The sequence below is a fragment of the Limanda limanda genome, chromosome 17 (assembly GCF_963576545.1).
Source record: "Limanda limanda chromosome 17, fLimLim1.1, whole genome shotgun sequence".
In the NCBI taxonomy this organism is placed as follows: domain Eukaryota; kingdom Metazoa; phylum Chordata; class Actinopteri; order Pleuronectiformes; family Pleuronectidae; genus Limanda; species Limanda limanda.
In genome coordinates, this window is record NC_083652.1 from 16,150,468 (window position 1) to 16,367,263 (window position 216,796).

Sequence of the window (216,796 nt, forward strand, 5' to 3'; positions counted from 1 at the left end):
TGTGTTAGTACTGATAAAGCCACAGGAATGCAAGTTGCAGCCTGAAGTGGGACGTGTGCTGCCTCACTGTCCTGATGTGATGAGTTGGATATATTCCCTTTCAACATGAGCTACTTTCAGGCCGGCTCTGATCTCCAGATCTTCTCCTGCTTGTTCCCGACATTCTCTGGAGTTCAAAACCTCCAGGAAACAAACTCCAGATAATGTCAGAGTTAGCCCATGTGCACGTACAGCAGGATTATGTCCGGAGAATTTATCACGAGCGAGTGGGCACATTGATTACTTTTCTAACATGTGACAGACTCAAAACCTAAGAGACCTTTTTCCTATTGTTTTGAATGAGTCGGACGTGGACAATCTCCTCCTTTGTTCTTCATATGTGAAAGACAAAGTCCTGAGAAAGTTCCACGGGTCCTGGATAGTTTGCAGTTGTGTGTTTGACCCTTAAAGGAGGGAAATGAAGGGTCATGATTCTGTAGTCAGTCCCTCGAGTCGAGCGTTGAAATGATTTGCTGTGGACCATTTAAGTGAAAGCTGTGAGCTTATAGTAAAGTCAAAGGTTAATGCACAAGTTCCTGACAGTTTGCCGCTATACGTTAACATGAATTACACCAGACCACATGAAGAAATCAAAGTCCTGTGTCCACACTTGAACGTGGAATTGTGACAGAACAGGAACTACAACATGTTCTTCATCATTTTTGCAGAAGTGCTGTTCATTCTAACCTCTACCACCTGTTTGCTTCACACGCCTCCGGGCTCTCTGCTGCTTCATCAGGTGCAGGTTTAAACAAGTCTCAGCAGAGATACAGAAAAATGTGTAAAGGGGTTTGCGGTTCACTGTAGCTGAGAAACTCCAGAGACATTTTTAGAAATCAAGATTTTCTTTCTCAGACACACATTCTGATCAATGGATTTGGACGCGACATTGCATAAGAGCCAAAAAGAGAATCTGCACAAATTGTTCCATCTTTCTTTCATTGTTAAAAATGTGTGTCATTCATTCTCCTGTGAATTCAGGCTTGGGAATCGAGACACTGCTGCTTCATGTCAGTGTTACATGGAGCCGGCAGAAGTCTATGCAAATAGCAGTGCAACAGGGTCTTTGGATATTCGACAGTTGTCATATATATTTAGAATGAATAATCAATATTTCACCTCTGAACAGAGCATGAGCGATTGGGCTGGTTTCCCTCTGTGTGCCGCTTTGGCTCTCATCTGCTCTAATCAGTGTCTTGCTGTGAATGCCACACGCAGTCAAATAAAGCCCCTGTATGGAAGAGGGAAGGGATTTTGAGGAGAGAAGATGACAACTCTGTCATCCTTGTTTCATCCCCTGCTTTCCCACACTTTCCTGCAGAGACGACTGCCTGCTGCTGCTGCTGCTGCTGCTGCTGCTGCTGCTTCTCACTTCAGCAGATGGCGACGCTGATACGCTTTCACTCGACTTTAATTGGAAAGTAAAGAGGCAGCTCGGCTTTCTTTTGAATCAATACATTTTTGACATGATGGTGTTAATTAAAAGCTGTGAAATCTGGTGATAAGGAAAGGCGTTGGGCCCCTCCCCCTCCCCACTGTGGGCTTGTCTTCTGTGTGAGAACATTTACAAAAGCAGTGTAAAAAGCAAGTTTTCTTTTATCAACGTTGGCTGACAAAAGTGAGACAACATGTTCTTCACACATAGTTTCATTTTGTAGCTGTGAGCCAGCACGGAAAGAAAAGGTCCTACTGATGGAAAGAAAAATGCATAACATTTCAAAGATATTACCCTTTATGATTCAGTTTGTAACGGAGATCTAAAAGAGAATAATTGTAATTATTATTAATAGACATTGCAGCAAACAGCGGTCTTATCCTCTATGTTGTTTTCTAGCTTTGTTGTTTAACCAACTAACCATTTTACATGCACGTGAAAATGGGTTTATTCTTAGAATTCAGATAAAGGCAGAAATTTGAAAACCCATTTATTAACATGCACTCATTGCACTGCAATAACGTGTGATTGTAAAAGCTGCTTCCTTAACGTCACTTTCAGGTGCTGTTGGACTTTGATTATTTTAGATTGAAAGATACGCTCTGTGTCAGTTGTGGTTAATCTCAGTTTAGAATATATTGCATGGCTAGAAAGGTGTGTTACTTTAGCACAAATCTAAATGTTTTTCTCTTAATCCTTCACCCCAGGTAAAGTAACGCAGATGTTTTTGTCTAGATAAGATTTAGGTCAGGTTTCTCAAAACGAATATCTTGGTTTGTAAACTCCCTGAAAGACGCTCCCCAGACTAAACTGTATCCGGGCTCTACCGTGCCCACTGTAATGGGGTTTCAGGACCGTGCTGTATTAGTTGGCAGTGCATTATCTGGCTCCAGCCCCTCCTCTGTTCCCACCGTCTCTGGGCTGTCGGCGTTCCAGCGGCATGAGGCGAGCGAGCCGGCCGGCCGACAGAAGCAGAAAGCTCTCATCCCACTCGCTTCTCTCTCTGCTTCCTTCTCTCTGAAGGGCTTTTGGTTTGATCCAGTATTCTGCTTTGCCAAAGCATAACGTGGTTTGGCTAGAAGATTTAAAAAAACGTTCTATGTCCTGTAATTTAATTTTTTTTTGCCTTCCATTTTTGGAGGTGTGATTTGTGCTCCAGTGAGACTTTGAAGCCAAACTCTGTACTCGGGAAACATAAATACAACAAGGGAAGTAGTGGAGAAGTAACATTAGGTTTATTTAATTTGTCCTGCTTTGTTTATTCATATTCAAACTTTTATTCAGCTCAACTCTTATCTTGGATTTGGGTGATATATAGTGTCTTTTTTCACAGATCCACAAACATGACAAACACTCCCTCGACTTAGGATCTCAAAGCCAAAACTAAATGTTAGATTGCTCAGAGTTCAATGTGTCTTATGCTTGTAAAACACTGTAAAAAGATGTGGACTACTGTTACTGTTGTTCTACTACTACACACCCTCACACAGATAAGGATTCTCTATGTGACCTTCTTAACTTCTGACACTCATGCAGTTTCCCTGTGTGTGTATGAAGGGTTTGCGAACACACAAACCTGTGTTTACACTTTCTCTGCAGTTTTTTGCCCGAGGTTACAGACACAGGTTTGTTGAGGTTTCTGCAGTGATTTGCTGGTTTTATTATGCATCTTTTAGTGTGTGTGTGTGTGTGTGTGTGTGTGTGTGTGTGTGTGTGTGTGTGTGTGTGTGTGTGTGTGTGTGTGTGTGTGTGTGTGTGTGTGTGTGTGTGTGTGTGTGTGTGTGTGTGTGTGTGTGTGTGTGTGTGTGTGTGTGTGTGTCTCTGAGCTCTGCTTTTTGTAGATTAGCTTCACAAAAAGGAGGAGGCTGAGCTAAAAATAACCCAGATCAGAGAAATTGGGATGAAAAAAACAAACCAAGTAAACACTTCCTTCCCTCAGGGCCTGTTTGCTGTGGTGTCGTTTCAGGTCTTTGTTTACCTTATGTCGTTCTTGGATGGTGAATCACAGCTCTACTCAGTGGTGTTTGTTCACGATGTTCTTATGGGATGGAAACAGAATCATCATTTTATTCAATGCCTCTCTCTCCCCCTCTTTTTCTCTCTCCCTCACTCTCTGTCCTGCTTTCTTCTCCTCCTCTCTCTTTCTCCTCAGAAGAAATCACGACGGTCTAAGTTGCCCGATCACAACAGCCAGGACCCCAAGAGAGACCCCGCACTTTGGGAGAAACAAAACTCTCTGTCGGGGAGGAACAAGGGCCGATGGAGCGCCAGGTTGGAGAGGACCGGGGGCACGGCAGCCAGCGCGCTGAGGAGAGGAACCAGCCGGCGAGGAGGGAAGCCCAGCATCAAGCAGAAGTCTCCCCAGGAGCGGGTGATGACGGGCGCTGGAATGGACGGTGTCATCGCCCCTGACCTGTCAAGCAGCCGCAACTTTAGCGAGACCCGCGGAGGCACGGACGGGGCGGCTAAGCTACCTGCCGCCGCCGCCGCCATTCCAGGGGAGCCGGGCAGTGTGGACGGCGCTCACCAAGCCCCCAGCAGTGACTTTGTGCCTAAGTGTGACATCACAGGCAAGGACGCCCTCTCCGCCCTCCATCGCGCCGGGTCGCAGCAGTGCCGACAGGAGATCGCCAACATCGTGTGCCAGCATCACGCTGGTCTGCTCATGCCAAACGCCCTTCCTCAGTTCTGCCCCCAGCTCGGTGAGAAGCCTTTAAAGTGAACTCAGATGGTGTGATGATGAGGATGAAGTAGTTTACACACTGAACCTTCTGATCATTTATAGGTTTAATTTTCATTTACTGATTTATTTAAACTAAATCCTGCCACAGAGATCATAAATGTCCGTTTCTGATGAGGTGGGTTAGAATCATAAGCAGCCTATTGCATTGCACATTTTCTATCCAGTGAACTAGTGTGTACATTTACTATACGATTATAGAATAGTTGAAGGGATGTAGTTGAGCCGACCGCTGAGCCCACGCCTCTGGCTGAGTGGTGCATTCCAGTGAACACACTTGGCAGCCTGTGTGCGTGGGAAGCTTGTTTGAGGGAATCTAAAAGAATTAAGAGGCAAAGACGATATTTTAATGCCTTTTTTTAAAAAATAATGTATTCCACTTCTGACGCAAACCCGTTGTACAGCCGACTGTGAACCTTTGAACAACAACTCCTGAGTCCTCATCTCCTCCATCCTCTCTGTTCAGGCATAATAAATCCGGTTCAGGCCGTTGGCGAGCTGGACAACAGCCTGTCCAAAGTGGAGAACCCCATCAGGGTGGCTTTTGTTCTGATGGTCCACGGCCGAGCCGTACGGCAGCTCAAGCGTCTCATCAAAGCCATTTACCACCGTGACCACTTCTACTACATCCATGTAGACAAGGTAATCCCAGTTCATTCACTACTCTACGTTCTCTGCCATGTGCCCGTGCAACGTCCTGGTGATTGGGACCTACTGTATTGTTTATCCGTGCTAAAGCTTAACATCGGTCCCCTGCTTGGTGCCTGCTGCACTGAGCTCACCACCAAGCTTTAACCGGTTCGGTCTTCCTGCATTCTGAAGGTTATATTTATCCCACGGGTCTCTCAGTATGGTAAAGGGGATTAGCCTGGATAGAGCGAAGAGCGGTTATTCTTAGGGGCTGGATTTAGTGGAGGAAAGGTCTGCTGTCACGTGCAGTTGGAAGGCGAAAGACAAATGTGTGGGTGTCGATGGCGAGGCCGGGACCTCAGGTGTGTGGAGCGCGGACAGCGGAGGTGCAGGCGCCTGCTGTCAGTGCACCTGTGCAGCCGGAAAGGTGACAGAGTCCAACCTGTGCTGCTGCCAAGGAACGGTGAGGCGGCTCATCGGAGGCAGTGATGAATAAGGAGTCAGTAGGACGGTCACACCACAGACACAATCTCCCACACGCTGCCAGCCAGACCTCATCCATCTCTGAGGCCAAAGCCCGTTTGAGAGATGAGGCTCCAAACAGGTTGTGTACTGGAATCGCTCGCCTGCACTTCACTATCCACACGTCTTTCCCTTTTTCCTGCTGTATGCCAGAGAAGAGTGAGTTTAGGATCATTGTCCCTCTGCTCTCCTTTCTGAAGACAACCAGGTCACCCACATAGTCTTGGCAAATCCTTTCTCTTTGTTTGACACAGGTCAGAGTAGGTCACAGACATATGGCAATTCATTTCTGTCTTTTTCTCTTAACCTGCTGATTTACCGCTTCAGAACTTTTAGCAGCTCAGTTAAGTTGGAACTTGGAAGCATGTTAGTTAATCGGCTGGTAAATGATCAACCAACCGATTAAGCTGAAATGAGGAACTTTGTCCTCAGACACATGGTCACACTCGCTCACTGTATCTTTCACAACTTTTAATGCTTCTGCTGAAACTCGAATACCTGCCAGCTCTTTGACTTTCTCCATCTCATCCTCTATTCCCTGCTGATGTCTAATCCCTCCTCTGCAGTTCCCTCCAGACTTTCCTCTAAGCTTAGTTCATTTGTTTCTGTCTCGCTGTCGGCTATAGCCACTTAAAGAAGGAAGCAGTCAACCTACCACGAGGCAAAAATGGCTTATTCTGATAGTTTTTTGCGCAGTAGAAAGCACCACGTGACTTTTCTTCCTCTCGGATCGGATTCTCTTTCAGCGTGAGCCAGCTTTGTGTGGTTGTCCTGGCAGCTGCAGAACTGTAACACAGCTAAAACTGGATTACACTGGTGATGCAGAAACGCAACTCGTGTAACCGTTTGACCTTTTTGTTTTTAAATCCTCCAGCGGTCCGGCTACTTGCACCGCGAGGTCCTGCAGATCGCCCAGCAGTTCCCGAATGTGCGGGCCACGCCCTGGAGGATGATCACCATCTGGGGGGGTGCCAGCCTCCTGAAGGCTTACCTACGCAGCATGCAGGACCTGCTCTCCATGATGGACTGGAAATGGGATTTTTTCGTCAATCTCAGCGCCACAGACTTCCCCACCAGGTTGGTCGGCCATTTGCGATAACAGTGGAGATTCAGATGACCTCAATTAAACAAAGACAAAACAAAAACATACCAGTTGTGTCTGAGGCTCTAAACTTTGTGCTGCTTTTTGTTATTCTTCCTCAAAGTTGTTGATTTTGTCAACCAGCACCACACTCATTCAAGCCCTTTATTTCCAAAGAGTCCTCTCTTGACCTAACCTCTATTCCTGTTATCACTCACCTCCACGCCCCCTGCAGGACCAATGATGAACTGGTGGCTTTCCTGTCGCAGCACAGAGACAAGAACTTCCTCAAGTCCCACGGGAGAGAGAATGCACGGTGAGGATTCTAAAGCTTCAACACGAATCCATAAAAACACATCTAATAATACAAGAAGGCGGGAAATTAAATAAAACATTGAGCCTTTCATGGATTGTCTGTGCAAACTCATGTGATCATTTATCATTTATACATCATTACTCTGTCTCCCAGGTTCATTAAAAAGCAGGGCCTGGACCGCCTCTTCCACGAGTGTGACAACCACATGTGGCGCCTCGGGGAGCGCAGCATTCCAGAAGGCCTGGAGGTCTCAGGTGGCTCTGATTGGTTTGCGCTCACCCGCCGCTTTGTGGAGTATGTCATCAACTCCCAGGATGACCTGGTTACCGGGCTGAAGCAGTTCTATTCCTACGCCCTGCTCCCCGCTGAGGTGAGTGGGCCTCAGGTGGTCTGTTTTTATCCTGTATTTAGCAGAGATAATGTAATATTTAGAGCTTTTGGGGCGTAGTGTGCAGCAGAGATGCCAGACGAGAGGAGAGGGTTTATTATCGTTTATCTGACTGCGCGGTTCAATCGTTCGATGCTGTACGTGCACGACCTTTTGCAATCTGAAGTAGCTGCGTTAGAAACCGTTTAGGCACAGTCATCTTCCCCCTCTTTGTTGAAATATTTTATTGAGCCCAGCACTTTCTCCGCAGTCTTTCTTCCACACGGTGCTGGGGAACAGCCACATGTGTGACAGCCTGGTGGACAACAACCTGCGGGTCACCAACTGGAATCGTAAGCTTGGCTGTAAATGTCAGTACAAGCACATTGTGGACTGGTGTGGCTGCTCGCCCAATGATTTCAAACCGCAAGACCTCATCCGGATACAGGTGAGGGAGCCAGAGTGTAGCACCGAACCCCAACTCCAACCTGTTTTGCCTCCTGGCTTCAAGTTTCACTTTCTTACAGGTCTATTCTACCACCAGTTCATTTTGGCCTTTCTCTCTTTCTCTTTCACAGCAACTCACCCGTCCCACATTCTTTGCCCGTAAATTTGAGTCGTCGGTGAACCAGGAGGCCATAGACATCCTGGACACTCACCTCTACGGCCAGTATGCTCCGGGAACCATCGCCATCAAGGCGTACTGGGAGAGCGTGTTCGAGCAGTCGGACAGCGTGGGCTCTCTCAGGGACGTGGCGCTCACTGCTTATACTTCTTTCTTTCGCCTGGGTCTGAAGAATCTGGCCACGGCTCAGAGCAACGTGGAGTCCTGCAGGTAGGAAGTGTGTCTTTATACAGTGGCTGATATAATAAGTATATTCCTTTATTTAATACACATTACTTTAATTTGTTATTAATGGTTTATGTATTCCCTCCCATTAGGTTTGAACCAGTAGGCTACCCTCTATCGGTGCACGTGTACTTCTATGACGACCGTTTCCAAGGCTACGTGGTGCGTCAGGAAGCCCAGGCTGTGGGGTCAAAGGTCAGGGAGACGCTGGAGATGTGGGCAGTGCCGCAGGCCTCGTTCGTTCTCGAGAAGAACCTGAAGGAGTTTGAAAGGCTGAAGAATATGGAAGTAAGTGCCCTCTGGGGAGAAGCTCTTCCCTTGTGCGTGACTTATGATAGTTGCTTATTCTTTAAATAACATATATATATATATCCTTCTGCTTTAAAGATGAAAGCGCCTTAAGAAAACCGCTGCGTAGAAAGATTAATTCCCTGATATGTAAAGACTGTGGTGATAGGATCAGGGCTTGATCTGAACATTGAAGATTAATTAGGTTTAAAGATTAATGATGGGAGGAGTTCTAACACATTAATTTACCTTGTCCTCTAGTGATAGGAGACATTGTTTGGCTTCATTGAGCCAGATAACACTCTGTTATTTCAGGACTCTACTGACTGAATCTTTTGGTTTCTCCCCGACAGATCGGCACAGAGTGGGATCCCAAAGAGAGAATCTTCCGTAACTTCGGGGGGGTGATCGGACCTCTGGACGAGCCGCTGGCCGTCCAGAATTGGGCGCGTGGTCCCAACCTCACGGCCACCATCGTGTGGCTCGACCCGGCGCTGGTGGTGGCGGCGTCGTACGACATCACAGTGGACGTGGATGCAGAGTACACCCAGTACAAGCCGCCGCTGCAGCGCCCCCTGCGGCCCGGGACCTGGACAGTGCGGGTGTTAAAGCAATGGGAGCGCGTGGCAGAAGTTCGCTTCCTTGTCATGCCGCTGACCTTCAAAGATAAGGAGCCAATACGCAAAGGTGAGTTTGAGGTTAAAGCTCAGAACAGTCCATCTCTTTCTTATTTTCTTAAAATCTAATTATACAATGTGTCTGTCAGTACATTCTACCATCTCTGATAAAGACACCAGGCATTAATGAACATATTACCATATTCTTGTTCATAAATTATTCAGGCTTTTACTGCAGTTTTCATTAATATGAGATCTATGAGATAAAGGATGTGATGGATTTCCCCTCTTTCATTTTCTCTTTGTCTGTGAACATGAATGTCCCGTCCAGAAGAGGACAGCTGGCTCCATGCAGGTCCTCCTGGGAACATGTACATGGAGCAGAGTTTCCAGCAGCTGAGCTCCATGCTGAAGCTGCCCCCCCAGGAGCCTGCCATGCGGGAGGCCCAGCGTAAAGCCCAGCTCGTGGGTCTGCCCCTTGAAGAGTGGCTGGACAGTGGTGTGAGGACCTTCTGGGTTATGGGACACCTGTGCACCACACAGACTTCCTCCTGCCCGGCACTGGGACCTTGCTCCAAAACCTCCTGGAGCTCTCTGTCCCCGGACCCCAAGTCGGAACTGGGCCCTGTCAAAAGTGACGGGCGTATCAGGTAGCCCCAAGATGGGAGAGACTGTAGACTGGAACAGGAAGAAAGAGGGAGAGCTGGACCTACACTAGGGAGATCCAGGAGAACCTGTGTGATCCGGGTTTTGCCCCCAAGGTCGGCTCAGAGCTCTGGGGCACATGAACAACCACGAGAAAACTTTCTGCACTGAGGAGTCGGGACCTTCTTAGTGAAGTGGTAATGCACACGAGAAGAGGAGGATATGACTGCTGGATATTTGCACATAGAAGATCGCAAGATTAGACTTGGGTCATTGTTTGCTGAACGGTTACATGGATGCACACAGGTTTCAGTTTCCGCTGCGTTGAAAGAACCAGGAAGCGGTTGTTGGCTCCGTCATTTCAAGGGAGAGCAGAAACCTCTGAATCATATTAACGTGCTTGTTTTGAAGCATTTACCGTGTAAGCAATTGGAGCAGACAGATGAAGTGCACTTTACTGTAAGACTACACAGAGGTCACATGGTTCCAGTGCGAGGAGCAGACGTTTATAAAGTCACGGTCATGTCACCTGTTCGAATCACACATGACGTCCTGTTGCACAGACACATCAGTAAATACATGACTGTCCCTGGGGTTAGGAAAAGTAAGGAAACAGACAGAGAGCGGATTCCTTAGGTTTCAAGTCTTCGTTCTATTTTTAGTTCTGTTTACTGTGACGTATGATTTTTCAAACGTGTCATTTTTCTATGTGTTTAACTTTTGTTAGTTCCCAGAAATAACTGTTCAAGTGTTTAGGAGTTTTCCGTTGTTGCGATAAAAGAAAAGCCACTCCGCTTTGTTTTCGTGGTCAAAGCAAGTGACTCGACGGCTGCAGCAGATAGTGAGGCTGCATTCAAAAATCACCCTCAGATAAAGTTGATTAAACAATCACTGAGAAGATGCTCGGTTTCACGTCAGCTGGTTTTCAAAACAACAGAGGAAAGTGGAGCCCGAGTTGAGATTGTTTAGTTTAATGATGTGACAATGCTCAAATCTTCTGAAGTCATTTAGAGCTGCAACGAGTTGTCGATTATTCGGTTTGTCTGTTGATTGATCAGTTTATCTTTATACAAGAAAAAACAAACATTTACCAGTTTAATGTGAGAATCTTGCATCACTGTAGATTTGATATTTGCTTGGACAAAATAATCTCAGACTTTAACCAATGATTAATCAGTCAATTATGAAAATAACTGCATATTAACCATTCATTTTAAATAGCCCTATGTTGCAGGTTAAATACGATTAGTTTTTTACCAAATCAAAGTCAGTTTAACGAAGGGAGGAGAGACGAAACTGAAAAGCAAAAGGAAACGTTTGACATTTTGGGAAATACCTTTTCTTTCTGAGAGTTAATTCAAATGAGAATATTTATAACCAGCCTCATGTTTACACACTACATACACAGCCACTGCCTGCTTTGTGTTTCCCAACATGTCACAACTTTCCTTTTTTAAATGCAAGATTTTTAAACCTGGTTGGACGTGTACGTTTTACCTTCGTTATATATCAGTTTAAAAATGCAGTATTGTCCCTGGTGTGCTCTGTTTACCTCACTGGTTCTTTCATTCCCATTTCATTTCTAAAGGTGCGTTTCATTTAAACTTTTTAAGTCCTCCAATCAAACGATGGTAAACGGTACACTGTATGTTTTTTAAAAGTTTTTATTTTAGCGTGATCAAGAGAATCTAAGCTGCCTTTACTTAGCTGAGAAGACGAATGGTTTATACGGGAGAGTAGTTTCCAGAGATGTGCAATTAACGCCTTTCCAGAGGATAGTGAAGCCCCCTGTCTGTGTCTTAGTTTGCATTAGTGGTAGTTGGCCACCATATGAGTTTTCAAGTGACCTTGTTTACCTTGCACAGGACAGCTGCTTCGGTGAGACCCCAGTTCTATTGAGACGAGCGAGCAGAGTCATCGGCGTAGCAGATTTTATTTTTCTACACATTTTACGAGAAAAGTGTCTGTTAAACCATTAAAAACTGCTGACTACTTATGTTGTATTTGACGGTCCACGTGTTCAGTGACATTTTTATTCATTTTTCTGTTTGGAGGAGGAGGAGGAGGAGGGTGGGATGTTGAGGTTTTCATCCGTGCTGCTGTGATGAAGAGCAGAGGTCCGGAGGCTGCTGAGTCACGGTTGGCGCCGTGGCTCTTCCGCCTCTGGACAAGCTCACAAGTTAGACGTCCTGACTGATGACTCAATAAAAACAACATTTATATGAAGGTTTTTGGTCGTGTGATTTTAATGTTTCCTGTTTGCGTGTTTGTCTTCTGTTTGATTTCCACTTAAAAGCAGGAGGTTGGACATGTTTATGTTGCTTCCCTTGTTTGAAAATGCTCAACATGTTTTTCCTTCATAAATACTGTAAGCTGCCACTCAGCGGTGGTCTCCAACCGGAACTCTTTCATATAAATATTTAGTCAGGACTGGATGTCACTTTTGTTGAGGACATAAACAGCCGATTAGTGATAGGCTGGGGAAAAAAAACCACCAACTGTATAAAATCAGGAGGAAGAGGGATGTTTTAACCTTCACCTCTCCAGAAAGTCCAGACGTCCGACAGGTAGAACCAGCGAGATGGATGACACCAGCGTGGCACCGCGGCAGGAGGAGCTGGGGATGGCGTCCTCGGACAGCGCCTATGGATCATCTGCGGTGGACACGGACACAGAGGACGGACACACGCCCACAACCTTCCCTTACAATGAGGACCTGATGCATAAGGTGATTCTTTTTTGCACTACTTTGGATGAGAATTATCTTTCTATCCAGACACTGGATCTGTAACCGGGAAAATGTATTTACCCAAGTTAATGATGAGGGTTTTAATAATTCACTCTATGAACGACCAAATAAGCACTTCCTTCTACGGACTCAGTGTTCCGATCTCTTCTGATCCCTTCAAGAACTTCAAGACCCTTAAAACTCAAAAGTTCAGTACTTTTTCAATAAGCCCAGAACAGGCTCCTGCTTCCTCAGAAATTAAACTCGTGGTTATATTTGTTGTTTCTGCCAAGTTACACTTTCTGCCAGAAAGTCCACAGCAAACTGGGCAGAGACGGCTTCAGCCTCTCTGAGGCTAAAATGGACCAATCTGTCCTCAGTTATTTAAACATCCAATAAACTTTCAAGCGCTTGTATGAGAAACTATAAAAATAGAAATATGTGTGAAGTCTTTTCAGAGCTGCTCTGTGTAAGGATTAAGCGGATGTGTTTTTCCTAAATTCTGCTATAATCTCCTTAATTGAAGTAATATTATTAATATGAGGGCTTAGTGTAAAGGCATTGGAATTAAAAAATGTCGCCTCACTGGACAAGACGACACCTTATTTTTGTTTTTTCCGTGTCTATTAGGACGAAAGATAGAAAACAACACTGGCTTCTTCAATGATAAGATGTTTGAAACACAGTGTGATCTAAGCATTAGTGTGTGTGTGGACTTCAGGCTGTAAATAAAGATGAACAACACATCTCCACTTCCTTTCACTGTCCAGAAATAAAGCCAAAACATCTTTTTTACTAGCGCGGCCATCTTGCACATACGACGTCATTTGGAGCCTCAGTCCGTTTAGCAGTGGTCTGGGGGGTGGTCTCAGCTGTCAATCATGACCTTTCACTCTTGAACATGCATCAGTCTGATAAGAAATAACTAAGATGACAAACTATCTTTTGAAAAAAATATTTATTTGAAGTGCAATTCTGACCTTTTGACGATGGAGAAGCTTCAGCTACACTTCTGAGGAGCTGTAATGTCGTCCATCTTTATTTACAGTGAACAGTGAGGTCATGGCAAATACAAACATCTGGAGAAATATTGTTTCATTCAATAATATCTAACAAAAGCAAGATGGTTCTGGGATTCAACCTTGACGACCAGCCAATCCAGCTTCTCCCCACGGTCCAACGACATGCAGGCTAAGTAAAGTTGAGGATCCAGTGTGAATGACTGTTCATCTCTTAGTGTCAGCTCATCAGTCACCTGGCCACCCCCCCCCCTCTTGCCCGTGATTGGCTCCAGCTTCCCTGCGGCCCTCAAACGATAATAGATGGAGATAATAAAGTGATTTACTGAACACATATATGGGAGTGTTGGGTTTCCTCTCTGCAGTTTCTTGGTGACTATCTCCTCATGACGGATCTCTGGGACTTGTGATGAACCCAAACATCACAGAGGAATCTCGTGTTGCCATGGAGACACACTCAGCATCACTGTCCCTGCAGTCGGGCCATCAGCCACATTAACACCCCCCCAACACACATACACACACATACACACTGTCACAGGTCCTTGTGAGCTTCCTGGAGATAAACTCCCCCCCCCCTCACGGCTGCTCTCTGCTCCAACAGCTTTAGTCCTGAGAGCACTTTGACATGCCAACATCTAAAATTTATGAAGGAGGCATGAAATAGTAATATGTTGATTACGCAGCTTAACACTGAACAAGTTCCCCTTCGCTCAGTGAGTCATCAACAGCGCCGCCGGTCTGCATTATTTGTATCTTTGCTTGACTCACACGAACGTCTGTAGCAGAGAACAAAAATATAACAAAAGCATCCCATGCAAACATTATTCATAACCTGCAGACTTTGGTTAAAAAGGCCGCCGCCTGAACTCACTTGATATCGGAAGCATTTTCTGAAATTGTTCCTTCGTGCAGCATTTTAGATTTTCACCTAGAGTTTTGCAAACATCCACTTTTAAGCATCTGATTTCTGTCCCATTCAATAACTTAATCTGTCATGTGCAGAACTCGTGGATGTCAGTGATTAAAAGTGAGAGTATTGTGGGTTTCAGGGCGCTGTGCTGTGGAGCCTTCACCGTATGTGGGCACTTTGAAACTGCAGATAAGAGGCAAACAGCAAGGCTGGCCTGCTGGTGGAGGAGGAGGAGGAGGAGGAGGAGGGTGGGTGATAAATTTGAAATAAAAGAGGCAAGCATCTGCTGCCAGGAAGCTCCAGGCTGGACCACCAGCTCCCAATGAAACAATAACCATGGCGACAAGCCCGATTGAATCCAGCACTGTGGAGTCAAAACAGCCGATCCCCACTGGGGTGACGCATCGTGACCTGATGCTTCTCACAGGGGACGCCACTGTTTTTATAGCTGCGCAAGTGGGGTTTGATTTATATTAGCGATAAAAGAACGTGACATATGTTTCAGATTAAATACAAGTTCTGCATTTAAGAAGGAAAATTAAGGTAATAACAGATGCATGACTATTATATAAAAAGGCAGAAGTAGAGATGGACAAAACCTGGTTTAGCAACTCCAGTCTCACTAGATTAATCTTTGGAGAAGAGAAAAATGAGAAGAAGAAAAATCTGTCACTGAAATGTGTACATATTTGTCTCTAATGCTTTTTGTGGAGTTGTACCTCCATTTGTCTCAAAGTTATTTAAATGAAACCTCAGAAGAAATGTCTCAAGTGAAAGTGATGATATAAAAAAAGTGTCAAAAAGTCTAAAAGATTAGAAAGCTGAAATTAATGCATTGGATTTTTATAAAATTAGGACTAGTTGTATAGAAATGTTGAATAAAAAGTCAGTATTAGTAGTTAGTAGTTTATATATATTCTATATGGCTGTCAAGTGATTGCAGGTGACCTTTCTGTGACTCTGTGACTCTCTCCGCAGACGATCCTGGTGGGAGACAGCGGAGTGGGCAAGACCTCACTGCTGGTTCAGTACGACCAGGGCAACTTCCTCCCAGGCTCCTTCACTGCCACCGTGGGCATCGGCTTCACAGTGAGTGTCCTCCACACGTTTCCTTTCCTTCCTTCGTTCCCTCCACCACTTCCCCGGGTCGCTGACCTCACACCCCAGTGATGAGAAGGACGCGTCGCTGAAGTCGTGACCTGTAACAGCCGAGCAGATCCTCTCTGGCTCTGTGGCTGTGGAGGGGTTTGACTCCATCAGTGAGTCAATGAAGTGCAGCATGAATCAGTTGTGTTCTCCACTGTGGGTTAGTGCATCTTCTCACTGCATTCATTACAATCCTTAACACTCAGTGTGTGCTTGGTTGTGTTTGTGTGTTTGTGTGTGTGTGTGTGGATGGGTGCTTGATAGAGAGTACATTATTATATTTAATGATGCCACTGCTATGATTAAATTACTGTGAAGGGAGCAGTACTAATGAATGTCATGGCGACAGGCTGTTTGCTGCTGGATGTTTGAGACAAAGCTGTTTTGAACAAGGCTGATTTTTCAGCTCCGTGACATTTGCAAGGGGGGGGGGGGGGTTCAGCCAAAAGGGGACAAACAGCAAAGATGCACGACTCCTTTTGCTGCATTATTTTGCTTTCTGCTGTGTCGGTGACAACTCCGGCTTTGTGTCATCGCCAATCTGAGCGGCACGGAGGAGCCGGAAATCTGGAGGAGAAAGTATGTAAAACCGGCTCTGCCATTTTGAATTAGCTTCGGGTTGGTTTGGTGGAGTGTGATTCAAGGTTCAGATCGCCTGCAGGAGAACGCTGGAGCCAAAGTGGAGGCTGCACGAGAGCACCTGAACATCCACTTTGGGAAAGTCTGCACCTGCCGTCGTCTGTGACAGAGCTCGACACGGATGATCAATGTTAAGAAGCACAAACGCACACAAAGGTGGAATTGTATCCTGAGTTGGAATAAAAATGTTTCACCTCCGCCATGAGTAATGAAGCAGCGAATACACAGGGCGGGTGGGGGGGGTGAAGAGTCTGCCTGGTGTGCGTTAGTGACTGAAGCTTGACTCACCTTGTTGTTCATCTCCCGTCTCCTCAACTTCCACGAGACCCGAAATCCAACCAGTCAAGCGTTCAGCACAAATAAATGTTTTATCGCTGTGTTTTGTGTCAGCATGGGGGGAGGGGGGTGGGAGGGGGGGTGAGATGTGGCCTGCAGCCGCCTGTGTCACACACTGATGAGGTCATATGTTCTGGACTAGAGGTTGCACGTTACTTATATAACATGGCTGGTCCCTGGTTCTGGCCTTTTGTTGGTTACAGGCCCTGAGGAGAGGAGAGAGGAGAGAGGAAAGAGGAGACAGGAGACAGGAGACAGGAGACAGGAGACAGGAGACAGGAGACAGGAGAGAGGAGAGAGGAGAGAGGAGAGAGGAGAGAGGAGAGAGGAGAGAGGAGAGAGGAGAGAGGAGAGCGGAGAGCGGAGAGCGGAGAGAGGACAGAGGACAGAGGACAGAGGACAGAGGACAGAGGACAGAGGACAGAGGACAGAGGACAGAGGACAGAGGACAGAGGACAGAGGACAGAGGAGCGAGGGAGGAGCGAGGGAGGAGCGAGGGAGGAGCGAGGGAGGAGCGAGGGAGGAGAGAGGCAAGAGGAGAGAGGAAAGAGGAGAGAGGAAAGAGGAGAGAGGAAAGAGGACAGAGGAAAGAGGAAAGAGAAAAGAGGTAAGAGGAGACAGGGGAGTGGAGACAGGAGAGAGGTGCGAGGGGAGATGACAGAGGAGAGAGAGGAGAGAGGTGAGAGGAGACAGGGGAGAGGAGAGAGGAGACAGGAGACAGGAGACAGGAGACAGGAGACAGGAGTCAGGAGTCAGGAGACAGGAGACAGGAGACAGGAGACAGGAGACAGGAGACAGGAGACAGGAGGCAGGAGACAGGAGACAGGAGTCAGGAGACAGGAGGCAGGAGACAGGACAGAGGAGACAGGAGACAGAGGACAGAGGACAGAGGACAGAGGACAGAGGACAGAGGACAGAGGACAGAGGACAGAGGACAGAGGACAGAGGACAGAGGACAGAGGACAGAGGAGACAGGAGACAGGAGACAGCTCCTCCTCCTGATTCAGACACTAGGGGGAGACAAACGCTGCAGGAACAAAGATCCTTTGAGTCTGAAACCATTTTGGAAAAGGTTGCACATGCTGATTAAATATAGAAGGATTTGCTGATTCCTGTAGGATCTTATATATGTTCTTGACAAGATTCGCTTCATGAAATCAGAAAAATACTAAATACTAAAAGCAAAGGAGCTAATTTTATAATCTCTGCTTGGGGGAAGGGGGGGGGGGCAGGTCGGCACAAAGACGCGGATGCTCAACTCCTTTACGCACATGAATATGGATCATTCTTTAAAGCACCAGGTCACGATGGAGCCTTGTGTGACTCGCTGACCTTTGCTCTGACCCCTCCGAGGAGGAGGATCCACCACCACAACCACCTGTGGCGGATGAGTCAGCCCCCCCACCCCACCCCACCCCTCCACCCCTCCTCTCCTCCTCTCAGTGACTGACAGGTTGTTGTCAGTCATTAGGGAATAACAAGTGATGCTGGAGCAGGAGCTGTCTCCTCTGCCTACGCGCCGGGATCTGCACAGATCTCAGATATGTTTCCGGTTGTGTGTCTCCAGCTCTGCTCCTGATTCTTGCTGCTGCTGAACAATCAGAGACGCTTTTCCTCTGAGTGTTGATCAAGTTTCCATCTTCGCTTCCGTCTTGTTTTGGGTTTTTTTTTATTTTAAATTTTATTTTGGAGGACAGTGCCACGTTGAGGTGTGTTTGTTTCTCTCCTCGTCCTTTTTCGTTTTGCAAAAATGCCAGCAGCGACGGAGCTGGAGGCTGGCGGAGACTGAGACTACCCCCCCAACCCACCCCACCCCCCCACCACCCGTCTCACACACACACACACACACACACACACCGGCGTGCGCGTCTTTCTTGGACACATCTCTGGAGACTAACTACACAGCTGTGCTTCGGCTCCTCGCAGCCCCCAGCACACTTTTCTTTTTTCTTTTTTTCCTTGGGGGGTGGGGGGGGTGCAGATTGCGATGTCCACGCGGAAGACATCGTTGACGGACAAGCAGAGACAAAACGGAACGTCCAAATATGTCCTGGAGAGATGCGCCTCTGTCAACGAGTATTATGACATTGCCTTCAAGGTGTGTATATTGTATTTTCCCGTCTTCTTGCTGTAGTGCGTGTGTGTGTGTGTGTGTGTGTGTGTGTGTGTGTGTGTGTGTGTGTTGATTTTTGCATTTTGGATTTAATGGGGGGGGTTTAGTGGGTGCACCTGCAGCAGCTGCATGAATAATTCCTCACATCTGGATAATGTGCACATGATCGCTCAGATAATCTTAAGTGTAAAAAAAAAAAAAAAAGCAACAACTATCAGCTAATTAGTCATTAGTCATGCCCCCCCCGCCCATACCCCCCCCTGCTGTGCTCCATCCACCTGCAGGTTTAATGTGAAACGTGTCTCATGAGAAGATCTCTCTAAGGTTGTTGCTTTGTCCGCCCTCTCTGATGCACATATTTGCTGAGGGTGTAGATACTTGTTGCTCCCTTGTTAAATCCTCCCATGAGATATCAATAAAAAGACACACACACACACACACACACACACACACACACACACACACACACACACACACACACACACCTTCGATTGTTCCATAAAGGCACACAGACAAAAGGGAGAAGTTGCAATTCCAGTTTTAATTGTGTGCTGCTGCTGCTTGTGCTTCACTGTGAGAGGAACCGTGTGAAGCTTTAAACCACACACTGCTTTGGGTGGAGGGCTGTAATTGAATCCATTAGTTTTGGAGGAGGATGCTCAGCTGAGAAAAAATAATTGTTAAGAGCAAAATTACTGTCTCCAGTCAACTGGTGGTGTGTCACATGTTGGTGTCAGCTCAGTCGACAGTGAATCACAACACCATCTGTACTGGAGCAGCGTTAATAAGCCGCACACATTAACCAAAGTGACATGTTTTGCAACTCATCAAGTTGTGAAATATTCCTTTTTTTTTTTTACTTAAATTGCGAAATAATTTTTGCAACACTTCCCCTTCAGCTTCAATCTCCTTCTTCTCCTGTTCTCAGGAAACATGATTACTATTGTGCCATCGTGTACAGTTGTGTCAGTCCTGTTGATGTTGTCCGGCTGTAACCTGTCGTCCCTCTCTCTGGCGCCGGCTCTGCTGTAGGTGATGATGCTCGGAGACTCGGCCGTGGGGAAGACGTGCATCCTGGTGCGCTTTAAAGATGGGGCATTTCTCGGAGGCAACTTTATAGCCACCGTCGGAATAGACTTTAGGGTGAGAGAGTCCCACCAACACACAGAATGACTCATAACAGTATTCACTATTCCACTGTCAACTTTTGCATTTTCATATTCTTGTTTTCCGCTCATACGAGAAAGTATACTGAACCTTCTGGTGTTTACAAAGCAACAAGGGGTCCACTTGTTTGAGTGACATCAGACCAATTAGCACCTCCCGTCCATGCTGAACACTTCATCACCCGGGCGACGATAGCACCAAATGTTCGAATCCTCCCACCGAGCAGTCGAGTTCACAGGCCGCTTGAGCTCGTGTGGACAGCTTCATAAATGTCTTGACAAATTCCTGCCCACGTCCCGGTCTCCTGGAAAGATTGGCTGCAGCTCGACTTGAACGTGGAGGAGTCACACAGCTGACAGACACACACTTACCTACACACACACACACACACACACACCTCATGCACCCACACACATAACACCGCTGCTCAATGTGGAGACAATTTATTACAATACATCTTCCTCCAGTGGGGAAACATTTCCATCCAATCAAGTCAAAACACTTCCAATAACAGCAGGTCAATTGGTTTGAAGAGGACATTCTGTTGCATCGGCTGAACTCATTTGTCAGTTTAGGATGATGACATAGACACAAGGCAGCTAAGTGGATGTTTGACATTTCATCCCCCCCCCCCCCCCCCTCCATTCAAGCAACAGGTACTGTACACTTAGAGGCTGCTCATGAAATGCATTAAAAAGAGGAGGTGATGGATTTACACTTGCATTCATTTGAGGGATGTGCCGGATTAAATGTGTATTTGCTCAGAAGAAGAGTGGCTCCCGGTGTTTGTGTGTGTGTGTGTTTGTGTGTGTGTACCTTTTGTTTACCTCACCGAGTGTGACCGGGGGCTGAAGCTGCTCAGTAGTGATGGCAGGGATCTGAGAGAGAAGCATTGGAGTCAATGGGCTGAGCTTGTTGTGGCAGCCTGCTACACGGCCGCTCTATTTTCGGCACGCTTCCTCGTTACTCAGCATGCAGGCTCCTCTCACGTCATAATTGGACCGGGGGAAAAAAATGGAAACCCATGGCAACTAATGCAGAGGTTGAACCATGTCCATTCTGCCAAAGGCAAAGGATTCAGCAGGTGGCGGCTGTAGCAGGGTTCTTTTGTCCACCCTGTGTTTTTGTGGTATGTGTGTAGCTGCTTATTCACAGGAAAGGTTGTGGTGACTTGTTGTCACTGATGTGAAGTTATGAAGAGATCCAGGAAGTGCTGCATGTCATCGATGCACTTCCTTCCTCTCTAGCTTCTCTCCTCAGGTTGTTTTGTTGAAAATGCAGCTGTGATTGTGATACTCCCCATGAAAGAGCGTGTGGAAGAACCTGTAATTCTCTTTCTGAATGAATGAGCCCGCATGGTTACACACTGCATGTTATCTTAACCTTTATTTTCCACTTCACTCTTAATTCCCTTCTGGATGTTTTTCTGTTAAACAATCCCCACGCTTAGTCTTTTTTTATCTGGCATTTCTAAACAATTTAAGGCCAATCTTAGCTTTACAGGAAATCAGAGGGCACCATTACGGGCCTGAAGGAAATTAACGGGGGCGTCCGTTGTTCTGCTGCCAGTCGTCTTTCTCACTGTGGTGTAATTAAGTCTAATCCCAGGACCTTGTTGTTACGTGGGTGTTGTAAATTACATTCTCTGCCAGCGTTCAAAGCCACTTTTAGTCATCTTGTTTCTTCTGCCACACGCTGAGTCTCAGAGCGTTTTGTACTCGTCTGTGATGTGCGTCATTCATTCCTGAGCAGTTATGCATATGGTGATTTGTCAGTCCCTCACGGCCTCCTCTTCTCGTTTCTGTAGAATAAAGTGGTGGATGTGGACAACCTCAAAGTCAAACTCCAGGTAAGAGCATGCAGCTTTGCACCAGATTCACCCGTTTCAGCCCAACAAGTGACAAAACCCTCTCTTCTGTGTGGCAGCTTAAACTCATCTGGGAGTTTCTAAGGCTTTCAGTAAGACTCCAGTCAAAGTCTGTGATTATTATTTGGCGTGATAATGTCCAACATGCTGTTAATGCAAGGTGCAAACCCACAAAACCTCCAAACCTCTTCCCTGGGTGGACGGTGCCCAATTTACATTACTACACTTCCTTCTCTTCCCTCAAATCTGGCCCGAGATGAAATACTGTGATTCATTCAAAAAAGGATTCTACCAACGTGAGTCTGTAGATGTTTCGACCAAACTACCTGGAACTGTGAGTCCTCTGAACTTTGTTTTCCAAGGAACGAAAATGTTCCAGCAGATTGATGTATCGATCTAAAGCTCAGGGGAGATTTCCAGTCGCTTCTGTTCACACATAACAAGAGGATAAAAGCTAATGTATATCAGGAGTTAACAGTTTGCTCTATATCATCAGTAGCAAGATGTCACTCCACAGAAAAACAAATTCTGAGTAAATATGTTGTGGCTGCATCTCAGATGCTCTCTAATAATCGTTATCTGTGCAGCGTTTGAGGTGAAGTCCAGTTTTCCCACGTTATCCGATGTGTCATCATGTGGTTTTTCATGCAGATCTGGGACACAGCCGGCCAAGAGAGGTTCCGCAGTGTAACGCACGCCTACTACCGAGACGCCCAGGGTAACCTGTGCTTTTTATATTGCAATACCTGGTTATTTGTGTGTGTGCCTGCATGTGTGTGTGTGTGGGTGGCGGTCGGGGCAGTTCAGGATGTGGGTAAGGCAGCAACCTGGCTGAGATGTGTGATTATTTTTATTAGTGTGCACAGAAATGGTGTGTAGGTGTCCATGTGTGTTACATAAGACAGTGTGCAGCAATTTAATAATAACGTTTGCAACTGCTCCTCTCTCTCTCTCTCTCTCTCTCCTTCTCCAGCCCTGCTCCTGCTCTATGATATCACCAGCAAGGCGTCATTTGACAATACCAGGGTAAGGCTGTCTCATATTACCTTTCCCTCTCTCTCTCTCTCTCTCTCTCTCTCTCTCTCTCTCTCTCTCTCTCTCTCTCTCTCTCTCTCTCTCTCTCTCTCTCTCTCTCTCTCTCTCTCTCTCTCTCTCTCTCTCTCTCTCTCTCTCTCTCCCTCTCTCTCTCTCTCTCTCTCGGCTCTGTCTTCATTCTCACTTCCTGCTTCTAAACCCTCTCAAGCTTAACGCTCCACTCTGTCTATTTACATGCAAAGTACTTTCGAGGGCCTGAGACGTTTCCTCACAGCCCTCTTTGGAAATGACACGATAATATCGCTCGCTCGTTCGCTCGCACAGTTCCCAGTTTTTGGTGATGAGAAGCAATAAAAGTGTTCAAGGATGAGAGTGACTGAGTCGCCCATGATTGATTGGATGATGGGGATATTATTACAGAGAACAGGAAGGGGAGAATGCAGACTTTGGGTTTAGCAGTTGTGTTTAGGTCATGCGCCTCCTTCTCTCTCCGTCTCTCATGTTTCTCTCCATCTCTGATACTTTTGAAGGCTTGGCTCACAGAAATACACGAGTATGCCCAGAAGGATGTGGTCATCATGTTGCTCGGCAACAAGGTGAGCGAAGCTTCCTTTTTTTTTGCTTTACATGAAAGGATCAGAAGGATAAGTGGTCCCTTAGCACGATTTAAACACACTCTTATCACACTCAGACAGACATGAGACGGCTCAAAAGACAGAAAATGCTTCCACTCTGCAGCACATGCATGAATGCAAACTCGAATCAGTCTAAATCATGCTCGGGTGTCTTCGTTGATTTAAATGTGCACATTTGTCTACAGCGACAATAACGTGGGTACATTTGCAGAATTTACCCGTCACCCAGTGTTCTGTGATCATTATGTCTACATTGGAAGACAGTGCCACACAAATAACAATGCACTCGCTCCGAGCTTCTCTAGCATGAAACCATTTTCTTCACAACGCTGCTGGTGACGAACAGATGAGTTTTCATGTCTCATTGCAACCAGCAGTCATTGCCAATATATCTAAAAGCTCCCTCTGGTGGTTCAGAGAGGACTCACCCTGCTCCGGGGCCAGAGATGTCACACAGCGGCAGCTCAGATAATTTGCTGTGAGAGCAGCAGGACTGGTGGCATCAGTCTGCGAGAGCGCTGCTCTTCCGCTGGAGGTGGAGCTTCTGACATCTCATCAGTCCAAAGGAGCTCTGGCTCAGCGGGGGGGGCAGATAAGGGGGACGTGCCGGGCTGACATTCGAGTGCATCACTGTAGCTAATGGCACGGTGAGGCTGTGACCTTTCACCTTTCGCCCTTTATGACTTGCTTTCTCTCCCCGCTGCTGGCTTACAGTCAGACATGGCTGCAGAGAGGGTCGTGAAGACAGAGGAGGGAGAGAAGCTGGCCAAGGTAAAGCTCACTAGATCGGCTCCATGTGGTTTATATTTTCAGAGACAGACAATTCCTCTTCTAATGCTGTTTTCTCATCTCAGGAATACGGCGTGCCCTTCATGGAGACCAGTGCGAAGACGGGACTCAATGTGGACCTGTCCTTTCTCGCTATAGCAAAGTAAGTCATGAAGTACACAACCTGAATCCAAACAACAGAGTCTGAGGTGGCGATAGTGGAGCATTAGCAAATGAAGAGGCAGAGTTGACCTGTAGGAGTTGGTTGAGAACAAAACAGGGGTAATAAATAGGGAGGGAATGTTGGACTTTGACACCAAATTAATTCTCATGTTGCTGCGTGGCTGCTGAATGTTGCTGAAAATACTCATTAACAGGTTTGCCACATAGACTCTTTATAAAATGGATGCCATGACAGCTTCCCAAAAGTGAAGCCAGATGTCTCCATGGCCCCCTGGTGGCTAAAGGAAAAGTAAACACATTAAATAGTTTCTTTTTAATTTTTCACTGACTCACTTTTGGTCAAGCCTTGTATTGGCTGGACTTTGCAGCTGGGGATATTTTGGCTTCTCTTCTGGATAGTTTGAGGAAGTAGAGACACGTTGTCCATCTTTATAAACAGTGGTTTGCCCCAAGAACTTGATTATTTACAGATTTGGTTACAGCTTGTTCTGCTCCCCCCAAGTATCTATAATAGGTAAAGATATATCGAAAAGAAATGCTAATGCTTCTCAGTCTACAATTAATTATTTATTATAGTGTAGCTGGTTAAACATAATGAACAAGAGGAACGAAGCATGAAGCCTTTAAGGTTTTCATTTCATGAGAAACGATTGGTTAATCAATCATGTGTCATTATTTTGAGCTTAAAGTCAAGGTCTTACAAGAACGCTGGAAAGAATTAATAATTAATAACAGTTAACACCCTCTAAGCCAGATAAATAACCAGTAGTAGAAATCATTAATAGGTTAAATGAATCCAGTTTGACTTTTATCTTGGGTCATGCGTCACGAGAAGTTTTTATTTTTCGATCTGTTTTCAAGAGTTTTCTTTCCTCTTCTCCTCATCGTTGTGCATTTCTATTCTTTCCGTTTACGTGGGATATTAATGTTCCTGAATCCAAAGCCCCCTGATGGTTCTTGAGCTAATTAGATGTTTGTTCCTGTCGACTCGACATAATGGGACTGTGCACGTGTCAGGCTGCATGTGGCTCTCGAAACATTAACTGAGTGACTTCTTGTTTTGTCTGACTTCCTTGTGAACACACCTTTCTCGTTGAATAGCAGGAAACCTGAACTGGGTTGGATACATTTGCACAGCGTGTTCCTTTAGAGCGGTGCAGGAAAAATAATGTGGCGATCTGCCGCCTTCGAGCGCCGGGTATTTTAAGTGCAAGTTTGATGAAATGAATCATGCCAGAGGCTTTTTGATTAAATCTCAGCAGAGAGGGACATTTCTCTCCCTCACCCTGTTGCTTGATTTATTTGTCTTGCCTTCTCATTTTCTTTATTCACTCGCCCAGTCTGTCCTCAAAATCCCACACATCCACCACCTCTGTATCTAACCTACTCTTACTCTCTCTCTCTCTCTCTCTCTCTCTCTCTCTCTCTCTCTCTCTCTCTCTCTCTCTCTCTCTCTCTCTCTCTCTCTCTCTCTCTCTCTCTCTCTCTCTCTCTCTCTCTCTCTCTCTCTCTCTCTCTCTCTCTCTTCTCCCTCTCTGTCAGGGAGCTGAGGCACAGAGCGACCCAGCAGCCGAATGAACCCAAGTTCCAGATACACGACTACATCGAGTCTCAGAAGAAGAAGTCTGGCTGCTGTAGCGGGGTGTAGCTGATGCTGATCACCAGGCAGAAAGAGAGAGAGAGAGAGATTGAGAGAGGAAGAGAGGGGGGGAGTGGGAAGGAGGTAAAGATGTCTGCTCGCACACAAAACGCCAATCTCAGCTCCGAACGTGAGAAGCGGACGACCTCGACTTCTTCAATGAGCTCTGAGCTGAGGGGGGGGAATCTGGATCGGCCGCCGTCCCTTATCTGAAATGTGAAATTCAAATCTGTTTTTAATGTCATGTGTAGAAAAAAATGTCTGTGATGTTTGTGGTGACAGTTACAAGTCAGGAGTTAAAATCTGAAATGCTATATTCATCTGCAGGGACAACCAGAAAAAACAGATTATTATCATTGTGCTCTTAATAAACGGCTGTTTTTTGTATGAACAATCAATACGACTGTTGATGTGGGTATAGCATTTTTTGCCATACAGCTCTCGGTTTGTTTCGTCCCAGTTTGACCCGACTGTGAACTGAATCCCCCCTTTTTTGGCCTTACACCCCCGTCCTTTGTCCATGTTGGTGTGTTTGAGGAGTGGACCTCGGCTTCACAGTCAGATTGTAGCTAAACTGATCCCGTCTGTTCACACCTGTACTGCTGTTCGGTAGAATAAAGCCAACATCTTGAGTGTCTCTGTCTGTGCATCCTATTAAAGGCCAGTGAGACTCAGACGTGCACATGGAACCGTGCTGGAGGATCCTCCCACCAGGCTCCATATTAAAAGAAAAAGATTTTCATTACTGTCATGTGTTCAGATAGAGGTTCCTCAGCATGCAGTGCACACACACAGCACTCAGCACACAGAGACACACACACAGCACTCCCAAACACCGTCGTGTCTCCTTTAATTATGGATGTTGTTGTCTGGGCTTTACTGAAGCTGTATATGTTCATACGCTTCATCGTGTGACTCGATTCTTTGTAAATGTTCATTTTTAATGTTTGCTTGTCATCTTGCTCAGTGTCACGTTTGTCTGAGTGTCACGGTGATCACAAAGTGCCACAACAAAGTGCTTTGTTATCATATATATAATATATATATATATACACAGCTATAAAAAAGTATATTTTGTAATGTATGTGGTGTTGTTTTCTTGAAGTCTGTGTCGTGTGTGTGTGTGTCAATGTGTGTGTTGGGATTTGGGCGGAGAGCAGCAGGAGTGGGTGACAGGATGTGGTGAGGTTAATGAGCCACTGTGTGGCAGCAGCTTCACTGTTTATCCTCCAGGATGAAGCACAGGGAAACTGACAGCTCACAACACACATGTTAATGTAATTCATGTCATCGAGATCTGTAACCATGAAGTGTTTGTCATCGTTGTCGGTGCAGTGAGTTTGTATTAACATGCTTGCGGAAGACATTAAAAACTTGGAGCTCATTCATGATTCCCTGCACTGGGCTGTGCCCCTGAAGGCAGCTGGCCTCCTCTCCCACTCACACCTGTGGGTCACACACTGGTCGTTCTCCATCCTTTACTTTGAGATGGATCAATCGTTCAGATGATGTCCCACTAGCAGGTGAACTCCTCGCTGAACGAGTCCAACTCACACTGCAGTTATCGTCACAGATGCTCCGGTGGCTTGAAATCTCCAGGTTGCAGAGTGTTGGGATTTCCTGTCACTGTCCTGTTATCAGGTCTGGAAGCATTGTCAGCTGAAAAGTCAAATCCTGCATCCAAAGGTTTGGTTCAGCAGCTTCCTGAAATACTCATCTGATCTTTTTCTGTTACCATTGCATCAAGAGAGGGATCCGAGTCGACTGACTTCAAAAGAAAAGCAATGCAGATAAGAATCTGGAGACTGGCATTGAAGACAAGTTAAATCTAAATGTTATCTGGTAAAAACATTCCTGCAAAACTATTTTTTTGATATTATCTCTGGCAGCCGGGCATCTTATTATAATTTCAGTATTTAATCCCACACATGGGAAATGTTTTCATGGCAGATGATACAACACAGAAAAATAATCAGATGTAGGGCTGAAGAATATGGCAACAATAAGTTGATATTGATAATTATCATAATAAATGTAATTATTAGTAGTAGTATTATTTTTATTGGTTCTTTCTTAGTCGTAAGACAGATTTTTGCTCAAAGGTTTTGGTATTTAACTCTGTTTTTATCATTGTGATTATTAAGAGATATAATACTTGGCTCAAATGCTGTATTTACAAGAAATGCAAAATTTATAGAACAAACAACTTATAGAAAACTGTAAAGAAAACGCAAATACTGATAAAAAGAAAACTGAAATTATATGAAAGATATAACACAAAGGTAATTCAGAAAATATGACAATGGTACTAATTTCTAAGGAAAATGGTTTCTGCTACAAGGCTCGTCACTGATTGGACAGATATGTCTGTCTTGTTAACAGAAGGGAAACGATAATAAAATGTGTATCGTGTTTTCATACTTATTGTTGTGTTTTCTTATTTGTTGTGATCTTTTTCGTTTGCTATTGTGTTTTTTTAAACTTTTCATATTATGTGTTTTCATTTGTCATAGTGTTTTTTGAGTTGTGAGTGTTTTTTTGATTAGTTGCGTTTTGTTATTTACTGTTGTTTACTGTTGTTTGTAGTTTGTTGTTGTGTTTTCGAGTTGTGATTTGTACTTCATGGCCACCATAGAAAAGTTTATTACAACATTTTTAAAAGTTGATTTTGTCTTCATTCCAACACTGTCTCGTCCTCTGATCATCTTCATCCTGTTGTTAAGTTGTTTTACTTTGCTCATCCAGCAGCAGCAGGAGGAGCAGGAGGAGCAGCGGGAGGAGCAGGGCTGGTCCCTGAACGCACCTCCCTCTTCCTGAGTGGCTCCTCTACTTTAAACACCGACAGCAGCTCCGGGCTCAGATGAGTGATCTCCTGGTTCCTCCTCTGTTCGATCTGTACTTCTCGGTGTGAGGATCCAGAACCCTGGTGGTCTGTGGCTCGAGGTGTGAGGATCCAGAACCCTGGTGGTCTGTGGCTCGAGGTGTGAGGATCCAGAACCCTGGTGGTCTGTGGCTCGAGGTGTGAGGATCCAGAACCCTGGTGGTCTGTGGTGGTCTGCAGAGGAACCCGAGTGGGAACCAGTCCAGCAGCACCGCAGCAGCTTCCCACGGACTGATCTCCCAGCAGGGGGCGTGGGTTGGGTCGTTCGTCCAAGGGGTACCACTCATTCCCACACTCCCCCCTCTCCTCCTCCTCCTCCTTCTCCTCCTCAGTGAGCAGCATCCTGGGCAGGTCCTCTGCTCCTCTCGCTCCTGCAGCACCAGGGCTCAGTCAGAATCCGACCATGCGCCAGAGCAGGAGCCAGGCTCTGCGCCCCCGGCTGTGCGCCCTGGAGAAGGGGGACAACGGGTACGGGTTCCACCTCCACGGGGAGAAGGGTAAGACCGGCCAGTTCATCCGCCTGGTGGAGACCGACAGCCCGGCGGAGACCTCCGGGCTGCGCGCCGGGGACCGCCTGGTGTTCGTCAACGGAGAGGACGTGGAGACCGAGTCCCACCAGCAGGTCGTGTCCCGGATCCGAGCCACCCCGGGCCGCCTGGAGCTGGTGGTGGTGGACCCGGACACGGAGCAGCTGCTGAAGAGGCACAGCATGAAGTGTCTGAAGGAGTATGTGACCGAGGGGGTCCCGGTGCAGCTGGATGAAGAGGAGGAGGAGGAGGAGGTGGAGGAGGAGGTGGTGGAGGAGGTGAGGGAAGAGGTGGACGGGATGGTTGGTGAGGAGAAGCGGGAGCAGGCGGAGGAAGAAGAGGAGGAAGAGGAGGTGGTTGTGAGGGTGGAGGAGCAGCAGCAGCAGCAGGAGGAAGAGGAGGAAGAGGAGGTGACACCCAGGGAATCCACGAAGACTAACGGGGAAATCCACGAGCACGTCGAGAAGAAGCTGAGCATCAGCTCTGAGAAGGTGAGACAAAGTTTCAGATAAAGTTTCCTGTGCACTTCACTCCCTCCTCTTCCTCCTCTTCCTCCTCCTCCTCCTCCACTTACACTCTTCTGCACAATAACAGCTTTCAAGCACTCGCATTACAACACTCTGGAGGTGTTTCCCCTGCAGAGAATAGCTGCTCTGTGCCATGGTTCCTCTGGAAGCTGCTCCCACATGATGCTGAAGCTGCTGCCAGGCTGAGGCCAGGGTCAGAAACAAAACCCTGCCTCTGCTCATGGTTCATGAAAACATAACAAAACTCTACTGTTGGTCTAGTTTATCCATTTAAGATGCTCAGGGACAGTGGCTACTCCTCCCCACGAGTTTTAGAAAATATTCATAAATGTTTATTTCAACAGCTCTCGAAACAAGATACAAACTTATATAATAACATATTTAAAAGAACATCAGGCATTCAATGGCTTTCCTCTACAATTTGTTTAAAGCGATGATTTAAAAACTGGTAAAGTGATGTCTCAGCCCCCGAGGATTTCCAGTGTAAGGGCCCTGATGGCCAGACTCACCCTTAGGCCTGAGGTCTACTTGCTCAGGTACTTTATTCATGTTACTGAAGGATTCCAGTCGAGGGAACACCACACTCACACTTAAGAGTCTCCGAACTTTCTGCCAGTTCTGGTAGACACAGATGGCAACGTCTGAGGAGATTTCAGGAGAAGATTTTAAGATGTTAAGATCGAGACAGGAAAAGTGACGTCACAATCATCTCTCCTCCAATTATTCCACTGATGATGTTTCCTCTGATCCCGTTAAAAAACTTGCAACTGTCGCGATCTATTATATGTGTTTAGCATCTTGCGTTCGCTTCAAGTCAGTTTTCGAGGTGGTGCACAAATTGACAGCAAGTATATTCCGACTATAAACTATTACATTGTTCTTCTTATAAATCTTAGATTACAGCTCGGAGCACAGGGAGTTAGTAGCTCCGAGATATATAAATCCAGACCGAGCTTTAAGAGTTATTATAAGATTCTTAAAATCAATCCCTAATCTAACTGGCAGCCAACGACGGGAGGAGAGAAATAGAGAGATGTGAGCCCTACACCTGGTGTTGGCTAAAATGTGAGCAGCCCAGAAGTTTCAGTCTAAGGTGATGCCCGATGACTTTGTTTCAGTTCCCTCTCTGTGAACCTCAAACTTCTGCGTCACCACAGTATCAAGCAACAAGTGACTTCCAGTTTTTCCCTCCTGTGCAGCTGCTGCTCTCGGCCTCAAAGGGCAAACGGTCCAAAATGTGAAGTCACTGTGTCTTGTGTTGCTGCAGCGATGACATGAGGTTAAAGATAAAGTCAGCAACAGTGACATGGCAGAGAAAAAACACGTGGTGAGAAAAGACCAGAGCTAAATATCTGGCATTGCCCAACACTCCACATCAAAACAACAGGAAATACTTTAGTGTCATTTTTTAAAAATCCTCCTTTAATGAATCCCACAAAACTGAGATTCCCAGCCTCTGATCCTTGTCTGTAACACATTATGGGCACAGACTCGCTCGGCAGAGGCCACTTGTTGCCGTGTCTGCTCCTCGCTGCTGCCAAGCTGTGTGTCTGTGAACTCACCACCGAGGTTCATTAGAAAGCACTCGAGGGGACGAGGGTCTCTCTAGTCCGGAACATCTGTGCCCCCTCACTGCTGCATCCTGCATGTTTACCCCCGAGGCTGTTTCTCTACGTGGCCGACTCCCCCTCCCCGGTACTTTACTGTAAGATGGGAAGAGCAGCACGGACAAAGAGGTGGAGAAGAGCCAGCTGAGGTTCATTCTCCTCATTTCTTTTTCCTTTGTGGATCTGTCTCTGTCACTCTGTCCTTTTTGTGCTGGTTAATAGAGCGTCCATCACATCCAGGTGCTGCCAGTCTGTCCACTGCCAGTCAGTCTGTCTTGCTCATGCCAACATGTAGCTATAGGTTTTGTTGGGGGGGAAATGACCCCATGACCCCAACAGAAGTTTTGCTACATGATGTTATACTGGTGGAAGTAGCTGCTGCTGAGCGGTGCATGTTTTTAGTGATTTCCTGAAACTGACAAGAGGTCATGGAGGTCACGACACTTTGAAATGGAAGGTAAAGTGATGGTGGGTCAGGAGAAACTGAAACGGTGTTCTCTGTTTGATTAATCTGGATGTTGTCCGCCATTTTGGCTTTCAAACTATTTGAATATATCTTAACATCTTGATTTTACATATTTCCAAGTTTTTGAGAATAGTTTGATTTCGAGTCTCCCCCAGGGAATGATGTATGGATCTATATGGAAAAAAGTCCGGCCCATTTAGAGAAGTGATATCTATGAGTGTGTGTAGTGTGGTGCAGCTTGATTGACTTGAAGGTGACTGTTGGGCCTCGATGGAGATTTTGTGATCTTCTGAGTTCTACTTTGGTCCTTAACAGATTCTCAGTGTGTGAAGTGATGCCTTCAAATGTCGTCTTCCAGCCCAACAGCCCAGAGATATTAGTTTTCACATTATACAAGTCTTAGAAACAACAGAACATGATCACATTGTAGAACCTGGACTTTAAAAAACATTTAACTGATTTTCAGACGATTTACAGATGAATTCTAGATTTGTTCGACTCGATCGTCATCGTGAATATTCTTCTTCCTCTCTCAGACCATTTAATCATTAATATGTGAAGGACCATCACACATGTAAAGTCTCATATGAACCCAGAGAAAAGCATAAACGTCCTGGCTCCTGTCATTACTGAGGACAGTGTGTGACATTTAATCATAAGTTGAGCCTCTTTCTTGCCTCCTTCTTTCATAATGTAATGACAGCGTGCACATATCCCCAGCCATGCAGGGCCTCATGGGAGTTATGTTCCATGGTTTTTAAAAAGAAAAAGACTTTCCTTTTCCCCACAAGCACTTGAGCGCTGCCGGGTTGGGTTGTTTGTCCTCAGAATGTTCAGCGATTGTTCCCGTGTTTACCCTCGGCGCTCTCCACAGAGGGATTAATGGAGCCGTGGCGATACGGTTCACACAAACAAACGTCGAGACAAACAACAGCCAATGCATTTTCACCCGTTTTCTCATTTCTTCTTTATCATATAAAGGCTCAGTGTGTAGACAAATCAAGATTTCAGACTCCAGGGGAAGTTACTTGGGGACAGAAGAAGACACAGTCGAGCGGGTGAGAGTGTAAATTGGACTCGAGGGACGAGCTTTACAGCCGGCTGTGTCTCTGTGTTCCACTCAGAGGCACTTAGGGTGTGTTCTGCATTGACTCCAGTCTTTGTGGAATTTTCTCCCTACATCCTGTCCGGCATTCCTGTGCCCGAGTCCTGTGGCCTGGGCCAGTGACACACACACACAGACACACTCACACACACACACACACACACACACACACACACACACACACACACACACACACACACACACACACACACACACACACACACACACACACACACACACACACACACAGACATGGATGGCCTTGCGTTGGTTTAGCAGTCACACTGACGTCTGCACACTGCCTCTCTGGCCTCGTCTTTGAAGCCACACAAAAGGGGGTTCGGAGAGCGACGCCCCTCTCCGGAAAAAAACCAAGGAGCTGGGCTCAATGTCGCCATGGATACGCTGATGTTGTGTGCATGTGTGTGAGTGCGTGTGTGTGTGTGTGTGTAAGTTTGTGTGTGCCATCCATGTGGAGGTTATGCAAGTGCACGGATGGAGGTAGGCGAAAGTGAGACAGTGCAGAGGAGGTGTGAACGTGGATGAGCAGCGATGAAGGTTAAAACTAGAGTTCGGCCCCGGGAAGAAAATAAGAGCTGCTGACGTCAGCGTGGAACCAAACACACAAAAACACACAAAAACACATGATCGGTTCCAAAGGTCGTTGTTTTGTTTACCAGGCAGTAAAATGGTGGACTGCTGCACGTCTGAAGTGAGGAGGCAATCACTTGATGAATTGATTGACTGGAGGTTGTTTTGATTGTGGATTCTTCTGATTCCAGCTTCTCAGATCTGAGGATTTGCTGCTTTTCTTGGTTTTCATATACATATTTTTCATATTCCAGAGATACATTTAATTTACATAATGTCTTTGCACATTTTGATTTTGTTTTTGGTTGGATATGATTGATACTGAGAACGGTTAGGGTTGTTTTGGGTAAATTAATCATTTAACTCATTATCGAGTTATCATATATATATTTTATCTATATTTCATTTATTTTCTCTTGGTTGAAATAAAGTTTTTTATTCATCTATCTATATGTTTTCATTCAACATTTCTTTAAGCTCTAATAATGAATCAACCAAACAAGAAAATGACTGGCAAGTCATTCATCTCAGCTTTTGCCCAAATGCTCTAAAATCCTTTAGGTAAATGTTCACATGAGGTTTGTTTAGTAATACACAGCAATTTTTAATAAAAAGGACGAGCATCTCAGACACAAATACACATTTTTGCAGCTAAATCCACCGAACTGTGTTTTTCCAGCATCCCACTGTGCTTGTTGGTGTTTTGCTGGCAGTGATTCACTGGGAGAGTGTGAGGGTGAGACGCTTTCGGGAGTCTTCCTTGTGACTGCAGGCTGCTTACATAAGCCGCAGTCTTTAAACACTAATTACAGGAGAGGAGGAGCACTTGTGTCAGATGAAATCGACTGTGGCGAGATGAGATGTGATGCGTAGGCACGTCTTTCTGAGAGAGTGTGTGTGTGTGTGTGTGTGTGTGTGTGTGTGTGTGTGTGAACGACTCTCTGTAAGTTTGTATATGATTGTACAGCATCGAGACAGATTCCTGAAATCAGACTTTTTTTTAGTCCGTCCTCTCTGTTGGTTCTCGCTTCTCTCCTCTAATCTGCACTCTCACATAAAACCGAGTAATTAAAGAGCTCAAAGCTTGGACTGGTTCACAACACACACACGCTTTACACACAGCGAGCGTGGGTTGGGAGTGTTATCTCCGAACAAATCACCTTCCTGCGGCGCTGTGTTGTGCGAGGATTCAGTCTGAGTTTGTGTGTTTGTTCGCTGAATGGTCCAGATTGACAGCGGTCTTATGAATTGGTTTGTTTAGGCTGTCCATAGCTCAGTCAAGTCAGTGTGTGTGTTTTTGTTTGTGTCGCCTGAAGCAAACCCTGAACTTAACCATGTGGTTTCACAGTCACAGTCAAAAAGCTTTTTTCCCCAAATGGGCACAAGGCTGCAGGAATGATTCAGCCGAGGGTTTGAATACTTGTCTGTTATTTAAGGCACGAATGGAGTCAACATCCCGTCCATGTGACCTTTTTATCTCTGCTCTGTCGCTTCTCGCTCTGCAGGGTGGACTTGAGTTTATAATCGATTCCATTATCAAACCCACATTGGCTGATGTCTGGTGTCGTGGCTCCGGGGGGGGCGGCCTGTGGATGAGACTCTGTCTGTTAATAGAACAAGCGTCTGTGATTATTTGTCATGCATCAGCGGCAGAGATGACCACGCCTGCGTCAGCTATTTCAGCCAGGATGCTCAGGGGTGTGTTTCTGGCCGACTGCTGCCGTGTCTGTGGGAGTCTTTGGCCTGTGCACAGACCCCAGGACATTTGTGCTGATTTCCGGTCATTGTTGTTGGTGGAAGATCTCCCCCCCCCTTGCCTCCCTGTCTCAATCCCCCTCCTCCCACCACCACTCGGGTGTTAGAGGTCCAGCAGCCAAAGCTCTTAAGTGTGAAGGCTCGACAAACTCCCTCAGCAAAGAGTCGCTGCACCAGATTAAAACCCGATACACAGCATAAACTCTACACAAGTGACATTAGTGTAATGGTGCGTCATTCCAGCAACAGACGGTGAGTCATGGTCCAAAGTAAACACGATCTCCAGCTGACAGTTGGCTGGTTGTCATTGAAGCCATCTTGACAAAGCCAGGTATTGTTCCGGCTGTGTTTGGGTAATGGAGTGTGTGTGTCAGTGTGCCAGTGTGACAGGATCAGATACACACCATGGTTCATCCTGTCCTTTCCCCCATTTGCTTTTGGCATTTGATGCATTTTATTTGTGTTTGTTCTGTGTTAGCCTTTTTTCCACATGCATGTGTGTGTGTGTTTGTGTTCTCGTATGTGCTTGTATGTGTTCATGAAAGAAAGTTTGGGAGTCACCCTTCCCTTCTCTGCTTCTCTGTTGACACTGGATTGTGTGTTTCAAGGGAAATTGCCCACTAGACAAGACAGGGTGGGGAGGGAGGTGGATGTCGAGGGCTTCATTGTGCTTCAACGTTTGTGAACGTACGAGTGCAACTTGTTTTCTTCCGAATGTTTGATTACGAAACAAAACACACACACGTACGAGCCGGGGTGGTTGGACTGGGTGATGTAACGATGGAAATGTGTACAATCGTTTGTACAGAGGAAGTTATACAATAGTGCAGATTAGTCAGCGAAGCAGTTTTATTTGTCAGATTGTATGTTTCGATGTAATATTCCCACATTCTAGAACATTGAAATTGAATTTCTTGGCATTTTTGCCTTAAAAATTACTCAAATTGATTCTGCAAGTTTTTCCATTTAAAGTTGAATTTGATCCTTTCACCCCTTTTACATTCAATCTATCCCAAAACTCAGCAAACTGTGTGTGTGTTTGTCAGGTATTTAGTTCTGTCCAAAACAGACACTTTATCTTTAATCCCCAGAATGTTCTCAATTTGAATTTCATACATTAGTATCACTTTGTAGAAACTGCAGACAGATGCCAGATTCTCTGTTGTGTTGGTATTTTTGCTTCTTCAGCCAAACTCCTCCAGCAGCTTTCACCGGGTCTCTGTGTTTTTGTGTGTCTTATGGGTGTGAATCACAGGGAAACTCGCGATACAATACTATCAGAAAAACATCGCCCAAGATAACACTAGTATCACAGTTATATTAGTTTCAGTGTTTGGAAAAGCAGCGAGCACAAGGAAACAGTTTCAAAGGGCTCGAGGAAAACAGTTTAAATTCAGCTAAAGAAAACTAAAGTTACTAAAAAACTCAACACAGAAAAAAAAACCTCAACACTGCGTATTCTGCCATTAGGGAGGAACCTTATTCTTTCATTGACAACAAACTCATAATTCTTCACTGTGTGTTCAGTTTCCCTACCTGTTCTGCAGTGTAAACACACAGGTTGTGAGAATGTGGGATGGATTCAAGACACACGGTTTTATAAGAATGTTTTTAGGGGCATATTTGCCTTTTATTACTCTTGAGGACGGTGCAGCGACGGCAGGAAATGAGGAAAGACGGAAGAGGTGGGGGGGCAGGCAGCGAAGGCCCATGGGCAGACTTCTAGACACTGTGATTACATGGTCAGTGTCTTAAACTCCCGAGGCCTCCAGGACCGTTTCTGCAACGCCAAGTTCATATGTGCCGTCGTTTAAAGGTCAGCCGTAAACCGGCAAGAGGAGGGAAACTGCCCGGAGGCACGACGGTTAAATCTCAAGAGAACATTACGTTCCTCTATTGATTCGGCGTGGAAGAAAAGGAATTGACGGTGGCATTGGTGGCACTTTACTCATTGACTCTCTCACAAAGTCGCCTCAGTGACGTCAGTTCAAACAACAGCATCACTGTGGCCCAGGTCAGAGGTGGAACCTGAACCCTGTGTGTGTGTCTGTCTGTGTGTGTGTGTGTCTGTGTGTGTGTGTGTGTGTGTGTGTGTGTGTGTGTGTGTGTGTGTGTGTGTGTGTGTGTGTGTGTGTGGGTGGTGGGGCTGCTGATGATTGGGTCCTATGGGACGGCTGGACGGAGGCTCCACAATGCCACATTGCGTTTCCCTCTCCATTCTGCTGAAGGTTCACCACCCTGGCCGGACAATGAGCCGGAGGGCCGCGCCCAGACGGCGGGTGGGGGGGGGTGGAGGGGGAAATGAGCCGCTGCTCACCCTGAAATAGACTCACCCCCCTCCCGCTGTTCACCTCCCTCCCCCTGTGGATGACATTCTTAGGGTACGACCAAGACAGAGCAGAAGACGTACATTGTTGGTGAGTGTGTTTCCTGAAATGGTTCCATCCTCAGGAAATCTATAGAAAAAGTGAAACCAGTATTAACACTGTTAAAGTCAGTGTTAAAGTTTTTGTTTGTCTGCCTGTTAGCAGGATTATGCAAAAACTACTAAGCCTATTTTCTTGAAACTTGGTGGAAGGATGGGATGTGAACCCATTATAGTTTGGAGCTGATTAGATTAAGAGGGTAGATCCTTTCCTTTAGTTTCCCAATTCCTTGGTTCAGGACCTAAACTTATAAGAAGATTGTGGCTGAGCTGGAGAGCAAAGCATTCAAGTTCCAGTCACTCTGCATTTCAGAACTCACCTGTGGTCATGAATTCTGGTTCTTAGCACTTGTTTGCACCTTTCTGCTCAAAGGAACCAGTGGAGGTTTGACTTCTCTGATTTCTTCTCTGACTTGATTGATTCCCCCTGGTCCCCTTCCTCTGGAGGTGTTTGCTCATATACAGTGTAAACATGTACAAAAAATGATTCTGCCTAGTGAAACTCAACCCTCAGTGTTCAATGATCTCTACTTCCATGTTCTCGTTGTTGCCTTCCCCTTTTCCTCTCAGTGTATTTTCTTACACACACACGGTGGGTGGAGGGACTCGTGTTCGAGGTCGATAGCCTCAGACCTGCACAGGGTGGAGGGTCAGGGACAGGAAGACTGGTGGAGGAGATAAAACCTGTTGACTCATTAGTTAGAGATCAGATCGACAATCACCCGTCAGCGGATTGAATGAAATCATGATTTTAAAAGCAAAGACGCAACCTGCAGGCTCGTTTTCAAAGATCTCCCAGGGAAGGCCAGACCTCCTCAGTAATCAAGACCACACATTTGTTCTTATCTCTGCTCCTGCTGTGATGACTGACATTACTTTTATAATTTCAGGCCACCCCCTTACCCCCCCCGTCCATTGTAATGGGAACCCTCGGCAGAACCTTTCTTTGGTGTCTTTTGTAGAACTAGTTTGTCCCATCCTCAAATGGAAGGGGTGTGGGACAGTGCCGTGCTTTGTTCCCTCCCCTGCCTGCCTCACAGCTGGTTCCATGGTCCAGCTTGAAACCCAACACCCCCCCCGAGAGAGTGGTGCGCTCCGTGCCTTCAAGGGCCCGAAACCTGTGGTTAGAAAGGAAACCGGGTTTACATCAAACATATATTAAGTCCGTCCCTGAGGCCGTTAATCTCCATCAAAAGCTACACATGACAATCACAAGGAGCGGGAGGCCAGCGGCTGTGTCATGTCACTGAGTGACCCCCGGTGCCTGGCAGCATGTCACTCTGCTGGTTGTTCCTCACGCTGATCAAAGAGGCCGAACTCATGGGAGAGCTGCCCTCGCTTATTAGAACGATGGGGGGCGGGGGGGGTGGATGGAGTTAGCAGCAGGAGGAGAGAGAGAGAGAGAGAGAGAGAGAGAGAGAGAGAGAGAGAGAGAGAGAGAGAGAGAGAGAGAGAGAGAGAGAGAGAGAGAGAGAGAGAGAGAGAGAGAGAGAGAGAGAGAGAGAGAGAGAGAGAGAGAGAGAGAGAGAGAGAGAGAGAGAGAGCAGCTGAGCGTGACAGGTCTCAGGTGATGATTGGCAACACCCCGGAGTTTACCGGACGTTATCACCGGTCAAACGCAGATGTTTGCATCGAGGAGGAACAGCTACAAAAAAAATGTCAGCGAGGTGTTTTTTTTTTTACATAATGAATAAAGGACATTTTCAGCTTGGGACACCAAAAACTTGTTGAGTCAGAGACCAGGAGCCGGGCAGGAATGACACAAGCGTTCGGTAATAGATGTCCCACATGTGTGCTTCTCTATTGAGGCCTGTAGTTACACATCAGCTGTCTGGCCAAGCATCGGGGGAAAATATGAAGAAACTGGCAGCCTGAGTGGCAGAGCTGCAGCCTCTGGCATCACACACACATACACACACACACACACACACACACACACACACACACACACACACACACACACACACACACACACACACACACACACACACACACACACACACACACGTTTCCATGCAGAGGCCCTCAGCTCCAGCCTGACTGAATCAGCAGGAGAGCCCAAATCTCCAGTGGCTCAGCGAGAGACTGGTAAACAGGATGGATGGTTATTATGGGAGATAAAACTGTTGCTTTCATTCTCCCAGAAGAGCCTCAGATGATGCACATCCATCAATGTGGTGCTTCGAACGCTCACCTGTCGCTTTGGCTCCGAGGCAGAAATGATGAACCTGTCTGCCTGCGCTCTGTCGGGGGAAACGTTGACCTTAATGCTGATATTTAATAAACCTCAGTCGCTAGCGGCGCGGCACTGCATGGTTATACCAGTCTGTCTGTCAACAAACCAGTTTGACTCAGACGGAAATATCCCAGCTATTGGTTGAATTACAATGAGTTCTTGTAGAGACGTTCATGGAAAACATTATAACTAACATTTAATCTGCACTATGCTGGCAGCTCAACACATAAAGGGACAGGGGTAAAAAGATAACCTTCTTGGCAGAGTATTAATTAATGGATATAAGCAGTAGTTAGCATTTTCATCCCGGACATGACCTATAAGATTTGCTTTGTATTAATATCTGCATTTTAAAAAAGCAGTTAAAAAAGGACTTTTGGATTCAGGATTACATTTAAAAATATGTAAGAACTTTGCTGAGAAACCTGTTTTTGTGTTTTAAATATTTATGATTGTATTCCAGTATTGACATGTGATTTTAGGAGCTGCAGTTTGGTTATTGAGCCTGTTAGTTGAATTCTGCCTCTGGATCTTATCTCTTATTGGTTATTGTTGATACCAGAGGAAAAACCAGAAGTATGTTTATAACATGTCTTCACCAGCCTCTGGATTGGGAACCAGCGAATGTTTGCGTCTTTCAAAACACTGAAGAGAAAATGAAAGCAGCAGGTGCAGGGAGTTTTGTGAGTGAGAAGTGAGAAGTGTGTTTTGAGAATATTAAAATGGACCCTGGTGTTGTTCTGGAATGATTAGTATTCAAAGCAACTGCTTATTTTTAGTCCCCAGAATCTGTGCAGAGGAGGAAGAAACCACTCTGTTACATTCTCTGCCTGAACGATGGTGAATCTTAATAAACTGTTTAACAGCAGAGACTTGAGAGGGAAGTTGGTTCAATAGACTTTTGTCTCCGTGGGAATAAACATGATGCAGCTTTACTTTCGACTGTTTTCACTTTATTGGTCTTCTCCAGTGTCATTTAACGTTGTGTCATCCCAGGTTGTGTTAATAGTGTGTCAGTAATGGAGGCTGCTGTTGGTTGAACATTAACACAAGTGGATACAAAGCAGTTGTTGACTCAACTGCAAAACTCAACATTGCACAATGAAAACCAAGGGAAAACTGAGTTTGAAGGCAGAGAATCAAAGTCAGACTTTTCACCCAGTATCAACAATGAGATCACGCTACACACACACAAACACACACACACACAGTACATGCCAGTCAAACAACCATGACGTTGCATTAAAGAATGAAGAATAGATACTGAGGTGCCTTCACTTTTAATAAACGTCTCTACAAACTATCCCTTTAATTAATACTTTTCACTATCAGCTGGCATTTAAAAATACATTAATAGTAATACTGATGATTGGAATAATAAACAATAAAACTATTAATAACAACAATAATAATTAGTAGTTGAAGCCATATTAGATTTTAGTCCCATGTGCGTTTTCTATAGACTCAACCGTGATGTTGTGTGGTCCCCGGTTCTATCCATCTTTTTGCACATCATTCTTTCCTCTTCCTCATCTCTGTTGAAGTAATTCACGTAGAGACACTTAAGCCAAGTTGAAGTTAAAATTTGTAAAAACCTTCCCATTTGTGATTTGTGTTTTCAACCTCCATGTTCCACCCGTCACTCCTCACTCGCTCCCTCCCTCTTTCCCCTTGCAGGTGTAGGTTGAGTCTAATGTCGTCTCATAGTTCATGTTTATGTAAGTAAGTTATTTGCTTTGTGGTCGTGCGACTTGTTATCACCTGTTTTTTGTTGGTTAGATATCAAACAGTGATTTCAGGTGACAGAGGACGTACATGTACTACAAGTGTCCTAGACACGTTTTTCTCTTTGTATTGATTTCCCTCTCGGGTCAAGAGGTTGAGTGAGCGCAGAGGGAAGCAAACCGAGGGAAGATATGTCAACACTTCCTGTTCAACACTTCCCTCATATCAGGGAAAGTTTGTGTCACCGAGCGAGTGTGTTGATCTCTGAACGCTGTTGTTCTGAGTCGAGAGGAACTTTTTACACAATAGAAAAAAACGTGTGACCACTGACACTCAAAAAAAGTGAGAAATATGTGGTTTGTCACATTATTCAATATCCATGAATTTTTCTCTGGGAAATCTGTGAAAATGTTGAGACACGCAAAATATTTCACTATATTAAAAGGACAAATATTTCCGGCATCTTTCCCCTGATCTGGATCCAGGGCTTGGTTCTCTCCCCGTATTGAATCCGTCCACTAAGTTACGTGTCAACCCGTCTGGTAGGTTTTGCGTATTCCTGCGAACTAACAGACAAACAAACAAACGCAGACGAAAATGAAAACAGAAACCTCATTGGCGGAGGTAATAAAAGGTCTGAGAAGACGTATAACAATGTTGAAGCTGACCTCAGACCAAGCCCAAGCCCTGCCTTGGTCTATGTACTTATTTTCTCTGTGTGATAATGAGAGAACACGGATTTGAGTTTATCATTTTGTTTAAGGCACGTAACCTCAGCTGAGTTTACGTGGAGGAGTCGTAAATTCAGTCTGTAATTCACAGAGCGTCCCAACCGAATGTTCTCGGGTTTTAATGTGACTAGTGAGTCTGCAGCTGTAGCGTTACTGGCAGAAGTTATTCACACGTTTGTCGATGCTCTTGGCAAGAAATACGAGTGGCGCACAGCAGGGACACATGCACACACATGCACACACATGCACACACTTGCACACACACACAAGCATTTGAGAAGTAGTGGTTCTCCTCATGGCTTGTGTGTGTTCAGCAGATTCCACAGAGATTCTTCAGCCCTCCTGTCCTCTCCAGACACAGACCCTCCTCTGTTGTCGCTGCCAGAGCCTCTCTCGCCCTCTCTCCCAGCTCAGGGACGCCCAACAGCAGCCAGAGCGACAAAATCCACAAGAAAACCACCTTGCAGTTCTAATTGTGTTGAGCACGTAGATGGAAGACATGACTTCTCCCCAAAAGTGAAGCCGAAAGCTGTGTCATAATTCACGGGCAGCATCCTTCGCATTACCGGGTTACCCCCTTAAAGCCATCGCCTAGCAACAGAGCTACGAAGGAAAAAGTTCTTGTGTTGATTTAAAACGTTTTCTACACGGTCCCTGTAAGTTGTGACTTACATCTAAAAGTTTTCACCCTCGCTTGCTGCCGCCATTACCTCAATGAAAAGCAGTTCCTGGTTTTGACCCAATCAATCTTCAAGTTGAGTCACACAGCTGAACTGTCTCAATCGCCACCTGGTGGTCACATTTCCAGGTGCTTCACTGATAGAAGTTAGTTCTTGGTGGACTTGGCAGCGGGTGGGTGAGGTGTTGGCTCAGAATAATTGACTTGCATAATAAGGTGGAGTGACCATCAGTCACTGCTGGTGTCAGGTTGTAAATGAGAGAAAATGTGGAGTCAGACGGACCCGGTTATTATAACGTCCAGAGTTTATTTATGTCCCGAAGTGGATGCAATCAATCAGTCTCCTGCCAAAGTTTTTCATGTGACTCATTCATGCTTATTTATCGAAGTTCATTGTCTTTGGACGTGTTCAGTGGACAGAGGGCGGTGGTCCGGCCGCCACTCTGATGAGGAGGGAGCGTCAGGTCGGTCACACTGACAAAGATCATCCTGACCAGCGAAGTCTTCTGTTCTCGCCTGTATGTCGATGCATGGTTCGACCTCTGTGATGACAAAGCCACCGAGGCTCCGTCTGCTAAATAAAGCTGCTGCTTCATCCACGCAGCGGAAGGGAGGTTCTGGGATCGAGCTGGAGTTTTTTCCTGGATGACAATACGGCTCTAACTCTTCCTGCCATCCCCGATTGGGACTGGACAGGGCCAGGGGAGGTGGTCAGAGGTCAACGCCCAGCTCCCATTGTTCTCTCTGGAGCCTGGAGTGAACACGGCTACAGACCACACCGGAACCGGGCCCTTCCTCTGCAAATTCTCCACAAACCTTTTACCAGCACTCCTCCAATCACATGCTTCCAAGACCCTCTTCCTTCCTGGCGAGCAGCGGCCGGAGTCACGAGGAGTCCAGCAGCAGCTTCAGTTCACTCACGATTGGTTAAAAACACACAGCACCACACATCAGCATGCAGCAGCCACCTGCATGTTCAACCTCGGCCTCATCTTCATGGTTAACGATTCACTGGAGCTCTCCGTGATCTTCGTGCCTCTCGTTCTCCCTGCGCAGACTCACATGGTGGAGGGAATTTTTCTATTTTAACGCTAGCGACTTTGTCAAATGTCCCAAACATCACATTAACATACCTGCTCTCTCTTGTGTGGCGTCTTTCAGGAGGTGTGCACCGACCTGCGGCCGCGGCTGTGTGTGATCCAGCGAGCGTCTAACGGATATGGCTTCAACCTGCACAGCGAGCGGGCGCGGCCGGGCCAGTACATCCGAGCCGTGGATGAGGACTCTCCAGCAGAGAGGGCAGGCGTGCTGGCAAAGGACAGAATAGTACAGGTACTTTAATGAGGTCAACGCTGCAGCACTGAGAGACCAGGCCGGGCTTTGAGTCAGTAGGAAGAGAGACATATAATTGGTTCTGGGGAGGATTTTCTAGTCTAGAGGACTTTACACAGAGCTCCATATCCTGCTCGGATATAAAAAGCATATATTTAAATTAGCCCAAGCGATATAGATTTAGATACAGATATTGAAACCGACATAAGGGCGTAAAAAGATTCAAATTTTTTGTTCAATATATGCTAAAATTAGGCAAAGGTTCCTAAGACGTCGTTATCAAACCTTTACAACCAAAGAAAGGGAACTGAGCCTTAATATTTTATAGTTTAAGCATAAATTATAAATAAATAATTAAATAAAAAGACAAAACTAATACAACCAACAACCTGAATTAAGAAAATAATGTAAATTTTTGTATAAACATACATTAAGTATTGGCTGCATTGTTTATTCTGTAAAATGAAACTTTTCACTATCAGGAAATGCAAAAACAAATATGTGGTTTTATTGACCAACTAAGAAATCGTTCAGGCTCTAATTTAAGTCCTGGGCAGTTTTAAGGAAGTAAGACAAATTAGTCTCTATAAAAAGTAACTCGATATTGACTAAGTTATTATTATTTTAAAATATCCATGCAAATCTTATATCCTGATTAGTCTGCCATGCTTCCTCTCTAGACAGCCGTGGTATTTCTTCGTTGGGATAAATTTAGAGAAGAATGGAGTGACGTGTAATCAGGCCTCAGCCGTTCTGTGAAGTCAAGAGAAAATCTGTTTACCGTCTCAGAGAGAAACAAGAGAATGGATTTTCAAATAATTACTAAAATAGTCACACATACTTTGATTTTAATGTTTATTTTAAACTTGTGACTGCAGGCAGGGTCTGGTATTTACATCAGTTTCATCCTAATCTGTACCTAGATATCATGATATTGTTATATAATAATAAATACAAATGATCAGATGTCTGGTGATCACACTGTACTCAGCAAGTGTTTGGGTCAAGTGTGCTCAGAGGAATGTGATGTGAAGTAACAGCCGCTGTGTGTGGCGTCTTAAACCCGACCAGGGGTCTTGGTTGTAGCTGTCACTGCATGCGGCCTCACACTGGAACAATTTGATTCCTAACTGGTCTTGGGTCTGATCGGCCCACACCTGTACAGTGTTGACTGGTTTAAACAGCAGACGAATAAATATACACAAAAATGTACTCGAGTAAAAATACCACATTAGCTTTTCTAATTGAGTAAAAGTAAGAAAGTACTTGCCTTTAAATGGACTCAACTACATCGTTATTATTGAGTCTCGTGGATTTTCTTCGTCACTAGTGATGCTGCCGCTGCAGGAGGCGGAGTCAAATGTTGCCTGCCCGCTCTGATTGGATCAGTGGACCAATTCCCCTCTCGTTATTTGAAAATATATATAAACAATGTGAAAATGTAGTATAATGCATTGTGAAAACACAGCTGCTGATACATGTGGAAAAAGTAAATCTACTTAAGTAAAGTACAGATACACAAAAAAAAGTACTTACATCCAGTAAATAAGTAAATGTACTATGTTACATTCCACCACTGTGATGTGAAATAGGGACGTTTTCTCATTTTAAACCTGGAGGTAATGTGGCTGCTCACAATAAATTATTTAACATGTCCAGCAAATATTTTCCAAGTTTGATAAAAGTTTAAAAAATGTATAACATAAGAAGTTCTTCTCCATTAATTCCAGAACATTATGAGTGTAAGTGTGAGGGATTGGATCTTTTCCGGTCCCTCCAGGTCCCACACAGATCACGTGACTGTGCTTTCACTCTCCACAGATTCACTGGTTACTAAACATACAACCAATCACTCCCACTGCTATCGAGTCGGCAGAAGCAGAAGCGACTCATGAGCATCTCTGACTCATTCCGAGTTTTATTTTAAACACATGATGAAACTGCTTCCTACCTGAAGGACATTTCACCCCCCCCACCAGCACGTGAGAAGAGTCCGAGAGGGGGATGAGGACCGAGGGATTAAAAAGAAGTTTCAGGCCTGTGTCAGAGTCTTGTGGGGGGGGGGGGGGTTCAGTCCCCCAAAGGGCCCCAGACGGCCGCACCACCCACTGGGGAGCAGAGCTTTGTGGGGAGCGGTCGACCATTGTTACCACTGTTACTGGCCAAGCGGCTATTGTCCAGCTTCCTCTGTGAGGCTGGCTTAGATGTGCCGGTCCGCCCTATGACCTAAACACACACACACACACACACACACACACGCACACGCACACGCACACGCACAAGCACACGCACACGCACACACATACACATACACACACCCTTCGAGACATTTTTGACATGCTTTCCCATGGCGATTTTATCCTGGGATGGAGCCGACATGTAGCTGTTCACCTGAAAGTAGCTGTTACACTGTTCGTGAAATACCAGGAGAGATCTAAACCTGAAGCGTAAAATAAAAGTCAACCACTGGGCCCTAAAAGTTTGTTTTGCAAGTTACTGTTTGAAAGTCAGCGTGTGTGTATGAGTACATGCGTACGTGTATTTGTCTGTGGACACACAGGATTTCCTGCCCTGGAGCTTCTGGCAGACAAAGTGATAATGTTGAGAAAGAACTCCTGACGGTGATGGAACAGTTTGTTCCCTCCTCTGTGGGAACAAAGACTAAAAAACAACAGTGACCCTTTCAAAGGATTTCCAGTTTTGCCAAAATATTTGTAAAAACCCTAATTCCACCATTTCCTCTCCTCCTCCTCCTCAGGTGAACGGCATGTTGGTGGAGGGGAAGACGCACTCACAAGTGGTGGCCGCCATTAAAGCCGGCGGGAATGAGACCCGGCTGCTGCTGGTGGACGCCGACACAGACGCCTTTTTCAAGAGGTGCAGAGTATCCCCCACCGTGGACCACCTGACCGGTGAGGAAGCTACTCTCAAACTGGAGTGACTGTTTCAAAAGCCTCTCCGTTTGATGCCTCTGCTTTTCTCTCCTCCTTTATTTCTTCTAGTCTTTCTCTTTGTCTGTCTTTATCCTGCTTTCTTTCTCCGCCAAGAACCACAGACAGACTGAGCCACTTCCTGCCCCCCCACCCCCCCACGTTGACGTCCTGTAGAGAAAGTTAATCTTTCAGACACAAATAGACGGGATCAGACAGATCAGACCCAGATCCCACTGAGCGAGAGTTGTTTGTAACGTTTGAAAGTTTAATCTCTCTCACAGAAGTTTTAATATCAAACATTGGAGCTTAAAATAACGACAATTCGATGATTGAATAGTTTGATAAAACTATTTCTTAGAAGGTCATTTTAAAGGAAGTGTTCTGGACCGAGCATCCTGTGGCCACACTAAGTATAACTTTTCCATCATGTGATAACAAGTAGTACTCTAGGGTCTAAAATTCCTCTGATGGTCAAAAGTTGGAGCTGAAAGTCCCAGCGAATCTACAGCAAGAGGACAAACAGATACACAACTCAACGTGTAATCTGTCTGTTTTCTTCTCTCCACAATGATCTCATGGGAATCCCATTAACGGGGTCGGTGTTCAGTGCTTTGCTCAAGGGCCGTCTGGCATAACAAAGGTCCTGGCATATCCACCAAACCCCCCAGGGGGAGCTCGAGCACAGTGTGTGATTGGGTTTGACCCTTCGCCGCCCGGCAGCTGATCCTCAGGCAGGTGGTCTGTGCACCTGTGCTCGGGCCAAATGTCTCGAGTGCCACCGTGCACGGAGAAATAAAAACATGGGCTGGGTACGAAGGCGTACTCTAGTAAAGAATCTTAAATTCTACTTAAAGCTCTCATTTCGTATAGAAAGTCTAGTTCCATGTCTTTAAATTAAAGATCTTATAGGTGCTAGAGAGAAAGTATCAAATCTCTCAGTCCACAGAGAAATGTACACAGCACGTATTCAGTAACTGTGGCTAAAAACAAGACTCCTCCTTTTCTTTATTTCTATTCATTTCTGTTTTTCTTTTCCTTTCTTCTTCTCATTGTTGGATTATGTTTTTCTTGCTGCTGTAAAATGTCCCGATTTGATCAGTCCTGTGGTTTTATTAGTTCCACTTTGACTGAAAAGCAGCTTGTTTTAATAGCCGTGTTTGTGTGGAAACCTGCTTTGTCACAGTCCAGGAACAATATCCACCGCCTGGAGTTGAAGCTCTGGAAAAAAAAAAGGATAAGCTTCTTCATAGCTGCTGCCTTGTCAAAGCACATTTGGCACACTTTGCCAGTTTACCAGTCCAGCACAAGGGTCCAGCTTCACTGCTCATGGTCACGATGATCTTATTTCTGAGCCTCTCCTTTGATTGGCTGTTGAGATGTGAAACTACATTTGAAACCACAGATTTAGCTTCTTTTGGATGTCAGAACTGAAAAGTGGCAGATATGGGGCCTTCAGGTTCACTACTGGAGAAACTGCACTTCTATTTTCCACCTCCGTTGTTAGATGTGTTAGTGACCAGAGAGATTCCAGTGACGTGTTGCCCAGGTAACTGCCTGCACTTCACATGCTGCCCACTCAGAGGGCACCTGCCTACACTGACTCTCCGACTTGCACACACACACACACACACACACACACACACACACACACACACACACACACACACACACAAACACACACACATGCACGCGGCCTTTGTTTGGTTTCCAAGGCGCTCACTCCAAGTGGCCTCTCAGGCTGGAGCTGGAGCCGTGTTAGAACCTGGAGAGGCTCCTCTCAGAGTCAGTGTCACACACACACTCACACTCACTCACATACACACACACACACACACACACACACACACACACACACACACACACACACACACACACACTGCAAAGACCAGAGGAGGAGTTGATTCTCCGATTAACTCGGAAGGAGCAGCTGCCATCTGCCATTATAGCTCATTATCATTTATAAACACTTTTCTTTGGAGGATCACACACAGGAATGGAAGGTAAGAGATGTGCCCGACCCCTGTGACCAGAGTTTGGGTCATAACCGAGGTCAAACTGCAGATATGTGATCGGCTGAAGGCCTCAAGCTTCATGGGAGAAGGTGGAGGAGGGGGAGGTAGAGTCAGGAGCAGCATCTCATGGAGGATGATCCACGTGTGAATAATAGATGACGTGCTCGTACCTGCGCTATGTAATAGAGCAGGTGTCTGTGGAATGAAAGGTGAGCTGCAGGGAAGACTGTTGATCTAGGAGCTCTGTGCTCCGATGGTGCAGGACCGCAGGTGTCGTGACTCAGGGAGGAGCAGAGAGACGCTGATGCCGACAGACGGAGAGACAGAAAGAGTTTTATTTTCCCGAGACTGATTGTTGTGTTGTTTTCATGCCTGCAGGTCCGCTGCCAGAGCCTGTCACTAATGGAGGAATGGAGGAGAAGGTAAGCAAACTCACCGCAGACACAGTGCCATGGTTTGATTTGGAAAGCGGCTTTAGGGCAAAGCCACGAGTGGGATTTAGAAGTTTGAAGTGTGCTGGGAGCTGTCGGTCTCCCACAGCGACCACTTCCCTCTTCACCGAAGGAGCCTCTCCTTCCTGGCAGAGCCGAGCACAATAATAGTTCAGCCTCCTGCTTTGAGTCGCTCCTCGTGCAGAGTCACAGCCGCTGGCCCAGCAGGCCAAGGTCGAACTGTGTCTGAAAGTAACACGCTGCATTTTTCTCTTGGTGTGGCTGGTGGAGTGAGTTATTAATCATGCAGACGTGTAGTAAGAACACTTTCCTGTGATTGTCTGAACGCTCTGGTGTTCATTGTGCGGCGCGGTGCAGAAAACCCCACCCAGCTGCACCGCCGTTAACTCTGACTTATTTAAAGGGACCAAGGACGGAGAGTATATACACAAAACCCTTATTATTCAATCAATAAAGTTGCTCATCAAGCCATGATCGAACTTAAGAATAAACGATACATGGAGAATGGAAACGCCACCTACGCTCCAGAGCAAAAATGCTAAGCTAAGCGGCTGCTGGAATCACCTTCATATTTAACGTACCAACATAGGAATTGTGTGAAAAGTATCAACACGCCAGAAAGAATATATACTTGATAATCACTTTATGGACAAAGGCCAAGAAAACCAGAAGCAAAGACATTTTCACAAACGAGTCCTGCAAAATGTTTAAAATGTTTAATCACCTCCTAGGTAACGTTTTGGAAACTGATCCTTCTTACAAACGAAGAGATACATATATATAAATATATATATATAAAACTAAAAAGAAAGAAACAATTTTTCATATTTTTATGGGGGGTAGTCACGTGACCTATCAGGTGACCTCCTGGTGCAGGTGTATGTTTAGTGTCTCTACACGATTATTATCCATCTTCTCATCAAACTTTACCCCTGAAAGAGATCAAATCTGTTTTACAACCCGAACGTTTGTGGATTCCAAGAAAAACAGATTGTGCGTGTGTGTGTGTTCTCCTTAGTTGTCACTGGGGGCATGACAGGAATGCTTTCTAGGGGTCTCTCGTGTTACCTGAGTGTCTTGTTCTCTGGACTTTTATGTAAATCAGTCTTAATAAGATCAGATAATTCCAGACTTGTATCAAGACGCCAGGACACAATCTAAACGAAACTCCTTCTCCAGATATGCAAAGTGACCCCAGCTCACCATTACTCAGGGGGCAGTTTGTGCACCAGTGAAGTTTCATGTTCTGCGTATTGTAGCGTAACAAGACGCTGGTTAGAAGGTTAAGGAGCTGAGAGGGAGGAGGGATGTGAGAGGTCGGGCTGTGGTCGTCTGTGAGGTGAGGGGAGAGATGTGTTTTTTCTGGAGGTTCTCATCAGAAGACCGAGAACAGAAATCCGTTGAACGGTTTGATGAGTAATTCAACACAAACAGAAGCAGGAAGTTCCCCAACGAGTCTTTTAACTGATTCAACAACCCTCTAAAGAAATATGTGACAACTAGATTCCCACAGATTCACTGAGATCCTCATGCTCCTGCTTCACAGGCACTTATTGCAATGTTTACCCACTTTAAGTTTTATATAGACTTCAATAAACAGATTGTTGTTTACTTTTCTTTAAACTTCTAGGAGAAAGTTCCTGTTGAGAAACTTCTCACTAGAAAAAGTCAAATCAAATCTAACACTGCCTCTCTGTGGTGAAGTCTGTTACTGCACCAAGTCAGGAATGAAGGATTATCCTTTCCCCCCTAATAAACCTCAGCCTTTGTTTTAGGGCGATGGAACAATATAAATAATGTATATATTGATTTATATCTCTTTTTCTGTCCATATTTTACAGCCCTACAATTGTTTCTCATTTTTACTGGTGGTAAATGTCCCGACATGTGATAAAGTGATGCTGACGAGCGTATGTGTCCCCAGGTGAACGGCAGCCGGTCCAACGGGGCAGAGAGGGACTCCAAGGTGTCCATCAGTCCTTCTCCGTCCAGCGCCTCCTCCAACACCTCCCTCACAACCCTGCCCGCAAACACCCCACCTGAGGTACATCCCATGAAAAACACACTACAGCACAATGATCATATGCAATTTTAAAACACACATTGAACGTTGTGTTGTGTGTGTCGTCCTCCAGGGTTTGATGCCCGGTGCCATCCCTGCTCTCAACCTGAGTCTGCAGCAGGTCAAAGAACTCGCCCACCAGAAACGAGCCAACAAGAAAGCGCCCCCTATGGACTGGACCAAGAAAAATGAACTCTTCAGCAACCTATAGGGCACCTGACGCCACCTGACACACACACAAACACACACACACACACACACACTGACATTTTTTATCATAGCGATTCTTACATTTTTATTTTTATTTTAAAGAAATTAAAGGAGCAGTTTAACTATTGGCAGCAGATACAATTCAAAGCCATTTTGTAAAATATAGTATTCTTCTTATTACTCTCCATGTTATTATAACCCAGATATTATCGTTTGCTACTAACAATGAAAGATGCATATGCCAATGAAAGAGAACTGGACCACGGTGAGAGTGTGTATGTGTGGGTGCATGTCGCTATTTATGCCCTGTGAATATGTTTCCTCTATCTCTATCTCTTTCTGTGTGTGTGTGTGTGTGTGTGTGTGTGTGTGTGTGTGTGTGTGTGTGTGTGTGTGTGTGTGTGTGTGGACCCTGACCTCTGACCTCTGACCCCTGATCTGATGCCTGTGGAAACAATCGTCGTGCTACGTTTAATGACTGGCTCCTCTGACATTAACATTTGAAAACATTGAAGGATCAGACACATTCGATAAAACCAGACAATCATACATCTCTTATTCTCCCAACTGTTGGTTTAGGGATCAAACATGTGATGTGAAAACTGAGATTTGACTTTTTGAGTCCTTTTTTTATTTACGCTAATTACCTTTTCTTTTTTTTTAAATCTCTAACATGACAGGTATTTTCAGAATCATTTTAAATTTTTTACCGATGGCTTTAAACTGGAAAGAACTACATTTTAAAGTAGGTTATTCTATTGTGTATATATCATATATCATGTATATTTTTCACTCTATGAAATGAAAGTGGTTTCAGTTGAATCCTGTGTTGCTCCAATGCCATTAAATCCACCTCTCATCCCCACATTGTCTGAATTCCTGATATTTCATCTTCTGATTAAATGTGAACTACCGTCTATAATGAGTAACTTATACCGTCCTCACTTTGTCGTCACTGTGACACACACATTTTTAGCGCATGGAAGATTTTTATTGCTCTCTGAGAGATTTTTTCCTATCAATGTCTTAAAAAGAAGAATTGTGTAACTTTTCCATTACAGATTTCTACGTCTGCGCCTCACTAGATTTTGTGCATTGGACCAATTTTGAGAAAATGTATAATTTGGAAATTGGAATGATTGAATTATATGAAGAGTTATTTTGCAGCTTGTGTGAGCGATTTGTATTCTGTAATAAATCAGTCATCACAACAACATGATCCTGCTCCTTTTTATTCGGGTATTTTACTATTTCAAATTTAAACCAGCAAACCGGCTGATTCAATAAAGTTGTGTCTTCTTTCCTTATGTAAAAAATTTGATTTATTGGTTTTGTAAAAGAATCCTCTGCAATTCTGTGAAAATATCAGCCAGCTGGAAAGTAGTCTGATAAACATTACAATCCATTTTGACCCTTAATTTACTGACACTTTCTGTGTAATTGTCCATATTTGATCAGAGCCCAGTGTTTGTCCTCAGCCTGTGTGGATGTGTTTTGTGTCATGTGTTCTCCTCTTCTTCTTCTCTCCTCTTCTCTCCTCCGACGTGTTGCTCTGTCTCCAGCAGCTGTCTCTTATAATGACCTCGACCTTTCTGCTGCTTCCAGCCCTGTCGTCATTATCACAGTTCACTGTCACACTCTGCGCTGCCTGCTCTGTCTCCGCGGGACCATTAACCTAATTGGACTTTGACGGACATCAGAGTTAAATGGGGGTAAAATGGGGACTCAGCAGAGAAAGATAAGAATAATAATAAGCATGATGATTACAGCGGTTGAATAATAACCACATCCTGATGGAGCTTCTCACCCTGGTAAAGATACAACAACAGTTTGATTAAGATATAAGACGTAAGGATGAGGAGCAAGCTGGTTGTCATAGTAACTGCAAAGGAGATTGTATTGATCTTCTCATCCAACTCTCTGCAACAAATAGAATTAAAGCTGCATTGAAAAAAATACTTGAAGCCAATGTAGTTAATCTGTCCAAGGGAGAGCGATTAAAACATTTCACAGCTATCAGACCAAAGGGACTTTTTCTGTCTGATATTATGGTGAATAAAACAGGTCAAACGTATCGGGAGCACTACGTCATTTTGTGGGAGGCATCTTGTCACACCCAGGATATACAACACAACAACAAATTAAGGGCCTCGTGAAGGATGTCAAGGGGTGCAGAAGACACAGGTTTACACTGCACTGTGCTACACTAAGGCACTGTGCTACACAATCACACTGCACTACACACTGCACCACACCACTGTGCACCACAGCACTCCATCACTACACTGTACTTCACCACTTAACTGCACACACTGACCCACACTGCATCCATCCACCAAGTTTTGTGGAAATCTGGTTTAAAACCAGCAAACAAACAGGTTGAAAACATAACCTCCTTGGAGAAGGTGAAGAGATAGAATTGCGTCCTCGTGAGCGACTCCATGTTCCATGATTGTGTTTAACGACATGCAGAGAACTTGCACTCATGGAGGGATTAATGATCTTGACACAACTTGCACCACATTCTCTGCATTTTAACTCACTGGAAATTTGTAAAGCATTTCTTGAACAAACTTTATTCTAGACATTACACTGGGTTCTGGAGTGAAACAGTGTGGCTGTTCAGTCAAGTGTTTTCATCCTGCAGGTTGGTGGATAATTAGCAGAAATATTGAGATTGCTGCTCTCCTACCCACATGTGATCATGTCAAGATGAAACACCATTATTACAATATTAATATTGGCTGATTGGGAGACAAACAGCCTGTGCAGTACTATGTTTACTATGTTTCTCATCCCATCTCCAGCTGGTGTATCAATTCTCTGACACTTCAACGTTGCATCTGTCCTCTCTTCCACATTAGCACAGTGAACCGTGATAAGGACGCTGATGCCGTGAAGGAGGACGGGGGACGATGACGTTGATAATTAAGATGATGAAGGGCAGGTGCAGGTTGTGCGCTGGACCTTCACAGCTTAGGCGCAAACACAGCCTGTTGCCGGGCAACCGTGTCCACCAGGGGGTCCTTGTAAGGCCTGGAGCCGGGGTGAGACAAGGGGTTGACACAACTCTACCTTCAAACCCCACAGCATGCTAAGAATAGACCAGGGGTGTGTGTGTGTGTGTGTGTGTGTGTGTGTGTGTGTGTGTGCGTGTGTGTAAAGCACAGTGGAGAAAATGACGGACAAAAACAGAGATCCATGGAATAAGTGACATCAAGTGTATTGAGGAAGATGGAGCAGATCTTGGGGGGGAAAGTACAACAAGCCGTGTGGGACAAGAGAAAGTGAGAAGCATCGGCTGAGCGTTGTGCGCACGGCGGCTGTAACTCGAGCTTCTTTCTATCTGTCTTCTCCGAGAAAGCTTCATCCCTTCTGCCTTACTTCCCTCATCCACACAGACACACACACGCCATCTCCTTTTTAAAAATACCCAAGGACAATCCTCACTATTAATAGGAAGTGTTGTCAACTGGCTCTGGAGAAATGGGACCTTCTGTTCAGCTAACTATTTTTGCGGCCCTTTGTAGCCGCGACCCCTACCACTGTCAATTACATCCATTTTCCAGACTATTATAGACAACGTGAACATGTTTCATAAACACGACAGGGTCAGAAAAACAATAACGCACTCGATAAAATACTCGATAATTTGTCGGAAATTATTCAAATAGCAGTAAAAGACAAAAAAGATCAAACTGAAAGACAAATAATTTAATATAGCATGAAAGATGTGGATTCTCTTCCCATGCTTGATTTCCTATCAGGTCGTGTTGTGGGTGCCCACCACAGGCTCCCACAGAGAATAGCTCCAGAGCAGCAGTGATGGACTCAGCGTTATATTATTTACTTGGCTCCTCTTTCAGCACTGGGATCTTTCGGTTCCAGCTCCGGAGCGATAATGGAGCTCCACGCATACTGCCGGTGATTTATAGGCCCCGGGGTCGACATGCACGCGGCCCTGCCTCCAGGCCGGCCGCTGCCATTCGCCTGCAAGGACAATAAATTAACTGCAGGTCAGCCCAGACACCTTGGAAAGGAAATAACAAGACACGGAGACATTCATCACTGATTTGTGAGATCTTTAGCAGCTGAGTTTTAATGTTAATCTACAAGCAATCAAATTTACAGTTGTTTTTTATGATTGGGAATTAAAAACATGACAGAGGGTAAATATCTGAGATTGTGCTTTTCAACATTTTCAGCTTTTTCCCAGAGAATAATTCATGGATCTCAATGAAAGTAAATGAGACACTTTTAGGGGACTATATATTTGAGTGTGTGTAATTTGGTGCAGCCTGACTGATTTAACGGGGACTGTTATGTATCTATTTCATTGTTATTATTCAAGGCTTCATCTGATGAGACTCTTTGTTGGATAATCAACTTGACTAACAAATATAAATCAAATCTAACTGTGTAGGACATTAGCCTAAATTCTGATAAAGCAACAATCAGGATGGATTCTTGATAGCTACACACGAAATTCTCCAAGACTTGCCCTCTCAATGTGTGTGTCTGTATGTTTGTGTGTGTGTGTAACCCAGGAATAGGGCTTGGGTTGGGACAGCACTTAAAGCTTAACACCATTCCAGCTAAACACCTGTCACACACACACACACACTCACACTTGCATGCCCGCACACACACCTGTCTGATGCATACCATAGACTGTGTCTGTTTGTCTCACTGTCTGTCTGTGTGCTGGCCTGTCTCACTCACACACACACACACACTTGAACATACTGTGACATGCTCAGAAATGTTGACACTTGTGTCTGCAAGGTCACATTTCTATATTCTCTGACACGTGTGTTACACTTGTTTCTCTGAATGCTGCCTGACGTCTGCCAGAGGCTTTCGAGGGGTCAAGGTTGTTTTGCCTCTTTGTGATAAAAGCCACCGCTCCAGTGCAAGTCAATTATACCTGCAGCTGGAGCGCCTCTCAGTATTTGTCATCACTTTGTGAAGAGCGTGACATGTTTTCATCACATAAACTTTTTACAGAGATGAGGAGGACAAACAAGCAGTCAGCTGGTCGATAAAAAACAAGCCAGCGGGTGATTATTGTCACTGAGCTCATCTGTCCTCCGCAACTTCCACATCCCTGAACTTCTTCGGAGTGAAGTCCCTCCATCTTGATCATCACTCATCCATCATCCTGTCATCGGCGCTGTTTCTCCAGCCCTGTGCTCCCGGTCATTCCCAGCGTGTCCGCGCTCAGGCCCGTATATGGCGGGGCTATCCGAGGGGGGAGCCACAGGGTTAAATATACTCCGAAGCTCCATGAATGCCAAACTCCTCCGACTAACCTGACAGTGAGAGATGCCCTGCAGGGCCGAGGGGCACACGATGGGCACATGCTCTCATTGTCTCATTAGCATAAGCATTTTCGGTCTGTTGTGACCTGAAGTCAGAACCAGGAGGTGCAGTCAGGAATGCTAAAGCTCTTCTCTGTACTCGTTCACTGAGACAATAATGTGTTTCACAGGCTGTTTTCAGATAGTTTGCTTTTCATGTAGGAAGAATGTGGAAACAGTCGATGCAGTCCGTTTAAAATCTTCTTTGCAAACTCTTGCAAAGACTCTGACCAAAGCCTAAAAAAACACCTGTCGGTCTTATTGTCATCACAACCATCTGACATCAGCTACTTCATCAAGAGAGAGCAGGTTCCATATCATCAGGCCCAGTACACACCTGGAATGAACATCTGTCCTGAGGGATCCGATCACAAGTGGTCTGCGTTGAGTACGTGTTGTCGTTTATGTTGTTTTGAGCCAGTCTGTGTTTACAGATGTGTCCGATGTCGCTGTTTGTGTGTCTCTGTGTGTCACCATGAGGCAGAGAGACACACAGTGCGAGTATCTGTTGGCTCTTCCTTCCTGCAAAGCCCAAACAGATCTTCTGAGGAGGAAGTGGCTCTTTATCGGAATGGTGGTTGTGGTGGGGGGGGGCTACTCCGTCTGAGATTATGTGACACAACAGAGCAACACGAGAGCCTGAAGTTTGTCCTCACTTCATGTTGTCAGGGACACACTTACTTAAGAGAGTGCCTGGTCTTGATTTATGTCCAGGGACAGATTTCCAGGGCACGTTGCAGCGAAGTGCTGAAGCCGGTGGAGGGGGGGGGCAGGAATCATGCGCTGATGACCTGGGACACATCGTTTGAACTACACTGTTGTCAGTTGTATAATTTGCAGCATCCTTTACTAAATCCATCACTTTAAACCGACCCAAGTTTAATTTAAATCAGTTTGGGTAGTGTCATGGCAATTTCCACAATCCCACTACCAACGAAGAAACGAGTCTCAAAAACTCTTACAGTATCGTCATCTTTAATGCTCGAGCATGGTGCATACCACAGGGTTTAGTTGTAATATGCACCCAGATAGAAAACACTTCAGTGTCTTTATACATTTGGCTAACCACTCCCATACTGGAGGGGGTGTGTTAAACAGTCAAAGGTTGAGATCCTCTGATCACACGAATACAACAATGTCTAGTCGAGGGCAATCAAGGCAATATGCATTTAGTGGCTACAGGAAACACATGATCAAAGAGAGAGGAAGCAGACTAATGCATTTAGTTACTTACAGAAAACATTTAGGTTACAATGTGTAGGGATTCAGGTCAATACACATTCAATAGTTCAGGAGGCAGCATGATAAAGGTTACATTGTCATAGAGAAAATCAGGTTACTGTGTCTACAGATTCAATTATGATCAAACAGACGGGAAATACATGATTATTATGGTCAACTGCTATATTTCCCTTACAGTAGTTTTTGCATAATCCTGCTGACAAACAAACCAGCAGCAATGAAAACATAACCTCCTTGTCTTGATCTGTGGACAGACATTGATTTTCATTTGTTGTTTAGAGTGATCTTCAGGAAAATGAAACTGGAGAACATAGCGGAGGATTTAGCTGCTAATTTGCTAAAGAGGTGGATGAGACCAAAAACAGAGCAAAAAGGGGGTGAAAGCTTCATCTGGAGACTCCGGACAGGACAGAAGCAACCTGGTCACCACTTCATCCACACCTTGATGTAACCTTCAAGCCTCAGTGCAGCACCTGGGGGAGGGGGGGGGGGGGGGGTGGTCCTCGCCTGCAGGGTGTCACATTCTCCAACCTCCCCGAAAGATTCTGCCATTGTGTCATAGCTGCCCGCACACATGCCCACTGCACTATTTATACCAGAGGAGCACAACTGCTGCTATAGGTACAGTTACAGTGAGGCACTTCAAACCCCAGCTGCCCGGCCTCAGCTAATAATACAATGAAGTATACACACCACCTACACACACACACACACACAGACACACTACTGATTGCTCCGCTGCTACTTTTGGCGCTCATCCTCCTCCCTCAAAGTGCTTCCTGTATCTCTCACAGTGATGAACGGCCACAGACGGCCGGTCCTGATGTTCCCACCTCCCACGCCGAGCTGCCTGCCAACAAGCTCTCACACACACTCGTTACATCACTGCCGAGCCCGAGCCCGTCCCAGCTCCAAATCGTTATGCACATAATCATTTGATGGGGGGGGGGATATAACTGCAGGATGTTTATGTTCAGTGACGACAGTCCAAACAAATAAACAAACTAACTAACGGGTAATTACTGTGAGTGACAGTCACAGGATGTCCAGCTTCTGAATGTCCAGAAACACTTTTTGTGAAGAAGTTAATAAAAGCAAATTTTCTGTTTCTGTACTTTACTTTATTAGTGTGTAGCTCTTGTGTGTGTTGTGTCAAATAAACACGTTTAATTCAGAAACATTAAAAAAGCATTAGAAGCAGCAATTACACATATATGACCAAAAATAACTACAAAGTAAGTTAACACCAATGAACTCCTATATACTTTACTTTACATGACTGGAAAAGTCAGATTCAATGAGTGTGTTTCATTGACTGATTAGCCTGGTTTTACTCTTTAGGCTAGAAATACAATCATCACATTAAAGGGTTGAAACTTCTACAAAAACAAATATATTCATATCTTTGATATTTGCACCTCTGGCCTTTTCATGGCCCGCACAAAATGGATGGAAGCCTGAAGTGGCCAACCTGTAAAACGGCAAATGTGCCCCAAATATCTCAGAAAATATGTTGTCCTTTTTTGGTAAACATGCAGTGCTCTCTGTAGGTGAGGTGGAATCTGGATGTGAACCTAAAGTAGCCAAGTAACACAAAACAAATTTGGGCCATCTTTGGCACCTGTGGCCCAGATCTGGCAAACAGGGGTGGACCGGCCAAGTGCCATCATTTCACGCGGTATGTGGGCCGGATGACAGTTCAAAAGTGTGGGCAAAGCTGGGCCGTGTGGGAATGACCTTGGACCTTTTACTTCTCTCTGTTCAGGAAACACAACATGTCCAACCTGCGTGAGCCTCAGCACCTTGAAAACATAGAAGAAACATGAACAACTTCCTCTGACTGGCAGCTGGAATCAGACACTTAATCAAAGACCGAATTAGACCAAGTGGAGCTGATTATTTGAACCGTGGAAGGATAAGTCCTGTATCGTGGTCACGGTCACTGAGGTGAAGCATCTTTTTGAATTCAACTCTCACCACAAACACGACAGCTCAAAAGACTGTCATGCATCACACACTCCTGATTCTTCTTTCCAAGAAAGGATCCCAAACTAGGGTTTCAAGAACTGTGCAAGAGCAGTGTGACGTGTGTGTGTGTGTGTGTGTGTGTGTGGTGTGTGTGTGTTTGTGTGTGTATGTGTGTGTGTGCTGGTGGTGCAGCATTATCACCGGTGCTTTATTAGAGCACAGTGCTTAGAATGAGCCACAGAAACCTGATCCCAAAGGGAGATTGAGCTAAATGTCAGTGAGCCACCTTGAGCTTTGCACTGCAGCAGCAGAACCACAACAGCCCGGCGGGTCAGCCGGGGAACACACAGCGGCCGCGGGTCCGAGAGAAGAAACACTCGTCCTGGAGGGAGAGACAGAACACAAGCAAGAGACAAATGTTGGGGTAGATAGAGAGAGAGAGAGACCCAAGATTGTTAGCCTGTTATTCACTAGCTGTAGGGATATGTTTATGCACTGATGCTTCCTTCCATCCAACCATCAGCAACAGGTCAAACAAAGTGGTCCAGCCGTCGCTTTCCAGCATCGTTTCCCAGCTCCTCCTCCACCCTGGTGGAGTTTGACCTCCTACATTCCAAGAACACGGACACGACTCTCACTTTGATTATACCAGAACCAGACATCTCATATAGATACAGGAAGTCCCTTCTCCTGCACTAACACAGCCATGATCCCACAGGGGATTTGTTTAAGGCCTTCTCCAAATTCATAAATAACAGGAAGGCTTGATGACAAATGACAGCTTAAGTACCTGTAGGTTAAAACGTTAGGATTAAACATGCATTGTTCCTCCTGAGTCGGCAATCGGTCTGCGCCTCCTTTCAAGCAGCCTCCTATAACCTGAACTGATCACCTCTTATAAAATATACATAGCGTGTCACTGGGATCCATCATCTGAGAACCATCTGTTGTTTGTGCCAATCAGCCAATAGTTGCTGAGACGTTTCAGTCTGGAGGTGATTGACACGGCTGAAAACTTAACTTTGTGACTATATGAAAGCATCTCACACAAAGAAACTAACCTGAACTTGTTCCCAAACCAATAACTATCAGTATGTTATGGACAAACAGCACTTAATGAATAAATAGGGCCAACTCTGTATTCGTCTTCACCCAAAACACCACTTTCAACGCCTCATGACCTCATTGTTTGTGCAATTGTGTGTATTTTATTCCTACGCACTGGAGAGGGGAAATAGCAGACCAGGACTTACTTAATTTTCTGTGAGACAGGGCGTTTCTGACATTTTCACAAATTCCCCTGAGAATAATCAATGGATCTTGGCAAAAAAGAAATCAGACATATATAGTGAACGAAAGTGTTTTCAATTTGGGCCTTGGCGGATGTGAGCGCTCTGCTGTGCCCTCTGGAAAATGATGGAGAAAAACTATAAAGCAGCACAGAATGGAAAACACTTTGTACCTCTTGAAAACTTGAAATCTGCTTTTTGAGAAAGCACAAACATCTCTTGACACAAAAACATCTTTTGTCCTTGACCCCCTGACGACCTTTTTTTAAAAAAAAATCCATACATTTACTTTATCCAACTTGTTGAGTGAAGGCTTGAGTGTGCACGTGACCACAGACGTGCACACGCAATACGCAAATGTCCCCTACCTCTCATTCAGAAAGCCATTATGCTGCCCCTCCTCATTGTCCTGACCGCGCTTGTTCTCCTGTGCACATCTTATTTCCAGCTTGCCGGGGCAGTGGACCCCTCTGCAGTTGTTGCCCCTCTCCCCCCCCCCACCCCTACTCCCCCCTCCTGCCTATTCTCTAACCACAGGGCCATCCCTGCCCACCTATTTGTGATGTCCTCAGCCAATGAGGTGTGAGTGCACGGTGAGCAGGCACCAATGAGGCCACTTTTTCATCTGTATAAAACTTTTCAGGACAGTTTGCCGGGTTGCACTTTCTGTCAGTCCAGGGCTCCAAGAGGAGAGCAACAGCCCAGAGAGAGAGAGAGAGAGAGAGTGAGAGAGAGAGAGAGAGAGAGAAGGGGGGGAAGAGAGAGAGAAAGTGTGAACGCAGGGGGTTGCCAGCAGGTTTTAATCCCAGTTCCACGCTTTAAGAAAGTGGTGGGTGAACATTGCTTTAAGTTGTTTTTGAAGTTTTCCAGTTTCAGGCCAGCTGGACGGCTCAGACTGACTCGAGTGTCTCTGTGTTTTTTTTTTGTCCCTCTGTCCTGAAGCCTCTCCGTTTCAGCAAGGATGGAGAACGCACACGAAAAAGTGTCAGAGGAGGTTCTGTCCAACTTTAACGTCACTGAAGAAATCGGCCTGTCTCCCGAGCAGGTCAAGAGCAACCGGGACAAGTATGGCTTCAACGGTGAGGGCGATACAAAATTGATGGATGGATGGAGGACTGGGAGGATGAGTTGGATGGAGCACTGGAGAAAGAGTGGTAGTGAATGGAATGATTGAGGAGCTGCAGGATGGAGGTGTCCTGGAGGAGGAGGAGGAAGAGGAGGGAAAGACTTGTGGAGGAGAGATGGAAAAGCATAGAGGCAGAAAGTTTGTGTGTGTGAGAGGTTTAACAAGATGAAATGGACGAAAGAGACACTGAGGGATGAAGAAAGAGGAGGAGGAGGAGAGGGAGAAGTGAGGAGACTGAGAGATGAACTGTGGTGATGCTCTGATTGAGGGAAAGTGAAGGATACAAACGGGGAGCGATGTTTGTGCAGCAGGTGCATCAGGGGGAGTTTCAGGTTTCTGACAATCACAATCACTGGTTTTAGTTCAGACTGGAGATAGTTCTGTAAACTGAGTGAATCCACTGAACACTCCAGTCGTCCACTTACTTACTTTTTTTCCAACCACATGTTTTATGCAACTAAAAGCTCCTGAAAAAAAGCTTGTATGTGAACCTTGACTTTAGATATTTAAGTCCCCATCCTGATATGTCAGAGAAGCGTCCAACATGGCAAGAAAAGCGATATCATAAGTAAATGTAACTGTTCCGTCTTCTCGCTGGACGCTGAGCTCGGCTGCGGTGAATGTATTTGGAGCGCTGAGCCTCAGAGGACAAGCGGGTGTTGACAGAGTGGCAGCGAGCTATAATAACAGAAGGAGTAATTAAGAGTCACCGCAAAGGTCGGTTACTGACGCCACTTTATTCCTGTGATGAACTGGCAGCGGGACCAGGAGGCCTCGAATAAACCACCTGCTACTTATACACAAATAATTCACACTTGGGAGGGAGGCTGCGGGACCGACTGCTGGATATTCATAGACACAAGGGGAGAGATTCTGGATTTCGTCATTGTGTTTTGATTCGCTGCAAACGCTGAAAAACAAAAGCAGATGAACGTGTCGTGCCGGCCTGGTGCATTATTAACATTCTGTGTCTCTCTTCACCCACAGAGCTGCCAGCCGAGGAGGGTGAGTCCACTTTCAAACACCTGTTTCTCAATTCCTCATGTAGAAATGATGGCGACGTCCTGTTGATCGTCATTTAACTTTGTGCCGCCCCCCCTCCCCACTCCCACCCCATCGCTTCCTGTGATGACAAGTCACAGGGTCGTTTGTTTGACACCTGTCGCTGATGGCTTCTTGCAGCAAGCTCCGAGATAGTTACAGAAATAATGTGTTAATGCCACACACAGCTCAAGAGACCTGTCTGTACATTGATTGACAAGCAACTAAAAGTACAACACGACAAAAAGTTGTGCACCACACATACCATGTAGGGCTCAGATATAACAAAATAAGCCACAATGAATTAATGATCATAATTTGCAGTTATCAAATATCCCAATTAATGCATTTCCTGTTTGGGTCATTGGTCTTGCATGCAAAGTCACAACAGATTATATATCTTTAATTTTCCAGGTCAGTAGATGAATATTTAGTCAGCAGGAATCTTCCTGTGTGACGAGTGTGTGTGATTTTATGTTGTTGTTGTGTTTCCTCAGGTAAGACCATCTGGGAGTTGATCAGTGAGCAGTTCGAGGACTTGTTGGTCAGAATCTTGCTGCTGGCCGCCTGCATCTCTTTTGTGAGTCTGTTCACTTGTCGCCCCAACATGATGTTGTGTTTCTGTAATATCCACTGAGGATAGTTTCTGAAAGGGTTTTTAGAAACTGATCTCCCCGTGTCCCAGCAGCACAAGGAGAAAAGTTACATGTTTGTTCCATTACGACTAAATCTAGCGAGTTGAAGCCATCGACTGAGAAGGTGTTGTTTTGACTTTTTACGCCCTCGTGCTCCAGAGTCATTTAGAACAAGCTCCACCAATCAAATGTGTACGTCCAGTCCTATAACGTATAGGCCTGGACGTACACATATGATTGTCCCTCAGAGACGGATCTGGATGTTCACTGAGCTCATTGAAGAGCTGCATCTTCTTCCACCTCCTCTCGGCGATGACGCACACACTCGGGCCGGACAAGCACAGCGTGTACATCACCGAGTTATTAAATTACACTGGGACTCGTGTCCTCACTCTCATTCACACAAGGAATCCCTCTCCCCCTCTCCACCCTCCCTCCTCCCCCCTTCCCTGTCGCTCTCTCCCAAAAACTGTTTTGTGGAGAAGGGCTGGACACATTGTCTTAATCCTCCATCGCTGCCCTCTGGCCTCCCTGCACAGCTGTCACTATGGCCATAGAAGGCCTGACGTCTCTGTGTGTGAGTGTGTACTTGTACTTCTTGTGAGTATTTGTACTTTGTCTTAGCGAGTGAGGACATATTGGCCGATTCCCACGTTTTCAATGGTCTGTTTGAGGGTTCAGACTTGTTTTTTAGGGTTTGGGTAGAAAATAGATTAAGGTTAGGGTAGTAATTAGGTTTAGGTTGTGAGTGAGGGGCTGGGGAATGCACTATGCCAACGAGTGTCCTTTCTTGATGTGCATGTGTGATAGACAGAGCAAAATAAAGACAGTGACAAGGGAGTGGGTGAGCGTGTGTGCGTGCGTGTGTGTGTTTGTTTGTCTGCATGCATTTGTTTGTGCGTGGCAGGAGCTTTATTTTGGGAAAGTCTCAAGCCAGGACGAGAAACTGTATCCTTGGACAAAGGTCAGGGATGGAAGGAACGAGGGGACGGCCTGCAGCAGCAGCAGGAGAGAGTGAGGGACAGGGAGGCGGGTGAGGAGGGTGAGGGGGGGGGGGGGGTCAGGGATTGGGTTGCACAATGGCATTGTTTGCAGCAATGACAAACGAGAGCAATAGATTCACAGTCGGATATGGTTTCTAAAAGGGAGAGCACTAAATGCTGCAAACACACGCTCATCCTATTCATACCCAGGAATGTGCTCTCGCTGCTCCGTGCTGACAGGCCGGGACTCTCACTCCTCAGATCGATTGTGTCTCTGAAGAGAAGCAGGGTGAAGACAGACCCGAGAGGCCGAGCAATAGAGACTATTTCCAGATAAGTGTGAGAGAAGATGGGAGATTAAAGAGCAGACAAATGGACAATACACCAAAGATTATGACGCGGAGCTAAAGGCCGAACGCTACCGGAGGAGGACGAGATGACTCCTGACCTCCGTCCCTCTCTCTCTCTCTCTCCCTCTCTCTCTCTCCCTCGCCCCACTGGTTAGCTCCGTGCTCCGCTGGCCTGAGTCTAATCTGTGTCAATGTCAACACGGAGCCTTTCCGAAACAGACCGGCGATAGTAACACGGGACTCCCACTTACAGGGGGGGGGGGGGCACACGTGTTGGGCTACAGGGTTCGAAACACACTCACGTGTCGAGGGAAGACTTCACACATAACGTCAGATACGGGGACAAAGTGGAATGTCATGTTATCCAGTTGTGGTTCACAACTCACAAATAGCTCCACTTTGTTACTGGAGGAGCTAAAAAGATAAGAGTGAAACCCTGAGCAACAAGTGCACAACAGACTTAAAGACACACAAAAGAGATCCTGGATCCAACAACCTGATCCGGATCTGCACCCAAATTGTATGGGATCTTCCCTGACCAACACCACATCCTTCTACCAATCATTTCATGGTAATCTGGGTAGTTATCTTGGTTATGCAAACATTATCTCAAGAACCAACAACCTATTCTACTTATTATCTGTTTTTATATTTCTTACTGTAATGTCTCCACCTGTCCACCAAAAATTCTTTGGGTAAAAATGCAACACGTTCGCAATCGTGTGATCAGTGCAACAACTTACAACTTAATTTATTTCAAATATCATCTTATTCTACTTAATATCTGTTTTTATATTTCAGATTGTAATACACGTTCGCTATGTGACTCTCAAAAGTGAGGATTTGCTTTTATATAATTGTAAATCATGGCCTCAGACTGTTGGACACTGTAAAGTCTGGTATTTGCAAGTGAATAGATAGAAGATAGAATCCTTTATTAGTCCCACAGTGGGGAAATTTGAGGGTTTTACAGCAGCAGCGCAGGCACAGTGCAACAAGGACAAAAGAAAGAGCAAAACAACATAGTAAGAAACAAAAACAACAATGAGCAAAAAGAAAAAGTAAACAGTCAAATAAGCAAATAAATAGTAAGTAGTAGAACAACTGAACAATACAATTAAATAATTAGATAATTAAATTAAATAATTAAATAAATTAAATTGCAAATATTGTGTTGTGTGTTAAAACCTCTGTTGTCAAACTTTACAACGATCACAAACATAATCTGTCTGTCTTCCTGTCTGTCTGTATCTGTCTTAGGTGCTGGCTTGGTTCGAAGAAGGTGAGGAGACTGTCACGGCCTTCGTGGAGCCCTTCGTCATCCTCCTCATCCTCATTGCAAATGCTGTTGTCGGAGTGTGGCAGGTCAGTGAGCACACGGGAACAATTGCAATCACAAGGACACATACCTGCTCCTGAACTCTGTCTTTTACACACACCCAAATAGACTCTCAACTTAGCAACAGTCACGACAATAAATCACAGACGCCGGCTCTGGTCCCGGTCCGCGTCCTTTACCGGGAGCACACGCTCACTCCTACCAGAGCAGCGGCTGAAGGGTGTAAGGTCAAGGGAAGCCAGAGTGAGAGGCCTGACGTCAGCGAGAGGTGAAAAGGTGAAAGGTAAAACCAATGGGGCAAGTGGAAGGTAGAGGTGAGGGGGGGGAGGAGGGGGCGGCGTGGGACCCTTCCTTACAGTCCACAGTAAAAAGACAGAGGGACTATCAGGTTACCCCAGGCCTGGAGTGCGTGTGTGTGTGTTTGTTTGGTAGGGGGGGGGGGGTCATATCAACCCTGCAGTAGTCATTTGGAAACTATGCACAAGGATTCACACATGGGGGGGTATGGGGGAGAATGGAGGAGGGGGAGGGGGGGGCTGGCATAAGTCGGGCTTTACACTTTGAGGTGTTCGAGGACGGCCTTGGAAGAAGTCACACACTGAACCCGACACGAGTCTGTGATGGTTTCTCTGGTTGGTGCTGCGCAGACACATGACCTCTGACCTCTCTCTAGGCAAACACACAAGGCCTCACCTGAAGATGTGTTCAACACTTATGAAGCGATAATTGAACATCCTGTTTTTGATTATGTTTTTTTCACTTTCATTTTCACATGTTTCTCTGTCTTTGATGCATGGTACCACAATGAGCTTATGTTTTCTGTGTGTGTGTGTGTGTGTGTGTGTGTTTGTGTGTGTGTTTGTTTGCAACAGGAGCGCAACGCAGAGAGTGCCATCGAGGCTCTGAAGGAGTACGAGCCCGAGATGGGGAAGGTTTACCGGTCGGAGAGGAAGAGCGTGCAGAGAATCAAGGCCAGGGAGATTGTTCCCGGTGACGTGGTGGAGGTTTGCGGTAAGATTCGCAACCAGGGGGCGTGTCTGTCACTTCTTTACCTGCTGCATTTATTCAAGGTCCGCACATCCACTGAAAAACACTGAAGAAATCCCCACTTGGTCACAGATCTAATCTTCAAGTCACAAATCCTGCATCAATGATTGTACTTTATACAACAAACAGCAAACATTGAGCATTAGACATCGCAGTGGCACTTAAAATAAAGTCAATACACAAGAAATCAAACATTTGAAACAGGAGTGGGACTTTGATGCTGATGTTCACACACACTCTTAGCCTAGACTGATTCTACTGTGTCACATGAGGGACATGTAGAGTAGAGCATCATCCAATTCTTCCTGCTGTGCAACTTTGCCTAAAAATTCTGGTAAATGTGTAAATTCAGTTTTTAAAAACGTCAACACGGAGCCTCTGATCTGTTCACATGTATCAATCAATTTTTTTAAAAATTTTATTTGCCTTTATTTAACCAGCTCGGTCCCGTTGAGATACAATGACCTCTTTTCCAAGGGAAGCCTGGCCAAGACAGCAGCATACAAAAAATTTCAACAGTCACCAAACACACAGAAATCACATAACCCAGATAAAATACATTTAGATACATTTTAGATAAGGCAACAGGACTAAAGCTCCGGATTCACACCAAAACAAGAACAAGTGCGGTATGAAGCCGCTCCAATTTCTCTCACATGAGTCTATCAATCAATGATAAAGTCTTTGGCAGAGTGCGGCTGCAGTTTGATTATTCATTCAGATCTCAGTGTTCTTCTTCACGCTTCTCAGCATCTGAATCTCTGATCGCTCATGTGCTTCAAGCCGAGTCACACGAGTGCAGATACACGGGCCCTGGTGCCCTCGGCCCTTATAAGGCAGGCGCAGAGAAAAGGGGCTGGAGGGGAACTGAAGAAATTTTCTGCGGGAGAAAAAGAAAAAACAACCACACACACAAGCTTGAGTATAAATACACTTAATATTGACTCACTCCTCTGTCTCACCCTCTCCCTCTGTTTGTTGTACACCTGTTCTTTTCATTTCATGATCTCCCCAAGGTCTCCCTCTCCCTCCGACTCTCACTGTGGTATCGGTTTTCAACAACAACACTGTCCGTCCAGAGGGCTAAAACCAGTCACTCAACTCTGCCCCACTCTCCAACCCCCCCCCCATACCTCCATCCTTCTGTAATGCTGCAGTCAGACTCTTTGTACTGAGATCCTGCACGAAGACAAAAAGGCTGCTCAACAAATCAGTCACAGAAAATAGAAACACTAAATCAAACCTGAATTCTGTGCATTTCTCTCTGTGTGTGTGTGTGTGTGTGTGTGTGTGTGTGTGTGTGTGTGTGTGTGTGTGTGTGTGTGTGTGTATTCAGTTGGTGACAAAGTGCCAGCTGACATCAGGATCATCTCCATCAAATCCACGACCCTGCGTGTGGACCAGTCTATTCTTACTGGTGGGTGTTGTGTGAAAAATGGTGCAAATGTAATATTTGATGTCTGCGTCCTTCCTGGATTTACATCATCCAACCCCTGTGTCTCCTCTAGGTGAGTCTGTCAGTGTGATCAAACACACTGATGCCGTGCCAGACCCCCGAGCCGTCAACCAGGACAAGAAGAACATGCTGTTCTCTGTGAGTCTCTGTCCTGCATCACACTCGTTTTCCCGCCATCGCTTCATTATTTTTTTCCCAACAATTGGCAGAAATGGAGAAGTTGGGCTAGTGACTGAAGATTTCTACGAATTGGACAATTTGAACTTTTGACCTGATCATGGTGCTAAATGAAAAGTTAGAGGATCAACATAGTTGTTGTGAATCTAAAACAACCGTCATGATGATCCATCCAATCCTCATGAGTTATTAAGAGGGAAAGTCAGCGGGTGACTAACAGGATACATCTTGGAACCATGATGGTCTGATGGTCACAGATGACAAACCAACCCACTGATTGGTTCTTTCTCTCTTTAAACCCCTGTCCAGGGCACCAATATCGCTTCTGGAAGGGCCACTGGTATCGCCGTGGCAACTGGCGTGTCCACTGAGATCGGTAAGATCCGTGACCAGATGGCCGCCACCGAGCAGGAGAAGACGCCTCTGCAGCAGAAGATGGACGAGTTCGGCGAGCAGCTCTCTAAGGTGAGTGATACTCAGACTGTGAACACGTCGAAAAACCCAAACTCCCACTAAGAGCTCACACATCCATCCTCCTGCCTGTCCTCCAGGTCATCTCCCTCATCTGTGTGGCCGTGTGGATAATCAACATCGGCCATTTCAACGACCCCGTCCACGGAGGCTCCTGGTTCCGAGGCGCTATCTACTATTTCAAGATTGCCGTGGCTCTGGCTGTGGCTGCCATTCCTGAAGGTAAACCATGAGGATTAACTGTCCAAGGAGATTATCATGTCCAAGATTCACATTGTGCAGCTTGTCTACGTGACGCTGCAGCTCCCAGGTCCTGAAAAACAAAATGAGGGCCTTTGGATTCCAGTCTGTTGATCTGCTTCGTTATTTGGTTCGTCCATTTTTTGAAACAGGAGACTGAGAAGAGAACAACTAAGTAAAGACACCTTGATCATATTTATCTATTTATACATTTTAAGGAGTGTCAGTTGAGGCAAGGACAAACTGGTTTAACTAATTGAAACATTTGCAAAAACTAAGAAACAGCATCTAATCCACTGTCGCTCTGTCAATCACTGTTGTACTTTGTTGTCTCCTGAAAGCCATCAACCACAAACCAAAATATATGTATATTTATATGTAAGTACATACATTTTGCTGTCCAGTACACACAACAGCCTTTTCAGCTGAAGTATTAGGGTTGATCACATTTTCTGTAACAAAAGGCTCAGATTGGATGTTGCTCCCATCGACCCTGTCCCACTGCAGTCACCTGAAACCTGTGCCAACGGTCTAATGAGGCCAAAACAACATCATCATCTGCAAACACCGGTGCCGCTTTAATGTCACTGAGTTGGACGATCTCCAGACCTTCTCCACACGGTTGTTGGAGTTTGATTTTTGCCAAGAATCTAAACACAGACCCGACTGTGGGCGTCCCCCTCCCACACAAATCCCTCTGGAGAACAAAGTAGTTTGGGTGGGCTCCAACCAAAGTGTCAAGGACTGTGTTGGGACCGCCGCTATTGTCAGGCTGCCAAATGCCAGAGTCCCTAAAGTCCAGGTGGTCTCGACCAGGCATGAGCGTTCTTTCTTTTCACCTGTTTTTCTTTTTCTGAGAACCCCCCCTTGACATTTTGCCCTTCACTTCATCCACGTGTCCGTCAGGCCTGCCCGCCGTCATCACCACCTGCCTGGCTCTGGGAACACGCCGCATGGCAAAGAAGAACGCCATCGTCAGAAGCCTGCCCTCGGTGGAGACCCTGGGTTGCACCTCCGTCATCTGCTCCGACAAGACTGGCACGCTCACCACCAACCAGATGTGTGTAACCAAGGTGGGTTCAGGTTCATGGGCATCAAAATCACAATCACACTGATGACTGGAAACAGAGCAGATCTAAACTGTGTCATGTTTCCATGCAGATGTTCATCATTGACAAAGTGGAGGGTGACCGCATTTCCCTCGGCCAGTTCGACATCTCTGGCTCAAAGTACACACCTGAAGGAGAAGTGTAAGTGAAACACATCAAACAATAACACAACCTGGAAGCACAACATCTTGAAAACATGTTTTTGTCATTTTTCCAACAGCACAAAGAACGGTTCGAATGTGAAGTGTGGGCAGTACGATGGACTGGTGGAGCTGGCCACCATCTGCGCTCTGTGCAACGATTCTTCTCTGGACTACAACGAGGTGTGCAGACAAAGATACTTAGTGTGTCTGACATTAATCCCTGGATTGAAGACCAGTTTAAAATGTCCTCACTCTCCTTCTTTCTCTCCCGACCCATGATCTAGTCCAAGGGTATTTATGAGAAAGTGGGCGAAGCCACCGAAACAGCCCTGAGCTGCTTGGTTGAGAAGATGAATGTGTTCAACACTGAAGTCCGTGGCTTGACCAAGGTGGAGAGGGCCGACGCGTGCTGCCGTGTAAGTCCACAAAAGATCCAACTTCTAGAGGACATGTCTATTCAAAAAGAGATGATTATCAATATTTTTGTAGGAGCAATGGATCAAATGGCTGGTTGCAGGTTAAAGGCGTCATTCATAGTTATAAACCAACAGTGAACCAGAATAGAACTCAGAGCGCATACGTCCGCCGAGGCCCAACAGTCCCAACAGCCCCCCTATTTTGAATCAAGTCAAACCAAGTTTCACACGCTCATAAAAATCAATCTCCTAAATATGCCAGATTTTTTTCTATCTAGATCCATAAATTGCTCCTTGGTGACACTGTCAAAAGGAAAAAAAAACCACCTCTTAATCCGCCAGATCCAGATTCGCACAAACATTGTATACATTCTTTCTTGACCCACATCACATCCATCCACCAAGGTTCATACTAATACATCCAGCAAGACACAACCTATATTTTTTTACATTTTCATGCAGTTCACCGGCTTTTCTTTGATCATCCTATAGGTGATCAAGCAGCTGATGAGGAAGGAGTTCACCCTGGAGTTCTCCAGAGACAGGAAGTCCATGTCAGTCTACTGCTCTCCCGCCAAGTCCGCCAAATCCCCTGTGGGAAACAAGATGTTCGTCAAAGTGAGTGTGTGGATTCTAGATTTGATGACTTCCTGGTGTAAAAACAAATCACAGCAAAACACAGGAGCCAAAATGCAAATGGTTGTCATCCCTGCGACATTAGGGAGCTCCGGAGGGAGTCATCGATCGCTGCTCCTACGTCCGAGTGGGCACCACCCGCGTCCCGCTGACTGCGCCGGTCAAAGACAACATCCTGTCCATCATCAAGGAGTGGGGCACGGGGCGGGACACCCTCCGCTGCTTGGCACTTGCCACCTGCGACTCTCCAGTGAGGAAGGAAGACATGAACCTGGAGGATGCAACCAAGTTTGCAGACTACGAGGTGGGTGACGGAGGACAGATGAAGCAGCACTAGGGTCATGTAGTCCAGGCAAAGTAGCGTTTTACGACCGACTAATTGTAAAATAATTTTTTTCAGCATAGATCATTTGTATGAGGTGTCCAGAACAACATACTAAAAGTCCTAAGAAATCCTAGTTGAGGAAATATGTTTAATTCTCATCAATGTGTGCCAATAAGGCCCGGCAACAATACACCCCAAAAAGACTATTTTTTTCCTTTACTCCAATCAAAATAAAACTTTACACAATGAAAGTAGCCATGAAACGTAACATTTTTTGTATTACAAGTTTCTTTTGAAATGAATTTGACAAGCACATGAGCTCCACACTTATTGAATATGTCCTAATTTGCATAGGCAAACACCATTCATATGTATTACAAATACATACATAAATTCATTTTCAAAGAAACTTGTAATACAAAAAATGTTACGTTTCATGGCTACTTTCATTGTGTAAAGTTTCATTTGGATAGGAGTAAAGGAAAAAAATAGTCTTTTTGGGGTGTATTGTTGCCGGGCCTTATATGCACACATTGATGAGAATTAAACATATTTCCTCAACTAGGATTTCTTAGGACTTTTAGTATGTTGTTCTGGACACCTCATAGAAATAATCTATGCTGAAAAAAATTCTTTTACAATTACTTCTATTTTTGGCTCCAAAATGGGCTACTTTGCCTGGACTAATGAGGCTCTGCAGAGATGAGGCAGTGACTCAGCACAGTACATCTCAGAAACAATGTTATATTGATTATTCGCCTTCATTTGTCCTCCTCATTGTGAGTGGGACCAAAGGACACTCAACTCTTTGCTTTCCTAACACACCCAGACTGATTTGACCTTCGTGGGCTGCGTGGGAATGCTCGACCCCCCTCGCAAGGAGGTCATGGGCTCCATCGAGCTGTGCAGGGCGGCTGGTATCCGTGTCATCATGATCACTGGTCAGTTCACGCATGATACTCTGTGCTTCACAATTAATTCACGCGTGAAGAAAAAACTGATTCCTAATTTGTTTCCACGCCTCCGTAGGTGACAACAAGGGCACAGCGGTGGCCATCTGCCGGCGAATCGGCATCTTCACTGAGGATCAGGACGTCACTGGCAAGGCCTTCACCGGCCGGGAGTTTGATGACCTCACTCTGTCCGATCAGAAGAAGGCGGTCCGAGAGGCCTGCTGCTTCGCCAGAGTAGAACCGGCCCACAAGTCCAAGATCGTTGAGTTCCTGCAAAGCTTCGATGAGATCACTGCCATGGTGAGAAGAACAACTGAGATTTCCTTGTGTTGGAAAAGGTGAATACTTCGTCTCTTCTCAGGCTAACGCTTCACTCCTCTCCTCCATGTTCCCTCTATCCTTCACCCAGACCGGCGACGGAGTGAATGATGCCCCTGCTTTGAAGAAAGCGGAGATTGGCATCGCCATGGGCTCTGGCACTGCCGTTGCCAAGTCTGCCTCTGAGATGGTCCTGGCTGACGACAACTTCTCCTCCATCGTGTCGGCTGTGGAGGAGGGCAGAGCCATCTACAACAACATGAAGCAGTTCATCCGCTACCTCATCTCCTCCAACGTGGGCGAGGTCGTGTGGTGAGTGAAAGGATTCGACTTCTCCCGTCTTTGCATTGAGACAAAAAGAGGAACTGAGTCAAAAGCTAAGAAACACATTTTGGCCTCCGCTTCAGTATCTTCTTGACGGCCGCCCTGGGTCTGCCCGAGGCTCTGATCCCCGTCCAGCTGCTGTGGGTCAACCTGGTGACTGATGGTCTGCCCGCCACCGCCCTGGGCTTCAACCCCCCCGACCTGGACATCATGGGCAAAGCCCCCCGATCCCCCAAGGAGCCCCTCATCTCAGGCTGGCTCTTCTTCAGATATATGGCCATTGGAGGTAACTCTCTCTCCTTCACTCTCGTTTCATTGGGTCTCATCCCCTGAAGCATGTGAGGGTGCGAACACGGACATGGAATTACATGTTATATTTTATTTATTAAATACTGGATGTTTATTAACCTATCAACTATTGATTTTGTTTGTTTATTACTGATGGTGAAGATATGTCCCTCATCCTGAAGATTCCTTTAAAGCCTTAAAACCTCCTTTAGTTGTCTAGCGGCTTTTGATAAAGTTGTCATTTAAAAGAACACATCCAGTCACATACAGGACTCAGACCCCAAAAGGTTCATCGCTAATTCATCAGTAGTTTTCATCTAAAAAGTGTGATTTTAATCCTCAGAAAGTCTTAAAACCATTATTAGTTTTAGATTTAAGACTTAATGATAATGTGTCATTCAGGTTACGTCGGAGCTGCGACCGTGGCAGCAGCTGTCTGGTGGTTCCTGTACTGTGACGAAGGCCCAGAGGTCTCCTTCCACCAGCTGGTGAGTATTTAACCCCGTGCATCTCCACAAAAGAGTGAAACCACAGAACCTCTGTACGAACATTGAGGGTCCTCAGCTTCTGGGAGACGGGTCAGGACTTTGACGGATGTCCGCTTGTGTCTCTGTCTTCAGTCCCACTTCATGCAGTGCTGCGAGGACAACGAGGACTTTGAAGGGATCAGCTGTGATGTGTTCGAGTCTTCTCCGCCGATGACCATGGCTCTGTCCGTGCTGGTCACCATCGAGATGTGCAACGCCCTGAACAGGTCTGACAACACTCAAAGGGCATCGTGGGTTCTTCCATCTGAGCACTGTGAATGGAAAATATATATTTAGATGTTCTGTAAAATGACCACGTGCATATAAGCAATAATACTTTGATATTACATTCTACTTCTCTTCCATTACAGTTCAGGGGGTAGTATTGCACTTTAAACTCTAAACATATTTGTTAGCTATTGATTCAACTGCTAAACAGTTTATAAAATCATTCTAAATTAACAAAATCAAGTATTTAAAGGCTGCTTAAGTCTTAGAACCTCTGTAATAATAACACTCTCAGGGGTCTCTTTTCTGGATTGTTTAAGTTGAGTTGTTTGTGATATTTTAAGTACATTACATAATCATATTTACATACTTTTGAATAAATAATACTTTTCATGCTGAGTTTTACACAGTGGTATTTTACTGCAACATCTTCCTTCAGCATTTACCAGATTCTTATTCTTCACGTGTATATATTCATGCATTCACCTCAACACACATGCATTAACGTACCCCTCCGCCTCCCCCATTCTCCCTTCCTCCCTCCCTCCCCCAGCTTGTCTGAGAACCAGTCCCTGGTGCGCATGCCCCCCTGGAGCAACTGCTGGCTGGTGGGAGCCATGACCCTCTCCATGTCCCTTCACTTCATGATCATCTACGTCGACCCCCTGCCCGTGAGTCTGGCCTCCTGCACCACATCCATGCCCCCCCCCTCCACTCCTCCCTAGTAATACACACGGCCTCCAGGTCTCCCTGCTGAACAGATTCCAAATGATTATATCAAGTTTTTAAGTTATAAAAAGTTATAAATCCATACTTCAAGAGTGACGCAGTGAGGATCAGGGTTAAGTGGAGATCATTAGATCACTTACTGCTCTCTGGAGGACAATAAGTGTAAACACAACACATTTCAAAATGTTATTGTTTCAACAACATATGTGCAAATACTGTTAAATCAGCAACTAGAGTGTCAGTTTCCGTTTCATGAAAACACATTTAAATTATCTGGATTCAGATTTTACTTTACATTCATACACTCATAAATGTTTTTATTAAATCCATGTTTTCTCACAATGTTAAAGAAAGTGATAAAGAAATGTCCTTTATCTGCTGCCTGATCCAGATCCACACCAAAATCTGAAGGGTTCTTCTTCCCTAAACTACACAAAAAGTCCATCCGGGAGTTTTTCTGCATAATCCTGCAAACTCACACACAAACAAACAAAGTCAAATGAGAACATATCCTCCTTGGCAGAGGTTATTTACTAAGCCAGTAGATCTACTTCAAATCTTCTGTAAATCTATTTATTCAATTTTCCATCGCCCCGTCACCGTGAGATGATTTCTGAATAAACCCGAGTGGAAAGTTTGTTTTCGTCGGTATGAACCCGGAGTTGCTCTTGTCCACAGATGATCTTCAAGCTCACTCACTTGAACGTGGAGCAGTGGCTGATGGTGCTGAAGCTCTCCTTCCCGGTCATCCTCATCGACGAGCTCCTTAAGTTTGTGGCTCGCACATATCTGGAGGGTAAGCTGAGTGCACAAGAATATCCATTCAAACCAAAAATGATTTCATGTTGCTGAGTAATGATGTTTTTTTGTACTGATAGAAGAGAATTCATTCATTTATACCAGTATTCTGCGAGGTGGCGATAATGTGGACTAGAAATTAATATTTAAAATGTCAACATGGCTTTATCCTCCTCCTCACCTCCCAATGTGATGTATTTAACCTCTCCTTCCTGTTTTCTTATTCCTGCTACTTGACAACTTTCACCTTCTTATCCTTTAACTTCTGTTTCTCATATATTTAATATTCTTCTCCTCGGATGCTCTTTTTTCACTTCTCCCTCTCTTACAATCCAGCCTAATCCCGTTTCCCCCTCCTCCATACCCCTGTAACCACACCAGGTATTCCCCTGACACGAGCTAAAGGCTTCCACACTCTGCATGTGCACGGCCTTCAGATCTCAAGCTGGGAATTTTACATGTTTATGTTCTTCTGTCAGAGAAACGCTGTAGTCCGTCAAGTTTGTGTTTTATTTGTCTTTGTAATCTTTCTCAACTAATCTTAGCCGTGATTCGTTCCGATGACTTTCACGAGCTGCCAGTAGAAATCCAATATTTGCTCTCAGTGTCTGTGTAAACTGTAGAGTTGGCTTTTATCCTTGGAAGCTGGAAAATGCTTCTTTATCTTTTTGGCTTACAGTGGTTTGTAGACTAGAGGAAGGCCAGTCAGCACATGTTTTGCCTCCTGCTTTGACTTTGCATTTGCTGCAGACAAGCTACATGTGCATTTTGCTAACGCCGTAAAACATTGTATTATTTCTTGAAACAGACTTTGTGTGCTCGATTGTTTTTGTGATTATAAAAAACACCAAGGCAGTCTTTCTAATATTTTAAAAATCTTTATCATTTCTTATCAAGATCTTGCTTCAAATGTTTGATATTTTCACAAAGAGGGGTAGAGATTTGAGTAAGCATATTAATGATAATTGGCTTCCCTGCTTATTATTATATGAGAATATTGAAACCGCTCATATCTATACATGAATTCAAAGCTTGAACCACAACCAATCCCAACGCCAGACCTCCACCAAGGCCCGACAGTCCCCTTATGAAAACACATTTACATTTACTAGATCCAGATTTTTATTTGGATCTAAACCACATTGGACAGAATCACATAAGTCTCTCGAATGTTTGCTAAACACCCAATCATGCAATGTTAAAGAATGTGAAGAAAATCCCTGGATAGTGGCCAGTGGTTAAATGTCAGTAAATCACTTTGTGTCTGTCAGATTTGTCCTTTTTCCTCTTTCTCCTTAAAAAAGACCATCATATCTTGGCTCTCAGCAGTTGCCAGGCAACCAGTGGAGACAGAAACTTGCTAGTTCCAGTGAAGATATAAAAATAGTCCTGCACACAAACCCTGTTTAAAAGAGCACATTTTACTTCTACACTTACGAAACAATACTGCTTAAACACAGTAGTGCGGAATCTGTCAGTTTATTGTAGAGATGCTAATGGATGGATTGTGTTGTCCTTTTTGTTTGCGCGGACCACAGCTAACAAGCTTCCCGGCAGGCATCTTATTTATGTCTTGAAAACCAAGCAAATTGGCGTACATGTCCAAAATGTCCAACATATTTTGCCATTCACTTTTAACCAATGGAGCTCACTCAGCCGCGGCCCACTGCCGTGACCCCACCAATGACACGCCTTTGTTTTCTCCCCCAGGGAAAGTCTAGAGGCGAAGTTCATCAGAGAGTGTCTGAAGCAGAGCGATAGAGAGAGAGAACGAGAGAGAGAACGAGAGAGAGAGAGAGAGCACAGAGACACACAGGATGGAGAGAAAAGGCCGAGCGCCTCCACTGCCAGCGAGCCTGCCGACAGTCGCCTGATGTGATGAAAACATCGAGCGGCATGAATACAGCAGAAAACACAAAAGCCACCAGAAAAATACACCATAAAAAAAAAGCTGTGTATGTACTGAAATTAATATATAGGTTAAACTTATTAAAACTATTCTGTGTTGATTCTATTCTTAAAGAATAAAGATATGTATTAAAGAAGGTGTCAAACTTGGATGTTTCCCTGTACGGTTTGGACGGATGTAATTTGCTGTTGATTGTAATCTGTTGACATTAATGGAAGTGTTACAGGAATTATAATGTGGTGAACAACATGGTGTGGACGTGCTGGGACTGAGAAGCAGAGTCATCAGAGTTTAGAAGAATTCTGCCGCTGTGAGGCTCGAACGTTCTACATCTGTATGAAGAAAGCGTCTTTGTGTTCTACTTTGTTGCCAAGTGTTTTCTGCCCCGCTTCAACAAAAGCTCCTCTGTGGCTTGTTAATACACCGCTGAATATCTGTAAATATATTCATGTCGCCTGTTTTCTGACTGTTGTTGCAGTTTTTGCACTAAACTACATTATCTGTATATGAAGTTAACATTTCCTTTAATCCAAGCTTCAGGTTTTTTTTAAACCTTTTTCAGCCTGTGACTCCATGTATGCGTTTTGGAGGCTATATTTAAAAAAAAAAAAAAAAAAAATCAAGGGCATGCAAGATTTTATGAATAGATTAAATGGAAATTATTCAAATACGCTGTATAACCAATCCTAGTTTATTAAAATATCCATTTGAACAATTATGCATTTTAGTCTTCCAATAATCCTGTTTCTAAATTAGATGACCCTGTGTGCAGTGGAGACCTGTCCTTAGTTTTCACTATTAATAAAAAAAATGCCAATATGTTAACATTCACATTTCTTATTTGATTTTTACATATTTTTTTCATTCTCAGTTTAAAGTCTAAATGATAAATGATGTGGCTGTACTACAGAATTGAAATATATAACAATACTAAGCTTAAAAGACAACAAACTCATAGATATTTTCAAAAAAAATCATATCTGAAATGCAGTTAACTTAGATGAGTATATTTTGAATTTATTATCTAATAAATGTGATTGTAGAGGTTCTCATCGTCTCTCTACAAGGTCCAAAGAAAAAGTTGTTGCATGTGAAAATGCTCGTGTTGTTTGCATATTAGTAAGTTCAGTGTTGAACTGTTTAGTGTTTAGCTGAAGTCAGTTTTATAAACAGAGAATATTTACACGTGTTTTAGTACAGAAAGAAACATGTTACTAGTTGTGTATGGGAGGGGGGAGCGTGTGAGATAAATGAACAGCGTCACTGAAGAATTCATCACAGATCAATTTGGTCACTAAGCAACAGTTTGAGTCACCGACACAAAACCATTGTGTCTGAAACAAAAAAGAAACATCATGTCTCTGTTCAGGAGAATCTCCAGTGTCGTAACACTGTGCAGCAGCAGCAGCAGCAGCAGCAGCAGCTGGGATGACTCCAGCACCCACTATACCACACTGTCTGTTTCATGTGGCTGCGGTTAGTTGAACATTATTGGTCACTGTAGAGATACTTCATCTTGGTCCATGGTCTTTGGTCTTTGGTTCCAGTGTGTCTTTCAGAACAACTCACGAGGCGTCTGCAGGCGAGGAGCCGGCTTCACTGACGCCCTCCTCCAGGATTTCCCTGACTTGTTCCAGACTCTCCGCCTGTCGAATCACCTCAAGCTTCACCTGAAGGAAGAGACAGGGGGGAGTATGTTAACATTTGGTCATGAACGTGGACTAGCTCCGCAGATTTCTAAAGCTCATGATTGTCGGTCAGAAAAAAATGCCACGTTAGTTTAGATCATTCTTATCAGTGCCAGTACCTGATAATTATATTATATAGAACATATTCTACACAACCATTACACAACTCTTTTACTGCAGGTGCCCGAGCTGATGAAGGACTCTGATCCTACCTGCAGTGACTGGGAGAGCTGGACAAAGTCCCTCTGTACAGTCTGGATGGTGTCGACCTGGGAGCGCAGGCTGATCGCTTGACTTCGCAGCTCCAGACACTGTTTGTGCAGAGCCGCCTGACACACAGATCAAACCATATTCAAGTCCAGAATCTCCAGATATTATAATCCTATTAAAAATACACTGAAGCATGAACCATTTATACTATTCCACAATGTAGTGAAATTAGAGTGTCTCATTTAATCATTAAGTATTACGCTTTCATTATCTACATATTAAAGTACCACTGCTAATCGTAGGATAAGATTCACTGAGGCCCATAGAACGCATCAACACTTTACCTTATCTTTGCCGAGAGCCTTGTTGGTGCTCTGTACATGAGAGAGCGCCACCCGTAGGGCGTCCAGTTCATTGCGGCAGGCCGCCAGTTCAGCCTGCAGCTGGTCCCTCTGAACCTGAATCCTCTCGGTCTCCGTCTTCAGACTGGACAGCTGCACTGCACACACACAATCACACACACAATCACACACACAATCAAACACAGGTCTGCATCAAGTTAGGAAATCAATCACCGCTGCATCATGGAAACTCTTCAACCAGTTTACAACAATGTGCCTTTTAAAAAGAAAACACCAGGTAAATCTCAATGAAATACAACAATCACAAGAATTATACATTATAGAATTCACTAAGAATAAAGCAGGAGTTGTTCACTCACCTTCTAAAAGCTCTGAGGACAGAAGATGCAGGTGGCGGCAGAGAGGACGTGAGAAAAAGCAGAGAATAAAACATGTGTCACAGTCGAAACAGAGAACTGCTTAAATAAGGATGTGATGATCCACAGACCGTTCTCCTCTGTCCGAGTGTCCAGCTGCTCCCTCAAGTTCACTATCTCAATGCGAAGACGCTCCTCTGAGTGCGCCCCCTGCAGGCGAGTTCCACAGTGAACACACATGAGAAGGAGACACATGAAGAAACTGTCGGCTATAAAACCATGAAATCGAATTAAAGAAACCGTAAATCCACCAAATATGTCAAAATAGATCTAAATAAGGTCATTGGCAACTTCATTACAAAGTGAAATCACAATAATGAGACTTCATAAAATGTAAAAAACGGTTAATGAGTACGTTTTCTTTGCTGCAGATATACAGTGAAAGTAAAACCAGTAAACCAGTGATGGTACCTGTAGTGTTGCTTGGAGCGAAGGGTCTGGCACCTCATCCTCAACCTCGTCTCCTTTCAGTCTGGACAGCTCGTTGCACATCTTCCTCTGAGAAAAAGACAACTCCGCCTGCAGAAGAGAAACGCTGCTTTCAACACCTGCTTCATGGGAACCAAGTGATCCAAATGATGTCGCTCACCAGTCGGCTCTGGACAGCATTCTGTGATTGGCTAAAAGATTTCTGCAAATCCAGGAGGAGGGCCTCTGAAGTCTGCACCTGAGACTGGAGCATTGTCACCTGGAAAAAAAAAAACATGTGTATGTGTCATTGCTGTTTCGCTGTCATGAGATCTTGACCCTACAGCTATAGTTATAGTGTGTGTGTCTGTGTGTGTGTGTGTGTGTGTGTTTGTGTTCACTTTGCTTGGAGCTTTTTTAACCTCACCTGTTTGTGTGTGTGGTTGGTCTGCGTGTCCAGTTCTCTCTCCAGCTCCTCCTTCTCCGCCTCCAGCCGGCTCACCTCTCCTCGCAGCTCGGAAACCTGCCAAACACACCACACCCTCTTCACACATGAAGGACTCCAAGCCGAAAGCTTGACTCCAAAAAATGTTGTGGAGTGACAATTATCAATTGCTACATTCAAGATCATGAATGAAAATATACAGAAAACTATCAAGATCAAGAAGTTTCTTTCTTCGAAGACAAACTTCAGCAGCTTGAAACTATATATCCCTGAAATGCGTGTTTGCGTCAGTATACCTGAGCATTGAGTGCATCCCAGTCGCTGTGTGTGACCAGTCGGTGTCCAGCAGGCGGCAGGTAAATGGCCTCGGGCACCAAAGTTCCCGTGGACACCAGTGAGTCCGTGTCTTCCTGAGCGTGGAGTTTCCTGGGCAGGGAGGGCGTGTCCAAGGAGAAGGAGGACAACGAGGCCGAGTCGCAGTTCCGCAGTGAAAAATAACCCTCTGCCGTAAGCTGAGCCCCTTCACCGTCCGCCGAGGCTTCCAGCTCTGCCGGCTGGCTGCGAGTCCTCTCTATCGACGCCATCGCCTCAGCCTCTGTCATCCTGCTGGTGTTCGATGTCGAGGATTCGTTACTGGAGACCTCAGAGTCCTTCCTGCCTCTCCTTCCACCCATCTAACAGGGGAGAAACACAAAATGGTGGGTGGGATTGATTCCTGGACACAAGTTAATGAAATGAAGGAAAGTTGAACACTGACCATGCTCTGTCCACTGGCTCTCCTCCATTCCACAGGCTGAGACTGGAGAACCGCTATCCTGGCCTCATACTGTGCTGCTGTCTCTGCAAATACAACAGGATGATGATGACACCATTCATCACAAAATGTACGAATCTAAGGAGTAGAAGTGTTGGATTGACATACATTGACTCCAAATTCAAATAATCAAGCTTTGGTTTCTCTATCGTTTCTTTTATCAGACAGTGTCCACACAAACACAATCGCACTCTGACCTCTGAGAGCCTCCTGCAGCGACTGGATCTCTTGATCACATTGTTTCTGCAGCTCTGCCAGTTCCTCCTGTTTGCTCAGCTCGCAGATCGTCGCCACTCCCTGCCAGTGTTCGGCCTGAGCTCGGCACTCGGCTAGCTGGGCCTGCAGGCTCGCCTCTGGGGAAATGACAAACATATTCTTATGTTATTACGTTAAGTATTCTGGCGTTATTGTAGCTTTGTAATACAACAAAGCACATTTGTGTCAGCGTGGTCTGACTTTGGCAGAGAAGTACTTTACACTCTGTTACAGAGGTCAGCCTGAAAGATAATAATCTGCTTTTCAACCCCAAGAAACAATGGATGACAGCCCTTGAGCACATTCTTACTCTACATGAAGAAGTGTCAGAGCACAAAACGATTTATTGTCAAGTATTTTTAATGTCACATAAGTTATTTCTTAACATATTACACTTGCAGGTGGTACTACCATACACACACCCTACATGTAATGTGTATATTTGTATATGCACTGTATATATGAAAAAGTAATTATCTCAACTTTGTTTAATGTCACATGTTTTGTATATAATCAAATATTACACAAATATTTGACTTGAGGATAGTATGCATATTTGTGGATGTATTGTATGTATAAAAAAAACTTTATTGCAGTATTTCTATTTCAACATAAGGCTGTGAACAGTTTATCCACCCCTGTTGAAAACTACAATTTATACAATGTGTCAAGTATTTCATTTGTTGTGACATATTTTACTTATGATCACATATTTTGTGTATTCTCACATATATAATACAGTTGAAATGAGCTCAAACTTTAACAACTAACACAGTACTGCTTTATTGCAGTATCTGTACTTTATCATAAGTACAGTGTATACTTTACCCAGCACTGTTTTCAGATATAACTTGCACATTGTGTACAGTACAGTGCAGCAACGCAGTAAACTTGTGATATTTGTATTTGAAGAGATCAAACTGAACTCTCGCGATAATATCAATATCTTGTCAATATGAAAAGTCTCTCTGAGGAGGATTACATGGGTTTAAGTGTGTTAGCTAGCGGCTAGCAGCGCCCGTTCATCTCTATGGTAAACGAGGCTAACAGGTGGTTTTGGTCCACGGGGCCTGAAAGTGAAGTAAAGTTAATGTTTAATGGAAGTTCAGCTCATTTAAAACCCGGTTAACGTGGCTGTGTTTATTACCTGAGTCTCCGGTGTTCATGGTGTCCACTGACAGCTCCTCCATTCCCCCCCACGGACCGGTTAGACACAGAGGAACCGAGTGTCCCACGGAGCTGTCCCGGACATGTCCCGGTGGTTTCTGGACGAACTGAGGGACTTTCGAGTGGAAATGATCCGAACTGTGTCCGCTTCAGGAAACTACTTTCCCCGGTGTGAGCTGCGGAAACACGTCAACCTCCTTCCTGTTCCCTGACGCCTCTCTCCCTCTGTCCTCCTCTGTCTCTCCCCCTGGTCCTCCCCTGTCTTCCTCCTTTCCTCCCCTGTCCTGTCCTCCTCTGTCCCTCTGTCCTCTGTTTCTTTCTTCACTTTCTGTTTGTTAATAAACTAAGAAAAGGAGTTGACACGTTTGTTTACTGAAGTGCTAACACACCCACATGTCCTCCACCCAGTTTAACCAGTAGCTGCTGACCCCTGGAGGCCACCCAGCCCCAGTTTGAGCCACATTCAAGGCTACAAAATAAATAAATAACTCTACATATTTTGTTTATTGCTACATATTTTATTCATTATCCACATATTTGGTTTATTGCCACATGTTTTGTATTCATTCACAATTTAGTGCCACATATTTGTTTATTGGAATGTGTTTTTCATGACATATTTTGTAAATTTGAACATTTGTTACATTGTTATTGAATAATGTTCATTATACACATATTGCATCCATTGCGACATTTGTAAGTGTTGTATCTTATTTATTATGACTTTTTGCCACGCTTTGTTTATTGTCTGTATTTTGAATGTTACATATTCTATTTATCATCACATTTTGTTAACTATCACATATATTGTGACGTTATGTTTATAGTCACCTAATTCAACCATCATTGTTTGTCCCACACTTTTTTACTTAATATCTTCATCCTGCTCTTTTCAGACCCATCTCCAAGTTAAAAAAAAGGCCACATCACTCTCTGTATTGAACATAATTTTATTTATTAATCAGTTGTATTTAAAACAGTCACAAGTACAAAAGGAAAGTACAAGGAAAGTACAAAAAGCAGAAGTAGTCACTGAAACGGGTTGATCTCAGTCTCACAATCTTGATTTACTTCACTTGCAGGCGTTGTGTGGATAATTGAATATTCTTCATATTCTGACACAGAACTTCATGATGTAAATTTGTGCGTTGATACCAAAACTGTATTTCCTGATACGAGTCATGAAGCAGACAAAATACTGTATAAAATGCTGGTGAAAGTCTTGGAAAAACAGCAACACATACAAAGTGACCTATGTAAACCAGTGCTATATGTCATTTAAGCAAAATACAATTTCTCTGATAAAGTAATATCATAAATAGTTTGCATTTCTTTAAATATCTTAAAGTGGTGTGAGCCTGAATTCCTTTGAGGGGAGCAGTCACAGAGGACGTGTTTATAAATGCCCGAAACAAACATGTTATCTGGAATTAGAGTTTGCTGCTGTGAGAGTGAACCCTGCTTATCTGCAGGTAGTGTCGTTTACAGAGTTAACATCAAGTTTTTTTTACAGAACTCAAACCACCAGAATTTGTACCAAGTGCCTATGACTGTAATTTACATCTGCACAATTAAAAAAAATAGCCAGTTGGTGTGAGATGCTGGAATCATGTTAGACGCGGGTCGCTGTGGGGAAGCCGGGTCTCAGTGCATCACAACGGTTTCTACGCATCCATGTCCTGGTCGCTGACACTCTGGCGAAGGTATTCTTCATAGAGAAGTTTCTAGAGGAAAGGAATAAACAATTAACAACGTAACTCAACACAGCCGATTTATAGCCAGAAACATTTCAGAGTCAGTGACTTTCACGGTACCTTTTTGTTCTTGACCACCTCCTGAACATACTCCAGCTTTTCCTGCAGCTGCCTTTTCTGTTTGCCTGACATAGTTGGTCGAGTTCTGCAAAGAATCGAAGGGAAACACATCAAAGACCAAGAATTTGGATCAGGTTTGTGAAATACAGTAGATGCAGAGGTTGGAAAAGAAGTAAAGGCTTTGTTTTTTGTTGGGGCCAAGTCCACAGGGAGCCATTATCACATGCAGCTGCACAACTAAAAATGTTCTCAGAGTGAAAGGACTGTTTCTACTTCCTTATGAAAACTAAACCGAGATGATCTTTTGATTTCACAAAGGGAACTGAAAGTATCACCGTTGCATAAGAGTGCAGTTATATAAAGTAGGGATAATAAGTAGTAAAATAAGTAGGTAATAGTGTAGAAATGAATTCTGTGTTATTTCAGGACATTGTGATGGTGCTGAGATCCGACTATCCTACCTGAAGGAGTAGCGTGCGACGATGAGCAGGAGGAAGGAGAGAAAGATCAGTCCGCCACAGCCGTACAGCTGCTGCTCCATGGAGAGGGACTCAAACATTTTCACTATGGGATTCTGTGGATTACAAGAGCAGCTACAATTACACCTGATGACTTTAAAATACTCTTTGTGAATGTATTTCTTGCTTGAATGGGCACTCACCAGGTAGAGTGAGAGCGCCTGTGTGCCCTCTTTGCCCAGAGCCACATCCAGCAGCTCCTTGGACAGAATGCCCAGCACCAGCAGAGCCAGCAGAGCCATCGGGACGGTGAAGCCCAGCAGAGTCAGGAAGCAGCTCTTACAACGTGCTCGTCGGTTCTCTATAGCGGTTTGCCTGTGAGAGCAGAAGGTCAAGGTTATTCTCTGGGAGCATTGAGGACTGATGCTACTGATCATAGCTGTTTATCATCTCCACGTCCTCCCACTATCTAAATAAAGCCAAATATTCTTGATATGAACACTGCCATCTTGCAGTCGATACACACACTATCATGGAGGAGGCTGGGTTAAGACCAATTCTCCAGCCAACCAGCAGGAGGCAACAGATGTTTTGGCTTCACGTTTGGCGAGCCCTCGTGTCATCCATCTTAATATTCAGTTTATGGTTTGCACTACAGTGTGTAGCTGCTCAGGTCCATACTTCTATGAGATGATATTAGGTTTGTGTAACGTAAAGCCTTTGTGTGTGTTACCTGTCGTTAATTAGCGTGTCAGTGACGGCCTCACTGATGAGCTCACAGTCCTTCTCCAGAGAGTTGAGGGCATTCTGGACCGTATGGTTGATCGTTTTCTCAATGGCGCGACACACTTCCTCAATCTGGTTCACACAGCGACTTGGCTAAGAAGAGAAGAACGAAGAAATTCATTGTCAGCCTGTACTACTCACTAATTGGAATGACACTGGATGCAAAGAGCAAATAAAGGGAGCTGACAGTGCAGCTCTTACCTTGTTAGGATTGGGGATATAGATGGTGGGCATGTCAAAGCCACATTTGTTGAGTCCTGGTCGCTTGCAGAGCTCCTGGACAATCTGCATCATTACTCTCTGAGAAAACGAGAAATAAGTCAGAAGGAGAGAGTGAGGATGTCACCTCCAATACTGAGTTTGGGAGTTTATTCTATTGTGTAAAAGTGAGCATGCATGACCTCTACTGATATGTAAGTCAGAAAAAAAAGCAATGGATGCTTTTTTTTTTAAAATCATACAGGGACAGAAAGTTTTGGTGGTGATCTAATGACACATTTTGATTGTGAGCTGTTGCTGTGCACACCTGTCGGTCCGACTCTCCTCCAGCCTCGTCCGCTTTGCTCAGGTAAAAATGCAGGCGGTCCCCGTGTCTCTCATTCAGACACTCCACGATGTTGAGTGTGCGCTTGCACAGAGCCTGACCCATGGGGTCAAAGAAGACCAGAATCAGGTCACAGAGATCACCTGAGAGGGTCAGTGGGAAGGACAATTATTTTACAGGGTTGGTCAAATATTAGAAAGTTAATCATTACTGCTCAGGGGAGGATTTTTGGTCAATTTTCTATGCGTAAGTATATTTCGACACAAAATTTAGAATCATATCACAGTTTTAAACAGAGAAAACATGATTCCAGCGAAAGCTGACAAAGCTTAAGCTCTCACAGGAAGTTATGACATTAAAAATAGAAAAGTACTAATGAACTGCATACAGTATATTAAATTTGGATCCAACACAAAGCCTTGCTAACTGTGCAGTACAATAGCAGCCAAGTTTCATCAGTTTCAACCCACCCAGCCACATGAGCACATCGTCCACATCGAAGGGATACTTCATATCACCGTCCACCAAACCTGGCGAATCCACAAAGGTCACCAAGCTGAACCGTTTCTGTCGTGACGTGCAGATCTCTGTGCTCAGGTACTCTGAAACCCCTAGATATAAAAATAGAGAAAATATCAGTAAGCACATCAATCATCAAAGTCTATCGTTAAACAATACTGTTTGTCTCAAGAAGGGCTCCTGGCTACTCACAAACAAGTTGGAATAAATACTAAAGATGGACAAAGTACAACATATAGAAAATCTCTGTGCAACATGGGCACTGGTGAGCTTGGCAGCAGCTGAAAATCTCACCTTTGAACTCTTGCAGTGGCTTGAAGTGTGGATATAGGTGAAGGGTGGCATTTCCCTAAAGAGAAAAGAAAGATCGGTCTCACTGAGCTGAAATCTCATTTCGTTTTTGTGTAATAAACTGAGTTAATAAGAAGTTACTAAAACTGAAAGTGAGCGATTGATAGTTGAACTTATTATTAAATTTCACTGGAACAACTATGCATCTACTTCGCAGACATAAGCTCCTGCTGCACTCACTGTGAGAGATTCTCTCTTCCGTCCACTCGTGATAAAGCTGAAGCCTTGAGTCTCAATAGCCACTCCAGTGCGCTGGATGTGCTCTTCCACATACCTGTCAAGGAAGGACAAAGTCAAACATAAGTCGTCATAAGAGTTTCCCCTTCAAATATGAAGAAACGCAGCAGGAGATGGTCTGGGTCAGACACATTCACTACAAGAGGGAAATAGTACCTGGGTAGTTCATGCAGGAGGCACATTAACAAGTGCATGATCAGGTACTGATGTAGATTTCACAGTTTTAGACTGTTTTAACTTTTGAACAGGATCAGTAATATGTGCAGTTTGTCTTTCTTCATTTTTCATAGGAATATCTTAACATTTCAGCTCAAAAAGAGTGAAACTTAGAAACACAATAGATGTTGTCTGGAAATACCTCTCTAATTGTACAGCTACTTTTATCAGGCATCCAATTAGTCACTGTCGTGCGTCATTCTCATACACACGTTTTATTAGTTTACTCCTAGTTCTTTACAAACACATTAGATAATATGTCCATGATGAAGTGGATGACTATTCACCAGTTGATGAAGGAGCTCTTCCCAGCAGAGTGGTTTCCCATCAGCATCACAGTGATCTTCTTCCTGGGAGCCAGCAGCTTCACACCCACAGATGCTGCCACTTTGATCAAGCCTGAACAACACAGAGAACATTGGGACGGATACTTTACTTTTTTGTTTCCCCTGATCACTCCCATAATAACTGGATGACTCAAAGCAAACTTTCATTCATTTTTTTTGGAACACATACATCTTGTAAACTGGCAAGAAAAACTAGTTAAAAACTAAACTCCAAGAGCTCCATTGCTCAAATGTCTGTAACCGGAGTCATCATTAACTCAAAGCTGCCACATCAGAGGATGAGGTAACTATAGCTCGTCAGCCAAGTCCCACAATTGAATCCCTACTAGCTAGCTAACAGTTAGCTCCCTGCTGCCTAGCCTTACACACTAACTTAGCTAGCTAACCACCGAGTTAGCCCTGCTAGTTTAGCGACCCTAACCAGACGTGTCTCTCCTGGACCCGGGAGGTCACCAGGTCGAGTCCCAGCCCCGCTCACCGCTGTCGGGATCCGCGTACAGTTGATGACAGTCCCGCAGGATCCGCTCGTCGCAGGACACGGAGCCGGCCAGAGCCTCCGCGTTGGCGGCGCTTCGGTTCTTCACCCGTCCGGACATGGTGGTTGTTCCACGGGGATGGAGGAGTCACAGGTTCCCGGGGAGGTGACCGAGCAGGGAGCTGGAGACGCTGGGAACAAAGCCGGTGTGTGTGAGTGGTTTGAATCGCCCCGGTGCGTGGAGACAGCGCGGCCACGTCGTCAGCTTCAGCGGCTTTCTGTCTCTGGCGCACGGGCTTGTGGGTAATGTAGTTTCAGCCGTGGAATTATAGCCATGAACTCATGAACACACACACACACACACTTGTCTTTCTATGGTTGTGAGGGCTCTCATTGGCATAATGCAAACTCTAACCCTGACCATTCATAATTAAAATGCTTTACTTAAAACCTAATGCTAACCCTAGAACCAGGTCATAACCCTCGAACAACCATTTGATCATGTACACATACACACACAGACAGACGTTTGTACACTCATTGACATTATGTATCCCCAAACCCCTTACCCTAATCCTAACCATCGAAACGAAATGCCTAACCCTTAACCTAACCTAACCCTGATTATAACCCCAACCCTGAAACGAAGTCTTAACCCTCAAACAGTCCATGAAAGAGGAGTCACAAAGTGAGGACCGGCTAAAAGCTCTTCACTTTCCCAAAATGTCCTCACTCCGTAGGTTTTAGACTCAAACTGGTCCCGAAATACACAAGTTCAGCAGCAGGATGTGACCCTAAACAGTTGAGTAATCATCGACATTGTTCTTCTATTGGTTTTTTTTCTACACCAAGATAGGACTAGGGTTGCTCACACTGTAAGACTGTAAATACAATGAACAATCTAATACATTCTTTGAGGAATAAAAGAACACAAACACACTCAAAATGTTATTGTGATTTAATACTTCAAGTGAATCAAATCAATAAAAACACAAGACACTTCAGAAATTCAGTGCAAATCTTGTAAGTTTACATCTGTTGGTTCAATTTCAGCACGTACAAGCAAATCAGTCGGCGGAGGCTTATGTATAACATTGGTAACAATAAATAAAATAATCAAATTATATTTATTTGATCGCTGGGGGCTGAAGAATCTGTGATAAAGCTCTGCACTTGTACTATCATGTAGTACCTCCACTAAGGAGGTTGTGTCTTCATTCCCATCTGTTAGCAAGATTACACAGGAACGCCGAACCGATTTTCTTGAAACTTGGGGGAAGGGTGCGACACGGGCCGAGCATAATTCCTTATGCATGGATCAGGTCAAAGGGGCAGATCCAGGAATTTTTTTTTGTCAGGGCATTATAGGGATTTTTTTTTTTTTTAATTTTCACAATCTGCATGGGTGTAGAGAAGAATTTTGACATTTTACTATAATATCACATTTCAACAGCAGAGCCTCTCCACCCACTGCTTAAGGTTTCATACCAGGAATCTGTTGGATATCAAATGTTAAGGCCTGATCAGTGACTGGACTAAATAGAAAGAGCTTCTAGGATTCGTGGCGCCTCTTGAAACTGGTTTGCGTCTAATTTAATGACATCTTACAGCCACAATCTCTTCCATTTCCCCTAAGTGCCTAATGGCCATGCTCTCTAGCTTTACAGCATCCAGAACATATATGTCACATATTATATAATCTGTTCATTCAGCCTGAAAACAAGTTGGATACATAAGATGATGCAGGTTGTTGACGGCCTTTTGATGACAGAAGTGTTTGTCTCAGTAATCCTAACAGATGCAAACCACTTGATGCGTAATTCTCCATTTCTCACCAGTGAGATGACACATACTTGTGCGAACATTTGGAAAGACCAGGCTGTCGAATGTGAAAATGGCCTTTGCTTCCACCGACTGTTACCACTAGAGAACGTGTTTGTCCTCTGGCTTCAGCCCAGAGAGCTCCACTCTACTTCTTCATTTTCCATTCACATGTACACATCAAAATCAGTCCACACACTTTTCTCCCTGATTGCCCCCTTATTGAACTTCCATTAATGTTGTATGTGTTGTGTTCAGCAGCCCATTGAGGTTGTTCTCACAAGATTTCACTGGCTTTAATGTGATTCTTGTTATCGTTGAATAAATTAGCACAATTTGTGCCAGTGGAAATCATGTGGTTAGCCTTGTCTTTTGGTGAAGTGTGCCACTGAGCACCATGAGGGGGTTTTCACACCCTCAGTCTCTCTTTTTAGTTTCTGTTCTATAACAAAAATCAAACAGCATACATTTGAACGAGCTCTCAACCTGCTACTTAGGCCCTGTTCAAAGATCCGTTCACAAGTGGTCAGTGTTAAGTCCGTCCTGAATGCGTCTTCTAGGACCACTTGTGATCAAACCTCACTCACCCGGAAAATAAATATGTACGACATTTGCGTTAGTGAGGACCACATAATGTTGTTTTTTAGCCAGGCTGAGTTTACAGGTGCATCCGTGTGTGTTGCAGACTATGGTGATGTTGTGAGTGAGCAAGCAAGAGAGAGGGGGAGGAGGAGAGAGAGAGAGGGGGAGAGAGAGAAAGAGAGAATCTTGTGCAGCTGGGGCATTTGGCTGCAACCTGGACTTAGTGCTTGCCACTTGTGAACGGATCACTCAGGACAAATGTTAATATCAGGCCTTAATGGGGTTTTACATTCATTTCATCAGTTCTGCTACATTAGTAGATTAAAGCTGCAAAGCCACAATGTCCATCATTTATTGTACATCATGTACAGTTAATGAGATGTTTATTAGGCTTTCATTATCATAAATGTCATTTTAATGTTAAATTTAGTGAGGTACATGGGGTTAGTTGTCATGCATTCTAATTATCAGCACTCACAGAGAGTGGTGATGCTCATGTTCGTGTTTCCTTCATGGTTTTGTCAGAACAGTCTCGGTTTGGTTACCAGTGGGACTTCCTCTCTTTGGCAACCAGCTCCAGGAAATGGGAATGACTTGCATAGAGGGTGGAAGACGAGTCCACATCAGCCCACTTGACTTGTCCTGCGTCATCGCCGGCGTGCAGCGGCAGCTCGCTCACACTGTCGCCTACGGTAACAACAGAGATATCTCACAGTCCCACAAAAATGCAGTATGTTGCGCCGAGAGTGAAAGTGAATCAGAACTACACATTTCAATTGTTTAAGGCAAAAATAATTGATACCTGAGTCATCATGGAAGTTGACCGCGACGGTCTCCATCCAAGCATTGTCAGTGTTTCTAGGATCATCCACATACCCTTTATAGACCTGAGGGAGAACAAAACTAATATTTTAGTTTTTCTATTGGAGGCAACTTATTGACCAGTTAGGGATAAGAGAGTCTCTGTCAGCCGCTCACCTGAAACCCTGTGGATTTAAAGAGTTTCGTGATGCGCTCATTGATTTTTGCTTTCTCCGATGGCGACAACGAAAGAGAGTTCAACGCTTCCTCGGAGAACTCCCGCTGCAGCGTGAGAGAGACCTGCTCCCCTGCATCCACCATCCCCTGCAACACCAGCACACGGCACACGCATAAACACGCAAGTCACAGACATGTGGCATTCTAAATAACCCAAAACACCATTCATCGGCTGTGAATTTATTTCTGTTATCCTTGAGAAATCTTGAATAGTTGTGAGCATAAAATGGTCTTCAGGTAGATCGACACAAAGTGATGTGAAAATTTAAATTCACGAACCCCAGGGATGGCCCACTGCCCACAGTCCTTCCTCTTGATGGACACAAACTGCAGAATAGGCAGTTTGGTGACTGGGTGCTGTATCTTTGCTCCATTGGCATCTACTTTCCACCTGCCAGAGAGCGACATATGAAAAGAAAACTGCAAAGTACACAAGGCTCCTCGATCTAATGAACTGTGATTAGCGAGAATCTGGATAATAAAGATGTGTAAAGTAAAGAAAAGATTACCTGGTGACAACTGGATCTGCTGCATGATTGGGTCCCCATCGTCCCAGCAGACCTCTAGCGATCACTCCTGTGCGTCCACGAGGATTCCTAAATGATTGAAAAGTGAGTTCAACCATTTGTTTCTCACCAATTTTTGGAAATATGTTTTTCACAAACATACATTTTCATAAATGTTCAAATTAAAATATGAAGAGCTGGTACAAATAAAAAAGTTCTTAGTACTCTGGCCAGTCTTCCTGACATGTTTGTTCATCAATATTAAAGCTTACTGAAGTGATTGCGGTTTATATTAAAATTTTATTGAATATTTCTGGGATGCGAAAGTGTTGCTAAAATGAAATGTCCCTCCAGAGAATCGACATCCCCGAGAGCAGCTCTTTGCAACCACTGCTGGATTAAAGTCATTATTAGGAAAAGTGTTTCGCACATTAGCAATCAGAACAAGAGAGATATAAACCCATGGATCCTGCAACTTTCTTCTAAATTCTCCTTTGTATCTGTCAAAGCTTGAAAATCCTTAAATCCAGAGGTAATATTTGATTTTTTTAGGTAAAACAATTTCTCTTGCTCTACAACTTACAGTGGCTTTCCGTTTTCAACCTTGTAGCTGCCCTCGAAGCTCGTCCTGTCCACAGAACCATCCACAGTGTTGAAATTTGGACTGAAAGATCTGCAAAAACAAGATAAAGTCATCAATACAAGGTTGGATCAAAGTGCGAATGACTCACACAGCTAGGTATACATCTCACAACAGCCAGGGAAATCTATAACTAATTCTACAGGGCATTCATCTATCCACTCAACCATTATCTACATCACTTATCCTTCAAGGGTTGGCCACACCCTGGACAGGCGGGAAATGTATCACAGGGCAGACATACCGATTTAAACCATTCACACTCACATTTGCTACTAAAGTCAATTTAGAGTCTCAAATCAACCCAAACCAAATCTGCATGTCTTTGGGATATTCATTGTCCTTTTTTTGCTCACCCGATTTCAGGATCTGCCCATACTGGCTTCTTTGCCACCGCAGAGTCGGTGTGGCTGACTGGTTTATACTCCGGCCAGTTCTGAGTCCAGTCCACCTGGTTATCGGGCACCGGGAAGCGCTTGATGTTGGATCCTGGATACTGAGGGCATCTGGATTCTGCGTGAGGAACCGCTGAGGTCGGCATCGTCAGGGCGCTGGTCAGGTAGAGGTGACAGCTACTGGAAGAAATCGGTCTGGTGGTGTGGCTGCTGGTGAAAGGAGGGAAGGAGGAGCAGGCGATGGCTGACCTGCAGGGGAAGAAATGTCAGACACGTTGGGTTGACCCCCCCGCCCCCATATCCACCACTCCTTGCTGTTGTGGCTCTTCAGGAGATAATAGATAAACACCTTCCCACAGCATTAACTTTATACCACAGTAAAAAAAAAAAACACTGTTTCTAAGAGTATTGAAATCATCATGAACTCAGGATTAGTCATTTTTACAGTATGATACACACATCTGTCTGCTTACGTAATATGGATTGAGCAAACATCACATGATTATTTGTTGAATTCTGTTTCTGACATTTTAACACTGATGTGACCTTCAATTTGATTTTGTACCTAAGCCCAGCACTGTGGTTCACTGTGCTATTGATTTTAAATCACATGACCTGGCTCGGCTGATAATGGTGTCAGCGATCAGGCAACTTTGACAGAAACTGCCCATAACTCTTGTCTACTCTTGCAACATTAGCTTCAAGCTAACCTAGTCCTGTACGTGTTAAATGAACGTGTCCTTACCTTGGTCCGGAGGAGGAGGCCAAGGTGCAAGGGAGTCCGAGGAGAGTGAGCGCTAGACGGATCCGGCACATCCAGTTTCTTCGCAGAAGGAAATGAATCATTCCTTCAGAAAGGACCCAGGCATCGATCAAACACAACATGCAGGAGCACCGTAACCAGGAAGTGCACCGCCCTGCGTGGTGACGTCACCGAGAGGGCGTGCGTTTGGTTCCAGCCGTCGCACTCGTTTCCATGGTGACCACCTTCAAGTATTTTATTGGTGAATCTGTCTCTCTCACAAATTAATTCATTCATTCATGCACAACACGTTGGTCGGTTCTACATAAATACCGTTTACTTCACATCAGACAAGTGTTGTGTGAAGATGTATTTGTATAAAATACTATTTTACCTTTTGAATGACAACAATTTATGTGAGAGTGTAGATGTAACAGTACAAAATATTATACAGGGTTGGAGACAATTGTGTTAATTTATGTAGTGTATTGATAAGGAAAACCTATTATGTGTAGCTTTATTTCCATTTTTAATACTACGAAATACAGCATCACTTAATATCAATTTGTTGTGTTGTTTATTTGTGTGTGTGTGTGTGTGCACAAGCAAAATTGACATTATTAACAAATGGTGATGTACCATATCTTTACGCTAGTGCAAAACAATTAGACGAATCGAGATCATTTTGTTTTAATAACAAGTTTCCTCTTCTTTACCAAATCTTGGACCAATATGAACATGTGGAGAATGTAAGGCTGCACAATGCATGTATTTATATAATGATATTATCATTTTTATTATGTTTATAGGGATATACAGACGAATACATTATAACATTAGGGCTTCACCATATGCACAATACTCTACCATAATATAACATGGAAGTATACAGTGATTTAAAACAGAGGATTATGATGAAAACATCAAATTAAATTGATCATAAACTCAATTTCTCTTATTCTTGTTGTTCTTGGCAAAACTGGCAACATGCAACACATATGGACACGCCCACCCTGCGTGTTTATCTTGCAGCCTGCGCTTGTTAACGCTGTGATAATGGAGCTGCTGGATGGGCGGGGCCTCTCCGTGCGGATCTGTAGCCAGCTGGCGTGACTCCGCCCAACCGAGTCAGCCTCGACAGGCATATCTAACGCATCTGTATTACCGTAGTTCGGCACGCGCATTTTTACGCTCTCGGTGTTGAGGCCAAATCCGTTTTCCAGTCCGGCAGTGGAGAGGGCCCGGTGCTCGGTTCTCGGTTCTCTGCTCCGTCAGCCCACACATCCGCTCGGTCCCAGCCCCGGAGAGACGTCACACGACCCGGGGAGAAGCGGCGACTCACACCCGGACAGAGCAGGAGCACTTCGGAGAGAGGAAGGAAGGAATGGCGGATTCGAGCAGCACCGCAGCACAGGTCGGGCCCGCGGGCTCCGACACCGCTGCTGCTGCCGGGGCGGCGGGCACTGGTCCCCAGGACGTGGCCCCCGGAGCCCCGGGACCCAAGCCCGTGTGCGAGTCCGTGAAGGGCCAGCTATTCGACGTGGGCCCCCGCTACACGAACCTGTCGTACATCGGGGAGGGGGCGTACGGGATGGTGTGGTGAGTGCTGCTTGCCGTAGCTAGCTTATCGTTGCGCTGCTTGTTGGTAAATACGGTTCTCCAGCCCCCCCGGGTTTGGCTGCTGGGTTCTACGAGGAAAAATGTGCCTTAAAACCGTGAGGGTGGTCGCCATGTTTGTGTTTTTAACGTATGGACGTCTGGCTGAACCTCGACCCGCTCTTGTGGTTAGCATGTTAGCATGCTAGCTACAGGCGTGGCTTGGAGCTTTACAGGAAACCAGATTGTGGAGCGATTGCGCAGGACGTCGTTTGCAACCCGAGCCCGAGAAGCTCTTTGCATCTCGACCGCAGATTCAAGTTGCTTATCGCTGCAGCCCTGTTATGTGTGTGTGTCTCCCACTCACATTCACTTCAGATCACACACACACACACAGAAACACACACACTCAGCCTGCAGCAAAGCCTCTGCACAGGATGCAAGTGGGATTTGTCAGCTGTAGCGAGGCCTCTCCTTGTGTTATCTCTGTGTGTGTGTGTGTGTGTAGCCCTGCGAGGACGTGTCAAACAGCCCCGATGCACTTTTAATATCAGTGCCAAGGGGACCGAGCTGTGAACCACCCATCAGATGTGATGGCACACAAGATCCGGGCCCACACACACCTCCATCCTGCCGTGTGGGTCCCTGTCACCCCCACTGTGACAGCTTTGTGTTGCTGTCATCGTGGTCATGTGATTCCACTGATGCAGCATCCAGTGTTTGTAAACACAGTCACCTCCCAGCGGCTGGCACAATGAAACAACAAAAAAACCCACATAGGATATAATGTAATGTAATGGTCTCAAACCCTGGAAGCTGTGCTCTTTGCTCCCCGGGATGTTTTGAGTTACCGCTGTGATTGTTAATGTCACAGTCGGTGGAAGGGGGTGCACACACACAGCCCAGTCTTCGCAGCGTGTTGTGCAATAAGAGAGAATGCTTGTACCAATAGGAGAGATGTGATGTAACTATTGTTCCTGTTGAGGGCGAGCGCCAGTGTGAAAACATAGCTTTGACGTTTTTTTGTGTGTTTAATCCGTCCCACAAAGGGAATAGGGCGAATCAGGGAAGGGTTTGAGAATTCATCTTTTCCTTTTAAAATTGACAAGGGGATGAACTGTACTGTATATGCAGTGGAGCCAGAAACACACAACTCTCAGCTGCTCTCAGCACTCCCTGTACTCTACACCTACACCACACTGATACTGCACCTACACTCAGGTCTACAGAACTTCAACACATCTCACAGCACAATAGACGTATGTGTGTGTGTGTGTCACATGTGCATCTTGGCTGTCGAGACCGTCTGCAGGACCATCCCTGTTTTCTGGTACAGTCATTGCCTATTAACTGCGCAGTGTGTAACGTGAGACCTGTTCTGTGCTTTCCGCCCTGTGCAGCTCTGCCATGGACAACGTGAATACCTCACGCGTTGCCATCAAGAAAATCAGCCCCTTCGAGCACCAGACGTACTGCCAACGCACGCTGAGGGAAATCAAGATCCTGCTGCGTTTCCACCATGAGAATATCATCGGCATCAACGACATTCTCCGGGCACGGCAACTTGACAACATGAGGGATGTGTATCCTTTCACTCTCTGCAGGATGAGCTCACTGCATTTGTTGGCTTTTATTAATGCAAATGTCACATATACACTTTACTTTTCACAAAATTATTTTAAAAAAAAAAGCTGCTTCAATAATCTAGTTTGTTTTTGCCCAGAAACTATAATTCTCTCTCACAATCTTAAAAAAACACACTTAAAAGGGAGAGACACTATTAGTGTTAATTTAAACATCTGTTCATGTTGGATCCAACAACCCGTAACAAAACAATGTGCAGCAACATTTCAAGAGGCTTTAACATTTATTGCAACAGCTTTTTGTGTTTGTGTGACGTTGAGAATTCAGCTGTGACTGCCCCTGCCTGAAAATGATTGAGGTTGTGTGTGGTGAGGTTCAACCAAACAAATACACGGTTATTAATCCAGCACTTGCTCACTTCACTTTTGCCATAGAGTTTCCAGATGGGTTATAGTTGAAAGGAAAAAATACTTGATGGAGACGTTAATGTTTTGGCTGAATTAAGGCTAAATTGTGAAACATATCTGACTCTGCTAGTGTTACCGAATTATTTTAAACTTCAATTAAAACCACCAATGACAGTGTCTAATAGTTGTTGGAGCCAAAGTTAATGGAAGAGGTGTTTTAAAGTAGCGTGGCACATTTCAGAGCTGAAAACAAAGGTATGCACCTCAATTTAACTGCGTTTATCCTGTCAAATGCTAAATTGATAATTTCAGAATGAATTGGTATTGATTCAACATGGCTGCGGTTCTTGTTTAGCTGTGTCACTGCAGGTCAGTCCCTTTTTAGACCGAAAGCAGCGACCGTTCGCAGAGCAGCTAGCAGTGAACCGGGGGCATGACCGGTCAGTCAGTGTGTTCCTGTGACTGCTGCTGTGGCAGTTTGTGAAAAGCTGCTTTGTCCTCCGCGAAAGTCAAAGGAAATGTGTGATGTCCTTTTTTTTTATTATCTTCTTTGAACTGCCTGGACACTCCAGTTTGTTGTTTTCTTGTCGACTCTTGATTTGGGACTGATGTTACAAGATACAGGGACAGTAACGCCAATACCAAGGCATCTAATAGCAACATGACCTGATGTTGCCATGAGAGGAAATGTTAAGGGATCTCCAAAGGTATAACAGTTCATCCTGAGGAGGATATGAATGTTTGTACCATCCAGTACTAGAGATATTTCCTTCTGGACCACAGTGGTTGACCGAAGGACCCAACATTATCACCCTAGAGCCTCTTCTGGACTTGTTGAGTATAACTAAGCTATTGCAACACAATCATTGCACCGACTGCATTTGACCAAGTGCAAGTCTGTCCGTCTCAGATTTGTCTCCAAGATATGAGTCTAGAAAACCTGACAAATGATCATTGTGCCCTGAGGCTTGAAACTGGTCCAATCAGGGAGCTATAGGGAGTGAGGCTTAGAGGCTGATGTGTCTCATTGCTTGTCCAAACGGCGTGTTAACACAGGTTTAAACAAAGTATGAGATGAGGTATGATTCAGCAGCTCTTGGCTCGAGCTTCCCTCATAAATTTCCACCGCTGAAAAATGCACGAGATATTTAAGAAGGTTCCTTTTCTCCCAAGTCGTTGTCCTCCTTGACTCGAGCGTCCCTCCAGCTACATCGTGCAGACTCTGATGGAGACGGACCTGTACAAGCTGCTGAAGAGCCAGAGGCTGAGCAACGACCACGTCTGCTACTTCCTCTACCAGATCCTGAGAGGCCTCAAGTACATTCACTCGGCCAACGTGTTGCACCGTGACCTCAAACCCTCCAACCTGCTCATCAACACCACCTGTGACCTCAAGGTCTGTACACGCACACACAAACACACACACACGCACCCCATCATCACTGTCATCACTGGTGACAAGGCGGTTTTGTCTGTGGGCTTTTTTCTCCTCTTCAGAAAACAGGGACTTTTTGTGTTTCATGTTACTTGCAGATTTTTGGGAGATTACACACACGCACATACAAGAAAACTAGATCACACTTCAATATACACACTCAATATATTGAGTGCGTTACATTTATATATTGTAAATTGAGTATAACTAATCAATATTCCCTGTGAGCTGAGAACCATCATGTTTCTCAGCAAATATGCTTTTTTTAACTATTGGTACCAGAAGCAAGAAAGTATCTCAGGAATGTTGGATCAGGGTGAGGGATTGACCCGGGCCCTTGCTTGCTCGTCATGACCGAGCCAAGGAATCCATCTTGTTGATGTTATTAGGATGATGCAGACTTTCAGACTTGAAATAGACATTTTCCAGAGAGGAGATGTGGTCTCCGCCTGATCTCTCATAAGCTCCGAATCTGAATGGATTCAGTTTTACTTTGTTTTTCCATTGAGGTTTAGTTTTTTTAAAGTGTAAAGCTTGGAAATATAAACACAGAATCACACACTCTTCTTTTTAGCATGTAACAGTTTGAACATGAAGTGGCCTAAAGTGAAATACTGCAGGAGTGTCTTCAGTGGAGATTATTAATGACAATATCCTAACCATGTAAATGAGTCAAAGTCTTAGTACCTTTTAGAAATAAACAATGACTTATTTCTGTAACACAATACACCAATCAGTCACAGCATTGAACCAGAAACTGGTTTTAATGTAACGACTGATTTGCTGTACAGTTGCATGATGTTAAATGTGTGTAATGAGGCGTGGCCCTGGCTTCTTCTCCGCTGGCAATAACAGCGAGCGTTAGCATCTTGATTCTTTCTCCGCTTACCTTTTTAGAGAATGTTGGCAACCACTTATCAAAACTGAAGCACACAGTGTACAATTAAAGATAGGGTGTTTTAAAGCGTCACAGATAAAGGATGTACAATTAATTACACAAAGGGTTGTTAAACACGAGGACATATTTCAGAATTTAACAAACCATGGGAAGGTCCGATTTGCTGTGTCTGAGTTTGGTGCTGGTGAGTTTCACAGTCAGAGTTCTCTTTGGCCTGTTGCTCAGCCTCAGAGTTCACTTGTGAACTCTTGACAGCCGACCATCAATCCCTGGATTAGCTGATCATGTGGGTGGAGTAAAAAAACAAAAGCTGTATATGTTGAAGCAGCTTCCTGATACATTCAACTCCACGATAAAAAAGGATAATCAAAACACACTCGTATAACTACAGCCACACATTAAGTCCCTGGCTTTGTGCCACTATTGTTACTTAATGTGCATATCCAATGACTCTGAGTAATATGATCCTCAAATTGATTTCGCATATTCGACGCAGCCCCCATTAGACCCTTGTTTCTCCACATCTCTGTGCATCATGTACAGTCTCTCCGCTGGTTTCTGCCTGGCTCCAGGCTTCCTGCAATTTGGTGATTCGATCAAAGAAAAACAGAATTTAAGAAGAAGAGAAATAAAGTTGGTTGGAAAAGCACAAAAACAGGAACCACCCTATTATTCCTTACCAACTACTTCTATGAGTTTTGGGCTTGAGTTGTTAATCCGACACAAAAGCCACTTTCAGACAAGAACTCCCCGGAACATGATGTCCAGATTTTGTGCAGACTTTGACTTTCACATATGAAGAAAGAAGCAGGAGATTCTCCAGATGGGTTGATGACTGGGTAGAGGAGGCAGGAGGCAGGAGGAGGCGTACAGGTTCCATTGAAGAAGTCACGTTTCTCTTGTTTACAGCAAACACCAGCCCTTTATTACCAACAGCTTGAATCTCATTGTTTTTCAATTCGTTGGCATCAATTACTACTTCTCTGATCAATGCATATCTGAAAGCAACCGTAGTGTGACCGGTTGGCAGACTGGTGTTTCTGACCTCTGACCCCTTTGTGTCGTCCTCAGATCTGTGACTTTGGCCTGGCGAGAATAGCCGACCCTGAGCACGACCACACAGGTTTCCTGACCGAGTACGTGGCCACGCGTTGGTACAGGGCTCCAGAAATCATGCTCAACTCCAAGGTGGGTGTGTGTGACTGATGTGGATTGATCGAGGTGTGAGTGTGTTGGTCAGTGGGTTGATGGTTTGTGCGTTTGTCTCAGGGCTACTCTAAGTCCATCGACATTTGGTCAGTGGGCTGCATCCTGGCTGAGATGTTGTCCAACAAGCCGATCTTCCCTGGGAAACACTACTTGGACCAGCTCAACCACATACTGGGTGAGACACAGTTCCTGGCCACGTAACAAGAGTTTCTCTCTACGTGCAGCCATGTTGAAAAGTTCCATGACACTCCTCTCTGTGCAGGCGTCCTCGGCTCCCCGACTCCAGAAGATCTGAACTGCATCATCAACATGAAGGCGAGGAACTACCTGCAGTCCCTGCCCGAGAAACCCAAGATCCCCTGGGAGAAGCTCTTCTATAAGGCTGACTCGAAAGGTACTCGGACATGGAATGAGAAATGATATGTCATATTTTTTGGAAAAAACAAAACCTGCAGACTAATCTGAGGAAGCAGGTTGAGGCTGAAGGTGCAACTGAGCTCTGTGTTGAAAATGACTTGTATAGCTTGTATCAGAAGCTATAGTGATTTGATCCGTAGGATTAACAAAGGAATCATTATATGAATATTTCTATATACATGTTTTGTTAAATTCTTTCCACAGAGCTCTTTACTGGGCTTGTTAAAATAATAAACATATTGATGTTGGAAAATAAGGAAATTGAGAAATTAGATACTTGACTCAGATTATCCAGGGAATTTAATAACAAAATATCATTGTTCTAATATTGTGATTATTTTTAATCACTCTCTTTATCCCTTAAAGATAAAGATAGTTTAATAGAAAGCATAGGATACTTGAAAAATAAAATGTAAAAAATACGAAAAAACTGAAATTATTGACTTCTATGAATGTGATGTTTTTGTTCTCCCGCAGTCCCAAAAACATTTTGAAGATAAGTTGTATTTCATATTGCTGCACAACCTGGTGATTGAACTAACTAAAGCTCTCTGAATCTTAACGCAGCTCTGGACCTGCTGGGTCGCATGTTGACCTTTAATCCCATCAAGCGCATCAGCGTGGAGGAGGCCCTGGCTCATCCTTACCTGGAGCAGTACTATGATCCCACAGATGAGGTACGCAGGGAGACTGTAGTTGTGTTGGAGCTGTGTGTCTTTTTAAATCAGTATTTAAACTGTACAGTTGAAGAGGAATTTGAACAACACACAGGGAAAGAAGCCAAGCACAAATGTTTGTGGCAGAAGGGCTTATTAATTCCTGTTGTTCGCCAAGCTTTAATTGTGAGCCTCTCTGCTTTGTGCTGGGAAGCCTCTTAGCCGGGTTCGGAATGCAGTTAGTGTAACGTTAGCTCCAGGTTAAAGTACGTAATCTCTCATCACATAGAAGTTTATGTAAGTGTTGACAGAATTCTCCCTTTTGTTTTACAGCTTGATTTGATTAATACCTCAATTTGTGCATTCTGTTTTCTGGTTGTAGTTTTTTGTTCATTCTCTGCATATTTTGGAAATTAAACTGCACCACTCAGGCTTTTCTCTCTGAACAGCAGTTTCTCGCTGCTGCTTTGTTATGTTAGGTGAATGTGTGCAGAACAGTGCAACTGGATTTTGGCACAAAGACAAAAGTGTTATAAAATATGTGTGTATGTGTTTGTAGCCGGTAGCGGAGGAGCCCTTCACTTTCCAAATGGAGCTGGATGACCTTCCCAAGGAGAAGCTGAAGGAGCTGATCTATGAGGAAACGGCTCGTTTCCAGGAACACTACCAGGGCTCCTGAGACACACAGGTACATGAAACTGAAACACAAACACACCCACACTTACTGCAGCGCACACTAAGAGAACCAAAGCTCAGGATCTGCTCTCTTCTTGAACAAAAGAGCAGGGGAGCTCTGAATGTGATTGGTTGGTTCAAGACCACTAGATGTCAGTGGAACACCTGCCATTCACAGCTTAAACACCCTGCACATTGTTTAGTCAGTGAACCTGTTTGCTGTCACACAGATCCAAGAGGACTGTATCATAGGCACATACATGTTTTTCCATGAAATCGAATGGACGGATCAATTTCGTATCACAAAAATTACTATGCTGTTTATTTCACACATAACTGAAACTGAGACGCTCCCTCAGCTCGCTGTCTTGCCAGTGTTGCATCCTGCACAATACAAAGAAAAGAAAGAAATCACTGTTGCACATTGTTCCCAAGATGCAAGAAACGTTAACGGGTACACAAATGTTCAGGGCTGTTTATACGCCAACGCCTCAACGCTCAGTTTCAAAACTCATCACAAATGATAGGAGTGCGGGTAAAATCTACAAAAAGTCTGGAATATCGTCCAAGAGCCTCATTACATGTTCTTCTCTCTCTCGCAGCCCTAGAGAGTGACAACGCCACGCAGCGGCTCGGAACAAAGAAGACTCCAAACGACATGCTAAAACAAAGAAAACAAAAACAAAAATCTTCAAGAAACCAACAAAAAAGAGAAAACACGAACATTTAACTGCTTATCTTTCCATTTCTACTGCAAGAGAGAGCTAAGTTCAACTTTGATTTCTGTGGCTGGGCGGGGGGGTCGGGGTTTGTCGTACTCGTACTGGTTTAGTTCTTCTCCCGTGTTGGACTCTCCCTCCGTTCACCTCCGTGTTTGTTTTCCAGTCGAACGCCTCACCTCCTCCCATCTGCAGTTACTGCTCTTCTCTTCTCTTCTTCTGTACCGTTTGTTCGTCCGTCACCTGTCGCTGATCTGTCTTTCCTCTCTGTCGCCCCCCCCCCCCTCATATAAAATCATACTACTGTATTAACCAACACCATAACTCTCTCGGCTCCATGTAAATCGCAACCTGGGTTTAAGTCGAGGGCTAAAAGAACAGGGGATGCTAATCCGGTGTGAGTATGTATATACAAAAAAATATAAAACCTTCTCTTTTTTTTGTTTCTTTTTCGTCGTTGTTTTATTAAGTGTGCTTGTCGCAGTTTTCGTTTGTACACAACGTTGTTTGAGTGTTTTCGGATCAGTTCAGAGTCGTAATGTTTGTGTTGGGGTTTATATTTGCGAGTCATTTTTTTGAACACTTGATTTTGAGACAAACAGTGTTTTTATCGGCATGTTGGCAGGTTTATAGATTTCTTTGTTGTCGCTCTTTTTGGATTTTCTTTTGTCTTTTTGTAAGGAAAAAAAAAAACTGTATGATGTTGATATGAATGCATGCATTCCTGGAATTTACCAAAGTGGCAGAGACGTGAGGAACTTGGCTGGGGAGCATATATAAGAAATATCAGTTTTTAAACCTTTACCACAGAAACAGATGTGAACGGTTGTTTTCAGGACGGTTCCACGTGTTTGGAGCAAATCAGAGCATCAGATAGTTTCTACGATCAAGTGTTCTTTCAGATATTACAACTGTGATGCCGAAGCCCCATTTTCCAGAACGTTCTTGGCTCCTGTGCCATGTAGAAACATTTAATTTCCCCCCAACATAAAGTAAAAAAAATCAGATGCTTGAAACACCAAAACTGTAATGATCAGTACCGACAGACAAGATGCAGATGTGCCACAGAAACACTGATGTACGACACTGGTGTAACATTACTGTGCTCTCCACATTCTGCCGTCTAACATCCCTTGTTCATTAAATACAGCCGACACCAAACAGCTGATCCAGTGTCAGTATTACATTCCTATATCAAATTACATTCCTGTAACACACACAGCGTCTGACTGGTGAACTGCTTGTGTCATGACACCGCTGGAGCCCCGCCCTGTGACTCCTCGGACTCCTGCTTTTCACTCAGCCTGTCTGGAAAATGGGGGTCTGGTTGACTTTAGCCTTTCCCATTGTGCGATGCTGTCTCGTGGAGGGAGGGCCTTGTTCCGGCTGGGACCTCAACGCTCGACAGCCGAGGTCTCAATCTGAACAAACTCAATCCTCGTGTATTCAAGCGGCCATTTTTATTTTGTGGTCCTCTGGGCCCACGTACCCTTTGTCACGGCAGACGTTTTGACTTGTCATAGAAAAAGGAAAAAGCACACATGACAAATTTAGATTTAGCCGGATATCAAACGTCCCAGGAAATCAATCGTGCCAGTAAGCTAGCGCACACACACAGTAACAGGACCCCAGTAGTCGCTCATCTGAATGGAATGCCCTCATTATTAATGTTTACGGCTATAACGCGCCAGAATGTCTGCTGCGGTAAGAGGCCTGTTGATGCTGGTGTTGAATGTAACTGGCCTTCGCTTAGTGGACTCTCCTCAGTTGTGTCCATGGACAGGAAACCGCACCACTACTGAGAAACCTGTGCACGTTACTGATTTAATCAACAGAAGAGAGCTGTACAGTTTCTCCTGGTCACAGCCGAGCAACCATCATCACTTCCTGGTTGTCCCGTACATATATCCCGGTTTGCCCCTGTTTTTATTTCCTGTGCTCCTCTTCCTTCCTCCCGCTGCCTGTGTGTGTGTTTCTGTGTGTGTGTGTGTGTGTGTGTTTTCCTGGCCACCTGTTAACATGCAGGATGTGTGTTCTGTAAAGCGGGTGATCCAGTGTCTGACGTGTATCATCCAGTGTGTGTGCACAAGTTGTTCTCTGTGTTCATTGTCTCTGTCAGTTTTCAGCGTCTGCTCCCTGCTCTCCGTGACCGTTCTACTCGCTGCTCGGTGGACCCCCCCCCAGGGGTCCACCAGCTCCGTCTGCACTAATCTTTTTGCCCGTTGCACTGGGACCAGTGTACAGACCCAGATCTGGAGCGCTCACTGGCCTCGCCCTCTCTCTCCCCCAGGGCTGTTCTTTCAGAAGCCATAGCCACCACTCTGGGATCGTCGTGAGGCTTCATGGTGCATGTGGCGACGCACGTCTTTTTGTAGTTCAACCCCAACCCCCCCGACTCCCACCATGCTTTACTATTAGGGGAAAAAAAGGGCTGCCCCCTCTTCCTCCTCCCCTGTCTGCGTTTACGGACTCGCCCATATCTGCGTATCTACTGTGGGACGGGGGTAAGACCCTCGGACCCGCATCACTGACTCTGCTGCCCCTCTCCTCCGTCGCCCCTCCTCTCCGATCATGGACACGGTCATAACGAGCAGGACATCCCGCTCCGATCACATGACTCAATCAGCACGCCAGCACTTTGTCTCTGCAGCCACGCTCTGACTCCTTGGAGGTTGTTTCGGATGGGCCTCTCCTCCCCTTCCTGTCTCGTATCCTGCTCATCCAGCTTTAAGTTTCACCTGCTGTGTGTGTGTGTGTGTGTGTGTGTGTGTTAAGACGCATGGACTGTCTGCTGTAATTTATGTCCGTGTAAAAGTATTTGTATTTTTGCTTCTCAGTAACATAAAGCCAAGGCTCTTTTTGTGTAGTGTGTGTGTTGGTGGTGTGTATTTGCTCCTCACAGCTTGGGCCCTCTCCCTGCAGTTCTTTGCTTTTACATCTGTGCGACTGTTTTTTTTTGTTTCTTCTTCTTTCCCCACAAAGAACAGTCGCACAGATATTTTCTCTGCATTTTTCTTCTGTAAAGTCGTTCACCAGTCAAACAGGACCTGCTTGCTTTTCTTTTTTCTTTTTTGTTTCTCTCCCTCTGACCTGCCACCAGAACAAACATCTCACTGGGTAACTGTAGGAATGAACCAAGAGGACCACGTTTTTGCAATCACACACACACACACACTCTCTCTCACACACACACTTCCTCTCTTCGCCTGAGGAGTGTATCCGTGTGACAAGTTGCACTTAAACACACCGCATACATTCACACAGTATCAACAAGTCGAAAGGCCCGTCTGTCATGAGGCCTGTTTCCAGATATTGTTGTTTTTAAATGGCTGTTCTTATTATTGCTATTGTCGTTATATTGGTGAGTTGTTGTATTTTTCTTTCTTTTTTTTTTTTTTACATAAAAGGGAGTTAAAGTTGTATCTTTTCGTTTTTTTTATTATTAGGATGTTTTTATTTGTATTTCTTCTTCCTTGTTTCTCTTATGGGCTTGACTATTGGCAGTGTTTTCAATCTTTCGGAAACCTAGGCTGTTTTTGTTTTTTTATTTCTCCAAGATCTTACAAGAAATTATTTTAAAAGAAGATATACGTAGATTGTCAAAGAGATATGAGTTATTATTGAGGGTTATAGTCTGTATATTCTATGGGTATTATGAATTAAACGATTAACAAAGAAACAGAATTATATACATATAATTAAATAAAAATTTCCTGATACTGTTACAACTCTTTGTGGATGTTTTTTTTGTCCTTTAGTGATCTAAAGTAATTATGTTGTTTGTTATGCTATGATTCACAGTCTTTTATATTCAAACCCAAGGGACCAAAGTTTATCCTTGCACTTTCTAATTCTCCACTATCACAGGGAATAATTTGAAGTGAATCTTTTTTTAAAAAGAAATATGGCTAACCTGACATCAAATAGTTCAGTTTAGTTTAATAAGAGAACCACTGACCGTCCGGGGGCCTGCCCTACCAGAGTCCGGAGGTACAAGGTTTACATTTTTTTGTTATTGCTGCTTTCAGACATGCACTGAGCCGTGCACTGATCCTTAAATCATCCAGAGGGGATGTTCAGTATGTGAGCATGCAAATGTCTGTTGCTCCGCACATTCCGCAGACTTTTTCAGCCATGTTCCCAAAAAGCTCTTCTCTTTCTCCTTACATATTTCAGAACAGTGATAAAAGAAGCGACTAATTACTAGCTATGTTTTCCTCTGTTTTTGTGCCGCTGGTCTTAATTTAAAGTTAAATTGGTTATTAAATCTGAGAAAATATTAATCTGCCATTGCTCAATCTCAGGAATGAAAAAAAGGTTCAACATTACAAACGAGTTTCAAACAGGAAACTCAGAGTGGTGGGAAAGGATATATAACCGTGACAAATGTCAACTTGCTCTCCCTCCTGTACGACTTTCCCATCTTACTTCACAACATGTCTGAGCATGGCTTCGCCCTCCCTGACATTCCCACAGACTTCGATGAATGACTGGAATGACGGCACTGAGACAGGAAAGCAAAATACTTAAACATGAAGAACATTTTATATAAAAAATGACCCGGAGCTGCACATCTGTCACCTGCAAATGGGAGATAATGGTAGAAAGTCACTTTGTGCCACAGTGAATAGGTTTGTCTGTTCTGGTAGAAACCAGGCTCGTTGCAGCATTTGAGAGCAGCTCGACCTTTTGGAGCTTTGACACATGTCAGCTTTGTTATTGAAGCGGAACAATACAGTGCTACACTCTGCTGACGTAGAACTGGATGCATAGAAAGCATGTGTGCATGTGTTGTCATATTTCTGGCCTCATGGGTCCGGGTTGAGTTTACATATCTCCACATGCTACCACATCGCCTTTGTCAAACATGGGCAGACTCAGCTACCTGCTGTTATGACAGTGATGACATCTCTAAAGCTCTCAATGCTTAAATCTGCAGAGAACATTAGATGCACGTAACTGCACCTTTTCCCCTGTTTGCATCACCTCTAGGATTATCATGGGACTAATTGGATGCACTGTATTCTGAATCATAAGGTCTATACTGCCAACAATGAGACCGAATAAAAGAAATCCTTGAAAGGTGTTGGCAGAGGTGCAGAGTCCAGGTTATGAAACACACACACAGTCACACTCACACACAAAGCCACTTGTTCCTGCCGAACAAAACCGTGTAAAGAGAATGATATAGTATTGCCACAGGCAGGGGAGAGGCCAGTGAGAAGGGGGGAGAGCGCTGAGGCTCTGAGCTGGTGCTTCATTAACTGATTTTTACAGCTCTGCAGGTTTCAGGTGCCTCCTCTCTCTCTCTCTTTCTCTTTCTCTCTCTCCAGGAGCGAGACTCTATTCCTTGCTGTGTGATGAAACATTCGTGGGACGCATTTCTTCAGTCGTACCTGTCCGTCCAGTTTCTTCTTATCTCCTAAAGAAGAAAGCAGGTTGTCTTCGGTCAAGCGTCTGCATCTGTTCCCTGACAGTGGGGGGGTTTGTTGGGGAGCAACCTTAAGGGCTTGGTCACACTTGACAGTTTTCCTCAGCTGATAGTGAACATCCAACATCCACAGGAGGGATCTTCCAGACTTTTACCGGCTCCCATTTTTTTAGTGGCAGAATGAGCGGGTTTTTGTATTTTGTCCTCCCGGCGTTGGGAGGATACACACTCACCTCGTTGTACCTGCTGAAGAACCCACACATTCTCCACAGGAAGAAACGCACGGCCTTTGACTGCAAACACATCTCACACAGAGGAGGTAAGAGAGAAGGGGGGGGGGGGGGGGGGTCCATAATGAAGTTTCGGGATTTGTGCAAACAGGTGGATGTCATTGAATATTCAAGACGTCCTAAGAGAAATAACCAAAGTGAGAATGATTAATAATTTATATGCTTTTGCTTAAACTTTCCAGTTTCTCTTAGTCACACAAATAATTGATTCTGAAATGAAGGTGGAAAAACAGGAAATTGATCAATATTTTTAATTGACTTTAAACATAATATTTCATCATTTCATCAATTTTGCATTTGTTTTGTTTTCAATCTGCTTGTCACAAAATACCACAAAAAGTATGTTAAAAAAGATAGATAATGTAAATATCTGATTACTTTCACTTCCATATGAATCCTTATGAAACAACATTTAAATTCCCTATAGATCCAGATTTATTTGGAATTACACACTCATGAATATCAGTCCCCTAAACATTTTTTATTATTCTCTGAGAAATCTTTGAAAATGTTGGAAGAAAGTAAAAAGAAAATGCCTGGATCTGTTGAATCTTATCCATATTCACGCCAACTGGGTTCTTCCTTGGGTTCATACCTCAAACCCTTCCACAAAGTAGTGTTTGCATGATAGTATTAAATAACAAAATCATAAACTTCTTTATGGAGGTAATTTAAAAACAACAAATTGAAAACAGTGTGTTGTCAAGGTGTAGCGTGTGTGCATATTTACTGTATTTCTGAGGGGCCCCTGGTTGAATCAGCGGGGGGGCCCTCTCCCACCACCATCCACCCTGACTCCTCTGTTGGTTTCCAGGATGTGGGGAGAGGCTAGAAAGCACCATGGAGGCGTTCACACAGTGAGTACCACACTCTGTGAAAAGAAGACTCAGCCCTCAGCAGGAAAACGTCTTTTCAGAAAGTCTATTGGCAGCTGAGGATCGGTTTTCCCTGATTTGATCTTTTATTCCTGGACATTAAGTGGTGTTCCAGCCCAGTCATTTATCTTGAATCTGATAATGGAATGATTCGATAATGGGTTTCCGGTGTTTATACGCTCAGCATCTCTCCGACTGTGCGCCCCATGGGTGCTGTCTGATTCACTGAGAGGCTGTGGCCTTCCTCTGGAAATCTGATCTGCATCTTGTTGTCGTCGAGTTCACAAAACTGCTTGAATATCAATTTAATAATGGATTGACAATATAGATTTGTGCTTTGTGAAGGAATGATTGATATCCATCTGTTTTAACACGTTTGTTTGTTTGCAGCTTTTTAAGAGACCAGTTAATTGCACCTTTTTTAAAGAGATCTTTTCTCCATGTGAACATCTGTCTGCAGTGCGGTGGAGCAGGGCACAGAGATGCTGGAGCTGGACTGTCACCTGACACATGACGGACACGTGGTGGTGTCACATGATGAGAACCTGCTGAGGCAGACGGGACACGATGTCACCATCTCCTCCCTCGATCTGCAGGTGAGGTGACGCAGGAGTGCTGCTTAGGTCAAAGGTTGCCTTGAGCCAAACCATCTTTCCATTGAAAGGGGTTCGTTGTAAGACAACAGGATAAGTTTCCCAGCTTCTCAGATAGTTCAGCTCATAAATATGCTTCAGTTTGATTGCAAAGCTGCATGTCTGCACAAACATTGACTCACTTGAGAGGCCTGAACGCCTTCTGCAACTCAGGTTTGTGTTATCTATTCACAGGAATCTTTATTGGAGCTCTTCATCAGAAACGTAGTTGGTTTCCACAGAATTGAATCACCTTAAAGTAAATGACTTGGTTGGTGTCCAGCTATATTGCAGCAAACGATTGTAACAAGAATATCCAAACATGGATGTAAAGTATCTTCATGGTAATCACAAGTACTGTCAATGCAAAAGTTTAGTTTCACATGTGGAATCTCTAAAGAGAAGTATTGTGCTAACTTCTTAACTACTTAACTTACTAATGAACTAACCTTTTCTTTCTCCATATCCCTTACTTTCCATCTCCTTTAGGATTTGCCTTTGTATAAGGAGAAACTAGAGGTGACATTTTATGCAGGTGAGTTCCTCCTCTTGTGCTTTAGATTCTAAATCATTAATAAAACAGCTCAGATCAGGAGGCAGGTGTGTCTCACGCCCCGAAACCCCCCAGGTCACTACAGCAGCGGTGAGGACAGGAAGTTTTCTCTGCTTGAGGACGTGTTTAGGAAGTTTCCTGACAAGCCCGTCAGCGTCGAGATCAAGGAGAACAACAAGCAGCTGATAGAAAAGGTACAGAACACCTGACGTCAAATAAAAAAAACACTACAGGCGTTTGCACTTAACCAAACTATTTGAAAGAAACACCCAAATCACTCGACTCTCACTTCTTATTTTAAAGTAGAGCATCTTTAAAAGTAAAAAGATAAAACCTTGGTTAGCGATAAAACTAATCTACTCATAATTATCCAATAAACTGAGTAGCATATGGTGAGATTTTCTCTCTGCAGTGCATGTTAGGAAATGAATCAGATCATATTAGTTTTAGTTGAGGTTTTACCAATGAGGGCCTTGCTGTGTGAGGCTGAACATGTGTAGTGTTAGATGAAGGTGTGTCACAGTGGTGCTCAGTCAACAATGTGACTAAAAGTCAACATTAGTCTTTTCCCTATTTGATGAGTCAACATGTTTTATATTTGCGAATTTAAGTTAATGTCCTTTTCAAAAAATGTTGTACACCTCACGTTCCCTTTGTCTCACGTTCAAGAAGAAAGACACCTTTCATGTTTTTGTGATCAAATATTGAAAGAAAGAAATCTGAAGATACAAACAGATACACACACAAAGCATGCAAATAATAAAAAGAAAATTATTAATAAATATATAAAGAATTCACTTGGATAAAAAGGAAAGCAAAAATAAAAGGTCACCCACCCTATTCCCGAAACCAGGCCAGACTCTTATTGAATATCATCGTAAAACAGCTTACAAATGGTTTATATACTTTCTAGTCATGCCTATCACATAAGTATTTGCAACTCTAGTGCTATTATATATGCTTACCCGTCTAACATCAACTGAACTAGATTTGAACCTAATATCTCCTGTTTCATATTTAATCTGTGAGCTCCTTTGGTCCGTTGGCAGGTGTCCGACCTGGTGAGGAACTACAACAGGGAGGAGATCACGCTCTGGGCCTCTGTGAACTCCAGCATCATGAAGGAATGCCAAAGAACGGTACATATCAACCACTTGGTGGAGACAGAGTTACTCGTACAGGGTTATTTCACTAGTTCACATACAACATGTCATTTTAGAGACACATAAAGATCTCTACCAGCGTCTGACACAGCAGCACTAGCCTCTGTGTGTCTCTGCTCCCTCGTAGAACAGCTCCATGCCGTACAGCTTCTCTATGACCCGAGGCCTGCAGCTGCTGCTCCTCTTCTACAGCGGCCTGCTGCCCTTTGTGCCGCTGGGCGAGAGTCTGCTGCAGTTCTACCTGCCACGCATCTTCAACAGGTGTGTCCTGTGCAGGTTGAGTCCAAGTGTGAGGTCATGTGTGTGTGTGTCACAACGTAATGAGGTCTTTATTGTTGAAATTCACAATCTAGCTCATAAAGAAGAGGCAGATCATTGACCCTCGTGCTTAAACGTTTGTTTTCCTCTATTTTATGGCTGCACTTCATCACTCAATCAGAGCTCTAACATGTAACAATATGATATGTTACTTTGCTTGTGTGTGTTTGTGTGTGTGTGTGCCTGTGTGTGTGCGTGCCTGTGGGTGTGTGTGCATGTGGGTGTGGGTGTGCCGCTGAAGGACGTTCATTCCTGAGCAACGCATCCTGAGGAACAGGCTGGTCGTCTCTTTGATAGAAAAGTGAGTGACATTCTTTAAAGAACCACTGCAGCACCGTTCTACCTGCTGAAAAATTATCTCTTTTTAAGATTTGTAACTTCTTGTGCCAAAGCATCAGCAGTTTAAGAAAAATTCCAACTCAGTATTTGCTCAGTTTTTTTTGCTGAAGTTTGTATATGTAAAATAATTCATTAATTTCCATGTGTTGTCATTTCAGAGTAACTATGAGGAGGAGTCTTTTTAAACACCTGGCTGCCCGTGGAATTCAGGTATGAATAATTAACATATGAAGTGCAAACTAGAGGCTAGATGAAATAGAAAATATCTATCAATTTATCTATCCATCTATGCATCTATCTATCTATCTATCTATCTATCTATCTATCTATCTATCTATCTATCTATCTATCTATCTATCTATCTATCTATCTATCTGTCTGTCTGTCTGTCTGTCTGTCTGTCTGTCTGTCTGTCTGTCTGTCTGTCTGTCTGTCTGTCTGTCTGTCTGTCTGTCTGTCTGTCTGTCTGTCTGTCTGTCTGTCTGTCTGTCTGTCTGTCTGTCTGTCTGTCTGTCTGTCTGTCTGTCTGTCTGTCTGTCTGTCTGTCTGTCTGTCTGTCTGTCTGTCTGTCTGTCTGTCTGTCTGTCTGTCTGTCTGTCTGTCTGTCTGTCTGTCTGTCTGTCTGTCTGTCTGTCTGTCTGTCTGTCTGTCTGTCTGTCTGTCTGTCTGTCTGTCTGTCTGTCTGTCTGTCTGTCTGTCTGTCTGTCTGTCTGTCTGTCTGTCTGTCTGTCTGTCTGTCTGTCTGTCTGTCTGTCTGTCTGTCTGTCTGTCTGTCTGTCTGTCTGTCTGTCTGTCTGTCTGTCTGTCTGTCTGTCTGTCTGTCTGTCTGTCTGTCTGTCTGTCTGTCTGTCTGTCTGTCTGTCTGTCTGTCTGTCTGTCTGTCTGTCTGTCTGTCTGTCTGTCTGTCTGTCTGTCTGTCTGTCTGTCTGTCTGTCTGTCTGTCTGTCTGTCTGTCTGTCTGTCTGTCTGTCTGTCTGTCTGTCTGTCTGTCTGTCTGTCTGTCTGTCTGTCTGTCTGTCTGTCTGTCTGTCTGTCTGTCTGTCTGTCTGTCTGTCTGTCTGTCTGTCTGTCTGTCTGTCTGTCTGTCTGTCTGTCTGTCTGTCTGTCTGTCTGTCTGTCTGTCTGTCTGTCTGTCTGTCTGTCTGTCTGTCTGTCTGTCTGTCTGTCTGTCTGTCTGTCTGTCTGTCTGTCTGTCTGTCTGTCTGTCAGTCAGTCAGTCAGTCAGTCAGTCAGTCAGTCAGTCAGTCAGTCAGTCAGTCAGTCAGTCAGTCAGTCAGTCAGTCAGTCAGTCAGTCAGTCAGTCAGTCAGTCAGTCAGTCAGTCAGTCAGTCTGTCTGTCTGTCTGTCTGTCTGTCTGTCTGTCTGTCTGTCTGTCTGTCTGTCTGTCTGTCTGTCTGTCTGTCTGTCTGTCTGTCTGTCTGTCTGTCTGTCTGTCTGTCTGTCTGTCTGTCTGTCTGTCTGTCTGTCTGTCTGTCTGTCTGTCTGTCTGTCTGTCTGTCTGTCTGTCTGTCTGTCTGTCTGTCTGTCTGTCTGTCTGTCTGTCTGTCTGTCTGTCTGTCTGTCTGTCTGTCTGTCTGTCTGTCTGTCTGTCTGTCTGTCTGTCTGTCTGTCTGTCTGTCTGTCTGTCTGTCTGTCTGTCTGTCTGTCTGTCTGTCTGTCTGTCTGTCTGTCTGTCTGTCTGTCTGTCTGTCTGTCTGTCTGTCTGTCTGTCTGTCTGTCTGTCTGTCTGTCTGTCTGTCTGTCTGTCTGTCTGTCTGTCTATCTATCCATCTATCCATCTAATCATCTATCCATCTATCCATCTATCCATCTATCCATCTATCATCTATCATCTATTCATCTATTCATCCATCTGTCAGGACTTGTGTAGATAAACAGACGCTCACACAGCTGCTTTGAGTGTCTGTGATGCATCTCTCTGGTCCTGATGTGAGTAATCTCTGCTGGGATGACATCACCACCATCATTAGCCCATGAGGTCATCATCATCATTAGGACTTTGAGTGGTCACCTAATAGTTTGAGCGTGAAAACGATTGAGGTCACATGTCAAAGCTCAGTCAGCCGCTGAGTCCTCGTCCCATGCGAATTAGTGGTGATCAACAACTGAACATAAAAGCTCCCTGAAAGTGAGGTCATGGCGTATCAATACTCCCCCTGGTGACGGGCTGGACAATTAGTCATAAACCCTGCCTCCTCTATGTTAATTGATGGGACATGGACCAAAATATAAAGTCACAGTACAAATCATATACGGTTTCCGTCATTTTTCGGAAGTTCTTCTCTATCGATTGTGATTTTGCCTTCATTTTTATGGATAATGGGAGGAAGTGGAGCTGCATCCTCCATCTTTATTTACAATCTATCATGGTTTTATGTCTCTAGGATTGACAGATATATCTGTACTTGCAGGTGCATCTGTTTGTTTGCAATGAAGATGAGGACATAAAGGCTGCACTTGATGTAGGAGCCACAGGCGTGATGAGTGATTATCCCTCCGTTCTATCACGATACCTCAGCAGACACAGAAGTGAGGATTGACCTGGGAACACATCCGGTCATGATCACTCGGCTGCTTTTCTGAGGGGGGAAAAGGAAAAGCAGAGAAATGTAAGAAGTGTGAGACTGAGTTCCTCACCCATGAATAGATTTGTCAAAAGGCTGTTCAACCCTCGAACCTCAATCGTTGGTGATGGAATAACGTGTTAGTAGTGCCATCTGCTATCAGTTCATTTCTTTGTCCTCCGCCCACGTCTTTCAGACAGAGCCCAATGTTCAAACATGCAGCAACTGATTTGTCTCTGCAGCATATCTACCAGCGCTGGAGTGAATGTTTAACCAGCTGGACCATGTCATCCAACATCCAGTTTCTCATGATAAGAGAGTAAACATGACTTTGTTGTGACTGTGTCTCATGTGATTTTCTGACTTTGTGTGATTGGTTTGAGTAAGTGCTGATTTTCAGAAATAAAGTATGTGGGACAGTTCACTTGGAGTTATGCTGTTCTACGTATTTTTGTGGTATTAAGTTGAAAAGAAGATGAACATGAGGTAAGACACTAAATCAAAGAAAGAATACAAATACCAATACTACAGATAATCCATGTAATAATAATGATAAACTTTATGTATATAGCGAAACAGTTTCAGGTGCTTTACAGGTAAGACAGTTAAAAAGAAACTATAAGAAACTATTTAAAATCAATTTGAATATCACAGCGGTATAGAGCACAGATACAGAAGTAACAATGTTATGGATTAGAAAAGTGTAAAAGAAATGGAAATAAAACATTATAAAATGATTAAAAATAGACAGTAAGATCAGAAATAGGTGAAAGCACGTGTGTCTTCAGGAGAGATTTAAAAGAGGATGAGTTTGACACACAGACCTCTTCAGGCAGAATGTTCTGAAGAACCGTAAATGTAGTTGAGTATAGAGTTGATATGGTTTCTAGGTTGTGTTGTGCATCTATGTTTAATATTCTCACATGTACTATATGTATGCACATATAAGCTGAGGAGTGCATGTGCAGTAACCACACCTGTGTCCTTGTTTTCCCAGGCCACGGTCAAAGTCCATTAATAATCAACCAAGCTGTTAGTGAAACAAAGGCTGTATTTTTCTGACCTATTTGTCTGTGCCTTGCAGTGTGACGAGTGAGTTAATGGAATATACTGTAAGTGGATCAGTGCAGACTAAGGCCTTTGATCCAAAGAGCAAAGGTTTGAATAAGTGACCCAGCAGAGAAAATTAGGTCTTTGTGATAATACAGTCTGCGATATAACATAATACAGCGACCTCTGAGGACATGGGGGGCATGTCTCCAGCATATATGTCACCTTGCAGTTTGCAGTAACTTGCAGTTACTTTAAAATAACTTAGTAACTTAAGAAGGCTTTGGTATTATTCACCAGGAAAAGTAAATACTTTCCAATAGAGTTTACTTGTTGATTAACTGTTGAGATAAAATTGGAAACTGTTCATGTTTGTCTTTCTCTTCTCTGACTGCAAGCTGTGGATCTATTGGACAACTTTGTTCACTGAATTAATAATTGATTAATTGACTAAACAGACTGATAACGATGAGGTAATGAAAATGATCATAACCTGCAGCTCAACTTATCAAACATGTACAAACAGAGATAAAATGTACACAACATGTAATCAGACGATTAAATTAATCAATCAAATTTGATGTTTGTTTTTCTTTCCTTAAAGACATGGTAGGATTTTATTTACAGACTTTGTTTTGAGGCTAGTAAAAAATGCCTCAGGTGGATGAAGTGGTGCAGGGCAGGAATTTGGACCTTGGAGTTTTATGAAAACACACACACACACCCTGGAGAGAAGAGCAAACACACAACCTCAAGGCGCACAGGCAAATAAATCAAGAAACCACAGCAACAGATCTCTCTACCAATCTTTTCTGGTCAATAACATTTAACATTTCCTGAATTTGATCATATTAACTGTTTGCACACTCGGAAAATGAAATGTACTGTTCAAAATACTTGACATTGATGTGAGTAAAAGTGTGTAAGTGCACGTTATACACTTAGATATCTTTGTGTGCACAAATCAACTTACTAAAGCTGTCACACAAATACATATTGGAGTAAAAAGAGCTCCAACTATTACTTTCATTATCAATCAATTTGTTTTTAGGAAATGTGTTGTGGGGAAATGTAAGAAAACATCAATAAATGTCACAAACCAACTGATATATTAAAAGGTTTTGTTTCCAATTTACTGTCGGTGCTCAAGTTAAGTACAAGTGCCTCAACTGTGTATTTAAGTACAGTACTTGAATACAGTACTTGAGTAAATGTACTAAGTTACAAGACACCACAGACCCCAGCAGCAGGGAAAGATTATGCACCACCAGCCAATGGCCACCCGGGACTCATGTAAGGCCCCCTCTGATTGGCTGACCCACATCCTCCAGGTCAGTCCGGGGCTGTGATTGGTCGACGGGGGGTTTGTTTTGCAGTCTCCGGACTTCCTCCTCTGGCTGTTTTCATAAACAAACCATACTTTCCCTCCCGCCGGGGCCGCGTCTCTCTGTCCGCCTGCCAGCAGACACACACTCCCGCCACCGTGTCCACAAAGAGAACCGGAGAACCGGGACACACAGAGGAGACAGACACAGGGGACAGCCGGAGACGTGTCAGTGTTGTTTTCATTGTCCGAGCGGAGAACGCGTGGCCGACTGTCGGGACTGGGACTGAACCCCCCCCCCACCTCCTGCAGACCGCATACCCCGCTGTACCCGCATGGTTCCGGGCTGTCAGGGATTCTAACCCGCAAGGAGCTCCGGTTGTTTCAGGTGAGCGGACACACACCGAGGGAAACCCCGCGGAGCTGCTGTGTTGTGGCTGTGTGGAGCTAGCATGCTATGATGCTAGCTAACACACACACACACACACTAGTGTTTGCGCAGCTCTTTGTTAGGACATTGCATTGACTTGCATTCATTGTGGACAGCCTGAACAAAACCTGATCCCCAACTTTAACCACGACCAACACATGCATAACCCAAACCTCAGCCTAACCACAATTCATGTCTTTCACCTTATCTTAACCAGGATTACATAAATCAGGTTTTGCTGGTCATGACAATCTGCTGTTGTGGCTGTGGGGAGCTAGCATGCTAACACACACACACACACACACACCAAAGCCTTAACCCTGCTAATTCACTCCGATCCCCAACCCTAACCTTACCAGGATTCACATCTTGACCTTAAGCTTAAAGGTTCAGTGTGTGGAATTTATTGACATCTAGTGGTGAAGTTGCATATTGCAGCTGAACACCCCTCACCTCAACCTCCACTTCCAAACATGAAGGAGAACCTGTGGCAGCCTTCAGTTGTCATAAAAACTCAAAAGGTGTTTAGTTGGTCCAGTCTGGGTTACTGTAAAAAACATGGCGGCCTCCGTAGAGAGGCCTGCTCCCAATGTTAATACAAATTATCCAAATATAAAGCCCATTCTAGGGTAAGGCAAACAACAATTCTTACAATTTAGATGAAACACACTTATTTTATATTTAATTAAACAATCCCTTTCACAATGAACCTTTAACCAGCAACTCAGAGATTATGTCTTGCCTCATTAGGACAGAGCTCTGGTCACCATTTGCTCCACTGGTCCTGACAAATTCAGTGTTGATGCTGGAAAATGTCCTGACAAGATAACAAAATCGTGCACACACACACACACACACACTGGGGTAGAGCTAATGTCTCCTAATGCTAATACATGCATTAGCATTAGGACCACAGACACTCTCCAGTGTTGTACAGAGCAGAACTGTGGCAGCACACGTTTTGACAGGGCTTGAATTTGGGTTAACTGATTGCATCTAACGAAGCGAGGGCTGTTTGTGCAAACTGTTAGGAACCAGGAAACAAGCTGCCTGATAAACGATGCCTGTCCCCCCCGACCCATCTGCTAGCATGAGCGTCTGCACACATAACGACCGTAACAAAGATGCATGATAGAGAAATGAGCTCAGCCCATCGTTTGTTCTATTTTCTTGTTATTCATTCTATATTTAACACTCGGTGAAGGATTTATGTAGTGCATCCCTGTTTTTTTATTGGCCAGTTAATCCTCTGGTTGTTGCAGCAGTACTTTTGTGACATGAGGTTATCTGGGGATAAAGCCTGCGAGTGTCATGCTGCTGTTATCAGATCTGTTAAAAGTTGTAGGAAACCTGTCTGGCAATCTGATAACCTGGAATTCCTCACCCACAGTTACAAAATGTTAAAAAGTGGAAAAGGAAATCAACCGGATTGATCTAAATGTATGAATAACCGGTTTATCTCAAGAGTGGTTGCATGACTGATCCACGTGTGACAACTGACCATCATCCTGCTTCCTCCTTGTCCTCATCCTCAGATATGGTGAAGCTGACGAAGGCCAAGACGTTCCAGGCTTACCTGGACTCCTGCCACCGGCGTTACAGCTGTGTACACTGCCGCGCCCACCTGGCCAACCATGACGATCTTATCTCTAAGGTCAGTCTGCTGCCACCCTGTGTTTGTGTGTTTGTTCATCATCATTTTAGTCGGCTTACACAACCCTCCATGGTTCTCACGCAGTTATCTCTGCCAGGGAGGTCGTGTTTTCATTCCTCTGGGTCTGTCTGTTTTGTAGGATTACACAAAAACTACTGAACTCATTTTATTCTGGTGGAAGGGTGGGTGTGTGCCAGGAAGGATCTCCCCCTCCCCCACTTTAAATCTTTTTGTTGATTTTTGATTTTTTAGATTTAGATTTTAGATCCGAAGAAATGGACAGCATGGAGTTAAATATGAGTGTCACAGCAAAAGGTCTGAATACTTATGACCATGTGATATTTCAGTTTTTCTTTTTTAATAAATTTGCAAAAATGTCTACATTTCTGTCAAGATGGGGTGCTGACTGTACATTTATGAGAAATATAATGAACTTCTTTGATTTTTGCAAATTGCTGCAATGAAACAAAGAGGGAAATATTTAAAGGGGTCTGAATACTTTCCGTACCCACTGTACATCTTGCATACAACACTGAGCTATTACAGTAATTCACAGATTCATGATTTTATTTTAAACATACATGTAGAAGAGACAGTGAATCCTCAAGCTATCTGTGGATGGCACACATACTCCCATATTAGGGAGATGTCGGACCGTGATGGGTAGCACACAACTTATATAATCTTGGACGGATGGAGGTTGTCAGGCAGAGGGTCAAATCAGCCTCACAATATGTTGGATGCATGTTAATGTGTATTGAAAGACATTTAAATTCGTGAAAATAAAAAAATTATAAAATTTTTAAAAAACTGTCTTATCAACCAAAGATTTTGCGACCCCCCTGCAGTACCTCCGCGGACCCCCTAGGGGTCGCGGACCCCCTGTTGAAGACCACTGACTTAGAGGACTTATATCTCGATGTCTGCTCTTTGGTGCAGCTTGATAGGATTCAAGGGGCCTGTTGGGACTTGGTACGAGTGTCATTATAGTTTAAATGGTAGCAAAACTATGTTAAACTGTACAAATTTCAATTGCCATCATATTGTGATCTTGATCCATATCAGTATCAAGTGCATCATTACTTCTCTCTGATTTTCTTTTCTTCTGTGTCTCATAGTCGTTCCAAGGCAGTCAAGGCCGAGCCTACCTCTTCAACTCTGTGTGAGTATTTTGTTTTCAAATATCACTGGTTCTTACAAAAGGTAGAATTCTTACTGTAGGTTGTCCGTCCTATTTTTAGATCAGAGTTGTAATAACAGCCGAATGGAAAACATCAAACTAATCGTGTTGCTGTCACTAAAGAATCCTTGCCCATATGAAGTACATTCGCAACTTGTGGGGGGGGGGGGATTTGAAGCAGATGTTTTCAATACAATGTTGTTGTTTAAAAAAAATCTAAATTAAGACCCTGGTCTTGTTTGCCATGTTTAACCAAGACTTGTTCAGCTCCATGCATCACTATGTAAACTGGTATAAAATTAGTTTAGTTAATGTTAGAATTTATATTCTTTTCTGTTTTTAAACCACTTAAATATGTTTTGTACTGAGCCTACACAATTGTAAAATCTTCTCTGATTGAATTAGTTGCCTTGCAAACACTTTTTGGACCTTTTTAGAAGCAAAAAGAAGTTTGAGAATCTATGATCTTCTTTTGTTTTCCCCAGTGCTTTATTTTCCTGAAACCGTCCAGTTCTCCCTGAGAACTAATTCCCATGATCAGACATGTTTACAGATTGTCTACAGATAATTGGAAATTCCTGCAGATTGGACCTTGAAGTAGGATGAGATCATTTTAGTCGCACTCTTCCCGGGTTAGTAGGTCAGGCTCTAACAAAGATTATGGCATCAAGGCTCCATGGTCAAAGTAACTTAGTTTAACTTGATCAACAGCATTTATTAAGTTTAAATTTAACTAGCTCAGGTGAAGCCTTAAATGGTTTAAATCCTTTTCTCTTAAAGGAATTTATAAAGTATAAAAAAAAATTCTAGAACATTTGTGTGACACTGGAGTTGATAAGTTTTTTAACCTCCTAGTTGTCTCACTGTTGTTTGACGGCACTGCGTTCGGTTTCAGGGTGAACGTCGGCTGTGGTCCTGCGGAGGAGAGGCTGCTGCTCACAGGACTTCATGCTGTGGCCGACATCTACTGTGAAAACTGTCACACTACACTGGGCTGGAAATATGTAAGCATGCACACCTCAACACGAATAGCAGGCTCAGGTTAATATCGTCCTATTGGTGTCCGCATCAATGTCTGCACATCCTTTTATAAAACTAGCAGTCAGCAGAGATAACAATGGTCTTATTTGAATCACGCACACACCAATGTCCTTTTTTTTTAAGTTGTATTTACCCTTGTGCAACTTCCCTTTGCAGGAACAAGCCTTTGAGCTGAGTCAGAAGTATAAGGAGGGGAAGTACATCATCGAACTGTCCCACATGATAAAGGACAATGGCTGGGACTGAGCGAGGAAAATCTTCATCTTTCTCCATGACTCTTTAAAAAGTTGCATCCCCTCACATTAAAAGGGTTCCAGTGTAGCCTCCTTATCCCGCATTCGAGCCATTGCTTCGTATGGCTTCGCCAGCAGTAGCATGTGATGCCTTATCTTTTTCTGTTCTTTGTGTCTTTTCACGGCGACCACAACACCACCATTTGCTGATCTCACTATCCTAATCGCTAGATGTGCTGGGACATGGACCGAATGAGTGCAGGGTGGGTGTGTGAAAGACGGGCGGATGTGGTCACACAGGAACGTGTGCGTGTGGGATTGTTATAAATCGTGTTCGAGTGATGAAACTTTTATCAGTGACCACGAAACGGTCTCACTCTGGGGAGGTGAGACCCGGGCAAGTCAAATAATCAAACCTCCTTTCACTTCAAATGCAGGTATTTGGTTGTTTTCCCTTTTTGAGTTTAGACTATCTGGCTTAAACGGTGTATTTAGCTTCGTTTAACCCTAGGTTAAACGGTTCCTAGGCTATGGGAATCCTTCTAGCAGTCGGAAGGCTGTTCTAGTTTTATCAGTGAAATTCATTGGTTTTTTTTACAGTAAGATCAGTAACACTTCTTGTTATTGTGCCAAAGGCAATCAGGGTGTTATACTAGTGATGGTCAAGGCCCACAAAAGTCTCCCAAAAGAATTCTTAAATCTGGAGTATGAGTGTCTTCTGACTGTTGGGGTATATTTTAATGTGTGCATGTGTTTGTGAGTGAGGGAATGTTTGTGTGTGTGTGTGTGTTTTTGCAGTGGGTGTGTGTGTGCCTTAAGCTGGACGAGGTTGAGAAGAATTGGTCTGGGGTTCACATCTAAGACTCATCACTGCACAGTTGGGATATCTTCACTTTTACTTAATGCTGATAAGATACATCCTGTGTGTTTGTGTATAGCCTCTATCACTGATACATTTACTCAATCCTCTTAGTGCAAAGTGTGATTAGGGTTTTGTAGCATATTTATGGTGATTTCTTTTTAAATGTCTGCTTCTTTCATGCTTTCATTTAAGTGTATTATTTTAACTTTTCATTAAAAGACAGTGTCTGTAACGTGTTTTTCACTTTTCTTTTGTGTGTGCTATGTTGTTGATCATGGTTTCCTGCCTCTGACCAACAAATTCCTTTCTTTATTTACTCAAATAACTCTCGGTGATCGAGAAGAAGTATCTCTAGAGAAGGGATGGTTGACATACTCTTGTGTACTTGTCCTCTGGATTGACCTTCAGTATTATTTTGACTTCCTCTTTACAGAGCATTTGCTGACGTCTGTGGCTTCATGATGTTTAAATGATTCATTGACCAGTTAAGTTTCAGGAAATATGGCCGTAGCCTCTCTGTTCCTGAATTTTAGTGATTATTGAATATAAGCGCTGATAATGCTATTTAATAACCATTGTAACTGTTACTGCAGAATGCTATGATGTCACTGGGAAGTTTATCTTTTACTTTTTTGTGTAACTGTTGTAAGTGGTGTATGAATTATTTTTAGAGAGGACACAGTGACTTTAACCTGTGACCTTAGACCACAATGTGTTCCTGTTAACAATGGCTGTGTTCTGCAGGTAATTAACTTTATCGTTCACGCCTGTGAGAGCAGAGACAGGCGTTAATATGGACAAACCAAAAAAACATATTTTCTAATATATCCCACAAACTTGTTTTAGTTTTTCAAATAACAAAAGAAAGTTAACAAGTCTTCTTGTCTAATTGTAAAGAAATGGTAATCACTTGCAGCAGGAACTCGTCACATGAGGGAGCTCTGACCAGAACTACCAGTTTATTTTAATGATGTGGTGCAGAAACTGCTGAGTCATGTGTAGGCAGTTCATTCAACTGTCTGTCCTGCTCTTACCTTTCATTTCTACCAGTCTATTGTGTATTGACATGTAAATGTATTTGTTGATGACAAACCGTGAGAAACTTTAAACAAGTTGCACTGACGGATTATACATTTATAATGTTTGGCTGGTGATCCCACTTATAGACTGAGGGTTTGTGCCTTGTTGAGGCTGGTGACAGAATTTTGTATTCAATTGTTAAATTTGTGCAAAGTGGCAACAGTTTCGTGTTGTGATGCCTAATGCATATACAATTTGCTCCCTGAGAAGAAAGTCCTGCTGGAGTCAAAATAGGAATCAGTAAGTAATAAGTAACATGCAATTCTAAAATGTAAGGATAATAATATATCAAACGAATATGTACAGTGTAAAAACAGGTCAAATGCAGGTGATGTAAACTGTAAAGGTCACAGAGACTGTCTGAGGGTGAAATATATATTTTAGAAAACTCAATTAGGTATTAAGATGTAAACTAGAGACACAATCTGCCGAATAAGGAACAAACATATTAGGAGATGAGGTGAAATGTCCCTTTATCTGACAATAGGAAACGTCCATTTCTAGATTACAGTGTCACCTTGAGAAAAGCAGCTCCGGTGATATCACTCAGTCAAGTCTGATTGAATTCAGTTGACATGTGCAGGTTCCTCTCATGTGGATTTAAATGAACCTGCAGCTGCCATGCTGATTTAAAAACATACATATGATATAATAAAAGATGGATGTCTCCTGATCGCAGGCTCACTGGGTTTCCTGTGTTGCTGTGTTTGTTTATTGTTGTGGTTATTTTATTATTATTCATTATTAAAAACAATATGTTTAACGGTTGATTTGTACTATTTATTTGACACATTATAATTAATACGTCAGCGTGAAGTGACTTCAAGCGATTCAACCGCAGTCAGTGCACTTGCAGCAGATCATACCACAACACGCACCCCGTAAAAAAAAACAAAAAACATTTAATCATCCACGAGTTTAAGGAGATAACGTGTTTGTGTATTTCATGTGAAAGTCGCTGACACGTAAGAACAAGCTCTCCTGGATGTTTGATAGATGCGATGGAGAAAGAACAAGGGTTGGATAGCGGATGCCTCTTCGTGTCGAGCACCCCCACGTCCGCGGGAATGGACGCGTCCGAGGCTGCCGGTCATGTGACTTTTTCCGTTTCGCCATTTTCCTTCCTGAAGACCCGGTGCTGCCTCTGGAAAGAAGCTCCGCGACCGACCCGCTCTCCCTCGTTCCCCACCTGCCAGCAGCCTCCTGCGGGATAGAACCACCGGGCCGAGCCCCCTTCCTCCGTCGACCAGAAGAAAGTCTGTCCGTGTAGCTGTGTCCGTCGCCCCGCCAGAATGAGCAGCCAGGAGAGCCCCGAGTACTCGCCTTTCTTCGCCGTGATGGGAGCCACCGCGGCCATGGTGTTCAGCGGTAACTACCCGAGCGCCTTCCCTCTCCCTCCCCCGGGTCTCCCCCTGTGTGTGTGGGCTTAGGTAGCGAGAGACAACCCGCCGGTGCTGTCGGTAGAGAAGCGGGGTATCGGGAGCCAGCTTGCACGGGTGGTCGGTCACGGTTCGCAGGCACCTGTCAGCGATGCGAGGCGGTGGCAGGAGGAGGAGGTGCCCGAGCGGCCTCCCTTACCCTTCCTCCCCGGCCTCCTCAACCCAACCCCCGGGGCCGAGCTGGAGCCACGTCCGCTGGTGACGCAGAGCCTCGCTGAGGTGGCAGCTGCTCCCTTTAATCTGCCGTCATTGTGTAATTTACAGCAAAAGCGACCATCCGCGAGTTGTGAGAGCAGCAGTGTTGAATCATCTTCCTCTTCCTCCTCTTCCTCATCCTCATCCTCTTCCTCATCCTCTTCCTCTTCCTCCTGTACCGTTGCTTCCTAACCGGATCATATGAAGGCCCGGGCCTACACACGTCAGTCTGGTGCATTTAAAGGGAAACTCCGTCCATTCATTCATGTTGGAGGCAGGGTACACCCAGTGTGTCACATGGCTGCTGAGGGAGGGGGGTGTAGGAACGACACACACACACACACACACACACACACAACCACACAACCACACAACCGTCTGCATATCCTGGAAGTCAGTGATGATTTGATGTTGACAGGTTGTGGGTTTTAAACTCGTTTCAAACCTGAGGTAAAGCAATTGTGTCTCGCCTTAAGATCATAATCAATATTTATATATACAGACAGGTATTGGACCTTTGCTTTATTGCTGAACATTTCGGTGGCAGACTGGCTTTTTAACATTAATCTAGAGATGCACGGATACAAATATTTCTCTCCCAATATGCAGAACCTCAGCTCAGGGTATCAGCAAAACAGAGAAGTGATCCAATACCAGTGCTCATCTGCTCAAATATGAAATCTATTTTTATTTAATGCAACATAAGTCCAGGTGATGCTGAGGTACCAAAAACTGAGTTGAATGCAAATTAATTTTAGACTGATCCTGGCAAAGAGTCTGAATTTAATATCACAGCCTGGCTCGCACCCAACTGGATCAGTGTGTCTGTAATTAAACCTTAATACATTTCCCCTTACACTTATCTTTTTTTTATTGCCTATGCCAGAGGTGTCTGTTGCTCCACAATCCACTTCCCTTTGAGATGGTCCTGCACAGACTGTCTATTTGCTCACATTTAGTATAAAGGCTGTAAGAAATAAAAGTAGATGTCAGTAATGGTCAAACTGCAGTTTAGCTCATTAACGTTATCAGGTTGAGTCTTTGTATTCAAGTTGAATTTTAAATACTGGCTAGTCCAACGTTTTGCTTCTCATTAACACCAAACAGTCTTGTCATGTGATTAGATGCTGATATTCTGTGATGCAGAAATTTGTATAACTTTTATTCTTCTGACAAAATATTAATAACTAGTATTTTATAAATGTTTGTTATTTAATCAACAGGGCTGCTGGCACTGATGCCTTAAAATGAATCCAATGGGTTTCATATCTATAAAATAAGACTGAGGCCTAAATAGTGTCTAATAACATTTACACCAGTAACACAGACTACTGTCATACAACCACACCTTGGTAACAGAGTCTAATTTTAGCTTTACAGCCTTAGATCAAGATCCACTCGCCCATAATCTCCATGTTTGTTAGTGTAGTGTCATAAATGTTGTTTCAGTGGCGTCAGTCTAGGATTTCTTAAGGTTTCAGTTGTACAGAGCTGAGGCCCTGATGTAACCTTTAGGGAAGTAGATGGGGGGGGGGGGACGGGACATATGATCCTTCCTTAACATTTCACAAGACAACTCAGTCAAGCATAAGGTATCTGTGTAGAGCTGCAGCTGTGACTGGACCACCTTTTAAAGACACCAGGGGGAAGAGGCAGTGCAGAGTTGACCTGTACTCCATTGCAAGGAAAAACAATCAGAAGACAAACCCCTTTTTAATTTGATGCCAATACAGACCAAAAATATCCTCGTGTTGCCTGATGAGAAGCAGTTAAACTATTAGAGAAAAAGCTCGGTTGCTTATTAGCACAGTGCTTATTATCAAAAACCCTCGAATGTGTCAACACACCCACGGCAGCAAGTGAGAAGCGATGAACGCTTAATCGTGTGAATTCTGAATCCTGTGTTGTGTGTTCAGAGTTTCTCGTTGCCATCAAAGCCCATGAATAATAACCAGTAATTGGCTTTTGCAGTTCCACGCTCTCCAGGAAGATTGCATTAATTTCTCCTTCGATGACGATCAACCATCACCTTGTGTAAAATGATGACGTGAACCAATACAGGGGACAAACACGGTGTAAAGAGCATGATGGGCTGTGTGTGATATGTTAATGAAATATTGTACTCGTCCTGTCCTGAGCAAAACTGAATACTTTCTGTTGCTCGGTAATGGCTTCTCCTCCAGATGTGAACACTACCACGTTGCACATTTCTAGCCAGGGTCTGCAGAGTGGCATTTAGAGAATGGAGCCACGGTAGTGAGGCACACATGCTCACACATTCGTGAGTCTAAGCTGTCCATCAAGACATTTCACCTAATTTTTGTAGCATCGAAGAACAAATTAAAACCAAACTTATAAGAAAAATAAACACATACATATATTCGTGTGGGAGGAACTACTTTAAATGACAGAAACCATCTTTGAATCTATCTGTATTTTGAATCTTCAGTTTGGTCCGTGTCCCTGGATTTATGAGCCGGCCACCAGGTGGCGAGCGAGACGCTTTGGCATCACTTTTATGGGCGCAGTCATGTTGTCCATCTTAATATATAGTTTATCCTGCCCACTTTTCAGTGCTCGTTCTTTTATTTGAATTTCTGGGTTGAGAGAAAACAGCAGTTGAATGTTTTTTTTGTTTCATCCGGCACTAACACAAACTCTCCTCTTTCTTCCTCAGCATTGGGAGCTGCGTACGGGACAGCGAAGAGCGGCACAGGGATCGCTGCCATGTCGGTGATGCGGCCAGAGCTCATCATGAAGTCCATCATCCCCGTGGTCATGGCGGGTATCATAGCCATCTACGGGCTGGTGGTGGCCGTGCTGATAGCAAACAACATCTCCGAGAAGGTCACCCTTTACAAGTGAGACGAACATGCAACACATCCACCTCCTTAACTCACAAACATACTAATATTATACATCCTATATCTTTGAATGAATATTTACTGACCTTTTCGATCATTGAGCAAAACGTTTGGATCTTGAGCTCTAGTAACGTTAAACTTACTACTTTGTGGTTCGTTTGTTTCATCTGACTAATGACTTTTTGTCTGGGCTACTAGTTAACAGCTAACAAGGACTTGTTTTCTGAAAAGAGCTGGCGACACTGTTATATGAGGGTTTACATGAGGGTGAGACCCCATGAAAGAAAGTAATTGTATATATTTTAACCACCACACCATCAGATGCACAGTATTGTTGTGAAATGGTCCCGTTTACTGTTTATATAGCTAATTAAACAGAGACAGTGGATGACAAGTTGAAGTCACAGTGAAACAGCAGGGCAATGAGCACAGTATGAGTCCTCAGAGCCACATTTACCTTCACAATGTACCTAAATGTTCCTGCTCTTAAAGCCACATTATATTACTTTCTACCTCAAAGCAGCCATAAACCATTTCCTCTTTCATTTCCACTTCTTACCCTCAACATCTGTTCTTGCTCGATGTGATCTCCTGTGACACGTGTGCAACTGACTGATAGTAAAAGCCTTAATCGTCAGAATCAGTTCCAGCAAGCTTTGAGTAAAGCTGAACTGTAGATCAGTTGAAAGATACCATTAAAAAAACTGTTAATCTCCGATATTCAGCGAGGAAACTTTTAAAATATGAAGAATTCTAAAGAGATGGCTGTATTTGTTGTTGCAGTGACAGCTCTGCTGGTTCAGAACACTGGGGATAATGGGTCATATCCACTGTTCAGTTGTACAGTCGGAGCTCCGGGCTTTGTTTTTTCTCTACATGAAAACCACTTAATCGCTCAGGCAGTGCCCAACAAATTGAATTACCTTCTGCGTCTGCAAGGGGCGCTGTTTTTTTCTGAAAGTGACATAGTGCTGATTTAAATTGCTTTTAATTCTTTGCTCTGATTTATATTCGGGTAATCAGATGGATTTGTTAGTACCCCCACCTGAAATATTTTAGACTTCAAACCCTCAGCCTCTCCTGACTAGAGCCACTGTTGATAACAAGCTGTATGTGTCAGACAGTATTACCTTGTACACTAACGGAACTTCTCTCTCTCTCTCTTACAGGAGTTTCCTGCATCTCGGGGCCGGGCTGAGCGTGGGCCTGAGCGGTCTGGCGGCCGGCTTCGCCATTGGAATCGTGGGCGACGCCGGTGTCCGAGGCACCGCCCAGCAGCCCCGGCTCTTCGTGGGCATGATCTTGATCTTGATCTTCGCTGAGGTGCTGGGGCTTTACGGCCTCATCGTGGCCCTCATCCTATCTACAAAATAAAGTGTCTGCATCAAACACCATCTCATTCATTCCATATCCAAGCAGCCAGAACAAATAGGAGATTTTCACCTACTTCCATTACACCCCGCGGGTCTGACAGGATGGGATGGCAACAGAAACAAGTCGGCGGTCGACTTTTGACAGCTGTGTCCTCAGTAGATGTGATCTATCCATATTGTTTAAAGCCATCCAGTTGTGTCAGGTCCTTCGTGTACAGTACGGGCATGAAGATGTATTGGTTGTTGTGGGATGATGTGTGGACAGTCTGCCTGATTTGTTGTCTGATCTTAACCTGTACAGTGATCCAGAGTCCCTCACTCCTGTAAATGTAGTAACCAGTCTGTGCTGTGGGTGTGAGTATAAATGTTTACCCCTCTGCCCATTCCCCTCCTTTTTGTTTTCTGTTTTCTGTTGGTGGTTTTGATTGTAATTCTCTGTTTTGAAACTGCGGAAAAATCGTGCACATTGGTATTTTATTTTTTCATGTTCTTTTTCGGGACCATTTTTGATTCAGGAGCTGTCAAGACATATTTTTTTCACTATTTATGGAAAGCTATGACGATTTTGACTCAATGATACTGTCTTAATGGAATACTGTTAATATTAAAATACCCTATATACATAAAAATACATATAAATTATCTGTGTATAGTTAGATTAATCGCACTGTGGGTAATTGTTCAAAGTGCTTTGAATTCCTCTGGATGTAGTGTGATTATTAATGGAGGATGTCCACATGTTGACTTGGAGTTTGTATGTGTGTGTGTGTGTGAGCATATGAGAATGACTTGAGTGTGTAATGCGTGCAAGTGGATTTATGTTTAATATGACATTCTCAAACACTAGTATCGTTTACTTGTAGTGCTGCTGTCTTATTTGTTTTTTTTGTTTAAGGTGGGAGGTCACTGTTCAGCCATGCCTGTCAGATTTCCAAATAAAACTCAACCTCCTCCAGAACGTCTTTGTCAAGTCATTTAATGTCTTATATCAATTTACAGCACTAGAAACATTCAGACCTTTCACAGTCTTAAGCAGTCTACTCCAAATGGAAAAGCATAACATCTAAAACACGTTTAAATACTTCTGAGATCTGTGTAGTGTTCATCTACTTGAAAGATTGTCATAAAATAATTTTTATAACTTTTCCAAGTCCAATTATGGTGGCAGCATAGAGTTCTGTAGTTTTTTATTCTCTCTCCAGTCAGAGTCAAAATCCACTTCAGAGAAACACATCAGCCTATGAATAGAATGTTATGAACTCGTCTCTAATGTCTGAGTCATGTCGTGTGCATGTTTGAATGTTGGCGTGTGGCGAGCCCACTTGGGCCCACTGGGAGCTGATCTTTGGCGAGGAGGATGTTGCCAACGACTACGCCCCTGGCCACTGCACCATCAGCACAGAGACCAGCAGACCTGGTGCTGGACAGGATCTGCAAACTGGTGAGTCATTCCAGAGCAGCAGGAGCTCCTTCCATGTGGCGAATTATTATCCTCATCAAGAAAATGACAACTCTCCCATTGGGCCGTTTACCTTAATACCACCAGAGGAGAGTAAATCATCATTCGATTCGATTGGGCCTCAAAGAAATTGCTTCATTTTCTTGGTCTTAGTCAAATATTCAGGATTTTGAGAGATCAGAAATGGCTTTTTATTTGAAAAGTTTTGTATTTGTGTTTTTACTTGTATGACGTTCGTGAATAATTCTTTGACTTGTGTTCTTTTGATTGAAGAACTTTGTGTTATTTTAAAGTGTTGTAATGTCAGTTTTGAAATAATTCTTTACCTTTTTTTTACTTGAATGCAAAACTGTAGTAGTTTATTTTAAAGTGTTCTATTTGTATTTTTACTTGTGCAAAGTGTGTGAATAATTCTTGCTCTTGGGTTATTTTGAATGAAGTATCTATTTTTCTATTTTGAATGGATAACTTTTTTGTGTTATTTTGAATGAAGAACTGTATTGTGTTATTTTGCAGTGTTGTATTTGTGTCTTTACTCGTGCAAAGTTTATGAATAACTCTTGCTATTGGGTTATTTTAAATGCAGAACTTTATTGTGTTATTGTGCATGGAGAACTTTATTGATTCATTTTGCAGTGTTGTATTTGTGACATTACTTGTGCAAAGTTTTTGAATAACTCTTGCTCTTGGGTTATTTTAAATGCAGAACTTTATTGTGTTTTTTGAATGAAGAACCTTATTGGTTTATTTTAAAGTGTTGTATTTGTATTTTTACTTGTGCAAACTTTGTGAATAACTCTTGCTATTGGGTTATTTTAAATGCAGAACTTTATTGTGTTTTTTGAATGAAGAACCTTATTGGTTTATTTTAAAGTGTTGTATTTGTATTTTTACTTGTGCTAAGTTTGTCAATAACTCTTGCTCTTGTGTTATTTTAAAAGCAGAACTTTATTGGTTTATTTTGAATGCAAAGCTGTATTTGTTTATTTTAAAGTGTTGTATTTGTATTTTTACTTGTGCAAAGTTTGTTAATAACTCTTGCTCTTGGGTTATTTTAAATGCAGAACCTTATTGTGTTCTTTTTTCCTTGTATTTGTGTCTTTACTTGTGTAAAGTCAGAGAAGAACCCTCGCACCTGTGAGTAAAACCACCTGAGTTGTGGGGCCTGAGATGTTTTCCTGGAGCTTCCTGTGCAGACTGATCCCAGAGCAGCAGCGGGGCTTGTTGTTGTTTTCCCGGACTCATGTAAGTAGGTCACGGGGAAGCGCAGCTCCGCCTGCCGCTGCTTCGTCTCGTCTAAGCAGCTTCTCGGATCCTTCATCCAGAAGCTTCTCTGCAGTTTCTACACTTCTACCTTCGAGCTGGTTGTGAACAACAAGCAGGTAAGGAAGGTTTATTTATTTATCTAGCGCTACTAGCAGTAGAATGCTAACGGAAGCTAACTCACTAGCTGCTCTACGCGGGTTGTTGTGCCTTCGAGCTTCCTTTTTCACGACACAATCCGCGGACACACACCAGTCAGCGACAAGCAGCAGGGCACTGGGCCGTGTACACACACTTCTAAACCCCGCAGGCTGACATGAGTTGTGTCGCCTCCTGACCTTCTGTTGGATCCCGCTAACATGTTGATGCATACGCTTCCAGATGCTAGCGTTAGCCTAGCCTAGCCCAGCTGGGCTAACAACAGCTGGTTGGGACAACATCTGCACGTTAAAGGTTCATTTAAGATTCACAGATGAAGGTAAAGACATGAGAAATGTGTCCAGGCCAAAAAACAGTCAAGCGTGAAGGTTGATGTGTGTGTTGTTGTTTTGTGTGGTTTGTTGTTGTTGTTGCACAAACCAGGACACGACCTGTCTAATGCGATGTAAATATAAGTTTAGCTTAAAATAACATTTGACTGAAACAAACAAGGAACTACGACCACAGAAAAAAAAACACTAAGATGTGTCATAACGTTTGTGTTTGTGTTCTTCTCGTTAATCACTGGGGAGGAGGGCGGATTTATGTAGAGAATGTATTTATTGATATAGATTAAAGTCCTTTTATTGCTTATGTTAAAACAATTTTTTATGAACAAGCTGAAGCTGAAGTCCCCAGTTTCTAGTGTCTGTCCCTCACGTTGTCATCCTGTCTTCCAGCAGCCGGACTGATGCTGTTCATCCAACATCTGGAATAAACCTGATCTGACTGTCAGGTCCTTCTGCAGCTGAGCGGCTGCCATGTCCAGACGGAGCAGGAACAGTCGTGCATGGAGATACGTGTGGGGGGGGATACGGCAGGACGCTGACGCCCGGGCACTCGTGTTGGCCTCTGAAAGCGAGGAATGGGGCTATGGCCGCCTAGAGGTAAGAACACCGGACTGGAACAGATCTGAAGTGTCAGACATGGTGTGCGTTTTCCATTTCGTTGTCATGTGATGCACCGTGAGACTGAAAGCCTTTAGTTTTTCCATGGCCATTATTAACAGATCTGTGTTTGCTGTTGCTAATGTCTGATGCTTGAAGCTAAACGTTGAGTTGTTTACAAGCTTTGTTTTAGAGTAAATAATTTAGGGGAATTCACCATAATGTTTGCCTTTAACTTTAAAAATGTGTTTTTCTCGGCAGCAAGCAATTTCCATGTAAAAGCCTTAATTCCATTAGATTAGATTAGATTTCTTTATTTATCCACACAACGGGGAAATTCACTTGTTACAGCAAAATAAGAGAAAAACAGAATTTAAATAACAGTGCCGAAGCACAATAAAAAAGATAACAATATGTACACTACTAAACTACACATAATGAGAGTACAGAAACAAAAACAACCTGCAAAACAGACACTGTGCAAAAGCAGGTACTGGGGAGAAAGTGGAATGATGTAAGTGTTATTGTAATGAAAACAAAAATATTATAAGTAGTATTGCAACAGTAGTGACCATGATACAGAAAATAATTAAAAAGTAAGTGACCATAATATAAATAATACTACAAGATAGCATAATGGAAATATAAATATTGCAATGTAACCATTATAAGTGACCATGATATAAATATAGATGTAAAGTGTTGAATATTATTGTGCATAGTAGTGATCTGAGTAAAAAATACTCTACAACATTATCAGGTGGTGCTGGTGTTGTAGAGCCTGACTGCAGCCGGGATGAAGGACCTGCGGAACCTCTCCTTCTTACACCGTGGGTGTAACAGTCTGCTGCTGAAGGAGCTGCTCAGGGACCCCACATTGTCATGTAGGGGGTGAGAGCCATGTGTGGTGTTGCCCATGATGGACGCCAGCTTGGCTAACATCCTTCTGTCCCCCACTTCCTCAATGGAGTCCAGAGGACAGTCCAGGACAGAGCTCGCTCTTCTTATCAGTCTGTTGAGCCTGCTCCTGTCTCTGTCCGTGCTACCCCCCCTCCAGCAGACCACAGCGAAGAAGATGGCTGAGGCCACCACAGAGTCATAAAAAGTCCTGAGGAGAGCGCTGCACACTCCGAAGGACCTCAGCCTCCTCAGCAGGTGGAGGCGGCTCTGGCCCTTCTTATAGAGGGCATGTGTGTTGTCAGACCAGTCCAGTTTGTTGTTGAGGTGAACACCCAGGAATTTGTAGTTCTCCACCACCTCTATGTCCAATCCCTGGATGTTCACTGGTGTTAAGTTGGATGCTTTTTTCCGGAAGTTCACGATCATCAATGTTGCTGACATAGGATTTTGCTATTTCTTTTTCTCCCTACCTGCTCCCAAGTTTAGTGACTCCGACTCTGAGACAGACTTTTCCGCAGCGATGGTCCCTCCTGTCCCCAGCGCCGTGCCGGTCACCGGAGAGTCCTACTGTGGCTGCGACTCCCAGGCTGAGACCAGCTACAACCCCCGTCTGCGAGGTTTCCACCAAGTCAAAGACTGCCACTGTGGAGAGGAGGACCAAGGTACGAGACTGCTACTGCATTTCAAGGGTTTAACTGGTGTAGGAAGCACAATTCATAGGTTGATTTCAGGCTACACCACTGTATCGTGTCATGTTTCATTTCTTTGATAACATAATAATAAGAATCATATTTATTGCTTGTCAGATGATATTATGGTAAAATTAACAAACTTTCATCACAGTTACCTGGAATGATTGACTTTTGTTGTTTTTAGAATTTGACTGGGGCTGGGACTCGAACAGCCGGTCGACAGCAACATTACTGAGCTGTGACAATCGCAAAGTGAACTTCCACTCGGAGTACAGCTGTGGCACAGCTGCGATCCGCGGCTCCAAGGAGCTGGCGGAGGGACAGCACTTCTGGGAAATCAAGATGACATCTCCAGTGTATGGAACAGACATGGTAAACCTTTGATTTCCTACCACCTTACACTGGCCTGCTTTTGTTATGCCATGTCATTTTCTCAAAAACAAAAATTGTTTAAAACAACGGCTTCATGAATTCTTCTTCGTTCTGTCTTCATGAACAGATGGTTGGTATCGGCACTTCTGATGTCAACATGGACAAATACAGACACACCTTCTGCAGCCTGTTGGGAAAAGACACAGACAGCTGGGGTCTCTCTTACACAGGTAAGACCAACACAATACATTATAATGAGGCAGCTACTACTCTCAATGGTCACAATATGAGTTAGACATCATTTACTGTCTCTCTTCACAGGCTTGTTGCATCATAAAGGAGAGAAGATGAACTTTTCGACACGCTTCGGACAGGGCTCCATCATCGGAGTCCACCTGGACACGTGGCATGGCACACTTACTTTCTTCAAGAATCGAAAGTGCATAGGTTGGTACTGTCACTTTGTAACCCTTTTAATTCAATCAAGTTTCATCAAATTTTACTTGCTCATGGGTATCATTTCCCTGGCTTTGTGTGGGAAGTACACTGATGTGCATAAAAGAGCTGGAGAGCATGTTCCTGCACAGCTTTCACTTCCCACACAAACTGGATGACCTTTCAGACACAATGGAGGTGTCCATGTATTTAGTGGGAATTCTGAGGAGTTTTGGCGTTGGAACAAGATATTAATTAATTTAAAATAATAAATGTTTTGTCACCCTTCTTGATTCAGGTGTTGCTGCCACAGAGCTCCAAAATAAGAGGTTTTATCCGATGGCGTGCTCCACAGCCGCCAAAAGCAGCATGAAGGTGATCAGGTCCTGCTCCGCCCCCACCTCCCTGCTCTACCTTTGCTGCGCCCGCCTTCGCCAGCTGCTGCCAGACTGTATAGACAACCTGGACGTGTTGCCCCTGCCCCCGGGCCTCCGTCAGCTGCTCCACAATAAACTGGGTTGGGTGCTCAGTCTCAGCAGCGGCGCCGTAGAAGAGACCCCCGATGGGGCCGAGTGCTCCTCCCAATCGTCTGTCCCTCCCCTGGCCGGACCGTCCTCCTCGGAGAGCGACTCGGAGGGTTGCACGTCCGACCCCGAAGCCTGTCAGAGGAAGAGATGCCGCTGGACATGACTGGGCGGCTCGAGTCCGACCTCCTCTTAAACACTGGCAGAGGTTACTGTCCTACGGCTTCTGTTCTAGTGTTACTTACCTGCCTGAAGCTTAGCGTGGTAGAGCAGAGAACAACCAGGCTCGGTGGAGCAGAGAGAGCGGTGTGTGGGCGGTGGCAGTAGTTCTGCCTGCACGTTTTATTACTGTGATCTTCTCTCATGCCATTCACATGTCTTCATGCACTCAGTATCCAGCACCAGCTTCAGTAATGCGTGAAAACATGTGGTGTTGTTTTGTTAACTAACATAATGTGTTGCCATTCATCAGCGGCGATGAGCGACATTGTGCAGGAATGGTTACGTGACACTGAAGCAAGATGAATCCAAAGTTTTGGTCGTCATCTTTATATATTTGCAAGGGGGATGGAGGTTAAAAAATTACAGACAGTAAAAGTATTTTCTATGTTTATTACCCTGTATGCAAAAATATTATATTATTCGCTGTCCATGCATTATCAAAGTTGTCTGTTACCTGTTTCACTGGCATCTGCAATTTCTACTTTTCCAAATCAAGTGAGTAAAGAAATGATAAGAGGAGGTTGAATGAACGCGAGTGCACTTTGAAGCTTTTAGTCAACAATTAAATTATTGTTTTCTTTCTGTCTCTTGATCCCCAAACGACTGAAGCACATCTAATCGCTCATCACATTATTGGAAAAAAAACAGTTTATCTAAATATTTAATACAATCAAGTCTCCCTTTGAAAAGTCCTGCTTGTGGTTTAAAGAAACTATGAATTTCCACTTTTCTGAAAAATGTAAGCAGTATACATTGTCTCGTGTGTGTCAGTGAAATGAGACCACCGCACCTTTCATGTAACTTTCTATCGCTGTTACATCTTATTGTTATTTGAGAACTTTTCAAGGGTAGTTTATTTGTTTGAGTTTATGTGCAGTTTTTGGTGTTAAACGTTTTTATGCAATGGATCTTTTTTTTTGTTTTTCCCAAAGGCCTTGTTCAATCCCTGTCCTTAACAATTGCTCTTGATTCACTTAAGTTGTATTTAATGCTACTGTCATCATTTCAGTATCAAACCCTCAGCCCCTCTTGGCCTGAAACGTGACTTTAGAAAGAGGTTCGGTGAATATCTGCTACACTCAGCTTGAGTTTGATTACTATGGATTTCAATTATTACAAACTTTCAGTGCAGAAAGTTATGTCACTGCTCCTGCAGACAAAATGATTCTCAGCTCTTTCTTTAGATGTGTTTGTGTATTTCTAAAAGTTCTATGTGGCTCAAAACACAGTTTAAATGTTGAGCTACTGTCTGGTAACAATCATAACTTATTGAAGCTGTGGATTTCACCCTATTTTGTCGAAACTGCAACCGAGAGACTGTCACCTGAGGGATCTGCAACATTTCTCTTGATGTCTTGGAAAACATTTTACTGTCACTTTTGATGCCTACGGGGCTGAGCGGGTTCAAAAGGTCAATTACAGTCTGTATTGATATTAAATTAGTGACACGGGTCAGATATAAAGTATAGTTTTTTTGTTAGAGTACCCAATCATAACAATATAGGCTAAGTATAATAGTGTTTGAGTAGTGGTTGAGGCTACACAGCTTGCAGGCTGCTGCCTCTGATCACGTTTATTTAACCTAAGTAGACGCACACAAACATTTCTGGTACTATGCAATGCAATTATCTGAGGGTTTCCTGGAGGAACGGGTGTATCTGGGTACCATCCCTGAGACACTGGCACAGCAGCAGTGGTGACGGTACCAGAGGACCACACTTATCGGCCATGAGTGGTGTTACATTCCAGTTGTGCAATGAGTTAGTCACAAATCCCTCTTTGTAGATCCAGTGATGTAACCACACACTGGTAAAGTTGTAGTCCAGCAGATGTATTTTTTTTTTTGTACTTCATTTAACTATTTGTCTTCACATCAATGCATTCAAGCACTTTTTCTTACTGTTGTACTGTAAATAGGAAAATTCTAAGTGTCTCTTCTATAAAATGTCATATTAACAATACTGTGTGTGAGAGCCTTTACTGGCCTTTTTCTGTATAACCAAGATCAGCATGATTTCAGCTGAAAATAAAATGAATGCTTAATAAACATATGCAGAAAGGACTTAATTGAATCGACTGCCACTTTGTTGACTCCAGAATCAAAAACTATTGAAAAACAAGAGGTGAGGTTTTACTCTATGGATCCAAAAAAAGACTTGATCCCGACAGCTGGATTGACCATTAAAAATACATTTTATTCAATAAAATCATCACATAAATTGATACAATAATTTACAATGGAGAAGCTTAATAGTCGAAAAAAGCTATTTAAATTTCCTACAATCTTATCAAAAAATGACATCAGTTTATTACTTTTAACTTATTCTACATAAAGTGTGGCTGTTAAATAAATACAATAAAATATACAATAACAAGATACAATACATTTCACATGATAGATTATTTGGAGCACACGTTATGAATTCTTATAAAGAGTTTCCCCACAAAATAAATTATACAATATAATCTAATATAATAATCAATATTTTGATGACACTTAAATTAAATGCTCTCTAAATTCCCTCCTGCGGAACAAAAGTACGACCGCGGTTCACACGGAACAGTTTGGCGTACGGACCGCAGAGCGGAGCAGCGCTGCTGAGGTCAAGTCCCACTCACACACAGACCTTCAGGTATTTCAGCTTTAAGTGATTTTATAACAGTATCGATAGTTCAGCGACAGTTCGTCAAACACGATCTTTTCTCCTCAGTGTTCGATGCGTCTCTCTAAGTTGTTTTGAGCCTCTAACAGCAGCTAGCGGCTAGCTCAGGTTAGCTTCGGTACAGCAGGGCTGTCAATGTGTCTAACCCAGGCTGAGCAATAAATCAATACCAGTATTTATCGGACTATAACTCCCTAATAGCAATATAAGATATCAAATATTTATGTAACTATCGAATATAATACATAATGCATAAGATATGATCACATGATGGATCGACTACAGATGTGTAAAATGTTCTATAGTTATATTATGAATATTGAACTCACTCTCTCTCTCTCCCCTTGCTTAGAGTCTTAGAGTGTTATATGTCTGACACCTCCCTGCTGTATCACTGGAATTTCCCAGTTTGCGATCAATAAAATAAATTAATCAATGATATATGTCTATCTATCTAGCTCATTAAGAAGGCTTTTAAACCTCAACCTGTCACTCTGGGGCTAAAATCAGTCTTTAAAGTTAAAACAACAACAATGTGACATTTATCATGATGACATTGCTGGAAGACTGATGTGGGGCTTTGTTTCCTCTGTTACCAGCAGGGAGAAGATCTAGAAGTTCATATGTAACTAAATGAAATTCCTCTCTTGCAGGACACACGTCGGGCTCGTGGAGGAGCAGCTTTAACGTCACACAGTCATGGTGAAGAAAAAGCAAGTCCGGCTCATTGCCGAAATGGCTCGGAAGATCCGGGCGTACAGAGAGCTCAAGTCCCGGCCGCGGGACTCCCAGAAGTACGCCCTGGACTACGACACCATGAAGCGTCCTCTCACAGGGAAGATGCTGCCCGTGCTGGCCTGGGCAGATGTCCGAAAGGAGAGCCGCCTGTTCTCCATCCTTGCGTCCATGAGGATGTTTGGAGTCGGGCGCCTCTTCACCCGGAAGTCCTGGTTGGAGGACCACACTGAGCCAAGCTACTGGCAGATCACCAAGGTCAAGGTGGACTACACAGCTGAGGTGAGAGCCGACCACTTCTATTCACTGTTACAGACTGTAACCTCTGCATATTGTTATGGAAATACATGTAGAAATGAGTGTGACTGATATCTCCTGTAATCCCATACATATGGTTTCTTGTGGTTTGTAGAACATGGATCATGGAAAGGCCTGGGGGATCCTCACCAGCAAAGGTAAGACTGGACCCTGTAACTGATTATCAGTTGATGATCAAAATCCCAGTTGGAGAGGGCGATTACCAATATTACACAGGATGCATTGATTCTTAAAGTACTCACCCAGAAGTCTTACATTTGTGCACATAAATTAACAAACAGTAAGTGATCATTCTGTAACTTTGTTGTGATTCGTGCTCGGCAGGGAAACAGGAGAGCGATGTCAAGGAGGTGGAGAAGGTGATGTACCACGACTGGCGCCTGATTCCCAAACACGAAGAGCAGCAGTTCACAGACTTTGAGCCGCTCCCTGAGCCGCCGGTGCGCTACGTCCCCTACCCCCCCCTGCTCCGCGCCATGCTGCTGGCCCAGCACAAGAAAGCAACAGGCCGCGTGCTGACAGAAGAGCCCATCTTACCTCTGAAGAGGGACGTCCGGCTCAACAAAGACTATTTCCGCAGTCAGGAGCAAGCGAGGCAGAGCAAAGAGGGGACCGAGGTGTGAGACTCCTGCTCGATTGTGGTCCACTAATCTTGGACATTTTGGACCAAATCAGTGCTGACAGACGCGTTGAACTTCTTCTGTCCAAGAACACTGGTAGCCTTCAGCGCAAAGTCCTGATAAGTCCTGGTCTCAAACAAATTCTATGCCTAATTTCATCAGGAGCTGGTTTCTCTGTGTGTCATGTGTATGTGTGAGATGTGTTAATAAATCTGAGGTAAAATAAAACCACTCTCAGTGAGTTTTAATGCATTTTGTGTCTAAATCAAAGACTACCTCGACTTTGCAGCAGTAAGACTTCGGCTGTCATGTCATCCATCTTTGAACATATGCCGCGTACCATTACTCCTCGGAGCTCGGAATTACGACCTCTAAGTTGGAAGCTGCAACTGGAACCCTCACCACATTCAAATCGGAGGAGCCTCACCATCCCGACTTCCAAAGATGACGGTGCTGTGTAGCAGCAGTTGTGAAAGCACTACTGTCTCGACATTTGCCTTAAACATGTTACTGGCCAATTACTGGACATGTTTCTACGGCGTTGGTTTGTGTGAAACACCATGTAACGGGTTATTAAGAAATGGTTTTTCTCACTGGCTGGCTGGATAACGTAAACAGTGTTCCTGTGCAATTGGAATAATCAACTCGGCATTTACTATTAATAATAATACTAATATGATTTGATTTTAACTATTTTTATTATTATAAGTTCTAATCGTATTAGCAAGTAAACAATCCTGACACAATTTTTACTTCCTGTATAAAATTGTATTAACTTTATTTCATCACGTCAACTTTGGTCGCTTTACGGCGGTGAGGGAGCTTCCTCAGCTCGCATGTGATTGGCTGTACGTTCCCTAGCAACGTAAGCGTCTACGTCGTCCTCCTCGTCCACTTCCGCATCAAACAGCGTGTGTCTGTGCTGCTCCGTCCATTCAGAGACATGATCTGTCTCTTCCTGTCCGTCCTCGCTCACGTCTTCCAGTCAGGTGGGTGGTGTCCTCATGTCCTCATGTCCTCATGTCGGTCCCGGTTCCTCGGTTGTCTCGGCGGATCATGAGTTCGCAGTGTCCGGGGAGAGAGAGCCTCTCCTCGGCTAGCTGCTGCTCCAGAGAGGGGGGGGGGCGACCATGGAGGCAGGAGAACCGTCAAGAACCTGAACTAACAGAGACGATGTGTGTTTAACACGAGAGGAGTCGTAGAGAAGTGAGACCTGAGACTAACAACACGCAGACTGTAGGGACAGACGTGTTAGCATTAGCTGCTAGATGCTAATCCACCAGCTCTGCGGTCCATGGGTGTGTTGGGATCTGATTGGCTGCTGCGGGAGGTGATCTGCAATGGGGTCACTGGGAAATCTGAGTGAGGCTGAAGATCTGGTGGTTAAACATGCACGGATTGAAAAATCTGGTGAGACACACCAAGCGAAACTGAACTGAAGTGGAGCCTTCAGGGTGCGAGAGGTTCCTTCAGAGTTCCTTCAGGGTGTGAGAGGTTCCTTCAGAGTTCGTTCAGAGTGTGAGGGTTCCATCAGGGTGTGAGGGGTTCCATCAGGGTGTGAGGGGTTCCATCAGGGTTCCTTTTAGAGTATGAGAGGTTCCTTCAGAGTTCCTTCAGGGTTTGAGAGGTTCATTCAGGGTTCATTTTAGAGTATGAGAGGTTCCTTCAGGGAGAGGTTCTTTCAGGGTGTTAGTGGTTCTTTCAAGGTTCCTTCAGGGTGTGAGAGGTTCCTTCAGAGTTGCTTTAAGAGTATGAGAGGTTCCTTCAGGGAGAGGTTCTTTCGGGGTGTGAGAGGTTCCTTCAGAGTTCCTTCTGGGTGTGAGAGATTCCTTCAGGGAGAGGTTTTTTCAGGGTGTGAGTGGTTCCTTCAGGGTTCCTTTAAGAGTATGAGAGGTTCCTTCAGGGAGAGGTCCTTTCAGGGTTCCTTTTAGAGTATGAGAGGTTCCTTCAGGGAGAGGTTCATGCAGGGTGTGAGTGGTTCCTCCAGAATTCCTTCAGAGTGTGAGTGGTTCATTCAGGGTTAATTTTAGAGTATGAGAGGTTCCTTCAGGGAGAGGTTCTTTCAGGGTTCCTTTTAGAGTATGAGATGTTCCTTCAGGGAGAGGTTCTTTCAGGGTGTTAGTGGTTCCTTCAGAGTTCCTTCAGGGTGTGAGAGGTTCCTTCAGGGAGAGGTTATTTCAGGGTGTGAGAGGTTCCTTCAGGTTTCCTTTTATAGTATGAGAGGTTCTTCCAGGGAGAGGTTCCTTCAGGGTGTAGGAGGTTCCTTCAGGTTGGGAGTTGTTCCTTCAGGGTGTGAGAGGTTCCTTCAGGGTGTGAGAGGTTCCTTCAGGGTGTAGGAGGTTCCTTCAGGGTGTGAGAGGTTCCTTCAGAGTGTTAAATGTTCCTTCAGGGTGGTGGAGGTTCCTTCAGGTTGGGAGTTGTTCCTCCAGAGTGTTACAGGTCCCTTCAGGGTGTAGGAGGATCCTTCAGGGTGTGAGAGGTTCCTGTGGTACAGACTGTTCTGCAGCCAGAGTTTATTACAAGTCTGTGAGTGAAGCGTTTACTAATCTAACAATTGGCTCCAAACTTAGATTCGACAACATAAGCTCTGCAGATGCATGTAGTTGAAACCTGCATGTGCTCTGCTGCACGTGGAGGTTTGAAAGTAAACTGTGTGTGACACCTGCTGTCTAACAAGAATGTATTTATGTCACTGCAACACTTCTGCAAACTTCTTCCTCACTACCTCCCGCATTAGTGATAGAGATGATTAAGTACATTATACAAGTTACTTCATTAAATGCACTGGGATTGGATCTGGTACTTGGTCTTGTGTGTGCTGTGGTTGGACATTGCAGTTAAAACACTACACAGGTTTTTTTGTTTTTTTTTTTCATATTTTTAATATTGCCCAATGTGAACTCTGGTTCTAGCGTGGACTGGGGTGAATGAGCGAACCTTCATCGCTGTGAAACCCGATGGCGTGCAGCGGAAGCTCGTTGGCGAAATTGTGCGGCGCTTCGAGAGGAAAGGGTTCAAGCTGGTCGGCCTCAAACTGATGCAGGTGAGCTGGATGTCAGTCTTTCATTTCCCTCAAAAACATAGACACAAAATAGTTGAATCCCCTTAAATTCACCGTACACACTAAGTATGTTTCTGTCTTGTGTGTGTTTGTCCGATCAGGCGTCGGAGGAGCTCCTCAGGGAACATTACTCTGAGCTGAGGAGCAAACCCTTCTTCAGAGGACTGATCGCCTACATGAGCTCAGGACCAGTCGTTGCAATGGTGAGACTCTTCAGCTCATTTTCTCCACGTACACACGTCCTGTGGATACAACAGGGTTTTTATCCTGGTTCATTTATTCATCATTGAGGTTTTAATTGATACTAGACGTTAATAGAAGGAGAATGTGTAGACTACGTCATATCTAATGAGGCAGAGATTTGTGACAGACGATCTGTACAGGGTGTGGTGCCACCGCTGCTCTGACGTCAGCCTTTCAGCTCAGGTCGTGTGTGTCTCTGTTTGTTCAGGTGTGGCAGGGTCTGGACGTGGCGAAGACCGCCCGTAAGATGTTGGGAGAGACCAACCCTGCGGACTCGCTGCCAGGAACCATCCGAGGAGACTACTGCGTGGAAGTGGGCAGGTCAGATCCAAGATGACTCATTTCTCCCTTGAGGGAAAAAACGAGAATCGTAATTTTATGTTGCAGTCACAATTGACCGTTTGCATCATTGACAATATGCACATCATAAAACTAAATGAAAGAACATTAAATAAAATATTACATTATGTTTAATATCATCTTTTCTTCCTGTGTGTGTGTGTCCTGTGTGTGTGTGTGTCCTGTTTGTGTTGGCAGGAACGTGATCCACGGCAGCGACTCTGTGGAAAGCGCCCAGAGGGAAATTGCTCTGTGGTTTCGTCAGAACGAGCTTCACTGCTGGGAGGACAACTGCAACCACTGGATCTACAACTGATCTCTGAAATCCACTCTCTGTAAACCGTCCTGTTGGTAAACCAGTGTTTTTTTTTTCTTCTTTTTGTTAAGTCTCAGTACAAGAAGGATCACATTGTACCTCAGAGGACGATTTTGGCTTAAGTAGCTCGTAGCTACAGGAGAGATGCTGCATCATCGCTGCCTTGTTTTCCCCCCCATTCATTTAAAAATAGAATCTATATGAAGTGTGTTTGAAATGATTCCTCAAAGCAAAAGTGCACAAAATAACCAAAAACATGACTGTTACAGTTTTCAGTGTAGATTCTGATGAGTGCAAGACACTAGCTCAGAAATGGGTTTTTAAAGCAATAAGCTTGTTGCAATAAATGTTCACGAATTGTAACAATTGATCCCAAAGATCTCAGGTGAAGTTACAGGAAACATCAAATCACAGCTCTGTTGTTTTGATTCTTTGTATTTAAAGTGAAAAATCAGCCACATGTAACGAAAATCCCCAAAACGTTGAAGAAAGTAATAATAAACGTTACCCGGCACCATTATTGCACATTCACAGTTTTTCAGTTTCCTGTAACTTCAATTTCTGTAAGAATGTAAAAACAGTCCGATCACTCTAACAAAAACTTGAATACAGTCGTTGATATAGCTTTTAAAATATGATGTGTAAATCGTCTTGTTTAAGACGCTGAATGAAGTTTGCGAATATCTTTTTATAAAACATGTCATTTTCCCATCATGTTGTCACATTCATGCTTTTTTAAAACACTATAATGATGCTCAGTTGATTGTATTGGACCTGCTGAAGAAAATAAATCTAAATTTAAAAAAGCCAAGTGTCAGTGTTTTGTAAAATGAGAAACAGACGCCACACAAATGTTTTTCAGCACACAAATATGTTTAATATTTAATCCACACGGATGGAGATCGATGCATGAATTTCCATACTGAACACAGAGGATGGGCTTCGGTGTGTCCGGAGATTTACAATAATCCCTGTACACGTTCTGAGGACACGCCCCCGCTCGCCTGCTTTACACCAAACAGTCCGATCCACAGAGGAGGAGAGAGAGAGATGTGTTCCGGACTCGACCCTCGACCTCTCGCGAGCTTTAAAGCACGTAAACACGTTCTGATCTCTGATCCACATCATGCTGCCGCTGCTGCCCCGGACATTTCCTGTCGCTTTGGGCCCAAATAAGGTCGCTCGGATGAACAACACCTAAATCAGGACTCTTCAAAACAGAGGCGAGATGGGATGCAAAACATTTTAAGGTAACAGCCCAAATAACCCAGACTTGCAAGATAAATTTGACAAGTAGTAAAATTGACTTTTACATTTATTTTAATTCAACATATCCTCAAAATGTCAACAAACCCAACGACTTAAACCGTTTGGCAACAATTTTAATGCCAAAAAAGATTGAAAGTGTCAAAGCACCTGTCATCTGTACCCGTCCACAATCAGGGTTCATGTTTTCAGTCTCAAATGGTTCTGGATTATCTGATCGGCTGCTGAAAATCTGACTGATTTGTGGTAAAAGTCAGCTTAGCCACACTTTTTTTTTTTTTGGTTACACTGTTGCATTCTGGGTCTGTGGGCTTCACTTCGAGACGAGGTGGAGGTTTCACAGGTGACGAACTAAATGAGGGAAGAGGACGACTAACTCGGGCTGATTCGGGGGCAATTGAGGTAAATATAGGAGGAGATACAGCGTGTGCTTACAGGGTGGATATAAGATCGATACAGAGGAGGGGAGGTAGTTATGAGGCTGGGTTACAAAGCTCATAAAGATGGTTAACAACGCCCTGGGTGGGAGAGAGATAGGATGGCAGGCAGATTACTAGATCAGAGGAGGTACTTACAAGGCTTGAGAGTTACAAGGTGATGGGGCAGGGGGGGGTATCATAGTTACAAGGGACCATACACAGCTTGGAGGCTCATGTCAGAGCCAAGGGAGCTTTTCCTCGATCGGGGATAATTACAAGGTTTGGGCGGCTGGAAGCTTTTGGGTCCAGGAGGAGGAGGAGGGAGGGAGGAGGTGGTGGTGGTGGTCGGGTGGGTGAGGGGCATTAAAGCAGATCCAGGTGTCACTCGGGGACGTAAGACACCTGCCAGACGATGATGTGGCTCCGCTCCGCTTTGCACAAGGCAGGTTTCATCTGCGTGGCCCCCCCGCTCTCTCCCTCCTCCGTCTCGTCGTCCTCTCCATCGCCTGAGGAGAGAGAGACACAAAGAAGATAAGAGGTGTGCAGAATTTAAAGATAACATTTTTATTGTGATTATGTTACGGGAGGGATAATTATATATATATACAATTATTTCTTCCATTTAAGTCAACGATTCTACAAACAGTTGCTGTTGCCTTGGATTTATAAAGATAAAGATGAACTATAAGATGGAGGATATATCTCCACCTCTTCCCACTCGTCTCGTCGTCCCATCTTTTTTTTTACAGTCTATGGCTGTTATTTAGAATGGTACAAACTGTCACACACACACACACACACACACACACACACACACACACACACACACACACACACACACACACACACACACACACACACACACACACACTTGTTGTGTTAGTACGTGACATGCAGCCGTGGTTGCTCACCGATACGGAAGTCGATGTAGCCCTCTCCTCCGCTCAGCACCAGCACGTTGTGAACACTCTGGGCCTCGGCCTCCGGGGGCGCTGTGGAGCCCTGCCCCTCCGACGGACTGTCCAGCACGCTGCCATTCAGGGTGGCCAGAACATTGCCTGAAACACACACAGGAAAAGACAAGAAAACAGGATGAAGACCTGGAGGGGGGGTGTAGTCGGCTATGGACGTGTAACAACATGCAGGTGCTAGTGATCATTTAAACAACATCTAGTCACTGCTGGAGTCGGGGTGCGTTCTAAACCAAAGTCCTTTATGTTGGAACAGATGCTCAGTGACCCTCAGTTAACGTCTGATTAGTCCTAAACAATGGTGACAGCTTCCACATCTGCCTCACGAGCCCGGTGAGCAGACAATGGAGCTGTGCAGTGCGTCAGCCTCAGTACATTATCATCACAGATTAATGCTGTGGTCCAAAACTCAGTTATGGGAGAAATATTTTAAGATAAGTGTTTGTTTGGGAAAAGAAAGATTCCACCTGGTTGGATTTGGTGTTGTTGGGATTTCAAACTTTTAACTATAGGTTGTGTCTGACAGAATTCCAACCAAATAAAGATAGAAGCATTTCAAATTATATTTGAACTCTTAACAATAAAAATAGGAATAGTTTTAGCTAGATATTATGCCTTCATACAAATGATTTAAATAACTGTTGCTGCTTAGTGTTAATAATGAATCTTTTACTTGTTCACATACTTAACTTCTGTATTAAAGCATTATTTCCTTAGCAGCATTCAACATCATATAGAGTTCCAGGAGCTGTCTGATAAAGTCCTGGAGGTCAGACAGAGTGACGTTGTTGACTTAATGTTGTATGTTGCTTTGGTTTCGAGGTTCCGAATGTTTACAGTCAGGATTGTTTTGCTATAGCAGAAAACATAATAATCTTTTCTCCAATTGATAATATTCTTTGGCCGTCATGGCATCTGCTGGGTGAAGGCCTTTCTTGAAGTAAACAGGTTGCCTAGCAACTATCAGAGTAGTAGGAACGTCATTGGGAGTGTCCCTGTTCTACTTCCGTATTCCAAAAGCCAAGAGGATGGATTACGCCTGCGCACTTCCGAGGAGGAGGAACGAAGATCTACTGTTATAAAATAGACAGGCGCCGGATGTTCGTGGCGCTCTGATACAACTAGTGTACTGGAAGCCCATTGCTTTGCTGTAACCTGTTCATTGCTCTCCTAAATAAATACTTTGATGGACTAAACTGAGTTTGGCTCGTCCTCTCTTAAAGGATAAACGATCATGCTTTAACAGTGTCAAACTTTTTGTGTAAATGAATCGTGGCTGGAAAGGGTTTTAAAAAAACACACTGAATTCAGAACAGGGGCTTACCGGGTACTGAGACGAAGAACTTGACAGCGTCTCGGTGTCCGTGGAAACAGAGCTGGGCCTGAGCCATGGAGCAGTAGGGGATGAAGCTGCCGCTGCTCTTTTCAGAGCCGTCGTCGCCGCCGTACACGTGGATGACTCCAGTGGAGGACGTGGGAGAAACCTTATTGGCTGAGAGGGGAGAAGGTGTACAGGAGTAAATAATGGACCTGACCAAATCATAAGTAGTGGCCTGTCAGCAAAAATACCAACAACTTAACACAAAAAACAAATAAAAATCACCCACAACATCCATATTTGTCCCAAGATCAACTGAAAATGAAAAATCTTTTTTAAAGAAACACAAAAGCAAATGTCTTACATGCGATGAGTCTGGTGTACACAAATATACAGCACCTTAAAGTTGCAACAAATCAAATGATGAAGAGCATGCAAAGCACCAGTCTGATATGAGTATGAAAAAGGAAATCCTTGCACACAGAATATTGGTGACCATCAGCAGAACGAGGACGACAAATGTCAATCGCGTCCTCGCTGCTCAAGCTCTTTGAAACAGGAAGGGTGGATCCCGACCTGCAGGAAGTCAGGAGCAATCCCACTTACCCCTCAAACCCAGGAGCTGTCCCCGGTGAAGGACCACCGCTACGGGAGGTGGAGGAGGAGGAGGAGGAGGAGGAGGAGGAGGAGGAGGAGGAGGAGAGGAGGAGAGCAGAGGAGAAAGAGGACAGTGACAGTAACAGTTATGACAGTGTGAAAAGAGGTGAAACCGTTGAAGGAAGGAAAATAGAGTCAGGGACGTCATGGGGAGAAGGGGGGGGGGGGGCTAAAGAAGACTGCTGCATGTGTTTTAATAGAAAACAAACTCATTGGTTTAGGCGATTGGTGAGATTTTAGATTTGAAACGATTGGACAAGATTAGATTATGAAATACAATTGAGTTTCGTATATCGAAGAAAAAATTTGGACATTTCAAGAATTAAGTATTAACAAAATTGTAATTTAATGTTGTCAACGACGACCAGAGGGAATTTCCCGTCTCTGTGGTTCTTTCTTCAGAATCGACAGTTTCCTGCTCAATCCTTTTAAAATCATGATACTAAACCTAATTTAAAAATATTCATTTTCCACATTTTAACACAGGCGACCTCTAAGACTTAATTTCCGTAATATAACAACTTAACGCTCATAATATTTTGACTTTATGATCATAATTTTACTTTATTCTAATAATATTATGATTATTTCCCTTCAGGTGTCCCATATACTTTATTTAAGGGTATCAACAAAAATCTAAATAGATGAAAATGAGTCTCTAATTGGGTTTGTGGTGTAAATTTGCAGCCACAATCTCCTGATCAAAATCTGAATTGATCACATGATGGCGCTAGTTGATCCTTAATATAAAATATAATTATTTTAAATGACCCAAATCATAAATATGTAACGTTTCTTCTGGTTTGGATTTCTACTTGCAGCTGGGCCCATGAATGACCTTTGCACATGTTTCTGGTTGTAAGTTGTGTGCACATGGAACTCACTCTCCGTCAGTGGGATGGAGATGATCACACCGTTCCCAGTTCCGACCCACAGGCGATTCCCGCCGATCAGAAGCGCCGTGATTCGCACGAAGGAGAAGCCCAGCTTGCCGGTTCCTGTGAGGCGACAACCAGAGAGAGGATTGAAGGGAGAGTTTAAAAAAGCACCGGAAACATCTATATTCACATCATATTCTCTGAGTGGCCGAACTGAACAGAAACTCACCGAGCATCTTGCTGACGTACGGCTCGATGTCCACGTCCTGGAGGTGCTGGTGCGTGTGGGCGTGGTAGAGCCGCAGGGTGGAGTCGAGCCGGATCGACACCCACACGCCGTCGCCGATCCACGCCAGCTGCCGCACCTGGCTCTCCCTGCGGGGGTGCGCGTCGAAGGACTTCTGCAGCGAAGGATGAGAATCGCACAAACACACACATCGTTACAAAAACAGTAAGTTTAGTCGCCAGAGAAAGCCAGAGAATCACCAACTCACCTCGATCTGCATGCTCTTGGGCTGGATGACGTGGATCTTGTTCTTGTAGCCGCACCACACCTTGTCGTGGACGACCGCCATGCAGCGGATGGAGTGATGAGGCCGGCCGAGGTCCATGAGGTGGTAGTTGGACAAATCCCACTGGCCGTCTGTGGACAGAGACACACACACGGACACAGAAACAGGGCCTGGTTATATTCATGTGAACACAAAACACTGCTGATCAATGAACCTGTGAAGCTGATAGAACACTGGATCTATCCAAGTTAAACACTTTTAATTTGTCACAGAACTAGAATCACGTGACCGGTTTCCTGTGATTTTGGGGATTTCGTGGCTCAGGTCGGAGTGAACGGAGCCTGAATGGTGTTAACGCTAAACTGACATGCTGGTGCTCAGGACTCAGGAGCCCTGTTCAAACAAATGTTTCAAAAATGCCAGTTACCCTCTGATCTGTGGAAAATGGCGAGGGTCCCGTCAGCGAGGGCGACCAGCACACGACCTTTCACATGCCTGCAGTTCAGAGAGAAAACAAAGACTGTTGGTGTAACAGGAATTCACAGACAGACTTGTGTCAACTTTACTCGTGTGGCACTTTGCAGCTCGACGTGCTTCCCCTCAGACAGAAGCTTAGGAACAGAACATGAATAAAAGCAGTAAAATCGTTGAGGTACGGCAAGATTAAAATTACAATCGCAGAAAAAGGCTGAATTAATTGAAAGTAAGACCATTGAAATAAGTTTTGAAAGAGAGGATGTATTTCTAACATGTATGCGAGTGTGTGTCGACCACTTACACCAAGCTGAGCACCGAGTCTTTGAGTTTGATGGAGTGGAGACACTTCTTCCAGTTTCCAACGGCCGAGTGCACGTAGAGCCTTGAGGGACAACACAAGTGGAGACACATGTTAACTAGAAGACAACAACTAAGATGTCAAGAGAGCTTTTGGTGCGTTGCTGTGGAGAATCTCCTGCTGTTCAGCGGGACGACTCACCAGCCGTTCTGGGCCCCGAGCCACATGGTGGGGGCCACGCTCGTGTAGTTCTTGGACTCGTCTCCTCCGTCCTCTGACTCTGAAGGATGAGACGCTTCCTCTTTGGACATGCCTCCGTTTCTGTGAGGACAGACAAAATACGTTGATATTATCACATCAATATCTAATGTACTCAGGGGTTTATTTCGGTTGTCCTGAGGCGGACAGACTCTGAGCTCTTACCTGTCGGAGACGTCTGTAGGACGAGGCTGGGGGTCGGTGAAGACGTGCTCGGTGAAGGGTCCTGGGGGGCCGGATCCCATCGTGTGGCTGGCTGCTGAGTCCGAGACCTCCGTGGCTTCAGTGGCTTCCTCGGCCGACTGTGCCGGGTGAATCTTTCCGTTCATGGGGGGAGCAGTGGGGGCTGCGGCACAAAACCATTCAAATAAATAATAAACATGAAAAGTTGACAGATTTCTCATCTTTCTATGATAACACACAGATGAAGGAGTTTTCACAGTGTGCCCACCTTGTCCTTTGTCCATTATGGGGGTGTCGGTGCGTGAGGAGCAGTTGCTACGGGCAACGCTGCAGTTGGTGGCGCAGCCGACGAGCGTGATACCGGCCAACATGTTCTCCACGCTCCCGGTGTCCTCGCCGGCGCCGGCGCCACCGTCACCCGGATCCAACACGATCTCTCCGGCCGGGTAGTCGCTCTCACTGGCAGCTGAACACAAACACACACGTATCAACACAACAACGACAAAAAAAAAAAAGTGCAATAAAAAGCTATGTATATTAAGCATCTATCCAGACAATTGTTCTCTGTCTGATAGAGAAAGAAAAATGGTTGACCTGTGTCTTCTACAGGCCAGGCGCTCAATAGCTCTGACGTGGAGGAATGTTCGTTGCCCCTCTCTAGGCCACTGGTTAAAAACTTATCGTCGCTCTTGAGAAGTTAACATATGTAGGTAGGAAGAAAGCTTCTCCATTTTACAGTATCTGGGAGATGTTTTGGGACTTTGTTAAGAATGGTGACATTGAAGAGTCATTGGAAATGTGAAGTGACTAATCTGGTGTGAAGAATGCGTGCTGTGCTCTGTTTCTTGTTAGTGACTGTATTTTATTTTACTTATATATATATTTAATTTTGTTTTAATTTAGTTCAAACTAAATTAGTATTTTCATTGTAATTTTTTGTACTAGGTTGTAATAATATCTTAGCAATTTCTGTGACTTTTATATAATTTATTCCATTTATGCTGCCATATGTTCAGGTTGGGAAAGGTTCTTGTATGTATGTAAATTTATGTAAATGTATATAACTATATAAAACCAATAAATATATGTTAAAAAAAAAAAAAGGGCAATAAAAAACTAAATCTCTTCTGGGTTTTACCCGGCACGCTGGAGATGCAGAGCACGTGGGCGTTGCAGACGTTGAACTGGTCGACCAGTGAGCCCGGCTGGTTGGCGTCGATGATGACCACCTTGCTGGCAGAGTGCGTGCTGGTGAGGATCCACACTCGACTGTTCATGCTGTCGGTTTCCTGGAGCTCCTTTGACTGGGACAGGCAGACGGCAGTGATGATGACAGCGAACCCAAAACAGATCAACAGAATTCATCTTTTGTGCTTTTTTTAAAGTCTGAAAATAGATTTCGGTCACTGTGACGTAGGGACGGTTGATGTACCTTCCTCTTCTCCGGGGACGTGTGGCTGCTCTTCTTCTCCGCTCCGTCCTCGTCGGCGTGCAGGGGATCGCTGCCGCCCATCAGAGCTCGGCCGGGCGCTGTCTCCTGGCCGCCGGCCCTCCACCCGGACAGGTCCACGCCCGCCGCACACCACAACTACACACACACACACATGCACAAATGAATAGGACGGAACTAGCCCCACTGAAACAAAGGATGCTCGCTCTTTTGGTCTTCATTAACATTGAATGAAGTTATTACTACTCGGTGTGGACCTCCTGGTTGTTTGTAACTTTCCACCACTGTAATTTTTCAATCTTTAGTTCTCACCTTCCTGTTGGGGTCCTTCTCCACCAGGGGGCGACAGTACACCGGGACCGGAACATTCTTCATGCGATTATCATCTTTTTCGTTGGTGGTCGTCTAAAGGCAGAGGTGATGAGAAACGTCACGAAGAGGAAACTACAGTAATGAATTATTGTGTGGTTCCCTCAGTGCACCTGCAATGTTAATTGTTAGTGCTACAAAATGGTACCTACTACAACAATGTGTTAATGGGGGGAAGTTAAAGGGAGAGGAGCAGTGAAGGCACATGCTGAACCCATGTTGGTCTCACTTGCCTGTTGTCTCTTCAGCGGGCTTTCCTGAGCGGTGTCCGTCGGACCACCAGCCTGTGGGGGGGGGGGGACCAGAGTTAGAGCCACAACACACTCCAGCCCTCAGGCCCTTCCAGCTGCACAGGGGTCAACCCCTCGAGAAAAAGCTAAAGGTGCACTGTGACGCTGCTAAAACCTGCTTTTAACCATTCTTCCTGAAGGTTTAGTCTTGTGATATTCACATCACATCAACAATACATACACATCATATGCATGCATAGATGCCACTTCCCTGGCTGTCAGTGACTATGGTTGCCAACTCCCTGAAAAATAAATAATGGACACCTCATTGGCAGGGCCGGCCGACCCGATTCCCTTCACCCTTCTTGGCGTGGTGAATTTTTTTAGCCCCTTTTTTTGTGAGTGAAAAGACTGAATTGAATTAGATGCATATTTTTGAGTGACATGAACACATGGAAAACAAATTATTATCCGGCAATTCACTTTAATAATAAACAAAATTAACTGATAAAATAAGAAACTTTCTTAAACAGAAACCTGTCTTGCTTAACTTAGTAATACGGGAGTATTACTAAGTTAATACTCCCGTATTGGGAGTGCGTCCCTTTTCAGCTCAATATGGGACGGTTCATTTTGTTTCTAAATATGGGACGATTCCGTTTTTCAAGGGACGGTTGGCAACCCTATTGGTGACCAGGGCCGGGTCTAGGCAGGGGCAAGAGGGGGCCTGGCCCACTCAAATAAATGTTGTGCCCGCTCAAACTAAATCCCAATTTATAATTATAATAATATAATAAAGCACAATGCCCCCTCAAGATTTGTGGCTGCCCCCTCATACATGCCTGTCTAGACCCGGCCCTGTTGGTGACCCACATCAACGAGTCAAAAAACTGGTAGTTTGTTCTCCACATGTGTTATTGTTGTGCAGTGTGTGGAGACCCAGGTTCTGTGTGTGTGTGTGTGTTTGTGTGTGTGCGTGTGTGTGTGTGTACCTGTTTGAAGCGTGACGGCACACTCCAGCCACAAGCCTGCATGATGCCGTCATCGCGGCGCATGTGCTCGCGGACCTGCCGGTACTGTTCGCGCCGCTGCTCTCGGCGAGCTAAGAGCGCCGAGTCACTGAGGAGAGACGCAACACCGTTACTGGCCAGTCTGCAAGCAATGGAGGGAGGGGAGGCCGAGAGGAGAGAGAGAGAGACAAAGAGCGAAGCGTTAGCAGCCTGGCCAGCCGGCAGCAGGAGGAGCAGAAAGAGATGAGGAGACTGAGAGGAGGAAACATTAAGCAGCTGCAGTGGTTAAAACAAAGCTTTGTTCTGTAGCTCGAGCCAAACACGTGTTTCATCACCCGAAACTGAAACGCTAATGATTTTTAAAAGATTTTTTTGGGGCATTAGGAGGTGATGAAACAGTTTGTGTTGATGTGTGTCTGATGTGTGTGTGTTTATTTATCTAACTTTCCAATTAAAAGTCTGCAATGATTCTTAAAACAGGAAGGTCAAAGAAGTGTGGGATCCAAAAACTAAATGTTCTAATGTGAAGAAATGTATTCAGGACAATCACTTTTGAAGCTTTGGACCCCAGATCCACGTGCAAAAAGATTCAGTATTTTCTTTAACAAGTGCCGTTCTGGTAATATGATACAGTTTATTGTGCCTGAAGCTTCCTCTGAATGAAATATGAACTGGAACTGTAATCCTGAATTTCCTCCTACATCCTGTATGTTGAATGTTTGAGAACCTGCTGGAAGCTTTCTGCTCTTAAAGCTGCCGCAAAGCGAGCAAGCGACCAGGTGTTCAGGGCACGAGAAGCAGAGTGAGAAGCAGAGGAGGCCGGAGCTCTCGCTGTGAGCTGTAAGATAAGTGAAGGTTCGCCGCTCACTCTTCGGGGAAGAACTCCAGCGTGCGGTTGGAGGTGGAGATCTGACACATGGTTTGGCTGCGGCGCTGAGAGAAGCCGGCCGGCGAGGGCGACTTGTAGTGGATGTTGACGCTGTAGTACGGCCGCTTGACCGGGGGAGGGCTGGACGAGGTGCTGAAGAGACGAGCAAAGCTGGAAGACAGAGTCAGAGAGAGGAGGAGAGGTTCGATTATTCTTACCTTTTTCCAATTAATTTCTTTAAGGTATTTCTAATTGTACTCAAGTAAAGATTGTTTAAAATATTAAACCAGAATCTCACAACTGCCAGATGGTTGACTTCTTTTTCTCTTGGATTGCAGGACTCTCCCGGGACGCCCTGGGAGGAAAGACAGAAAGGACATAATATAAACCACTATATATTGATATTTATAAATCACTATGTTGAGTTTCTCATCATTTTTTTTAAATCTCCGGTCCAGAGCAGCATCTTTCTTTCCCTCTACCTGATCATCTCCGTCCACCGTACGGCCTCCTGCAGCTCCATCAGTCTCTCTTTGTACTGGTTCCTCTCCATCAGCACGCGAGCCATCTCCACCCGGGTGAATCGCCGCCGCTGCGTCATGGTCATGTCGCCGTCCTGCATGGGTGATGAGAACTGGGAACACGGGAGCACAGGGTCATTAACTGAAATAATTAAATATTAAAGAAAATACCAAAAAAGTGATGATATCTCCACAACTCATTTTACTCACATCATCGGCTCCTTCATCCTTAGAGTCCCGAGACGCACCGAGAGCTTCGGCTCTTAACCTGCGACACAAAAGCCAAAACAGTTACAGAGAACTAGTGGATCTGAGGAGTGGTTCTGATGCCGAGACTGGGACTGAATCTCAATGTCGCCCCCCCCTCAGGACTCGAACCATGAACCCTCGCAGACTGAACTGACAGGAGGCTGAAATAGAGAGATTGGTATTCAGACATCTTGTCCTCTGGTTCTCATTCTGTGACATGTCCCTTGGAGGAGACGTGTCTTTGTTATATCGTGATATTGCCATCTATCGAGGATCGAATCCTGAGTTACCCTGAGATTCTCAAACCCAGTCACTAAGGAGTGAATCATATATTAAGAGGTAAAAGTTATTTGCCTTATGATATTCTCACACTGTCAACCAAAGACTTGAAGGAACATGTCATTTTCACCTCTTGAGTTCCTCCTCCAGCTCCTTGACTCTGGCGTCCACCTTGTTCTTCGACTGCCTCACGGCCTCCAGCTCCTCCCTCAGCACCTCCTGCACCCCCGACAGCTCGTCCACTTTGGCAATAAGGTCGTTTTTCACAATATTCAGTGCGTTTCTGTTGATAAAAGACAGGAGGAGGAAGTGAGGAACCTGAAAGCAGCTGCAGGAGACTGCGAGCTGAGCTGTCACGTTCCCAAACAGTCCTTTAAGAACAGGCTGTTTGAAAACGCACAACGTCGCACACACTCGTCCTTCTTTGTGTCTCTTACTTGGTCTCTAGGAGCTGTTTGTTCTCTGTCAGCAGGTTCTCCACCTCCTTGCCCATCCCTGAAACACGTCCACATCATCACACATTATACACAGCGTCCAACAAACAGTCAACGCAAAGACTGACAAAGACTGACATTTCACTGCCTTACATATCTATCTGAGTGTCAGCTGTGTGACAAATTATGAAATACTTGTGTTATAATACTAATATTATTAAATATTAGGGGTTAACAAATTTCACAAATTGAGAGAATGGTGAGTAAAATCTAAAAAATAGTCGACTCGATCTTAAACTGCGACATCTGCTACGCATCACCAGGTTGTATTTTCTAGAAAACTCAGTACTGTTAGATTTCAGTTTCTCTAACCTCAAAATAGAAAAATTATTCATGATATTCCACAAGTGCCCCTTTATTAAGAATTCATGGAGGTTAATATGCTCAACCTATTAAATCCTAATCGTCTAAATTCTTGCGAGACATTAACAGAAACATTTACATGGAAGCAGCAAGCAGAGTGCAACACCAGCCCAACCCACAAACTGTAAGCAGAAATGAAAGGTTTGCACATAAGAACATGTAAAAAAAATAAACTAAAAAACTGAACAAAAAGAGTGTATTTTATACCAAGTGTCAAAAAGTGTCAGGAGATAGATTATTGGTCAAAACTGTGTAAGAAAACTTTGTGTTTTGAAAAGCTAATTCTGTGACGTGTGACCTGACTGGAGAGTTTCCCGAATTTGCAGACTGTTTGTGTTTGTGGTGATCAAATCAGATTTTGCCACAATCAGCCAATCACGTCATTTCTGTCAAACTTGAAATATCATCTCCTCTCGGTCCGCTGTCATTTCAGGTATTTGCTCTCCAGTCTCCGGGCAGCTGAGTCAAATTATATCATTCAGATCCTCAAGAGTCTCCAGATGAAGACAACACGAGGGGTCTAAGCACCGAAGGGTCTCTTATTTGTTTCACATCTCTTACTGTGCACAGCAATACATTGTGTTTAATCAATTGAAGTCTCTCCTGTTTGAACTGCTGTGTTTCTGCTTCACCACGAGATCACTCGCCTTCTTCATTCACCGTCCAAACAAAAGGGCGTTTCTACTTTAATGTTCCATCACGTCTACAAAGCCCCTTCTAAGCAAATCTTTATTGAGATTTATTTTTTTTGTTATTTGGGATGCAAAGGAGGCATAAAAATGTAAATATAATATAAAGCAGCACAAAAAAAAAACAGAATACAGAATAAACCAGAGGGATGTGAAAGCTCATGGCCAGGGGATGACATAACAAGCAAATGTGACCATGAGAGTAGGCGGGGGGGGGGCGCCTTACCGAAGAAATCATCGCGGACTGGAGGCGGAGGAAGAAAAGGGGGAAAGGAGGAGAAGGAAAGAGGAGAAACGGCACAGATCGGAGAAGATGGTGAAGAAGAGAGGGACAGGAAGGGAAGAGAGAAGAGAGGACGCTGATAAGCATTTGTAAATATCTGGATTTGAGGAAGAGCAGCTGGGCTAAAGGACTGAAGAGGTAGAAGTCAGGGAGGGAGGTGGAGTCTGTGGCACTGAATTAGATTTATTTACAGATAGAGTTCAAAGCCACAGTGAAACCGTTTTAGGAGCATATTGCCTCTTTCGGAATAATATGGTTACTATATGAACATGTGGCTGAGTGGGATTCTCCTGAGGGTTATTACAAAAATCTTTCATATACAACGGGATGAAAAGTTAAGGTGCAGACTAATCACAAAAGATGACAGTAATTTCAAAGTGACTTTTTTCTAAATCCCTGACCAGGCAGTAAATCAATCAATAAAATAATATCAATAACTAAAACTTCGACGTGGCTTTGGTCTGTCTCGTACACACTGATTAGTACCTGCTCTTGGAGACAAGTCGAGAGAGTAAAAGAAAAATATACCAACCAATACGATAAGATACACACCTGAGAACTCGCCTATGGGTGTCACCAGCAGAAGCACATACCGGGGGGGAAAAAAAGAAATGGGTGAGAGGTTAACAAATGAGCTCCCTTCTTTTTTCTGCTATCAAAACCCAAAGGAACCCAATTACAATAATTAAGATTGAGGAAAATCTCACACGATTCATAAAAAATGTATGAACCATCGACTGTATATAACGTACGACATGACTGCTTCTCAAAAGGAAGCCAAGTGTCCAAAGTTCTGCCTCCTCCATGTTAGTAGATGGGGACATGGACCAAACTAAAGAGTCCAGATAGTGAAAGGATGTAAATACACGTCGTCTATTTTTATATACAGTCTATGGTATCAGCCCGTTATAGAGTGCCAGTGGAAATGTAGGATAAATAATTACTGTGAATATGAAATATTGAGTACACTGCACTGAATCTCTTATAGATGTCCCAAAACATTTGAAAGTGGTTGGTGTAAAACGGGGTCTGTCTCACTCCTGTAAAGAAGAACAAAGAAAAATCTAGATAAATAAATGATAAGAGTGGGTGATTGGCAGCTTGGGTTTGGGGGGGATTGTATATATTGTTTTCTCAGGATGACTGTGGGATGAGCTGCTGGGATGGAGTGTATTTCCAGCCTCAGCCATGCAAGAGGAGAAGGGAAAGAAGGCTGAGTCAGAGGCAGATTCACACAGCGTCACACGGAGCTCCTGCCTGCAGCAACCACAGCAAAACACAAAGAACTGGCTTTGCAAACATGCAGCCACTCATATTTCCCTTTGTCTGGGTCCATAACTATACGGACATTACTAGGTAAAATCACGTTAAAGCAACAAAATGTGAGAATTGCTCTCGGGTACACTTAGGGGCCCCCTACAGGTGGGAGCATAATTCATATTTTTATCAGCGTCATTAAAACCAAGTGTGAGGCTCTCCATGCACAGCGGCACACATTTGTTTACAAGCAAACTGAAAAGAACCAGCAACCAGGGAAGCCAAAAAAAACGGGTTCATCGACAAGGTAGAAAAGCATCAGAGGGCTGATACACACCCTGCACACATGCATTGTATATAGGCTGCTAATTAAAACAGCCATAAATATTTTTGCCATCCTTTGCAGACAGGCAGGATTCTGGATGCGTTTGGAGGAACCCTCCAGAGAGCACAGAGCTGCTGGTTGTGGCAGTTGTTGTCATGTGACTTTTGAAGCATATAATGCACGTTTCAAATTGTCCTGCATGGTTCATCAGCGTGACAATCGTGCAATCTCAGGGGTCCTGGGAGCAAGAGAGATGCTATTCTCCATATTCTAAGTTTAAAAAACTTTTAATTTAAGGTAAAACTAAGGATATTGTGTTGCTTTCACATGCAGGACGTTGTGATGTTAGGGAACAGGACCAGTCTGCAGCTTCACTTCCACCAGAAGTCAGGAGGAAGTGAAGGAGGCAGCGCTTTTATTTTCAAGCATTTCCTTCAAAGTGATGTAGAATAATGTCGTTCCAACAAGGGGATTCGCCAATGACCCTATAAAACCAAGCAGCAGGTACCACAGCTAATGTGGTGTTCATACCGAGCAGCTCGGCGCCTGCGTCCACGTCTCCGATGATGTCCGACTTGGCGTCTTTGATCTCGTGGTAAAGGGAGTCGGTGTTGATGCCGAAGGCCTCGTTCACGATGCCCTGGGAGGGGCTGAAACACACATAGATAGTCATCATTAAACAATAAGAGTGGAATCTTTTTTTTATTCAGTTCAGTTGAAATATAACACTTCTTTATCTGCACCTCAGCCGTGGTAATTTACATGTTTCACCTTTGACTCAAGGATTAAAGGATCTTCTATGGTCCGAGGAACAGTGACTGGCCTTGTATTGACGGGTTAAAAAAGGACCAGATTGATTTCCTTGCCTGGTTGACCACAACCGAGGACAAATCTGAACTTTGAATGACACATGATGACACCTTAGATAAGTTTGACAGGAATAAACTCACTTCATGAAGAAAAAACACCTCGGAAAACCTGAATCACTGTGTTGTGTGTGGGAAATGTACATTTTTTAAGTAAACATGCAAAAACACCTCCTTTAAACTTATAAATCAATGTGGATCAAGTTGAAAGAAGTGTTTACATGTTTCTATAAATCTAGAAGATTTGACACTGTGGATATTTGCCGTGAATCTCTCGTGTCGTTGTACCTGTTTCCTCCTCCGTACCCGCGGTGGTCCACACACATGTCGAGCTCAGGAGTAGAATCGATGATCTCCTGGAACTCGGACCACTCATCACTGCTTCCCATACCTGGAGAAATGTGACATAAACACGTTCAGCTGCTCTTTGGACTTTAAACACCTCTGCTTGCACTTTGCCTGATTAATAAAACATTTTCAGGGTTTTGACCCCGGAGCTCCTCTCACCGATGCTGACGTTCCTGGTTTCCTGGGAAACCTGCACTTCCATATTCCGGCTGAGCCGCTTGGCCCCTTTCCTGTGGTTCCCGGCCCGCATGGCATCAAACTCGGAGTTCGGGGGGAAGCCCTCGTTGATGGGGGTGACGGTGGCGGAGGGGACGGAGGAGGTGGGCGTGTTGGACTTGCTCCCCGTGCTGCTGGGCGTGGCTGCTACTGAGTCGGACTCGGATCCGTCCTCCTTCAGCAGTGGAATGAGACGATGACAAGGCGACAAGAGACAAATAATTGATATGAGCATCGTATTGTGAAATCAGGCACTAACTCTGTAACTTCAACACCTGCACTTAACCTTTTTAATTCTACAGCAACTGATTTTACTGGTGATGCTGCAAAATGATACAAGAATCAATCGTGACTTCACTTTCTTGAGGCAGCTCCATGTCTCCTTTAGTTTCTCTAGGTTTCACCTTGTTTCACTTTTGTGTTTGGCTGTTTTGGCTGATATCAGTAAACTGTTGCGACATCTTGATGCATGAAACTCATGGACTTGGCAGGACATTTTAACTTTTTCAATTTGTAGAGAGGTCAGATAGTTTGTGTATATTTATAAGACGACTTTAAACTGATTTGTTAAATGAGATATTGTGCATGTGCCTCATGATTCGTCGGGTCCAGGATTAAATCTCACCAAAGACTTCAATAGGTTGTCGATCATCCTTAAGTCGTTTGACCACAAACTGCCAAGAATCGCCGTCTGAATCCGATTTGCACTTTTTGAACGTGAACTCATTTAACACTGAACTCACTAAAAACCCGAAGGAGCCACAACAAGAAAGCATCTACGTCCTCTTTTCCACTCACCATTTCTGCTTCTGTCACATATAAAGCACAATATTCTATCAACTTAAAAAAATAGGATCACTTGGGAACTTAAATGCTTAAACTTAATATGCAAAGTGTAAAATAAAACATGACAGAAGCTTCACCATCACACATTAAAGAAAATTCTGTGGAAAAATAAATACGGGGTCGCCTGCTTGCTTGAGACAAAACATCTGCTTAAAAAATCTAACTTTAAAGGGTTAGTTTCCAATTAAAGTGACACAAGCAGGCAGAGGGGAGGTGGTCCGTGTGGGTGTGGCTAGCAGGACGGGCAGCGGTAAGCCAGGCCCCTCCCCCTTCCACTTCCCAGTCAGCGGTGGGAGGTCGTGGAGGAGGACACGACCGCCGGCTGTCTGTCCCACCTGATAGGCAGAGCTGGAGAGAGACTGGCCGAGCTCGCTGACCTGCCAGATGTCTTTCCCGGGCATCATCCTAGCCCCCCCGAGACCCCCACGTACCATGCCCTCGCCGGTGGGGTACAGGCTCAACGACGGCGGGCGCTCCGCTTTGCTGCAGGTCAAGGGAAACACAAAGAGGTGGAGACTGTTAGTTATTCATTTATCACGTACTCCTGTCCAGCATCAGGGGAGGCTCATTATAAAGGAGAGTATCGATACTACAGGTGCACATGCACAGACAAGCCGGGAATATTCAGCATTTATAATCGATGCACAAGCACAAAACAGGGTCTAATCATTCATTACTTATGGATCCACTTTATCGTAAACACTTAAATCAGCAGTGAAGTTCTAATGAGCCAGAAACAGGACGATTGTAGAAGATTTAAGTCGACTCAGATCTCCCAGCTCCCCCTTGGGGTGCAGAGGAGGGGGTCACTGACACTCCAGGTCAGGGTTTGATATCAATGGTTTTGTATCACCTTGGTTAGCTCAGTTAACATGGTGGATGTGACTTTCAGTATAGTAATTATCAGTATCAGGGGGAAAGGCAGCAGCTAAAATTCCCTGTATCTGTTTCCTTTACGTCAAAAACATAATTTATTTAATTTCACTTTAATACAGACACAAGGCTGTTATCAATCTTCTCATTTATCTCTTGCAAGAGGGAGAATATGAGTATTTAAAATATATGTTTTTGAACTGTGTGGAGAAAACAAGAAAAACACTGATGCTGCAAAAGACTGCTAAAATAATTCATATGGAAATGTAGAGAGGTCTATCTGACGTGTGCAGCTCAAAGTGTTAAAGTCCATTTCTTCTTTACTTAAACTTGATAGATATAATTACTTCCTCTTTGAATAACATATCAACGTCATCCTCAGAAACAAGCAGGACGGGCAGACACACAGACGGACGGACAGGGAGACACAAGCAGATGAGGGAGAGATCTTTCAACTATTCCCTATTTCATACATTGCGATGAGAATGCAGCGTTAACGATAACAAACAGCTGCACCAAGCATCAGCAGACACATAAAGGAGTACGTCTTCAAACGAGGAGTCGAGGTTCAACACCCACAAGAAGCCTCAGCAGCTTTTTATTCTCTTCTAATCTTAAATCCAGGCAAGGCATTTGGTTTGAGACGATAAAGGATTCGGGGGCAGTTGCGGGAACCATGTGGGATTTACCTTTTCCTCCAAGTGTGGCGTTGACTGTGCAAAACAGCAGCACAGAGAGCAAGCCAGCGAGACATGAGACAGACAGACAGACAGACAGTGATTAGAGAAAAACAGGAGACAAGGACATGCAGTGACACATGAAAACACGTAAACACAACCCTCACACCCTTGCAAGTCGACAACTGTGCGAAAGACTGGTCTTGAAAGTTAACGGTTTGTTGGATAAGAATAGGGTTGCAAAGGGGCGGAAAGTTTCCGGTAAATTTCCGGAAACTTTCCGGAAACTTTCCATGGGAAGTTAAGGTCGGGAATTTTGGAAAAAAAAAAATATGCAAATTAAACGCTGAGCAATAAAAACATCATTCAAAACTCTATTTTAAAGATGTATGGAATGCAGCACACGCTGCACGTTGAGTCTCAACCTTCCACTGTACATTCTTCCATCACATGCACAGATAATTCCCAGCATCCTGCACACTACAGCAGGGCTATTGAGGCCATCCATATTATGTGAGGAGACATTTCACCCAATCCAATGTAGAAGGAAAGGCTGTGTACATTTGCAAATACTGTACAAAGACCTATGAAGAATGACACAAAGATGCAGAAGCATATAGTCAAGTGCCCAAAGTTTCCTCAGGGCTCAAATCAGCCTATGACACAACAAAATGTTTTTATTTATGTCTGTATATGACAAGGTAAACACAGTTAGTATAAATTATCCACAAAATTTCCAGTTTATTCCCGTTAATTCCCGTATATTACTGTATATTCCCGTTATTTCCCGTTAATTCCCATGGAAAGTTTCCAACTTTGAATATTCCCGGAATTTTGCAACCATAGATAAGAATGATTTTCATTAGATTGTATGTGAATTGAGATTTAGGAGACCGCGTGTGTCTCGAACATGTTGCACGAGGCGACTAATCTGAGATTCAGCTGCAGGAGCAGGAGCTGCCCCAGATGTCACACTCCTCTCGTACGGTGCACATACATATTCAGGACTCATGACGCTCAATACTTTAATTAGGTTGATTAACAAAATGTATTTTTTCCTCATTGTTTCTCGATAAAGCTCAGAATGGCTGCTGGTTATTTTCTGTGTGACTCTCTCTCCTCTCTCCTGGTGGGAGGTACCGGCTGTTCAGCAGGACGTCTGACTAACAAACGCCAGCATCGGTGCAATGAGCATGAAAAGCCTCACACACTAAACATGAAACATCAGCAACAAGACGATGGTGTAAAAGATGGATGAGCTTTAAAAATATAAAACAACTCACGTTCGTCCACAGCCCGGGCCATCTGATTGGCTGTTGGTCCCTGCCTGCTGCATCTTGGACCGCTCTATGTGCTCGACGTACGTCTGGATCATCTGTGATCCACAACAGGAACAATGAGCAAAGACTTGAGGAGAGTGAAGGAATGTGAGATGTCATGTATTGGTGCATGCAAAACAATCTATAATCTACATTAAAGAGCTCATACTGAGATATCTGAATACTGCTGTTTATCTAATATAGTTAATATTAGATTTAACTTGATGCTTATTGTTTTTTGATCCATAACATCTTGTTTTCGGTGTTCAAATTCTACTTGTTCTACTTTCCAAGCTGCCACTGATTCCCTTCATTGCTTAACATTGCCAATGGGTCAGGGAAGAGCCAGATCTTTAACAGTGCCAGGAATATTTCAAAGTTTTCCTGGCTTTCTCTGAAAATAATCAGGCGTGTTTAGAGGTACTGATAATTGTGAGTGTGTGAACAATCTGGTGCAGATCCAAATAGATTTTTGGCAGAGATATGAGCTCTCTAAGTGCCACTCTAGTTTTCATAATGGTTTGAAAACAATTTGCAGACCACAGCAACAACTGTGTCTGCTTTAAGTCTGTTTAAATTTTCCAAATAGAAATGAGCTACAACATTGTGAAACATGTGAGGATGATGAGAGTGACAGAATTCACACGACAGTTCATTTGATAATAACAGGCCGGCAGGTTTGGTGGATTTCATGATGGGTGAAGAGAATGAAGAGTTGATGGGGTCGAACGTTTCCTCTCACCTCAGTGTGGCGCTGGTGCAGAGCGTTGTACTCTTTCTTCATGTCGGATTCTCGCTCTTCCAGCCGAGTGACTGACACACAGAGAGATGGAGAAATGTTTAAAAGCAGAGGAAAAAGTGATCAACCCAAATCGCTAATAATCCTGTTCGTATTATTAGTTGTCACCGGTTAAATATGAAGACGTCAGTATATCAACCGGATTAAGACCATAATCTGAATAAGACACTGTCCTGTAAAAAGCATTTTCTGATGAGCTTAATCTGAGTCAGGTCTTCCTCAGAATATTCCACTGGGAAAATCTAGTATAGACAAATAGAAACACTTCAATACGACTACACTAAACAGCCAAATACTGTGTGAGCAGTACAAAAAGCAAATCAGAGTTTCAGTACAAATCTACCAACATCGTTCAACAGTGTCCGCTTCCCTTTCCATCTTCTCCATAGAACTACATTGGAATTTTTAAAATGACACTTGTTATGATTATGACTCTTTTAAATGCTTATCAGTATTTGAGTCTTTTTAAATTGTTAAAAACTTAATTTCCAGGTTTTAGGAGTTTACTCAGATCTGGTTGCGCTGCAGTATTTTACAGTGTGTGAAGTCAGGTCCACTCACGTTGGTCGGAGTAGTTCTTTGTCTTGAGCTCCAGCTGTTTCCCCTGCAGCTCCAGAAACTCCACCTGTACCTGCAGGTCCTTCTTCTCAGCTTCCAAGGCATCTTCAAACTCAATGAATTTCTGGCGGAGAAACACACAAGGAAGACGTTTGGCCTCGACACAGCTTCACTTCAAACCAAAGATTTTACAGAAAGTGACGGATCACGTGTGATATTTTCCACGTCCTGTACAGGTTGGATTTTTGAAACACATTCACAATATTGACAAAGCAGGAACTGTATTGTGATTCTAATCTTGAGCTCGGCCATGTTGAGTCATCACGTTTCAGGGCTGCACTGCACAATGAGAATAAGGCACTTTTAAAACCTATCAAAATACGTTGGAGATGGTCGATGCGTCTGTGAAATGTAACTGAGCAGCCTGAGGCAAACACAGAGCCGTCTACTCCTTGTTTACATTACCCGTGTTTGAATTTTGGGGGTTTTCAGTAAAGCTGTTCACAATGACGTCCTTTTTTTTCCCCAGTGCAGCGAGTCTGCAAAGTCTTAATACTGTAATCCTCTGCATGCAGCAAGGCCACGGAATCAGGAGCGTGCAGCACACGTGTAGCAAACACAAAGTTGAATGCTACAATTTGATGACTTCTGCAAACGCAACAACTATTTTTGTCACTGGAAAAAGTCCTTGAAAAACAGTCCTTGCCTAATACGGCCACGTTTGACATGTGCAGAGAAGCAGAAGCGGAAATATCTGAGAAATGTGAGTCTCCTCATTTACTGATTCAATAAGATTAGGGTTTTTTTTCAACTAAGGTGATTCTAGATTTAACAGATAACTGATCAATAATTTTAGTGATATTATTTTCATCAATATATGTTGACATAATGCTTATGTACAAACACAGTGAGGAGGTATAACTTAATTCAAAACTTAAAAGAAAGAATTCTGTTACATTTACCACGATATGATAAATGTCAAGTGGCAATAAACTGTATAATAATAACATGTTATGGCCATTTCACTCTACTTGAAAACTGAGTTAATATCAAAAACAAATAATAAATATATCAAATAAAGAATCACATAATGCAGATAATCTAGCTCATAGCAGATAACATTCAATAATGGTATCTGGGGGACGTTATGGTCTGTTTTCTTAGTAAATAATTGGTTTAAAAAACAGACACAAGCAGTTATCTCTTCTGCTCATAACAGATATTTTCTGACAGAAGATATAATAAGACCACCAGCATTATGCCACAGCAGCAGACCACAACTGCACTCATTATATCATTCATCACATCCCCTTCACGGGGAACATCTCCTGCAGTCATGTCCTCCAGACGTACTCCTCTATGTGCTGCCTTTACCTGCATCGGACTTTTCATCTTTCAGATCTCAAGAGTACTTGTGAGTAGCACGAGGTGCAGACTCCATTAGAGAAGCTGGGAGTCCAGGTTCAAACAACAGCTGTGCACTTTCAGAAAGGACGTTTGCTTCACAGTGTAAATCACAATTACACTAGTAAAATGACACAGTGTGCAGATTAATGGGCTGGATTATTGTGTTATTCTGTGCGCTATGAATAATTCATGAGGCAGCGCTCTGATGACAGAGTGAAGCTAATGTGCTTTCCTGACAAGCCACAGCTAAGTGTGTCCGACTGCAGCTGTTTACACTGCGTAATACGTGAAGACAGCGTGAACTGACGGCAGCATCAGAGAACAATATGAAGTCAGTCGTTGTTTTTTTTTTTAATAAACCTGGAGGAAATAGTTGTCAGTTCAGATTTGTCTCAAGTGTTTGAAGGAGAAAACTGTCTCGTGACTGTGAATGTGCAGAACTGAAGCGATTAAGCCGTTAAGTTCACGTTAACTGACGAACCACATCAGGAGGGAAGGTGGCGATAATGAAATAATCTTTTCACCGCCATCTCACTTTGAGAGGCGTGAAACCTGCACAGCTGCTGATGGGATCGCTCCCGCAGACGGAAACATGCTTCTTTCCAACAGGCTGGATTTGTTAAGCTGGCTGTGATTCCAAGTCTCCACGAGCAGAGAGCGAGCGCTGAGCTTTGTTTACCATCAAGCTGAGGGCCCTAATCGTAATCGGAGCCACACTTTGGTCGCTGCAGTGAGAGGGTGTGTTATTGTTTTCCTCTGCCTCTGAGATTCTCTCTCTCTCTCTCTCGCTCTCTTTCTCTCAACCCGCTCATTCTTCTCATCAGCCTTTTGTCAATCCAGTTCTGCCGCTGCCTTCCCTCACTGGTTCACTCTCAGTGGTTCACTCCTAAAACCTCAGCGTGTTCCATTCTCTCTCTGCTTTTGTTGTCCTGCCTCAGCTCCTCATAAGCACAAATCAGGTTACAGTGCCAGTGTGCTCTGTGTACTATTGATTTCCTACGATTCTCCACCCCTCGCACGGCATCCCATCCCCCCCGTTATACACCCCTCTCCCAGGCGGACGAAACTGCTTTCTCTTCATTTGTGGCCTTCAAATTTTTTTTTATTTTCGAGCAAATATAAAAACAAGATTTCTCAGCTTCCCAGCTTCAAACATGGGAGATAATCCTGAATGCCGGAGAAAACCAAGAAATAACCAAACACAGAAACAAGATAATTGTATAATATTACTTTCTGAATTGCTTGGAAATACCACTTCTATACATTAAATTACAGTACATGTCATTTAGCTGACGCTTTTGTCCAAAGCGACTTACATTTTTTATGCAGCTTAACCTTTAGTAGGTGTGGGACCAATATGCAACCTAGATGTTCCTGGAACGATCGAGACTCCTCACTCCTTTAAGAAAGCACTTTACCGCTTAATGCTTCAGTTACATGTTTTGGCAAAGAGAAGCAGAAATAATACAGATTGCTTCTCTGTGCCGGGTTACCAGCAAACGCACCAAAACCTTCCCTTGATATGGAAAATGAAGGTAAACAGAACTTATTGATATTGAAAGGTTGTTCAAAATGGTGATTCTTTTTTCTTTGCGTGAGACTCTTAAGAGCTCCTGAGAGCGTGTTTAAGGTTGTATTGTATCATTAGCACTTTGTCACATTGTTAAGAAAGGTGCTGTATGAATACAGCACCTTCCATTTTACTGTCCAGAAAAAAACTAAATTAAATTACACTTGTCCGGGCCTGTGGGCGTCATTTAAAAACCACGGCGATGGTGATTAACAGATTAAAAAGATGAAAACAAATGAGATTACTGGCAGAGGAGAAAACACAGAGGGGGGTCAGATGATGACACAGGCGAAAAGGCTGAGCTAAGCTGATACCAACAGAGCTGCCAGTGATATGCTGAGGCCTCTTTGGACGGGAGGAGGATTAAAGTTGCTTTATGATGACTGCTGGATCCCACGGCTGCTCTGACACCAGTCAGAGGAAGACAGGGGGGGGGAGAGAGAGTCGCTGGAGGGGGGAGTTTAGCCGGTAATGTAATAGCTCCATATTAATGTCCACTTTTGTTATCTGTCTCCCAGTTCCTGCTGTGTTTTCCAGTGTAAGTGGCCAATGAGCCTCACACTTACACCATTCATCTCCTTCAAACTAAGAGCATGGCTCCATGGCCTTTGATCACCGTACACTAAACACACTGCTATCATGTCAGTGCTGTGTTTGCATACAGCGGATTCATGCATTTGCATCATGAGACCTCATGTTGCATCGAGCACCACACAGGTGTGCTACAACACTCAGCTGTGTGTGTTGTGTGCTTGTCGGTGTTGTCAGTAGTTGCGTTGGTACTGGCAGTTGTCACGGTAACGGCGGTGGTGGTGGTTTTATGAACAGTAGCTGTGACACCAGAACTAACAGTTGTGTAAGCGGCGTTTATTCACACTGCAACTGGAATGTGTTCTGCTCTCTTACATAAATACATAACGTGGGATTGTTTTCAGCGATTGCTAACGTTTGTTTTACCCTTTTTCTTTTGCCATTCATTTTAAATAACGTTTGTTTTTTATAATTTGTTGACCTTGATTTTACTGTATTGTTTTGCTTGTTGCCTCTGTCTTTTTTTATTCTAGTTTTTATTTGTCCTCTTATTTTATTTAACATTATTATTATAATCAGTATTGTGTACAGATAGTGTGTCTGTGACCGTGACAGCAGATTTTACCTTCGCATCTTCAACAGGTTCAGTATCTGGCAGATTAGATTTGGATGACGAAGCCGGAGGATGAACAGAATCGTGAGGGAATATTAATAATTACCTCCTGTGACATATTCACTGTGCTATATTTATCTGTCTGTACATTATAAATGTTTCATGTACAATCCATTCACTGTGCATATTCTCACACTGCACATATTTTTCCAATATTCTTTTTATATTCCTTTCACTTTAGTATCGCATGTTACTTATTACTTACTGATGTCTACTTTGCCTCTTGCAGGTGTAACTACCAATAAATTATTATCTCATCTTATGTTATTCTTTATTTTCTCTGTATTATATCTCAGACCTTCGACGGCTCTACTGCTCCTCTCAGACCCCAGAGGTTACTGGCTCTCAATTTTTCATCGAGCATCATTTGACTTAAGAAAGCTGGTGTGTTTCACATGAAGCAATAACAATAATATAAAACACTATTTTGGATAACTCATTTTAAAACAGTTACAATGTGCTTAAATAGATAGAAATGAGGACAAACGTTTAGGCTCTTGTTAAGTGCTTCTGCTGAATCATGTGTTTTTTAAATGATATAGTAGGATCACAGTCCAGGAGTCAGCAGAGCATCGAGACTAAAAATAAGCTCAACAATCTCATGTCACAGGCCTCGACATGAGTCACATGTCTGATGAAGCCTCTCAGACACGGAACCGTGACCAGGAGGAGGATGTGATGGAGCTGGTGATGGAGGCCCAGAGAGCCAAGGTGTGGGTGGGTGTGTGGATGGGGGGGAGTCACTCACCTCCTCCGCCTGCTTCCTCAGCGCCTTCTCCCGCTCGTACTGGGTGATGAGCTGCTCGTTGTCCTCCTTCAGCAGCTCCAGCTCCACCTCGTGCTCCTGGTTCTCCGTCAGCACCCCGTCCAGGTTCTCCAGCACGTTCACCACCAGCGGCATCAGCTCCTTCACCACCTCCTCGTCGTAGCTGCGGATCAGGCGCTCGAACTCCCGGTAGATGGAGCTGGCCAGGCCCGACACCCGCTCCGACATCACGGAGCCGGAGCCGTAGTCGTCCTGGTACACCACCTCGTCCATCTGCAGCTCCATCATGCTGCCAGCGGTTCCCCAGCGGAGGAGGCTGCGCTCGGGCCTCGGAGGCGACACCGTCCCCGGTTGGAGGTTCCGATCAATCTCACCTTTTTTTTTTTTTACCTCAGATCACGAAAACACTTGATGCCATTTTGCAGCAGAGTTCCCGGTGTGAAGACCAAGCTGTCGTGTAACCTTGAGCCCGCTACCGGGAATCTCGGTAGTGGTATTCTGGTGTGAAGAGGCCCCCCCTCCTCCTCCTCCTCATTCCCGTGTATCGCTCCGCTGTTCCTCTCCCCCGGCGGCGCGCAGCCTCCGATCCGGGGCTCAGTGGGTGTGAGGGCCGGCCTGTGGATGTGGATCGGCCCTGGAGGATGGGTCCATGCCGAGGAGCCGAGGCGACGATGATGAAGCACCTGCAGCTCAGAAGCCGCAGCCATGGAGCCCGGCCATCACAGGCAGGGCGAACACACCACCGGAATAAACACGGGAATAAACCGGTCAATAAATAACGGTCCTCAGCGGATCTGCTCCCGACGCTACACCGCCACCGCGTCTCCCATGATGCTGCTGGGCCGGGCACTGGTGGTGATGTCTCCCAGTGGGAGAGGCTCAACTGCTGATGGAGGGGCCAGCTGACCGACTGCGGTGACGTCACAGCGTCTGCATTCAGCCAGTACTGCGTCAAGTCAGACACGGGACAGCAGGAGCGCGCACCGGCACTGGCACTTCAAAATAAAAGCAGCGACAAAAAAATCAGATGGTAGCTAATGTTAGAGGTTCTGCTTTGCAGTGAGGCTATAATGAATATGATCATTAATAAATAAATACAATTACTTCTTGGCTTTACTTTTAAACTTAAAGGTGCAATGTGTAGAAGTTAGTGACATCTGGTGGTGAAGATTCATGTTGCAGCTGAATGCCCCTGAACTCACCCTCCACTTCCAAACATGACAGAGAACCTGTGGTAACCTTCAGTTTTCATAAAAACTCAAAAATTGTTTAGTTTGTCCTTTCTAGGCTACTGTAAAAAACATGGCGGCCTTCGTAGAGAGGATCCGCTCCAGATGTAAATATAAACTATTTATACATAAAGGGGCCATTGTAGTGGAAAGAATACAACAATTCCTACAATTGTATCCTTAAACACAAATAATTTGTAGTGAGTTCATTGCAAAAATAGTTTGATATTATAGAAGCTCATTTCAAAAATTCTTTGTACAAATACCTGTCCAGGTAATAAACACTGGACTCAAAACAGAAACACAAAACTACATACTTCATATATACACACCTTAATCTCTCTAATGATATAATTATCTATAAATTATTACGAGGGCATGGGGTCAGTATCAGTGGTAGCTAGAGAGCTGTTTTTTATTTATCTTATTTTGAAAGCCTAAAACGGAAATGGTAGTTATTCCTTTAACAGCCCTTTGACCTAAGTCTGCAGCAGCACTTCAGTAATAATGACAATGCACTCTACGAAACCGATATAAAAAGCTGAACTGTGGAGATAAACAATGTCAGATTGACAAGATCTCATGAAATCTTACTGATGGATTCTTTTAAAATTGGAATAAGGATTGTTCTTAAGGAGAGTATAGTGATATATTTCAATCTACCTCCCACCTGACAGAATAAAAACATCTCAGTTTAAAATATATACGTATATATAAAGAGATCATCTAATATTAAACATTGCAAGTCACTGTCTTAAAATCCTGACGTTCACAGTATGTTGATAAGGCTGTTAAACAACTGATTTACTATTCAATGAAAATAAACAATGGTGTAATAGCAGCTCTATATTTAAAAGTGCATGAAAAGAAGCAGATTCCAGAATTTTGGATGACTGCGTTCACGTTAAAACAGGACTCGGGAAAAAGGTCTCATACCTTCAAATAACAGGAGCATGAAATATTCTCATCTAGATGAGGAATTCAGCTTTCGACGGGAGCATTCGTTCAGATTCTAGCAGCATATGCACTTTTTTTCCTGCAAAAGAGATGGACAGAGTTGGCTAAAAAGAAAGGATTTGCTTTAGATGACGGTCTTGTGTTACATTTCACAACATCCTCAACCGGTTTCATTGTTTTTGCCTGATGTGATTAATGCCCTGTAGGGAAGGTATAGGCTTGATTGCCACTCTGCAGGGATACTTCTACTTTCAAGTAGACCTCATAGCTGTCAAGTAGAAGTATCTTCATACTAAACTTGCTCAGCTCCTGTGAGATTCCCCTGCCTGTTGTATGAGTTGTATATTAAGCTTTTACAATGAGTCAGATAAATGCTGCAATCTCACAGCATAACCAACCTGCAATTTAAACAGAGTTCGGCCTAATCAGTCAGATTAACTGTGTGCTGTAGTATTGCAATTTAAAAATGCACCTTGCATATGCTGACCAGACCCCATTCTTCTAGGATCTAACTTTAATTGTATGACTGACATTGTGTAGATGTAATAAATTGATTTTCCATGCATGCTTACAGACTGCACACAACCACTCCTACCTCCTCTCTATGGCAAGTACTATATCTTTAATGCACTCCCCGATACCTCTTCCATGACAATATCTGTATATACTCAGAAATGTTTTTGCCTAAAGAAGGAAATGAAATACTGCCATAGATTCCATTGTGTAGTTGCAAAGCTTAAACTACAATTTCCTCCAAAGCATGAAGTGGCCATTTCTAGAGCAAAGGTCTCACACAGAGAACTACCACAGGGCAAATAAGAACAAAAGCATCAGTGTCAGTGATTCAAGAAATAACTCTAAACTGGAGCTCACAAGACATAGTTAGCGTGTCACATCTACACTGACCCACACAAACATTTAACAAGGTATGTAGCATGTTCATATGTTAGTATTTCCTCCATTTAAAGTTTCAGTTATTGTTGCATATCAAATCTTAGGAAAATAAACAGCATAAACACAATCTTAATGCAAAACAACATTTTATTGCAATACACAGGTTATCTTTCTTCCGCTGCGCTCATTGCCTGCCAGGCACATGGACACACTGGGGACAGGCTGGCACCAGAATAGCATTAATGTGCATTGTGAAGTGATTGTAAAGTTGATTATCAATGAGCCCACCCAGACTCAGGTAGGCCACGAGCTTGTCCAGAGTTCAGTCTTCAGCCGTTTTAATTTAAAACATAAACAGAGGCCTACCCCAAGCAAAGAAAAGGCATGTTCTCAGATGACGCAAGCAATGAGGACAAAGCAGAAAGTACCTGCACACAATACATTCGCATTGAAATCTAGATGGAATTTCTTTAAGGAAGCCAAAGCTTTTAGGAGGAGACAATTGCATTCGTCTTTGTTTTGGGGTCAATTATTTTTTGGCATCTCTCCCTGAACACGGTTTGTCCCCCTAGACACATTGAAATTCAGAACCAGGCAAGAAGGAACACTTGGATGATTTAAGGCTTCTGCTTATCAAGTTATTGTGAAATTCTAACACATGCAATTTAAGGCTTCTTCGTATTAAGTCTTTGTGAAATTCTAACATGCAATATTTGGAATAACTGCCAAACACATGGTTTTATGTTGGAACTGGCAGCAAATATAAAGGTGGCACTCCCTGAAACATTTCACATATTACAAATGGTGAAAGATCCATTCACCCCATCATGTCTGAATTTATATTTTGGGAAATTTGAGGAGGGGCCTGCAATGACACTATGCAATGATTGTAATCACACCAGAACATTATAATCCACAGTCATTTAAAGCTTCTTCAGTTGTCTCAACCTTTCTTGAGATGCAAAATACGTGATTTAAAGATTGACACATAAACCAAACTTCATTTACACATGGTCAAACACAGAAAAATGGAACCGCAATATTGATACAGTCCAAGTGACTAACAGCTCACTGGTTGGTGATTGTACGATAGCAGGTTTCGGTGAAGAACAATACAACTTGAACAAAGAGCAAGGAGCAAGAAATGGGAAAGAAAGTGCAAGAAGTTGGGGAGAACATACATGACCATGGAAACAAAATTCCTGGTGTGTTTAGACGTACAGGTGAAATAACCGGGTGTAGAAGCGTGAAGGAATGAGAGAAGATTAGCGGGGTATCAGACAAGGAGTTAATAGACACAAAACAGGGAGGAGTGCTGTGCTCAGCTGATCAGTAGAACATCACGCTAGATTTTCCTCCGGGCGGGTTAAGGACCCTGTTGTGAGAGCGAGGCCTGGGTCCGAGGTGAGGCTCATGTTTCTTCAGTGAAGACTCGTCATCAGGAGGTGAGGAAGAAGGGGAGGAAGTAGCGGGTTTGGGCTCGGGCACAGGAGCAGGGGCAGGAGCAGGAGCTTCTTTGGCTGCCACGGGAGACGGGCGGACAACTTCTTCCTTCACCACAGGTGCTAGAGAAGAGAATGACGCATTTTTACAGAAATAACTAAAACCTAAATATGAGCATATAGTTCAACTTAGAAAACATTTAAGAAATAAAGAAAGCGTAGAGATACACTTGTGAGGACTCCTACCTTTCCCCATTCTTAATAAACCTCCTTCTCTTTTTTAATGAAAGCAATGAGAATCCACTATGTAAACTACAGACCAGGTTTATAATTATAGTTCACCTGTTGATGACTATTTACAGATTTAGATCAACATTTTCCTTTTAAATAAACTCACCTGGTGTTTTAGGTTCCGGTCCCACACATAGATTGTCCTGTAAGGAAAGGACAACAACGCCATTTTATACAGCTTGTCTTACTCTGTTATCAGTGGGGGGGGCTTTTAGCTAAAGCAGCGGCTCAAATTCTGCAAACGGTGCATTTTCCCTGACCAAGGCTTCTCTCTGATGCATCACAGTGAAAGTATTGGTCTCTCATTCACACACTCAGGCTACTGGGTTCAGACAGGTCTCACTTTAAAAAAAAAGAGATTTGAATTCCAAAAAGATTTTACCTGGTTAAATAAAAGAAAAAGAAAATGCTGACTGTAGGTTTTAGTTAAGGCATACACAATATTCTGTGTAAAAGATGGAAACCATTACCCATGCAGCCAGTTAATTGACCGAGTTGGCAGCTCCAAAATTATGCAGATACATTTTGTTTTTATCAACACAGGGAAAAGTATTATTTCCCAGTAAAGACTCTATTATTTCAATACAATGAGAAAAGCTTATTTTCTACTTCCGCACAGTAAACGATAATTAACAATTACGTTAAAACAGTCCAGGGTAAGACACCCATCATTACTTTGAGCTTGATGACAGGGAGATTATCATAAATACTGTTGATAATGCCGAGAACCCCCTGTTACTCGGCAGAGAGGCACTTCCAAATTAACCCTGGCACAATTATATGCAGCTGCAAAACCTTTTCCAAAATATTCCATCTATCTTATTAGCTACAAACAAAACATCAGTATTTGACATAATAATAACAACTTGAATTTAGTTAGCACCTTTCAAGAGACCCAATGACGCTGGTCTTTTTCTGTCTTATGCAAACAGCCGAATAAAATACCATCACGTTTACAAAAAAGCTAATTAGCTGGTGTTGAAACTCGGTACCTCTGAGGGAATCTATTTTTGTCCTTTCTGAGGCTGTTGCAATGTTCGAGTTGCACAAACACTACTGAACCGTGAGGAAGATTGCTTGATTCACACAACTGTGTCAAATGCTGCCTGACACAGTTGCTTGTAAAGTATTAATTGGATAACTAGCAGGCCTTTGGACCCTGAGGGGTAGAAAATCATTATGTTCTGTATTTGGGGTGAACTATTCTTTTAAAAACTCACTTGCTGACTTGGATATCGTCAGGAGTATGAGTAATAAAATAGAAAATAACTAACTAAACTAAAACAAAGAGGGGGAAAATAAAATGGAGATGCTTGGCCTACCACTGGCTTGTTTCTGTTTGGGCTTTGCACAGTTGCCCTGTCTGCAGCCCCGAATAGGATGCTAGTGGACCCCCCCGGTGGTTTGGGTCTCTGTGGCTGAGCACGAGGTTCAGCTTCCGCAAATATCCCGCTGCTCTTCCCACCTACACAAAAGATTACACAGATAGTGTTGAATTAGGTCATTTTTAGTCAGTAGAGTAGACACACATGAATCAACAGGTTAACAACAGTATTACATTAAGACACAGGCCAGGGGCAGTGTTTATACTGAAATCATCACATTACAGTAGCTGTTTTCACACCCTGGACATTGACAGATGGTAAGATTGCCCTGCCTCAGCATATCCATTAGCCCTGACAGGCTGGTCTGACCTGGAGGATTGGAGCGTCTGGTCACGTTCATGGTTTCCTCTGGTGGAGCAAACAATTTGGAGGCCATTTTATTCGGTCTTCTTGATGCTGCACCATCGTCTTCATAGCCCCCAAACAGGTTACTAGAGCCACCTCCAGGAGGCTGCAGAACCCTATGGGAGAGACAAAGCAATAAAGGACAACGTATATAGGAACCTGTCACAGATCATTACCATGTACCAGGGCTGGGCAATAAAACAATATCAATAATTACCTCAGGGTTTTTTGATAAAGACTTGTAGTATAGTTAGAGCTCTAACAACACATGTATATTACATATGGATGAGAGTATAACACATCTTCACTCCAGCTGCTCTTGAATTGGGCTACAACCTTCACTCAGTAGCAAAGACAAGTATTTTAACTAGAAATAAATAATGTGACACATATTGTGATCATTATTAAACTCTACTTGCACATAGTAGTTCTGTTGATCTGCAAATTTCTTGTCTGCTAATAACTGTATGCTTATCTGTGCAAATACACCGTGCAGAGTCAAATTCCTAATATGCATTGCAAATATTCACCAGACTATTTTATCTTGGTAGAATTTTTAGCCACATCATCCAGGCCTGCCTCGTACAGTGACTTGGCAGAAACAGAAAATACAGCCTTTTCTTCATTTATTCATTCCATACACACACACTATATTAAAGTGACCTGTCATGGAGAGGTTGTGTGAACCACCCTTGTCAAACGTGACACAGGATACTACTTCATCTTATTATACACTCACACACACACAAAGAGGGACAAGTGCTAACAACCTGACTAGGACTGAGTGACATCACTTACAGCAGCTTCAGCCAAGCACCATGTTATTTGATTACAGAGCCGGGAGTGGCGCCATGTGTTAAGCTAAACTTCCTGACGTGGTTTAGCAGCCACGACATACATACGTGTGTGTGTCTGTGTGTGTGTCTCTCTATGTGTGTCTGTGGGATCTGACCCCAGCACCAGACGCCTTCGAGCAAACTTGACCACAACAGGAACAATGTGGCGGACACACAAAGAGGAGCAGAGGCTGAAGAGGCTCCCGCACTTCCGCAGACAGACAGACAGACAACGCCTGGTGGGTTAGCTTCGAAGCTACATGACCCAAGTTTAGCTAACAGCTACAGACAACTCTCCCCGAAGCGAACGCACCCTCGGGGGATTAAAGTTCCTTTATGAGACTTGTCCTGAGATACACGGGTTGTGTTGACAAACCCCGCGGAGACATGTCAAGCGACATTAACCCACATTCAGCCACTAGCTTCACGCAGGGAAATCGCCACATCTTCACCCCGCACCACAAGTACCGCCCGCCGCACGTATTCACCTCGAACTGGGCTTGGAGCCGCTCTCCAGCCCCTGGAACACGTTGGTCGAAGTCATGGTTCCTCTTTCCTTTCTGCTTTGGGAAAGTTTCCGTCAGTTTCTCCCCCAGAGAACAACTTCGTCACTTTGCCAACTGCACGACCAGCGAAGTTCCTCCTGCAGCCGCCGCGCTGTGTAGTGAGGAATGTCTCCGCCCTCCCGCACGCAGCCATATAAGTGAGGGGCGGGGTGCGCTCGATTCGAGACACCACGGCATCCGTACGTGAAAAGTTGCAGCTACGTGACTAAGTGGGCCGCGTTCGATTCATTCCAATTTGCTTAGGAGCCTTCTATGAGCCTTCATATCTGAGGGGGAGTGACCCGGAAGTAGTTCAGCAGCCGCCACAATGAGAGCTGTTCCAATTCTTTAAAAGCCAAGGAAAGGAGCCTCAATGCTTCCTAACTTATCTCCTTTAGCATAGGAAACAACGGACCACCATTTATGGAAGGAAAGGTCAGGGTCAAGGAATAGTGGTTAGGAAAGGAGATTATGTGGACTTTCAGAACGCAGCCATGGAATATGAGATTTTGGGGTTTAAAAATACATATTTTAAAATGTGGACACCTGTTGAATACTTGATGACATTAAATGGAATAGTCCAACAGAGGAAACCACAATAAAGTGTATTTACCCTTGAATTAAACTAATTTAGATAAAGCTATATTTGTTTTTGAAATTAATTTAGATTAAACTAAATTCGTTGACATTTAAATTAGATTTAACTAAATTTCTAGCACATTCCCTGGGTTTTCTGTTTTACTTCTTTTCAAGCCTCGGTCACTTTCACTCAGCACTTTGTCGCCCTGTGTGAAACTTAAACTCTGACTCCGCTCATCCGGGTGAATTCGTCGTACGCCATGTTAACAAACCAAGCGCTCACCCTGAGTCCCGCCTGTTGATTCGCTCTCTAAAATGTCAATCTCTTTATGGGCGGGACTTGCTTTATGGTGTTAAATTAACTGCGTAGCAGTGATGTAATCTTTTTGATATAAAAGCGTGAGAACTGAGTCAAAACTTTTATTTTTTTAACGGATCCGTAAATTAAAACAATAACATAAAACATCCGTAAACCCACACGACGTCACAGGAAGAAAACCGCCATTGGTTTTCTCTTCTGGGCCGGACCCGCCGGTGATTGGCCGAGCCGGCTGTCAGTCAGGTCGCCTCGTGTATCCCTGGCCAATCAGGGGCTTTGTTTTCGAGTTGTGGTGGGCGTGCCCAGGCGCATGGTCATTCGATCCGGAGGAACTGTCACCGGCGACGAGCTGCAGGGCCGCCGGGAGCCAGCGATGCTAGGCCGGGTACCGACTGGGAAAACCACCGACAGGCCTCCGCTTCAGGTAAGTTACAGCCGTCTGACCACGCCACAAGTCGGACAAAGGGTTCGAGGCTCCGCGGGTAAAGAACCGTCACGTTCCGAGCAGGTTTCGTAGCGTTATGCGCTCGTTTGACAGCTCCGGTGCTAACGCTAGCTAGCCGTCCACAGCAGCCATGCTAGCTCCCTCCGTGTGTCTGTATGGATGGAGAGGACTCTGCATTCATTTAATATACACGTCGTACAATATTAAACGTATCGGTAGCTGTCGGTATAAATATGTTATCCCAGTTTACATCGTTACGTGAACCATCCAGTGAAAGACCAGCCCTGTGGGTAGAGAACCAACAAGCTACTGGAGCTGTAACATGCACTAAGGACATGCAATGAAACATGTGTTGCTGTACGAGTTTAGATCAAACTTATCAAAAATCAAATGACATCTTCACTATTGAATATTCGCTGAATGTTGGTTTCAACCCGGAGATTCTCTCGCAGTAGTTTGAAGGTGTTGAAGACCCCCACATGAGCGGATGTAAACATAAACTAACTTTACCAGTAGGGTCGAGGTCTCAAGGTTGTTAGATCACTTATCTATTTTGTGAAATGTGTCTGAGAATTAACTTTGAGATGACAGAACTAGTAAAGGCTGTGAGTTAATAGATAAAGAAGGATGCTCTCAGAAAATCAGGGTTCAAGCTTCACTTGTGCACTTTATATTATCTTTGTGTAGCTTTGTGTAGCTGTCACACCAATACCTTGACCCCCACCTGATTACTCAGAGATAAACAAATCAGTGTGTAACAATGGATCAAACACACAATTACAAATTCGGGGGGATGCTTACACAACACTGATACAAATGTCATATACTGTCGTCTTGTTGTGTGCACCAGACACACGCACAGCCTCTGCTCCTGCTCCTGATGTGTAATATTCCATATGAGGTCAATAATAATGTTGTTTGGATGTTGTACTAAAACAGGGTGTATATGAAATAAATAGTTTTGCAGACATAATTTCTGCAGGCGTTGGGTGACGTAGTAACAAGCAAAGTCCACTTGCACACTCGGGTTGAATAGAAACCCTTCTGTGCTTCCCAATTCAAATGGGGCACAAGTGACACGTTTAGTGGCAAAATGCATCTGGCGTGCATGCACTGACTCTCCCCTGTGTGCCCGCTGGGTTTGTGCATCTTTATTTGATTGTTTGTGAAAGAAGCATTGAAGTTAAATGTGGATGCAGATAGAAGAGAGTTGAACTGCGCAGAGAGTTCAGCTCAGTCGAAGCAGGAGCGAGGAGAGGGCAGAAAGCGGAGGGATCCGCGGCGCTTCTATTATGCTCGATTCGCTCACTATTTGCCAGCCTAGCCGATCGGATCCATGGTGAAGAGGAAGAAGACGTCGCCCGGCACCGAGGAACACGAGAATGGGTGAAATAACATTTGAGATTCACACTTTATTCCGAGGTCGAAGGCACCGAGGGGCTCGCGTTGTCGTTCGAGCAGGGCGCTAAACTGAAAAGCGCTCGCATTTGAATTTAGTTGAAATTCAACCCGAGATATTTCACATTCGAGCCCAGAGACACTCGGGTAAACCCCGCCGTCACTTAGAGAACTGTCCCGGCTGGTGGGTTTAATTTATCCGGGGTTTTTAATTGCATATATTTGGTGTTGTTCTGTCGGGACCGGAGAGGGGATTTGAAACAAACAGCGGCGGCCATGTTGAGAGACAGTGAACGTCGTCTTTAGAAGTTTAATTTTTCACGCCGCTTTGCTTCTCAATGTGACCGAATGTGCGGGATTGTGTGTTGGCAGCATGAGCCCGGGCTCCAGGGAGGGGATCGGGGTCGATGGGCCGAGGAACCCGACCACGAAGCCCCACGACGAGGAGGAGAGCGAGGAGCAGGCGAGCGAGGAGCAGCGCAGTACAAAGGGAGACGACGGAGGGGAGATTCTTAATCCATCAGCCCCGGCTCTCAGCCCCGGTTCGGCCCCGGTGCTCCCCGGCTCCCCTCCGCCAGCACCGAGCCGGACCGGGCCAGCCTCCAGCCCGCAGCCCCACACCTCCGCGGAGACCTCGGCTCCGTGTCACGACCAGCATCATTTCCTCCGGTCGAGCGTTCGACCTCCGAGCAAGCGCATCCGGAAGGATTCCATCGGATCAGCCATCAATGGACACGGCGTGGCCAAGTCGAAAGGTACTGTAGGTGACCCAGGAACGTGTGTCTGTGTGTGTGATGGGATTAACAACTCTCAATTTGGACTGTCACTGTGTTTACATGTGTGAGAGTGTGTTGTGGCTGGAGCGATGCTGTTTGTGTTGCTGTCCCTCTGGGTCCCTGCCTCTGGAGGTCCGATCTGCTCCAGCAACATCCTCACATTTGTTTTAAAAAAAAAACAAGATGTTGAATTACCATTAAGATGTCACCTGACTCTTTTTATTCAGTTTCTTGGAAAGTTTTTACTTTCCAGCTGAACTAACTGGGACTTTTATGACCGTGATTATCAACATAGAGCAGGAGAAATAAATCTCAGGTTTAAGACTGCAGTTTTTAGAATACACATTATTATGACAGAGTCCCTTATATATAATTGTTTTTGTTCATAGAGACTTTAAACAGTGCAGGTTTTTGATATATCTGCTTTTTTAGAAGCAACTGAAGATGCTCTAGTGCTGATTTCTCATTACAGCAAAAATCTGACACAAATCTCAGCTGATTCTGTGGTGACTCTTTGTGTGCGATTTCTGCAGAAGCCTTTAGAAGCTGTCATTGGTGAATTGATATAATAATAATAAACAGGCTCTCAGGCTTTAGCAGTTCACAAGAAGCCCAATGAGAAACACTAAACTGACAAGTGGCACAATTCAGTGCTTCCATGTAAATGAGGGATCTTCCTGTCCTCCAAACCCCGAGAGGAGCAGAAGACAGGTGGGGCATTGGGGTGGGGCAGGAGCGTTAATATCCTGTATATTAGAAACTCACAGTAACTGAGGTGGCTTCTGTTCCTTGACGAGCCTGTCGCTGAAACTCGCACCTGTTTCATTCCTTGCTGAAGGATTTCTTTTTAGATTTGCATACAAAATTGTTTTGAGATGTTTCCTGACTTTTTTGGGGTCGTATAATCATCTTGCTCTACAATATATTTATTGAAAAATTGCTTTATACATGAATCAGACTTAAATCTGACAGACGTGATTGTTGGGAAAGCAAACAAGACAACGATTGTTTCACTCAGTAAATTTAGATTTCTATAGAAACCTATTTATTTTAATATGTGCATCTATTTTGAAGAAGACACATCAAGTCTCTGTGAGCCACACATATGTTTTCATTTATAAGTGAGAACTAATTTTAGCTGAAAATATACTTGCCTTCACATACAAACAAACAGTCCTAGTGTTTGTGTTGGTGCCTCCTGGCATTGTGTTGTGTGCTGGGGTAAGCTTGGCCATTGCAGCCCACCACGAGTTGGTTTTGGACCTGTGTACTGTAGATCTGCCCGTATGGACTGATTGCTTTTCCTGCCTCCTTGCCAAAACCCAACCACAGCGGGGGGGTGGGCTCTCCAGGTTGTGCACTGTAATGCCAGTGGGTGGCTTTGTGTGCTCGTGTCCTACATCTTCCAAGCCGCACAGCTCAGAACTACAATTGTCTTTTTCTTTCCTCGCAGCAGCCAGGGTGGTCAACCAAAAACATTTGGCTGAATCTTTGAATCTGATTTTTTTTTCTCCCTATAAATGTTTCATTACTGATTTGTTTGTGGGCTCCTTGACTCTGTGCAACGCAGGCGCAGAGAATGGCTCGTCCTCCCAGGGTGCAGTGGGGCAGTCGGGGCCGATGGCCAGCTCCACAGGAGGAGTGTCCAAGGCCTCCAAGGGCCAAGGGTCTGCTGAGAAGGAGGAACAAGTTGGCAACCAGAAAAGGGCTCGTCGCCAGTGGGAGTCCTGGAGTGCTGAAGACAAGAACAGCTTTTTTGAAGGGCTCTATGAGGTAAAGCGTGAAAATCAATTAGTTATTACTACATAGCTTTTAGGTTCATTTGTGCTGACTCTGTTTACAAAAAGAGATTTGAACATTTCAAATGCTGTAAACATCCCTGCCCAAATATTTCCATTCGTCCTTTATGTTGGCATGGTTGCTAAGCAATACATCCACTAGAGGGCAGCACAGAGTGGAGAGTTTCTTACAACAACAAACACGTTGATTGTGGAGGAGGTTGCGATAAAGTACCAATTAAGACAGCGGCAAAGTCTTTTTGTCCCTGTGCCCAAACGAAGTAACATCTTGTAGTTTCTTACAAACTCCACAAAAAGTTCTGCACTTGTTGGAATTTCTTCCTCGTCTAGCTTGAACTAGTGGCTACACCGACCCTCCATAATTTCCAGTGTTACTGGTCCATTTACTCTCCTCCATATCTGTATGCTTTCAGAAGACATGCACATTCTGTTTTTGTATCTGACGTTGAGTACGAATTAGCAATTACACAAAATACATACTACTTTATACGACACAACCTGGCATTTGTCTTATCTTTATGTTATGCATCACAGGACACATGAAATCAAGATTAAAAAACAATTTAATTTGTATCTTTTCACATCTTCTACTCTCCTTCCCTCTACTTCTCTCTAGCATGGAAAGGACTTTGAGGCAATCCAGAACAACATTGCAATGAAGTACAAGAAGAGAGGGAAGCCAGTTAACATGGTGAAGAACAAGGAGCAAGTCCGCCACTTTTACTACCGCACCTGGCACAAGATCTCCAAACACATCGACTTTGCCAACGGTGAGTTGCCCATAATCTCTGTCACCCCAAAACAGCTGGAGGGTTGGAGCACCATGGTCTTACTGTTCAATCTAATCCATCATTTCAGATATCTCAATTTGTTCATGTTGAATCAGGGCTGGTTTGGGTTTTAAGGGTGCCTTTTGCAACAGTTGCTGCCATGGAGAAAAACTAAAATATCGATTTAATAATCCTTACTCTTACTCTTAATGTTCATGTCACCCCTTGTTGGACAGTTTGACTGACAGGTCAAAAACATGTGTGAAAGAATCTCACCAGACGAGCTTTACTCCCTTTCTCCTACAAAAAGCTGTGTGTCACTGCCGTGTTATCTTAACATAGTGTTGTGACTTGTCCCTCCTTCCCTTCTCAGTGTACTCCCGGGTGCTGAAGAAATCCTCCCAGGAACTCTATGGTCTCATCTGCTACGCTGAGCTCCGCAAAAAAGTTGGAGGATGTAAGTGAAGGCTGTGCACACACACGCACCAAGACACGTCTCTGTGGAAGTTGTTTTCATGCTGTTAGATTGTGACACATGGGACGTGATTAAATGCTGCATGTCACGGGGGACAGCTGCTCCTTCTCTAAGACGACGTAAATGACTCTCTGGCTTTGTGTTTTGTCTTTGACAGTAATGGACGATAAGAACGTGGCAAAGCTGAATGAACTCATCCAGCAAGGGTAAGTCTGTCGTTAAAGTGATCAAATGCTCAGCCGCCTGTCACTATGCAGTTTTAGATTTTCAGCACGTACAAAAAACCTGATAAGCTTTCACTCTCAGTATGTGAAATAAACTCAGTTTGACCTCAGGATGACATATACCAAATACAAGATAAGCAGGAGGAACACATCCCACATAGGCCGCTTCTTTCACTTAGAGGGATTGTATAGGATATAAAAATGTGTCATTATATCTTGTTCAGACCTGGCATCAACGTGATCCCCTCACAAGTGGTCAGCGCTAAGTACAAGTCTGAACGTACTTAAATGCATCTTCATTTAGATCGGATCCCTCAGACCACATTCCGAGGTGGTCTGGGATGCATGTTGCCACATTCTTTCTGCTGTGTCAACACAATTACATCCTGGGCCAAATATGAGGGACCGCCTACTCAACTGACTTCCTCTGACCCGCCACAGTTTCAAAATGAATCAAACGTAAAACGTTAACACCAGGTCTGAACAGGGCCTTTCATATTGCATGGCTGCTGTATTGTAAAGGGTTCGGCTAGCTTTGTACATGTGCTATGTTCATCTGAATTACCTCTATACTAAAAATTGTAATTTGATGCCAAAAAGTTCTCCTTGAAGATTTCTCTGCTCCTCTGCTTGTTTGACCAGGGCTACCACCGTACGCTCCAAAGGGAGGAACTTGAGAATTAAAGCCCCCATGTGCCGTGCACTGAAGAAACTCTGCGACCCCGATGGTGAGACACTCCTCACACACTGCACATGCAAAGTCAACAAACATCGGTGCTGAAAATACAAACTGTGACGATGGCGAGGCACAGCGATTGTGGGGGCGGGCTTTTTTCTGGCAATAACAATAACAGTGTGGGCTAGTGGCGTTTCCATGGTAACCCTGTGGGAGCTATGTGAGGAGGAGGAACAGGAGGGAGGTGATGGAGATGACTGGTTCGGCAGGCTGCTGCCATTGACCCTTCGGTTCAACATCATCCACATATATAGAAATCCTTTTTCTTTCAATCCAGGATGGAAAAACAGAATCTTGCCGCTTGCATTACCAATTCTCTTAAAGTCGATCTTTATTTTCATAGCTGTATCAGTGCTTTGCTCATTCTGGTTGGTTTATTTCCTTTATTGCTCTAGTTACACTCTTTTCATTGCCTGCTAATCCGTTCAGCATGAACGTTTGCAAGATAGAATACTTATAAGTGTAGTTTCCTGTTCAAGTGATGTCATTGTGGATATTTAGGTTTACCTGTTGTACAGTTGTGACATTTGTGTCTGCTGGTTTTTCGAAATTTATGACTGACACAAAATCCCATCGGCTGGGCACCTGCTCTCTCTCTCTCTAAAAACACCTGTCCGAGAAAAGAGCTTTGTTGTTGTGTCTCAGTCAGTCTCACTATGTCTCTGTGTCCGTGCAGGAGTGAGTGACGAAGAGGACCAGAAGCCAGTGCGTCTACCCCTGAAGGTGGCAGTAGAGCTCCAACCACGCAGTAACCAATCCTGGGCCCGCGTTCAGAATCTAGCCCACAACCCTCGCCTCAGGTCAGTCAGGCTTCAGCTGATGTCCGGGAGGAGTCAAAACCTGAAAACAGCGTCATCAGAATGAGCAAAAGTTTCACATTTGAGTCTGATCCTTGGAGATAAAAGTGTTTGCGATTGTTTTTTAAGGATTCTCAAGGACAGCTCACTAATGCAAATGATTAGCATATTAATCAAATGTTTGCATTAATGCATCATCGGGTAGAAAACAGTGCCTGTTTGCTCAAGCACCATCTAAGATTATAAGATAAGAGCAACCAAAAATAATCTGTTCAAAACGTTGGATACATTTGGAAAAAACAGTATTTGTAGTAATACAAAAAACATAGCCGTCTCAAAACTCTGGCCAGAGAAATTATTAAAGTTGATTTAAATTCTCATACATGAATTTTTAATAAGTCAATCATTTAGCATCAGACCTATAATTACTTGATATCTTAGGAGCATAAAACTAAAGTTAGCCGGTGCAGTGCTACACTGTCTTTCCACAGCAGCAGTCAACAAACTGTTTTGTCTTTTCTCCTCCAGGATGGTGGTGGAGCTCCACAGGAAAGTTTCCAGTCTCATTGACTATCTGAAACAGAAGTGGGCGCACCAGGACCAGCGGATCGTATCCTTTTAACAATTTGTTACAATCTTTATGTGTGTGAATTTGAGCTGGGTATTGCAATTCATCCGTTTATAGTTGGGGAGGACAAACCTGTGTGAACTGAGTCCTTAACACTGATGTTTCAGCTCAAGAGTATCATGGAGAGAGAGGCTTTGGAGGGCAGCCAGTCCAGCACAACGTCTCCTAGTAAATCACAGCCTGATGAACTTTTTCTTCTCCCCGCGGAGACCAGCACCCTGACCATGATGCCTGGTGTGGCCCGTGTGGTTCACTCCAAGGCCTCCTGCACCGTACACTGGCTGGAGAGTGGCAAGAACCGCCCTAATTCCAAGGAATTACCAACTGCTCAGATCCTAGGCATCCACACGGCTCCACCACCTCGGACTGGCACCAAATTTGGACGAGGAAGTGGTTCCATTGCTGCCACGGTCTCTGGTGCTGGTGCTTCAGTGACCGTATTGGGCGATACTCGTCGGACTGATCCCCTTAGCCCTGAACCTTCACCAGATAATTCTGCAAAGGTAGAGGAGAAGAGACCTCTGTCTGTTTCTGTCACTGCTTCCTCTCCGCAGACTGTGGCTCCCAGGGAAGAGGAAACTGGGCTGGGGCTGTCTGAGGGGGGAAAGACCTGTGCTAGTGTGGAGGCCAGTGGTGGATTAGCAGTGATCACGGACAAGTTGTGTAGTGTTGTAGAGAGCTCATCTGAGCAATGCAACGAGGAGCAGATCACCAGTGCTCCTTCCCCTGAGGCCAACCAGTCTCCTCTAGCCAAAAGTCCGATGACTGGCTCAGAGGAAGGAGTGTTGCAGGGCTCTGCACCAGCAGCCAAAGAGCGGACCATTGAGCAGATCAGAGAGGAAGGCTGGAGTGCCCGTGACGCAGAGAACGTCACCCTGGCCGAGCTCTACTTGATGTTCGGAAAACCTGGCAAGCTGCAGCTTGAATACGAGTGGCAGCCTGTGGCAGCTCCTTCTAACAACCAGGAGAATGGACAAGCCTTGGCTCAGGCCAAGCCCAACAAGACGAACCGTGTTTTGCGCTGCCTGCTCAAGCTGGTTACCACTGAGGTCAATCCTAAACCTTTGGTAGGGATACAAACTTTACTTCTCTGTGTTGTTGCTGGTTTCCAGATGCTTTTTAAAATATATTTGTTGACAAAATGTTTGAATGTCATGGTTTAGTTTTTGAAAAACTTAAAATTGATCAAACAAGGACAGGTGGTTGGAGACTTAAAGTGGTTCTCCTGTGCTACATTGCAATTTCCATGTTTACAAAATGGCATTGCAAAGAGAACTATTACCACAGATCCTACATGGAGAGATAAAGGTTAGTTTGGTGCAATGTTGGTGATGGTAGGACTGGGAACAGGCTGTACCCTGTGCCACCTTCAAACTGTAGTTAAATCTTTATTTAGAACTGTACATTTTGAACAGATGTTGTCATTAACATGTCCTCTCCTCTAGGCACCGGAGCTGTGCTCCACTGCCACATCACCGCTCAAGACCCTTCAAGAGGAGCAGAACCAGGCACTCACTCCTCCAGGAAAGGGGCTCGCAACAGGTGTGCGCAGCCCCAGCTGTGGCCGGCAGCAGGCGTCCGTCCGAGGGGCCCGGTTAAACCCGGCTAATGCTGGAACCTCAGGTATTTGTGGGTTTCAATCCCTATACTACAAAGCCATTACTACAGGCATTAAATTTAAATTAATCTTCCGTGTAGCTGATCCTATTGTAGCTGTAAACCTTAGTACAGACGAGCAGGCATCAGAGTTTCTCTGTCCCTAGATAAGACCCTATGCAAGTATGTTTTTTTCCTGATGAATGGTTTTGTGGATGGTGCTGTTGTTTGTTTGATGATGGGAAATAACTATGCAGTGCAAATGCTTCCTGTTTCATAGGAAATTAGATATTTCAAGTACTTTACGAACCATATTCTCCCAGAAGCTGTTCAGTGGGTTCATACATTATTCTCAGGAAGCGTTCCTCCCCCTAACCTAACATGTCCTTCCTGCTCCTCCCCTCTCTAGGTGGACGGAGCCTTCCCCGCTCTCTGCTGGGGTCGACAGCAGGCTGCGACTCTGAGGGGGGGGTGTTCGCGGTGCCCACCACGCTGCCCCCCAACAGCTCGCGCCACAACCGAATGTTCTCCCCCAACAAGGAAGCAGAACTAGCCTTTAGACAGCAGCTGGACTCTATCAATGTAAGACAGAGCAAAGCGTCATTACACTGGTACATTGTCCACAGTAATATATGCACAAATATTAATAGACACTTTGTTCCCTCGCAGATGCAGTCAGATCTTTTCCTTTCCAGACAGAGAAAACCTCGGAACAGGCAACTCCGCAAACCCCTCGTAGTTCAGGTAAGAGAAGAAATAAAGGGTGTTTTATTTGAATGTGCAGTTGCATTGACTCTCTATTGGGTTATACTTTTATTGTCTTACATGTTGCTGTCTTACAATGGGCTCAAAGTCTGTTTCTGTCTCTTTCCCAGCGGACACTGCTGCCTCGAACTACAGGGGACACTCCTCAGCACGTCTGCTCCTTCTCCATCCTCTCCAACTCCTCTGCCACAGGTACGCTTCCTCACATCAGGACAGAATGATGATACAACAAGTTGTCAGCAGAGGATGGGAAGTTTAAAAATTTCCATTTGCTGTCTCACTTCCTGTTTCTTCCCTCAGGAACTGGATCTTTCCGGCCAATCCATACTCGCCTTGCTCCTCCCCCCCGCCCTCCCGTTTCCAAAGTCTCCCCCAGCTCTGCAGCAGCCAGCCAACTCTCCAGTATGTATATTCTGTTTCCTGTCCATGTTTTATTGACATTTTGTTAAATTCTAGATAGAATATAATGTAGGCTGTAATGTTAAAGATTTCAGTTTGAGTTCCTTTTTTTATCCTGTGGCCATAGAAAGTAAAATTACTACTTAGAGATAAGCTTTTCTCTTATTCTAAACTTTTAAAATGATTGGCCTCTTTTGTCCCACATGATCTCCAACAGTCGATATGATTTTGAACAAATAATCCATTGTGCAGAGCAAAATGGACAAAAAGAACATTCTTCTGCTCTGAAGGGAAGAACTTTCAATTTGTACATTCAAACTGTTGTTGAGTTTGATTCCTGAAATGTTTAGTTGCACACTAGTGTCCACTACGGTTAATACTCATGCAGATGTGACAAATCCTCTATGTTATCCTAACTGTTATTATTCTTAAAGGTGCCATCGACCTGGCAGCCAAGTCTGCAGGCATCATCCCCGGCAGCCCCTGTCGGAATCTGGATTCTCCCTCTCTCGACAACGGCACTTTGCTCTCCACCGAACCCATTACAGAAGATGAACCAGACTCTCAGCTCCTCCAACAAAGCGTCCCAGAGGTCAGGACACCCACACACACACACACACACACACGTTCCGAAATCTACTTATTTATGATTAGTCCCTTTTTTTAGGATAACAGAGCTGGATCACTCCTCGCACTAGTAAATTTAGCTTATCATCTGTACAGTATAGTCCAAGTTCCTCCCCCTTTTTAAGTGTTGAACTTGTTCTTTCAGCAGAATGGTTTGCCTCCACCATCCCCTGGAGCGACTGGTGGGGGAGACTCACTCCTCTCTCCACCCAGTGTCTCCTCGCTCCTGGACATCTCGCTCCCTGGGCCCCCCGAAGAGACTCTGGCCCCCGGAGGCCCTCAATCGCACATCAGTGACTCCATCATAGAGCTCGCCATCAACTCTGGCCACTACGGTGGTACGTGCCTGTTTCCAACCTTCATCAACATCTAATTTGGATGTGTAGATGTTGGGTCTTGTGCAAGGGTTTTTGTTGAACAGGAAAAAGGTTTTGTAAATCCCAGACTACAAGATTTTATTTGTCTTCTCATTAGAGATTTGAAATTATGTGAAGGAATCTGTGGACGACAACTAAGCTTCTGACCCCTCAGGAGTAAAAACCACTGTATGTGTGTCTGTGTGTGTGTCTGTGCGTGTGTACTTGTAAGCTAACATGTCTGTTTGTCTCTCATGGTGCAGGTGAGGAGTCAACTCTCTCTCCAGCCAAGCTGAGCAGCAACGACGGCTCCAAACTTTTGGCCTCTTCTCCCTCAGTCAGCCCGTCCCGAGGCTGGATCCCATCCCCCAGCCACGACCCCCAGTGGTACCCCAGCGACTCCTCTGACTCCGCACTGGGATGCCTCCTCTGTAAGTGTTTTTCTCCCCTACAGAACCATCCACAAACAGATATTACTATAGATAACTATCTTTTTACAAATCGTAGCTCTGCTCTACTTCTCCGTTTGATTCTATCCATTGAGTTGAGGCTTAAGGCTCATTGAAGAGATGCGATGGTTTCAAACAATGAAACCGTCACTGCTCTCATACTTCCACGTGTCATGGATGTTGCCATTGTTTGAAATGTACCTCCTGTTCATGTTCATCCAGCCAGTATGGTGTCCCCGGATAAAGGGAGGCGGACCACGCTCACCCCCTCCGGCCCCTCCAGTGGCACAGCTTTGCTTGGTCCTAGCCTCCTGGACTGCAACTCCCATGATTCCTTTCAGTCCCGGGGTCTTCCTGACGTGGCCGAGGTGAGTTCAGGCCTTTGACTATATTTGAGGACGGGGGAATTTCTGTCTTTGTTTTTCACAAATGTGAAATCTTTTTATTCTTTGAAGTGTACACTCAAATTAGCCTTATATGCTAACTCAAAATCCCCGTGGAATCCATCTTCAAATGCTCTCTGGTTGTTTGCAGATGGACTCTCAGCTTGCTTGTATGATGAGTGAAAGCAGCGTGGACTACATCGCTCGCTTCAGCGACCTGGCTCAGGAGCTGGCTGTGACCGAGCGCTCCATCCCGCCGCCCTGAGGAGGAGAGGACCACCACACCACGGCCATCTGGAGGACAAGTCCCAGAGCGGCCCAGGAACGGGTCTCTCCCCGATGGCAAGACTGTTGTTTCCTCTGTCGCTTCTACACTGTGGAAAAGGCAGTTGTGGAGAAAAGCTCAGCCCCTATAAGCCATCCCTGCCCCGTTTGTTTAAGTGCAATAATGACAGTGAACCTTGACCATTGTTCAAAGTTAAAAAAATGCATTGGTTTCACTGGACTGTTCTTTAAGGTGAAATGCCCTTTAAAAACAAACACTTAAGGAAAAACGAAAAAAAAACGCGTTTACAAAACACAACCTCATGTACAGGAAGATACAATGCCATATCTGAACAAAATATTTCCACTGATCTTACGTCTTCTCATGATCTTTGAGTGTGTGCAAGCGTTTGTGTGCGTGTGTGTGTGCAGTGTGTGTATTTCTGTCATCTTTTCTCTCAGATCGCCCTCCAAAATGTGTAAATCCTCCATAATGTGCAGTTGAGGTCCCAGTCGGTGGCAAACAGCTGCCGGAAGGCGGTTTTTTTTGGAAAGTGTTGGCAGTGAGAAAACGCAATGCGTTCAGTCGTCACGGCAGCAAAAGTGGAGCACGAAGACGCAAAGTCCTTGGCTCCTGCCCTACATTTTACATGCTCTTCATCTCAGTCAGTTCAGGTATCATTGGTTAGACTCGAGGAGCAGAGCCTGCCGTGTTTGTTTGGAGTCAGGTTTTTTTTTCCGTTTATTACAGCCACGTGCAAAATGGCAGCTTCTGTCGCTTGGATACGTTTTATGGCAGCACTAAAGATGTGATCGTCTGCAGCTGCTTCCTTGAATTTCTTTATCTGAATTTCTAGTGGAGTTTAAACTTTCATTGCCCGATGCCTCATAACATTTTCATAGATTTTAACGTTTTTCCAGATTATAACTAAGAAAACAGCCTTTAGGTTTGTTTGTTGTTCTTTAAGAAATAACTTCATTCTTCACTTATTTTACTTTCAGCTGCGGTTTCTCTTTTTAACATAATGATATACTCAGACATTGCAGTTTGAATAACATGGCGTTTGGACTCAGCTACAGATTAAGTGACAGTGCTCATTTGACTATTTTGCCCATAAAATGAGCAACTGTAATTTTCACTTTTAGATTTTTGTTTTAAATTGTATTCATTTTTAAATTTCAAATGTCTGACTGACGTTTCAGTTAATATTACACTCCAGATGAAATAAGAAGTATATTACGAAATCAAACACTGAAGCTGTAGTTGACACTCCGCTCATACTAAGTTATAAAGTCACTATTGATTTTACATTGTCTATTGATGAGTGTGGATCCTGAACACTGGGCCATCGTCGCTCTCACCTCAGGCCGCTCTGAACCTGATGCTCTTTTCTTTGTTTGTTGTTCACAGAGACTACAAATGTACCACGTTAACTCCAGACTCTGAATTTCAATTACCAGCATCATCGATATGCAGTATTGAACACATATTGCCTCATCAACCGGTTTTAACTTCGTCTCTGTTAGTGTGAATTGTTGGGAGAATTCTAGTCATTCCACAAATGGGATTTAAAAAAAATGTTGGTCTCTCCTTCAAGCTCCCTCCACGGTTTTGACTGACGCTTTAAAACCTGTCGTGGCGCTGATTCGTTAGAGATGTTTGAAAAAGGTTTCATCTCCTCACACCAGAAGAGGAACGACGAAGGTGTTCTTCATGAAGAAATAAACAGCAGGTTTTGTCTTTGAATCTGGCTTTTTGTTTTTGTTTCTGTTTTGTTTAAAGATTTATTTGTACAAATGGCAATTCCAGTATTGACTGCGCTTTTGTAACATATTGTAAATTGTTATTTGGACTATTTATTGAAAACATTTCTGAAAATGTTTTCTCTTTAACTTAATATTAAGACGACGTCTAAAAAGGAAAAAACCTGTTGTTTAAAATGTTCCGTTTGTAAAAGGTGTTTTTATTCTCTGTATAAAGATAGTTATAAAAAAAATGGCTCATTGTTTCTTGTATTCATTGTGTTTAATTTGTGATAAAACCAGTTCAAATGTTACAATTTACAGAGAAGCCTTTTGGTCATTACCTCCACCATGGAGCTTGATGAAAATAAATAGGTGGAGGAATGGCTGTACTGAGCTCCTTTCTGGTTATCAACGTTATGTGTTATCTGTTCCAGAGAGGGCTGAGTGGTTTCTCTGTGGTCTGAGTGGTTTCTCTGTGGTCTGCAGATAAACGAAAAAAGTTATCTTCCATCAAAACAATATAACTAGTAAACCAAAATAATCCCATGTCATGGAGTCAGTTCAGGAAACAGCCTCACAATGTTGTCACAGGAGAGTTTACCAGTTGACTTTAAAGCAGTGATATTGTTAACAAGCTTAATTCCTGAAATGAATGGACAACACAGTCTGGTCCAGTTTCAGATTTTCTGCTAGTAGCACTTCAAACTGTGTCACTTAAGAAAAGCATCTATTCACATCACGTGTCCATTTGGCCTCCATGTGCTGCAGTCAGTTTCACGTTTCGGTCCTTGTGACACAAACTTTATCCACAGCCGCGATCATCCGTCTTTCGGTTTCTGCTCCTTGCGAGCCCGAGAGGCCATGAGTTTGAAGAAGAGTGCGGGCCACAGCGTGCGGAGGTAGACGGCCAAGGTGGCCAGAGGTTCTGCTAAAACCACATCTTTGCTCCTCTGACGAATGGCCTTCAGGACCGCGAGAGCCACGTCTCTGGGATCCCGACCCGTAGCTGTGGTTTTGTCCAAAACTGAAAGCGGCGTCGCACAAACAAGAAACAGAATCAATGACGCCTCAGTCAGCTTCTTTGGAAAACTGTCTTTACATCTCGTAATTCTTTAATTTTGTTGTTTTTACTCTATATTTGACTCTAACAGAAAATAAACATGCTGCACAAGTTGGGTTCATGAGGTGTTGTCGTGTTTTACAAAAGGGGAAACACAATTTCCAAAAAGCAAAAGGACAACAGTAAAAATCCTGTTAAATGTCCTGCAATTATTTCCAGTGCCTCACCTCCGTACTTGGAGCCGTCCCCGGTGACGGCATTGAGAGACAGGTTTGTTCGGATGTAACCGGGGCTGATCACGGTCACTGGAATCCCATAGCACTCGACCTCTGCCCGTAAGCAGTCGAAGAAAGCCTGGGTGGCGTGTTTAGAGGCTGCGTCTGGTGGGGAAAAGACACAGGACTGCTTCACTCCCATCAACATGACGGACTAGAAACCTCTTGGGCATTTAGTTTGTGATACTGAACAGGAAGAAGCAACTTACAAGCGGATCTGTATGGGATGGCGATCTTGCCCTGGACGCTGCTGATGACCACGATGTGGCCGCTACGCCGGCTGACCATGGAGGGCAGGAGAGCTGTGAAGGGAGCAGAGAAGAATGAGTGAGATAAATATAAAAATATTGTGTGGTCCTGTTTACACTTAAAATCCTTGGCAATCTGCTGAGTTCTCTTCCTTATCAGTGTAACCACAGCAACAAACACACATTATACACGACGACTCACATCTGCAAACCAAATGCTATAAAACCTCAGCTCCTCACTAACCCTGAGTCAGAGCGACAGGGCCGAAGTAATTTGTCTCCATGACGTCCCGTTGAACCGAAAGATGGGTGTCCAGGATGTTACCACGGTAACTGATTCCGGCGTTGTTGATGAGGACATCGACTTGTCCGTAACATTTCAGGATCTGCTCTGCAGCTCTGTCCACCGTGCCCGAGTCAGCCAGGTCGAACACGGCCGTCCTGGGAACGTGAGTCTGTCGGTAGAAACAAAAACAGTTGAACACTCGGGCTGAAACAAATCATTCTGTAATTCTTGTATTTTAATGAAGATTAATGGAGTTTCGTGTTGGATTCTCAGCAAAGAAAGGGATGGAAAGAATTCAAACTTTTAAAAATAATCTCACGTTACTTTTACACCTGAGCAAGTGACATTGTCAAATGTTCCTCTTTGTTCGGACCAACAATCCCACACTTTTAGAAAGAGGTCTTACAACACTGCTCTCACATTTGAGCGGCTTGGCGGTTTCCTGGCTGATCCTTTGTGCATCGCTCTCTCTCTGTAATGTCTTCCCTCTACTAATGGAACATCTTAAAGTCTATTGACTATGCAATACATTTTTCCTTTTTATCTCCACTCTAGTGTAATCACCTTCTGCTGGGCGCCTGTTGAACTGGCGGCGAGCTCCTGGACGACCTGCTGCAGACGGGCTGCGTCTCGACCACACAGAACCAGCCGTGCACCTGCAGCGTGGAACACCCGCGCACACTCTGCGGAAACAGACAACACCTCCGGTTCAAGCTGAATATTAATAGCGTGATAATCTAGCACTAGGAACACGACACTAAAATGTGCCACTGTGACTTATCTCACTGCTACCCATGGGAAATGAACCGCTGTGAATCAGTGTGACTAGATTGGTGGAGATCACTTGAAGCTGAAGTGAGGAGGAGACGAGTGGGAATCGAACCTTTCCCCAGTCCGGAGCTGGCCCCTGTGATGACCACCACCGCGTCCTGCAGAGCGGCTCCTGGTCTGAGGCGGGACAGGATCCGGTACATCAGCCAGACCCCGACACTCGCTACAGCCAGCGGCAGCATCCCTCCTCCCGTGACCCGCTCCATGGCTCACAGACCTGCAGGACAAAGGCTTGAACCTTTAGTCCAGAGGAGCTTCTCCTGCTGCAACTGCTGATTTGCATTATCACGACATTCAGACTCTTGTGGAGAGAAGTCAGCGGACAAACATTTATAATTTCACAAATAATAGATTGTTTCAGCAGAACACAGTGAGATCTTAAGATGTTTCGCACCAAAGCCAAAGTGACTGTGGGTGTTTTAATATTCAGATCTTTAAGTTGAGCTGCTTCCACTCGTCCCCTGGTCCTGAGAAGCCAACTACTGTCAAATCTGCTGAAACTACACACACACACACACACACACACACACACACACACACACACACAGTGAAGGTCACCATAAACAAGAATGAGGTGAAATATCTGTGTCACCTCTCTAGGATTTCTTCAAAATAAGATTTAAAATGAGCAGGTTGCGATGAAGAAGTTGCCAACTTTTCCTTAAATTTTCTCAAGAATTCTAAAGCAAAATCTTCTGAAACTTGACACAGAGACAGTGAAGGTCACAATAAACAAGAATGAGGTGAAATATCTGTGTCACATCTCAAGGCTTCTTTTTTAAATAATGTTTATTATGAGCAGGTGTGGTTTATTTACAATCTACGGTTTGCACATGACTGCAGTAGTTACTATTAGCATTAGTTTTAGCAATATAAACACAGTTAGCATTTGGTGACGCACAGCAGGTTTGTGTCGAGAACACACCGAATGAACCATGTTGACTACACGTTAGAACCTCACAACACAACACAACATAACACAAGGAGCTCCACACTGACTCCACTAAACATGGAGGCTAGCCGGGATGCTAATGCTAATGTTAGCTTGTTTCCAACAATGCGACAAACTGACCCAGAAACACAAGAGTTGGTTTCAAAGTTGAAAGCCTCACCTGATGTGTGTTTCTGTTCTGAACCGGAGCAGCGGGAGAACTTCCGGGTTCGTCTCTTTCCGGAACTCTACGACCGGAAGCCCGGAGATGGTCACGGTCATTCACCGCTGGGCATTGTGGGAGTTGAAGTTTTGGGTTTGCTAGTGGACTTTGGACTCATGTGCTCGTGTCTCGTTTCACACAGATACAAACTCTTTGCTGCCAGGTTCTCACAGGTTCTCTAACCGGGCTGGTTTGTGTTGAAGTGGAACATTAAAAAGAGTTTTTACCTTTTTTAAACTTGAAAGTGAATCAAGACTCCTCCTCACATCTGGATTAGAAACCGGATGTGAACCTCTGGGCTGTTGAAATCACTGAAGTTGTGTTTTTTCCTGAGTCTCTCTCTCATTCTGCAGGTTTACTAACTTCAACTAGTGACCTAATCCTGCTGACCTTATAACCAGTGTCTCCTTTGATGTGATAGGGCGTCCTAACACTAACAGACCTAGTGGTCACCCTTAAAGTGTGATAAGCAGCCTCACTGCTGTGGATCAGCACTGAGCATCAGGTCAGCTGACAGATGATTAGCCAGCACTGGCTCCAAACCAGCAAACTAATGAGGTTATCTTGGGTTGTCCCTCTGAGTACTCATCCGTCTTCTTCAAGTGTCTGCGTCTCCCTGTGTCAGTCCAGCACACCTACATGTAGAGTGAGAGGCTGAAGGCGCTGGGAGGTTTCCCGTGCTCTGTGAGCATTAAGGCAATTTATTTAATTCAGTTCCAAAATGACTGAGTTAGGGCTCAAGCAAACGGTCGTCCCTGTGGTTTTCTAAGTGAAAGACAGGCTGAGCTCACAAAGTCAATGTCAATACAGAGCTCAGCAAAGGTTGCAACCAGGTCTTCTCCAAGTTCAAGCCGTCGGCTGTAGTCTCAGTCACCTGAGGCTGTTTTCATACATTAAACAGTTAAGAAACTGTTCAACAGTGTCAACAGTTGAACATTTGTATTTACTAAACGTTTTGCAACCTGCTCGTCCTTTTAAATCCCTGTAAACATGTTATTTCCCTGTTATGGTATCAAACTGAAAATATATTGTGACATTTGTGTTACTGTGTTTGTCTGTGGACATTTTGTGTTAACAACCTTTTGAAACATTACCATGAGAAAGTTAACCATTTATTGCCAGGAAACTTTTCATTGATAAAAGTATCATATATTTTTAATCTTCTAATTTCAAGCAGAGAAAAGTCAACAACCCCTTATTGTCACATTTGGAATTGAACTGATTTACACCTAAAATCCACTTTATTGTTCAATTTTCGCGAGTCTTGTTAGATCACAAATCATCCTTCACTTCATCCATGCATGTTAATAAACAATAAACAAAACAAAGAAAGTATGAATTGTGAATGTTTGTTTCTGTTCTTAAATTTCCATTATAACGGGTTTGGCTCGACATTAATGTGAAATACTGCACAGGATCAGAAGCGTGAATAAAATGTGTATTTTCTGAAACAAGGACACATAATTGTCACCAAAGATCTTACTTGTTCTCTTTCAACCAAAGAATCTACGTGGACAAGACACAATCTCAAGTTTAGGCTTCTTGCTCCTTTGTGGACATCATGTAGAATCCGTTTAATGAAAACAGTCAAATAAAATACAGAAAAGTGAGTTTGAAATATCCTAAAGTTTAATGAAAGGGTGATGTACTGATCAGCAAGAATGGGGTACAGTAAAACTACGAGGGAAAGGGGGGGGGAAAGCTCGGTACTCAAAACATATCTGTCCGTTCGAACAGCAATACGATTCAGTCCAGAGGAACTCGGCCATTCCCTTGTGCACTAACTTGTGTGTCAAGGATGCAGGTGGAGGGCACAGGGAAGGAGGCGCAAGGGAACTACAGAGATAAACGTACTGCTGTTGTCACAAAGAAGTAAAGGAAATGTAATTGGGGAAAAAAACAATTCCTTCTAGTTTTAACTATATCCCTCTGATCAAAGTTCAAAATTGGAAGCACCCACCACACGTGCGGAGCTAACTGCTGGGCCTGATCGTGACTTCCACTTTCCTTACATCGGGGGTCGGATAGGTTCTGTTTTTTTGTTTGTTTTTCTCCTTTTTTCGGTTTGGTTCTTAAACCCTTTCAGATTGCACTCATACAGCATAGAGTTCATAGATCTTCTTGGCGCAGTACGCCAGGGCAGCCAGTGCTATCGTGTTATGGAGTCTCTTTCTGTGGACGTCATCCCTGCGTACCAACACCACGGGCGTCGAGGAGGTGAGCGTATGCAGGGGCAGCCGTGAGAGTTTTTGGCTGTCATATTCCACCTGGTACTTGCAGCAGGGGTCGAACTGCCAAGAAATCCCGTAGAGGGCAGAGCAGGCCACGCTGAGGGCGCCGGCGGGCAGCGCCACGTAGCGCGAGTATTCGACGGGCAGGGAAAGAGGCGTGAAGAGGCAAGCCGTTCCTGACAACACAGCCGTCTTGTGCAGGCAGTTGCCAACTGTAATCCAACGGGCCGTCTCGTCTCCGATACGCGTGGGCTCAATAACAATGTATTTATACTGGGCCTCCAGTGCTTGCTCCAACTCGTACTCGAACTGGTCCTGTGCGTTCTCCCCGTTGTAGATCTCGTGCACAATGTAGCAGTCTGTGGCCGCCATCACTCCCCTGGACATAAACAGAGAAAATCATTTTTGTGGCCAAATCTTAATGCAAAAGAAAACATTCCAGGAGGTTATTTTTGTCTCAAGTTTCTCAAGTTAACTTTCAGTGCATTTACTATATCACATAACAAATATATATCTGCTTCTACTCAAAAGTGCCAGTGCAAGATTTGATTGAATAGTTATATTTTGCTATTAATCTGTACATCTACATACTTACATGAGATAAATTGTATTTATAGATAAAAGATTTCCATGCAAACCTGCATTTTTTTCAGCACCTATTTGAAAAGCTACTTGAAAATGTTGATGTGTGACCTTTAGACTACATGGTGAATGACTGAGCCCACTTTTACAACACCATGAAGTCATCTCTCACTGTTTGCAGTCACAAAAAAAATAAACGCGTTTTAAATGAAGTAATTTCCCATTTTAAACGTCATTGCTTGTACTGGGATTGAACAGACAATGGGCCCTCATAGATGTTTAATGCAATAATAGTAAGTCCCTCTGGATAAAAGCGTCTGCCAAATGACATGTAATAATATTCTTTACATCAATATCCCTACTCCCTACGAAATATCAAAATACCAAAAGTCAGCTTTCATAGGGGAAGTGATGTCTACAAACTTCTTCGTCTGCCCAGCAAATAAAAAACCTGCATCCTGAGAATCATGACATTTAAAACACTGCAGTTTAAAATGCTAATCCAGACCCCTTGGATATTTTAGGTTGCAAACTAAACGCTTGCTACTGACACCTTTGTTTTGACTTTATGTTCCAGCACCTCAGCATATGTTGGTTCTTCACCCTAATGAACTGTACAACCTCCACACACATGAGTGGATCATCTGAGGCCTCGCAGTACATGTTCCCTTGATAACCAGCCAGAGAACAACTTGACAGATAACAGGCTTATTCTGCCTCACAGACAGCGGGACGTGGACTGAGGCAGCAGGGGAGGGGAGGAGGAGGAGAAGGAGGAGGGGGGGGGGAGAAGAACTTGACCACCGGTGAAAGTCATGTGAGGATCACGGATCAGGGAGCAGGGAACACCGTGTACCTGAGAGGCGCTCACACAGCCGGCGGTGGAAAAAGTTGCAGCTAAGTTCAGAAGCGACTCACTTTCAGCACACAGGTCGGGAAAAAAAACAAAAAAAAAAACAGCGGACAAGGCTAACATCCTGCCGGGACTTGGCAGCTTGTTTGCGGGGCCACACCGCAACCACAGCCCGCACCGACCCCCCCGGATAAACGCAACCTTCCTCCACCCCCTCCCGCAGTTAGTCAATTTGTGGGAAATGAACCTAAACACCAAACGAGATGCTGGTTTGATTCCCACCGCTAACGCTAGCTAGCTGAACGAGCTAGCCTGCTAACGCTAGCCAACCAGGGGATACACAATCCCGACTGGTCGCGCTGGTATTTAAACTTTTATCCGAACACAGAAATCGACACAATGACACTTCACAACACAACATTCTGGTTTCGTGGCCGAGATGTGGAGCTACTGACCTCTCCCTGCTCACTGGGACACCGCGCCTCCTTCCCAGCGACGCCATGTTGGACAGACAACCGTGATTGCGGTTGACGTATGAAAGAGCCGAGGGTTCTGGGTAATGTAGTGTGACTGTTCGCGGGGAGCTTCGCTTGGAAGCGGAATCCGGACTGCATGGCCCAGAATGCAACAAGGACAGAGCGCCTGACTTTACGTCTTTTACAGCACGTACAAGTTTTGAGAGGTCAGAATGAATTATGGATAAATGTGAAAGAGATGAACGGAGGTGTGTGTTTGTGTAGTAAATAATAATTAATTGTTTAAAAGCTCATTAAATACATACAAGAGATAACACATTAAATAATAAATAAAAAATGCTTGAGTCAGTGGCAGTATCATGTGTGAAGTATGTAACACAACGTACATGTGTTGTTTTGTAATAGCACGTGTGTTGTGTAGACTATTGGGTACTCACCCGTGTTGAGTTCTCACGTGCTCTGTTTGTGTGTGTGTGTGTGCGTGCGTGCGTGCCTGCGTGTGTGTGTGTGTAAATGGTAAATGGATTTGTATTTATATAGCGCTTTTCTAGTCTGATGAAGACCACTCAAAGCGCTTTACAGTACAGTTTCACATTCACCCATTCACACACACATTCATACAGTGCATCTACTTGCAGCACTTTGTTATTCTATGGGGGGGCTATTGAGGGTTCAGCATCTTGCCCAAGGACACTTCGGCATGCAGATGGTTCAGACTGGGGATCGAACCGCCGACCTTCAGGTTGGAGGACGACCCCTCAGCCACAGCCGCCCTCTCTGTGTGTGAGAGAGAAGATGAAAAGTGACAGTATTCACCTATGGGTGGGTCAATAATCAAATCATTGATTTATTATTAATGATAGATAGATAGATGGATAGATTGATGGATGGATAGATAGATAGACAGATGTATTGATAGATGAATAGATAGATGGATAGATGGATAGATAAATAGATGGATATATTGATAGATGAATAGATGTATAGATGGATGATACATAGATAGACAGATAGATGAATAATGCATGGATAGATGAATAAATGGATAGATAGATAGCTAGATGGATGGATAGATATATAGATGGATGGATAGATAGTCTCCCTGACTGAATCATTAATCACCAAACAAAGCTCAATATCAGACAAAAATCAAAATACTGCAGCGTCAAATACAATACACGATACTGCCACTAGGTGGTGACAAAGCATTGCCCTTTAAAAACCTTCACCAACAGGCTGGATCATCACTGATGTGTTTACAAGGTCAAACTAGGATCTGCAACACATATAAACACAGTGTATGTGCTGTTATTGAGTTTGAAAGTTAACCTGTAACTTCAGATGTTTATCACTTCCAGTGTTTCCTTGATTTCATGCTGTTTGTTGCAGAATGTGAGCATGAGTATATCAAGGAGACAATATACATCTAGTCAAAAAGTAGTAGTTGGAAGTTTTACATCCCTTTGCATCCTTTTGCAAAAATTTTAATGTATTCATCTGACTCAGTCGATGAAAGAGCTCAGTTCACTTGTTTATCTTGGCTGCCATAAACACACATCTAGGCCATGCTCATAAAAATGGCTGTATGTGAATTCTGTTTCGTTATATACACATACTTTGACAATAATGTGAGTATTAGATGTATTTATTTACACACAACAGTAACAGAAAAGTCTCAAGCACAAAACAATATAAAGGATCGGTACATCCACCACATGCTCATTTGAAAGAACCATCCGCTAAAGACTGTTTTATCAGCATCTGACTCCTTTAAAGAAAACACACAAATATAAACAAACAAAGAATGTTTTGAATACCTTAACCTACCAATAGGTGTGTGCCACCTAAAATAAACTTTTACAAAGGGAAAGTTTTTCCTTATTCAAGCAGATAGTCTGCGTCGCACGTTGATGTGCGTCCTGCCAGTGTGTGTTGCTTAACCTGAGGTATTTTTTCTCCTCAACACTTAAGATTGTCGCCTGCAAAAAACCCCAGAGGAGCCGTGAGAAGGGAAATAACAGCAAACCATATTTTGTCAGTAAATTGTTGCCTTGTTTGTCATCAATAAACAACAACTGATCACATGACGAGAAAACACACAAAGCCTCAACCACACCACAGAATGTAAATGCCCTGAATATATAGCACTGCTGTTTGTGAAATGCTGGTTTCAGCAGAGATATTGATCCAAATACACACTCAAGTGTTGCGCTGCATAGTGACAAGCTTCAGTTCACACCTAATGTATCGTGTGTGTGTGTATGTAACACCTACAATGGAGAAAATGGTTGTACCTGCAGAGCTAGACATCCTCACATTGTGTTCTTTGGTTTACAAATTCTTGCACCTTTGACTTTTCAATGCGGACAGTAAGTGTCTGTTACTGGGAAGAATGGAAGCGAACAGGATAACAGCGGAACTCAATTGAAAATTTGAGAAATAAATGTTTTCAAAATACAGTTTATATATTTTTTTGAATTACCCATTACCGACATAATGTCTGTCTCTTATACCTTTTTTGCAGTAACATAGAAAACGAAATTCTAATAGCTGGATTTTTCAAGGATGTGTTTAGTATTCAAAACCTACTACATTAGCATTTCAGCCCCTAAAAGACACAAGTTTATAGAGTTGAACACAAAGGGAAATAAAAAATAAAAACTCAAAGAATATCAAAAGGGAGTTGAATTATAAAAGTCGTGATCATCTGGACGTCAGTGAAGCCGTAGCTGCTTCCGTCCGAGTCCTCCCAGAGAAAGACCCGGGGCTGGTCCATCTTCATAGTGCTGTTCTCACACAGCGAGTCCAAAGCAGGACACAACATTTGCAGTCCTTTTCTTTTTTTCACACGATCTCATGATAAACCCAACGCTTGCTCAGTGTCAGTGATGGTTCGACGACCTGGAGGTTTCTCTCTGAGGTAACAGGCTTTGGTTTTGGTGGATTCGTTTGCACGTGTGTACAAGTAACGACCAGATGATTCACTTCCTGTTTCTGGTTCAACTGCCTCCCACACGTTATGGCCATTACCGCAGACTTAATGTACAGCTCGCAGACGACTTCCCCGTGTGATCCGCTGTCTCTGGATTCACTCAATGTGCCTGAAAGGTCATTTATTGTACATCAGCCTGTATCTTCAAAAGATGCTGTGGCTGCTGCTTCCGCCACCACATCGGGTTCATCTCTAGGGAGTCTCTTTCTCCTTCACGGCCACAGCTGCGTGGGGTCACTGACAAATGTGTTCAAAGTACTGAGGCTGAGGATTCTCTTTGACGTACTTCTGAATGTACCAGCAGGTCAGGTGGGCTTTCAGGTCCTCTTCCACCACAAAATCCATGGCTGCCTGCCATCACACAAGCATACAACCACATGTTAACTGATCTGACAAGCACTTATTCATATGAACACTTTGTTTTGTACATAAAAAATTCAGTTACGTGAGGTGTGCTTGTGAATGTTTACCAGATATACAGTGAGCATGAACATGACATGGTATAATCATCATAATCTGGTACTTTTTTAATTGAAATAATTAAGTTGACCCCTCAGCAAGTGTTTAAATCTCCACCTGGTGGCTTGCTGAATTATAGCTCCTCCTCCATGTTAATGGATGGGAGATAGACCAAACTAAAAAGTAAAAGTACACATTAAATATTTCTCAAAGATGGTTTCTGTCATTTTTATGTCATTCTTATCAAACTGGTTTTGCAAGTGTAGTTTTCATTATTTGTTAATAAAAATACTAACTCAGGATTGGTTGAGCCTGCAGCCCACACACAAAATACCTGTTTTCCACATTAATATGTACGTGGACATGTCTATAATTTATAAAGTCAAAGTATTATATACGGGTTCTTTCGGCCTCTTAAAGAGTTTTACCTTGGCCAGGTGCTTGGCGATTCCTCTCCCTCTGTAAGCGTCTGGAACCTCGGTGTGTTGCAAATCCACAGTCTTTTTGCCGACATATTCATACAGGAGAACTGCCCGATCATGAGATCCTGAGGGAAAGACACAAGTCACGGCTCGCAGGTTGTGTTAACTTGTTAGTGTATTCTAGATAATGTGTAACTGACAACCACAATGATACCTACTATACGCATGCTACAGAATTTGATGGTCGATTAACCGTAAAGTCTGAGCATTAAAGCTTTGTGAGAGCCCACTGCTTCAATTAAACTTAGATGAAATAATTTGACGTTTATTGGGTTAAAAATAGATTGCGACTGATTTATACATTTTATTATCTCAGCCCCCCTGGTTTGAATCAGTGAGCATTCAGCCCCCTCTGAACAGGAGGGGTCGCTGGATTGATTCCCTGTACCACAGTGGAAAACAACACTTGGCCCGGACAGGTACAGACAGACCAGTGCTTGTGCAGCAGCCTGGTGGAGAGACAGGCCACAGATACAGATCTCCATTCAGGGAACAATGGCTGACTTCATTTCGCTGTCAACACATCTGTAATGCAAAATCTTATTTCCATAAAAGCAAAACACACCAATGTGCTCTGCTTTGTCCCGGACAGAAGGATCCCAGGGAGTCAAGGAAGTTCTGCAGGCCTCGTTTGGGGCCTGAAGTCAACAACAAACGTCGTTTTTATTATTCCAGGAATGTGGACGAGCTGTGTTTTGAACCTCTACAGGTTGGACGAGATGAACATGGAAGTTTAACGTTACTCCACACTCGTCAATCACACAGGTTAATGGCTTAAGGCTGTTGAAGGCTGAATGTTTGACTTCACGTCAGGGAGAAGAAAGAGACACACAAACAAACCAGCAGCTGGAGGAGAACCAGTGGAAGAAGCACTGGTTCTCCTCCAGCTGCTGACCCGGAAAAGCATCTGATCCAACACGATGACACTTCAACCACAAGTGGAACAATAAACCCGCTGATAACTCAAAGTGCCGCTGGAAGGAAGAGAAGAGAAAAAGAGAAGCAGAGACAAACCCCCAGCAGCTGTCCGGGGGCTAGCTAGCGTTAGCCTGCTAGCATGCTAATGTTGACATGCTGAACTCACCATTCAGTCTTATTACAAACTGCCGTCGCTTCTTGTCGTGCTCCACCAGCATCGGGGGGCTGGCGGCGTCGGGGGCCACGCTGGCCGGGGCTGCCTGCGCCATGGTGGGCCGGCGGAGGGACACGGAGGCCGGGGGAGAGCTCCGGAGCAGAGAGGGCTAAACTGAGAAATAATGAAGGGTCAAAGCAAAACACTCCGCAGGAAATCAGCTGTGAGGCCACATGACGACCTGCAGCCAACCAGCGCCCTGGAGATGACTAACGTCGGGATCAAGATAATATTTTAATATAAATACAAAATATTGGTAATCTCTGGTAATAGTTAGTCAGCTATAACATTAGTTAGTCTTCTATGATATTAATTAATCATTTGTAATAAGAATTACTCATCGATAGTATTACTTAATAATTTTAAATATAAGTTGGTGAGTCAGCAGTCACATATAATATAAGTTAGTGATATATTGTACTAATTAGTCATATGTTATATTAGTTAGTCATCTATAATATAAGTTACACACAGTCCCACAACCCATAATCATCTGTAGTGAAATTTATATATTATGTACATATTTCTCTTTAGTGTCTTTTCTTTTTTATCTGATTTTTATCTCCTATTTTAATTTTTTATTTTATACGTTCACATGATTTCATGTCTAACTTCTTTTGTCTATCTGCTGCTGTAACAAGTGAATTTTCCCAGTGTGGGATCAATAAAGTGTATACCCGGGGGAATAGAAGTCTACTGCTTTACATGTTTTGCCTGGGCCACATAACAATAATATTATCTAAGACATTTCCGTTCTATTTGCATGATGTGGTGTTAGAGATCCCTCTGAACTCACATTGTGCAGTTGTTTTTCCTGTTAATGACAGACACAGTTTCTGATGGGTCAGGTCAGGTCAGGTCACAGATCCATGGTGGCAGCTGTGTGTCTTCACTGGTCAGATTCCTCTCAACCTCACATTAGTTCATGTGTGACCTGTTTGCATTGTGCTGATGTAAATTAAATATAACATCTTGATATAAACTTTATACATTTGGAGAATTTGTAGACATTATAGACAGGTACGTTGAGTTCACTGAATTGACTGTGTAGTAATCCGGTAAAGCTGTCGTCCTAATCCCACAAAACTCTAACTAAATTAGTCAACTCTGTTGGATTACTTCTGTCTGTGTTTCTTTTGGACACTTTTGTATAGACGTGCTTGTGATATGCAGGTTTTTTCCAGACTGAGAAGCAGCACAATTGTTTTTGTAGACAGATAGTTCAATTTGCACTATTTCCTCAGTGGTCTCCTTTATTCTTCTCTCATTACTGTTAAAGATGATGTCCAAGTCGCCAAGGTAAGTCCAGTTATCAGGTTATTCCCTAAATATAACAGGTTACTGATGTAGTTTAGCTATGTACAGATAGATGTTCACAGTAGGGCAGTGCTTCAATTTGTTGGCTCACTGATTAATTAAAAAGTAGATTATTTCTGTGAATTTCAAAGCCATAATGACAGGTTACATTTGTTTATGTACTATAACATGAATAATATTTGTCTTCTTCTTTGTCGACAACTAACGGTTTGATGTGTGCTTATGATATTACCTCTGGGTGTCAAGGAGAAGTGAAATGTGAAATGTCCTCACATAAGTAGGAAACATTTCCATCCATGATTTTATTGGTTTAACAAGGTAATCAAACCTTTACCAGTGTCATAACCAACTAAACCAGAGACAAATATTACGTTTCAGCACCACTGATTTTGTGTTGCTTGTTTTTCTGGCTGACATTAGGCTTGATAACAGGAGAACAGAATTTTAGCACTTTATCCAAAGTAGGCTAAATCTCATGTTGCCTATAAGAAGCTTAATGCAGTGAAAATGTGGCTGTTTCGAAGTGCACATACAATAAATGTGCTACTACAGGGATGTTACAACTGTTTTCCATCAATTTAACTAACTTTCAAGAATTTAATTGAAGTGATTTGTGCTGAGCTGCCTCAGTCTGATCAATAACAGGTGGCCGGAGCTCGTGGGGAACTCCAGGACAAACACACCTGCACAGAAGAAAGGAGGAAAGGTAAGAACCAAACCAGCAGGAAATTCAGACAAACCTGCTTCTCAGGTTATTTAAAATGCTTTTGCCTTTCAAAAGTCTGACTTGTTTATTACATTGATTTGAAAACATTCTTGAAATGATAAACACATTTTCTTGCCTTCTGTTTTATTACAGTTGTCTTGATTTTTATCTAATTTCCCACAAAGTCATGAGATTGAGGGAACACATGACACAAATTAAATGCTAACGTGATATTATTCTATTTAGAAAATTGCATTTTCCCCATTTCCCAGGATTGTTGCTAAGCTGTGTTAAAAAAACTGGTTATAGATATAATATTAAAAGGGTGTTGAAGTTTCTAGCATGAGCCCCCATGTCAGCATGATTAAAACTAAAATCTTTCATAATAAAACGGAGACACACAAAATACAATTTTGCATTTACCAGGTCCTATCCGGCTCCGTTTATGAAATACAACATTTATTATGTTGCAAAATTTACTCATCGATCACTGGATCTGATTCCAAAATAAGATTCACCAAATAACTTTCGGCATTACCACAACATATACACTCAGAAATATGGTTTAGGGATAGGGTTGTTTTATTTTTTGAGGTTTTAGTCTGAAGTACAGCATTTTACATTTTTAACAGTTTCCTCCAGTATTATATCTAAAAAAAACTGTGTGTAAGAACATGTTTAACATTATTAGGCTTCGTTTGCCATGTCCTGAATTGTTGATTTAGCGTGGATGCAGCTTCCTCAGGGACGGGGAATGTTTATGTTACCATTGATGACCGAAAATCTAATGTGTGCAGTTAAATCCTGCACAAGTCACTGAGTCAGGACTCTTCCTCCCCTCCTCCAATTGATTTCTGCGTCACAGCTCCGGCCACAGATTGATTGCCTCTGCAGTCGGAGAGGTTGCGCCTGCTCAGACTGGAATAGACTAGAAGAGACTGTGTATGTCTGATGACTCCCCTGATGCTCAAGTGTGATTAAGTTTAATGTGTGTGTGTCCTCGATCACAGTGTCGGTCAGATGGTACTTAGGCAAATTAAGAGCTCTTGCGAGGATTACAGGGTTCTGTCCAGTGGTGATTGGATTGTTTGTGTTAAAGAGTCCAAGCTGGGATGGGGGTGAGCAGGAGGTGTGATGTTTGACATCTTTATTTTTTCATCCTCATACCTAAGAAGCAGATGGATGGAGCTTTCTACTGTCTTATTACATGTCGATGTTAAGTGTCTGCTGTCGCTCACAGACTCTCTGTCTCCCAAAGGACAAACTCACAGTGCCGGCGTCTGGTGGTGCTAAACAGCCCGGCAGCGGTGTGTCTAAACCCAGCGTCGGCTGTGGCAGGAGCAACAGCCAAAGCAGCAGAGGCAGCGACTTCACAGCGGGCGTCGGTAGAGTTGGAGGCAGTTTGAAAAGAGGCAGCCTCGGTCACCATGGCAGCGGTGGCCACCCGGGTACCGGCCCGGCACCTCAGCCGAGAAGACCTGCTCTCCGCCTCTGTAGCAGCCGCAGCTTCTCATCCCTCCACACTCCCTCGCTCAAGTCCGCTCCGTTCATGAGGAGCAGCCGCTCTCTCAACAGACTCGACCAAAGATCCTCCAGACCAGGTGCAGTCACTTATGTGTCATTAGGATTATATCTCATAAAGCTAACTTTAAATTTTATTTCAGCCATGACTCTTATATGTTTCTGAAAATCTAATGGCTCATTTTTATTATGCTATTTGTGGGTTTTTTCCTATTATGCACCACAAAAAAATTCAAAAATGACTTAAACGATTTGAAAGCGAATGATGATGATAAATCTCAGCAAAGACGCTTCTCAAACAGTTTCTCTACTGTCGCCTCTGAACAGATTCAGACCATGCACCTCCTAACTCACAAGATAATAATGGACAAAATTCAGGAGAGAAAATCCTGAACTCTGGCCGACTGTCGACCTCTGAGGAGCATATCAGGTTTGTCCGACTTTTCATCTAATGTTGTTTTGCATAAATGCTTTAATACAACTGAATTACAAATGTTTATAATGCTCATTCATTAAAAACTGGGGTTTTCTACTACTCTTTATGTTTTTTTCATAAAGTAATTACGAAGACCAGTGTCATGGTGATGATATGGAGAAGATATCTTCCCCCTCTTCAGTCTCTACCGCTGCATGTTATCATCACTGCAACCGAGTAAAGGAGCAGGTACTTAAAGGCTGAGTTTTTATATTAATAAATAATGTTGCAAAGATGCTACAGACATCAGGAGGACATCTTGGACCCTTTCGGCTTCTGTCTAAAGTCTATTATGGTTTTGCTTAAACCATTCATCATGGTTCTTCTACATGAAAGTGGATTTTTCAGTGGCTGTAATCATCCAAGCTCTGAGTTATCATGGCAATCAGATGTATGATGAAGGCAGAAGTGGATTTGTTGTTGTTTTCCCCACAGACCAAAGATGGAGTTTCTGCCGCTCTCTGTGCAATGACCTCTGGGATGAGACGCAACTGGGTCCAAGCTGTGTTGAAGAACGTGAGGCCCAGTATAACAGCCGATGTCACAAGGTAACTGGAGTTGTTGCACAGCTGTTATAAAATCTTTGGGACTTTAAGCATCTCCCCTTGTGAAGACGTTTCTTTCCTCGTGCTCACAGCTCCCTCTCAGGGCAGAAAACTCCACAAGGATCATATCAACCGGATTCAGAGTCGGCTGAGGCTGTGTGTGAATCTGAAAACCCCGACAGCTGTTGGGAAGAAGCCAGCGACAAGGCAGAGGATTCACATCAGCAGCAGAGAGAACAGGAGAAGGAGCTGCAGCTGGAGAAAGAGCAGAGC

General features: G+C 44.1%; 20 protein-coding genes across 25 annotated transcripts in view; 12 read left to right on the top strand and 8 right to left on the bottom strand.

The window, feature by feature from the left end:
• Window positions 1-11,756, top strand: part of xylt2 (xylosyltransferase II) — a 12,638-nt gene extending 882 nt beyond the window's left edge. Inside the window, exons 2-11 of one of the 3 annotated variants that reach the window (XM_061089318.1) lie at window positions 3,627-4,176; window positions 4,681-4,856; window positions 6,241-6,443; window positions 6,683-6,763; window positions 6,917-7,133; window positions 7,402-7,578; window positions 7,709-7,965; window positions 8,073-8,268; window positions 8,622-8,955; window positions 9,217-11,756. In XM_061089318.1, the coding sequence (XP_060945301.1) occupies window positions 3,627-4,176; window positions 4,681-4,856; window positions 6,241-6,443; window positions 6,683-6,763; window positions 6,917-7,133; window positions 7,402-7,578; window positions 7,709-7,965; window positions 8,073-8,268; window positions 8,622-8,955; window positions 9,217-9,539 (2,514 nt within the window). In that variant the 3' untranslated portion in view covers window positions 9,540-11,756. The remainder of the gene's footprint in view (window positions 1-3,626; window positions 4,177-4,680; window positions 4,857-6,240; window positions 6,444-6,682; window positions 6,764-6,916; window positions 7,134-7,401; window positions 7,579-7,708; window positions 7,966-8,072; window positions 8,269-8,621; window positions 8,956-9,216) is intronic. The other 2 variants (XM_061089319.1, XM_061089320.1) reach the window with 2 other exon arrangements.
• A 6,430-nt stretch (window positions 11,757-18,186) lies between these two features.
• On the top strand, window positions 18,187-26,725 carry zgc:112183 (uncharacterized protein LOC550410 homolog). The gene is made up of 9 exons (XM_061090180.1): window positions 18,187-18,409; window positions 19,457-19,567; window positions 21,399-21,440; window positions 22,110-22,176; window positions 22,432-22,484; window positions 23,024-23,089; window positions 23,843-23,899; window positions 23,983-24,059; window positions 25,622-26,725. Exons 1-9 carry the CDS (start codon window positions 18,299-18,301, stop codon window positions 25,725-25,727), a joined length of 690 nt encoding a protein of 229 aa, XP_060946163.1. The 5' UTR covers window positions 18,187-18,298; the 3' UTR covers window positions 25,728-26,725.
• A 1,838-nt stretch (window positions 26,726-28,563) lies between these two features.
• Window positions 28,564-53,188, top strand: LOC133022556 (Na(+)/H(+) exchange regulatory cofactor NHE-RF1-like). Its single transcript, XM_061089378.1, has 6 exons — window positions 28,564-29,617; window positions 44,135-44,305; window positions 47,064-47,217; window positions 49,629-49,672; window positions 51,627-51,746; window positions 51,838-53,188. Exons 1-6 carry the CDS (start codon window positions 29,003-29,005, stop codon window positions 51,973-51,975), a joined length of 1,242 nt encoding a protein of 413 aa, XP_060945361.1. The 5' UTR covers window positions 28,564-29,002; the 3' UTR covers window positions 51,976-53,188.
• Window positions 53,189-62,794: 9,606 nt separating this feature from the next.
• Window positions 62,795-80,833, top strand: atp2a1 (ATPase sarcoplasmic/endoplasmic reticulum Ca2+ transporting 1). The gene is made up of 24 exons (XM_061090753.1): window positions 62,795-62,912; window positions 63,947-63,964; window positions 64,498-64,580; window positions 67,229-67,333; window positions 68,180-68,318; window positions 69,691-69,771; window positions 69,863-69,948; window positions 70,297-70,452; window positions 70,539-70,680; window positions 71,605-71,771; window positions 71,860-71,948; window positions 72,028-72,130; window positions 72,235-72,366; window positions 72,859-72,984; window positions 73,088-73,306; window positions 74,157-74,268; window positions 74,357-74,580; window positions 74,690-74,910; window positions 75,006-75,208; window positions 75,613-75,698; window positions 75,831-75,964; window positions 76,519-76,636; window positions 77,373-77,501; window positions 80,771-80,833. Exons 1-24 carry the CDS (start codon window positions 62,795-62,797, stop codon window positions 80,831-80,833), a joined length of 3,054 nt encoding a protein of 1,017 aa, XP_060946736.1.
• rabep2 (rabaptin, RAB GTPase binding effector protein 2) lies at window positions 80,072-85,448 on the bottom strand. Its single transcript, XM_061090106.1, has 12 exons — window positions 85,147-85,448; window positions 83,942-84,097; window positions 83,688-83,770; window positions 83,227-83,604; window positions 82,913-83,008; window positions 82,667-82,765; window positions 82,489-82,596; window positions 82,149-82,227; window positions 82,021-82,032; window positions 81,644-81,798; window positions 81,302-81,418; window positions 80,072-81,071 (listed from the first exon to the last, which is right to left on the bottom strand). The coding sequence occupies exons 1-12, from the start codon at window positions 85,187-85,189 to the stop codon at window positions 80,967-80,969; spliced, it is 1,431 nt and encodes a 476-aa protein (XP_060946089.1). The 5' UTR covers window positions 85,190-85,448; the 3' UTR covers window positions 80,072-80,966.
• Window positions 85,449-86,102: 654 nt separating this feature from the next.
• On the bottom strand, window positions 86,103-91,190 carry si:ch211-11k18.4 (uncharacterized). The gene is made up of 12 exons (XM_061089839.1): window positions 90,917-91,190; window positions 90,379-90,490; window positions 89,819-89,912; window positions 89,582-89,636; window positions 89,239-89,379; window positions 88,751-88,911; window positions 88,426-88,524; window positions 88,172-88,317; window positions 87,642-87,813; window positions 87,442-87,554; window positions 86,981-87,065; window positions 86,103-86,890 (listed from the first exon to the last, which is right to left on the bottom strand). Exons 1-12 carry the CDS (start codon window positions 91,032-91,034, stop codon window positions 86,831-86,833), a joined length of 1,356 nt encoding a protein of 451 aa, XP_060945822.1. The 5' UTR covers window positions 91,035-91,190; the 3' UTR covers window positions 86,103-86,830.
• Window positions 91,191-91,856: 666 nt separating this feature from the next.
• Window positions 91,857-96,814, bottom strand: nudt9 (nudix (nucleoside diphosphate linked moiety X)-type motif 9). The gene is made up of 8 exons (XM_061089332.1): window positions 96,641-96,814; window positions 95,857-96,144; window positions 95,444-95,533; window positions 94,864-94,950; window positions 94,634-94,745; window positions 94,295-94,441; window positions 94,119-94,203; window positions 91,857-94,003 (listed from the first exon to the last, which is right to left on the bottom strand). The coding sequence occupies exons 1-8, from the start codon at window positions 96,778-96,780 to the stop codon at window positions 93,858-93,860; spliced, it is 1,095 nt and encodes a 364-aa protein (XP_060945315.1). The 5' UTR covers window positions 96,781-96,814; the 3' UTR covers window positions 91,857-93,857.
• A 955-nt stretch (window positions 96,815-97,769) lies between these two features.
• mapk3 (mitogen-activated protein kinase 3) lies at window positions 97,770-109,961 on the top strand. The gene is made up of 9 exons (XM_061089383.1): window positions 97,770-98,236; window positions 99,634-99,816; window positions 101,431-101,620; window positions 103,629-103,745; window positions 103,827-103,941; window positions 104,029-104,160; window positions 104,751-104,860; window positions 105,399-105,527; window positions 106,117-109,961. Exons 1-8 carry the CDS (start codon window positions 98,022-98,024, stop codon window positions 105,516-105,518), a joined length of 1,182 nt encoding a protein of 393 aa, XP_060945366.1. The 5' UTR covers window positions 97,770-98,021; the 3' UTR covers window positions 105,519-105,527; window positions 106,117-109,961.
• Window positions 109,962-111,634: 1,673 nt separating this feature from the next.
• On the top strand, window positions 111,635-120,024 carry gdpd3a (glycerophosphodiester phosphodiesterase domain containing 3a). The gene is made up of 11 exons (XM_061090923.1): window positions 111,635-111,983; window positions 112,769-112,811; window positions 113,290-113,425; window positions 113,951-113,996; window positions 114,090-114,208; window positions 115,064-115,153; window positions 115,305-115,438; window positions 115,737-115,796; window positions 115,993-116,044; window positions 118,246-118,884; window positions 119,396-120,024. Exons 1-10 carry the CDS (start codon window positions 111,845-111,847, stop codon window positions 118,372-118,374), a joined length of 948 nt encoding a protein of 315 aa, XP_060946906.1. The 5' UTR covers window positions 111,635-111,844; the 3' UTR covers window positions 118,375-118,884; window positions 119,396-120,024.
• A 766-nt stretch (window positions 120,025-120,790) lies between these two features.
• Window positions 120,791-126,404, top strand: ypel3 (yippee-like 3). The gene is made up of 5 exons (XM_061090925.1): window positions 120,791-121,160; window positions 122,738-122,856; window positions 123,975-124,018; window positions 124,932-125,040; window positions 125,234-126,404. Exons 2-5 carry the CDS (start codon window positions 122,740-122,742, stop codon window positions 125,321-125,323), a joined length of 360 nt encoding a protein of 119 aa, XP_060946908.1. The 5' UTR covers window positions 120,791-121,160; window positions 122,738-122,739; the 3' UTR covers window positions 125,324-126,404.
• A 1,950-nt stretch (window positions 126,405-128,354) lies between these two features.
• Window positions 128,355-134,081, top strand: atp6v0ca (ATPase H+ transporting V0 subunit ca). The gene is made up of 3 exons (XM_061090924.1): window positions 128,355-128,620; window positions 131,564-131,747; window positions 132,920-134,081. Exons 1-3 carry the CDS (start codon window positions 128,545-128,547, stop codon window positions 133,122-133,124), a joined length of 465 nt encoding a protein of 154 aa, XP_060946907.1. The 5' UTR covers window positions 128,355-128,544; the 3' UTR covers window positions 133,125-134,081.
• A 1,711-nt stretch (window positions 134,082-135,792) lies between these two features.
• Window positions 135,793-142,122, top strand: spsb3a (splA/ryanodine receptor domain and SOCS box containing 3a). Of its 4 annotated transcripts, none has more exons than XM_061090166.1 (7): window positions 135,793-135,964; window positions 136,724-136,930; window positions 138,312-138,492; window positions 138,707-138,894; window positions 139,022-139,124; window positions 139,216-139,341; window positions 139,628-142,122. In XM_061090166.1, exons 2-7 carry the CDS (start codon window positions 136,805-136,807, stop codon window positions 140,017-140,019), a joined length of 1,116 nt encoding a protein of 371 aa, XP_060946149.1. In that variant the 5' UTR covers window positions 135,793-135,964; window positions 136,724-136,804; the 3' UTR covers window positions 140,020-142,122. The 4 variants fall into 4 exon arrangements, with proteins under 4 accessions (XP_060946149.1, XP_060946150.1, XP_060946151.1 ...); XM_061090167.1 differs by having other exon boundaries at window positions 136,727-136,930; XM_061090168.1 differs by lacking the exon at window positions 135,793-135,964 and having other exon boundaries at window positions 136,859-136,930; window positions 138,317-138,492.
• A 516-nt stretch (window positions 142,123-142,638) lies between these two features.
• mrps34 (mitochondrial ribosomal protein S34) lies at window positions 142,639-144,624 on the top strand. The gene is made up of 4 exons (XM_061090171.1): window positions 142,639-142,708; window positions 143,392-143,755; window positions 143,886-143,928; window positions 144,116-144,624. Exons 2-4 carry the CDS (start codon window positions 143,438-143,440, stop codon window positions 144,412-144,414), a joined length of 660 nt encoding a protein of 219 aa, XP_060946154.1. The 5' UTR covers window positions 142,639-142,708; window positions 143,392-143,437; the 3' UTR covers window positions 144,415-144,624.
• A 679-nt stretch (window positions 144,625-145,303) lies between these two features.
• Window positions 145,304-149,176, top strand: nme3 (NME/NM23 nucleoside diphosphate kinase 3). The gene is made up of 5 exons (XM_061089900.1): window positions 145,304-145,400; window positions 147,324-147,454; window positions 147,574-147,675; window positions 147,924-148,036; window positions 148,253-149,176. Exons 1-5 carry the CDS (start codon window positions 145,355-145,357, stop codon window positions 148,368-148,370), a joined length of 510 nt encoding a protein of 169 aa, XP_060945883.1. The 5' UTR covers window positions 145,304-145,354; the 3' UTR covers window positions 148,371-149,176.
• A 1,260-nt stretch (window positions 149,177-150,436) lies between these two features.
• On the bottom strand, window positions 150,437-175,731 carry mapk8ip3 (mitogen-activated protein kinase 8 interacting protein 3). Its single transcript, XM_061090222.1, has 33 exons — window positions 175,426-175,731; window positions 170,500-170,620; window positions 169,882-169,952; window positions 169,104-169,195; window positions 167,833-167,856; window positions 166,702-166,753; window positions 165,368-165,599; window positions 165,149-165,251; window positions 164,526-164,644; window positions 162,965-162,976; window positions 162,356-162,373; window positions 161,021-161,078; window positions 160,714-160,866; window positions 160,266-160,323; window positions 160,017-160,168; window positions 159,833-159,889; window positions 159,535-159,705; window positions 158,649-158,775; window positions 157,370-157,462; window positions 157,040-157,195; window positions 156,746-156,911; window positions 155,876-156,073; window positions 155,612-155,770; window positions 155,368-155,479; window positions 155,170-155,250; window positions 154,819-154,886; window positions 154,374-154,522; window positions 154,109-154,280; window positions 153,886-153,999; window positions 152,951-152,989; window positions 152,351-152,518; window positions 150,967-151,113; window positions 150,437-150,561 (listed from the first exon to the last, which is right to left on the bottom strand). The coding sequence occupies exons 1-33, from the start codon at window positions 175,729-175,731 to the stop codon at window positions 150,437-150,439; spliced, it is 3,873 nt and encodes a 1,290-aa protein (XP_060946205.1).
• A 2,921-nt stretch (window positions 175,732-178,652) lies between these two features.
• jpt2 (Jupiter microtubule associated homolog 2) lies at window positions 178,653-183,482 on the bottom strand. The gene is made up of 5 exons (XM_061089535.1): window positions 183,311-183,482; window positions 181,951-182,102; window positions 181,579-181,721; window positions 180,363-180,399; window positions 178,653-180,088 (listed from the first exon to the last, which is right to left on the bottom strand). Exons 1-5 carry the CDS (start codon window positions 183,364-183,366, stop codon window positions 179,853-179,855), a joined length of 624 nt encoding a protein of 207 aa, XP_060945518.1. The 5' UTR covers window positions 183,367-183,482; the 3' UTR covers window positions 178,653-179,852.
• A 2,408-nt stretch (window positions 183,483-185,890) lies between these two features.
• On the top strand, window positions 185,891-199,142 carry cramp1 (cramped chromatin regulator homolog 1). Its single transcript, XM_061089829.1, has 20 exons — window positions 185,891-186,096; window positions 186,481-186,863; window positions 188,455-188,657; window positions 189,300-189,453; window positions 189,827-189,910; window positions 190,086-190,134; window positions 190,795-190,880; window positions 191,565-191,688; window positions 192,214-192,295; window positions 192,421-193,380; window positions 193,759-193,936; window positions 194,319-194,491; window positions 194,579-194,653; window positions 194,785-194,866; window positions 194,975-195,076; window positions 195,508-195,665; window positions 195,849-196,038; window positions 196,320-196,487; window positions 196,728-196,873; window positions 197,040-199,142. The coding sequence occupies exons 1-20, from the start codon at window positions 186,047-186,049 to the stop codon at window positions 197,151-197,153; spliced, it is 3,561 nt and encodes a 1,186-aa protein (XP_060945812.1). The 5' UTR covers window positions 185,891-186,046; the 3' UTR covers window positions 197,154-199,142.
• dhrs7b (dehydrogenase/reductase (SDR family) member 7B) lies at window positions 199,132-202,776 on the bottom strand. Its single transcript, XM_061089830.1, has 7 exons — window positions 202,711-202,776; window positions 201,651-201,815; window positions 201,332-201,450; window positions 200,726-200,936; window positions 200,443-200,535; window positions 200,186-200,338; window positions 199,132-199,922 (listed from the first exon to the last, which is right to left on the bottom strand). Exons 2-7 carry the CDS (start codon window positions 201,802-201,804, stop codon window positions 199,717-199,719), a joined length of 936 nt encoding a protein of 311 aa, XP_060945813.1. The 5' UTR covers window positions 201,805-201,815; window positions 202,711-202,776; the 3' UTR covers window positions 199,132-199,716.
• Window positions 202,777-203,974: 1,198 nt separating this feature from the next.
• tmem11 (transmembrane protein 11) lies at window positions 203,975-206,937 on the bottom strand. Its single transcript, XM_061089903.1, has 2 exons — window positions 206,874-206,937; window positions 203,975-205,362 (listed from the first exon to the last, which is right to left on the bottom strand). The coding sequence occupies exons 1-2, from the start codon at window positions 206,918-206,920 to the stop codon at window positions 204,846-204,848; spliced, it is 564 nt and encodes a 187-aa protein (XP_060945886.1). The 5' UTR covers window positions 206,921-206,937; the 3' UTR covers window positions 203,975-204,845.
• A 1,584-nt stretch (window positions 206,938-208,521) lies between these two features.
• On the bottom strand, window positions 208,522-212,083 carry natd1 (protein NATD1). The gene is made up of 3 exons (XM_061089797.1): window positions 211,912-212,083; window positions 210,774-210,892; window positions 208,522-210,237 (listed from the first exon to the last, which is right to left on the bottom strand). The coding sequence occupies exons 1-3, from the start codon at window positions 212,012-212,014 to the stop codon at window positions 210,121-210,123; spliced, it is 339 nt and encodes a 112-aa protein (XP_060945780.1). The 5' UTR covers window positions 212,015-212,083; the 3' UTR covers window positions 208,522-210,120.
• Window positions 212,084-216,796: the final 4,713 nt, after the last annotated feature.

What these genes read in the sequence shown, in the direction of transcription:
- zgc:112183 (XM_061090180.1), top strand. Translation starts at nt 18,299, where the DNA reads ATGTCCACGCGGAAGACATCGTTGACGGACAAGCAGAGACAAAACGGA. An exon ending in ATTATGACATTGCCTTCAAG is followed by an intron (nt 18,410 to 19,456) that starts GTGTGTATATTG and finishes GCTCTGCTGTAG; the next exon opens with GTGATGATGCTCGGAGACTC. An exon ending in CTACTACCGAGACGCCCAGG is followed by an intron (nt 22,177 to 22,431) that starts GTAACCTGTGCT and finishes CTCCTTCTCCAG; the next exon opens with CCCTGCTCCTGCTCTATGAT.
- LOC133022556 (XM_061089378.1), top strand. Translation starts at nt 29,003, where the DNA reads ATGCGCCAGAGCAGGAGCCAGGCTCTGCGCCCCCGGCTGTGCGCCCTG. An exon ending in TGAGCATCAGCTCTGAGAAG is followed by an intron (nt 29,618 to 44,134) that starts GTGAGACAAAGT and finishes GGCGTCTTTCAG; the next exon opens with GAGGTGTGCACCGACCTGCG. An exon ending in CCGCAAACACCCCACCTGAG is followed by an intron (nt 51,747 to 51,837) that starts GTACATCCCATG and finishes GTCGTCCTCCAG; the next exon opens with GGTTTGATGCCCGGTGCCAT.
- atp2a1 (XM_061090753.1), top strand. Translation starts at nt 62,795, where the DNA reads ATGGAGAACGCACACGAAAAAGTGTCAGAGGAGGTTCTGTCCAACTTT. An exon ending in AGAAGAACATGCTGTTCTCT is followed by an intron (nt 69,949 to 70,296) that starts GTGAGTCTCTGT and finishes ACCCCTGTCCAG; the next exon opens with GGCACCAATATCGCTTCTGG. An exon ending in CTTCTCTGGACTACAACGAG is followed by an intron (nt 72,131 to 72,234) that starts GTGTGCAGACAA and finishes CCCATGATCTAG; the next exon opens with TCCAAGGGTATTTATGAGAA.
- rabep2 (XM_061090106.1), bottom strand. Translation starts at nt 85,189, where the DNA reads ATGGAGGAGCTGTCAGTGGACACCATGAACACCGGAGACTCAG. An exon ending in CCAACCACACACACAAACAG is followed by an intron (nt 82,766 to 82,912) that starts GTGAGGTTAAAA and finishes TTTTTTTTCCAG; the next exon opens with GTGACAATGCTCCAGTCTCA. An exon ending in AGGCTCTCGGCAAAGATAAG is followed by an intron (nt 81,419 to 81,643) that starts GTAAAGTGTTGA and finishes TCTGTGTGTCAG; the next exon opens with GCGGCTCTGCACAAACAGTG.
- si:ch211-11k18.4 (XM_061089839.1), bottom strand. Translation starts at nt 91,034, where the DNA reads ATGTCCGGACGGGTGAAGAACCGAAGCGCCGCCAACGCGGAGGCTCTG. An exon ending in CGATGTGCTCATGTGGCTGG is followed by an intron (nt 88,912 to 89,238) that starts GTGGGTTGAAAC and finishes TGACCCTCTCAG; the next exon opens with GTGATCTCTGTGACCTGATT. An exon ending in GAGGAGAGTCGGACCGACAG is followed by an intron (nt 88,525 to 88,750) that starts GTGTGCACAGCA and finishes TCGTTTTCTCAG; the next exon opens with AGAGTAATGATGCAGATTGT.
- nudt9 (XM_061089332.1), bottom strand. Translation starts at nt 96,780, where the DNA reads ATGTTGTGTTTGATCGATGCCTGGGTCCTTTCTGAAGGAATGATTCAT. An exon ending in GGCAGTGGGCCATCCCTGGG is followed by an intron (nt 94,442 to 94,633) that starts GTTCGTGAATTT and finishes CTGGTGTTGCAG; the next exon opens with GGGATGGTGGATGCAGGGGA. An exon ending in CAACTTCCATGATGACTCAG is followed by an intron (nt 94,004 to 94,118) that starts GTATCAATTATT and finishes TTGTTACCGTAG; the next exon opens with GCGACAGTGTGAGCGAGCTG.
- mapk3 (XM_061089383.1), top strand. Translation starts at nt 98,022, where the DNA reads ATGGCGGATTCGAGCAGCACCGCAGCACAGGTCGGGCCCGCGGGCTCC. An exon ending in CTATAAGGCTGACTCGAAAG is followed by an intron (nt 104,161 to 104,750) that starts GTACTCGGACAT and finishes ATCTTAACGCAG; the next exon opens with CTCTGGACCTGCTGGGTCGC. An exon ending in ACTATGATCCCACAGATGAG is followed by an intron (nt 104,861 to 105,398) that starts GTACGCAGGGAG and finishes ATGTGTTTGTAG; the next exon opens with CCGGTAGCGGAGGAGCCCTT.
- gdpd3a (XM_061090923.1), top strand. Translation starts at nt 111,845, where the DNA reads ATGAGCGGGTTTTTGTATTTTGTCCTCCCGGCGTTGGGAGGATACACA. An exon ending in ACACATCTCACACAGAGGAG is followed by an intron (nt 111,984 to 112,768) that starts GTAAGAGAGAAG and finishes GTTGGTTTCCAG; the next exon opens with GATGTGGGGAGAGGCTAGAA. An exon ending in ACAAGCAGCTGATAGAAAAG is followed by an intron (nt 114,209 to 115,063) that starts GTACAGAACACC and finishes GTCCGTTGGCAG; the next exon opens with GTGTCCGACCTGGTGAGGAA.
- ypel3 (XM_061090925.1), top strand. Translation starts at nt 122,740, where the DNA reads ATGGTGAAGCTGACGAAGGCCAAGACGTTCCAGGCTTACCTGGACTCC. An exon ending in GCCTACCTCTTCAACTCTGT is followed by an intron (nt 124,019 to 124,931) that starts GTGAGTATTTTG and finishes GTTCGGTTTCAG; the next exon opens with GGTGAACGTCGGCTGTGGTC. An exon ending in CTACACTGGGCTGGAAATAT is followed by an intron (nt 125,041 to 125,233) that starts GTAAGCATGCAC and finishes TTCCCTTTGCAG; the next exon opens with GAACAAGCCTTTGAGCTGAG.
- atp6v0ca (XM_061090924.1), top strand. Translation starts at nt 128,545, where the DNA reads ATGAGCAGCCAGGAGAGCCCCGAGTACTCGCCTTTCTTCGCCGTGATG. An exon ending in CGCGGCCATGGTGTTCAGCG is followed by an intron (nt 128,621 to 131,563) that starts GTAACTACCCGA and finishes TTTCTTCCTCAG; the next exon opens with CATTGGGAGCTGCGTACGGG. An exon ending in GAGAAGGTCACCCTTTACAA is followed by an intron (nt 131,748 to 132,919) that starts GTGAGACGAACA and finishes TCTCTCTTACAG; the next exon opens with GAGTTTCCTGCATCTCGGGG.
- spsb3a (XM_061090166.1), top strand. Translation starts at nt 136,805, where the DNA reads ATGTCCAGACGGAGCAGGAACAGTCGTGCATGGAGATACGTGTGGGGG. An exon ending in GGGGCTATGGCCGCCTAGAG is followed by an intron (nt 136,931 to 138,311) that starts GTAAGAACACCG and finishes CCTGCTCCCAAG; the next exon opens with TTTAGTGACTCCGACTCTGA. An exon ending in CTGGGGTCTCTCTTACACAG is followed by an intron (nt 139,125 to 139,215) that starts GTAAGACCAACA and finishes CTCTCTTCACAG; the next exon opens with GCTTGTTGCATCATAAAGGA.
- mrps34 (XM_061090171.1), top strand. Translation starts at nt 143,438, where the DNA reads ATGGTGAAGAAAAAGCAAGTCCGGCTCATTGCCGAAATGGCTCGGAAG. An exon ending in AGGTGGACTACACAGCTGAG is followed by an intron (nt 143,756 to 143,885) that starts GTGAGAGCCGAC and finishes TGTGGTTTGTAG; the next exon opens with AACATGGATCATGGAAAGGC. An exon ending in GGGGATCCTCACCAGCAAAG is followed by an intron (nt 143,929 to 144,115) that starts GTAAGACTGGAC and finishes CGTGCTCGGCAG; the next exon opens with GGAAACAGGAGAGCGATGTC.
- nme3 (XM_061089900.1), top strand. Translation starts at nt 145,355, where the DNA reads ATGATCTGTCTCTTCCTGTCCGTCCTCGCTCACGTCTTCCAGTCAG. An exon ending in CGCTCACGTCTTCCAGTCAG is followed by an intron (nt 145,401 to 147,323) that starts GTGGGTGGTGTC and finishes CTCTGGTTCTAG; the next exon opens with CGTGGACTGGGGTGAATGAG. An exon ending in TCGGCCTCAAACTGATGCAG is followed by an intron (nt 147,455 to 147,573) that starts GTGAGCTGGATG and finishes TTGTCCGATCAG; the next exon opens with GCGTCGGAGGAGCTCCTCAG.
- mapk8ip3 (XM_061090222.1), bottom strand. Translation starts at nt 175,731, where the DNA reads ATGATGGAGCTGCAGATGGACGAGGTGGTGTACCAGGACGACTACGGC. An exon ending in CTGCATCTCCAGCGTGCCGG is followed by an intron (nt 156,074 to 156,745) that starts GTAAAACCCAGA and finishes GTTTGTGTTCAG; the next exon opens with CTGCCAGTGAGAGCGACTAC. An exon ending in CTCGGGGCCCAGAACGGCTG is followed by an intron (nt 155,251 to 155,367) that starts GTGAGTCGTCCC and finishes TTGTCCCTCAAG; the next exon opens with GCTCTACGTGCACTCGGCCG.
- jpt2 (XM_061089535.1), bottom strand. Translation starts at nt 183,366, where the DNA reads ATGACTTCGACCAACGTGTTCCAGGGGCTGGAGAGCGGCTCCAAGCCC. An exon ending in GGCTCCAAGCCCAGTTCGAG is followed by an intron (nt 182,103 to 183,310) that starts GTGAATACGTGC and finishes TCTCTCCCATAG; the next exon opens with GGTTCTGCAGCCTCCTGGAG. An exon ending in CAAACAGAAACAAGCCAGTG is followed by an intron (nt 180,400 to 181,578) that starts GTAGGCCAAGCA and finishes CTTTCCTTACAG; the next exon opens with GACAATCTATGTGTGGGACC.
- cramp1 (XM_061089829.1), top strand. Translation starts at nt 186,047, where the DNA reads ATGGTGAAGAGGAAGAAGACGTCGCCCGGCACCGAGGAACACGAGAAT. An exon ending in AGCAGCCAGCCAACTCTCCA is followed by an intron (nt 195,077 to 195,507) that starts GTATGTATATTC and finishes TTATTCTTAAAG; the next exon opens with GTGCCATCGACCTGGCAGCC. An exon ending in TCCAACAAAGCGTCCCAGAG is followed by an intron (nt 195,666 to 195,848) that starts GTCAGGACACCC and finishes TTCTTTCAGCAG; the next exon opens with AATGGTTTGCCTCCACCATC.
- dhrs7b (XM_061089830.1), bottom strand. Translation starts at nt 201,804, where the DNA reads ATGGAGCGGGTCACGGGAGGAGGGATGCTGCCGCTGGCTGTAGCGAGT. An exon ending in CAGCTCCGGACTGGGGAAAG is followed by an intron (nt 201,451 to 201,650) that starts GTTCGATTCCCA and finishes CTGTTTCCGCAG; the next exon opens with AGTGTGCGCGGGTGTTCCAC. An exon ending in CATCCCATACAGATCCGCTT is followed by an intron (nt 200,339 to 200,442) that starts GTAAGTTGCTTC and finishes TTTCCCCACCAG; the next exon opens with ACGCAGCCTCTAAACACGCC.
- tmem11 (XM_061089903.1), bottom strand. Translation starts at nt 206,920, where the DNA reads ATGGCGTCGCTGGGAAGGAGGCGCGGTGTCCCAGTGAGCAGGGAGAG. An exon ending in GTCCCAGTGAGCAGGGAGAG is followed by an intron (nt 205,363 to 206,873) that starts GTCAGTAGCTCC and finishes GTTTATGTCCAG; the next exon opens with GGGAGTGATGGCGGCCACAG.
- natd1 (XM_061089797.1), bottom strand. Translation starts at nt 212,014, where the DNA reads ATGGCGCAGGCAGCCCCGGCCAGCGTGGCCCCCGACGCCGCCAGCCCC. An exon ending in GTTTGTAATAAGACTGAATG is followed by an intron (nt 210,893 to 211,911) that starts GTGAGTTCAGCA and finishes TCTTTCCCTCAG; the next exon opens with GATCTCATGATCGGGCAGTT. An exon ending in TCGCCAAGCACCTGGCCAAG is followed by an intron (nt 210,238 to 210,773) that starts GTAAAACTCTTT and finishes GTGTGATGGCAG; the next exon opens with GCAGCCATGGATTTTGTGGT.